This window comes from Nyctibius grandis, chromosome 13 (genome assembly GCF_013368605.1).
Source record: "Nyctibius grandis isolate bNycGra1 chromosome 13, bNycGra1.pri, whole genome shotgun sequence".
In the NCBI taxonomy this organism is placed as follows: Eukaryota; Metazoa; Chordata; class Aves; order Nyctibiiformes; family Nyctibiidae; genus Nyctibius; species Nyctibius grandis.
Window position 1 is genome coordinate 10116567 of NC_090670.1, and position 275109 is coordinate 10391675.

The window sequence follows — 275109 nt, forward strand, 5'->3', positions numbered from 1 at the left end:
GTGAGATTTTCACACCAGTCTCTAGCTGCAGAGCGTTAATCTCAGATTTGTGAGTGAGCTTATATTGCCTTAAAGTAGGTGCCTGGTGCCTGTTTGTGATGTGTTGGAGAACAAGTGAGTTGTCTTGGCATGAACTTTGTCTGGTGCCAAAGGCTTGCTGAAAGCAGATTGTCTGTCAGTTTGCTCCTGAATAGATGTCTGGAAATTCCAGGGTTCTGCAGATGCGCTTTTGCATTGTCAGTCACCTGCCCGCACAAAGTGAGCACTGGAGTAGTTCTGCCATTTATTTACAAAGCGCCGTTTCCTCTAGAATAGAACAGAATAAAATATTTCAATTGGAAGGGACCTACAACAATCATCTAGTCCAACTGCCTGACCAGTTCAGGGCTCACCAAAAGTTAAAGCAAATTAAGGGCATTGTCCAAATGCCTCTCAAACACTGACAGGCTTGGGGCACTGACCACCTCTCTAGGAAGCCTGTTCCAGTGTTTGACCACCCTCTCAGTACAGAAATGCTTCCTAAGGTCCAGTCTAAACCTCCCGTGGCGCAGCTTTGAACCATTCCCACACATCCTATCACAGGATACCAGGGAGAAGGGACCAGCACCTCCCTCTCCACTTCATGTCCTCAGGAAGCTGTAGGGAGCAATGAGGTCACCCTCATCTACTCCAGCTGATGCCCTTGCACATCCTGCCTTTCCTCCCGCTGCCACACAAACGTCCCGCTGGAGCCCGAGAGAGACCGAGAGCTTTTCCTGCAAGTCCTCCGTGCCTTTAGGCGGTCTGGGCTGCAGGGCTGTGCTGTGGGTGTGCTCGAAGCAGCAGAACCACCGCTCCGTGTCCCGGCGCAGCGGCGGGCGCAGCGCGGTGCTGAAGGGACAGCTCCCGCCCGCCGCGGGGGCGCGCCGGCCCTGCCCCCGCCCGGGGCTCCGCGCCCGCAGCCACCAGCGCGCTGGCGGGGCCGGGGGGCACCGAGCTGCCTGCACCCCTCACACGGCCTTCAGGGGACAGCCCAAAGCACCGCCCCGCGGTGGTCGGGCCTTCCGGGCCGGACCAGGCACGTTCAGGCTGGGACAGAGCGATGCCACAGCCTGCTGTCTCGGTGTGTGCGGTGACCGCACCGCAGGGGCTTCTGGAGTGTCCTCCGGGCCTCTTTGATCTTCCAGCCTGGGTCAGGCTCTCTTCCTTTGCTGCCAGTTGTTCTGGCTGGGGAGCAAGTGCATGCATATCCGTGCCAAGGCCAGAGCACTGTGTTTGCTGTTTAGGCAATGGCTCTCATTAACCTCTGCCCCTGCAGGAAGCATTTTAAATGGAAACTGTGCAAGCAACAAGGTGAGGGAGAGAAAAGCTACTGACATTTCTTCTTGCTGGGGTCAGGGAAACCGTAACATGAGATAATCCAGATTATTTCTATCCAGAACATGGCACTAAACGGCCTATTTCCAGCAGCTATCCCTGAGCCACATGGAAACCCGGCAGCCCACCAAGAGACTGCTGCCACTGCCCTCTTCACAGCCTCTTGCTCACACAGCAGCTGCTGGCTGTGCCACGTGGCCCTGCCTCAGCTTTCCACCAGACTCCTGGGAAGCAGTGAGTGGGAAGGTCAGTCGAAATCTAGACAAGCTCAAGGTGAGCATGTAGCCCACTCCAAGAGATCCCAGGCTTTCAAGCATGGTTGTCCTTGGGTCTTCTATAGAGGCCACCCTCTGCTTGAATCAGCAGTATTGGGTGCTGACCCCAACACCATCCCTGCTGCAGTGCTCACTGGCTGTCCTTCAGCAGCGTCACCAGTCTCAGCTCAGTGACACTGAGAAACCTCCTGCGTTTTTGGAGTTTTTGATGCTAAACAGGAGTTGGAAATGAGCCAGGCTGTCTCACCTGCTGGGTAGTGTGCTTTCTGGAGCCCGGCATCGAACAGTGTGCTGGCATTCAACAACAAAAGTGTCTGGAAAGGCTGAAGTGTGGGCAAGGGAAAGGTCTGCTTTGCCCCTGGTGTCCTTCCCAAGGCAGGCTTGGCTCCTTCGTGAAAGACTCATTAAAGGCCATGGAGCAAATGGGGACAGGCCATATTGCAGCAGGAGGCCATTGGCACCACAGCAGAAGTAACACTTGAAGTTGTCTGTTTCTAGGGATTTTGGGTAATATTCTTCTGTTCTGAATGGGAGCTCTTGAGGATCTTGGCACATGTCTGGGAATTGTCAAAGAGCTTGTGTCCCACATATGTTCTTGCAGCATTGAGAAACTTAACTGACACTTCTCACACGGTCTCTCATCCTCTCCCCAGGGCAAAGGATGTGCAGTGGAGTGTCTTGTAAGCTTCTGACGTTCAGCTTGCTTTAAATATTGGTGGTGCTGTGGGTAGAAGTTAGGAAAGGCAAGTCACAGGGATGTATCTTGCACTTGAAGTAAACGAGGGTGAGGTTTGTGACTATTTTTCCTTCTGTCCCATCAGAGTGACTGTGGTGCCTAGATATCAGCGGTGCTGCAGATGTGCCTCCAGGAGGAGAGTGATTTTGGGGGGCACCGAACTCTAGGGGAGACCTCTGCAGAGTGGAGAACAGATGTGATGGGCTCCACGGTGCTAGGAAGCCTCCTAAGTATTCTGCTGTCAGAGCATCCTAAAAGCTGAAGGCTTTGTGGCCAAGGTGGCTGTAGTTTGCCCAGATGGTGACAAATGCTGAACAAATCAAAGCAGGGACAGAGCTGCCAGCCAGGGTCATGAGAAGTGTAGGAGACTGGGCTGGAGGGGATGCAGAGAGGTCGCTTGGTCCATCCATCTGCCATGTAGCACCCTTTGCAGATATGCATGGAGCACTTTAACTTTTCCTGGTGTACACTTAACTCTCCTTTCTTAATATGAAAGTGTCTCCTACCTAGCACGAAGTTCAATGTCAGACTGTTCTGACGCAGTGGCCTTCACATGTTATAAAACTGTGTCCTCTGACTTGTCTTGTCTAGACTAGCCCCACTCTTCCAGGCTTTTGTCCAAGGCTTTTTGGTGGTCTTGCTGGTCTCCTGTGGCCTCTCTTGGTCCAAATCTTTTGGGGAATGAACTGGTTCTCTGGAGAAGAACAGTATAATTACTTGATGTGCTTTATGAGCTGAAAGGAGAGCAATTACTTCATGTGTCTTTATAAGCTGGTCTTTCACACAGCCTACTGTATCTGCCTTTTTTTGTGGCAATGACATGCTGGGTCATGTTCAGTTCATACTCCCCTGTAGCCCTTATGACCCTTCTGGAAGGAACGCTGCTGTCTTTTCTTCCAGTCTGTTTGTACAGTTTTTACCTCCCAATGACTTACAGCCCTGCCCATCATCTGTCAGCCCTATCCCCAGTCTGTCTGCGGCAATGTCAAATTCCCGTCCTGGCCTCCAAAGCGCTGGGTGTCATGTGCAGATTTTAAAACATACTCTCTTCTGTCATTTAGGTCATTCGTGGAAAAACAGAGCAGTAGCAGCAGCTGGGCAGACCTTTCTGAAACCCTACTTGTCCCCTTTCAGTGTAACTGTGAGCCACTGGTAACCATCTATTACTGTGCACCAGCTCTGTGATGGACCTGAAGTCCTGGGAATTGCTCCCACAGTGCTGTCAGGCTGGGAAACATCTGCCTGTGGCATGGATGGGTAACCTGGGGTGGGCCAAAAAGACTCACTGGGCACGATCCATAGCATGTAACCACCAACTTTGCTCTGTCGTATTATCCTCAAGCGTTGATCCAGGCCACGAGCATCAGAGGGTGCAAGCCAAGACCTGCTGGCAGAGGGATGCTCTTCAGGAGCCACCGCGAGACACGACATAAGCATGTCAGCCCAGTTGTACTGCAGCTTCCACGCTCCACAGGGTTTCCTGTGGGGTTTCTGCAGCATTACAGGCCAGGTGGGATGGGACCGGGGGTTGGTGAGAGCCAGGGTCGCTGCCCAGCAGAGGAGAGTGCATAGCAGGGTGGGGAGCGCATCTGGCAGGTGCTGCTGCCTGAGAGCTGAACACCAGCCTGACATCCTAGAGCACACACTGGTGGAAAGGTTTGGAGTTTGCTCACCCAGGGGAAGAGGAGGCAGAGGTTTCTCATGCTGCTTGCCAGGTGCATGTCTGTGCTGGGGGGCATGGGCTGACCCCCAGCTACCTCTCACCGTGATACAATGGGGTCAGATGGTGAGCAGAGCTGTACAAGGCAGAGTGGCCGGAGGGTGCAGTGGGACATCCCATCCACTTGCTGTCGGGAGGAGATCATCTATCCGTGCCAGCCGGGCGGTTTGAGGTCCCAGTCTGTCCTGGCTCTGGACCACATGGGACATAGAGCCACAGCACCAACGTGATGAACTTGGGGTTGGGTCAGCCTGAGTGCTCAGGGGCAGGAGGCTGGACCCCAGTGAAGGGTCTGATAGGCGGGCAGGCTGCCTGCTCGCATCTCCTCGGCCGCCTGCCAGGGAAGGTGTGGATCCGGCTCGTCTGGCTGGTGTTGAGACGCCTGACTGTGCATCTGTGAGGGACGCTTCCAGAGGATCCCGCCCGCCCAGGTTTCCATGGAGAGCATCTCCTTGTTGAGGAGGGAGCTGTCTGGCAGACAGTTCGTCCATGGAAATACCGATGGAGCGTTTGTTTTCCAAAGCGCATGAATAACATCCCTAACAGCCTCGCTTCCTCTGCTCACCCCACCAGTGGTCTGGCAGAGTGACCTGGGATGCCTGCAGTGCCTTTATCCTCCCGGCTCCTTGCTGTGCACTCATCTGAGCATCCCCACTTTGGCCATATCTGCCCAGGCTGGCCCGCTTTCCCTTCCAGTTGGCAGGCACGGCTCCTCCTGGCGCAGGGCTGCGGGGAGGCAGCAGCCATCTTTGCTGGGGGACGCATTTAGCTTCACTGCTGGAGGGAAGAATGGGAGCACCGTAGGTGGCAAAACTGGGGAAGTTTTGCTCCCACCTCCCGCGGGATGCGAGGGGAAATCACTTCCCTGAACGAAATGTCCTTTGTCGGATCTCCCAGTTATTTTGCGTGCTTTGAAAGACCAAGGGGAAGCTTAAGAGCTGTTGAGGCAGCAGGCAGCAACACAAGGCGCATGCAACAGCCTCCGGTGAAGAGGGCTGAGCTCAGATTTTCATGGCAGTCTGTCAATATTAAATTAAGGCTAAATTCCCATCCTAAATGTTATGTTAACATGAAGTTACAGCAGAAAGCACAGAGCACAGAACAGCAATATGAAGGTATAAGATGTGTTATGGGGGTATTGTAATCATCCCAAATGAGGCATTTGAAACCCAGGGAATTCCAGATTTAGGGTTTGTATTGTTTTTTGGGTTTGTAATTGAAAAACAACCCAAACATAGGAAGGCTTAGGAGCATGTCGCTGAGGTTGTTTGGGTGCCTTTATTCTGTGCTGCAGGGACATGGGCAGATGGAGGGAAAAAGTCTTTAAAAAATGATAGAACCAAATGTGGAGTTACAAATGTTAAAATACTGTGATCTGGATCGGAGCGTTAAGGCATCGTGGCTCTCCAGGGTAGCGTTAGGGCTGCTGGGTCTTCACTGTGCGTCTCCATATCTGGACATATTTGGCTATCGCTAACGTAACTCACCTCTGTGCCTGATGCTTTGTAAAACTCATAATTGGAGACAGTTGCAAGTCCTGTAGCATCATTTTATTTAAGTTAAGGATATGTACTTGGAGCTTTAATTCTATCTTAGCTTATGTTTTTTGTCTTCAGATTTCCATGGCTTTTAAAAGCTATTAAAAGAACCATGGACGAGGATTAAACAAAAACCCAAAGGAATATCGTCATAACACTATTCTGAGGAGCTGTAGCAAGAAGCTGATTTTTTGCTGTGTTTTGTAAAGCGACATTCCTCATTGTGCCAGGACAGAGTGGGTGTGCTGGGTGTGTGGCCGCTCCAAGGGCACAAAGTGGGTGGTGAATTCGGCCCTAATTTTGTAGTGACTGGTGTATACAGCCCAGCCGGGCAGCTGCAGGCTGCAGAGTGGTGCTGCCTGGTGCCATGAAATCACTTGGCTGGTGGAGTTGGTGGAGCAGCAACGCCTATGGCAGCATGCGGTCGCAGCCCCGAGGAAGCTCGCGAGTCAGGAAATCAGCTGGTAAGCCACTGCTGGCAGGGCTGTGGTGTTCCTGTAGAGGGAAAATGATGACGGGTCAGTTGAAATGGCTCTGCAGGGAGTTGTGGGCACCATCATAAAGACTGGAAGCTGCCTGTAGCTTCCAGTCATACAAATTAGATACGACAGTCATTAATAATTTGCCTTTATCCTAACCCGTGGTACCCGAAGGAAGCTAAGCAGAAGATTTGCCCTGGGCGGTTTGCCTTCCAGCGGCGTCAGGCAGAGCAGTGGGTCCGAAGCACCTTTGAGATCCCACTTGGGAATGCAGCTTTGGGGGGTCCCAGGCCATCATTTCACCCTTGGGGTGTTGCTGCTAGGCAAAGGTCAGTTCTCTGCTGAAGGAGGAGCACTGCTGCAAGGAATATTAGATGAATGATGGTTTTCTTCTGGAGCTGGAGGCAGAGCGGGGCAGCAGAAGCGATGCAGAGGCATCTCCAGCAGTGGTGGGGAAGAGCAGAGCTTGGGATTTCTGGGTGCCTCAGCTGTATTTCTGTTCCTCCATACACCTTTTGTTTCCTAGGCTTTGGCAGCTGTTTGGGGAATAACGCAGCAGTGTTGTGCTCCTGCTGGGTGTGTTTCTGTCACTGTCTGGTGGGGCAGGAGGTGGAGGGGAATGATGCACAGAGGTGATGGGGGTCAGGGGTGGAGCAGGATCAGCCCCGGTTGTGATAGCTCGGCCTCAGGTTGTGCCTGTGCCGTCGATAGGGCAGGAGGTGCGACTGCTTCTCCCCATCACTTGTACCACCCTCCTTGTCTGGCATTACCTGCGGTCCCTCCGTGGGCTCTGGAAAGGTGCCTGCATGCCCAGCCCTGCGAGGCCTCGCTGCTCAGGCGGGCTGGCTGCAGGAACATGATTTTCTGGGCTGAGTGTTTCTTATTATGCCTGTCATACCCTGATTTCTGAGCTTGCTGTGTTCCCTGGGCATATCAGGAGGGCAGGCACAGGACGGGCCCATTTCCTTAATGACCAGCAGTGAATTGCCTGCACATGTGCAGTGCAGATTTGAGACGCCCTCCGTGGTTGGATTTTTTTTTTTCCTGCGGATTTTCCTCGTTGGATGAAGTGTTCTCCACTCGTGGAGTCCCTGCCCAGCTGAGCCTCCACCAGAGCCGCGTCCTCCCATCTGCATACAAACCTTATTTTGTGCTCCAATAAATCCAAGGCAACTCTGCTCCCCTCTGAGCTTAGGAGAGATTTACCAGGTGGGCATGTAAGGATGCTCTGGGGCAAAATGGAGGTGCCCTGCCACCACTGCCATCTCTCCCAGGGTAAGGATATGTGGCTGAGACAGGACGAGCATCCTCTGACCCACCACAGAGCAGGGCCTTTTAGCGAAGACCGAGCTGCAAAGCCGCCTGCTGAGGTGCGGAGCCGGCCTCCAGCTGACGCTGCTCTCGCCTGGCCGGGGTGACGGCGAGCACCGGCCGAGCACAGCCCCCGCGGGTCCCCTCGCCCGGGTCCCCCGGGAGCAGCGGTGCTGGCGGGGGGGGGGACACACTTACATAAGCCCTGAATGCGGCAGGCCGTGCAGGGAGGGGAAGGGCAGAGCACTGAAAAATCCACACAGCCTCCAGCAAGGGCTCCCTGGTGCAGGAGCTCTGCTTGCTGACACACATCCGCAGGTCCCCCTCTGCAGCTGCTGCCAGCCCTGCCTGCCTGCAGCTCCCTCCCTTCCCTGGGCTGGGGACGTGGGAGCAGAGCTTTGCCTCCCCGGAGCTTGCTGGGGTGGCCGGGAGGCAGCTGGGGCAGGGACGGGGTGGCAGGGAGGCTGCGGTGGTGCTGGCACGGCGGAACGCTGCCCAGAAGCACGCTGGCTGGTCCTGTCCTGCCCGCTGAGCACCCAGCTTGCCTTGCTGCTTTGGCCAGCAGCACGAGGAGGGAGAAAGCTGGCTGGAGAGCGTGTGGGCGGATGAGATGGATGTATGGGTAGGACACGTGGGTCTAATTTGCTGGTGTGTGAGGTGGGGTGGTGGCACCCGAACAGGGGAGCGATGCTGGGATGGAGCCGAGGCGAAGAGCACAGACTGCGCAGTGTGGGAGCGCAGGCAGCTCTGGGTCAGCCGGGAGGGGAGGGGTGCCAGCAGGCTCTTGTGCAGGGGCTGTGCTGGGCAGTGGTGGTGCCCGGCAGGTTCCTTGTGGGGAGGGATGATTCCAGGGAAGTGGCACTGTCCTGCTTATCTTGGCACCCATATTTTGCTGCTGACACCCTCCTGCAGCATGGGCACTGTGCCGATGTGCAGGGCAGCTGCAGGGCTCACCTGGACAGGGCAGAGGCAGGGCTGGCCGCTGAGTGCTGGGGACAGGCTCTGCAGGCGTGGACAGTCACCGTCCATGTCTGTTTGTGCTCTACTTATGCTGCCCATGCTTGCCTACTCCCAGAGCCACCTGCCTGGGCAGCGGCAGAGCCAATGAACACCCATGGGTGGGAGGGTCTGGCCAGGGATCCTGGCTCCTTCTGCACTGTGGCTCTTTGACTCTTCCCAGAGCAAGTCTGCTGTTAATTCCCTCCATCTCTCCACAGTATCAGCAGTCCCGTCCGGGCCAGGCCGTTGGCAGGCAGGCAGCAGTGGGCAGCTGGCAGGCTGTGAGGAGCGGTGGCACATCTCCCTGCATCCGTGCTCCCAACTCACCCAGCAGAAGTTGTGGCTGGGCTGTGCACTCCTGACTCCCGGCTCCGTCTGTTCCCAGTGGGTAAATTGGAGTCTTGGCATGATGGGGATGCCCTGAGCCCTCACCCCAGGAGCTTCAGGCCTGGATGTTTGTGCTGCTCCTCCCGGACGATGTGGCTGATACTCTGGAGAAGCCCTCTCTTGCCCCCTGTTCTTCAAGTGCCTGAGCTGGTGGCCGGCTGGGACCTGCGTCTCGCCCTCTGGGTCCTGAGCTTCGCCTCGGCGGTTGTGCAGATGGAGGGCCAGGTCTACTCGCCGACTGTCAACACACACTATGGGAAGTTACGAGGGGTGCGTGTGCCACTGCCCAGCGAGATCCTGGGGCCTGTGGACCAGTACCTGGGGGTGCCTTATGCCGCGCCCCCAATTGGGGAGAAGAGGTTCATGCCCCCCGAGCCACCGCCATCCTGGTCAGGCATCAGGAACGCTACCCACTTCTCGCCGGTCTGCCCCCAGAACATCCACAACGCCGTTCCTGAGATCATGCTGCCCATCTGGTTTACCTCCAATTTGGATATCGTGGCCACGTACATCCAGGACCCCAACGAGGACTGTCTGTACCTCAACATCTACATCCCCACGGAGGATGGTGAGTCCCTGCCGGGGTGCCTGCAGGAGGGCGGGGGGGGCCGCTCCGCCCCTCCCCAGCAGTGGTTGGTCTCACCTGGGTGTTGTGTTTGAAGCATGTGGCTGTGGACCCTGCAGCATGCTGTCTGTTTGTGGAAAGCTTTCTCTGGCCACGCAGCTTGCCCTCTTGCCCTCAGCTGCCATCTCTGTCTCGCGTGCTGCTCCTCCACGCTTCCCGGTCCCCCCCTCCACCTCCATGGCATCGTCACGGGTTCCTCTCTTGTGTTGCTAAATCTGAATCCGACTCTCTGACTGCAGATCCACAGAGCGACAAGCTGGTTTGTACTCCCCAGGCGCCGAGTGCCAGGTTCTGTCTTGAGTTGGTTTGGGTTTGTCTTTCCTCCCCCCTTCCCACCCTCCCCAGGTCCATGCGCTAGTTGTGGGCATGGGCTGCGGCTGGGAGGAACACTCTCTGCCTCTCCCTAAGGAGATGCTCCAGCAAGGAAGGGACTGCGGAGCCCTTTTCTGGGCCCTGTTATGGACGGGAGGTTGGGGGCACCGGCAGGCACATCGCTTGGCTGCTCCCCTGTCCGCTGGCGGGACGGTGGCAGAGTGATGAGCCTGGGGTGCTGGGGACCCGTGGGGCATGGTCCCGTTGGGGTGAGGCTGAGCGGTGCCAGGTGCCTCCTTGTCTAACCTTTTCCTTTGTAGGGGATCTCACCTGAACTGTAAGTAGAGGGCAGAGGAGGCAGCGCCTGCCCACATGCCCGCCCCCGCCTCACCGCAACGGGAGCCCCTGGGGATTTTCAGCAGGCTGGAGGGGACCTGCAGCAGGTCTGCTGCGCGTGGCGGAGCAGCCTGGTGGGCCGGTGGCTTCTTCCAGGCCGGCTGGCTCCACTCCTCTGTCCCTGGGGCCCTTGGCCACAGGATGCATCGTGCCTTCCTTCCTGCCCAGCACAGCTGGCCCAGAGTTTTCCTCCCACAGCGACGCTCCCTCCCCACCTCCTGCGGTCCCGGGGGCGGCGGGAGGGTGGCAGCGTGGTTGTGATTGCATGCCCACTCCAGCCAGTGGAGCCTCCTGTTATTTTGTAGTCTTTTATTCATTTTACAGTAAAACGGATTTCCAAGGAATGCACCCGAAAGCCCAACAAGAAAATATGTAGGAAAGGAGGTATGTAGCAAGCCGACCGGCAGAGAGGCACAGAGAGGAAAGAGAGAGAGAGCGAGAGGGTGCCTGGCCAGCCCACGGCATGCTCCTCCGGCACCTCTCTGTACTGCCACCCAGACCGCGGGCCCTCCGAGCAGCCCACCCTGCCGCCCCCCACTTCCCTCTCGGAGGAGCCCTGCGGATGCTTTGGCCACCTCTACTCCCTGGCTGGGGGAGCCAGGACTGGTGCTGGCTGGGAGCGCAGGTCTGGGGTCAGGTCAGAGGAGGATGCTCATGTTGCTCCAGGCCTTTCAGAACAGCTTCTCCTGGGCTGAGCCCGTGCTCCTGCCTTCATCCTGCTGGCACTGGCAGCCTCCCAGCCCCTGAGTATAAGGAGGAGCCTCTGATGGTGGGTAGCACTTAAATGCACCCATCCCTTAGGGGTGCATCCCCCCTTGGGGACGTACGAGCCTGCTCAGGGAGGCACCTATGTGATGGGAGACTGCAGCCTGTCCTGGGCTGAGCTCTTCCCCCATTGCATCCCAGGTCATTTAGCACCCAAAGCTCCTCAGTTAAAAGCATAAAACCTCTCCTGGCTGTGTAAACACTGCCATGTTCTGCCCCAGCCCGTGGGCCCGCCAAGGCTGCTCCCCACTGCTGATACCCCCACGCCTCTGCCAGTCCTGCCAGTGAGGGTCTGCTCTCCACCCCCTGGCACAGCATCGTCCCTGAGCCCCAGCTGCCCCATGGGTGGCGGAGCACCTCCAGTTCAGACACATCTCTGCTTTGCCTTGCCTCCATCCCCAGGACTGCATGGGGCTCATCCTGCTGCATGTTGGGGCAAGGGGCGCAGCTCAGCCCCCCTTGCCCCAAAGTGATGCTGTGTTCCTGGCCAGCCCCAGCACCACGGGCTGGGGAGTGGCGATGTGCAAATGGGAGCTGGCTCAGTCCCTTGTCTGACACGATGCGTCACCCGTCCTGCTGCACGGGCCCCTTGCAGGCAGGGAGAGCCTGGGCTGCTCTGTGCATCCCAAAGTTGGATGTGCGGGCCGTCGGGCAGCCAAGCTCTTCTGAAAGGCTCAGTGCAGGGAGGGGGTGTCTGGCAGGCAGGGGCTGCCATCCTGGGCATCCCGCAGCAGCGAGGTCCCTGCATCCTGGCCTCCGCCTCCCTGCGCCCCTGGGGTTGGTGGGGCTGGCACAGCTGGGCTTGGAGGTTTGGGGAGCGCTTTCCTTCCAGCCATTTCCCCCAGTTCTGTTGTTGGGTTTCTTTGCTTTGCTTTTCCTGTTGCTGTCCTGGCTATTCACACGCCATCTCTCTGAGTGCCAAGGCTGCCCCTGAAAGGGCTGGCGCATTAGGGAGTCTCCGCACGCTGCCTCCGGAGCCGGCTGTGCCAGTGATCGCCAGCCACTTCAAAGTGCTTCCTCTCCCAGCCCTCCCACCGGCTGCCGGGGCTGGCAGACCCCTGCTGCCTCCAGCCCTATGGCTGGGGCCAGGGAAGCAGGGTCTGGGTTATGGCTGGAGAAGGGGGACAATGTAAGGCATGGCAAAACACCTTGGGTGTGCTTGTCTCCTGGTTTTCCCTCCCTGCTGGCTGTGCTCATGGGCAGGGTTTCCTTGCAGCCCATCTGTGGTTGCCTCTGGTCACCTCCCAGGGAGCTGGTGGGGGACATGCCCTCTGCCCTCGCCAAGCTCTGCTGCCTCACAGACCTGCAGATCCCCAGTGCTGGCCATTTGGGCATCCAGGCGTGACGTGCTGGGAATTAAAGCACACAGATACTGGCGCTGTCCTTCAGCTCCAGCCATGGCTCTGGTGCCTGTTGGCTTGAATTAATTGAGTCACTTGTGATGAGACATGGAGGCTCCCCCGCCCCTCGTCATGCATCCTGGGTTAGTGATGCTTGGAGTGAGGATAATGTACCTGCAGTGCTGATTTCCTCGGCTGCGTGTCATTTGAACATTGACTTGTTCTGGAATATTCTTGATTATTATTTCGAAGGCCACATATGAGCAGTGAATAAGCCCTCCTCTCGCAGAGCAGGCAACTGTGCAGTACTTTGGTGGTCCAAAACACCTCAGCTCCCACCTTACTTGAGTTTTCATTATTTTTGCCACCCCCAAGCTCAGTGTATTTCAAAGCAGCCAAAGGACTGAGAATTTATCAGAATTTATCCCTGGGACAGAAAAACATCCCTGTTTCCCTGCCCAGTTGCCCATAATAATTTCCTCTATGGAAATTTGCCCTTTGCTTTGTGCTGCCAACACTTCCAGCCTGTGCTTGGCTGTGGGGGGTGCTGGGATGCTTTCCCCATCCCTTCACCACCAGCCTGAGCAGGCCTTGCTGCAGGACATGAGGAAGTGGATGTCATTTTTGGAGGGGAAAAGTGTGGCTGCCCTGCACATAACAGCTCTCCCCAGTTTTTACTAGCGACTGCCCTAATCTCTCTGACCGGGGCTCTGGAGGGTCCACAATGCTGCAGAGACAAATGTGCCAGTCCAGTGTCTTGCTCTGCTGTGCGAGGACGGCTGGAGCTCCCAGCAGCTCCCAGGCTCGGGATGCGCTTCGGCTGCTCTGCGGGAAAAGCCTTGTGGCTTCTCTGCTGCTCTCCAAGAAGCAAACTTGTCTGAGTACTGGCTGAGGCTTCCCTATGGCTGCGTGACTTCTGCAGTGCTGCCTTGGTGGAAGGCTTCTCACCAGCCTCCTGCGAAGCCTGCTGCTTTGCAGAGCTGGCTGGGAGCAGACTGCTGCTCTGGTGCAGGAGTGGTTTGCAAAGTGAGGGCAGGTGTTTGTGCTGGCGGGGGCAGCAGAACGTGAGAAGATGCAGTGCTTTCATGGAGTCTGATCAGGGATGGAGATAACTCCTCTGCATCACCCAGGGACAGGGAGGGACAGGGCAGCACCAAGGTGTGCTGCAGTCCTGGAGCAAGGGCTGATGGCTGAAGGGGCCACCCGACACAGGTCCCAGGGGAGCTGCCCCTGCCTGTGGGGTTGGGCAGCAGCAGGTTCAATGGCTGTCATCAGTCCTGGTCCTGTTCCTTGTCGCTCTCAGAGAAGCACCTGAGCCAGTGTGGCCACCGGCATGTGTGCCTCTGGGTGCAGGTGGCCATCAGACATGGTGGCAGCACAGCTATGGTCTGCTCCCTGTGGCGTCGTGGCTGCTGCGTGGGAGTAGGTGCCCCGAGGAGCTCGCACTGAGGAGGGGGTGCTGGGGCTGCCCACCGCTGGCCTGAGCAGACATTTGGATCTGGAAAGGTGTCAGCTCAGGCTCCTGTTCTTCTCTTATCCACACCATGCTGAGTGCAAAGGCTCCAAGGACCAAGGCTCCTCGCCCTCGTTTATCTCTGTTTGCGCTGGTGTCAGTGCTGTTGGCATGGTTTACTTAAGATAGCATAAATCTGGCGTGGATGCCCCTGTTTCAGGGAAAGTGATTTTATTTTTTTACTGAACTTGAGCTTAAATCTTCCTAGAGCCTTCAGATAAGAGCATATGGATCCTTCCTATCGGCCTGAACAATGTCACTTTGCAGTCAGCTTAAAGTGGAGCGGCACAACAGGCATTCACACTGGGTTAGTGGAGGGAGTTTTTGACGGGTAAGGAGAGTAGGAGCCACGAGTCCTTTTGGTTTTTCCAGCTGTGAATCCACAAGCTTAAACCCATCCCCATGAGAGTAGGTGCTGTGGGGCTCTGCGTGGTGGCCCTTGCCAGCCTGGAGGAAGATCTCCTGGGATGGGTGTCCTTGAACATGGCACTAACCGGCGGAGGGAGGTAATGGAGCAAACCGCAAGGGATGCGTGAGGGAAGTGAAGCTGTAATTGCTCGCACAAGCTGTGGGGCGTCGATGGGTCATCGTGGAGGTGAACGACAGCGAGAGGCAAAAAGCCCGCTTGGTTGCAGCAGCCTGTGTTTGCCGTAACCCCAGCCACCCTGGCACCTTCCTGCTGGTCAGGAAGGCTCATGCTTTGCGTCTGTCACGCACACGTGCCACCACTGTTCTCCTTCCCCGTGGCCTGCACCACTGCGCTCCTGCTTTGCTTAGCTTCCCAGTGTTGCTTTCTACTGTCCCTTCTGCAATGCGTGAAGCTCCAGTTGCTCGAGGCTTGTCCCAGCCATCCCTCAGCTCTGGGGCTGCAGTCTCCAGCCAGCTCCCTCGCTGCTCAGCCAGGACAGTTGCTCAGATCACAGGGATGTTGTCCACTGCCCTCTCTTACAGCCTGGCAGCTCCTCATAGCTGGTTCCTCCATCCCTGTCTGCATGGAGACCTTTGTCCCCTGAAGGAGACCAGGCTGGAGGGCTGCAGCCTGGCCAGTCCTGGGGCTTCAACAGCCCCAGGGCCCTCGGCAGTGGAAAAGGATCTCCAGCTGCCTGTGATCGGCTTCCCAGCTCTGAAGCATGGTACAGATGAAGGCTCGCTGCCTGTGGTCTTCATTAGAGAAAAATCCCTATCCCTGAGCAGTCCCAAGGAGGCTGGCACATAGCACCAGTTAGCAAATATTGCATGAGTGCTTCGTCATTTAAGTGCTTTCTGGGCTTGCAGTTCTTCCTAACGAAGATGCAGTAGGTCAAGCTTGCAGCCTCCTGCAGACAGGCTGAGCAGCCGCACGCACCCGGCTGAGCGTGCAGCCGGTGGGTGAGCTGGGGAGGGGGCACGTGGGAAGGACGCAGCAGGAAGGGGGGATGCCGGGGCGAGAGGTGGCAGGAATGGGCGTGGCATTGGGTGAAAACAGGAGAATGATGTGAAGAGTTCAGGAGATGGCTGGGTGGCGAAGCAGGAGGCGAGGAGGCAGGGCTGTGGCATGGAGAGGGTAGGTCAGGAGGTGAACTCCAAGTCAAAGAAAATCAGGACGGCTCTGGAGACAGCCGATCCATCCCTGCCCTGGGCAGGAGCAGCTCTACCTCACCTCTTTCTGGCAGTGTGTCTCGCCTGGTCTTAAACACCTCCCCAGGCCGCCTCTTCCAGTGCTTTCCTGCCCTTTCTGCCAGGAAGGTTTTCTTCTCGTCCAGCTTCAACCTGCCTCGTGTAGCTCCAGGGCTGCCTGTGCTCTGCACAGCGGAGAGGGAGTTGCTCTTCCACCTCACTGCCTCGCAGTGGCCTTTCATGTGTCGGGATGCTGCTGTAGTTCCCATCACTCCTCTGTTCCTGGGATTTGTGTGACCCAGCCTCCTGCAAACTTTTCTTGCCTGCTGGATTTTTTTCTAGACTTCTAGTTGTTGCTCGTCTGGACTTTCTCTAGCAGGTCATGGCTGCTTAAGGTGTTGTGCAAGCCTCTTGCCCCGATGGAGCTGCCCCACGGCCGTTTCAGACCTCTCACTCCCCCATCACAAATTCCTTTTAAATTCAGAACCTGTCCCACTCCGTGCTGCCATCTCTGTTATCTGCCACCCATGTCACCTGCGGGATCCTACTCCCAGAGCGACATTGAGGACGACTCCCCGATTTTATCTTCCCGGCCAGTTTCCTGCTCACCTCGTTGCAGTCTCATCCAGCCCTTGCTGGAGGCTGTGCAAAACCCTTGCTGCAGTGGTGATGGGGCTGGATGGTGACAGCAGCAGGGCCCTGGGATCAGCCAGGTGCTGGGCAGGACCTTAGAGCCCTGTGTGTCTGGGAGAGGTCACTGGGCAGCGCAGGCACAGCGTTACCCTGCTGTTACCCCTGAGGTCACCATTGCCTGGAGAACTTTTTTGGTGCAGGCATTGCAGGCATTAGGGATCAGAGGACTGCGGGCGCCGGTCTGCAGCTCTGAGGGGATAAGGAGAGCACAGCCTCTTCCTGAAATTCGGAGCTGCAGGGTGCAGGGATGGCACCACACGGCTTTGTGCCCACAAGGGCATGCAGCCCTGTGCAGCAGTGGGGTATCAGTACAGGTCTGCACTGTGTCTGCTTCCCACCAGCCCACAGGCCACCTCTCCTGGCTCACGCACCTCAGGAAGTGTCGTGCTCAGTGCACACCATCCGCAACAGCATCCCACAGCACCAGGCTGGGGCTGCTGGCCTGGCCTGTGCCCTGGCACCGTGGATTTGCTGAGGGCTGTGCAATGACTCGAAGGCATTCAGATTGTTACAGAAACTGATATTTTTTGAGTCCTGCCTTGGTCAGGGCAAGCTGGTTGGTGCCTTTGCAATCCTTGGTGAACTATGCAACTGGTCTTTTAAGAAGGGAGTTGGTACAGGATGGCGCTGAGCAGCACAGGGAAGCGCTCATCATGATGGCTCCCTGCAGTGTGCCGTGGTGGTCTCGTGCTGCGGCACCGGTGGTTTGCAGCACAGCCATGCCAGGCACGACAAGGGGCCGTGCACTGCGTGCAGGACCCCAGCTGGTGGTTAGTGGCCACCCAGGGCAACCCTTCACGTGGGCTCTGCTGGTGGCAGGGGATGGTTGTCCCTGCTGGCAGGAGAGCTGGCAGCAGGGCTCCTGCTTGTAGCCGGGCGGTAGGAGAGGGAGCCTTGCCCCAGCGCAGGGAGCCGAGGGTGTGGGAGCAGGCGAGGGCCAGGCTGGGATGCAGGAGGATTGGCGAGTGCTTTGAGAGGCTGATCCGCTGCCGGTGCTGATGCTGCCCCAGGCCCGCTCTCCTCCACTCCGCCGCCCCCCGAGGAGGATCTGGGAAGGGGTCCAGGCGAAGCGGCATCCTGGCGCAGCTCCCGGGGCAGTCCTGCCCGTGCCCGGTACTGCCCTGGCGCTGGGAGAGGTGCAGTGTGAGTAGCCAGCAGTGCTGTGGGGTGCAGGCCTGGCCCCATCATCTCTGCTATCATGCTATTTTTGAATTCTCTTTTGTTTTTTGTTTTTGTTTTTGTTTTTTTGTTTTGGTTTGGTTTTGTTTCCTTTTGTTTTCCTTTTTGTTCTGTCTCCTCGTGTTTGGTCCCTAGGAGCCAACGCTAAGAAACAGGGCGAGGACTTAGCGGATAATGACGGGGATGAAGATGAAGGTATTTGTGTGCTCAAGGCTGCCACTGCATGACACGCAAAGCAACTCTGTCTGCCCGCCACCCGCTGCCATCCCCAGGGAGCCCTGTGTGTGTCCGTCTGCCGCGCCGGGCGGCTGCGCGGGGCGGGGGGCAGGCTGGCCGGCTGTGCAGGGCGCCCAGGCCCTTCCCCTCCTTGGGATGGGGGGTGAAGCTCGTGGGGTTTTTTTGCTTTAGGAGAAGTTTGCTCCCGCTCCACTTGAGCGAAGGCAGGGAGGAAGCATGGCAGCTTGGGAGGAGAGGAGCCCTTGGGCACCTGGGCCCATTTCACCCCGAGCCCGGTCACATCCCACCTTTAGCCTCACCCCTCCGGAGTCAGTGACATGCAGCCGGGAGCCAGCGATCCTCCCCATCCGTCATTGCCCTGCTGCGGGCAGCACTTCAGGGGGGCCGTGCTGGCAGCTTGGCACCCTTGACACCTGCAAGGTACCTGGCTGTGCCCTGGAGACCTGAGGTCCGCTTGGACATGGTTTCTGTTAACTGCTCTCCTTCTCCACGCAACGCGAGCAAGGTCTTGCTTGCAACCAGAGCATCACCACTGGCCGAGGCAGAGCGAGTGGGCTTTCAAGCAGATGCGATTCTAGATGTACAGCAGGGCTAAGCAAGCTGCAGAATAAGCTATTTTTAGTAAAGCAGGGTTGTTCATCTGCAGGGTATGGAGCCGGTGTGTTTGGCTGCAGGGATGTGAAGAGGAGGCAGGAGGAAGGGTTGGCCAGGGCACAGCCCTAATGTGCCGAGGACAGTAAAACCTCATGGTGTGCAGGAGGACCAGGGCAGCTTGAGCACAGCCTGGCAGATGGAGTTTAGGATGTGGGAAACAGATTAAAAGCTTTTTCCTTGGCAGTACCAAACCTCCATTATTTTCTCCCACTAACCTGTGCCCCAGGATCTTGTACCAGGGCGTGTACTGGCATTCAGCCTAAGTGCCTTGACTGTGCTAAATCCCCGCACGCTCAGATGTGCTGCAGCGGTTAGGAGTCGTTTATTCCCTGGTACGTCTATGCACGTTGCTGCCATTCTGCTGTGAGGATGTCCTTTTGTGTGTCAGTGGGAGTGTGTGGCAGGGAGGAGAGGACACAGGCACAGCCACCGATGTTCCTGCCCTTCGCATTTCAAGCAGGTGGCCCTGGGAAGGGTTGTCCTGCTGTAGCTCTGCCGCACAGGCGATGTCTGTCCTGGAGGAGCTGTGAGCCCTTTTGGCTCCCCAGATCTGTGCATTTGCCTGGCTGCATCCTGGTGACAGAAAAAGAGCTGGCACAAGGTTTGCCATGTCCTCATTCTCCTGCAGGGAAGAGGTTTTCTGTATGGAAGGGAGGTCACCCTTAGCCATGCCATGGACCACAGCTGGAGGTGGGGTTGGCCAGAAGTACCCGTCAGCCTGCCCTGCGGCCCCCTGTGATGGGCAACCCGCAGGGAGGAGTGGATGTGAGCAGGGGTTAGGTGGGCACAAGGGAGCGTGTCCACACCGGCCGGGAATCCCCGCTGAGTTGATGTGTCTGTGCCCCGGGAGTCCCAGCCTCGTGGGGACCATGGCAGGGCTGGCTGCTGGGACGCTGCGGTGCACCGGTGAGGGAGGCAGGCAGGCAGCAGCGGCTCGCCAGGGCAGCCAAGGCCAAGCAGCAATGCCAGCCCACCCAAGCAAGGCACTGGGTGCGGGTGAGCATGAGGGAGGGCAAAGTCCATCGGCGCTGGCTCGCCAGACCAGGACAGGGCTGGGCACCGCAGGCATGTGGGGCCTGGCACCAGCTCCACGACAGGCGCAACCACCTCCTCCATGTAATGTGGGTGAGATGTACCAGGAGCTGAGCACGGGTGTTCTTCCCTTGTGCCCGGACTCGGCTCCATGAGGGATCCCAGGCCAGTGGGGCAGAAGGGGCAAGATGTCCTCCAGACAGGTTCAGTCAAGAGAGGGAGCGTGGCTGCTCCCTGTCCCCTAGGCTCCCGCAGTCCCTCCTCCCCAGCCCTCAGGGTCCCATTCCCCATCCTCACTCCATGCCTCATGCCCTGTCCTCGTCCGAACGCCGTGCTCACCTCCCTGACACGCACACGTGCACACACTGTCTGCCTCATCACCATGTCTGTGTCTGGGCACTGGGGTGCCATGGGTTCGCATCCAGCCGGCAGATTTCTGCCTTCCCAGAGGGATGGGAAGCGGGGGGTGGGAGAGTCAGACATTGTAGCACCTACCAGTGTCACCCAGCCTTCCAGGTCCTGCACACCCCTATTCCTGCCCCCCCGCAATGCCAGCTTCCAGGACTCCCGGAGCTGAGGGCTTGGGTCTAGCCAAAGATGGGATGTGGGGCTGCATCCCAGGGCTGGACTCTGCAACTCCCACCCACAATGGAGGTGCTGCTTGTCTGGCTCCTGCACGCAGCCAGAGCCCAGCTCTGGGGAAGAGCAGCCGGCTCCAACCAGCATCTCTCCCACATGTGCTGAGACCCCCGAGAGGACAGCAGTGTGGGGACGGCACGGCGGCTGCTGTCACCTGGAGAGGGGCTGGCGGGGTTGGTTCAGTGGTGGTTGGCTTTGGAGGTCCACGCTGTGGTCCCCAGTAGAGCTCTATGTTTAGCTCCTAAGCCCCCTCCCTGGTCCTGGTAACTGGCATTGCCCTCGTCCTTGGTCTGCCTGTCGGGCAGGGTGCTGCGGCCGTTGCCGGAGTCCTGTGTTTGACTGCCTCTCCTTCCAGACATCCGGGACAGCGGGGCCAAGCCCGTGATGGTGTACATCCATGGCGGCTCGTACATGGAGGGCACGGGGAACATGATAGACGGCAGCGTCCTGGCCAGCTACGGGAACGTGATTGTCATCACCCTGAACTACCGCGTTGGAGTGCTTGGTACGGGCTGGCCGGTGCGGGCTGTGCAGCCGGCACAGCGGGGCAGCGGGGTGAGCCCCCGGGGCTGACCAGGCCTGCGCCAGCCGGGAAGCGGTGGGGGGCGCGGGGCCGGGCAGGGTGGGGCGTGTGGGGCTGGGCAGGGTGGGGGATGTGGGGCTGGGCAGGGTGGGGTGCCACGTGGCAGTGCCCTCCGCGGGCGGGCACAGCGTGGTCCGGCTCCTGGCACTGGCCCCCCCGGGCTCATTTACACAACTTGGCTCCACTGAAAGCAAATATTGGTCTGTGGTTAAATAAATAATAAATGTGTTTACCCAGCATGTCCTTCTGAGAGGGCTCGGAGCAATGAGCTGCCAGCGGGTACTGCCTGGCTGCCCCTGGGGACCCGGCAACTCTCCCTCCCCAGGCACCGGCTGCCTCCAAGCCAGCTGAGCTGCCAGGACCCCTGCAACCACCCACTGTGGCATGGCTGTCTGCAGAGGGGGTCAACAAAGGGTGTCAGATGCCATACAGAGGAGGGTGGCAGTCTCATTTTCACAAGCACTGGTGACCTAGAGAGGCAAAATGGGGACACAAGGTCAAAAGGCAGTGTGGTCCCCTGCCTGCTGCAGCAGAAGCCCCTGGGGCTGGGACACAGGAGATTTGCCTGAAGCATCACTGCTGCCTCCCTTAGCAGCAGGGAGAACAAGGAGTGCTGAGGTCTGGGGAGAGCTCCTTCCCAGCCAAGATGCTGGCAGGGCTGGCTCTCTTCCTAGACATCTAGCCTGGCACAGTGCTCTCCCCAGGCAGCTGGGCTCCCAGCCGCTACCTAGGGCCGCAGCACATCCCTCTGATGGCCTCCAGACCCCATAGTCTTTTGGGGAAGATGGCAGTTACCTGATAGAAAATAGGCTTTTCAGTAGAAACAAGCCTATTCAAGACCTTTCAATATTAAAAGTCAGGCCTTTAAGATGGATAGGTGCAAATTTAAGAGATATAAGCCACAATATGAAATAAGACTTAAATGGTGCCATTGTCATCTCCATTGAAGTGCTGCAGCGTGCCTGGCCAGAGCACCTCCAATGCCGGAGCAGTGCCAGTGCCGCTCCCTGCCTGCTGGGGTTACCCACCTGGATTTTACCTCAGAACCATGGTTTTGGCTTCCTGCTTTGAGTCAAAGCAAACAAAACACTGATAGCTTATCTTGGGTGTTCCCTTTGCTGTTGAAAGTATTTCTCAGCATCTTTCTCACCAAGAGCCTTTGTATTTTAAGCTGCAGTCGGTTCCTCTCTGCCCAGCCCACCTCCTTACATTTATAGAGCCTCCTCCGGGCCACACTAGTCCATGGAAAGCATTGGCTGTGCACACATTCAGCCTGCCTGCAGCCACCAGTGCTTTCTTGGCTTTCCTTGAAGCATCTGTGAGCCATCTTGACTTGTTATTAACACGTATGGTGGTCCGGGTAGGAGAGGGCTTCATGCCCATCACCCTGTCACTGCTTGCAGGGAGCACCCTTGGCTCCCTGGGACTTGCAGCTGCACTTGCAGCCTTTTGCCCCTCTGTGTGCTGCACAGAGGGTGGCTGGAGCTCAGTGGTGTCCCTGCTCCAGCTTAGAGCTCACAGGACGCTCTTGGTAGTGGGGTCTCATGTTGTGGTGGGACAGGGTCCCTTAGAAGCAACCCTAGGCCTGGGGAAGGGGAGGGGGAGGTCAGGACACCCCCTGCTTCCTCATCCCTAACCAGGCTCCCCTTGACCTGCAGGGTTCCTGAGCACGGGGGACCAGGCTGCCAAGGGCAATTATGGGCTGCTGGACCAGATACAGGCGCTGCGCTGGGTGAGCGAGAACATCGCCTTCTTTGGGGGAGATCCCTTGCGGATCACTGTCTTCGGCTCCGGCATCGGTGCCTCCTGTGTCAGCCTGCTCACCCTCTCCCACCACTCGGAAGGTAGGTGCCAGCTCTGCCCGAGGATGCTGTGGCTGGGAGCAAGCGCCCTGCTGATGCTAACCCAGGGAAGGGCGCCCACCTGGGTACCACCGGCCACCCCAGCAAAGTCAGGGCTGCTTTTTAATTAGTCATTGGCGAGAGCCTGACCCAGGGTCGGGAAGAAAAACCTTCTCATTGTGGGCAGGGAGAGGCCAGCGGCAGAGCACACGGGAGCCAGGGATGGAGCTGGTGCTGCCAGCGCATGGGGCTGCAGCCTGGGGCCAGCACATGGGTGTGGGGAGAGGTGGGGACCCCGCCCGTGGTGCCCTGCCCAGGCGCCTGGGCTTGCCCACATGCAGGTGTGGAGGGGGTGTAGGGCATCATGCAGGGCACTGGGAGCACAGATCTCAGCGCTAGGAAAGGCATTCGTACTGGAATAGAGGGGAAGCCAGACCTGAGCCTGGGGAGGGATGGAGGGCCCCATCGTGCGAGACTGGGAGAGCTGGCAGTGCTGTGACTAGCAAAACACAGCTGGAAGTGATATGATTGATATCTGTAAATATAGCAGAGTGTTTACTCTAGATAAAGGAATTATTTATGATAAAAGATTGTGTTGGCATAAGAGCAAACGCCTGTAAACCACCTGCAAAGACATTTACATTGAGCATTAGGGGAAAAAAAAATTAACTATGGGAGTAGAGGTGTTCTCGATAAAATTCCTGAAGAAAATCACAGGAGAAAATCCTGAACTGGACGTGGCTTTATATGAAGGTGCAGCCCCTTTCCAGTGCTGTGTCCCCAAGCATGGTGCAGGGGAGGAGATGTGTATGGGCAGTGGACACAAGCGTGAGTCTGCACCTCAGAGACACACACAAAACTGCACTTAAAGCCATTGCGAAGAGCTGCAGCCCTGCTCAACAGCCTGGGAACTGCACAGGAATGAAGGAGACCTTCAGAACCTCAGCAGGGCTGATGGCATGGTGGAGGGTGTATGGGAGGAGGTTGGTGCTGGCCAGGCTGCCAGCAAAGTTGAGCAGCCTTCCTCCGCCCTGGGAGCTGTGGATGGACTGATTGCCCTGATACTGAAAGCAGGAATGATCTCAGCACAGCCAGCACCAATCCACCCTGTGCAGAGTGCTCCTGCTCTTGGGACGGCTGCTCCCACCGCTGGGCTCTCCTTGGTGCCCCGAGGACCAGAGCTCTGGGGGATGCTCTGCTCCACAGACCCAACAACAGAGGCATGTCTGGACCCGGTGGGCAGCTGCTTCCCAAAGCTGGCAGCTTGGTTGCTCCCACATTAAGTCCATGGTGGTCCCTGGTCTTCCATGACTGCCCCGCAGCCTGCTGGCTCTGCTATGACCGTCACCAGTGCCCTGCCATGTTTGAGTAAAGCAGGGAGAAACAAAAAGGCAGGTAAAGCTGACATGATCCAGCCCTGGCAGCATGTTATGGAGCTGCTGTTGCCCACTCAGAACATGTCTGTTCTGGGTAAGCCCTTTTCCATGCCAGCCCACGGCTCTCAGGACACTTGTGCTCAGTCCACGGTCCTGAGTGAGTGCCCAGTGTCTGAAGTCAGCCCCTCTGTCATCCTGCTCCCCTCATGCCAGCTCCTGAGCAGGATGCTCCTGGGGCTGTTGCCTCATCCTCTTCAGGTGACTTGGACAAATATTAGGCTACAATAAGCACAAGAACACGGAAAATGTGAGTTATACCTACAGAGCCGCTGCCAATGTTGCAATGCCAGAGCAGGGCAGGACCAGGGCTGCCCTCGCTGCTTTTGGGGCTCCTGGGGTAGGATTCCCAGCTACCCAGAGGCGTGAGGGGCAGCCAGCAGCTCTCTAGCCCACAGGAGGAGATGCTTTTGATGGCTAAAGCCAGAGGATGCTTCGCTTGTGTTAGATGGTAAATTGAGCAGTGTGTAGGGAAGGAGCACAGGTAGATCTTTGCATACTCGTTTCTGAGCAGTGGGCAGTGGATGCTCTTCAGCTGTGGGGCCCTGTGCGGGGCCGTGCCGTCCCTGTGTGGATACCTGGGGCTCTGCGTGCCCTCCTGCCCTTGCACAGGCACCCTGGGCACCATGGGGTGGCGAGTCTTTTACAGGCTGAAAGCTCCTGCAGAAAGAAAAAGGGGTTTCTCTGCCCATAGTGAGTGTGAAAGGCCAGGGAGGGGATGCTGGTTGTAATGCATTCGCGGTGCTTCTTAGGGTGCTCCTCTCCATCATGGGAGTGCCTGGGAGGCAGGCGGGGATGACAGGGAGGTGCTCTCCATCCAGGAGTCTCGTCTCTGGGATTAGGTGCTTCTGTCAGGGCAGCCCCAAGGCTGCAGGCTGGTCTTCATGGCCAGATGGTGACATCTCTTTGGAAGCAGGACTGTGTGCTTGGCTGCCCAGGTGGCCCCGACCACTTTACAGGCCTGGGATGGAGGGAGCAGCATGGAGAGAGGCTGGGGGTGGATTGGAGGGGCTGGTCCCTGACTTGCCAGCTACGAAAAATACTGTCGTGCTGGTATAGCACTTCTCAGGTGACACTAGGCCTTCTGCTGCTAAATCCTGCACCTGCTGCCATGTCCTTTGCTGCCCCATCCAGCCCCAGCGCCTGTGGTGTGGTGCCCCCTGCATCGCAGCGCTGCTGGGTCCTCGGCATCCTCACTGCTGTGGCAGGGGAGCTGCTGCCGGCTGTAAATGCCATGAGGTGGGAGGGGAGTGGTGCTGCAGCCAGTGTCGCTTCAAAGCAAATGGCCATAAGGTGACCTCAAAAAAACCCCTGCGCCGGCTCACCCACCTGCCCAGGGACAGGGCAGCCGGCTCTGGAGCACGGCAGGGGAGCTGTGCTAAGATGCAGCCTGCAGACCAGGCGGGTTTGTTTTTATCGTATCAAAATAAAACTCATAGGGATCAAGAGCTATTAATGAAGCTGCTAATTTGTGCCTGCTCTGCCAGGCACGGTGAGAGGCAGACACTGGAGGCTGGTGCAGCGCATGCTGTGTCTGGCTGCTGGGGAGACCCGCGGCTCCCCTGCCAGCCTCAGCCCTCGTAGGCGGGTGGGTTCCTCGCCAAGGACCAAAGTGCTGCCTCTCTCCCCAGCCAGCTATGCCGGGGCAGGAGCAGTCTCTGCTGGGCAAACCTCTTGTGCTCCCTTTGCCCCATCTCCTGCTCCATGGGAGCTGCTGCCCTTCACTGCCAGCTCCAGGGATGCTCAGACCTCAGCTGGACAAGGCACCCAACATCCTGCTTTGAGCAGGGCTTGGCCCAGACAACCCCAGAGGTGCTTCCAGTCTCAGCTATTATGCAAAGTGAAGGGGAAATCAGGAGCTGGTGGCAGCCTGCAGCATTGGGCACCCTCTGGCAGAGCCCTGGTCCCGCTGCTTGGCTCCGCTATGTCGTGGCAGCCAGCTCTGCAGGACGCGGGGTGTGTCAGGATCCTCACCTCAGAGGGGAACAGGCACGGAAGGCAGAGCTGCCTCTTCCTGCGTGGGCACCAGCAGGCTGGAGGGCTCCAGGGTGAGCTGCAGGGTGGTGATGCTTCCCTGGGGTGCTTGTCAGGCTTCAGTTGGGTGCTGGCATGGAGTGGGAGGATGTGGCAGGACTGGGCTCTCGCAGACTCCTGGATCCTCCTGGGTCAGGACATGGCCATGCAGAGACACAGCAAAGGGGCTCCATCAGGGACATGACCAGCTAATGGTGACACCAGCTGCCCGTGCTTCCCCAGGCAGGGGTGGGCAGGGGCAGAGCCCAGCCCAGTGGGTCTGTCTGGGAAATGATGCTGCTGGCAGGGGAGCAATACCTGCTGCTGGGATGGCATCTCCTGGGAGCCAGGGAACCCACATCCTGGCTCTTTGGCATGTGGATGATGGCACAGAGCAAGCAAACCCACGGCCAGTCTCCAGCCCGTAGGCTGGGTACGGCTTCCTAGGGCTCCAGGAGGTGACAAACAGCGCTTGTGACTTCTCTTTGTCCCAGCGCATGGGACTGTACGTCAGGTACTTGGCAGGGCAAGGACTGTGCATGCAGACAAGAGCTACGGACATGGTGGCCAGGAGCCAGGAGCCTCCGAGCACTTCTGCTGCGGGCAGGTGCATGCTGCCCTGCAGAGCGGCATGGCCCTGGCTGCACAGGGGGTCTCACGCAGGCGTTCCACATTGCGGAGGGCTGGGGGCAGCCCCGTGGCCACCACGCTGCTGCGCCAGCAGCATTCGGAGACCGCCCGAGACAGTCCCTCATGGTGAACGAGTGCCAGGGTCCGGTGAAGGCACAGGCAGCACTTGGGGTGCAGGAGAGGGCTGGCCAGAGAGCAGAGACCCCAGGGTGCACCCCAAGCCCGCCTGCCTTTCACCGCCCCGGAGGCTCCATTTCCTCACCGCCCTTTGTATGCTGAGCACAAGCGCCATTGACATGGGGCTGGAGCCCAGCCATGCATTCCTCCGCCTGGGCCAGGGCCTTTGTGGCCCCGTTTTCCAGGGCGAAAGTCCACTCCCTCTGCGTTCCCCGTGGCAGAAAGGCCCTCTTTGTGCATCTGGCAGCGTGCTCCTGCGGGGCCGGATTGGCACCGAGCAGTCCCAGCTGGGCAGGAAGCAGCAGGGAGGGGGGCGAGGGGGACCCTGACAAAGCGGTGGGGTGGGACATGCAGGGTTAAGTGTCCCCAAGCAGGCGTTAACCCTCCCGCTGCTGCCAGCCTGCAGCCTGGCTGCTCAGAGAAGCTGGTGCCACCCTGGGCTGGAGGATGGCTCTGAGCCAGGGCAGCATGTGCCCTTCGGGGGCTCAGGCAACATGTTCTTGGGTTGCTGGGACAGCGTGGGCTGCTCGGCAAGGCCAGGTTGAGATGCAACCATGGCCCCTCTCCTCCCCATGCCAGGACAGAGGGATGCTGGGCTATCCCCTGCAGTGGGATCCTCAGGGAGCACAGCAGTCCTTGGTTGCTGTCAGGAGCACCCGCTGCATGCCCAGCTGTCACCCTGCCACCCTTGTGGTGGCCTTGAGCTGAGCCCTCCATGTGAGCCTGGCTCAATGGGTCAAGGCCAGACACAGGCTGGAGTGCTGGGTCCTTGCAGGAGTCCAAGGGCATTGATGCCTTCTCCATGCTGCATCGTGCACTGTAGTGCTGGGGCGTCGGAACGGTGCTCACCCCCTGTGAGCTTCCTCCGCTCCTTGCCTGTCTTGCAGGTCTCTTCCAGAGAGCTATTATCCAGAGCGGCTCCGCACTCTCCAGCTGGGCAGTGAACTACCAGCCTGTGAAGTACACCAGCATGCTGGCCGACAAGGTGGGCTGCAACGTGCTGGACACGGTGGACATGGTGGACTGCCTGCGGCAGAAGAGTGCCAAGGAGCTGGTGGAGCAAGACATCCAGCCGGCTCGCTACCATGTGGCCTTTGGGCCAGTCATTGATGGGGATGTGATCCCGGATGACCCAGAGATCCTGATGGAGCAGGGCGAGTTCCTCAACTACGATATCATGCTGGGGGTCAACCAGGGCGAGGGGCTGAAGTTTGTGGAGGGCGTGGTGGACCCCGAGGATGGCGTCTCGGGCAGTGACTTTGACTACTCAGTCTCCAACTTTGTAGACAACCTGTACGGCTACCCCGAGGGCAAGGACACTTTGCGGGAGACCATCAAGTTCATGTACACGGACTGGGCCGACAGGGACAACCCTGAGACACGTCGCAAGACTCTGGTGGCCCTCTTCACTGACCACCAGTGGGTAGAGCCGTCAGTTGTGACGGCTGACCTGCACGCCCGCTACGGCTCCCCCACCTACTTCTACGCCTTCTACCACCACTGCCAGAGCCTGATGAAGCCTGCGTGGTCTGACGCAGCCCATGGGGACGAGGTGCCTTACGTGTTCGGGATCCCCATGATTGGCCCCACAGACCTCTTTCCCTGCAACTTCTCCAAGAATGATGTCATGCTCAGCGCCGTAGTGATGACCTACTGGACCAACTTTGCCAAGACAGGGTGAGTGGAGATGGGTGCTGTGCCTGGGGAGTCTGCACTCACTGCAGCTGCACCCCTTGGGACCATGCTGGAGGGGGGGGTGTCATGCCTGGTGTGGGCCACTGAGCCCCCTGTGCCCACAGATCCATTTGCCGCACCTTCACTGGGGCTAGGGCATCAACCACACCGTGGGATCTGAGAGTGCGGCCAGCCCCTGGGACAGGACCCAGCCAAACGCAGGGGTGGGGAGGTTGGTTGGCCATGGTTATAGTGGGTGAGACTTGACCCAAGGTTGGGGTGCTGCCATGCAAGACCTTTTGCCAGCTCACCCTGTGTCACCACTGGCAAAGTGCCCCCCAGCCTCCATCTCTGCATCCGTCTTTCCCTCCGCACCTCTCCAGCTTTTCCCGGTGCTAGCTCTGTTTTGCTTGTGTTTTGCAGGGATCCCAACAAGCCTGTCCCCCAGGACACTAAGTTCATCCACACCAAGGCCAACCGATTTGAAGAGGTGGCCTGGTCCAAGTACAACCCCCGTGACCAGCTGTACCTGCACATCGGGCTGAAGCCACGGGTGCGCGACCACTACCGGGCCACCAAGGTGGCTTTCTGGAAGCACCTGGTCCCCCACCTGTACAACCTACATGATATGTTCCACTACACCTCCACCACCACCAAAGTGCCGCCGCCTGACACCACACAGAACTCCCACATCACGCGCCGGCCCAACGGCAAGATCTGGACCACGAAGCGCCCTGCCATCTCGCCCGCCTACAACAGTGAAAATGGGAAGGAGAAGTGGAGCCCGGAGCAGGAGGCGGGCACCCTGCTCGAGAGCCCCCGCGACTACTCCACCGAGCTGAGCGTCACCATCGCCGTGGGCGCCTCCCTCCTCTTCCTCAATGTGCTGGCCTTCGCTGCCCTCTACTACCGCAAGGACAAGCGCCGGCAGGACACGCACCGGCAGCCCAGCCCCCAGCGCGGCGCTGCCAACGACATCGCCCACGCGCCCGACGAGGAGATGCCCTCCTTGCAGGTGAGCCAGGGGCACCACGAGTGCGAGGCTGTGCCGCCCCATGACACCCTGCGCCTGGCCGCTCTGCCCGACTACACCCTCACCTTGCGCCGCTCTCCGGACGACATCCCGCTCATGACCCCCAACACCATCACCATGATCCCCAACTCGCTGGTGGGGCTGCAGACCCTGCACCCCTACAACACTTTCACTGCCGGTTTCAACAGCGCGGGGCTCCCGCACTCACACTCCACCACCAGGGTATAGCTGCCCGCCGCCGGCACACACGCACGCACGCACACGCACGCAGCAGACACTGGCAGAGGGACCGGCAGGGCCAACGGAGCCCATGGACAGAGGGCCAGCACCCACGGACGGTGCAGCACTGAGCCTGGAGACCTGTGGGGTCCTGGCACGGCCGGATGCCCCGCTCTCCCCCCGGCGCTTTCTTTCGTTCCTATCTAACTTTTGAGAAGTGCTTTGACTCTCCCAGCTCCTGTGGGGTGCAGGGGGGGACACGGTGTAGCCCCTGCACCCATGCATCGGCACGGGCAGGCATGGGGGACCCCACTGGCAGTGGCCTCGGGGCTCCCCGCACCGGGGCTGTGCTCCCCGTGGGGCAATCACATCCCCAGTGCTCTGCCTGCTGAGCACCCCGGGACTGATGAGGAGCAGAGCCAGGCATCCCTCTCGGCTGGTGCCCAGGCATCCCCAGGTGGCTTGGCACCCCGAGTTCCCTGGAAAAGGCTCCTTCACTGTGTCGAGAAGTGGCCCCGGGCCATGGTGCTATAGGCAGAGGGAGCGGCCAGGGTCCGGGGACCCAGCCTCATGCTGGGTGCAGGGCGCTGGGGCTAGTGCCAGGGCTGGGAGACCCCAGGGACCCTGGGAGCGGGGTCCCGGGCTGGAGACTTGGCACCTCTGCCCCTCTTTGCGCTGCAGAGAATCTCTTTTGTGTCAGTCGTTTCTCTTTGCAGAGACGTTTTTTAAGCAGATCTTTAGTTCTTTACACACTAACGGAGTCGCCGCGTTTTGTCCTTTGTAAAGATTTTAAAACCAAGTGTTCTTGATATAAAATAAAAAGCCAGTTAGCAGCCAGCGTGTGCGCGCGGTGCCGGCCCCTGCGGCCCCCGCCTGCTGCGGGCAGGTGCCAGGCAGGGCACTGCCTCCTGCGCCGCGGGCCGCGCTCTTTTGTATTTTTGATATTCTCCCTCCTCTGTCGCCCGTGCCCACGTATCTCAGCCAAATAGCCGACCCGACGGCCCGCCCGGGAGCACTCCCCACCCAGGCCCACCCCGCTGCCACCACCGGCCAGTGCCACCCGCCGCCCCGCATGGGCATCACCCGCTGTGAGCACCATCTGCCCACCCCCATCAACCCAGGGCCGCCCCCTGGCACCATGTCCCAGTGCTCCCCACCCTGCCCTGCTCCTCTGGGAGCATCCCAGCTCCCTTCACCGCTGCCCCAGGGCCACGCGGTGCCCTCCCTGCCTGCATGGCTGCCCAAAAGCAGAGCCAGCAGCAGGAGCAGGGTGAGCCATGCTCCCACAGCGACTCCGCCTCCCACCTCGCTCCCACCGGGGCCTTTCCTTCGCAGGGTGAGCCCAGCTCTGGCATCTGAGGTGTGCCGCTGGGACAGACGCCTGGGCAGGGGCTGCTGCGGGAGGCGATGCAGCCTGCATGGGGCTGGGAGTACCCACCCCGGGGCTGGGGCACCTGCTGGGCTGCTGGCGGCCACGGAACTGCACACGGCTGTGGGTAGCGGAGCTCGAGGAAAGGGTCTTTGGTGCAGCCGGGCGTGGAGAAGGCGCTGCCCAGGAGCCCACACAGGGCACCCCAGTCTCAGCCCCCCACAGTGGGCGCTGGCACCCGGGGCCGGGGGAGGCAGGAGGAAGGGACGGGTCCTTGAGGGGACACCATAACTTGTCCCTGTGCAAGACGGTCCGGCCGGCAGACGCTGCCCACACTGGTGGCCGTGATGCGCCGGTGCCGGCTGGCCCTACTGCCTGGGGCCAGCGCACCCCTGGCCCTGCACCCTGCCCCAGCCCCACCCCGGGCAGGGCTGAGGGTGAGGATGCTTGTTGGAGAATGTATTTATACCCTGTCACCCGCGCAGAGTAACAAATTCCAAATAAAACAGAAGTGATATTTTTAATAGTGGTGTGTCTCGCCTCTTCTTGGAGCGTGCAGGGGCTAGGGGCTCCCAGGCTGGGTGGGGTGCCCCATGCTGACTCAGAGCCACCCTGGCCATGGCCGTGCCTGCTGGCAGAGGGGTCCGGACGGTCCCCATGTCCTTGGCACTCACCCTGTGGAGGCAGCAGGAGGACCTCCGTATCACCCCACCAGGCTGGGGTGCTGGACCCCCAGCGCCACACGCTTGCAAGCCAGCACCGTGTGATGCAGGATTGCCAACACCAGGTGCCACACTGGGGGGGGTCCCCGCATGCCCCCAGCCCTGCTGCCTCTCCCCAACAGCTCTGGGACCCCATGTGGGACCTCATGTGCCCCATAGCCCCCTTCCACCGAGCTCCCTCCAGCTTTTCCCAGCCCAGCTCCCCTCCCCCTGCTTGCCAACCAGAAAAGCTGCTGGTTTCATTTCTTTTTAACGTAATTTCAGCTGGGGTTGCCATGGAAACCAGGCACAGGGCCTGAATCGCCTCCAGGCAGCGTGCAGGCAGTGCAGCCAGAGCCCAGGCCCCGAGCCAGGGGGGCCGGGGCGCAGGTGGGGGGCAGGCAGGGGCTGTGCAGGAGACTGCGTGGGGGTCTCTGCCCTGCTCTCCCGGGGGGCCCTTGCAGCTGCAGTGCCACCGCACATGTCACCCTGCTCAGGACTGTGCTGCAGCCCCAGTGCTGGATCCCCCATGGCCCCCAGTGCTGCCCAGTGTGGGGGTCCCGCAGCCCCTGCCAGCCCGTGCCCGGTGTCCTGGAGCTGCAGCACATGGTAGGCAGCATAGGCATGGGTTGAGGTGGCAGGCCCTTCGCCACAGGGCAGATGGAGAGGGTGGGGAAGGTGCCGGAGACAGGCAGCGTGCCGTGCCATGCTGTGTCGCACCGTGCCATGCTGTGCTGCCAAGGGCAGGGATGCTGCGGAGCACCTGGGACAGGTAGCAGCAGAGCAGAGCCGTGATGGGGCTCCGATGAGCCAATGGGACTCCAGGCCCCAGGCACAGGGCTGCCTTCCCCTGGGCTTTTCCATGCCAGTGGGCAGAGCTGCTCCCTGCGGGCTCAGCTCTCTGGGTGGGGGGATGGCTGCCCACCCTGAACCATGACCCGCAGCCCCATCCCGAGCCACCCCAACTGCTGGCCCCTCTGGTCCAACCCAGCCGACAGCCCCAGGACCGTGGTCCCAGGGCCCTCCCTCGCAGCTGCTGGGTGCCCCTGTTTAGTGACCGGCTGTGAGAGGAATCAAGATAAAAAACCCACATCAGGCCACAAGGCCGGGTTTCCATGGAAATGACGGTGCTCTGCAGCACAGCTCCAACAGCAGCCGCCTTGTCGTGGTGCGAGCAGAGGGGCCAGCCCTGCCCGGCAGCCAGTGGGCCATCCTTGTGATGCCAGCATCACTGCCAGCTGCAGTGCCTAGTGCCCTCTTGAAGGGGAGGTGCCTTTCTGCCCCAGGATAGGGACTTGCCCTGCCCTTCTGTCCCCCCTCCTCATCCTTGCACAGCCCCAGCTGTCTGCTGTCCCACGTGCCAGCACAGCCACCCCAGCTAGGACCCCAAGGGTGACAGACACGTTGCTCTTCCACTACTGCCTCTGCAGAACTCCCGAGCCTGCCATCTGTCCTGGGTGTCCTTGACCATCAGCAGCGTTTCTTTGGAGACCTGGCAAAGCCCAGGGGACACTGTGTCCCAGAGGGTACGTGCAGTTAACAACTGTGTGACAATTGTGGGACATCCTCAGCTTCGGGGGACATGTTTAGAGCTGCTGGCAAAGAGAAGCATAAGGGAACTGAACCACAAAAGTGTGTCCCTGGCATGCAAAAGGGAATGAGTGACCTGTGCCTGGCCCTTGCCAGCTCTGGGAGCCACAGCAAGCAGGAGGGCAGGGACACCGCTCCACACAGCAGCATCACCAGGTCAGTGTCCTGGTTCCCGCACCCTGATGCACCCAGCACACAGGACAGCAGACCCGCAGGCAGGCAGGACAAGCCATTATGGGGTGCACTGCAAGCCCCCCTGCCCTGTGCTGCAGTGGCACAAAGGATTTCTGTGCTCACCCGCTGCCAATGCCCTTCCCGGCAGAGTTGACTCAAACCAGAAGGTTCTGTCTCTCTGAGGGCGGCAGCCTGGATCCAGGGACACTTGTGCTGCCGTCAGCCTGAGTCTGGAAGGCTGGCAGGCCCTGCACTGCAGCAGCCATCCTGGCTGGCAGCAAGGCTGAGCCATGCATAGGGTCACCCCTGCCTGGGCAGGACGGCAGGGGAAAGGGGTCTCTGAGAGCCTGCTCTGCAGCACCCTTTTCCTCCTGGCAGCAGAGGTGTTTCAGTGATGGCTGGACCTTGATTTCCTCCATTGTACCAATGCAGACTGCTGGGCTGGGAGATCTCTGACCCCAGCAAGGTGCCAGCAGCTGCGTCAACCCTGTCCCGCCATCCGGATATTGGCTCAGCCCTGCCTATCTCATCAGCTTGTCTGTGTTCGACATGCCCACGTCCTCGAGCTCTTTGCTGCAACTTCAGATACCAAATTAACCTCACAATTAACGTCATTCATTAACAAAGAGCCCATTTCTGGTCCACGTGGTTGCAGATGGGGCAGTTTCTGAGCACTGGAGGCAGCACCGGCCATGGTTGTTTCGTACAGCCTGTTCTTGACCGCTGGCTTTTGCACAACATGTTTTGCCTACCGCAAACAGGCGGCGGTGCCCGGAGGCCGGGCAGGGAGGTCAGCGGCAGCTCCCGCCCATCACCGGGGCTCCTGGTCCTGCCGCCTGCAGGGCGGGCACCGGGCTGCACAGCAGCCCCCGCGTTCCTCCTTCCTCTTTCCTGTTTTTTTTTTCCTTTTTTATATATTTTTTAGGTGGATTCCCACGCGTTGAGCTCCCCCGGGTGCTGCCGCGGGCGGCTGCGGCCCCACCGCCCCCCGGCCCGGCCCGGCCCGGCCCGGCCCCGCAGCGCCACCTGCTGCCGCGGGCGGTCGCAGCCGGCACGGCGGGCAGCGGCCACCGCCCCGCCCCGCTGCCCCCGGCCCGCCTCCTGCAGCCCCCCAGGGACCCCCAGCCTGGCTCCCAGTGCCCACCCCCCAGTCTGGCTCCTGCACAGCCGCCCCTGTGCTTCCCCCCACTTAGCCCAGACCACAAATCCCCCAGTGCCCACCAGTCTGCCCCCGCCGGCACCTCCCAGCCCGCCCCCCCCAGCCCGGCCCCACGAGCCTCTTGCCCATCTGCCCTCCCTAGTCTGCCCCCCCGACACTCCCCTGTGTCCCCCCTCCGCCTCCCCCCCCCCCCCCCTCCCCGCACCCGGCTCCGGGCAGGGCCCCCCCGGTCCCAGGCACGTCCCGCGGCGCGTCCCGGGCCCCGGGTGCGCGGCCAGGGCGGTGCCGGCGGCTGCGGCTGCTCCCGCTCCCCGCCGGGCGCTGCTGACTCAACCGGCGGCTTATCGTGCGCCGAGATTGCGGCCCCGGCCGGCCCCACCCGCCCCGCACCCCCGGCGCTGTCCGGCCCCTCACTGCCCACCGCCCCCACCACGCTGCGGGGGGACCTCCCCCGTCGCCCCCCGCCACCCCACAGTGCCACCCTGCCATCCTCGCGCGGGGAACAGTGGCCCCGCTGCCATCCTCACACTGCGGATGGTGTGCGGGGTCCTGCAGCCCACCCCGCGGCCCCAAAATGCGGGGCAGGGTGGCCATGTCCCAGCACGTTGCGGGGCCACGCAGGGTGCTGGGCAGCGGGACCTTGGAGTGGGCCGTTAGCCGGGTTAATCGTTGACAGGCTGTTTGCCTTTCCAGGCTGCGCTTTTACACATTATATCTGGGTGTTGGTGGCTCCCCAGGGACCAGCCAGCAGCCTGCAGCAGTGGATCGAGGTGCGCTGGGTGCTAGTGGTGCCCAGAGCCATCCCCCGGGATGGGGAGAGGGGCCCCGCCATGGTGCATGTGCCTGGCTTGCAGGGGACGTGGTGGGGAGGATGCTCACAGCAGGGGAGCGCGGCCAGGGGGACCGCATTGCTCCCACGGGGACCATCCTGGGGGACTGGCCTTGCCTCTGTGCTGCGGTGGTCCCTGGGCTGTCCCCGAGGGATGCTCAGCCATGGCAGTGGGTGCCTTGGCGGTGTGAGTGTGGGCTAGACACACCTGCGGTGTTTACTTGGCAGGGAGCAAGTCCTGGAAGGAGCGAGGCTGTTTGGGAGGGGGTGGGTGACGCGCTGGAGGGCAGTATAAAGTCCAGGGTGCTGCGCTGGAGGCTGAGGCCACTGCGCTCCCCGAGAGCTTTGCCTGTCCCGGTGCTGAGGTGAGACCCTGGTGGGCACAGCGCTGCTGTGGGGGTGGCAACATGTCCCCCAGCTGGGGGACACTGGGGGGGCCCAGGGTGGGGGCCGCAGAAGGGCTCGGCCATGGGCCAGGAAGGGCAGACACAGGAGTGCTGGCTGCTGTGGGGGGGCAGCAGGGCGAGGAGCAGAGCATGGCCTGGGCACCAGCTGCCCTCCCTGCAGCTTCATCAGAGGGTCTTTGCCCACCACCGTTTGAGCAGCTCTAGGCACTCGCACCCTGGGCTAAGGGGTGGAGGTGGTGTTTGGGATGGCATTCTTGCCCCGCTACCTCCTTTGCCCTGGCCATGACAGCAGCCCTACAGGCCTCCAGCTGGTAGGTTTTACTGGATGTGCTGCTCCCCACATGAGGCTGGGGACAAAACCCAAGGGACATGGCAGCATCCCCACAGGGATGGGGCACAGCATGACGGTGTGGCTGGGACACCAGCCCTGAGGGACACAGGCATGGGGTGTCTGCAAGCACAGGTGCTGTTGCCCCCGCCAGCATGTCTGAGCAGTGGGGCAGCGTCAGTGGCCCCCCAGTCCTGGGAGAGGAGCACAGCTCCCGCGGCGCGTGGCTCAGCACTGAGCGCAGCCCCTGCTAGCGCACAGCCAGCGTCACCCCCGGCGGACTCTTTCCCATGTCCCCAACAGGACGGGGCACGTGCAGGGCAGCTCCAGCACCCTCGCAGCCATCGCTGCTGGCACTGACCCCCTGGCAGCAGAGCCTCGAGGGCATGGTGGGACTCACAGGGGCTGTACCCAGCGCACCCAGCTCCACATGTCCCCACAGGCTGCTCAGTGCCACGCTGGGGAGCAGCCAGACCCCAGCTCCGGTCAGGGCGCCCCGTGCCACCCATGTGGGATGGGCACGCAGCTGAGCTCTGCCATGCATCCTGGGGAAAGCACCCCCAGGCACCCCGAGTGCCCGTCCAGCCCGATGACACCTGCATCACGGGTCCCGCTGGGCAGAGCGATGAGCACCCCACGGCTGGCAGTCGGGGGGAGGCCACAGTCATGGTCAGCCTGGAGTGAGGTGGGAGCGGGTGCGGGGCCAGGCAGCGGGAATGCACACACAGGCACTTTGTTTGGCCGGGGTGGGCGGAAGTCAGGGCGTTGGATCTGAATGCTAAAGTGTGTTGTTCAGGGCCCGATAAAGGCCCCATTGTATGTAAATAGTTTATAAAGCAGCATATGACTCCCAGTGCAGGGCAGTGGCGGATAGAGACGAGGGCAGGCGGAGCAGAGCTCTCCTGCAGGAGACATGAGATCTTAGAGGGGCCGTTGGGGGGCAGCTCACGAGGACCCTTCCTCACCGGCAGGTACGCGCCGCCGGGACCCTCCACACCGGGGGCGGCTGGAGGGCAGGTTCCAGCTCCCTCAGCCTCGAGCTCAGGGTGGGAAGCAGCTCCCGGGGCTGCTCAGTGCCGGCGGGTGGCCCTGGCGGGGGTCTGTGGTTAGGGTGCGGGGTCACCCCATGCTTCCCAGGCAGGGATGGCTCTAGGAGGGTGGCAATGCATGGCTGCACAGGGTTACCCCCAGCTCGGGGGTCCCCAGCCCCACTCCTGCAGGGAACGGGGGGAATGAGGGCAGGGAGGTTCTTGTGCAGAGGAGCCCACGGAGCTCCTTGGGTCCATTCCTAGCCAGAGATCTCAGTGCTGGGTGCAGATCTGGGGTCCCTGTGGGGGTGTGGGAGCTTCACCCCCATCCTCTGTGGCAGCCGTGGGTCAGGATCCCCATGCCAGTGTGGGGTGGCAGGGCAGGAGCAGCTGGCACTGCGCGGCCAACTGGTCTCCTGCCTGCTCCGGCCAAAACGCTGCCCTGACGCGTGTCAGCAGTGGGAGCCACACTGCCGTCCGTCCATCCTGCTGTCCACCTACCAGGGCTGTGGCAGCCAGTTGCTCCCAGGTTCCTCCTGGGGCTGCTGCCACCAGGGCTGGGACACGGTGGCTCTCAGCCAGGGGCCCTTCCCACTCCTAACACCCTCTCTTGCTGCTTGCTCCTGCAGACGTGAGGAACAATGAACTGGGCTGGCCTCTACACGGTGCTGAGCGGTGTGAACCGCCACTCCACCTCCATCGGGCGCATCTGGCTCTCCGTCATCTTCATCTTCCGGATAATGGTGCTGGTGGTGGCAGCTGAGAGTGTCTGGGGGGATGAGAAATCTGCCTTCACCTGCAACACCCAGCAGCCTGGCTGCAACAGTGTCTGCTATGACCACTTCTTCCCTATCTCCCACATCCGTCTGTGGGCCCTGCAGCTCATCCTTGTCACCACGCCAGCCCTCCTCGTGGCCATGCATGTGGCCTACCAGCAGCACCAGGAGAAGAAGCTGCTGGTGCTGACGGGCCATGCGGACGCCAAGCACATGGAGGAGGTGAAGAAGCACAAGATGCGCATATCGGGTTCACTGTGGTGGACATACGTCTGCAGTGTGGTCTTCAGGCTGCTCTTCGAGGCTGTGTTCATGTACATCTTCTACATGCTTTACCCGGGCTACCAGATGGTGCGGCTGGTCAAGTGTGAGGCTTACCCCTGCCCCAACACCGTCGACTGCTTCATCTCCCGGCCCACCGAAAAGACCATCTTCACCGTCTTCATGCTGGTCACCTCCAGCATCTGCATCGTCCTCAACATGGCAGAGCTGGTCTACCTGGTGGTGCAGGCCTGTGCCCGTCGAGGCCGGCACAACTCCAACCCCCCGTCAGGGAAGGGCTCCTTCTACGGGCACAAGCTCTCCTCCGAGTACAAGCAGAACGAGATCAACCAGCTGCTGACGGAGCAGGATGGTTCCCTCAAGGACATGCTGCGCCGTAACCCTAGCCTGCAGGAGAAGGGTGACCGCTGCTCTGCCTGCTAGGGCCAGTGCCGCAGGGACCCCAGCCCTTGCCCCTCCCCACAGCTGCCCCATGGCCCTGTGCTCTCCCTGTCCCATGGACAGCATCTCTCAGGCACAGGTCCAGCCTTCCCAGACAGCCAGGAGGACACCTTGGGCCATTAAATCCCCGTTCTCAGGCGCTGCCTCTCTCCTTTCTGCTCCAGTCGGGACGTGCCAGGGGCTGGGGTGCCAGCGTGGGGTGCTCACCCTTGCACCCTAGCCCAGGTGGGTGCCATGGGGGACTGTGGGGGCTGCAGTGCTCAGGGTGGGCTGAGGCCGTGGCCGCGGCCACGGTGCCCTGGCAGCTGGCGTGCAGGAGCAGTGACCCCTGGGTGGCATTGAGCAGTGTCCAAGGGCTTGCGCTACCCCAGCACCAGCCCCTGCAGCCCCGAATATATTTAGAAATGTGCCCAGACCAAAAATAAAGGGAAAAAGTTTCCCCAGTGGCTGTTTCATTTGCCAGTCACAATGAGAGCCAATGGGGCACGCAGCTGCCTCATGCCCCAATAACCCTGTGCCTGCCGTCGGGGTGGACGGACAGACGGAGCTGGGCAGACCTGTCCGCACCCCACTGAGGAGCCAGGGACCAGCCGGGAAGGGGCCTCCCAGCATCCCGCACCACCCCGCTGAGGGGAGCCGACGGCGCGGGAGCACCGGGCTCTGTCCCACGCACCCGCCAACGGTGAGGGGTCCCCGTGCCGGATTGCCACCGCACTGTCCCCCACGGTGCTCCAAGTGTGGCGGGGCTGCTTTCTGCCAGAGGTCTTTGCTCCCACTGCCCTCCTCGTGACAGGTTAGGGGGTCCCATGGGACGCAGGGTGGGGACACTCCAGGGACAGCCCCGGGTTGGGTCCCTGCATGCCCGCCTGGGCGGGGGACAGGTGGTGGTTCAGCGGGTTGTGGGGTAACCGTGTCTGGAGGGCAGCTGTCTTGCAGGGCACCGCAGCACGTGCCATGGGGGACTGGAGCCTGCTGGGGCGGCTGCTGGAGAGCGCCCAGGAGCACTCCACAGTGGTGGGGAAGGTCTGGCTCACCGTCCTCTTCGTCTTCCGCATCCTGGTGCTGGGGGCGGCTGCTGAGCAGGTCTGGGGCGATGAGCTGTCTGGCTTCTCCTGCGACACGCAGCAGCCCGGCTGCCAGAACGCCTGCTACGACAGCACCTTTCCCATCTCCCACCTCCGCTTCTGGGTCCTGCAGATCATCTTTGTCTCTACCCCAAGCCTCGTGTACCTGGGCCACATCCTGCACCTGGTGCATCTGGAGGAGAAGGCGCAGCAGCAAGCGGCGGCGCGGGCCAGCAGCAGGGCTAGGCGGCAGCGCCCTGGGCAGCACCGGCTCCCTGTGGGGGACACACGGGGACAGGTCTACATGCAGGGGGCCATCCTGAGGACATATGTCTGCAACGTTGTCTTCAAGGCTCTCTTGGAAGTGGGCTTCATTGTGGGCCAGTACGCCTTGTACGGGTTCCAGCTGAAGCCCCTCTACACCTGCAGCCGCTGGCCCTGCCCCAACACTGTCAACTGCTACATCTCCCGGCCCACGGAGAAGACCATCTTCATCCTCTTCATGCTTGGGGTGGCCTGTGTGTCCCTGCTGCTCAACCTGGTGGAGATCTACCACCTGGGTCTCACCAAGTGCCGGCAGGGGCCAGACCCCAAGTCCCACATCTTGCCCAGTCCTGGTGGCCCTGCGGGGCCCCACAGCACCCTCATCACCCTGCCCAGCAGTGGCAGCCCCATGGCTGCTGGCTCACCCCCCTGTGGCCTGGCACCCCTGGGGAAGGCAGGTACACGGCTCGGTGCGGCCAGTGGGTCTCACGGGAAGGCACGAGCAGCAGACCTGGCAGTGTGAACGTGGCCTGCTGGGATGCTCAGGGATGGGTGACGCACAGGTAGCCACTGTTGTGGTTCTGTCTCCGGGCCCTGCCAGACTCATGGAATGGACCCCACGGCCAGCGTGAGAGATGGGCAGGGGCCCGAGAACATGACTCGGCTGCTTCCTGTGCTCCTGGGAGCAGCGGGGCAGGGGCCTGTCAGCCCTGGGGGAGCAAATAAACACCCACTGCACCTCACTCGACTCCTGCTCTGCCCCTGGGCACCGCGGCACTGCTCTCCAACCGGTCCGTCCCACAGACGCAGTGTGGCCAGGGCAGGGCCACCGTGGGGTGGGGTTGGGTTGGGCTGCAGCCCCATGAGCAAGGGACGGGCAGGGTGAAGCAGGGCAGGGATGGGCAGGGCATGCCAGGCTAGCACCAGCGGGCGCAGGGTTATGGGCCATCCCAGCATGCCAGAGCTGGCAGCGCACCAGGGGCCAGACAAGGCAGGAAGCGTGGGCAGCAGGCAAGCAGGGATGGACGAGAGCAAGGTGCACGGCCACAGTGGGACACTGGTCCTGCTCTCCTGCAGTGCCCACCCTGCCCAGGGGGAAAAGCAGAGGCTGCCAAAAGTTTTCCGCATCTTTATTTGAAATGAATGGTTTCCAGAGACACAGGGTTACTCCTACTGCCCTGGCATCACTACAACAAGACTGGTGAGTGGCTCACTCTCCACAGGGACACATAAAACAGAGGGCCCAGGCCAGGGCCCAGAACAATATATACAGGCTCAATGGGAGACCCATGTACAGCTCAAGAAAACCGACCAGAACACAAGGAGGGGCAGGGGGCAGCAAGGAGGGGCACAGCTGGAGCCAGGCTCACCCCAGGCAGGGCACTGGCACCCCCCTGCTTTGGGAGGGAGGGGGAGGCCAGGCAGAGCTCCTTGCTTCTGCCAGCAGCTGCCTGAGCCCGCAGCTGGAGCAGAGGGACCCACCAATGGCACCTTGCACCAGAGAGGGTTACGCCGGGACAGGGGACAGTGGGGAGAGAGGGGCACCGCTGGCACCGACCTGCCTCCATCAATTTTCCACCGACTCAGAAAACATTGACAAAATTGAGGGAGGTGTCCCTGTGGCAAGGCCGAGTCTCTGCCCTCATGTTCCAGTGCTGGCTCCCTCCGCTCCCCACAGCCAGCCCAAACCTCTCCCACCCCTGGGAACAAGCCCTTCCCCTGACCCAACAGCTCTGAGGCTGCTGGTGGTCCTTCCCCACTGGCTTGAAAACACCATCCTGCCACAGCAGCAGAGCTACCATTCCTGCCGTGCCATGTGCCATGTGAGGGGATACTCAAGGAAGGGGGAATTAAATGCCTCAGGCCACTGGTCCCAAACAGTGCTCTGCCGTATTGTGCAGTTCCTGGCCCGGGGCAAGGGGAGAGAGGGGTAGTCTCAGGGCTGGGGGTATCGGGGGACAGGGCTGGGCAAGGGGAGCTGCCCCAGGGGCTCTGTCACCCCTGTGCCGTGGGGACTGGCCCCGGGCAAGATGGTCACCCAGCAGCCAGGACAGGAGGCAGGGCTGAGTGTGGAGGCCAAGTACGTAGGAGAGGCCTGTAACGAGCAGGATGGGATGTCCAAGTCCATTAACGATGAAGGGACAGCACTGCCACAGCAACGTCCCCTCCCCGTGCTGCACCGCCCCTGCCATGCAGCGGGAGGCAGAGAGACAAGGTGTCCAGGGCTGGAGTGCAGCCAGCCCAGCAGCACCTCCCTCTAAGAGTCCATGTCGTCCTCCAGGCTGCTGAGCCGACTGTGCTCCTCATAGATCTCCCTCACGGCCAGGATGCGGTTCAGCATGCTCTCCAGCATGCTCCGGTCCATGGGGATGACCGAGTACCAGAGTGGGGACTCGGCGATGCACGACCGTTCGGGCTGCAGGTAGAAGACATCATTGCGGTTCCGCAGACTCTCAGGACTGTAAAGAGAGGAGAAGGTGAGCCCTCGGATATCAGCTCCAGGGGCTCAGAAAGCCTGGCCTGCCCTCATGGTTATCACAGGGGGCTCAAGGCTTGTCACAGCCTCTCATCCTTCAGCAAGACGAGGACACAAACTGAGTCTGCAGCTCCTCACTCAGGACCAAAGCCCCTAACCAGCCAAGCACCAGGACTCATACTGCACACTCCTGCCTGTCTGGAGAGAGGCAAGTAGTGGAAGGGGCCAGAGAGAAGCACTCTCTCAACAATGGTCTATAGAAGCAGTGCAGACCCTGGGCAAGGCTTCACGCTCCCATACAAATGTTTGGAGAGCAGCAGCCACTCCACAGGGTCCCACCAAAACTGAGAGGTGGCCCCAAAATGGCACATGCCCCTTCTCCAGAGAAAGCCTCACCATTTGGAGAGATAAAACTCATAGAACTTGACTGGGCATCGGAGTGGGTTCATCCTGTTCTCCCGCTGCTCCAGCATCGGCACCTCCTCCTCGCGCTTCCGCTTTCCAGAGCCGCCATCTGCAGAGAGGGAAAGAGCAGGATCATGGCTGGAACCCAATGGGCGAGGCAGAGGGAGGGACAGAGAGATGCTCCGTCAGACCCTACCTCGGCCTTTCTTCTGCTTGGCAGGAGCATAGTAGCGGATGCTCACCACCTTTGTCATGCCACGGGCCGTGGTGCACTTGCGGGACTGGCGCACCACATTGGTGAAGGAAAGCTGCATGTGTTCCTCTGCTGTCTGCAGCCCAAAGAACTTAGTGTTGAAGAACATGAGGGTGTTGAGGAGCACAAACGGTGAGTAAACACCCAGCTGCTTGCACTCCCAGAGGTGTTCCTCCTCGACACGTGAGAAAACTGCGTCTGCAACGCACAGAGGAAGAACCAGGTCACATCAACAGTGGCCTGGTGGCAATCCCTTCACCCTGCCCAGGCAAGCTCACTGCTAAAGACTGACACTTCACAACATCCCCTTTTCCATGAGGTTACTTCTCCAGAGCCATGAGCAGAGCTAGATGCTGGCTCTGCCCAGCCACAAGCCACCCCAGAGCACAGCCAAACCACAGGCCAGAACCCAAATCAATCCTAACTGCTCGTTCCTACAGATGGCCACAAAATGAACTCCAGGTCAGTGCTCCACCACACTCAGCATAAGATAAGGAAAAGCACCAGGCAGGACAGACATAGACAGCTCCTGCCTAGACACACAGGTCCGGAGCCAAATGCCTCTGCCTGGGACAGCCAATAGGCAGAGATGAGGCTGGATTTGTGAACTAACCACTGACAAAACACAGCAGGGAAGGCAGCCCAGGTCACAGCATCACAGAAAGCCTCTGCAGAGCTCTAAGTTAGTCTGCTCGAAAGGCAGCAGCAGAGCAACCCTGGCCAACACTTAACACAGTGTGCAGGGCTTGCCCGTGTGCTGGGAACACAAAGGCATGGGCCAGCATGCCTCCTGGCTTGGTATCCTCTTTGCCAAAGGGTGGAGACATCACTGTGAAGTGTTGGTAAAGATTCAAACTGTCCCAGGACACAAAGCAGCTGTGCTCTCCTCCCAGCTACCCTGACTCCGGGCAATAGAAGCTGCTGAGGTGTAAACCAGGCTGGCTCCGCTGTCGGTAAGGGTCAGTATGACCCCAAGACACAGCAGCATCGTGCTGCCTATGCGAAGGAAGAGGGCTGAGGCTAGGGGAGCACGATCAGACCAGAGGATCCAAGCCTAGAAGCACAAACTGGGTACATGTGGTGACTGAAGGTACTCTGGAGACACATACTATTTGGTAAGACTGTGGGTTGCCAGCCGCTCAGGGACTTGTTCAGCTCCTGCACGAAGGTCAGGTAGTAAAGGTCTGTAAATATATTCACCATACGATTGTTCTCGAGCAGGTACTAGAAAGGACAGAACACACAGTCAAGAGAGACACAGCAGCACCTGGAATGCAAACCCTCCCCAGAGAGCCCAGGGAACACAGGCAGAGCACCTCTCCCTGTACAACCAGAGCTGCAGGGCCGACTCCTAAAACCAGCCACTTCTGCAAGCTGTGAGGAAAACCCTAGGGCATGACAAAGCAGACTTGGTGCTGAAGAAGGGACTGAGTTTGGGGAGATCTCCTAGCCTTCTTCAAGGATGTGCAAGGCTGTGGAATAGCTGCCACCCTACCCGCTGGGCTTGGGAACGATGACCAAACCAGGTGGGCTGCTGTCCTGGTGTGAGGCACTGAAGGAGAGTCCCCAGAAGGCAGAATAAAGGGTATGAGCTCCGCTCACCAGATCTGACCCCTAGGTCTGGCTGTGGAAGACTTGAGGGCAGCAAGCCCTTCCTCACCTGCTGGATGCCAAGGCAGAGGTAATAGATGCTGTCTGGTTCGTAGCGCTCCCCATTGGGTCGTGTTATCTCCTTGACAAACTGTGCCAGGCCGTAGTTGAGCTCAGCTGCTGTGCAGGCCAAGATGTCTTCCTTGATCCTCATAGGCTTGGCTGTGGATACAAGCACAGCAGCCTCAGACAGTAACCTTCAAGCCCAGGAGCACCTCAACACCCTGGGACCCAGCTTCTGGGAGCTTTCTGCCACTCCACCCCATTCAGGCAGTGCACTTACGGCCAAAGCGTAGCTCCTCTCCCTTGCTGGTCTCTCCCCCTGCATACTTGGCTTGCACCCAGGACTTCCAGGCATTCACACCGTATGAGTAGTTCAGCACTGTGCAGCTGGGCTGGCTGCTCATTGAGTCCCGGGAACAGCTTTCAGAGAGCACCAGACGCTTCTGCCCCTGCAGAGATGCGTACTGTGAGACTGGGCAACAACCTGGGACAGATGCAAGAGTCCTGGCCACCCCCCAGGCCTGCTGACCACCAGCTCCCTCCCAGTGTGCCTTTGCCTATGCCAGCAGGCATCCTTCTGCTGACAGCCAAGCCAACAAGGCCCATTAGTTATGAGGACCACAGGCAGGAAAGAGGCCAGCTCTCACACGACCTGTGGCATTCAAAGCTCCTCTGAAGTGACAGGCAAGTATTTTTATTCAACGTGCAGCCCACAGGCCAGGCATGCCCTGAAGGGAGAGGTCACAACCTCCCAGAAAACCAAAGGCCTCTGGCACACTTCACCTTGTACGCCCAGAATGGCAGCTCCCACTCCAAACCAAAGAGCTTTAAGCAGACAGTACCCATGGAGAGCCCACCCTTTCGGACAGCACGAGGCAGATCTTGCTCTGTGGACACATCATCTGGTCCCACCAGCCCACAGTCAAAGAGGAAGTCCACACTGGGGTTGATGTCTAGAGGGTCTGAAAGGAAACACAGGCAGAAGGGCTCAGCTGATACTTTTCACCCTGTCCCCTGTGCTGGCCTGGTTCTTACAGCAAGATGAAGAGGGAACACGCAGCCCAATGCTTCACACCCTCCACCACTGCCTGGCGTGAACTTTTAGCCACAGCCCAACAAAGGAAATAGAGCTCTGGCAGATGATGCTAAGCTTTCCCAGACTAACCAGAGCCCCACATTCTCCCCTCTGACAGTTTTTTGTTTGTTTTTTAAACCTGAGGAACACTCCTCATGCCCAGCACTGTGGACAGCCTGGCACAGGCACCCCAATTCTCTGCCTTTGCAGCTAGCATCCTGCCTCAGCACTGCTGTGCTCCTGAAAGTCCGTGCCTCTTCTTCCACCTTCTGCCTGCTAACCGACACTCAGCAATTCTGCCATCTCCCAGGATGTCATGCCCTGTCCAGGTCTCTCTCTTGCCTTGCTGGATCCTCTGGAATCAACATCCATAACCACACCAACGCTGTTGCCCTGTTCTTTGTGCTGTTAGAATCAGCTTCTCACTTGCCCTTCTTTGCAGACCTCTGTTCACCACAGGACAGTTAGTTTAGACAAACACACACTCCTTCAAGAGCGGTGGTCTCCTCACCCCTGCTGCAAGCAGTCATCTGCAAGACCCTCAGTTCCTGGCCTCAAGCCTGGTCACTCAAGAGGGCATGGGGAGGTAAGTTCACATAGCTCTTAATGCTGCTGGCAATGAATGGCTGAGGGCAGCGGGAGGACCCTGCTGCAGGATGAGCAGCCCTGCATGCCTGCTTCACCCAGCTCTTACTCTTAGGGAAGTCAGCCTCCAGGTCCTGGCCCGGCTCATCGAGGACATTTGCCATCTTGACAGCCATAGCCAACACATCGTCCCGTGCCGGTCCAAACAGATCACAGTCCTCCAGGAGACCCTCTGCACTCTGGTTACTCACCAGGTCTGCAATGCAAAAGCAGATCATAAACCCAACTTTCTTGAAAGTCTTTTGTCTGTTTCACCCATGACAGCTGGAAAATTAAGTCAGGCTCCCTGCAGCACAGTCCTGTGCTCAGAGCAGCCCCACGACATCTGCACTGCCCAGCTTTCCTGGACAGCAAAACATGGACGTTTGTCCTCTCCCCAGCCACAGCCCTAGTCACAGGGGCTTGAGGAATGCAGCCCTCAAGTAAAAAGACCTGCAAGGTCAGGACTGCTAGTCTTCTGGCTGGGAAGCTGCTTTAGGTAAGAGCCTGAACAGCCACCTGAATAAACTAACAGTGCTGCACATGTGCCACAAGACTGGCACCCCCGAAAGGGACAGCAGCAGACACTGCTCCCTGCTGCAGCTCTTCCCTCCTGCTACCTCCTCAGCAGAAGTTGAGGACTTGCTCTTCCCTGCTCCTTTTTCAAAGGCTTTGGGGGAGCTGCAATCCAGGCAGATGCTCTAGCTCCAACAGCTGGCAAACCCCACATGAACCCAGCTGCTAGGCCAGATCAAGCCATAGCAGAACCTACCACACAAGTCCGAGGAGGCCTTGTCCAGTTCCTCAGCCTCTGCAATCATCTCAGCCATGGCCAGGATGTCAGCCTCCAGGGGATTGGAGGGGATCTTCACCTTCAGCTCCTCAATGGTCTCCACAATCTTATCTGTGCTCTCCAGCGTGGTGGGCAGGAACATTGGCACAGGCACCTGTCAATAGCAGCACACAGAGCAGAAAACTGAAACTCAGCCGACTGACATAAAAGCACAGCCAGGAGAAGAGGACAAACAGAGAAGCAGGGAGGCTGCAGCAAGGCAGGGTTGAGACAGTAAGAGAATTCGAGCAGGTGGAGTGTTTCGCTTACCGGGACAGGCATGGAGAAAGGCACAGGTACTTTCTGGCAGTACATATGCATAGGCACAGGCACGAAGATCGGGACGGGGATTGGCAACACAATCACCTGGGGCTTCCAGTCAGCCTCTGACAAGAGCAAAAGTACGTCAGTGAGCTTGCTCCCAGCAGCTCCTCCACCCAGCCCTGCTGCGCACTGCCATGCTCCCAGCCATCCAGCACCACAGCCCTTCCAGCCACCAGCTTCTGTGACTCACGGGCAGAGCTGGAGCAGCAGCAAGCCAAACAGCCCTGCAACAAGAGAGGCTTGGCTTAGCCAGAGGTGCAAGCCCTGCTCTTACACAGCCCTGCTGAGGTGTCTAGTTGCCTTGCATATGCTGGAGACCACACACACATGCCCAGCAGGAGCTACACAGTGGAACCTGCTCAGCAGACAGCCCCTCAGACAAGTTGACGATCTTCAGAGGAACAGGAGTTGTCCCACAGAGGTGGGATCACGCTGCAGTGCTCTTTGCATCTCTCCTTTTGCTGCTGATGGAAATGGGCTCCCTACCTCCAGCCCTGCTGTATGTGCCCTGCACCGCCCAGAGACTCCTCAGCACAGTGCCAAACACCCAGCTGCTCTGTACAGCGTTTCAAGCTGGATTCACGTTTAGTCTGGAGTAGTGACATGCCACTTGCCTTTCCAAAACGCTCCTGTAATCCTGCAGTTATGTCTTGTTTTCCTACCTGTCTGACATGCTTTGGACTTCATTTCTATCTTGCAGGAAACACCCCGGTTCTGCATCAGTGGTTTACACATGGCAGCTTTGTTTTTCCGAGGGGTGGTTGGAACCGGAGGGGGTGGGGGAGGTGGCGCGGCTGGAGACATCTGGGCTGAGGAGGTCTTTGCTGATAGCTGAGGAAATGCAGAAAGCAGGAGGTTGGCATCCATCTAAGGCAGCACCACCTCTTCCCAACCACAGGTACAGCTGCAGAGACTCCCAAAGCACGTCCTGGAGCCTGGCAGTCCCCAACACACACACACGCAGATGCTCCCACGGTCAGACCCAGCCAAAGGACTGCCAAGCTGCTCCTGGCAGGCAGCAAGCCTGTGTGGCATCTCTGCAGCAGCCATCGGGGAGTCTGGCACTGGTGGCTCCTTCCCCGTGGGGCAGTGGGGAAACCCAGTTGGACAGCAACTATACCCAGGCAAAGGGGAGCACTGTGCAAAGAGGAGCCAGTGTGACAGTGGCAGGCTGTTCTGGTGCCCATCATCGATTCCTGGGGAATGGTTATTCTTCCCCCTTGCAGGAGATACGCTGATGCTGCCCTCCCCAGCAGCTCTTATCAGTTCCCACTACCCAGACATCTTAAAATGCATTGGTTGTAAAAGAATGAAATCTCCCTGAGCAATAGCAGATCTGTCCTCTCTTGGGGGACAGACCCTTTGTGCTATCTTGCAAACTCCTACCTCCAACAGGCCTTACCATGTTAGACTCTGCCTTCTGTGCGGAAGGGGCAGGTGTTTTTGGCTCTGAAGTCTGACCTGTAAGAGAAAGCAACAACTCTAAGTTCAAGAGCTCCTGGGCCAACAGGTCCCACTGCTGGGACTGGAGGTGGCAGCAGCCAGAGGGCAGGGACAGGCTCCCCAGAAACTGCTCCTGGCCACTCCAGGAACAGTTAATGTTTCCACAACCTCTAGCCCTAGCTGCTCAGAAGACACTAGAACTACAATATCAAGCCATTCCCATGTCATTTTGTGCTCCCTTGCAGTCCACCCCATCCCCATCACAGCAGGTCAGGAGAAATCCCAGCCCCTTGTAGAGAGAGGAATCCAGGGCTCTATTCCCAGCTCTGCCTATCGGCTTGCTGTACCGAGCCATGGCCCCTCCCTGTGCCTCCATCTCCCTGCTACAAACATCTTGGCAAAGTGCTTCGAGATCCCTAGGAAGAAGGTGACAGAGCTAGTAGTAGCGTTACGAGATATCCCAGAAAGCAGAGAGACAGCTTTGCCCCAGCCCTAGGGATGCAGTCGATTCCCCTAAGGAAAGAGGGGATCACCTGCATGTAAGAGGTGTGTGTGGCAGACACTAGTCTCAGGTGGTGACAATATCACCCTGGTTTGGATAATAATCTCAGTTCATTTGCTCTGCAGAGAACCTGCACCCATCTCAAAGGCTGATGAGCTAAAAGAGCACCTTCATCCAAGTCTCCCGTGAGCCCTGGTTACCCATGTGGCTGGGAAAAAGAACTGCCTTCTACAGCACTGACTAACCGTGGGCCATGCGTGAAGGAGACACCTGCAAAGAAAACAGCAGGTCTCAGCACCCAAAGGGAGTGGCGGGTCCATTTGCATCTCCTACACACGGACAGGCTCTCCAGGAAAGACCCAGACTCCCAAAGGACCAACACATGGGCATTCACACTGTGCAGATTTCCTCTGTCCCGAGGAAACACAGGACAGCTCTTGAGCAACTGGAGGCCCAGCGGGGTCCACTTGCTGACCACCACAGGGCAACGGGTAAGTTCCAGTTGGAGGAAGCTCCCTAGCCTGCAGCTGAGCATTCAGCCATAGGATCTGCAACAGCCTCAATGGATCCAAGAACTTCCCCTGATCAGCCTGAAGTGGATGGGCAGCAGGTCTAGGTGGGAGATATCAATGGCTGGAATGAAAAAAGACAAGCTATGGAGTGTGAGCAGAGTTTCTGCTGCAGCAGAATCAAAAGCAAAGTTGATTGCCCCACAGGCCAATGATTTAGGACTAAGGGAAACAAGAAGATCCTCCTGCCACAAAGCTCCACGTGCTACATGTCCAGGCTTCCAGGAAAGCTGCAGCTTGCTCTTTACTCTCATCCCAACACCAGCAAGGAGTTGTCAAGGCATTGCCTGCACAAACTGTGACTTCTGGCCCTCTATCCTCTCCAGCTGAATGGCCCCATACAGAGCCAGTTTCCCTTGAAGTCTTTGGGCACAGTTCTGTGGCAGAAGCTCCTCAATCCCTCATTACACAGACTGTTCCCAGTAAAGGAATAGCCACTTTTATGGTCAGCAAGCACTCTCAGGATCACCAGGTTGGCAGCAGCCACTGGGTCACAGGAATGAATGGTTTTAGGCAACCACTGGCTGCAAGAGAAGCAGCAAGTAGTCAGCAGCTCTGCCCAAGATGGGCCTGAAATCCAGGTAGTCCCTTGTGAGCTGGCAACACAGCTGCCATGTCCACAGGCGACCGTGGTTAGACCAGCCAGAAGCTGTTCCTCACCATGCACTGACAAGCTGCTCCTCCCAAAATCCTCTGCACAGCACGCTGGCGGCTGGAAAGCTCCCTGTGTAAGCACACGGCAGGCCCTGGCTCCAGCACCCTTCCTTTGCAAGCTGAGCAGTATGCCACAGTCCCAGGACAAGGATGTCCATTGCTATCCCACAACTGGCAGGGGATGAGTGTGCCAGAACACACAGAGAGCCCAGTGCCACCAGCAGCATTCACCAAGCGTGACAGGTCCTGGGGCAGCCTGGAGCTTGTGCTCAGCCAAGCGCACACCACTGCTGACGGACTTTTCCTTGGCTGCCCTCAAGAGTCCTGTGCCTCACAGGGCACACGAAGCAGCTGTGGCACGGTGAAGGATGATGCCTCATGTGCCAAACAGCAAGGTTCTTGGGGGCCTCCAGAGATGTGGTGGAGGGGGGTGCTCAGACTCTCGTGGTTGTTGGTGGTAGACAAGGTAATTCTCAGAGTCTTGTGGTCTATGGCTCCAAGGAGACAATGGCCAAATGGTGTGAAACGTGCTTCCCTCTGCAGGCAGAGCTTGCTCACTGTGCCTGTGTCCCAAAAGCAGTGTTACTGGTCCCTCACAAGTGAGATGCCTTGAAAGCAGAGGACAAATGGAACAGCATGGCTAGGGCTGTGAAATCACTTGGTGAGCTACAGCAACCAGCAAGTTCAACACCTCTTCCTCCCCTGGGTGGCAGGACAGTCTGTGCCCCATCACGCAGACTCACCCTGGGCACTCCCGTGCCAGCAGAACCCAACAGTTCCTTATCCAGGTCACTCCAGTGTGCTGCCACTTGAGCCGTCGTCTCACATGGCCTTTTACGGAGCGTGGCTCTTGGAAGGCAGGTTGGGACTCCCCTGGCTGGGGGAACCTGCTGCTTCTGGCAGAGCAGCTCTGCTTTGCTAAGCAGCACTGACATCCAAGGGCTTCCCCCGTCTTGCAATCAGCCCACTGCTGTCAGGAGAGGAACCAGGAAGAGTCTGGAGATGGAGGACGAGGTCTCTCCTGGGAAGGTCCTTGTCTTGGTTTCACGTCCTTGGCACATCCTAGTCAGGCTTTTACACCTCACAAAAACCCAGGGAGGGCAGCAAAGCCCTGAGCCTGAGATGCAGGTATCTGTCGAAGCTTGATGCACCGAAGCGAGTCTCACCATAAGCTGCAGGCATTTAACTAGATCACATAGATTACCTAGAAGATCATGGCCTATTAAAGACCAAGCAGAATGAGACTACGTGAGTGTCCGAGGGCCAAGCGATGTCTTGTCACTGTCACTATGAGCACCTTCCATCCTGAGGGACCCCAAAGCACTTTGCAATCTTCCACAAGCAACTGGCTCAAGTTAATGATAGGAAATGGGGCAACAGGCAGTGAAAATCTCCTCTCCAGCTGGAACTCCACGGATGCAGAATGGGGTTATCCAGGACACAGGGTTGGCAACTCCCCAAAGCTGCAGCGATCTTTGGGTAAGTGGTAGGACTCCAATCTAACATCACAAGACAGAGTGCCTCCAGCAGCTCAGCGCTCCCTCAAGATCATTCTAGCTTCAGCCCACCTACAGCACCACCAGCACCACTTCCTGCAGCACCCTGTGTTTTCCTTGAATGTTTCCCATCCAAGCACTGACCTGGCCCAATCCTGATTAGCTTATGAGATCTGAGAAGGTCACAGCTCGGAGGTGGTGTGGGGCTGCAGGTGGATTATCATGCCAAACCACGCTGTCCCCTAACCCTGTAAATCGAGCTCTCCGCTGGCAACATGAGGATGTTAAATCCCTGAGTATCCTCGCTAAGAGTGTGAGCTACAGGCAGCACGCTGGCACCGGCTCCTCCCGTCTGGGCCCTGTGTGTCATAGAACCATAGACGTTAGAGATGGAGAAGCCCCATTAGGTCCCACTCCGTCCTTTCCCCCCCAAGGGCCAGTGCAGGATTGTTCCCTAGCGTCTCATCCAGTCCCGGGCAGGAAGCTTCCACCCCTCGCTGTTCAGTCTTCCCTGTGTCTCTCGGACTGAGCTATGCAGGTCCCCTCCCTCCCTCCTACTCACTGTTCAGCAGGCTCTCGGGCCCCTTCTGCGTGTCCAGGTTGGGCTGGTTCTGTTGATTGTAAAATCGCAGCAGACACTGCTGGTTGCAGAAGTGTTTGATTTGCCCCCGCCAGTGGATGGTTTCCAGCAGCTTCCCCTGACGCTTGCAGGCATGGCACCGAGCTGCCTAAAGCCCGCATCAGCAGGAGAGAAACAACGAGTAACTAACCACACCCCCTCCGAGTGCAACACTACTCTCCAGTGAAAGGTGCACATAGCAAGGGGCTGTGAGCTTCCCCACAGCAGTGCCCTGCCAGTGCCAGCCGGGGACTCCAGCGGTGCGAACTTCTCACAGCAGCACTAGCCGCGGATCCAGCACTGTGAGCTTCCTCAGTGCAGTGCTCTGGCAGGATCAGCTGGGGACTCCAGCTACGTGAGCTTCCCCGTAGCAGTGTCCCGTCATTGCCAGGCAGGACTCCAGCAGTGCCAGGTTCTCCGCAGCAGTGCCAGCCAGACTCCAGCAGTGCGAACTTCCTCAGTGCAATGCCCACTTATCTGGGTGCCGTGCCCACCACAGCACTTAGCACAAGCTGCCAGTGCCAATACTGACCTTGAAGTACCAGAGCAAGTATTTGCTTTTGCAGTCTTCACTACAGAAGTCCCAGGTGCTGCCCTCCAGCTGCTCGGTGACCGCCCGCTGGCAGGTCTGAGAACAGTAGGTGCAGGTGATGCAGCACAGGCCCAGGTTCTTGGTGAAATCCTGTTTGTAAAGAAGCACACACCCTGCGGAGAAACAATAGGAGTGAAACCTTCCCAGGATGAACTGGGGGCCTCCCTGACCCAAACATGACCAGAATCCAGGTCTGCGGAGACAACAGAGCACACGCAACACACTGTAGGGAACAATCCAGCACTGGCCCCTGGGGCTAGGATAAGATGGGACCTCATGGGGACTTGCCATCTCTCACCTCCATGCTTCTAGGAAGAGTCTGACTCCAACCTCCTGTGTGCAGGAACCCAGCAGGCAGGGCAAGGCCAGGTCAGGCCAGCCCAGACGCAAGAGCGTAGAAGTGCATGATGACAGGAGGAGCGGAGCTGCCACCTGCTGTCTCCCCAGCCCCCAGAGAGAGAAAAGCTGTGAGAAAGCCCTCCCCAAGGACACAATGAACGGTAAAGATCTTGCCCTAGGGCCTGGCTGGACAGCAAGCCATCCCCACGACAGTCCTCCCTTCACTGCATGGCAAGGCTCTCGCCCCAGGGCCTGGCTAAGACAGTCTCCCCTCTGTTCCTCTCCATGCTCTCTTCTCTTCCCCCAGCACAGGCTGGCATGGGGGCTCTGCCTCTCCCGTGCCTTCCCCAAGTACCTTCGCTGCAGAAGTTCTTCTCCACTCCAGAGAAGCGGATCTTCTCATGCAGCAGCTTCTCCTGCTTGCAGTGCTCACACTGAGACACCACCCCGCGCAGCCGCTTGAAGTCCTCGCAGCAGTCCTTGCAGCAGAACTGATACACCTTGTCCTGCCAAAGAGACCGCCACCGGGTCAGCCAGGCTGGCAGGAGGTCCCCACGCTTCTTGGGGAAGCAAGAGCAAGACTACAGGGCTGAGCCAAGTCCCCAGCTCTCCTGGCACGGGGTTTGGCAGAAGCGGTCTCCTCCTGCCCTTCTGACATCCTGCTGAACATCAGGAGCACAGCACTCAGTGCACAGTCTCCAGGCACGTCTCTGCAGCTAAGGCATTCAGAGCACTGGTACAGAAGGACCTCTGCTTTGAGCAGGGAGAGGAAGAAGCCCTGCAGTCCTCACCAGGGTTGGCCTCCACCTTAACATCCACCCTGTGGAAAGTCCTCACCTGCCAGTCTAGGATCTCCGGCTTCCCGCTGAAAAGATTGTGGCAGTAATGGCAGTTGAGGTGGATCCCACCTTCCGGGCTGGTGCGCTGCAGGAGACAGAGACAGCTCATGGAGGGAGAGGCACACAGCAGGCAGCGAGCACCCGCTTCACGCTGCCACCACCTCCTGCCTCCTCCACCCGTCACAGCAGTCTGTCTGCCCCTGCTTAGACCTGCGCTTGCTGCCACTGCCAGTGACTCACAGTCAGTCCATCAGATCATGTCTCAAGCTCCTGGGGAGCAGATTCTCGAGCAATTTCACTTTGCTTCCAGTGTACTGGCTCCAGCTCTTCTCAGGAAGGCAAGCTTTCAAGCTGCCACCCCTCTGGATTTGAAAACACTAGGAGATGGGGGCTCTGCTACCTCTTCTGAGAATTTCTCTAAAAATCTTGAAGCACAGGTGCCTGGTTTCTATTTTCAAGGTAATGCAACTTCAGAATTCAAGCAGCTGTTCTCACCCCACCTTCCTCTGCTAGATTAAACAGACATTTAGCACTTGGTGCCTTGTCCACAAGGATAAATTTATTAATAAGTCATCTTCCTGGTTTTCCTTCTGATAACCTCAGACAAGGTGCTCTGCAATTGCCTCAATACATGCATTTTTCAAGCCCAAATGTAACTTTTCTTTTTTCAGCATACTTCAAATTTTTCTTCAACATTGAAATAAAAGTGGACATCGGATGAACATTCTTCCTACCTGTGCAACATTCTAGGTAGCTCTTTTGCTCCCTAGCCCAAACTTTAACTCCCTGTTCCTCTGCTTGTACTTACAATAATTTACTTAATCCTTCCCTCTGTGGCTGTAAACTGAGATGCTCATACTGAATAGCTTATCTGCTGTAATCCCAGGGCCTTTTCAAAATCCTTACTTTCCCAGGACTTACATCCCCACACTACTTGAGTAAGGCTGATACAGGATCTTGCACTGACCTGTGTTTAAGCACACGTCAGGAGGAACCAGTCTTGGCAAGCAATCCAATTGCTTTGCTTTCTATGACTGCCCTGACCTCAGCATGAGTTAACATTTCACCAGTTTTTGTTTCATCTGCAAAATTTTATCACGCTTACTTTGACTTTATTGCCAGATGACTCATGAAGATGTTGAACTCCTTGGGCTTAATACTGATCCCCAAGAAGCCTTCTTGAAACACTCTCCAGTGGTTTTTCTTTGACAAGTGTGTTCTGAGATCTGCCAGCAAGACAGTTACTAATCCAGGTTATGCATGGGTTTAGTCTTATGTTACAATGCTAATTTTATATGGCAATAATTCAAATTAGGTGAATTAGGTGAAGTCCCTGGTGACTGGAAAAAAGGAAACATTGCACTCATTTTTTAAAAGGGTAGAAAGAAGGACCCTGGGAACTACTGACCTGTCAGCCTCGCCTCTGTGCCTGGGAAGATCATGGAACAGATCCCTCCTAGAAGCTATGCTAAGGCATATGGAGGACAGGGAGGTGATTCGAGACAGCCAGCATGGCTTCACCAAGGGCAAGTCTTGCCTGACCAACCCAGTGGCCTTCTATGATGGAGTAACTACATCAGTGAACAAGGGAACAGCTATAGATGTCATCTATCTGGACTTCTGTAAGGCCTTTGACATGGTCTCCCACAACATGCCTCTCTCTAAATTGGAGAGACATGGATTTGATGGATGGACTGTTTGGTGGATGAGGAATTGGTTGGATTGTCACATCCAGAGGGTAGTGGTCAACGGCTCAATGTCCAGATGGAGATCAGTGACAAGTGGTGTCCCTCAGGGGTCCATATTGGGACCTGTACTGTTTAATACCTTCGTCAATGACATAGTGGGATCGAGTGCACGTTCAGCATGTTTGCAGACAACACCAAGCTCAGTGGTGCAGTTGACATGCCTGAGGGACAGGATGTCATCCAGAGGGACCTGGACAAGCTTGAGAAGTGGGCCCATGTGAACCTCACGAGGTTCAACAAGGCCAAGTGCAAGGTCGTGCACATGGTTCAGGGCAACTGCCAGTATCAACACAGGCTGGGCAGAGAATGGATTGAGATCAGCCTGGCAGAGGACTTGGGGGTAATGGTGGATGAAAAGCTAGACATGAGACAACAATGTGCACTTGCAGCCCAGAAAGCCAACTGTATCCTCGGCTGCATCAAAAGCAGCGTGGCCAGCAGGTCGAGGGAGGTGATTCTGCCCCTCTGCTCTGCTCTGGTGAGACCCCACCTGGAGTACTGCATCCAGCTCTAGAGCCCTCAACATAAGAAAGACATGGACCTGTTGGAGTGGGTCCAGAGGAGGGCCACAAAAAATGATCGGAGGGCTGGAGCACCTCTGCTATGAAGACAGGCTGAGAGAGTTGGGGTTGCTCAGCCCAGAGAAGAGAAGTCACCAGGGAGACCTTACTGCAGCCTTTCAATACTTAAAGGAGGCTTATAAGAAAGATGGTGACAAGCTTTTCAGTAGGACCTTTTGCGATAGGACAAGGGGTAATGGTTTTAAGCAAGAAGGGGGTAGATTTAGACTAGATGTAGGAAGAATTTTTTTACAATGAGGGTGGTGAAACACTGGAACTGGTTGCCCAGAGAGGTGGTAGATGGCCCATCCCTGGAAACATTCAATGTCAGATTGGATGGGGATCTGAGCAACCTGATCTAGTTGAAGATGTCCCTGCTCATTGCAGGGAGGCTGGACTAGATGACCTTTAAAGGTCCCTTCCAACCCAAATAATTCTATGATTCAAGTCTTATGAAGTCTACAACTGTAAAAACTCTTCAGCTACCCTACCAACACCATTTGTGACCTCAGCGAAGGATTACATCACGGATTTATTAAAAAAAACCCAACAATCCAACAGAAAATCCCAACACAAAAAACGCAACAAAAAAACAAATCCCAGAACCAAACGCTGCAACTGCCCGTAACTAACTCTCTGCCTCTAGATTCTCTAAGCTTTCTCAGTTGCCCAAGGCATGTCCTGGCCTAAGTCTCCCAGGTCTTCCTGGTTGTTGCTTTGTTCTTAGACAACTGTACAAAACTAATACTCTTCCAGTTGCCTTTGAATACCACAAACATTTCACATATGCTAAAACTTAACATCAGAAGATTAAAAACCACCAGTCAAGCCTTTGAGGATTATTAAACATGAGGTATGCAGGCCTGCTGGTTCTAAATTTTTAGACAGCACATCCTAGAAGACTTACATTCCTTGGTGATGCCTGGCTCAGAGGGCAGCTCTGCCCCTTTCCACCCCACTAGCAGGTGCGCACTGTGCTTTGCTAGCTTACTTGTGCTTTTGCTTGTGCCCTTGTAAGTCCGCTACATCCCAAACCACTCATGCAGCACAGCTATGCACCGCACTCCCGCTGGGCATAACCTGATAGACAGGAGTGAATCACAGCCCATCTTATCCCAACGGAGGAAGGGGGAGATAGGGCCAAACTGAGTTATTGGCAACTACAGGCACTGCAACTCTTGTGCTCCAGCAGAGACTTTCTTACGGACCCTCCCTGAGGAGCTTGAGGAAGGTGGAGCCTCTGCTAAGTGTGAAAGGAGGAATGAGCTCTATGGCCCAGCACAGTATGAAGGATATTTCAGTACCTGGAATTTGGTCCAGCAGCTGGGGCTGCAGAACTGGTAGACAACCCGGTCTGTCTTGTTGTAATAGCAGGGTTCTGATAAACTCTTTCTGCAGAAGCTGCAGGGTCTAGGGGGACCTGATGAAACAGACAGGAACTGGTGAGGGCAGCAGCACAGGATGTGGGACTAGATTCTGAGGATGGCATGCAAGCTACTCACTCATCCTCAGTCTGTCAAGCTATTATCAAAAAGCAAGGGACAAGAACATCAGCAAACTAAGAGCACCAGACTCTGCTAGGACAGAAATGTTAAACATGGATGGAGAGCAGAGTAGTTCAAGGAAGTGACCCTGGCTCTACAGGAATTTGGACAAAACAGGCTGCCATACTTGCACCAGAGACCATACCCATTCCTGGACACCCTGGTACTCTGTGTAATGGAAAGGGCAATGCCAGCACAGTACGGCACTACAACAGCCTCCTGCATTCTCAAGAACAGCAATGTACACTACCCCTCAGTATTAAGATGTCTACCTCCTGCAAGGGTTCCTCCCTCTCCAAATCTTCCACTTGTCTCACTGGTCTCCTCCCCAGACAAGGAACATGCCTTCTTTCCAGTCTCATCCACAAGCAATAAATAGTACCAAGGAAGGAGTCAGAGTGGAGAGGTGACTGACTCCCTGTGCATAGGTGCTCTTACCAACCAAGCCTGCCTGCTTCACTTTGTGGGAGGTAGTGCAGCAAATGGAGCAGAACAGGCCCATCTTGCCACTGCGATCCACATTGGGCAGCATGTCGAAGTTCTTGCACAGCGTCTTGCACCACATGCACGGGTAGACCCGAGTGTTCTTCTGCAAATACAGAGCAGAACAGAGCTGCCAGGGAGACCACCACAGCTAGTGAGGTCTGACCCCAATATCCCACCCCACTACTGTATCCACCACAGGGAAGCTCTCCTGCAGGGAACATCTGATGCCACAGCCAGGCTCATAGTCTGCAGGTTCAGGTGGTGGTAGCAAAAAAGGCTGCCTTCGGCACCTCACCTTCTCATTTCAAGGGTACCCTAGCAGGAATACAGAGCTTGGCAATCCCATCAAGACAGTTAAGTGAAGCCTGCTCAGGCATCAGAGGAACATGTCCAGCCCAGCTTTGGCGAGACATCCAAAAGAAGCCAGCCCGTGCTAACTGTATATACCAGTATCGCTGCACAGTCCAGCTTATTGAGTGCCTGACCTGTGCTCGGGTCCAAGATGGGCCCTGCGCAGAATAAATAAATTGTCTGCTTCAAAGTTTTTCCACAGCAATCTCTTAAATGTTTTGTCAGCAATAAAAGGCCAAGGGGATTCAAGTCACCTGCTATTGCATAAAGTTCCCTGTGCCACACCGACCAAAGGAGCCGTGTGCCCACGGAGACCCCCCACCCCAGGCAGCTGACTCCACACACCTTCTTGTAACTGTTGAGACAGGCAGAGTTGCAGAAGCGTTTTTGCTGCCCTTCGTGGAAGAGATACTCCAGGGGCAAGCCCTTGTTGTAGATGTAAAGTCCACAGTTGTCACAGCAGTTGGTTTTCAGCCCCTTGGTGGCCCGGAACTTGGTGAAGCAGGCATCACTGCAGATGCGGTGAACCACACTCCCATTGCTGACCTCATGCTGGATCTGCAGAGACATCATTGCTGTTGCTCCCCCAGACCACCATGTGCCTCCTTCTGACATGTGTGCACCATTACTACCACAGCCCTTGGGATAACAGGCTGTTACACTAAAACTCAGGCAAGTGCCATACGGGAAGCTGGTGTGGACTCAGGCTGGCCTCCCTCGCCAAAGGTCAGTGGAGCAACTGAGAGACTGGAGTGGCAGGAAGCAATGAGCTTCTGGGCGGGGAGAAGCAGAAGCCTTATTTCTTCTGCTGGAATAAGAGCTGGTTCACAATAACAAGGACGGACCTAGGAGTGAGCCCAAGCCAGCTCAGGGACTGAGGCCTCACACCACAAGAGAACCTGGCAAATGCCTTGCAACGGTCCCAGGCAGGGCCAAGCACTGCAGGTCACAAGCACCTCTTCCAGGACATGAGAAGGACAAGGGATTTGTTTACCTCGCCAGGTTTGTGGCAGACACTGCAGCGGCTGGTGTCCGAGACATCTGCGGACTGAGGTGCTGGTCTGTGCTGCTGGGCCTCGTAAAGGGAGAGGCAGACAGAGGTGCAGAACTCGTGGAAAGAGCCGCCTGAACCAATCTGGGCAACCACAGAGTCCTTGGTGTTCCAGATCTCCCTGGGGATCAGGAGGGGATGTGTTAGCACAGGGACACACCAGTCCTGCCACGAAGGGACAGGATGGCACACTGCAATGCACGGGACTTTCTGGTGTTCCAAAAGGGTGGCAAGAACTGTCTCACAGCAGCTTCTGTCCTGGCCCAGAGGGGTGGTGCCTGAAGACGGAACATGCAGGAGGTTGTTTTGAGAGGAGGGTGGGTTATGGAGCATTGAGCCCGGGACAGGCAGGGAAAGGAAATAATGTGAAGGGGTTGTAGGGAGCATGGGATGTGCGGTGTGTGAAGGAAGACATGAGGCAGCAGCTGGCAGCAGGCTGGAGTGATGTGGGTGAATGGGAAGCATTAGAGTCACAGGGATGGGGACTGGCAAGTAGGGCTGTGGGACAGGTCAATGGGGTTACAAGTGTGGGTGCACTAAGGAAAGGGGAACGAACACACACTTTTTACAGAAGGTGCATATCTTCTTGCCAGGTGGTTTCTTTGAGAAGGTAGTGAGACAGGAGCTGGAGCAGAAGAGCTGAGGGAGCCCTTTACGCTGGTAGGCAGTCTGGCCCTTCTGCAGTGGGGTCCGGCAGTTGGCACAAGTCATTTTGGTAACAGTAGAGCGGGCAGCTCGCTGAGCCATCTGAGTACGTAAAGACATGCGAGTTGAGCGCCGGGTACGAAAAGGAACAAAATCCTCATCATTGGGATCATCCACCATTGCATCAGAGTCTTCGTCAGAGACTGGAACTGCAAAGCAGCAGAGAAAGATGCACAGAAATCCCTCATTAGGAACTGAGACAGACACTTCTGACATGAGACACACGCTGGGGCTTTCTGGGGTCACCTTTCTGGAGTCCCTCTATGTGCTTTGTACCTGTCTGGGTTGAATGATAAAGGGACTCTTAAAGATATTCTGTTGGAACTGGAGATGAGTCAGGAGGTCTTTAAGCAAACTGGGCTTAAGTACAATTCCTCTCTAGGAGGAATGATTTGCCAAGGTTGAGCAGAAGCCCAAAGTGTGAACATTTACAGCAGAAAATCCTCCAAGAACCGGTAGACCTTAAAGGGAACAAGCTGGATCACCAGCCTCCAGCACAGGCTGCACAGGCAGGCAATGAAGGAGCAACACACAAATACTAGGGAATAGCAGGGCGACACTCAACATCTCAAAGAACAGAGACTTCAAGTACTTCTGCAGGAAAATCCCCCAAATGCAACCTTCCTTCAGACAGCCTGCTGCCATAGAGACAAAGGAAGAAAGTTCCTAGCTGAGGAGATGGAAGATGGATTTCCTGGTAACAACCCCAGAGTCTTATTCTATTACTTGGTGCTTGGTATCCATACACCACTGTGAATATACTACAACCCCCTCTTCAATCTAAGTGCCCTGAGAAAGCAAGTCAAGCACCCCAGGATGAAGACTCATGGGGTGAAGGGACCTGTCCTGTGTAAGAGGAAAGTCTGCACAGAAGGTCCAGAGTTCCTACCATGCTCACACAATGACCCACCTGCCCACAACGGGCCTGGGCCCCACTCTCTGGCTGAAAACAGGCATTGGCCAGCCAGAATTACTCACTGCTCTCAGAGGAGTTCACAGTTTCAGGCCTGGCAGTTTCTGATCTTCTGGCTCGTTCACTTCTTTTCTGCTCCTAAAAGACATCCAGAAAATACTTAAGCTAACCATCTGCTAGGACAACCACGGATAAATATCCCAGATCATGGTGGAGTTCCAGCTTCTGGGATTTGCTTTCCCAATAACTAGCCTGAAAAGGGATAAAACTCCATGGATACGTGACCAGACTTGGCAAGATGGGGGGAAGAGGGGGAAGTAGGCTTATGAGAATGACATTCCAGCTGGGGGTAGCAGGGACACACTGAAGCCACATTACAGCACAGTGGCAATGCACAGGAATCATTCTGTCACAGGAGACATGCAAATCCCTTCCCAGAGGGGTGACGAGACAGCCAGTGTCCCTCACAGGGTTTCACAACAGCCAGCCACCCTTTATGTTCCTGTAGCATACATACTTGACTGCATTCTCCTCACCTTCTCAGTTGTCAGCTCGCTTCCCTTCCCAGACAGGCCTTCTCCTGGAAGAGAAGCACAGAAGCTTGCATCTAACATTTCACTTTTCTCCAACAGAAGAGGACAGGTGTTCTTCAAATGCAGCCACCCTTTGGGTCAGTCTGCACAGGAAGCCTCAGACAGTCCTGGCTAACAACACAGTTCTGGTGGTGACCAGACACAGGAAAGTTCCTAAACCCACCACCTGTAGTTAGAGGTACAAACATGCAGCTTGGGAGGAGCACTGTAAGGGGGAGACCTCCCTGCACAGGGGAGGCATGCTGGGCAGTTGCCTCCAACTGCTTCTGACCAAGACTGACCATTTCCTGAGGATGGCCGGCCTGGGCAGAGGAACTTTGCCTACTGGAAACACCTTCTCCTGGTGACCCTCAGTTCCAGCAAAGACTCCAGTGATGAAGAGTGTGAGCTAAGCTGATGTACAGCTGCAGCTTTATCACGGAAGCTCCTGACCCAAACATTGAAAATCAAAATTAAAGCTACGAAAGCCAGAGCAAGAGCCTGTGTGCACCAAGGGAGCAGCTTCCAGAGCATTATTCCCTGTAAGCAAGACACTTTCCCCAAATCTAGCCCACAGTAGCATTGACAATTTCCATAGCAGGGAGGATGGGAAAAGTTAAGAGTACAAAACAGACTTCAGCTTCAGCAATGGGCAGCAGGATGACCTCCTGAGCACAGGAAGCCAAGTTCTGCAGAGATAACAACGTACCTGCTGGTGGCGAGGCTTCCTGTGCTTTCAGTACACTACTTTCTTTAAGTGAGTTGTTCCCACTATCATCCCCTTCCTCTGCCTGATTTTCCTCTGTGGGCTCAGGGGGCAAAGCTGCAGTACTGTTGTCCGAGCTCAGTTCCACCCCTGCTTCCCCTGCTAGCCCTTCCCTCTGCATGGGTGAGCTTTTCCTTGGTGCCTTCAACCTTGTCTTCTTTGTCTGTTTAAGATTGAGTTGTGGGGGGGGCATTGGCAAACTTGTGGATTGTGCTGTGATTTCTTCCGTGGTTGGGGCACTGCTAAGGTCCCCAGAGTCAAGAACAGGCTGTTGGGGTGATTCAGGGGTGTTGTCATCAGACAGTGCAGGAATAGCAGCAGCACCATCTTCCTTTAGGTCCCCAGAATCATTTTTGGGTGCATCTTCCCCTTCTTTCCATGTTTCTGGAACAAGGGCTTCTCTAGAGAGGGCAGAGGAGTCTGCTGGTCCATCCTCCACATCCTGGGAAGGATGTGCCTTATACAGCCCATCCAGACCCTCCGATTTATCTAGTTCCATCAAATCAGCAGTTTTTTCCAAGTCATCTAAGACATTAGGTTTCTCCAGCATATCCAAGACACCAGGTTTATTTAGAACGACATCATTTGATTTGTTTAGTTCAGACAGGCTGTCTGCTTTCACTAGAAGGTCCAAGTCCCCATCAGCAGTCATCTGCTTGGATTGATCCCAGTCAGGGGGCTGAAGAACTGAAACTTCCTGGGTAGAAGCCGTTTGGGAGCCCAGGAGATCTTCCCCGAACTCCATGTCAGCAGGGAGATCACCAATAAGTGGTTTGTCAGGCAAGGACAGGGGGTCCAAAGATCCCGAAAATTCACTGGAATCCATTTAGAAGATGGCAACTGGAAATGAGAGAGACTTGCAAGTTAATGAAAAGTAGTCTAACACAGCGCATAAATTGTCCACTCTTCTGAACATCGTCAGAGTAAAACAAGGACCAATAACACTGCTAGCCAGAACCAGGATACCAGCAGGTCACTCACATCTGCTCGTGAAATTACAAAACTCTGAAGCCAAACAGCAGCAGCAGGACGCAGCAGTTCAGTATGGCAGACCTTTGGGAAATCTACAGCCTTCACACACCCCACCACAGCACAGCAAACAGACTTGCTTATGCTAAATGACACAGTGGGGTATCAGAAATGACTTGAGTACCAATTCAGGAGGCTTCACACTGCTGTTCTGTGGGGTGTAATACCACCTTCCCTGCCTTCCTCTCTGTCTCACCAGACCCAAATAACCTGGTCTGTCCTTTCTCCTGATCTGTTCAGGAGCTAACACACCTTTTATTTTTAAAATATCTTTTCTCTTAAACATAGAGGCAGAAAGAACTCCTTTAGAGCTCTGTAGCCTGTGCCTTGAACAAGATACAGGATGACAAGATGCACTAATTTTGTCAAAGGACAGATATAAACCATGTTATAGTATAACTACAACTACAGCATAGCCCCAAAACTACATGGGCTAATATTCAGACATAGAACAACTGCAAAAGCTTAAGTCAGAACTAGGAGGAATACTGGAGAGTGGAAAGAAGAAAGGTGGTAAAGCCTGTGATGTTAAACGCAGTCATAACAGGAAGAAGTAGCAAAGTAGACATAAGCCTGCAATGTGGAGTCAGGAATAAAGACCAGTATGACTTTGCAGGGCACAGACAGTGCACTTGCACAGGAAGGTATGATGCTGACTGCTAACATCAGAGGGACAAAGTTACAGCCCAGCTCCTCATGGTCAACATTATCATAAGACAGAAAGGGCAAGACTTTGAGATGAGGCAAGTAAGCATTTATATCAATATTGGTTAAAAATGAATTATACCCCCACAAAGAGATAATGGTTGACAAACCTGAACAGGGAAGGGAGAAGGAGTGGAAGCTACAAGTGGCAAGGCAGAGTAAGTAAGACTTGAAGTAGCATCACGTCCCCAAAACAGGCTGTAAGTAGACACTACAAGGAAGGCATTAGAATCAAAAGATGTGGCACCATCCTATCCCCCCATTAGAGTCATTCTAATTCTAAATTCAGCACTGTTTTAAGCCCTGAAGCAGAAGATTCAGTATTCCTGTCTACTGGGGCTTGCTATGGGCATAACTCATCTACATCAATGAAGGAGGATGCCTGAAATAACTTCACTGATGATGCCTGATTAATTCTTTCTTTGTATCCTTCCCTCTGAAAGGATAACCAAGTCTCACTCACAAATGGTTTACTCAGAACTGAACAGAACATATTTGGACAGAGAATGTACCCAACTTCTGAAACTCATTTAAGCAGGAGTTTAGGGAATCATACTCTACAGCTGGAGTTCAAAGTCATTGCCTCCTTATTTTATCTAAAAACACGGTGACGTTTTCTGTTTCACAGTGGCAGGTAAGCACTGTTCCCACAATCACAAACAGAAACTACAGAAGATGTAATCTTCAGAGATGCTCAGCAAGTTTCACCACTAAAGACTTTGGTGATTCCATTCACTTTCTTTAGTTACAGAGGAGACAAAGCTGCTAGAATGAGCCAATTCCAGAGCAATACAGGATCTAACACGTGTTTTAGGGTGGCTGACAGAAAGAACAAAGTGAAATAGAAATAAAGACATCTGAAAGAAAGGTCCTAAGGATGTGAATCAGATGAGAACCCTCCCAAGACGACATTTTTTTCTGCTGCTCAGAATACAAACAATGCCTCCTTCTCAAAGATGTCCCGCACCCATATTTCCAGACAAGACAGCAGACCTTACAACAATAAGCATCAGAAAGATCAAGCCACCCAGACGAATAAGGAAAGTTTATTTATAGGTATACTTAACAGGACTAACATACTCCTCAAACTCACCTTCAGACATTTTGCACAAGTCTGCAATGAACCAAAGAGGTAATACTCCTACAGTATTTCCCACTTTCAGCTGGCCTAGTCTTTGCTTGGTAGAAAGACCCTGGGAACAATTTTGGAGCGTAAGAAATCTACTTGGGCATTCCCTCCTAGAGGATAATGCAATCAACGATTAATCTGTGAACTTGCCATGCTACTCATGTGCTCTACAAATAGACAAAAACCATCTAGTTTCAATAGTGTATACCTTGACATCGCTTTCAAGCTTTGGCCACAAGAGCATTATGATGCAAGACAAGGCCCTGACAAACTTAATGGAGACATTGACCAACAAAACAATCTCAAAGAGAACAAGTATTCTGCAGATTAAGTCAACTCCAAACTATTGCTATGTGGTTGGGACAGATATGCAGACCTTTCTGCAGACCCAAGAGTCCGCAGTAAGACCACTCACTTGCACGTTCTGGTTGGAAGCACAGCGCTTGTCCTGTGTGTTCAAGGTCCTCCCCACTTTCACCAGCTCTGTCTGAATCCCCCCGGCAGAACAGCTCACACGTTCTGACAAACAACCCAAAACTTCTTCTTAGGATGTGCAAAGCTAAGGACTGCCGCAGTCAGTCAAACGAAAGGACCCTGTTTTCAAACATACTCTTCCTGTCTCCTATTCACACCAATAATGGATACCTGGGGAGAGAGTACAAGAAACATAAGTAACAGAACATTCCTCTTCAGCACATCCTCCAATCAAGTGGCAATGAGCTGCTGAAGAACTGCTTGGCTTGAGTTGCACTGAGACTGTCACTGTTAAGAGCCTGTACTGAGCAAATTCTCTATGAATCTGCCTAATCCCCCTTTGAACCAATTTAAACTTTGGGCCTCCAAAAATTCCAGTGGCAATACGTTCTGCTGCAGCAGAGCTCTGTGACAAGGCGATACAGAGCTGATGACTGCTGATTTTTGATATAAGAATCTGGAAAAGCTGATGGAGTTAAGAGTTGAGGCTGGACCCAAGGAGGTGATGCTGACAAACAGTTTGAGTGGGAAAGCAAGGAATGTCCCTGCCCATCACTGCAATTCTGTTTCCCTGACAATGAAGTCTTTCAGTGGCTTTCAACTGCCAGCTGATGAGGATGAAGAGGGCAGCCCTCAGAACAGGAGAGAATGATGCTTTCCAGCTCCATGGGTTGCTCTGAAGTCAAACTCAACCTGAGGAAATCAGAGCTGCCCAGCTGCAGCGGGGTAAGAAACGCTACTTCTTCTGTTTGCCCCAGGTGTTCAGATTCATCTGGGTTTTCTGCTGAACTTCACAGTGAGTTAAGCGGCCAACTGAATGTGCACTTTACCTCTGGTAAAGTCTCTTCTCACTTTCTCCAATAGAAGAAAAATAGCTTATTGCTTCTGGCAGATGCTGAAATGATCGACCACAAGCCACCATCTTTTTTATTCCAGGACTATCTAACGCACAGCTCAGTCACTGGGCTCTGGTCACTGGTCTGCTTGAAATCTTCCTCTTTTCCAGCCACACACCTGGCAGCAAGGGGAGTACGCTGGCATATGATTCAGTCAAACAAAGAGGAGGCAGCGTGCTGAAATCCTCCACGTTACAGCGGGTACACTGCTTTATCGGACACTTGGAAACTCCTTAGGAATCGGCCTCTCCGGAGTATTCAGTAACATATTCCTGGGAAGATCAAGTTCAAGGAGCAAAGTCCCCTGCACAACAGTCTGAAGCAGAGTGCTTCTCAGGTGCCACGCAAGAGTTTCCGAAGAAGTGATGGGACGGCTGCAGGTCCTCCTCGAGTGTGCAGGACTGGCATAGAATGCAACATTGACCACCAAATCCAACACGTGTGACTACCAGACCCGACCTGCCTTTTCTGCCAATGAGGGAGCACATAGATTTCCTCTCAGACCTGGAAGCCCAGAGTGAGACATCTCTGCCAGGACACTCAAGTACACCAAGTGACTACCTGGGACTTTATCTAGCTTATTAAATACACCAGTGGTGCTGTAACTGCTCAGGTCTTCCACATCTCAGTGCCCTCAGGAAACTATTAGCAGGGGAATGTGTGGCCTACCTACAAAATGAGGAGCTACCATCAAACATTTAATTAAAATCAGACAGTAAGAAAAAAATACTGTTGTTACTCCCTCACGATGAAGTGAATACCTCAGAAGTCTCTACTGCCCACAAAACAGCACGGCCATGCAGTTACTGCTTTCCTCTAGCAAAGGAACAGCAACTGCTTGGGTACCTGTCCTAGACTTTTATTCATGGATATGGATTCAGATTTTCAAGACTTTTGAAGGCTGAAGGATGTATCTTTTTCACTATTAGCGATCATTTGAAATATGAATAGCATTAACTAATAACCACAAAAATTAAGACACTGAAAGCAACACTCCAGCTAATTGCTACCTACGAGTTCTGTAAGACCTAAGCAGAGCTCTGGAGGAAGTACCTATTCTTTGTGCCAAATTTTAGAATAAACAGTAGCATCCAGCCTCGTATTTCTCTACAAAAACAACAGTGGTCGACACACAGTTCTATCAATAAAACATGAAGAAAATAATATCACATCCGACCAGCATGGTTTCAGTCAACAGGTCTTCATTAACAATATTATGCCTTGAGTGACAAACACGGCAAAAGCTAATCTCATTGCTGTGACTTATCTGAGTTTATCTGGGCAGCTGATAGCTTTCAAGATTCAAGCACTGGAAACATTTATTACAGATTGTAACTCATTTTAAAGCAAATGAATTTATGAAGAATCACCAGTCAATTAAGCACACTGCTAAGGACCAGGTTTCAGTCCACTCAAAATTCTCCAGAAAGGAGGAGAAAGGATTTAGTTATTCATTAGTGTTTTTGGAGAGGTAGCTCCCTGAGCTCCCACCTGGCAGCCCAAACTCAGTCTTCAAAGAGCACAAAGCCCATTGGTGACAGGCAGTACAGTGCTGCCTGCACACAATACCACATTTGACCATTACTATCTCATTCTTGGCTAGTGTCTACACTTGATGACAGGTACTGGAAGAGCTGAGATGTTTCAAACAACAACAAAAAAAATATCTGACGCAGTAATGCAAGAATCCCACTGCTTTAAGAATCAGCCATGGTTCAGACAACATCTTCCAGTGATAAATCTGTTTTGTTCATTGAAAAGAAATGGGGAGACATGACCCATCTCAAAAAAAACACAAGAAGATCTACAGCAGAGGGGTCTTCAGAGATACAGACAAACGCACGTGAGGACTCAAAAAGCCGAAAGTCAAAGCTGGACAAACTCAGAAACAGCTATTTCCAGATTAACACTATAGATGAATACTTAAAAAAACTGACCCAGGGATATGTAAACCCTCTGTGACTTGGAGATTTTACAACAGCATTCAGTGTCTCTCTCCAAGTCAGCTCTAGCTGCTGCAGATGTCACTGGTCAAGTTCTTCAGCTTGTGCTTTGCAGGCGGCTCAGTGAACAGTTGTCTCATCTCCAAATGTATTATTGGTTCTCTCAATTAGAGTGAAAACAGCCGTAGCTAATCCACATCCCCCTCAGGCCAGTCTTCATGTGTGACTGGAACTGTCTACACAACAGGAACTGGTAGATGGGGAAAAGAACGGCCTTCCCAGAACATCACCAGCAATGGTTTTCTAAAAGTCCCAAAGCCAGGAGGCACCAAGACCACCACTAGATTTTTCTACAGCAGGAGCACCAGCTTAAGGTGCAAGCCTCAAACTTAGTATAGCAGTCACCCAGAATCAAGAAAGCCTGAACCCTCCAACACAGAGCAGACTGTGCTGCAAAATGGTACCATGAGTTTCTTGTCAATTCCTCAAATGCAGGAACGACCAAACTAGGCTCGCATTCATAAACTTCATATCAGCTTCAAGAAAGTGAGTGAGGAAGGACAAATTTCAGAAATCTTCTTGAAGAATTGTCTGGAATTAGGTTTACCAGGAGACTCCCTGCAACACTTCAAAGGTACCTGACAACACTCCTCAAATCTCAGCATTATTTGCTGCTAACCCAACACCTCTGTACTAGTAGTAAACTCTAAGACAACCAACAGCAGCATGCTCATCCTGGCAGCAGCTTGAAACTGCTTGGATACTCTCACATCTTTTCATAAGACCAGGATCCTCCCAAGCACTAAGTGTCAAGGCTTTGCAACAGAGAAAGGAGCAACAGGTCTAGAGCAACAACTCTAACACAACTTGCTTTGTTTACACGTGTTAAGACAGAGATCTTAGTAGCAACGCCTGGTGTTTGCAGAGCAATTCAGTTTCAAGAACCAACTCCACTTGGAGATCAAGTCAGAGAGAAAACTCTCCTGCCGCTTCTACAGCTTTGTGTCTATAGCATGAATGAGCAACATTTCTTCCAAGGCTCACCACTTGCCACGTGACAACATCTGCCAAAATAGTGTTACAGACGGGGGAAGGGGGTGGGTGGGTAAAAAAGCTTCGGGAATACTATCTGAAGCACAACAAAAAAGCATGGAGGTGCCCAGCATGCTCGAGCAGCATCTGTTGAAACCGCTCTAATGATATTAAGACACTGATTAAAAGACAAAAATAGACAGTAGACGTGGAAGTTGTCAGAAAAATATGTCCCCCAGGTCTGTACCTGTTGCCCAAATGCTGCAGCAGGGTGTCAGACCACCTAACACAAAGTCCTAGCCACCTCCCACAAGCAGCCACAGCCAGCTGGAGAGGAAAGCTGAAGGCACAGCAGGTGACTCTCCAAAGGAGAGTGCCTCAGCCTGGAATAGGCCAATGTCTCACCCAGCTTAATGACCAACTCCTTTCTCTTTACGCGGCCGAGGGAAGTGGCCAGAAGACACCACCAAAGCCCATGTCCAGAAGGACTGGCAAAGATGATCTCAAGCACTGCCCTTTCCTGACCTGTGCTTGCAGCAGAGGAAGTTAACACTTAAAACACTCTACCGAGATTAAAACACCATTCCAGTGAAATCCTGCTGGCATGGCCTTTGCTAAGCTAACAAATTAACTGCCACAGCTGTAGCCTAATCCATACTTCTCTTGGACTGCTTTCATCATAACCCTTCTACAAGCACACCTGTGTCCATCAGGGTCACGCATCCCAGCATCACTGATCATAAAACATCCATAAAAGAAATAACACAAGGGGCTTCGCTCCCAAAGGAAGGCTGTGGGCTCAGCCTCAGCCCCTTGCTCTGGCTGTCGGAGCTGTGGAGGAATCTGGTGTGACTTACTGTCATCCTCCAAAGCATCCTCCAAAGCAAGGGCACTTGCAGTGAGAGGGCTGTAAGCAGGTGCAGAGAGAAACAGAGACTGCAAATAAGCCCGCTGGGTCTGTAAGCTGCAGGTTGGCCATTACAGGCAGCAGCTCTGTAGGCTGTGGCTATTCCTTTAGTAAAGCTGGGCTAGCAATAACGACAGAGCTACGCTCTTATCACCAGCTTTGACCCCAGCATAGACAGGGTTAGGTGAGAAAATGCAGAATAAAAGTTTTCTTGAGGAATGCAGCATCAGTGAGAGGTAAAGAAGTTACAGCCTAGAACAAGAGCCACAGCTGAAGCCCAGCAGGAGGAGAAGGGAAGAACACAAGCGAAGCAGTTCTCATTCTCATCAGAAAGAGACTCCAGGAACCATTCCCCAGCACTTAGCTGAGCATCCTAACCCCCACCATCACCTGACACAGACCATGTCCAGCGCTGCCTCTGCCCACACAAGCATATCTGACTGCCAGCCTCCAGCCTCGCCAGTGCAGACTCTCCTGCCTGGGGCCAGTCTTGCCTCCACCTCTGCAAACCACACAGCAGGTACCGACACTCCCCAGGGCACCGCTGGCCATGGCCATGCTGCTCACACGCAGCCCGGCCTGGTGAGGCTTCAGCAGATTGGGGCTTTGCCTCCTCCAGCAGCACAAGGCAGCCTCAGCCCCATGGGGCTGCACCTTTTTCTTGCAGGGCCTGATCCTCGAGAGCAGCGCATGGTGTCCAGGGATACACACACACACTCCAGGCCTTGGGGACACTCCCAAGCCCTGTCCCGGTCCAGACCCGACCCACCCATACAGGGGGAAGGCGGACAGAAGGGTAGGCCAGTTCACAGACCAGGGGCTGCGTTTCTTTGCGAGCTCCTCAGACTTCATTACTACGTGTGGTGACAACAGCACAAAGGCTGCGTCGCTCAAAGGCTCTGCCCGAAACCCAGGGAGAGGCGAGTGGAGGAGGGTGCTGGGGCAGAGCACGGGGCGCACAGCGAGCTTCGGGGCAGCCGGGACCAGGGACCCTTTGCTGCCACTCTGCAGTGCAGCTCCCCACAGCAGGGACAGGCCCTGCCGGGGTGGGTGCGCCGAGGGCTGGGGCAGGTCTTAAGAACCGCTGGGCCCAACCTGCGCCCAGGCACCCATACGGCAAGGGGCACAGCCAGCCCCCAGCACCAGGGTGGGGGCCACCCCGGGGCCTGCCCACCCCCAGCCCCGTACCAACCGGCACCGAGGCTGCGCGGGGATGGGCGTCAGCCTGGGGCCTCCCCCGCCATACCGGGGGGGACCCCGAGGCCTGCTCCCCCCAGCAGGGGTGAGGGTCGCACCGGGGTCTCCCCCGTGCCAGCTGGGTGCGCTCCCCCCCTCCCACCAGAACGGGGCCGGTGTCGCATCAGGGTGGGGTCCCCGGGACCCGCCCCCCCCGCCGCAGGGCGCCCCCAAGCGGTCGCCACGGAGCGGGGGGCGAGCGGCGCCGACCCCGCCCCCTCCCGGAGCGGTAGGCCCCGCCCCCTCCCGCCAGGCGCGCGCCCCGCCCCCCATCTTGGGGGGGGCCCCACCCACTCCGCCCCCCGGGACCCGCGCCCCACGCGCCTACCCCGCCCCCACCCGCGGGGCCAAGCACCGGCACCCCAAGGGCGGGCGCCCCGAGGCCGCCCCACGCCGCACCGCCGCCCCGCCTGCGCCTCCCGTGCAGCCGTAGGGAGGCGCCCGCGGCCGGCGCCGCTCGTACCTGGCTCCCCAGCGCTGCGCCGCCCGCTCTACCCAGAGCCCGGATTTGGGTCGCGGCCCCTTTAAATGGAGGCGCCGCTCGGAGCCCTCAGCGCGCTGCAGCCCGCGGGGGGGCGGCGGCGGCGTTCCATTGGCTGTGCAGAGCGAGGGACGCTTTCCCATTGGCCACGGCGGGGCTTGGGCTCGCGAGATTCGCTTGCAGACGGCGGCCTCAGAAACACGGAGCGGCGCCGCGAGCCCGGGATCGGCGCAACAGCCCGGACTCCGCCGGGCGGCCGGAAAATCCGGAACGGATCTACGTGGCGGAGCGGGACCGCGCGAACAGACAGCGCGGAGCCGCGCGCAGGCAGCGGCCGCACCCCAGCGGGGCACGGCGCGGTGCGGGGGGCGTGTGCGGCGGGGGGTGCGGGCCGGAACGGGGCGCCCCAGTCCCCGCCAGTCCCCGCGCGGCCACCCACAAAATACGGAGCGGATACCGCGGAGCGGGCTTGCCACCCCATTCCCCCCCCCCCTTAACCCTCTCGCTGCCGCCTGGCGCGGCCAGGGCCCCGCTGCCGCCCCGGGGGCCCAGCCTGGCCGCGCCGACACAGCCTCTACCTGCGCGCGGGGGCAGCCGCCCGGCCGGGTCCAGGCCCCGCCACCGCCTCCCTGGCGCTGGAGCGTCTCCCCGGGGCGGTGAGTGACAGCGCGGCCGGGCGGGGCTTTCGTGGGGGCCCGGGACGCGGCCCCGCCCCCAAGGAGGGGCTGCCCCGGCCGGCGCCCGCCGCCCGCGCCCCGCCCCCGGCACCCCTGGGCGCCCCCCCCGCTTCTGCAACATCCCCCCCGGGTTCCCCTCCCCCACCCAGGCCCCGCCCCCCTCCGTACCCCGCAGGGTCCTCTCCCCCGCCGCGGCACCCCCTCCGACAGGCACCCTGTCCCCATCCACCCGTGGGCCCAGCCGTGCTCCCCGCGGAGCCCCCCCCAGCCAGGCTTGCTCCCCCCGGGGGCTCCGCTCCCCGCGGGCCCCCTCCATCCCCGAGGGTCACCGTTCCCCGCCTTGGCCGCCCCACTCCCCTGGGGTCTCCTCCCTCCTTTCCGCCCCCGGGCACCAGCCCCCTCCCAGCCTGCTTTTCTGTCTCCCCGCGGGGAGGACGCGGGGTACAGGGGCTGAGCGTGCGCTGGGACCCGGGGGCACCGTGGGGTGCGCAGCGCTGGGGCCGGGAGGAGACGCCGGGGCGACCTCCCGCGCTCCGGGCAGCGGGGAGGGCGAGGCAGGTTTACGGCCATCAGGAGGCGATGGCGGAGTTACGGAGAACCGGTCGCACCGCTCCCCGCTCGGGGAGGGCTGCTCTCGCGCCCGGGGAGCGGGCTGGCCACGGGCGCACGGCACCTTTCCCGGTTACGTGCGACGGGACACGGAGGGAAACGGGAGGTTTTATTGAAAGGCGGCGAAATCGAGCCCGCCGGAGGCAGCTAACGGCCCCGCTCCCGCGGCGCCCCACACTCCGAGCACTCCGGCCCCGCTCCCGGCACTCCGCAGCTGCCGGGGGCAGGGCGCGGCAGGACCCTCCCCGCTCCCGCAGGCCGGTTCCTCCTGCCGAGCCGGCTGCCCTCCCGCAGCGGGGCAGCACGGCCCCGACGGAGCGGGCTGGCGGGAACGGGGTCCGGAGAAGGAGGGGGAGGCGAGGGGCCGCCCGCGGCTGGAGGAGGAAGGGAGCGGGCACGGGGCTGGCGCTGCTCCCGCGGCGCCTTGCGGAGACCCGAGCGGCTCCCGCAGCTCCGCCGGGGCTCCAGTACTTACTGGCCGTGAGGGACGGGCAGAGCTGGGGCGGAGCGGCCGCCCCTCACGCTGCTCTCGCCATTGGCCTGGGCACACGGGGGGGCGGGCAGGGATGAGCGCGCGGCACCGCGCCGCTCCCGCCGCTGTCTCTTTAAAACGAGCGGCCCCCGCCGCGCCTGCGCGGCCCCCCTCCTCACTGCGCCTGCGCGGCGCGCTCCGGCGGCTCGCTGGGGTCCTTTGTCCCTCGCTCGCCTCTCACCCAAGTGTGATGCCCGTGTCGATGATTGGCAGCGCGCGCGGTGAGCTGCTGCCGCCGCGCAGCCAATCGGCTCCGCGTGGAGGGCTGCCGCGGCGGCTAGTCCCGCCCCATCCCGGCCAGGCTGTGAGTGGCGGCGAGCGCGGCCAGTGGTGGCGCGGCGCTGGAGGCTGGGAGGCCAATGGGAGGGTGGGTGGTGGGCGCCAAGGTAGGCTGCGCGAGTTCCGGCTGCGCGCGCGCTCCTGTCCCGGCTGCTGCGCGCTGAGGAGGCCGCGATCCGCCTCGGCGCCGGTGTCCGCCTCCAGGTGAGGCCGCGACAGCGCCCGGACCGTGGTTCGGCTCCGCTCCGCCGCGGGGCGGGCGCTTCCGGGCGGCCGCCGCCGCTAGGGCCCTATCGGGGCCCGCCGCGGCCTGAGCGGCCCGCCCCGCCCCAGCGCTGCACGCGGCCGCTTTGGCGGGCGGGGCCGGGGGCGGCGGGAGGCGCCCGGCGTCGAGCTCCGAGCGACGGCCGACCGGGCGTGTTTGCCTTTAGGTGGGGAAGATGCAGGGCAACAAGGGCTTCAACATGGAGAAGCAGAACCACACTCCGCGGAAGCAGCACCAGCACCAGCAGCACCCGCCGCCGTCCATCCCCGCCAACGGGCAGCAGGCCAACAGCCAGAGTGAGTCCCGGGCCCGCCGCGGGCTGCCGCCCGGCCCCGCTTCGGGTAGGCGTTGAGCGACCGCCCTCGCTGCAGAGGGTAACTTCGGGTCCCGGTCCCGGCCCATACGGGTGCAACAGGTCTTGGCGGAAACAAACAGAACCCGCTCGTTCAATTCAAAGCGATAAAAACTCGGGTCCTTGAGCAAACCGCGACTTGCGTTTGCTGTTCGCCTGCCATAGTCAGGTTTTTCCATTGCTGGAGACAGTGGTTTGAATTGCGACTGGGTTGTTTTGGGGTTTTTTTTTGCTCAGTCTAGTCAAACATGAATGCGGCTCTTGTAGGTTTGACTGGGATTTGTTTGTAAGTTTCTTGTGTTCCCGAACTGGGCAGTGATGTAGATTCCATCTTTGTCTCAAATTCTCACGAAAAACTCACTTAAAGAGTTTGGAAGTCTGAACCTTCAACAATGTTTTCGGTAAACCTTGCAAATACAAGATGGCCTCTTTTCCATTGGCTCTGTTTCCTTTTTTTTCCCCAACCATAACAGATGGCTTCTCAACACAGGTTTCCTAAGTACAGCAAAATAAATTTGCTATCTGTAAAGATACAGTTGTAATAAAAATGTTACAGCGACCTGCTGTTAACAGTCACCTGTTAAGACTAAATTTTTACATGGGAGGGACCAGGAGATACCCAGCTTTACTTAATAATATTTCAGCATTCAAGTACCAGCTGGCATTGGTGATGGCTGTTACTCGAATCTAATGTGTTTTCGTGTTTGTTCTTAATATGTGTGGACTGTAGCTTTGTTACTTGGGATACAGAGGGTGTGCTTTTGAGCTGAGACAAATATGCATTAATGGCTTCTGGGGCCTTAACTGATCTAACTTGATAGTTTGGAAGTATGGTGGCAAGGCATTGCCATTAGCATTTTTGGGGGAGGAAGTGCTTTAGTTGTATTAGAATTTTTTTTAAGTTTGGACACTTTGTTCAAAACAAAAGCATATAGAAGTCACGTGCACTTTGCGTTATTCCTCTGTGTATTTTTTCTGTCAAAGTTAGAAGTTTAACTGTGTACACACACATGCAGAGATACTGGGCTAGTAAAATATTCCTGTGTATTTTTATTAGGTGGCCGTGTTAAACAGGCTCCTTATCAGTTCATAGAAAATAATAGACAAGGGTGGCAGACCAGTCCCTTTCCAGTCAGGTTGGAAACAATGCAACACAGCAACTGTATTGTGGTATTCTCACGGGGATCACCCTGAGTGACTGTATCTCAGATTCCTTTGAGTGGATCTACTTAAGGCAGAATAGTGATAGTGGTATAACTGTGCCATAAGTCCCTCCTAGTGTATTCACTGGACTTGCCATTGATTCCCGAATACTTCTGATAAAGGTATGAAGAAGTTCGCAAGACAAAACACCACTTATGCACTCTTGCTGTGTGAAGTAGATAACTTAATCTTACTACTCTTCTATAGATAGACCATCAGTCGTATTTTTTTTAAGTGTTAGCCATTGGAGGTGTCCTCATTCTTATGAAAGAGTTGTTCTTAGAATCATAGAATCATTTTGGTTGGAAAGGACCTTTAAGATCATCAAGTCCAACCCTTAACCTACTACTGCCAAGTCCACCTCTAAACCATGTCTCTAAGCACCATATATACACATCTTTTTAAATATCTCCAGGGATAGTGACTCAAACCACTTCCCTGGGCAGCCTGTTCCAGTGCTTGCTAACCCTTTCGGTGAAAAATTTTTCCTGATATCCAATCTAAACCTCCCCTGGCACAACTTGAGGCCATTTCCTCTTGTCCTATCATTGGCTACTTGGGAGAAGAGACAGACACCTCGCTATAACCTCCTTTCAGGTAGTTGTAGAGAGTGATAAGGTCTCCCCTCAGCCTCCTTTTCTCCAGACTAAACACCCCCAGTTCCCTCAGCCGCTCCACATAAGAATTCTACTCCAGACCCTTCACCAGCTTCATTGCCTTTCTTTGGACTCGCATGTCTTGCATGCATTGTCTTTGCATGAATACCCTCTCCTGGTTAGTGCCATGCTTTGTAGCCTCAATCAAGCCACTCATGTTAATAGTTTATTTCATACATGTGGCCACAAGATGTCCCCTCTGCAAAGCAAAGGAATTGCTTTCTATGGCTTGCTGTCCTGTGTGGGGAAGTTCTGTATATACATTTAAGAAAATGGGATACAGGAAGGTAACGTGATGACAAAGGCACCCCTGTGTCTGGGGTATAGCAGAGCTTCCAGAATCATGCTGGACTCTTGCTGAATTGAGGGTTAAAGATTGTATATGCATGTGGGGATTTGAGAATGCTCCTACAATGTCCTGTTTATTAGTGTTATATATAGCGTTACTTGCTGAATATAGATTTTTGTAATGAACTTTGTAATTTTTCTGAGATCTCACCTATATGGCTGGTTTTTGGGGTGGTCTGTTTTTCACTGTTTTCACCATTCCAGCCTTCTCTTCAGTTTGGAACTCAAGACTCTAGAACCCAAATCCCATCTCACAGAATGACAGCTACCAGTCTGGCCGAAATTTCCTCTTTTTGCATATTTTTCTAGACATCTGGGGTTGGTTTTTTTGAGTAAAAATCTGGTTGCTGGCCAAACTGTTTTTTTCTATAATTATTCAGGTTGTAATTGCAAAATCCTGTATTATGACTACAGCTGATTTGGTTGCAGGCCAGTCATCTTGACCAGATCTCCAAAAGTTGAGTGAAATCTCTCATGTTATTTCAAGCTGCAGTGTTCTTCTTTTCTCCAGTTCTAGACTTGTCTTTCACTGGTGTTAATGAGCACTGAGGTCCAAGCATGTGTTTTCTTTAAAAAGAATAGGGGCCCATTCTGAAATAAAATTCCCTTGTTGCTGTAGAGATGGCTGGAGAGGTTTGAGACCGAAGTGAATGGGTGGTGTTACCTGTATTGTCCTATGTCTCTGTGTTCACTGTGATGAAACCTAATAGAATTTATCCCCCCAACTGTAGAGCAGCTGTGTACCTTATTCCCCTCAGATGAAGGCCTGACTATTGACCTGAAGAATTTCCGGAAACCTGGTGAAAAGACCTTCACCCAAAGAAGCCGCCTGTTTGTGGGGAATCTGCCCCCAGATATTACAGAGGAAGAGATGAGAAAGTTGTTTGAGAAGTATGGCAAGGCAGGTGAAGTCTTCATACACAAGGACAAAGGCTTTGGCTTTATCAGGCTGGTGAGTGACTTGCTACCTGTGGGGTGTTTCTGTGGCAATGACTCACACTGGAGGAGTACTGCTAATTGGAAGTAGTAGATGTTCAGATATCTTGCTAATTAAGCCTGCTGTTGATTTTAGTAACCTGGAATGTGGGATCAGCTTCTACAAGTGGTTTGTCTAGAACTTGTTGTGAGAAGGAATGTGAATTCAGGCAGCTTGTAGCAGGATTTATATCTCATAATATCTGATAGTTATTCTGAAGTCAGCTGGTAGAAAACAGAAAGAAAACATAAACATGATGCTATTATAGACGAGGTGGACTTCCATTTTCTGGAAGGGTGTGAATATGGAATGTCTGTGAGCATAGGTTGTCACGCTAGAGCGATGAATGCTCTTGAGGCAGGGGATCTCTAGAGGATCACGTTGAAGTGTGGCTAGGAGGGAGGTAGCTAGCAACACAGAGTAATGGTTCTCAGACTTTATTGGCTAACGTACTGCCTTTCTGAAAGCCCCAAGGTGAGTGGATGGAGCATGGGGTTCCCACACCAAGGTTGGGGTGCTTTGCTGTAGTGTAGCTGCTTGGTAGTGATTTAAATGAGTGGAAAGGTGTGAAACTGGCGTAGGATGTCTTTCATGGATTGTCATACAATCAGCATTTCCTTTTACAGTTATCAGACTTGGCTAATAGTTGAATCTTGATTTTTATTTTTTTAATGTATTTATTTAAAAAAAAAAAAGGCATGCTTTGTAGCCTTAATATAATTATGTTTGATAGATAATGATCATTTAATTGTTTGCTTAGTTCATACTGGCTGTTGGATTAAGCTTATGTCTGATACCTTTTTCCCCCCAAACTCTGTACATGCCTATTCAGCTAGAGTCATTGATAATAGAGAACAGCTACGGTTTGTTAGGACACTTTTTACAATGCTATGGCAGGATTATTTGTTCCTCTCTGTGAAGTACTTGTTCAGGGGAAATAGGCTTGTGACTCTTGTGACTGGCTGATTCTGTACTGCATTGAGAGTTTTAATGATAACTTTTTTTATCTTCAGGAAACTCGCACTCTGGCAGAGATTGCAAAGGTGGAACTAGACAACATGCCTCTACGTGGGAAGCAGCTAAGAGTGCGTTTTGCATGCCACAGCGCATCGCTGACAGTCAGGAACCTGCCTCAGTTTGTGTCCAATGAGCTCCTGGAGGAAGCCTTCTCAGTGTTTGGCCAGGTGGAAAGGGCTGTGGTTATTGTGGATGACAGAGGACGATCCTCTGGGAAAGGCATTGTGGAGTTCTCAGGGAAGCCTGCTGCTAGGAAAGCCCTGGATAGATGTAGTGATGGGTCTTTCCTGCTAACTACGTAAGTGTGGAGGGTGAGGAGTGCTATACTGGAATGTGTGCAGGTTGATGGGTGGCATTGGCTTGTGAGCAATGATTGTTAACACCAGAGTGGGACAGATGAGATATGGGACAGGAGGTGGTAGGTGGAGAACTTTACTTAGCTTTGTTACAGCAAGAGTGAGTCTGTGCTGAAACTCAGGTCTGAAAACTTTCTCCTGGGAAGCTGCTAGTGGGGTTAGTGTGTAAAACTTCCTGATAAGCTCTTTCTTGATAAAGCCTTCTTGGGGCAATTAAAGCAGCCTTTAAGAAGCAGGAGCTATTTCAGAGACCATCCATATAATTTGCTGGAAGCAGAGCTCAATGTGTTAATTGTGCACTCTGGGTCACTTGAGAGGTGGGTCTTGGGTTGGGACTCTACTCAGCAGCATGCACTGCTGGGGTGGGATGCTGATCCACCACTGTGAGCATGGGACCTGTCAGAGAAGCTGGTCAGATAGATTGGATGGTTTGGAGTTGTCACCATAATAAACTGTTTTTCTTTGTGCTTGAATATCATAAGGCAACAAAGCACGTTCTTGCATAATTATGTGAACTTGCTCAAGTAAATTACTGATTCTAGATGCGTTCCACAGAGCATGGCTTGGTGCTCTAACTATTAAGAGGGAGCTGTTTTTGATCTCTTGGGAATTAAAATTACTGTATATTTTGTATGTATGTGCCTAGAATTCGTGAATAGAATACTTCCTGAAATTGGGTCTGTATTGCTAATTTCTGAAGTAATTTTATAAGCTTTGTGCTTCTCACTTCTCTCCTTTTTCTTGGAGGCCTGCATATGGCACAGCTGTACACAAGCATGTTTAGTTTCAAAAAGCAGGTTTGGTTTTGTTTTGTTTTGTTTTTTTTTTAATATCTATTTTTCTCCCTGAGACTCTTTGGGGATAACCAGCATAGTGTGTAGCGCTCTGCAGGAGGATTGCTGTTAGGGAGCTTTTGCTGATTCAGAAGTCTATATCCTGAAAGAACCATGAAAACAAATTTTTAAAAGTGATCATGCAAAACTAATCACTACCAGTGCATAACTGAGAGCACCTGAGGGTAACATTCAATCTTTTTGTAGATATCAGTGTATTAGATTCTGATATCTAGGACAACAAACCAGTATGTTGCTTATTTCTAGTTATGGTTTGGTTTTGATTAAATTTGTTCTGGTTTAACCTAGTTCATGACTGTAACAGCTAGATAAACTGGTTGGAATTGGTTCACATTGGAAAATAAGACTATTAATAATGGAATATGTCACATTGAAGTGAAAAGCTACATTGTGGATCTCAGCTGTGGAGAGAGATTTTAGCCTCTCATATCCTGCTTTCTTGCTGGACTCTGGGCAGTGCTTGCTGCTTGGCATAGCATGGTCATTTCTCTTCCATTTCCCCAGCTCTGGCAAATGGGGTTGAGGAGCTAACGAGAACCTACGGTGCTGCTTTGTGCTGAGGATGAGCAGTGTCAATGCTGTGATGGGGAGCTAATTCAGAGACTGGGGACACTTCTGTTAAATACTTTCTTCTGCACACAGAAACAAGGAGGACAGAAGCACATGTGTGCAGTGTCTGTGTTGTGAAGCGCACCAGTGGACTTCTTGGCAGCGAAATTCAGACAGGGCCCAACAGGCACTTACAGAGCACTGCTGCATGGCAGTAATGGCATGTGGTGGTCTCACCAGGAGAACATGACTGAATGGTAAAGCTAGCAACCTCCAGTAAGGAGCTGTGTGGTTACTCTTTGCTTTAGGCAGCTATAAAAAGGCACACAAGGACTTGTGCAGCCCGTGGTTGGCCGTGTAGCAAGGAAGGAAAGGGAGAAAAAACAGACTCTAGGGACTACAAGACTTCATGCTGAGCAGATCCTACTGGAGGATGTCAGGTTCCAGTTAAGAAGTTAATTTAACCAGTAACTGCAAGTATTCTTCTTTCAGTACAGTCTTGGTTTGGATTCAATAAGGATTTTGATTAACAGTTCAGCTCCTGTTTTGGAAAGAAAGAAAAAAGAGTTCAAAGTGATTTCTGATTTCACTTTGGTTGAGATCCCCAACTGCTCTGAATTTCTTTGAGCAGTGCTAAATGCAGTATTTTATAAGTTCAGACACAGTACACATGCTTTCCTGCACTACAAACTCATTCTTGAATTTTCTTGAAAGTACCTCATCTTTTCTTTACAGATTCCCTCGGCCCGTCACTGTGGAGCCCATGGATCAGTATGATGATGAAGAGGGACTGCCAGAGAAACTAGTCATCAAAAACCAGCAATATCACAAGTATGTGCCTGCCATGCGACAGGAGATGGGACTACCTGTGGACTAGGACATTGACTAGTGCCTCAGTCTTAGGAGGGTGGCTCATCAGTGCTAGTAAAGGTCCTCCTTTTTTCTGTAAACATGGCCTGACTCCGGAAAAAGAATTGCATACACTGTTCTCTTGCTATGGTTAGGTGAAAGAAAGCAGTGGTTTTGGATCCATGCTGCTGGATAAGACTGGCAGCCTCCACAGATTTTTCATAAGTCTGTTTCAGTTGTTGGAATAAAAAAAATGGAGATCAAATTGCTCAGGTGAGAAGCTGAAGCAAAGACTTAAATTGTACTAAGTATTACAGCAAGTCTGTAGAGGAAACACATTTGAACCCACAGTGAAAATTTAAGGAATTATGTGAATAGCATTAGGAGATTGTAGAGCTATCCAGGTATAAGGCCATGGTCTTTGAAGGCTTCCCAGTGTAAGTAGGTATCATGTGATCCGAGCAGTGGGAATTAGTAAACCAAGTGAGCTCATGAATTTTTCAGACAAGGAGCTGGGAGGCTGCATTAGGAATAGTTGTGTGCTCCAGGTGCAGGGACTGCAGAGAGTAGTGAAATAAACACATGTTTGGGCAGTGTTTGTTTCTGGAGTGGATCTGTCCATAAGATATGCAGCAGGAGCAAAGACGGTTTCTTTAGAGAGTATTTCTAAATGTCTTTACCCAGAGTTTTTTGGTGTCTTAGGAAAGCAGTGTCATTGCTTGTTATCAAGGATGGGACACAGTTTCCATGTATAATTAATCCTGCAGGAGGATTCTGCCTAAGTTTCTCCTTTCAATAAGGTGATTCCTGAGGAGCAGACAGACTGGTATCTCAGGCATAGCTATTTGTGAGAAAGTAGAAGACAAAGTGGTTCCTATTTGTTGCACTAAGAAATGGTTTTCTAACTGTTAAAAGGACCTGCCATTGCATTTAACACACAAGTGTATTTTTCTTGGTTCCTCCTTGCTCTGTTGAAGCATTCACTAGATCTTCCTTGTTTGACAGGGAGCGTGAGCAGCCTCCTCGATTTGCACAGCCTGGCAGCTTTGAGTACGAATATGCCATGCGTTGGAAGGCTCTAATAGAGATGGAGAAGCAGCAGCAGGAACAAGTAGACCGCAACATTAAGGAAGCTCGAGAGAAGCTGGAAATGGAAATGGAAGCAGCTCGCCATGAGCACCAAGTTATGCTCATGCGGCAAGGTACCAAAGATAAATATCAGTATCAGAACATGGCCCTGTAACATCCAGGGGTGGGTAGCTCAGCAGACTGTAGAGCCCACTGAAGGAGAGTTGTGGTGTAGCTGCTTGACTTGTAACCAAGCATGGTAGTGGCAAATGAATGGAGAGATGCTACTGTATTGCTGGAGGCTCTGTTACTTTATAGAATCATAGAATCATTTTGGTTCGAAAAGACCCTTAAGATCATCAAGTCCAACTGTTAACCTAGCAAACTATTCTCTTGTGTGTTATGGTTCTAGTTCAGGAATTGGTAAGAGGTGGCATGGGAGATGAGTTTGATTGGGTTTTTCACTGTCATCTTCTACAGATTTAATGAGACGTCAGGAAGAGCTGAGGAGAATGGAGGAATTGCATAATCAAGAAGTACAAAAACGTAAACAGTTGGAACTCAGGTAAGGGGGCAGGTTATGAAATGCTGTGAATTCATAATAATATGAAATGAAATGCTTCTTCAGTGCACCTAATTGTTCAGTGTGACAATTTAATTACTACCTAAAGCGCAGCTGTTTTGGGCCTTTTTATTCATAGGGAGAGCATTCAGTTGGTTTAAGATGGAAGAGTTAGGAGTTTCTTTCACTGATTAGTATTTTGTTTTTTACAGTTCTATGTCTCAGTTTAGCTCCTTGACCGAGGCAGATAGAAAAATCAGAACCTGTGCAGTGATTCGGTGACTTCAGTGCTGCAGGTTGGGAAAGCACATTCTAGCATCTATCTTTGTTTGAGGGGTAACTTAGTCTCAGAGATTTCTCTCTCCATTCCAGCTCTTCCTTGTTTCAGGGTTATTTTGAGAAGCTCTAGGAAGATCTCCAGACTACTTCTGTAATAGAAGGCACTTGAGAGCTGTCTGGCTTGCATGCATTATATTGCATGTAGTCAGCATGTATTTGGGAGCTGCTGTGTACATAGAATCATAGAATTATTTAAGTTGGTAAAGACCTTTGAGATCATTGAGTCCAACCATAGCCTAACACTGCCAAGTCCACCACTAATCCATATCCCTAAGCACCACATCTACATGTCTAATACCTCCAGGGATAGTGACTTAACCACTTCCCTGGGCACCCTGTTCCAGTGCTTGACAACCCTTTCAGTTAAGAATTTTTTTGTAGTATACAATCTAAACCTCCCCTGGCACAACTCGAGGCTGTTTCCTCTCATCCTGTCACTTGCAACTTGGGAAAAGAGACTACCTCACTACAACCCCCTTTCAGGTAGTTGTAGGGAGCGATAAGGTCTCCTCTCAGCCTCCTTTTCTCCAGACTAAACAACCCCAGTTCCCTCAGCTGCTTCTCATGAAGCACACATATGGGTGTCCTCATGTTACGTTTTATAATGAACTCCTTAAAATTGAGAGTGTTGGAAATGTCTTGGTGTGCATACATGTTTCTGCTTTCATCATGAGGTACCTAATATTTTACAGCCTCAGCAAAATAATGTTCTTAAAGTTGTAGGTTTCCAAACAAGACCCATTAGGCAGCACTGCAACACTGTGATGCAAATGGTTGGTGTATGTTGTACTGAGCATCCTTGGACCTTTTTGCAGGCAAGAGGAAGAACGCAGGCGCCGTGAGGAGGAAATGAGAAGACAGCAAGAAGAGATGATGAGACGCCAGCAGGAAGGCTTTAAAGGGAATTTTGCTGATGCGGTATGAGTGCTTCTACCTTCCCATTGCGTCTGGACGCTGACATCAGATTTTTGCTCTTCTGCAGCTTGGGGCTTTCTGTGAATACTTAACTTGTAGAGTCCCTCAGCCAACATCTTTAGTGCATTCTGCCCTCAATTATTGACTCCCTCCAATCTTAATACAGTTTAGTCTGGAAAATATAAATACCCCAGTTACTGTCCCACTGCTGTTCATGTAGGACCGTCACTAGCTGTCTTGCTGTTCAGAAGAATATATGCTAGCTAATTTTATTCTAACAGTAACAAAGTTGTACTGTCATGAAGTACTGCTGCAGAACCCTGTTACGGTCATGCGCCTGGCTATATCCCTAGCCTGCAGTCTGTATTAGTCATGCTTGGATGAAATGATCCCAACTTGAGGCACTGCTGCAGGCATGATAATTGCTTGTACTTAAAAGTCAGCTGGCCAAGTATTTTTTTTGTAATGTAAAATGTGTGGTAACCTGCCTTTTAATAGCAGTATCTCTAGTTCTATAAAGATCTGTCTTGCAATTTATTTCCAGTCCCAGCAACTTTCTATGGTGGAGGCCGCTGTAGTGGTGTCGAGGTGGTGTAATGGCATTGATGCAAATGGGTGGCAAGTGTTTATGTATCCCAGCGCAACATTGGCCTCTAAGCAAAACAGCTAAATATATGTCAAACCAAAAGGGCTAAAACTGTGTGACTGACCTAAATGTGTGAATATTACCCTGTGTAGCACAACTCCTGATTTCTCTAAACAATAGTGCCTTCACATGATAAACAGTGGTGCTGAGACTACAGAGGAAGTGAAATCTGTTCTTCAGTTCCAACTGTGGAAAAAGTAGTACCCTCACTAACTGAGGAGGTGCTCGTAGCTTTGCAGTGTGGGAGATCTGTGGTGTGTCCCCTACGCTCAGTTAATAAAACAGAAATTGAACTCGCTAATTGGTATTTTAAGGCAAGTGACCCAGTGCTGCATCTTTATGTAAACTTGCATTCCTTTCAGCAGGAAAAGCTTCTTAGCTATGCTGAGGAAGTAGCAAAACTAATTCTATCTAATGTGATACTGCTGCTCAGCAGATCTTTCCATCCAGATATCAGATATCTCATTATGCTGCTGTTTGGTAAAACCTGCACATGCAGCTTTGCTGCTGGATGTTTTATCATGATTGTGAAAAAAAGTCTTTCAGAATGAGATATTTTAAATAAGACCTGTTTGTTCAGCAGTTAATCATGTGAAGGTAGCTCAGATCTTTTGAAATTTACCCTGGGAATGACTTTCCTACACGGTTTTCAATAATAAGACTGCAAAACTCATTGAATTTATATAATTACTTTTTTTAAAAGCCTGAATTTTTATCATTTGAAATGAGTGTCTCTTTTTCCAGAGGGAGCCACCAGACATGCGAATGGGACAGATGGGTATGGGAGGTAAGAGTATTCCGTGGCCATCTTTGTTCCTATGCATGTTCCTTTCCTCCTTTACAAAATCGGTACATTTTTTGAGTAGTCTTACTGGCTTCTTATTTAGAAACTCAGTTGTAGTAATCTGCTCTCAGTTCAGTGACAGGAAGCGTTCATGTGACAGGAAACATAACAAAATTTGCATATGAGGCAGTACTGTACGTTTGTGAAAGACTCAGTTCAGTAAGCAAAAAGACTTGGTTGAAGTTGCTATCAGACCCATAGTGTGCTCCAGAAGTATACAGTGATCCAGAAACTGGTACAACATGTAGTGCTAGACCTTCAGCCCAGGAAATAATCCTGATTACTCTATTTCCATATTTTGTCTACATGATTTAAGAGTTTCAGGCCACATGTACAAGAGCAAGTTGAAGAGGCGATGGGGACTTAGTGGTTAATGAAGGTGCTGAGTGTTAGAGCCTGCTGTAGTTTTGGATAATACTGGAATGCAAGATCAGTTTGTCTTGACTTAATAGCGCAAAGCGAGTTAATAGACTAGGACTCTCTCCCTGAATATAATGCTGCAGGGAGCTTACACGGTGTTTTGTGGCTCTGGAGTGATGAGGAGACCCCGGTCACTGTGTCTGCCCGGACTATTCTTTCGTTCTCTTTTCCAGGTACCATTGGCATCAACAATAGAGGAGCTATGGGTGGTACCAATGTTCCAGCTGCTGCACCTCCCGCGACTGGTCCTGGAACTATGATACCTGATGGAGCCATGGGAATGGTAATGTATCTCCATCTGCTTTTTGTGCACACTTTTTAAATGCAGATTATGTTGTTTCCATTGTTAAGCACTATGCTGCTAAAGTTGAAGCTTGTTTGTCTACCTAGACCTGTTGCTTAACTCCTGCTGAAATCTTTAGAAGTTAATCTTGCATTGATACTAGTTGGTAATTTTCAGGAGATTGAGACAAGTCTAATAATTATTTACTGTACTTCCAAGATAGCTAGTGCTAAAACGTTGGTTAGAAAAATCTTAGCAATAATATTTGATTATTTTTAAATGGCATAATGGGAAGCACTTTGTTGAATGAGAGCGTTTTGAGAGTAGATTCTTGCAGGCATAAAGCCAAGCTTTCAGGAATGTTCTGTCCATCACCAGTTTTAAAAACAATTATCTCCTATGCTAATAAGCTAAAATGAGTATGGTAATAGTGAGTATGCTAAAATGAGTTTGGCTAATTTGCTTAGGAGGTAAAGAGCAGAGCATCAGTGGAGGTTATCCTTATCTATTTGCCTCTTAATTTTTATATTTAATTTGGTTTTAAACTTTACTGCAGCACTTTACAATAGACCATGGATTCTGTGGCATCTGTCATTCCTCTCTTTCATAACGAGGATCCATCCTCTCACAGTGTGAGCACTTCCAGTCAGCAGCAGAAACAGCAGCATAGTCGAGTTTGTCCTGAAAGTTCATCTTCTTTTAGCAGTTTATATGAATTGGTCTAATAAGCCATTTTCCTGCAAACCTTCCTACTTAGACTTGATCTATCGTGACTGCTACATCACAGAAATATTTTTGTTGTAAAGAACAGTTTTATTTGTCTATAAGCTTCTGTACCTAAGTGGTAGGGACAGTGGAGCGGCTGAGGTTAAGGGAATGCATACTACACAAGGAAATTAAGGAGGAAGATGAAGAGAGAAATTGAGAGGGGAGGTGAGTTCAGATCAATACGATGAAATAATACCATTTAGACCAAAAAGCAATAAGCTGTTTCTCTAACTGCCAGAAATATGTATAGTCTTTTTGGAAACTATTTATCCTGGCCATGTGCTTAGTTTTAGTTACTGAGCCTATGTATTCCAGCTTTTTATTCATGTAGGGAGTAGTTACTTTGCATGTTTGCTCCAGCTGCTTGGAGTGATTGCATTGTGCTTTCCTGTGATGTGTCCTACAGGAGAAGTTCATGATTACTCAGAATTTTTCATCTGTAGGGAAGGGAAGAAGGTAGGAGTGCTCTGTTACTGCTAGTGCCTCCCCTGCACTGCCAGCAAAGTGACCATTGAGAGTCCCTGGGACTTCCCCATTGACAATTTGACTGAAGTTTGGGTCTGTGTTCTGTAGAACAAGGCAATACCATGGAGTCGTGTACAGTACTAGTACCAATTATGATGTGCGTATATGTGTCACATTTCATTGCATATATATGTATCACTGCTGTAAACCTGTGGACAAAGAATAAATGGAACCCAGGAGCCTGGTGTAAAGCAGCTCTGCTCTACGTAGTCACTTAGCCCCAGCCTGGGGGGAAGGAAGAGGCAGTGGTTGCCTCTAGTACGTTCCCCAAAGGAAGTAACCATGTCCACCATGAGGACATTCAAGCAGTGGAACAGGTTGCCCAGAAAGGTTGTGCAGCCTTCATCCTTGGGTGTTTACCAGACCTGACTGGATAAAGCTGTGACTAACCTAGTCTGACCTCATAGCCAACTCCACTTTGAGCAGGAGGTTGGACTTAAGAGACCTCCTGAGGTCCCTTCCAATCTGAATTATCCTTTGATCATCTCTTCCCTGCTGGAAGGAAGAGGCTGTGCAATAGCACTAACCCATCTGGGAGAGGGGAGAGCCAAAGGAATGGAAATAACAGGATACAATCAGGGAACAAGACTAGTATTGCAGACTTATTTTGGAATTGGAGTATTGTGTACGTCTGGATTGTGATAGTACTGTGGTATCACTGTACTGCTCCTCGTTTGCATTCAGTTTGGGTGAAGGAATATGGTGGAAATGTGAAGTTCTCCTTTCCCAGACTGCATTACTCACATGCTCCACAGCAGGGCACTAGTCTGTGAGATGGTGCGAACTGTGTTCCAGTATCCTTGACTACAGGTTACGTGGGGAAAGAGGCTTTGTCCTGCAGTGGTCCTGTCAGTCCAGTTTTGGGGCTTTGGGGATATTTTTGGTGGGGTGAAGGTTTGTAGCAAGGTCAGCTGGAATTGTGGAATCCTGGTAGAATTTGAATCAACTCACATGGCTTTTAACTGCCCTTTGTTCTTTGTTTTTCTTCCTGCCTCTTCTGCATTTGTCCTCATTACAAGACTCCACCACCGCCTGCAGATCGCTTTGGCCAGGGCGGTGCGATGGAAGGCCTTGGAGCCATGGGAGGGAACCCACCTGCCTTCAACAGAGGAAATCCAGGGGGTGACTTTGGCCCTAACAAGCGTCGCAGATACTAACAGGATTAAGCTACCCTCTGCACACGCCCCAAAGAGGAAAGGAATCTTGGCAGGCCATACAGGGTTCAGCTCGGGGGGTGGGGGAGGGATATATTAAAAATAGTTAATTAGGGCCTGTTTTGGTAAAGCCACTCTAGGACGCAGGGAGTGCAGTCTGAGTGGTAAAGGTTTTAGAAAATTTCATGTGGTGCATTCCTATAATTTCAATGTGAAAAAAGGATTCTGGGAGGCTGCCATGGTTGTTCAGTAACGGTAAAATCTGGCAAGGACCCTAATGCCTTGACCATTCCAGGTTTCCTATTTGCAGCTGGAGTCCTGAGACAAAACTAGATAAAATTGCGGTATGTCTTGGCATCTTTTTAGTGTAGTGTACCTTGCTTAAGAGCACAGGGAAGTCTCTGGAGAACTGGGGCAGCAGCATCTGGGTACTTTGCAGCTCCCATGATTCTGTAAATTTATATAGCTCCAAATGATCTGTCATGTAGTGAATTGGGGGAGGTTTTATGTTCGTTTCTTTTTTTTTTCTTTCCCTTCTAACTTGTAGTTATTCTTTTTACCTGGACCATCTGTTTCTTTAAAGTAGTTGACCGTCATGTGCAGCCTGAATGGCTGGGAGGCTCTTGTTTGGATGGATTTTTTGATAACGTGTTGTATCGCTGTTTATTTTTACTGGTAGTAAAGTACAATCTATTGGACAAAGATACTGTATCTCATGCTGAAGATTTAACTGAAACAAATGTTTGTATAACCTTAACCTTGCCTGTCTTTTGTGTAGAAGTACTACAAGATTTTTCATTTAGTGTAAACTGTTTGAACACAAGCTGTAATTGTCCCACTAACAAGTTTGAGTTTGTCTGCGGAATGTTACAGGAATGCATTATTAAAGTGGATTTTAAGCCTTTTTTATCTGGTGTGTTGTCTCTTCTCTTTTTTGAATAAATACATGAATATATATGGATTGAAGTAAATCAAGCTTCAGATTATGGCGCAAAAGTTGCTCTTGCATAGCTCTATAAAGAGGGTGTTCAACCCCTGAGAACTTTCTAACAGTTCTCCTTGTCACAGAATGAGTTTTATTTGTGTGTTGGAATGAGACCTTCAACTTCAGCATTTCAGAGTACAGTAAGGGAGCTCCTGATGCACCTAGGATGTGTCTGTTGTGGTTGGAGAGAAGAGGGACACAAGGCTTGTTCATATGTCACTGGCAGTGTGGAGTTCAATTTGTGTCCTGTCTGCATAGAACAAAGTTGTCTGTCTGTCTCTGTCCTGTGTTGCAGTTGCCTCTGGCTGGGATGCAGACCTTCCTGCAGCACTCGGAACCCCTGTGCTGGTGCAGGAATCCGAGGACCCATAACTGTCAGTGGCAACAGTAACACTTTATCTTGTGTAATACATGAGGGAATCTGTAGGGACAGGAGCCTTCTGTGAGTTGTGTTCTGCCATGAAAGCTCTTGACACTGGGGAGGGGCAAGCAGAGAGGGAAGTTTAAGAAGACATTTACGTGGGAAAGGGAGGGAGAAAGAGTTACAGCCTAAGAGCATAAGGAGCTGCCTTACAGACTTGTGAGATAATAGGGAAGATTAAAACATTTTCAGGAGCCTAATGGTACCAAGGCAATAACCTTAAAAATTAAAGGTTTGGTCCTGTAGGTACTCTGTAAGTAGGGAAAGATTAAATAATCACTCTGGAGGTTTCATTGGTTTACCCCTGTTATTTGATGGCTTATAATTAGCCTGGAATGGGAGGGTTGATAAGCTGTATTGAAGAGAGACTGCAGCTGATGCGCTTGTATCTTTTGCTTGTTTTGTTCTCCACATTTGAAAGCATCAGCATGAGTAGGTGGCTTGCTGAGGAGATACGGTATGTAATGATTATCAGGGGAATTGTGACTTACCTGTAGGTACAATATGAAGAGTTTGGTGAAGTTTTTCCCCTGGCACATTTTCTAGGATAGCTAAATATTGCAAAATCTCAAATAAATTGGTGAGAATGCTGATTTGCTTTTCCGTTGCCCTGCGGTGAGGATGCATCTGTTCTTGTGGCTTGTGTCTGGAACATGTCTGGCAGACATTCACTAATGCCATGGGTGTTTGGTAAGTACATCATTTAATTCCAAAGTGTGAAATTAGGTGAAGAAACTGTGAAGTTGCACCCAGGTGTCTGTATTGTCGCTCATTCTCCTGCCCATTGCTCAGCTGCCTTGCTTGTTAGTTAGAGACGTTGCTGCCTTAGGGAGATGGCAGAGCTCAAATGCTTAGCACTACTCTGCTGCTGCCTCAGTCCTATTCAAGTGTAAGATAAGGATGGGTCTGGTTACTGCCTTTCCCTGGGAGAAAAGGGACATAGTAACAGGGTGTGTAAAAATCATGGGGAAGGAGGGATTTAGCACTGCTCAAAGTCCATCTAACAAGACCCGTACAAGGTGAAAATTGAAGATCCAGTGACAGCAAAGGAAGAAAACTAAAACTACAGTGTGGTTGGAATGCTATAGATAACATTCTCATTTGCTTTAAAGGAGACTGAAAACCTGTGACTGAGGTTCTAGTAAGGAAATTGTAAAGCAAACTATTACTCAGTTTTTCAGTGGCATGCAGCAGGAGGAAATGGCACCAGGGACTGCTTGTAGTGCAGAAGCGTTTAAGGCTGGGCACAGGAGCAAGCAAGGCTGCCTCACTCCAGAGCACTTCCAGATGCTGGAGTCTGCTGAAGCACTTTTGGTTTTGCTGTCAGTGCTTGCACTGCTTGAATAAGGTGGCGAGTGCAGCTCCAGGGGCTGGACTCTGCACAAGCACTGTTGTGATGTGCTGAGGTTCAGCGAGTGTGCAGAAGGGAATGCTCTCCTATGCGTGCTTTTCCGGACAGCTGGCTATTACATAGTTGCAGACTGATGAAGTATTTTGACTATCATGAAGAGACACCCTTGCCTTTTGCTGTCATATCTGATCAGCTTGTTTAAAATGCACTTAGGCAGTATCAGTTCCTATCAGACCAAGGACTGGTGAGCAGTCTCATTACTTTGCTCTTAGCTTTTAACCCCCATGATTTGTGGGCTTGTGCTTTATGCAGGTTCCCCTTAAACAATAATGACTGCATTTGCAAGAATCAAAGATAAATCTGAAAAATCCAAATGGTACCTGGATAATTTTGTCACATAAAAGCAGTAGACAAACATCTTTTTTTTTTTTTTTTCCTGGCACAGTGCATCTCACTAGAAGCTGTCATTTATCATAAAAAGCTGCAAGTGGTGGAATATGCTGAACTACTTCTCCAGTGAGCTACCTTTGGGAGCTGAAAGAAGGAAGATGTGATTTCCTGTGGCCTTGCTGAAAGGAGCCATCATTCCCTCTTTTGTCTTGGTCATGGCTTGGGTACCTGCTTGTCTGCCTGGTGAGTGCCAGAGGTAGCCAAAAGGAGAGGAAGAAAGCAGGGAGCTCAGCCATGCACAACACATTCCCTCACTACAGCCTGGCCACTCTGCTCTATCTGAGCTTGTAGTGATGATGCTTTACGGCAACAGGACCCTCCAAAGGAAAACCTGCAAAACCCCACACTGCCTGCCAGTTCAGGCTATTTCGGGCAGCAGGTTTTTATTATGGATGCCAGCTAATGACCAGAAAACTGAGTCTTAAGAGTAGACTGGACTCTCTCCTTTTTGGACTATTTTCTGTTGAGGACCAAAGTGCACTTTTTGATGAGAAATATTGCACACGTTGTCAGAGCGAGCACCAGAGTAAACGAGCTCCTTTAGCAGCTCTGCTCTGAGGAGACAAAATTATCTCTGGGAGCAAGAGACTGCCTGAACTACAGGGAGAAAATCCACATCAGCTGGGCAGCTGATTCCAGTTTGAAGGTGTAACTGTTCAGTGAGACCAGAATGTTGGGGCAATAGCCCTGTAGTAACCCAAGCTGCAGAAGGGTGGTGTTCCTGAATGGAGAGATTATGATTGCCCACATCTCCATTTCTGATGGTTTTCCGGTCTTTTTCAAACCTGTTCTCTGAGCTGTTGAGTATAATGAGTGCAGACCTCTTGGACAACAGCTGGTACGTAACTCCTGAGCAGTCCTGTCAGAAGACCGGCCCGTCAGAACTTCTGCTGTAGAATTGCTCAGCACGTATTCTTATGGGGAAGATTTTATTTCCCAAATAACTAGAACATGAATCCTCCCTACTAGCTTTGTGTAGCATACATAGCAGTAATATGTATGTCAGGGATTTTCCTTCTCCTAACCAGCCTTTTGTGTGGAGGAACTGCTCCATGTGCACTCCCTTCCCACTACGCCAGGCTCCACAGAGCATCCTGGATGACCAAAGGGTCAGAGGTGAGCTGGGTTTCTCTCCCCGGAGGCATCCAGCATGTTCTCCCCAGGACTCGGGGGGGGTTGTTTTACACTGACCCTGATCGTTCAAAGGCAAACACATTAAGTTGGGTTTGAGAATCATTTGGTCCTTTTTTTCTACCTCCTTTTTGTTCTGTTATGTATCAAATTAAGTGCACAGAAAACAAACAGGCTTTATTTTTATTCTCAGCTGGCCCATTCCTTGCAAGCTGTTTCAAAGGTGTTGGTCATGACTGTCTTTGCTCGGCCGGCTCACCCGGTGACTTCTGCTTTACTCGGAGCTGTGCCCCAGAGGAGGGCCAGGCTCAGCAACGCAGCCCTGTGGCCCAAATGCAACTGCCAGAAGACACAGCTTCAGACTAGACACTGCGTGATGGATGTGCAGTCCAGCACGCTCTTTGCCATCACCTGAACCCCATCTCCTCTGTTTCCTCATTTTTAAAGTACCAGCTCTAGCAGGGCCTTGAGTCTGCTGGTGGCTGAGTGAGTGATTCCCCTGGAGCTCATTTCTGTTTCATGGTGGATGTCTTGTGTCTGTCTCCCAGGCTGCACCCCCTCACCTTGTCCTCCCTGGGTAGCCTCCCCTTGGGCCAGGAGCTGTGGACCCCCCCAGTTTACTGTATGTCACTGTGCTATGTTCCCAGTAGGTTCTGTCTTTTGAGACACCTCGTTCCCTGCAGACATTTGCAGTGGTGCAGCAGAGGAGCAAGGGCAGAGCAGTGTTGCTGCATGCTCTTGTCTGCCTGCGGCTGCTCCTCGGGTCCTGAGGGGGCTCTGCTCGGCTGTGACCCCCCCCAGCCCCCAGCTACCTGCTGGTCCCTCTGAGACGAGCCTCAGTGTGTGGGTCAGCCACGGCATACTCTTGGTGTTACCTCTGAGCCATGCATGGTAACCCGAGCTCCAGATTCTCACTGGCATGGGGATGGCAGCAGCTGCAGCCTTGCTGACAGCTTGTGGAAAGGACAAGGAGATCTGAAACCCTATAGCTCTGCTCAGCCCCTGGGATGACAAATTCCTCTGTCACAGGGCTCTGCCGGCTTCCCAGGTCCCAAGTGATCCCTCCTGCCTGAGCAGAGGCTGTGGATGCCAGCATCATTTTTTTACCCACCTTTGTGACCGTTGGGTCATTTGTTGTGTCTTGAGGCACTGCAGTCCTTCAAGGGAGGTACCAGCTTGAAGCTATGTGGCTCATGCTGGTGTGATGGTCCCCCAGTGCCCTCATGTTTCCCTCCTAGTTTTTGGGTTAGATGTGGGTTTATACACAGGCTGCCCAGGTATAAGGAGGCCTGATGGTGATACGTGTCCTCCCCTCCAGCGGGACTGTCTTCCTTGCTAATGAGATGACAAGGAAAAGCCTGACATTACTGCTGGTTGTGGCATCTCAAGGTGAGGATAGTGGAATTGAGCTGGAGGTGGAGCAGCAGGGCAGTGTGAAATGAGTCTGGAGTCATCTCCTTGGTGAGATCCAGAATTTCGGCAAGGGTTCATCCTAACTGTGGACTTTGGAGATCCCCTTGGGGTGGTAGTAGATCCTGCAGGCTGTTGTAGGGGGATTAGCTAGGTTAAACAAACATCGTGGGACAGGGATGGGGTTACATGAGCCATGGCAGACCCTGTGGGTTTCCCTCCCAAGCGGAATCCCTGGATAGCTGCTGCCTGCAGGACCTGCCCTTTGCACTGTCTGATAGTGCCAAGGGCTTATGTCAAACTCAGTTCCTGAGCAGAAACGCTCTCCAGGTGCTGTGTGCTCCGGCAGGTCAGGGCAGCACCCAGGAAACAGCTGTCTCTGCAAACAGGAACAACAAAAAGAAAATAATTCTTGTTTTCATCCCTGGGTTGCACAAGACCCTTCATTGAAGGATGCCTTGGCCACATGCACTGCTTTGGTCCACTGGTGCCTCTGTCTAGCAGATCATCATGCCTTTTGGGGCTGGGGGAGATCAGCACAGGCTTTGCCATGGTTCTCTAGGAAGTCTCTTCCCTTCTTTTGCAGGAAACTTTCAGCTGCTTCTATAAATGCTAAAGAAACTGAGAGCAGCTGTTCAAGAGGAGTTGCAGGTTGCCTCGAGCAGAGCGTGAGCACTGGGGTGGCACCCATGCCTCCTGCCTGTGGGATGGCAGGCTCTGGGAAGTCCTCTGCCCACCCTGGGTGCAGAGCCACCCCACAGCACCCATTCCCTCTGCTGGACACAGGGGCAGGACAGAAATGCCTCTCGAGATAACGTAGGCGCCGGATCCCGTCAGCTGCAGAGCTGCTATGTCCATCTTTAGCCTGCTCTCCAGTTACCAGCCACCTCCTCCAGCTGCCTCCAAAGATAGGCAAAGCCACCTCCCAGTGCCTAGGCTGGAAACTGCGGGGAAGCAGAGGGGGGATTACGGGCAGGGATGAGATTGATGGGATTTTTGTGGAAGGAGTGAAGGACGCCACGAGTACGCCTGAGCTATGGCGCTGCTGTGCTACAACAAGGGCTGCGGGCAGAGGTTTGATCCTGAGCACAACGCCAAGGGTAAGTGGGCTTGTCTGCCTTGCACTGGGGTGAGTAGGAATGCGTGCTGCTTTCCCAGTCTGCAGCCTCGGCTGCCGTGCCACGGCCTGAGCTGTCAAGCAGGGCTGAGCTGAGCCCAGTGCAGGCAGACTGCATGACAGGAGCTGGCTCCGGAGCTGCCCGCTACCATGGGTGGCTTGTGGGCAAGATTGCTCCTCCTGAAAGGTTCTGCCTGATTTTCCCTTTTCAGATTCCTGCCTGTATCACCCGGGTGTCCCCATCTTCCACGATGCCCTGAAGGTGAGTGGGGCAGGAGCCGGGGCTGCAGCTGCAGGGAGGGACCTTGTGCCTGGCAGGATTGCCCACGCCTGACCAGTTTGTTGTCTCCCGGTGCCTAGGGCTGGTCTTGTTGCAAGAAACGCACAACAGACTTCTCCGAGTTCCTCTCCATAAAGGTGAGCAACCCGCCAGCCCAAATGCACCCGCTGCTCTCTGTCCTCTCCTTCCTGCTCCTTGCTCCTGCCCTGTCCTGTCCTGTCCCATCCCCATCCCATGCCCAGACTGTCCCCTTTCCCTGCTGGCCAGGGATTTCCTATCTGCTTCCAAGGACCCTGCAAGAAAGGGTGCTGCTCCCAAAGTGCAGGGCAGGTGGTCCCGGAGAAGGGTGCCAGAAGGGGCTGGAATCCCCCACCAGGATCCTGCAGGATGAACACAAATGCCCCAAACACCAGCACAGCTGGGAATGCCTGAGCAGTCCTGGGGGAGGGAAGGAGGCAGCAGAGGCCTGGGGACGGGGGGAGGACTCCTGCTGCCCTTCAGCTGCCAGGCCAGGGTGCAGCAGAGCTAAGACCTGTCTGCCATGGCCCCGGTGAGGCTGCCACACCATCTTGGCCCTGGGAATCCCTGAGGATGCAGCCCCTGCCCTGGTGCAGGGTCAGAGCCCATCCCTGCAGGATGCAGAGCCACCAGAGCACAGAAACTCGCAGGGTTTGGGAGCAGCCACCAGGATAGGGAGGGCAAAGTGAGCATCAGGCCTGCCTCTGCTGCTCAGGGATGCACAAAGGGGTTTCACAGCAAGGAGAAGCCCCCTGAGCCTTTCAGCCAAGAGAAGACCTCAGATGAGCCGAAGGCCAAACCAGTGGAGGAGCTCATCATCCAAGGACCAAAATCAGCTGAGAAGATGCAGCGGGAAAGACCAAGGTGAGACGGACTCAGCTAACAGTGTCACCCTGCTGTGCCGCTTCTTCTGCATGTGTCCTGGCCTGCTGCTTCCTCAGGAGAGGCAATGACACTTAAATTGCAAAAAAAAAACCAACTTGGCCTTTGCTGCTGCTGTTTTCCAGCTCTGATGAGCCAAGACAACTGCTGCCAATTAAAGTATCAAGGTCTCTGGAGCAGGCACTGGAGAAACTGAACCTGTCCTCCAAGGACGAGGCACCTGAGGGCAGCTGCGCAGGTAGTGACAAGCTGATGAACAGCAGTGGGGTTGCACGTGGCAAGTTCAGCGTGGGGTTTCACATGGCAGGTTCAGCGCAGGATGGCGGGCGCTGTGTGCTCAGCCACCTGCAAACCCACAGAGCTCCGTCTCGGAGGCGCGTTGCAACGGGCTGTGCTCAGGGGCTGTGTGTACTAAGCTGGGGAGCAGGCAGTGGGGCTGCGGGGAGGGTTTGGGGACAGGTGCAGGACGTGCGTGCCCAGGGGTGAAGCTCTGTTGCTCTCGCAGGGGAGGTGGCTGCCCAGGTGAGAGCTGGCACGACCTGCAAGAACGCAGCCTGCAAGGCGGTGAGTACCTGGCAGGGTCCCATCTTTGCACGGTCTGCGCTGCGTGGCTGGGAGCATCACAGATCCAGTGCAGGGCTCATCTCCCCGCTGCCACCGGGTGCCGGGCAGGGTGCCGGGCAGGCGGGAGGTGGGAGCGCCCAGTGGCTCCCTGTGCTCCTGCTCATCCTGTCCCTGGAGCAGCTGCCTCTGTTGCCTCCCAGCCACGTTCCCGCAAGAGGCTTCCAGATTCCTGGACTGGTGGTACATTTCCGTTTCACTGCTGCTAATTGCTTGCAATGAAATACAGCACATATTCAGGATATGGGCATATAGGTAAAATGCTTGTGGAATAATTCCCACCTGCGTTTAATTAATGCAGCACAACCCACTTTCTGTCTTGCCCCAAGGCCACCTTGTGTAGGACTGTCTGCCTGGCTTGAGGCGTATGCCAGAGGGACCAAGCTGCGGGAGGGCCGGCACGCTTGGAAAGCAGCAGCGGGGGGAGCGAGCAGGGAGGAAAAGGCAGGAGGTGGATGACGACATGAGACTCTCATGCTCTGGGAAGGAGGGGAAGGGACAGGATGGACAAATGGCCCCTTGCACCTCGGAGCGAGTTTCTGTGGTGTCCAAACTTGCCCACTGTCCTGGTGCTGCCCAGCCCCAGGCTGGGACCAGGCTGTGTTTGGGAGAGGGCATATGGAATGGCTGCTGCCAGGGTCGCGGGGATGACGTTGGGGTCTCGGTGACGCCGGGGTGGCTGCCCTGCCGGCAGGGAGCAGGTACCAGTGCCGGGCTGCAGGCTAGGCGTAGCTCCAGAGTAAGTCCTCACAGATATGGGACCTGACAAAAGGGTGATGTTGGGCATCATGCTGTGCCCTATGCAGGGACGGGCACCAGTGGGTGGATGCCTGGCTGTGCCATGCCATGCTGTGCCAGAGGCACAGCCGAAACTTTCCTCTGCTTCTTGCTCCACAGATCTACCAGGGCCCAGAGAGCAATACAGAGGTTTGTACTTTCCATCCTGGTGTTCCTGTCTTCCATGAGGGGTAAGAAACAACCCTTTACCAGAGCAAACTGACCCTGCTGAGGGCTGAAAGTGCCACATTGCCAGTTTGTGTGGCCTCAGCGGCACGGTTGGTGCAGCCGTGGGTGACCCTCCCCCGGGTGACAGGTGGGCAGGGGGAGCTGCTGTTTCTGAGCCCCTCTCCCCCACCACCCCAAAGCTTGCTGTTGTCCCCTCTCCTGCTCCCACGGGCGCTCCCCACTCAGATCACCCTGCTCTCCCCAGGATGAAGTACTGGAGCTGTTGTGGAGTCAAAACAACGGACTTCAGCGCCTTCCTGGAGCAACCGGGTTGCAGCAGCGGGCGGCACTGCTGGACAGGGAAGGGGGTAAGGGGGTTCTCATCGGGGGCAACATGTGAGCACAGTGCTGTTACTGGCACCCGAGGAGTGCTCCTTCCCTTGCTCTGCGTTCACACGGGTTTCTGCATTTAATTCTCTTAATTTTCATAATTGCCGACAGATGACTGTGCAGGGTTTGAATGCTTAATCTTCACCCATCTGCTGTTTAAAATGCTGCTCCTGCATTCACAAAACATGTTGGCTCTCACACCCAACCGGCAGGAGGGACTTCATCTACATAGTGACATGGTGTTGTGGCAGGGCAATGGGGAGAAGATCCCAGTTCCCACTAGTGTGTGTCTGTAAGTTTCCCCAGGAAAGCTCTTGGCTGGAAGCAGGCTTGAGCTGGGAAAGTTGCACCCAATGGACCCAGGATATCCCTGAAAGTGCCTCGTGTTCCTCTGAGTGAGCACTGCTCTGAGCAACGCCCTCTGAGCCTAGTCTGTTCTTTGCCCTGGAGCAGAAAACATATAGTGGATGTAAAGGAGGCTGCAGTGAATGAACTGTGATGTTGTGATGCAGATGCTTTGTGCTAATTGTCACCTGAGTCTGGGGCTGGGATTCCTCCTGGGGTGTTTCTTTGGCTGGCAATGCTGAGGGCTGTAGGGGGTCTGTCTCCTGGTGATGCTCAGAAATGCCTGGTGGGGCCAAAGCTGTCTGTGTCACTGGATCAGGTGGGGGTTCTATGAAAGGTGAAACGTGGCCAGCTGGGGGTCATCTGTCTTCCAAATTCAGCATGGTGGCATGATCCATGTCCAGCAACAGCCCCTGCACTGCCCTCCAGACTGACTCTCCTGACTGTGCACAGCACTATGAGCTTGGGCACAGCAGAGTGACTCGGAAACAACAAGAGGATGTCTCTGGTCTTAATACGTCCTTCTGGAGCAACCCCAAACACAGCACAGACGGCCCATGTTACATGGGAATACCCACCTTCACATGAATCACCTCCCCTCAAAAACCCACATGAAAGGCAGGGTTTGATCTTGCTTAGCTGATGCTGACCTCAGCCAGAGCTCTGCGAATTAAATGTGCGAAAGAGCATCCTCCAGCACAGACATCCCTTCTGTTTGGGGTGTGCTTGGGCTAGATTCTGTGCAGTGATGAGTTCCTCTCCCCGGCAGGACAAGAAGGCGGTGTCGTGCCGTCAGGACTGGCACCAAACCAACAGCCTGGTAGTGGTGACGGTCTATGCCAAGAACCCCCTGCCAGCCCTCAGCAGTGTGAAAGCCAACCGCACCACGGTGAGTGGGGCCGGCAGAGCTGCGATGGGGATGCGTGCTTTCATGGCACTTCATTTTGATGAGCCAGCAGCCAGGAGCCAGCCAGGTGCCTGGCGCTCTTTGATGGCTTGTTTGGTCTGTTGCTGCAGCCAGGGTTGGCACTGCCAACCTGCCATGTCCAAGCTGAGAGCCCAGCGGCTTCACTGCTGCAGCAGCATCTGCCCGGCCACTCTGGCTCAGTGGCTTTCAGCCTCAGTGGGTGGCTTTGCTGGCCTTGAATCCCTTGACTGGTAGCAGAAGTGAACGCAGCACGCTCTGAAGGGGGTGAAATGCTCCCAGGTGCTGAGGGGATCGCCAGACTGTTACACTGGAGCCAGGACATGGGATGCGTTACAGTGCTGGAAGGCCGCTGCCCTGTCTGGGGGAAGAGCTCTGGCAGTGCTGTGCTACCCACTCAGATAATTTTCTGTTGATCTTTCAGCTTGAGGTTCACGTTATCTTTGAAGGGAATAAGATTTTCCAGGCAGAACTGGATCTCTGGGGGGTAAGATTCTGTTTACTTTGATTTCCCTATTCCAGTAGTCTGCGTGGAACTGGGCTGCAATGCTGCGAGGCAGCCTGTGCTCTGGGAGAAGTGTTTGCAGCCCCAAACACAGGTTCCCAGTAAGGAAAATTACACTGCGTAGTCAGGATTCTCAGACTTTTGAAAAAGCAGCAAAATGATTGTTGCTGCAATTTCTGCACGGTCCTTCCTGTGCATGGAGCATGAGGCAGACTTTGACTGTATTATCACAGAATCACAGAATCACAGAATGTTAGGGATTGGAAGGGACCTCGAAAGATCATCTAGTCCAATCCCCCTGCCGGGGCAGGATTGCCTAGACCATATCACACAGGAACGCGTCCAGGCGGGTTTTGAATGTCTCCAGAGAAGGAGACTCCACAACCTCTCTGGGCAGACTGTTCCAGTGTTCAGTCACCCTTACAGTAAAGAAGTTTTTCCTCAAATTTAAGTGGAACCTCCTGTGCTCCAGCTTGCACCCGTTGCCCCTTGTCCTGTCAAGGGATGTCACTGAGAAGAGCCTGGCTCCATCCTCTTGACACTTGCCCTTTACATATTTATAAACATTAATGAGGTCACCCCTCAGTCTCCTCTTCTCTAAGCTAAAGAGACCCAGCTCCCTCAGCCTCTCCTCATAAGGGAGATGTTCCACTCCCTTAATCATCTTCGTGGCTCTGCGCTGGACTCTCTCTAGCAGTTCCCTGTCCTTCTTGAACTGAGGGGCCCAGAACTGGACACAATACTCCAGATGCGGAGTTATTGCGGAATTATTGCAAAGAAATGCTGTGGCCCCTGGGATGCCGTCTCTTCTCTGGCTGGCACATCTGTGGAACAAACAGACATTTCATAGTCCCGCCCTTGGTGTGATTCATTGCCAGCTCTCGGAGCTTTGCGGAGAACACAGGTCCACCACAGCTGTCACAGCAGAGAGGACCCGATTATCTCTAGAGCTCCAGTTTTCTATAGCAGCAAAGGCTGATGGGGAAATTAGTTTTTTCTCTATTGATCCCATGGTGGTAGCACTCCCTTGGAGCCACGCCAGGACTGTGCCTGGGCTCAGTGCCCATCTGACTGCTCTGCACTACCTGAGGCACGCTGGCTACTCTCTTTTAAATGCTGCCACAGCACTGGCTTGCTATTGTTGTGATCGTCTGGGAGCCAGGTCGCCCAGGTACCAGAATTTATAGCCATCTCTGCTAGGAAATGCCTTAAGGGTTGTGAGGAGAGCTGTTTCAGAGGCTGCCAGTGGCTGCACCAATTGATCCTGGACTAAGAGCGGAGCTGGATATCGCTGCCAGCTCTGTAGGTGTTCTGGGTTTGGTCCCAGACTGCCCCAAAGAGTCTTTGGCCCAGCAGGTCCCTGTCTCCCCCTGCAATCCTGCTGTGCCTGTGGGCAGGCAGTGGTGTGAGAGGAGAGACTCGCGCTCTGATTTCTTAGCTGCTTGCTGGCTGGGGAGGAGCAGTGAGACTCAGGAATTTGCATGTGCATTTCTTGCCTTTATTTCTGGTGCATGGTGCATGCTGCCTGCGCCAGCGGGCAGCAGAGCATGCTGCCGGGTGTGGGTATGCCTGTGTCTCAGCACAGCTCACTGCCATGGGGAGAGGGCTGTACCGCAGCCGAGCACATGGCTGTGGCTAGCTGAGCTCTCCTGAGCTCTGTACCAGCACTGCGGTGCTGCTTAGATGTGACACTGTGAGGCTCAGCTGGAGCCCAGATTTCACCCTGCTCTGTCTCCTGGCACACAAGGAGAGGAGATCTCTCTTCTCCTCTGGCAGGGCTCTGCCAGTAAGGGGGCGGATGAGCGTGTGCTGCCTGCCTTCCCCTGCCCAGCTCACTGCACTTTTCCCTCTCTCTAGGTCATTGAAATAGAAAAGAGCTTTGTAAGCATGGTCCCCACCAAGGTGGAGATCACACTTTGCAAAGCCAGCCCTGGCTCCTGGGCCAGGCTGGAGCTCCCCCAGAGCAGGTCACACGCCGGTGGCGAGCAGGAGGAGGCTGCCAACATGGAAGAGCCTGGGGCAGTGCAGGGGGAGGATTCGGATGACAGCTTGAGCTGGTCGGAGGAGGAAGATGAGGAGCTGGATATGGGAACACCAAGCAACTGACAGTCAAGTGCTTCAGCAGTTGAGCAGTGACGGCTCCTGAGGTGCCAGGGACCTTGGCACCAGCTCCAGAGGAGCAGACCCAGCCCAGAGCCACATGCGGGCTGCAGCACGCCCTCTCCCCTGGTCAGAAGGGGCAAGTAATAAAAACCCAGAGCAAAGGTTATACTCTGAAATTCCTGACAGGCACTTAAGAGACGTCAGTGGGCTGAACCCTGCCATCTGTCTCTCCCTCTCCTGTGCCCAGCCGGGGCAGGACAACGGGAGGAGCCCCCTTGTCTGCACCTCAGGCAGCCTGTGCCTGTGCCAGGTCTCCTTGTGGCCGGGGTGTTCTGCCTGACCCTGGCATTTCTGAGGTGTGCAGAGCCCTGGGGCAGCAGGGTGAGCAGAGCTTCACCCCCCCACACCACCTCACTCCCTCCGCAGCAGGGGAGCCGGGCCCGGGAGGTGTCAGGAGTGAGATGGCAACCGTGGCCATGAGGGAAATGGCATCGCTGCCTGCAGCTCCAGCAGGGACCTGATGTCCTCCTCTGCGAAGACCTTCATAGACGTGAAAGAGCCCGGGTGTGAGAGGCCAATACGGACCAAGCGACAGGAGACCAGGAGGCCGGAGGCGGAGGATCCCCGACGGGGTTCCGCTGTGTAACACCTCCCAGCGCTGGGAAGGGAGGCGGAGGGCGACGCGCAGCATTTGCCGCTGTACTAAACTATTCAGGTACCAAAGCCCGGCAGCAGGAGCCGACAGGGCCTGCAGCCCCCGCCCGCGGCCTGGCCCCGGCCTCGCCAGGAAGGGCCGCGCGCCGCCGCCCTCCCGCCGCGGCGCCCCCTGCCGGACCCTCCGGAGGCGGCGGCGGGGCAGAGGGCGCCTGCGCGGGGCGGGCGCGAGGCGCGTGCGCGCGGCAGGGGCGGGCGCCGGGGTGCGGCCGGGTCGAGGGTCCGCCGGCGGCGCGGGAGGTGAGCGCGGGGCGGGAGCGCGGTGCTGGGGCGCGGGGGCGGGCGGCGCCGCAGGCTCCCCGCGCTCCCGGCGTGCGGCGGCGCGGCCCGCGGCGGGCCCTGAGGGGCTGTTAGGTGAACTGAGGTGCGGCGGCCGCGGGCCTGGCGGCGGGGGAGCGGCCTCCGCGGGCCCCTGGCCCCAGGCACCCGCGTGTCTGCGGGTGTTTCTCCTCAGCGTTGCCGCCGGGCGGAAGCGCGGGCGGAGGTCGGGGCGGGCGGCGCGCTGGGGAGGAAGATCCTCCGCGTCCGGCCGCCGCCACCCTCGCTGTCAGCGGGGCGGCGGCCCGGGGCCGGCGCCGGCCTCTCCCGGTCTGGGGGCTGCGGCGGTCGCGGTTTCCTTCCCGGGGGAGGCTGTTGGAGCGCTGCCCGCGGCTCCTCGGCACCTGCCCCACGGGGGAAGCCGCCGGCTGCGGAGGAGGGAATGGCGAGCTTGGGAGTAGCGGGTGATCAGCCCCCAGCCGCGGGGCGTGTTGTTTTCTTATTTTCTAGAAGTTGCGGGAGGGGGGATGCAGGTCCCGGGTTCTGCGCTCGGCGGGGTTTGTGGAGGTGAACGTGCTCATCGGGGGCTCGGAGATGCTGGAGGCGTCGGGGAAGGGGGATGTTCTGGAACAAGCTTCTCTCTGGTCCCGTTTCTGCCTCAGGGATGTGTGGGGAGCGGGAATGGCCCCGGAGGCAGGTCCTGCTCTTCCCTCTTCCGCAGTGTCCGAAGGTTGGGCTGGGCTGTTCTAAAGTCAGGCTGATGCTAATCCGCATTGGGGGTACTGTGACAAATTTAAGGCGATCTCTGCTCCCAGCGGATATAATAAAAGGTTGACATTTGATGAGTTAGCCTTTTCTAAAGGTTTCTTGTTTCAGTGCTGAGAATGGATTTTCCTTTACAGGGATACATAAGAGTAGTCATATTTGATCTACTACAAACTGCCAGATTGTAGTCTCAGAGCAGAGCAAGGTAGTGACCTAAAATATTCTGAGTGCTGGGGGATTGCAGGAGTCACAGGTATTGTCTCATTTAGCAGCCACTACAGAGCTCTCTTTTGGAAGCTTAATGGTTCTCTTCTTGAGTCCTGTAAACTTTCAGTATTTGTAACATCCTGTACTGAGGAATTCCTAGCTTAACCTCAAACCCTGAGAAGCAATGCTACCTTTTATTTGTTCTGAACCTCCCTCTTTCTGATTTAATTTTATGTCCCTTTGTTCTTTTTTTTTTTAAAGAACCAATGAATAGTCAGTATCTGTTTGCTCTTTATAAACACTTGTGCTTCCCATTGTATTTACGCTGAGTTATAAAAAAACTTTAAGTGCTTTTGTTCTTTATGTTTACCCTATGCTTGCAACATGTGTCCTGTGCTGGAGTGTGGTGCTCCCTCTGCCAGCATCATTAGCTGTATGCTCTTTGTCCCAAGCTTATTTTTTATTATAAAAAGTTTACATTCTTTTCTGTGTCAAATGTAAAATACATAGCATGAAGGCTCTGTTTGGCCAGTTCGCCAGTGTTCAGCTGCACACAAGTTTTTCTATAGGGAACTTAAGCTTATGAGACATATTTGGCATTTTAACTTACTATTTCCGTTAAAAAAGATGCTTTTAAATGTTCTTCTTAGAAGGAGCTTTACAGAGATCTTGGAAAAACAATGAAATACACATTTTGCAATTAGGAGGAAACTGAATATGAGGTTTGATCTGCTTACGTGATGAGGCTTTGATTCTTTGGAGTCTGAAGTGTTTTCATACAATTTGGTATCATGTAAAGATCCATACCTGTAAAAGGAGTATTTTTTTTATTATTATTTTCCTATGCCTGTATGTGTAAATCTGGTAGACTGCTGAGAGACTCCTTGCCACTGGTAACTTCTGCTCACCTTGTAGAACTGTGATATGTGATGCCAGCGAGACTGGCAAATATTGCAATATTGTAGCGCACAAGCCATGATACAATACACACTGAGTGCATGCTTTGGCTGGTGTTCTAATCGTATCAAAGCTATTTAAAGACACTTTTAAAAACTGTTATTGATTGACCAAGTGCATTTTTTTGTTTGTTGGTGGAGGAGAAATCAAAGAGAACGAAAAGTGTGTGTGGGCTTTTTTCTTGAGGAAAAAGCTTAGATTTTCCCAGTATACACATTGCCCTTCAAATACAACAGTGGCTTTGTTACAACTTTTCTTGAAAATAAAGAGCGTTTGGAATGCTAATGAATGCCAGGTGACAAAAGATGATAGGAAGATAGAATAACAGGAGTTTTTTCCACCTCAGACAGGGATCAGGGGTGCTTTAACTGGATGTATCATTCATCATGCAATGTGCTTAATGTGCCTCTTCACATAACCTCATGTCTGAGGTACTGCCTTTTTTTCTCTTAGCCAACAGTAATGAATAAGGTCTTGCCAGAATCTGTAAGTGGTAGGAAGGACATATGTTATTCACTTTTGTGAACTGGCTGTGATACCCAGGACCTCTTCAAGTTGCTTGTATCACCCAGGAGGTATGTAGTGGATCTGGACACAGACCCCTGCAGTCCCGGCTCCTGGTCTTACACCTTTACTGTGCTCACCCTTGAAGCACGTCAGGGTCAGTTGTGTTCAAATAAATTGTGAAGGGTCCGCGTCTTGAAGAATCCATGCTTCTGCACGTGGTTGCAGGAGGAAAATCAAGTTTAATACTCTGCAGCTTTTGATTATGGCAGGATACACGTCACATTCATATGCTGGGCTACTTGAAAGTCCTAGTTTTTAGTTCCTCTATGACTGTGCAGCTGCAACTAGGTGTAGTGTTATTTCACAGCTGTGCAGCTGTTTCATGAGCTTGTTTCTTTGGAAATATTTATTATCCAATAAACATAATCTTGGATTCATAGAGTTTAAGATCATTGATATTTGGTCACTAATATCGTTGCTCTCCTATAAAATTTGGAGTATATAGTAGTGCTTGTAGTAAGAGTATTGATGCACTGAGGTTTATGTGATTGAGGTACCCACATGCAGACCACTTCGTTTTCACTGTGGTTCCCTAAGAAATACTGCTTACATGGTAAACCTTATGTGTGTTTCATCCCTGCAAAAAAAAATCTTTAAATCAATAAAGGAATTTCAGCCTAATTTGACAGGACTAGAGGTTTTAAAAACATTATATGAAAGGTTTTGGGTGGTTTCTTTTATTTCTTTGAAACAACTTTTTGTGCCAAAAGGGGTAAGGCCTTTCTAGCATTCACAGTGAGGGGACAAGCAGTGAGAATTGCACTTTTGTTAGGTATCAGTAATATGTGCATGGGAGCTGAACGTCCAGGCAGAGCTCTGCAGAAAGTGAGCTTCCTCGATTCTGCTGTTCACATGGAGCTCTGGGTCGTGGACTGCATGGTTCCTGCTGTGCTGCTGAAATCTGGCTTAGCTTGTTGATTTTTTTTCCTCCCTCTGCTGTCACTCAGGCTGTTGCTGTGTGTTTTGTTTCTCTTGCAGGTAAATGGCAGGACAGAAAGCGGTGTGAAAACTCTGAAAAGCACTGAGAAGTCCAAGTAGGTCATTCATTGCTGAAGGGTATTAGGGATGAGATCTGCTATTTAACTTTTTTACTATTTCTTGGCATGCATTCTAAAGTCTGGCACTTGTCCATTCATTTGGCGCCTAAAACAATGGTGAGTAAGCTGACCTGTTGTGGAATAGTAACACAGTCTTAAATTGCTGAGAGCCCCTTCTCTTCCCTGTCGGGTCTGGTGGCTAAGCTGCACACATGAAAAATCTTTTAACTCCATTGCATGGGTGAGGATGGTAGGATATACTTTGAACTGCCTTATCCACCCAATTCATTGTTGAAAGTTTCTGCCCAACTTCATGTATCAGGCGGACAGAGTGAATCATCGCTGATCTAGTTTTTGTTACTGAAAGATGAGCAATTAAGTTGTTTAGATTTCTTAACTTCTGCTTCTGCTTGCTCCTGATAAAGCAGTATCAAACTTCTGAGCCTGCAAAACAGGGAGGGATTGATCAAAGGTGGTGGCTGAACAGAATGATACAGATCAGTACAGGTGATTTCAGCTGAACTAGTGCATTTTCTGCTCATTTTTGGCCAAAATGAGGCCCTATCCAAACTGGAAAGAGAGATACAGAAGACCTGACAAACTCTGTGAGAATGAGGTTATCAAAGAGCAGTATCAAAGCTAAAATCCACCTAACAAAGAGGCATCTGGTGTCAACGTAGCAAGGGCAGAGACATATCCTGCTAAGTAGTTCCTCTGCCAAGAATTTTTCAAAGTGCAGGAAGTGTAAAAAGCACAAATCTAGAATGCCCCAGAAGAATTCATGTTCATGTTTCCTCTCTGTTTTCTGTCACTGTTTTCTCCCTTCTCTCAGCAGACAGGGAGCTTTCCTTCAGAAGTATGAAAAGGAAGATCTAGACGTTTTTTCTCTCCCACAAAAAAAATTTGATGCAACATGAAGTTATTCTGTAATTTCACTTACGATAGCTTTGTGCAGAGGGGGAGTGGAATCCCAGTAGTGAATTTCCCCAGCAAATGTCCGTCTGGGTTACAGGAGAGCAAGCTGTCCGTGTTAGTGATACCAGAAAATATGTAGTTAGGTCAGAACGGGAGCTGCTCTCCAGACGATGTCTCGACACGTCGACTGAAATCTTGCACATTCCAGAGGAAGTACCAGGTGTGCAGGCAGCAAAGGCAGACTTTGCAGCATCTTCTGAGAAGGAAACTAACCCAGACAGGAATGCCAGTTTTCTAATTCAAAGGTACTGATGGACAAGATAGAAATAACTCCCATCTATGTATTTTTGCATGACACTTCTTTGTGAGGTGGTTGGGTTTGGGTTTGGTTTTGTTCTTTGAAAATTATTCCCGTTCTGCTGTAACTGCTAGAACTCTTCATGTTCTGATGATCTTCCACCTTAACTGTAACAAAAGTCCTTTCTCTGGCAGGACTAAGCAACCCAAATTACCTCTCACTACTTTGGACTTTCCATAACTCCTTTCTCTTGCCGAGTAACCTTTGAACTTGGCTTTGAAGCTTGTGCCCAGCTTTCTGTTTCTAAATTCTAAGCCTTGTTTTTGATGTGTTGACGTGTTAATCTGTATTTTTCTCTTTTTCAGTTCTTATTACCTGTTGTATGTGGAGTTTTTCTCTCTAAAGTTTTCCCCCAAAATTCTTTTGAAGCTCACCAAAAAAACCCCAAACAAACCCTGAACCAATTTTCCTGCTCTGGGTAGTGTTTGTTGGTAATTTTGTTTTCGGAGTGTGGGGTTTTTTTTCAGCATACATTTATATTCAAATAGCATGCAGTGCCAAGTTCAAGGGTGCTTGAGAAATAAAAAGAATTTTCCATGCAAATTTGAACCCCAGCTTCTTGCTATCTTATGAGAGTTTTATTGCTAGGCAAATTGTTTACAAGAAAAAATAAATAAAGACTTCATACATTTTGAACAAAGTGATAAGTGGATTTAATAGAAGAGGTCTGATGGAGGTAATATTGTTTCCTTGGTTGTGGCTTAAATTAAAAAAACTTTGTCTTCCATATGTAAATCTTTAACCAAACTACACCTGCTCACAACATACAGGTTTATGGAGTGTAGAAGCATCTTTCTACTCTTTTATTTTATTTTATTTTTATTAATTTATCTAAATTTTATGTTTCAGTACTAAATCATGTGTATCCTGGTGTGTGTTTGTTTTTCTGTATTGCATATGCCACACGATGCGTTTCAGCTAAGCCAACCTACTTTAAAGGAGCCCAGCAGAGGAGCATACTTAAAAGCCTACAAGCTCTTTAATTGCATTTGTGTAGTTCAAAGTTAGCCTGATGCTTTGCCATGTTTGCATGGAGTTATTTCCTAATGCAAATGTTGCTCTTCTAAAATCCAAGCCTTAGGTAATTCAAGATACTAATGCTGTGGAAGAGCATTCGTGTTCCAGGCTTTTTTGTTACTTTACTACTGTTCTTTGAGTTGAAAGCTCTAATGACCTCTTAAATAAAGCCCCAACAAAATAATCTTTGGGTAACACACTTTCATTAGAAATTTTAAATCATGTTGAATCAAGCTATTTTAGCTGCTGATGGTATGGGATAGAGGTGGCTTTGTAGTTTACCAATGTGTGAAACTGCCTGTATTGTCTTACATATTGATGTGATGACCCTCCAGATATCAGTGTGTTCAGGCAGGGGTGCAGTTCTGGGATACCCTGTCTTTCTGTGAAAAGCTCTGGACAGAAATGCATAGAGGTGTAATTAAAGAGAGGTCTGTTTCCACGGCTTTGCAATCTGTTTATTTTAGAAACTAGGAACTGGGCCTACAAAAGGCTTTGTGTATCTCGTTCTCCACAAGACTTCTGTTGCTGTAGTTGAGTTTTTATTGCATGTATCCAGCTGACTTAGTTCTGCCATCTCTGTGATGTCACTTGTTATTGACTGATCAAAATAGTGGTCTGTGACATAGGTAGTTCATTTGGAAAAACACACTTGCTCTGGAATTGCTGGTCACCACTAAGGTTTCTGGCACAGCATCTTCTAGTACTTAAGTGGTTTGAAGTAAATGCAGGAATGAGCTTTAAAACCTGCTCTCTGTGCTGCAGTCCAGTGATACTTTGGCAGCAATAGCAGTGTATGGTGTTCCTCCCCCACAATTCATTGCCACCATATGCTACACTGGCTTGGTTGTACCAACACAGTTGATTGTGGTACTACTTGGTAAACTGGATGAAACAACTCCTCACCCTTTTTCAGTGTGTGGTCACAGCTGAGGAGGCGGCGTGCTACCTGCGTGGGAAGGGGAAACAGGGTTTGGAAACATCTGAAGGCAGCCTTGCTGCTGGAGAGAGCGTGGCAGTGTCTCAAAGCAGGTAGTGATCTGCACTACAGGGAGAGCAGCAGTAGAGACTAGGATGGTGAGTTACGGTTGCATCTTCAGGTAGAATGGTGTTAAGGTATTAAAATACATCCACTGTTCTGTCACTGTTTGCTTGTAGCACTTAGACCCTTGGTGTTCAGAAATATTATGTTGTGTTATATGCAGCCAGTAACAGTGTTCAACCTCAATAATATAATGCTAAAAATGTTAAATTTGTAATGTTTTAAGTACATTTATATTAAAAGGAGTTTCAACTTTGGGGTTTGCAAAATGCAAGAAATGTTTCTAAGCCTCTAATTTGACAGAACTTACTTTTTTTTTCCCTCCCCAGCCCTGTTAAATGAAAGTCTTGGTGGAACTGTTCTGGAATAATATATGTAGGCCTGCTGTCAGCTTTTGCTGGTCAGTGCTGTTCTTCATTTTACTGATTACCTTTACAATATGCACTTGCATACACGTCTCTTTTTACATTTGACTGGAGCCTTGAAACAGGACGACTGATTTTTTGACGTGTGATGAAACTCACATGTATGCTTTTCTGCCAAAGCTCAAAAGTACTTGCCAGATTTCATTTCAGGTGATTAATGTTGTTTTAGAAATGTAATTCCTGCCATTTTCAAAAAGGATAAACTGCTTCTGCATCTTCCTCCTGCTTGTTTTCCTCCAAATTCTTCCCCTCCAATGTCCTGCTGGGTCTTTCTGGAGCAAGGTTTCTGCACTGCTTCCCACCACTGACTGGTCTTCAGTAGTGTGTGTGTACATACATTGATAGTTCCTTAAGCACTGTATGTTGTACTGACCACAGTCGATATCACCTGAGTTACCTTAAGCTTTGGCATAAAGCTGCACCAGGCAGTCAATTTTCGTTTAGTACAGAAGGATCATGTGTGCTCCCAGTGGGAAGCCAGCAGTATGCGGATACAGAGAAGGACTTTGTCAAAAAGGAGAAAGCTGAGACTTAAATGGTAATGAGTTATTGATTTGTTTGGATGGTCTTGAAGAGGAAGTTGGAAGGAGGGGGTTTCATGACTTCTATAAGTGAAGTACTTCACTATTGCTCTTTTTCGTACGTTCCCTTTGCTATTTTGATGGTGTTAGAGCTGTGATTTTTCTGGAATATGCAATCTGGTTCCTCCCACTATTTGTTTCTTCTGTTTGAAGCAGCATATTTGCTGCTGGTTGCAAGTTGAGGATTACTGATAGTACCTCAGAGGCATTTGGGTGAGAAGGCAGATGCAAGTTCCTTCTTGTTCAGGCTAGCAGTGGAAGCTCCAGCATACAACAAATGACTGCTTGTAGTTGTTCCATGCTATTTTCAAAGTTCCTGCTGTTCATGTGATAAAAGTTTAGAACGAATTGAGTTTTAGGCTATGTCCATTTGATTATCAAACCTGCTCTTCACATATCAGGAAAGGGATAGGGAAGCCTTTAAGTGTCAAATATCTCCTGTAACAACTCACCAGTCTGCTTATGAAGGCTGTTTGATTGCTGATCTTTTACAGCATGTATTTTTCTAATTCTCAGTATAAGCTTTCTGTATTGTAGCTCAAGCCTATTAATTTCTGCTTGTTCTGTCACTGATTAGTGAGAATAAACTGTTCTTGGCTTCTTTAGAAAAATTCTTCATGTATTCTAATCTGGGTACTATGGCTAGTTATATTTCAAAGAATGGCTTTTCTTGTACCTGCTACTTCCTGAACCTTTTATCTGGTGTCCTCTAAATAATGCAGTTTCTTAAGGTCTGATTGATTCTGAGTTGAGTGAATTATTATAGTAAACAGTAGCAGTGCAATTCAGCAGTGGGTATCTTGGTTTATAATATAATTTTTGGACCTTTCTTTGCGGTAAACTGTTTAGGCAATAGGCCATGTAGACAAGAAGTGTGAATCTTGGTGGGTGTGCATGTACAGAGGTGTGTGTGTGAACCTACAAATGACAGAGTATCTTGTTACTGGGTCTGAGGTCACGATCCCTTTCCACTTGCAGGAACCTCTAAGGACTTGTCCCTTTGCTTGTGGGAAACTGTCTGGCAGTAAGGCAAGACTCCGGAAATTTGGCTAATTTGTACTTACATGGTTGGAATGCAGCCCGTTGTCACTGAGCTTTCAACTCACTGCATCTCCATTTCACTATTGTCTTTCTAGCCTGTGAGCTCTTCATAATGGCTTCTGAGACACTGAGTGTGTCTAGCTATGATAAGAAATTGCTAGCGATGTTAAAAACACTTGCTAAAGCTTATTTTTAAAATGACTGTCATTGAGTGTGCTTCTCCTAACTTTTTTTTTCTTGCTTTGTGCAGGACTTTGTTTCTGGGTAAAGAATGCAGACTATAAAGTGCGTAGTTGTTGGAGATGGCGCTGTGGGAAAAACTTGTCTTCTCATCAGCTATACCACCAATGCCTTCCCAGAAGAGTACATCCCTACTGTGTTTGACAACTACAGTGCCCAAATGACTGTTGATGGCCGGACAGTTAGCCTGAATCTCTGGGACACTGCAGGCCAGGAGGAATATGACCGCCTGCGCACGCTGTCGTATCCTCAAACCAATGTATTTGTTATCTGTTTCTCCATCGGTAGTCCCTCTTCCTATGCAAATGTGAGGCACAAATGGCATCCTGAAGTTTCTCACCACTGTCCAAATGTTCCCATTCTTTTAGTGGGCACGAAGAGAGACTTGAGAAATGACCTGGAAACAGTTAAAAAGTTGAAAGAGCAAAGCTTGGCTCCCACTACCCCGCAGCAAGGAGCTTCATTGGCTAAACAGATTGGAGCCGTCAAATATTTGGAGTGCTCGGCGTTGAATCAGGAGGGTGTTCGGGAGGTGTTTGCTGAAGCTGTGCGTGCAGTTCTGTATCCTGTGACAAAGAAGAACACAAGAAAATGTGTCTTATTGTAGTTACCTTGGGTGATGGATGTTCAAAGTTAAATATTGACTAATATCGTGGAGGGCTTTTTAATGAGTTAAATTGAAGATTTGCATCTTGCACTAACAGCTCTAAGCAGAAATGGTTTATGCAATGAATATTCTTGCAGTCTTATTGCTTCAGGGAAACTGAAACAGAACAGGTTTTTTTTTTTTCCAACGGAGAGGTCAAATATCTACTTTATTTCTAAAGTTCCAGTCTTCAGCTTCTCCAGGGATCACTTGGCTTCTGTCCTTATTTAGTGGATGAAAGTAAAAGGAGAGACTTTGAAGCCAGACTTCTTCACTAGATAGCCATCAGTTGCTAGATTTGCTGAAAAGCACAAATTCTGATAACTTTGCTTTAAGTGTAGCTGCTGCTTTTCCCATCCCTTTTTTACTGATTGAATTTGCTTCACAAACAGAAGTCTGGCTGTCCGGTTGTTTTAATTTGTCAATTTAAATTGAAAAAAGCTTGAAAACAATTTGTTTACATGCAAAAATGCCTGAAATATTACTGAGATTCACCTTATTTATATGAAGAGTTAGCATTAGGCATTTTTAGTACAATGAGCAAGACCCAGGGAACACCTGCAATGATTTTATTAATAGAGGCAGGAGCTGATTTCTCCTGATTCAAGGAACTTAGGATAATGATGAATCACTCAAATGAGTGATTTTCATACTGTTGAATGGGAGAGGTGGAAGAGTAGTTCAGATGCAAGTCTTCCATAATCTTCTAAACTGAGTTTTTATTTCCCTCTCCAAAGAGACTTTGCACCCTGAGAAAAAAGTTAACAGTTACCTTCTCGGACTGACTGAGGTAGTTGGGATGACACTTCTCAAAATGAGATTTTCAGTGTGATCCCTTTGATGAATCCCAGAGACTTGATAGCAGCCCATTTGCTCTTGAGGAATTAATTGCTTCACTTCTTAATGTTCTTGGGGCTACCATCTGAGATTTTCACAGCAAATTCCTTTGTTGTTTTGCTGGGAGAACACTGACAGAAAATTTGGAGGTTCTATTTACAGGAACCAGGAACCCTTGTTTCTTTCTGGCAACTCACTGATGGTTTCAGTAAAATTTGTAATGGTTAGCCAGTCACTGGATAGGTTTATCTGGACAGTTTTCTTCTCTCTACTAGGTGATCAGTTATTATAAACTCTTTTAACTGAAGTTCTATTTACGTACTTTTTAACTTTCTTTAGCAGCTTTAGTGAGTTGCAGGTGGCTTTTATTTTCAGGATGTGCACTGTTCTTTATGTGTGACTCTGGGACCAGCTGAGGCGTAAGCGCATGAAACGTTCCTTAGACTTAACCTTACATCTTGGTGGTATGAAAGCAGCATGCTTCAAAGATACTTTGTGTGAAACCAATGGTGCTGGACTGGGCTTTGTTATCTGAAGTTGACAGTGCTGTCTTTGTCCAGATGCAGCCTCAAATGGTAATTCAGAACTTGCTTTCTTGTGATTCCCACATGTGCAAAACTGCACTGGTGTCTGCCCTGGACAGAAAAAAAGAAATCATTTCAGCAAAATAACAGAAAATACATCAACAGGGTTATTAGGGATCATGTGTTAATTTGACCTTGCTTTATCTCATATAGACAAAAATACCTGGTGGATAGAAACATTTGTATTTGTGCCCTAATTCCCCTCTTTGAAGAGGATGTGCCTTTCTTCAGCTGGTGTAACTGATGCTGACACTAACTGCAATTTTTGTATATCTGGGGTATGCTTGTACTGGTACCGCTTCAGCAAACTGCCACCCATAGATTATAAACTGCAGTTCATCCAAAGACTGGTATATGCAGCTAGTGAATCAACACTGAGTTCCAAACACTGCCTGATCACAGGCTGCACCAAATCACCCGTCATGCATGATGTTTGCAGAAGCCTAGAGTCTGCCTATTTTTCTTCACCAAGTGCCATTGCCTGGAGCGTCTTTGCGTCTTTTGCACTTGCAGAGGAAGTGCTGTTCCAGAGGTGGCTCCTACCGCAGTGCCCTGCAGGTCGTGAGGGCATAGGAGTATTTCAGTGAGGTAACCTCTACTCACCAAGTTCTGCCTTTACTTTAGTAGTAGGCCTTTAGTGTGGGCTTGACTTGCAGGCAGCAATTAACTCTGTGCCTTGTAATTCAAGATTATTTTCTGTAGGTAAATTTCAGTAACCGAGTAGAGTTTATAATGTTTAAAATGTATTTATTTAAGCCAGTGCACATGGTTTTTTTTAATGTTGGTCAGGCCTAAATCAACTGTCTAGTTACCCTGGTGCAAGCCCATAACCTTTGCTTCATTCAGAGATGTACTCTAAAAAGTTTGTGGTATGTTTGAACTCCTCTTAAATAGAATTTTAATTTCAACAACAGGCACCTCTTTTTTTTTTTTTTTTGCTACATGTATTTGCAATTTTGTACTGAAGCTACTACTGTTTTTAAAAGTTTTTACTTTTTTACATACTGAATTCTTTTAGTTCTGCATCTTTTGTGGTTATTCCTAACTGGATTACAGTAATTTTGTGGAGAGGAAATCCTGTGAGCAAGTATTATTGCACACCGCCTTCCCCCCCCATTTCCATAGGCCCTCAGAGCAGCCATCCTGGTGTTAACTGGAAGAGAGAATGGTGAGATAAAATTCAACTACTTAATCAATTTATTTGAATTGATTACATTATTGATTACATTATGCTGGAACACTTTATCCCTGTCTAGATTACTTAATAAATGGATTGCACAACAGTACTGAGGAGAATAACATGATAGTGACGAAAATGAGCAGAAAGTGAACTTTGAACACCGTCAAAGTCTTTTTACTGACTTCGGAGTACCTCATTGATAATCATTTAGATGCCTTGTATTTCTGTCACTTTCTGCCAGGAGCAAAAGTCCTGCTGGCTGACAGCTGGTTTCCTCCAGCCTCCGCTTTTCATGAGAATGAGCTTCAGGAGCGCATGTGTCCAACGAGCTTTTCCATTCAGTGGACATTCTCAGGTTGTGACCTTAACTCCTTTTCCCCCGCCCCCCCCTACAATTCTTGGTGCATTTTATTGTAACTAGTTCAGTGCTTCAGTCTACAATCCATTCCTTTCCTCCCACATGTATTTTGTTTTGGTTTGTTTTTTTTTGTTTTCCTGTGGGCAGGTAACAAATACAGACTTCACACAATCCCACAGCTGGATTTTGTCTGTTTTCAGGAGATCAGAAAACCCGGGTTAAGCTGTGCGGGGTTCCTGAACTGCTCAAGGTTCCTCATTTTGTTACTGAATAGAAATGCAGTGTGTATGTCTTAATACACAGAAGAGACTCTCTATGAAGAGACAGATTTTAATCTTCCAGTTTGTGAATGGCTTCGGAAATACTTAAGTGGGTTTTTTTTTTTTAAATATAGCTGAAGCCATCCACAGGGAGCTGAGCAGTTCAGGAATCCCGTGTCCAAAGGATGTTATGAGGCGTGCTTAGATGTGTAAGTGCTTTCTCCAGTTTACAGCTGTAGCTATTTCTATGAAATTTAAACTAGCAGAGCCTCACCGTGCTTTGTCTCCGAGTGCTAAACCTCACTCTAGGAACCTCGGTGCTGCTTGGGCTGACCCCGAGAAGCCGGTGGGCTGGGGGGAGCGCCCGTCAGCAGTGGGAGCCCAAGACTCTTAAGTGTGGTACTGATACATACACTGGCAACTTGATTTTATACTATAAAAGAATTTGTATTACAGCTAACACTTTTAAAGGATTTTTTTTTTAAATTATGCGGAATTAAGTTGTAATAAACCTTTCCTCATCTCTCTGGCTCGCGTATTAACTCGCCCTACTGTTTGTAACGCACCTGTTGTAAGCGTAGTTCTTTCCTGTGGAAAGCCAGACCCCGCCTCTTAAACGCAATAAACGATTTTCGGTGAACGCCGGAGCCTCCGCGCTTCCTTGGGGCGTTGCGGGGCGGGGCCGCGCGGGGGCGCTCCTGGCCGGCCCGGGGTGGCGGCGGCGGCTCCTTCCGGTCACGGCCGGGCCGCGGTTCCGGTTCCGGTCCGGCGCCGCCGCGATGTCAGACTCGGAGAGCGAGGAGGAGGCGGATGGCGGCCGCGCCGAGCCCTTCTCGCTGGCCGGGTTCCTCTTCGGCAACATCAATGAGGCGGGGCAGCTGGAGGGGGACAGCGTCCTCGACAAGGTAGAGCGGTGCCGTTCCGGGGAGACGCCGCTTCGGCCCGGCCAGCGGCGCGGGCTGAGGGACGGGAGAGGAACCGGGGTCCCGGTGGCGCGGCTCCGGGGCGGGCCAGGGAGGAGGTGTCGGTGGGCCAGGCTCCGGAACGGGACCGGGCAGGCGGTTAGGGGGCTCGGGCTGGCCCGGCTGGTGGAGCCTCCCGGCTGGGACGTGGCTCTGGTCTCTCCAGGAATCCAAGAAGCACCTGGCCGGTCTGGGTGTGCTGGGACTGGGCAACCTGATCACTGAGATCACAGCCAGCGAGGAGGACAGCCCGGAGGCCGATGGAGCCCACCTGGACGAGGAAGGTTTGGCACTGGGGCACCTGCGGTTAAATGACAGAGGGGCTGCAGGGTCAGAACTCTTACTGTAGAGGAGGAAACACATCTAGGTCATCTGGGGCTGCAAGGAATAGCATGATGTTGTCTGGTCAGAGGTCCTCTGGCAAAGGCCTTGCCTTCTCCTTCTCGCCAGAGTGAATCCCACCTTATTTCCTGGTCACTTACGCACTTGTTCGCTTTCAGTTTTTATTACTTTTGTTTTCACTTGTCTCTTCTCCCTCACAAATAAGTTTATTCTGTGTTTTCCCCTGTGTCAAACAAGCCTATTTAGTGCACAGTATTATTATGTCTCTATTTCTGAGCTTGTTGAACAGTTTCACTGAGTAAGTGAAAGGTATTCCTTGTGCTAAAGTTTGTTACTTACCAATCTTTATGGGAAATTAAGAGTTCTTGGAGCTTTTGGTTGGAATAAGGGGAAGAATACTCTGATGGGAGGTATTAATCAGATGTTTTTGTTCCTCTAAGAAAAGGAAGCGTAGGAAAGGATTCATAGCGAAGTCTGAAGTTAGTAACATATATTAGATAAAGTTTTGCATGACTAGATTTCTTTTCTTCCTAGGCTGGGTTAAGAGCACGGAAGATGCTGTTGATTATTCAGATATCAATGAAGTGGCGGAAGATGAGAGCCGTAGGTATAAGCAGGCAATGGGCAGCCTGCAGCCAGTTCGAAGACCAGGTAAATGGGATTAGCAGTACAGCGCTAGCTGTATTTTGGGGCCTTGACAGTCTCTTACACGGGTGGCATTGTGCCTTTTCACTCCTTGCTTCAAGAATGCAATATAAGCTTTTGTGAAACTCTGTTTGTTATCTTCTTTTTTTTTAAGGAATTAGTTCCTCATTAAACTGTACTCAGAAGAGAAACCAGGATCCTCCTTTTGCTCTGGGATCCCCTGCAGAGAATATGCATTACTTGCTCATATTTCTTTAACCTGTGTTCTTAGGAAGAGCATTATGCAGGAGGCCAGGTGCTTCTCGGAGATACTCATAGATATAAGGTCCTCATCCCTTAGAGAGTCACTTCAATCTTAATATCTGTCTCCTGTTTTACCCTTGAATTCTTTTCCTGAAATGACTTTCTGCAGAAGGTGCTTTGGTTCTTTTGTTGGTCCCAGGGATCTCTGCCTGGCCTAGAACAGATTTCCAAAAACATACAGCTTTTCCCTTTCAGTAGCTGCTAGTGCAAATGCTAAATCTTTGCATATTCCTTAAAGCTGCCTTACACTTAACCTTTCTGTTGATATGTTGTGGTTAATGGGATGTAAAGGTGATCTGGGCTTTTTAACCACATTTTTCTTACTTCTTTAGCAGCTTTATTGCTCTGCAAAGCGTGCATAAGGGGAGGTGATAGGAGAATGAATGTATATATATTTTAAGTGCTTCAGTCATCTTTCTGTCAGTTTGCCTTTTTCCCTCCTTCCCACTCTTTCTTAAATTTCAATCTTGCAAATAAGTTTGTGCACAAAGCTGAACTTGTAAGAGTTTTGCATCTAGTAACAAAATGAGAATGGTCTCCTTATACTAATGAGAAGACAGGGTCTTCTCGTCACGTTGGGACAGGTATGAGATAGTATAAATGGGAAGGGTGCTGGTTCCCTTTTATTGTCTGCTTAATATGCAGTCTTGTCTCCTGACTGGTTAGATGAAGATGAGGATGATTACGATGCTGACTGTGAAGATATTGATTCCAAGTTGATGCCGCCTCCACCACCACCTCCAGTACCTGGAAAGAAAGAAGATGAAAAGGATGCAGCTGCCACTGGTGAGTGAGGACTTTCTTCTCTCTGGCAATATGAATATCTGAGGGAAGCAAACACTGCTGTGTAGCAGTTCGTTCTGCGTCAAGCACCACACGTCGTCAAAATTTGGGTCTGCAGACTGCATCTAAAGGTGGGTCTCTGTCCTGATATGGAATGTTATAGGATTGTCTGAAATGTAGGATGAAATATTATATTTCCAGTGATTGTTAAAATACTGATATTGACAATGAAACTGCTTTTTTATCTCATCCTCTCAGTTGTGGCTGGGAAAATCACCTGGAACGCTTAGGATAAAATGAAAGGTTAAACCAGAATGGTACTGATAACACCTGCAGAGGCTTAAATTTTGCATAACTTGGTATAAACAGTAGATGTGGCATTTGGGGTTTTACTAGGGGACAGGGAGGAAACCTGTTTGTTTATAAGGTGCTTGTTCTATTGTAGTATCTGAAGATGGAGACGGTATCATTTTGCCCTCCATCATTGCTCCTTCCTCTGCTGCCTCCGACAAGGTGGATTTCAGCAGCAGCTCTGATTCTGAGTCAGAGATGGGACCTCAAGAAGCCAGGCAGGCAGAATCCAAGGAAGGCAAACTCACACTTCCTCTTGCAGGAATCATGCAGCGAGATGCTACCAAACAGTTGCCAAGTGTTACAGAGCTCTTTCCGGAATTTCGACCAGGCAAGGTATTGTAAGAGATACGTGGAAGTGACAGAAACTGTATCATGTAAGCCCTCTAAATGTGAATCTCATAGTACTAAGGGTATGTAGTAAGTAATCGCATAGATGTTCTTGCTCAGCTCAATACTTTCTTTAGTTTCTGTGTGCTGCTGTTTCCAGATTGCTTAACATGTAATGCTTTTCCTGCCATTTGCAGGAGCCTCTTAAAAAGCATCATATAGATCAGGGTGTGAAATAATGTTTTGCTGTTCTGTAAGACCATAGCACGGCCTGTTGATTTGTGACAATTGTTTTTCTGAGGTAGTAGAGAATACTTTTGCCAGATGATTAAAAAACATAATGCTAGTCTGTCTGCTTTCTGACTTTTCTGGCAAATATTTGCTCTTCCTTTCATGCTGTCGTGAACTTGGTGTGCTCTTCCTGAAACAATTTGTGATCTGTATCCTTTACTTAATCCTCCCTCAAAACTGCTCTGAGTACGGATCAGAAATTAGCTCAATAACAAGTTGGTTGAAAGAATGATCATTTTTTGCACAAAGCAAATTCCTGACAATACTTTCCTAAATGCTCCCAAATAGCAAATGTAGTCCATGTATTTCAATAATTATTTTGAAAGTTTTAAAGATGACAAGAGGAGAGGAAATGTGGGACACGAAGGAGAAAAAAGATGAACTTATAGGTGCCAAACAGATGGTTGTGAGCCAGGATAACTTGGTTTTATATGTGCCTCCATCTCAGGCTTTGTGTAAGGAGCTGAGCAATTTGCATAATTAAACAGCATGTTTTAATGATTTAGCTAATCTCTGTCTGTTAGAAATCTAGGTGAGACTCTAGCACAGAAGTTAGCATTCTGGATGTTCTCTTGGCTTTTGCAAATTTGGTGTTTCCTGTGTTACTGTATTTTGTATCAACTGGTGTGTTCATTTCTTTGGTGCTCAACATGTAATGTCAGGGACTGGTTCAGTGTTGAATGTGCAGGAATCAGTGCAAGCTGTTAAGCTGAGCACCTTTCGTGACTAATCCATGAGTACTAGAGCTGGCAAAGCCTGAAATCCTGTAGATTTGGCTGTGAGGATTGGTTGATTTCTGAGAATGTGCATGTTAATGTAGCACTGGTTTTCGTGATGAAACCACTTAAAATAGCATGTGGAGAAGGAGACTTTGTGTTTCATTAAACTGTTGTAGCTTAACTATGTCTGAGACCTTTGCCCTTGGTGAAAGGTCATTGAAACTGGCCAAAGGGTTCAGAAGTAATCTGGGGAAGTTTTGGGAAGAAGGATAACGTGGATGTGGGCAAAGATGGACAGAGTGGTTATATAAACATTATTTCCTTTGGGGATCAGCATAACAGATTAACAGGGAACATTAATAGGATGCATTTTTACAAATCTTTGGTTATAATTCCTGTTTCCTAAATCTGTCAGTTAATTTGGGAATAATGCTTTCCCTCTTTACAAGAGTGCTCTGAAGAAACAATTATCAGTGCTTAAAAAACAGAAACGTAATTGTAGAAGAAACAGAAGAGAAAGTTTGTTATTGTCATTAGGGCAAGTTTTGGAGGTATGCGGAATGCATATAGGGGAACTGCATTATGATGGAAATAAAAATGAGTGTATTGTTTCTAGACCGTGGTATTTGCTTTTATCTGGTTGCTTAAGAAATCTCTGCTTTATATAACTGTCTTCTAGCTTTGTCTCTTTTGCTAATAATTTTATCAACTCTTCTTCAATCTCCATGTGTCTTTCTGAAGGTTGTGGATTGTTCAAAATGAAAATAATTGTTTCCAGGTGGTGTCTGACCACATGCCCAATACGTAAAGGCAATCTTCTTCCCTCTGTTGAGTTTCTTGTGTCTGAAATTAAGACTAAATCCTTTTGAAAAGGAAGGATCCATCAAACAGATGGATCAAGAAGTTTATTTCAAGTATAACCAAGAGATTGTTGATTGCAGGCCAAGCTTCTGAATTTCAGAGTGCTGTCTTCCATTACTGCTTTTCAGGTGAGGGAAAGACAGACAAGCATTCCACAGTGTGTTTTTTTTTTTCTGACCCTTTTTGTTTTTTTCTATTCTAGGTGCTGCGTTTCCTGCGTCTCTTTGGCCCTGGAAAGAATGTTCCATCAGTTTGGCGTAGTGCCCGAAGGAAACGCAAGAAGAAACATCGGGAGTTGGCACAAGAAGTGCAGATACAGGAGGGTGAAGTTGTAGTTGAGAGTGGAATGGAAGGAAAATCTCCTTGGGAATATGAGTTTGCTGCTCCTCCCCCTCCTGAGCAGTGCCTTTCAGATGATGAGGTGGGATATCTGAGACTTAGAGAGGGTCGCCAGCTAGCACTGGGGGTAGTAGTGGATTGGACAGCGACTTCTAGAGTAAAGAGCTTTTCCTCCAAAATAAAACTGGAGGACAAGGTTGGCTTGTATTCCAGCTGTGCAGAAGCTCTTCTCCAGATACTAGTCAGTGACTTCAGGTGATTGCTTCTTACTGAGAAGGCTGCATCCGTGGTACAGGATCAATAGGAGAGCTTATCCTCTTTGTATCAAGAAGAAATCTCTGTGTTCTTGGAAGTCTAATTGCAGAACATTCTTAAGGCAGCTAGTAAGTATGGAAAAGCACTTCTTAGAAATACCTTTCTTCTCTGAGAATAAGCTGGGAAACTTGGAAGGAAGAAAACTCTTACTGACCCTTAGACCGTCAGTGTAACAGTTCTCTCCTTTCCTGTGCTCCAGATTACCATGATGGCACCTGTGGAATCGAAATTTTCCCAGTCAACTGGTGATACCGACAAAGTGACGGATACAAAGCCTAAAGTGGCAGAATGGCGCTATGGCCCAGCACAGCTCTGGTATGATATGCTGGGGATCCCTGAAGATGGCAGTGGATTTGATTATGGTTTCAAGCTGAAAGAGAAGAAGGAGCAGGAGGTTAAAGGACACGCAGATGAGGGGGTGAGAGGGGAACTGTGGGGGAAGGTGCGGAGACGTGTGGCACTAGGGATTGCTGCACAATGAGAGCTTGGTGATGGGCCGGTGGATGGTTGTGCACCGTGCAAAATGAGGCTTTTAATTTTCCTCCTTTAGTTTGAAAGTATAAAGTCAATGCAGGTCTTCAAGCAGCTGTTCTTTCTTTGCAGGATGCAGGGTTGGTGGATGAGAAGGATGATCTGCTAGCTGATGAGCACTTCCTTATGGTGACACAGCTCCAATGGGAGGACGATGTTATCTGGAATGGAGAAGATGTCAAGCACAAAGGGACTAAGACACAGCGGGCAAGCTTGGCAGGCTGGCTGCCATCCAGCATGACGAGAAATGCCACTGCATACAATGCCCAACAAGGTAATCAATGGTCTGATAGGGATTGTACTTGCTGTAGTTGAGCTGACTCATTGTATGCTTTTGTCTCAAATACAGAGCATAATTCTTCCTGCCAGGGAACGTTTTTTGGCAAAATCACAACTTCGCTCAGAATTCTGAGACAATTTCTTTCTTTCCAAAAACAAAGTAGATCCCTTCTGTTAAAGAAAATATCAACTCTGACTTTCTTCTCTCCATGTGGAATACCACATGATAGATCCATCTACATGAGTATCAAGCAGTGCTGCACTTAAGATGTCTGCTGTTCATAGGCCAATGGAATTTTCTTTATATGTTTTCTTATAATTGGAAGAACCGTGTAAAAGTCTTCTGAAGTTTCTCCTGAACTAATAATGGTATTCTGCTTCTTCTAGATAGGAAGCAACAATTCTTACAAGGCTCACACTTTTCTCTTAGATGCATTTTAAATATAAATTGCTTGGTAGAATGAATGTTTATCATCTGTTTGTTATATCTTATCCTGCTTCTACAAGGGAAGAATAATGGAAATGTCAGATCTTTATTGGGTACTAGTGTCAATCCTTTACTGTTCAGCTATGAGTACAAGACACTCTGAGGAGTTGGGTAGGTGAATTGGAGATAGCATTTTATAACAATTTTCATTTCAGCACAGTTGTGCTTGAGCTATCCAGGCCTGAGCTTGCTGTGTTTTGAGTCCCATCAAAAGCTACAGTAACATGTTAAACATGGTTCTTCTGTTCACATGTGTTAGGTCTTAGCCTTCCAGAAGTATTAATTTAAGTGACATAAGTGTCACGTGAGCGTAGCTGAGTTGGTCTGCCCTGGGAGAAGCTGCCTCCACAGAGTGATTCCTTGAGGTCTGCTTGGCCATCCTTTTTTCTGTGACAGTTTGACATAAGACAGGAAGCTGCTGGAGGCCAGACCACCCGTTCTGTCAGTGGCAACTGCCTGCTCAAGGCCTCTCACTTTTATAGGGACCACATAGAAATGTATCTTATGCTTTGTCTTGCAGCATATGCAAAGCAAGCCAAACATAACTTTGAAGAGGCTGCAGACTCCAGCAGTAAGCTGTGGGTGCATGTGTTTTTGTAAGTCTTACCCGTACTAATGACACATGACACTTTGTGATATGAGCAGCAGGCCCGTCCTGGTTCAGGCTGAAAATCTCTCCATGCAGCCCCCAAGTTCTGATTTAAGGCAATGCAATGCTCCCTAACCCTCCCCCTCAAAGTAACCTTACTCGTGTTTTTATTTTCTCTAGGTTTGAACCGCAGTGGCTCTTTGCTCAATCCACCAGTTCCACTAGCACAGAAACCAAATGTAGCAGGAGTCCTAGGTATGGCAAAGGGCAAAGAAAAGCAAGCCCCTGAACAGCAAGGTAATGAAGATGTCAATCTTTGGCCTATGAATAGGTTCATGTGACACATATTTCTGTATAGACTTGTGTCCTAGGTAATAGCAGGGTCCTTTTTTTGGCAACAAGGTATAGATAAAAGGGATACTTGTTTGCTCTAAAACCTGTTAGAGGCCCTATTTAATTCTTGGAGGTTATCTGTGTTTCAGTGGAGCAAAATCTCTAAGCATTGACAAAGCTGAGACTTGGGGTTCTGCTTCCTCTTTGCTTCCAAGATGAGTTTTTTTTTTGCCTTTTAGAGGTCCTGTCTCAGAAAGCCCTGAAAGATGGGGCAGGTTGAAGGAGTAAGATGTGGGGATGAGCTCTGAAATGGTTTTCTGCCAAGGTAGTGTATAAAACTCTTAAGGATTCTACCTTATGATTGTTGCAGTTTCCCTGGATGAAGACAAACCCTGGTACTCTATTTTCCCAATTGATAATGAAGAGTTAGTATATGGCCGTTGGGAAGACAATATCATCTGGGATGATCAGGCCATGGAAACCTACTTGGATCCCCCTGTTTTAACACTTGATCCAAATGATGAAAACATAATTCTAGGTATGTTTATGGCATCCAGAAATTTGACTCAAATGGGAAAAGACAAGTGGAAATGCAAGCAAGGATTTATAGTCACACTGTAATAGAAATAAATGGACTAAGGTAATACTTACGGCCTTTCTTTGTTCTGGCTTTTGAAGATAATTTGCAAGTAATCAAAGGCCTAAGCAGAAGGTGGCAACACTAATAACTCTAATGGTGTGGTATATACTTTCAGCTCCCAAGTTAAAAGCAGTAACAGGAGAGTAGAAATTAATGCCCTGAAACTTAAATTTAATATAATTAATCTGACTCTTAACTGTGTTTTAGAAGTGACTGTCTTAATTTTACTTGCATGCGTGTTGGTTTGAAGAGGGAAGTAGAGAAGTAAACCACAAACTAGCCCTTGCCATTCTCAGCATGGCTTGTATTCAAAGCCTGAAGAAGCAGATTCTTTAAGCCTCTTTCAGGCTATGGTAATGCCACATAGGAGCTATGGCTTTGCATAATACCTGTGAGCATTTTTGTTGCTGCTATAAACTTACTCAGTATTCTTGGAGTTTGATTTGAATGTACTCCCTGCTTATATTGCTACAAGCTGGAGAGATGTTTGTCTTATTTGGACCACTAAAATCACCACTTTCTCTTAGAGCTGTGTGTTGGTAATCTTCAAGCAGCCTTACGTAGTTTAAGGATAGGCATATCTTGCTGCACTTTATATGGCCTGGATTACATTTCCTTTCTCAGGAAAGTGGGTCAGTTCTAAGAATTTCTATGTCTATTGATTGGACTGTTTTGTTATTAGGCAGCAACCTTGAAAATCACTCTTAATTTGAGCTTGGTTAAAGTAAAGACAAACAGACTATCAGTATTTTCTTTCCAAGTCTGAAATACAACATAAAATTGCAAATGTATGTATAAATAGTGACAAAGGTGAACCCATTCTTATTTTATATAGAGTGACATGAGATCTGTGGAGGAAGTTGATACAGCGTTTACCAAGCCAATGTCATTAGGCCCTGCTTCTCATGTGAAAATCTTACTTGGTGAATCCATGCTTCACAAATTGCTAACTTTTAAAATTCATGCTACTTTCCTGGAATTTTTCAGGAATCCCTTTTGGGTTCAGGTCCATATCATCTTTGGATTCAGTCTCACTTTCATGTTGTATATAGGTGGGGAAGAAAAAGATTATTAATACATGTAGCTGGAGATCAGTATTGGCACTTCTGTTACCTTGACTTTCAACTCTGCAGAATAGCTTTGGCAGAACAGATGCTATTTCTTGTACTTTCATTGATTAGATTATTAGTAAATTTTGTGTTGAGCAGTGGTTACCCCGAGCAATCCTCACAATCACCATCCTCCCACTCAAATCTACTCGCTGCTGAAGAACGTAAGGTAGAGATGGAGCTTTTCTGTGTTTGTTGAGCTTGTTTCATATTAACCTGTACGGAGGAAAAGGGGGAGGAGTGTAGGAGGAGGACAGTCACCCCAGAAACTGAACAAAAAGGCTAAAATGTCTGACCAAGCTGCAGCTCAGTGGCAGGTTGCGATGCTGAACAGGGAACCCTAGGACAAGTGCCCTACAGTGTGATTGCTTGTGTTTTTAGAAATTCCTGATGAAAAGGAAGAAATGACTTTGAACTCTCCATCCAAGGAGAACAAGAAAGAATCTTCTCTAAAGAAGAGTCGAATCCTGTTGGGAAAAACAGGTGTCATCAAGGAAGAACCACAGCAGGTCTGCATAAGCTTTAGCACCTTGCAGGTTGGGAATGATGTGGAAGGAGTGATTTTTTTTTTTTTTTTTTTTTTTTTTGACACCTCTCTCTCTGTGTTTAAAATTGAATTAGAACATGTCTCAGCCAGAGGTGAAGGATCCCTGGAACCTCTCTAATGATGAGTTTTACTACCCCAAACAGCAGGGACTTCGAGGAACCTTTGGAGGCAACATCATTCAGGTAGTCACAGTAGTGTTGGCTATAGAGTGAGGGTGCGTGTGTTCTGGTAGGAGGTTTCTAGCTGACAGTCTGATTTAGGGTTTGTAGAAAACCAGCATTTAGATTACAGCAGGTCAGTTACGTGTTCATGAGAGAGATTTTTAGTGTTGTTTAATTAAAACGATAGAAAGGAGTTTGAACGAACTTTTCTTGATTGCCCCATCAAACTGAGGGCAGTATCTTGCTGTATCATACTTGCCATGCTTTTGTTTAGTGTCTATTTCTGTAGTACTCTTTCTGAAGCTGTAGTGGGAGGGGGGGAAATTGGTGCAGATAGTCAAGAGGTAAGTCTGTACTTCTGCTACTAGTGTGTGTTTTAATCTGGATATTATAAAAATAATTTAGATAATTATGAATTTGAACTACTGCTCACTAGCCCTAGGTGAAGAGGAGATTTTTCTTTCCTCTTTCATTGTGGTATTCAGTGACCTCTTCTGAAACCTCATCTGATTCCAGCCTCTTCTGTAATGGGAAAAATGTATGTAATTCCAAGTGCCCTTCTCTCCCACTGATAGGGATAATGCCTTTGCATGCTCCTAGTTAATAAAGAAATCCTCTTATTAGGTACCATTTGAAATAGTAAAATTAAAGTCATCTCTGTACAGAAAGGAAAGATCTATATATGGACCTAAGCACTTTCTGTCAAACGGCAACACGTATGATAACAAGTGAATTCCAATGCACTAGTATTACTGCTAGCAGACCAAAAAATATTACTAGGTCCTGTTATATAAGGGCTAGCAGAATAGGATGATGAGCTTGGTTTTGAGATGATAGCTGTCATTCTTAACACACATTTTCTTCCTGTGTTAGCACTCCATCCCAGCAGTGGAACTTCGCCAGCCATTCTTTCCCACCCATATGGGTCCTATGAAGCTTCGTCAATTTCATCGGCCTCCCCTGAAGAAATACTCTTTTGGTGCCCTGTCCCAGCCAGGGCCCCATGCTGTGCAACCTCTGCTGAAGCACATAAAAAAGAAAGCCAAGGTACAGTTATTTTTCTCTGTATGTAATGTCTGCTGTGGCTCCATTTGCACAGCAGATCTGTTTGATGTGCTGTTTTCCTAACACTGTCTTCACTGGCACAGATGAGAGAGCAGGAGCGTCAGGCTTCTGGTGGGGGTGAAATGTTCTTCATGCGCACACCACAGGACCTAACTGGCAAGGATGGAGATCTCATCCTTGCTGAATACAGTGAGGAAAATGCCCCTTTAATGATGCAGGTTGGCATGGCAACAAAGATTAAAAATTACTACAAAAGGGTGAGTATACAGGTTTTGCTATTGGACAGTGATTTTCTTCTGCCTCTCGCTGAATGCTCACTGCACCTTCATTGCACATTGCAGAAACCTGGCAAAGATCCGGGAGCCCCAGACTGTAAATATGGAGAGACTGTTTATTGTCACACTTCTCCGTTCCTGGGCTCTCTGCATCCAGGCCAGTTACTGCAGGTAAGAAGAGCAAGCATAAGACGACAGAAAAGTTGAATGTGGAGTAATAGGCAGAATGTTTCATGCCCCGTTTATTGAATCACAAATAATGCTCAACTTCCAAAAAAACGGATTCAGTTTCATTTCCAGTTTAAGTCTCTTTGTTTAGTGATAATTCAGTTCTTGGCTTTTTTTAAAAGAATATCTTTCTGTTATATGCTTTTTAAAATTGTTGTAGGAATGATAGGAATTGCAGGAAGTGAATCTTTACTGCTTTGCTTTGTAATGGCATTAGAAATACTGTTAGAGAGGACTGCGTGGAAGGCCAGAGCTGCTTGAATGTTGGGGAGCTCAGTAACTAGGTGTTGGAGGGGATAGAAAACATGGATTTATCATGGTCCAGGATGTGTGAGCAAAACCTTTTGTGTACTTGCTGAGAATTGCACTGCTAGTTGTCTGCTGGATGCCAGTTACTAGTCAGGTGTGTAGACTTCTGCTTTTATGAGCCTTTCTTTGTTATTGAAATACATACAGTTGAGATGGGGAGAGGAGCTAAGAATGTTATAAGGACCACCTGAGTACAAAACCCATGATAAATGTAAAAATAAATCGATTTCAGTTAATGCTAGCTGCTCTTGCTGCAGCAATAATTCTGTCCATGCTGTACCACAGGAAAAAAGTAAGGTGAAGGTTGATATTAGAGATTCATCACAGGACTTCTGGAAAGCTTGAAGTGAGGACAGGGCCATCTCAGGGAAAGCTTTGCAATGTGGATAAGGGTAGTGTGGGAGAGTAGCAGTGGGTAAGGCTTGTGGAAGCCTTACGGGTGGAGAAAACCCTTCACAGAAGAGGATGGTCTTTCCAGTTCCACTCAAGTCTAGTGCCTCCTTGGTGCCAGTTTAAACTTTCTTACCTTTAAATGCTGAACTCTGCTGCTTTCTGCTTTTCTGGTTAGGTTCTTACAACCTTCTTTCCTGAGCAAAGTCTTCAGTCCTTGCTTCTGTTGCCTTCTCCCGTTCCCCAACTGTGTGTGTGTCCTGGGCTGGTTGCCGTGGTTCTAGTGTTCTTCCACATATGTGTTCTTTCTGTCCCTTTTTAAAGTACTTCTTAAAGGTCAGTCCAAAGAGCCCTGCAAACTCTTTCTGCATTTGTTCTAGGTTTTCTTATGCTTTTGTGCTTCATCCTTGGTTATTCTCTGCATAAGCAAGGAATGTTCTGACTGCACATCTATATATATTGTGATATAAATGATTGTGTACCACTGGAATGACTGGGTTTTTTTAAGTTTTTTTTTGTAGATTGAGTTACAGAAAATTTGATCAAAATCTGACTTTTAAACTTTGATTTGTTTCTCTTATTAGGCATTTGAAAACAACCTTTTCCGGGCCCCTATCTATTTACATAAAATGCCTGAAACGGATTTCCTGATTATCCGGACACGACAAGGCTATTATGTTCGAGAATTAGTGGATATTTTTGTGGTTGGTCAGGAGTGCCCACTTTATGAAGTCCCTGGTCCCAACTCTAAACGAGCTAACACCCATATCAGAGATTTTCTGCAGGTATGTGATAAGAGACAGTTTGGGGATCTGAAGGGTATTTGTAGAAAGCCTATGGCATAGGCACAGGCCTCATGTGGACAGCCTTGACTTGAGAAGCTCGTTGCCCTGCTATGGCTCCCTTTTTTTTTTTTTGTTGTTGTTGTTGTGAGGTAAGAGCACTACAAGAGTTGGATGTTAACCATACAGACCATTTTGGTTGTCATTTAACCAATGATTTATGGCATGCTGCTTCTGTTTACTTGCATCCTATCTGACAAGTATATGATAGAGGCTTATTATTAGCCAAAATAAAAGGTTTAGTAAGTGTAAGTGGATTATGGAAAGGATTACATAAAAGGATTATGTAAGTGTAGGAAACTGAAGAAATTAGAATGAACTTTGAAGTGGTTATGCTTTATAAAATGACAGTTACATGAGTTTTACTAAGAGGCAGTTAAGGGATCTTATCGCAGTCCTATCACGTAGCACAAAATCAGAGTTGCTTCATAGGTCGTTGATTTCCTAGATCCTGAGGCAGTTAAGGTTTGGGACTGTCAGTAACCATTCCATTAAATATCCCCAAATTTAGATTTCTGAAAAATTTCTAGTAATATACTGTCAGCTTAATTCAAAATTATAACTCAAGGTATTTGCAGAGCAGGAACATCCCTGCCGTTCCCAGAGTTCAAGTTTCTGTACCAAAGCATGAACATTTCTAATGTGATAATACAAAATTTCAAGACAAATATTTTTTCCGCATCTCATTCTCAAAAATAGCTGAACCTGAAGCAGACATGTGGCTTGGAAAACTTTACTAAGTAAATTTGTAAGAAATAATGGGTTTTAAGTAGGGAGTCCCAAGTAGTCATTAGAAATGGCATTGTTTATGCTGTCTGTGCAGGTTTGTTGTATTCTTTCTTCAGACATCACAAACGAGAATTTTTTCTAGGTTTTTATTTATCGCCTCTTCTGGAAAAGCAGAGACCGTCCTCGGAGAATTCGCATGGAAGATATCAAGAAGGCCTTTCCCTCGCACTCAGAGAGCAGCATCCGAAAGCGGCTAAAGCTTTGTGCTGATTTCAAACGCACAGGTATTTAAAGATTTTATGTGGAGGTCAGCCATTCTTTGCTGCTCTTGGAGTTCCAAACAGAGCAGGTGGAGGCAACATCTCCTGCTAAACCAGTTTTGAAAACATCTATTTGAAGAACTGAAATGTAACCTCATAGGTTTTTTTGCTCTAATTTTTATAAATGTGCACTTTCTTTTGGCACAAGCGTGCTTGATGGTGAGAAATTACTAGTGTCTGGACTTTTTTTTTTAATAACCCTTTGGGCAATGATTTACTCGTAAAGTAACGATGTACAACACCAACACGTACATATTCCCTTCCTGCTGTGTATGGCTGTGTTGTGTTTTGCAAGCAAATACATGCCAGTAGAAGCTTGTCCCATCTTCATGAGTCTAATAGTGCTCTGAGAGCCTGAGTTCTGATTTTTATATATGCAGAATGATAAATGGGTGATAATATAAAGCTTTTTAGGCTAGCCACGGGGAAAAGTAGTTTGAGGTGAGGAAGTGAAAGGTGGATTAAATGCTTTTGGAATGTAGTTTGTACATTGAATGAGCATGATGAATGTATGAGAGTTTGCTGATACAACAGGCACTGAGGTAGGGGGCATTGATTTAGACAAATGCAGAATGAAAAAACTTACCACTTTTAGTGGTCTAAGTGTCACAGATTTTTCACACTTACTCCTTCTGCCAGCATTGCTGCAGGGTACCTAATCTTGAAATACAGTTAAGATTATGGTAGCATTCAACATTTGTGGGAAACTACTCAGTGTTTGATCTGTGCATTTTTCAGGGATGGACTCAAATTGGTGGGTTTTAAAGCCAGATTTCAGATTGCCAACAGAGGAAGAGATCAGAGCAATGGTATCCCCAGAACAGTGCTGTGCTTATTACAGCATGATTGCAGCTGAGCAGCGACTGAAGGTAAATGCTCTTTGTAGGCTATAAGGCAAGTTACTGACGTGTAGTTCTGTGAAGGGTGAGGCTAGGTAACACCGTCTGCCTAAAGCTGATTTTGCTACAAAGTAGGTAAATTAGGCCACTGACTACTGGGAAACTTCCTAAGTTTTCTGCTGTGTAAAAAGGGAGTTAAGTTCTTAGAGAGACATTATATTCTTACCACCTATTATTTAGATACTGATCTAGCTATGCTCAAAGGTAGCAAAGGGAAGGTATGAGGAAGGACTTGTGTTTCCATCTGGAGCTCTACAGCAGAAAGTAACCGGTATGTGGCTGTGAGAGAGACTGGTTATTTTTTTGAAGTCGAGTGCAGTATTAAGTTATGGAGTTTGTCAAAATACTGGGCAGTTTGACATGTGATACTGTGGGTCACAATGAATCTTGCAAACAACTGCCTGTGGAAGTGTGCTTGTTCAGTATGACATGTCTCCACAGGAGGTTCATAATATGCTTCTAGTTCTCTCTCCAGTAACCTTTTTCAAACTGTAGGTTCTCATTTTTTCCTAATATTTCTCTGCAGGATGCAGGTTACGGGGAGAAATCTTTCTTTGCACCAGAAGAGGAGAATGAAGAGGATTTCCAAATGAAGATTGATGATGAGGTACTGTCGGAGTGATGCATGAGCATGCATGCCAATCTATAAAACTGCATGGCAGGAGAGAAACAAGGCCCTTAAATATAAAGGACATATTTAAAGTAGAATTCAGTAGATCAAATGTTCTTGTGACTTTCCTGAGAACTCTGCTACCAAACTTATACCTGTGTTTGGGGACCCTTCTTGCTAAGTCCTTTCAGGACTAGGCTTTTTGCCTTAAGTGCCTTTTGTGAGTTATCTAGCACTTCGGTTCTTCATAGAGGTTTTGTCAGGGCACCTGAAGGATATAGAAGTGGAATTCACCCTCGTTATGTCAGTTGAAAAGTTCTCAGTATCACTGGAAGAATCCAAAACAAAAAGCTTGGAATTCTCCTTGATGGTAGCAGGATTGTGAGGGCATTTTTCTCTTCTTGCTGGCAGGTACGCACAGCTCCATGGAACACCACACGAGCCTTCATTGCTGCTATGAAGGGCAAGTGCCTCCTAGAAGTGACTGGTGTAGCAGATCCTACCGGTTGTGGTGAAGGATTTTCTTATGTGAAGATTCCAAACAAACCAACTCAGCAGAAGGTATAGTTCCCAAGGTTGGGTTGGATGAGGAGCAAAAACTGGAAAGTCATGTGGGAGAAATAGAGTAAATATGGGGCATCAGGAAGAGAAAATATCAGAAGATGAGCCTAGTAAAGACTATTATGTGATGACATTAATAGACTGCATCTTCCTCTGACCAGGATGATAAAGAACCTCAGCCAGTGAAAAAGACAGTGACTGGGACAGATGCTGATCTACGCCGACTTTCTCTCAAAAATGCCAAACAGCTTCTGCGTAAATTTGGAGTGCCTGAAGAGGAGGTGAGCATGAACCTGGAGCAGGTTTCAGAGTTCACTTTGCTAACAGATTCAGCAGCTGATGGTGGAAAGGATGTATACTTTTCTACTTTGACCTTGTGTGGAAAGGAGTTGAAATCCACAGTCAGCTACCTCAGTTGTGTGTCTCTAAAGCCGTTTCTAGTCTGTCTTCCTCTTTGCAGATAAAGAAGCTGTCTCGGTGGGAAGTGATTGATGTGGTGCGTACGATGTCTACAGAGCAGGCTCGTTCAGGGGAAGGTCCTATGAGCAAATTTGCACGTGGGTCTCGGTTTTCTGTAGCAGAACATCAGGAGAGATACAAAGAAGAGTGTCAGCGCATCTTTGATTTACAAAATAAGTAAGTTCTTATCTGATGTTTACAGTCTTGAACCCCACCCTGTCCCCACCTTAAAAGTCCAGAACTATGTATGCCTGGGGCTCACTGATATGTGGCGGTATAGATGTTGATTCAGCTGGTTGGGCCCACAAAATACAACACTGAGAAAGAGGGCTTTGGATGTTAATAGAAACTTACGGGTTAGCCTTAGTGTCTCGCTGTCATAGACCTTTTGGAACGGTAGAATGAGCTGTATAGTCTGCCAGTATAATGGCATGAGATGTTCCACTGTTCCACAGATCAGTAGTTCACCACCCTATTTCCTTCCTTTCTTTCCGCTCCCCCCCCCCACCTTTTTTTTTGTTTTATTAACAGCAGTTTGCCGTCTCTCTCTTGGGTAGCAGCTACCAATTTTAGGTCCTATTCTTTAGAACTGCCTGAAGAATTCATGCGTTATCCCTTGTTCTGGCACAAGACCTGAGAGTGGGGAGGGAATATAGTACTGTTGATGATGAGGAGATCAACTTGTTGGAGAAGATTGGCTTGGAGCAATTGATCTTTTGGACATGGGAACCACAGGAGGACTGAGAAGGGAATATATTATGGCTATTCTTGTAGTAGTGATTTGCAACATTAATTTTCAAACCTTTGCATCATTTTTACCTTTGTATTTCTGGAAAGGTAACAGGCTGATTTTTGTTCTGGGGAAACTAACTGACTTTCTACGTGCCTCCTGTTTCAGGGTTCTGGAATCAACTGAGATCCTGTCAACAGACACAGATAGCAGCTCAGCTGAAGACAGTGACTTTGAAGAGATGGGAAAGAATATTGAGAATATGTTACAGAACAAGAAAACTAGTTCTCAGCTCTCTCGGGAAAGAGAAGAGCAAGAGCGAAAGGAATTGCAAAGGATGCTTCTGGGAGAAGACAGTGGCAATGACAAAGAAAGGGGCAAAAAGGACAGGAGAGACAAAAAGGGGCTGTGTAAGTAACTGAAACCATCAGAATGTGCCTGGGAAGGGATGCAGAACTTTGTGTCAGGCTGTAAAGTGTGCTGATCTGGCCTCTCAGAGGAGAGTGTGGATTCCTTACCGGGAGAATGAATAGACTTACTTCTCTAGGGCTTCTTCCTTCTCCTGACCAGTTACTGTCTGAAAATGCATTTAAAGTGTTTTCTTTGCCCCATAGCTTTGCTTATTTTGAACGATAAACTTACTCTGGTATTTCTTTAGGTATTCACTACTGCTTGCTGCTTATGTTTCCCTTTTTTTTTTTTTGAGGGGTGTGTGTGTTTTTGAGTACTTTTCTCAAGATGTGTTCACACATACAGCTTATGCAGTGTTCCTGCAACCAGCTTATGGTCCTCTAATTTGATCTTGTGTGTAAGCACAGCTCTGTACGTGAAACAGATATGCACAATATGTAGGCTGATAGTGGTGTCTGTTATACTATGTGCTGTAGCAGTGTGTTTGGGAGGTAACTGGGCAGCTGCCAGATTTGGATCTCCTGGAGATGTGTTTCTCTTAAGTGCATTCCAACAAAAAACTTGACACGGCCCTAACTGGCAGGTGAAAGTGTGCGACTTGTGTATGAACTTCTGTCTGTGTGACGGTGCTCATGACCACTGTTACTTGTTGCATGCGTATGAGCAAATTTGAGCTCTGCTGCATCTGGGTCAACATTCTTGTTGCTGTTGGAAACACAGGTTGGGAATAAATCGCTAATTAAATAATTACTGGAATAATTTAGTAAGGGATATGTGGAAGATTTGCTGATTATTGTTGCCTTATGAAAAGATACCCAGTGTTATTTTGAACGAATCTCTCAACCAAAATTATGGGTGGTGCTGGAAAGATTCTGTGGTCACATGAGACTAGACTAGCTCTCTGGTTGTAACACTAGTTGGAGAACTGGATAATTGTTGACCTTCCGTTTCTGCCAGATCTCCATACCTATGATCAAAACCACTGTAACTATAAGTAATCCACAGGGCCATGTTGCAGTTGCCTTACACATTGCACTTAGGCACCTGTGGGTCCTTGTGACTGTAGCTGTTCCTTCTGGCTTTATAATCCATGTAGATAATTCAGTAGCTTCCCTCTGTTTCAGATTGATATATGTCATGATAAGAGAACATGAACAAGCAAGGGAAAGACTTCTATTGCTTAGGTTTTCCTGAATTTGTTTCTTGGAAGTTTTAAAGCCAAAACTGTCTGCTGTATTTAAACAATGCTGTTTCTATAGTGTGAAGGAAATTGGAAGTAAATAAAACACTCTCTTGTAGCATCAGCTTCAGGAGCCTCAGCAAACTCTCACAAAGATGATGACACTGCCTCTGTAACCAGCCTTAATTCCTCTGCCACTGGCCGCCGCCTCAAAATCTATCGCACGTTTAGAGATGAGGATGGGAAAGAATATGTGAGGTGTGAGACAGTTCGGAAGCCTGCTGTTATTGATGCCTACTGCCGAATACGGACTACCAAGGATGAAGAGTTCATGTAAGACCTATATGATTTTTTTCTTTTTTTTTTTCTTTTTAACTTTGCATGTAGACTATTTCATTCTATTGGCAGTATGAAGAAATGTAGAGTTGAGTGTAGAAGCTCGGCACTGTAATTGTGTAGAGAGAGAGATATTTAATGGCTGTCCCTTTGAAGGGTATTGTGAATTTTTTGCAGTGATTGATCTGACAGAAGAATATCTGGTAAATCAACTCAGATGAAAAACTCGTGTGTAACTTTTGGGTGTTCCCCCCTAGACGAAAGTTTGCTCTATTTGATGAACAGCACCGTGAAGAAATGCGGAAAGAGCGGCGCAGGATCCAGGAACAATTACGGCGGTTAAAACGGAACCAAGAAAAAGAGAAACTCAAGGGCCCTCCAGAAAAGAAGCCCAAGAAAATGAAAGAGCGTCCAGACTTGAAAGTAAGCATGCTAACAGGTCTTGGGTGTTGGAGAATTGTGTTCTAGTGATGTATTAAAGGTCTGACTAGCAGATTTTAATTATACTTTGCCACTAACTAGGAGCCTATGCATGAATTCTGATCTGTCATCTTTATTGTATTTTTGCAGCTAAAATGTGGAGCATGTGGTGCAATTGGCCATATGAGGACGAATAAGTTCTGCCCTCTTTACTACCAAACAAATGCCCCACCTTCTAATCCTGTTGCAATGACAGAGGAGCAGGAGGAAGAGCTGGAAAAAACAGTCATTCACAATGATAATGAAGAACTCATCAAAGTAGAAGGAACAAAAATTGTCCTGGGAAAACAACTGATTGAGAGGTAAGGGAAGAAGCAGAGATACCGATGGGCAGTAAGAAAAAACAATTTAGTGCAGAATACTCATATATGTATTAATCACAGGAATAAAGTGACAGGGCTTTACACAGACTATTACTAAAGTATTTCGATTATGTATTTGGTATTATGGCAGATGGGACCAGAGCCAGTACTGGGGGACAAATGGTCTTCATTCACAAGAGGGCTGGAGAAAGCATTACGCTTTTTTGTTTTTACCTAGTGCGGATGAGGTTCGCAGGAAATCACTGGTCCTGAAGTTTCCTAAACAGCAGCTTCCTCCAAAGAAGAAGCGGCGAGTAGGGACAACCGTTCACTGTGATTATCTGAATGTGAGTGAAGGTGTTACTGAGCTGATTGCAGCATCTCTATTTCTGTTTGTACCAACTGGCCAGTTTCTTTACTACTCCTGTGCATCCTCCACTTGCAACACAGATACCTGCCCAGTAAATTAATAAACTGAATTGCCTAGGATTTCTGTGGGTAAATATTTTGCATCTTGAAACTGCCTTAATTTTTCTGCCTCTGATTGCTTTAGCGTCCTCATAAATCTATCCACCGACGGCGAACAGATCCCATGGTGACGCTGTCATCCATCTTGGAGGGCATCATCAATGACATAAGGGATCTTCCTAATGTAAGTTTAAGCTACTAGACCAAAAACCTGTGTCTTAAGCAGTATGGTTAAAGTAGGTTGTGTTGTAGACACCAGAATTAGGCTAGGCTTTTCTCAGATGAGTGGTGTGCCTCCACTTTCCCCCCTGCTGTGCACACAGTTGGTGTGCATTATTTCATAAGTTAACTCAGCTTTTTGAGGTGAAAATGCCCATATCGGAAAATAATGTTGAGTAGTTCTGTATGGATACATATTCAAAGCCTGGGATGTGATTTTTTTTTTTCCAACAAAACCAGAAAAAGATACATAACACTTGATGTAGCAATGTGGAATACTTTTATATGTGTGGCACTGGAGAAAATTGTGTACTTCACTGTTTCTGAGCAGATTTTACCAGAAAATTGCAAAATCAAAATATTAAATGGAAAATTTGAGTTGAAATGAGAATTGAAGGTTCAGTTTCTTGACTTCTGTGCTGTGTAACCAAAAATACCATCTGAGAATTCTTTGTGAGTTTTTTCTTCTTATAATGGTATTAAAGAACATTTTGTAGAAGAAAGTGATAGCCACCGTGTGGCTGAGCTTATTATATTTTCCCTGGTGCAGTTAAGGAACTGATTGTGTAAAGGTTTTACATGTTAGTGGCTATTCAACTGTAGAGGTTAAACTGAGATTAGCTGTGCTAGTACTGTGATAAAAAGCATTCATTTTTTTCTTTTCATCCTCAGACATACCCCTTTCATACACCTGTAAATCCAAAAGTTGTCAAAGATTATTATAAGATTATTACTAGGCCCATGGATTTACAGACCCTGCGTGAAAATGTTCGTAAGCGGCAGTACCCATCCCGAGAAGAGTTCAGAGAACATCTGGAACTAATTGTGAAGAACAGTGCGACATACAATGGTAAGCTATTAACAATGCAAGGAAACTGTGCTTCTGTTAATATGTTGTACATGTATGAGGTGTCAGTCTTTTACTTTTAGAAATAATGAAAGCAACAGAAAAGCAGAATAAATTCACTGTCAGATGGCAACAATAAACACATGTTTTTTCAGATATACCTGAAAACTATATTAATGTTAATGAGCTAATTCATAAATATGAAAGAAGTGGACCCTAGCATTTAACAATAACTAGATGGTGACTGTGATGTAGTAACTGAAGTTCAATTATGGACCTATCAATGACTTGGAGACACTAGTGCATATATTAAGTGAAACTGCGCTGAAGCAAAGTCCTGCATATCCACTTCATGTAGGGTGAAGCTAAGCAAAACATTGTTTTTAGTAGACTATATTATGAGTGTACTTCCTTTTTGCTTTTAGACAGGGATTGGTGGGGAGATACTTGTGAACTTACTTTTTCAATATTATGCTTTAGTGAATGAATCTTTCAATACAAATAGGAATAGTTCACACCTTTTGAAGCCATTGCCTTGGAGCATGCAGCTGTGAGTAGAGTTTACTGTAATGATTTTGCATATTTTGGTTCTTATTGCAACTAAATTTTTCCCCATTTGGGAAGGTCAGAAAGCTAGTTTAAAAAAACAAAAAGCGTAGATTCTGTAGTAGAGCATGCATCTGCTGGGGAAGAGTGCTGATTCATTGAGCAACTATAGGTCAGCTGTATTCTGACTGCTAATAGAAAGGTCTTTGTGCAAAAAGTATTCATTTGACAGATAAAAAACCTCCCAGCTGCATTAAGTCTCTCTGGGCTCTGCAGCATTCGGGGTAACACTGACAGCACTGGTTTTGTGCCTTTACTGCTTCCTTTATTATTTTGACAGCTAAGTCTCCATTTTATCCTAATAAATGAGATTTTTTTGTCATAGTTATGTTGCAAATACTTGTTCCCATGTCTGAGGAATCATGAAATCATTTAAAGCTGTGGTTTTCTCAATATTACTTAATGTCCATCTTGCCTGCCTTAGCAGTTCTGCTTCACTGACTAGATTTAGTGAAGGAAACAGAAATTTCATGACATACTCTGAAAGTCTGGCAAAAGTGGAGGGCTTAGAGCCCAGTCTTCCACAGGCACAGCTGGTTTCCCATAGGGTTTCCAAACCTTAACGGAACGTATACCAGAAGTGTGAATATTTGCTACAAATAACCGTTTCTCATATAAAATCCACACTATAGTAATTGTGTGTATTGAGAATATACTTGAGGATATACTCCCAGCTGTGCTAGAAATATAATCAGTGGTGCTTTAGGAGCAGGTATTAACTCATATTGTGACATAATTGGTCTTTTTAATCAGGCTGGAGTATCTCACTCTACTTGCTGTGTGTTTGCAGGGCCAAAACACTCACTGACGCAGATATCTCAGTCCATGCTGGACCTGTGTGATGAAAAGCTAAAAGAGGCAAGTCTTGTGAATGAGTTGTGATCAGAGTGGAGAGGGGAGGGATGGCTAGGGGTGGTTGAGGAGTTTGCGGATAGAGGACGTGAGTAGGCAAAACACAGGACTTTAAGGAGAGCAGAAGAATAAAGAAACTCCTCCCCCCACCCCAGAGTGTATTTCAGTTTTTACAATTTTAAACAGTTCATGCTGGAGTCTTTCTCAAAAAACAGATGCTTGCTTGTTACTCTAGTTACTTTATCTTGTATGTAGGCTTATATCTAGGCTATTATCCCCCCTTATTGACAAGTGTCTTCATAAAAAGGTGAATGGGAGTCTCTTTGGGACAGAATATGCTGATACTGACAGTTATTAATCTAGAGTCAGCCACTGATATTCCTTACTTTTATTGCAGAAAGAAGATAAACTGGCTCGATTAGAAAAAGCAATTAATCCCCTCCTGGATGATGATGATCAAGTGGCCTTTTCCTTCATTTTGGATAACATTGTCACTCAAAAGATGATGGCAGTTCCAGATGTATGTAGCTTGAGTAGAGTGTGTGCATGTGATGTGCAAAATGTGCCGATTATAGACCTGTGGCTGTATATTTATATTGTGGTTGTTAGTGCACTGACAAAAAAAGAAGTGTGCTCTGTCAGGGAGCTGGCCTGTGATTTACTGACTGGCACAGACACACCTGTACTCACCCCCTTCACTGGAGCAAAGGTCAAGAAGTGAAGGCTGGGTTCCAGTTTTTTTCCTGCTGCTCTCACTCCTGGATAGTGTCTGGGTCAGCCTCCCATTAGTATGAAGTCACTGATTTTCATTAAGCATGGTCATTATAAAACATACTCTTCTCCTGATGCTTATACCACTTGCTTTGGTAGATCTTGAAGCACTCTGCAAGGGTATGGTTTTCGGGTGCAAATGAAACATAAGCTGATTTCTAATTGATCAGGTTTACCCAGTGTTGTACTAGTTCGTTAGTATTAAAAAAAAACAACCCTTAAGCTTACAAAATAAAACTGCACAGATGAGGACTTCAGTGTCACTCATCTATAATGTGTACCGTGTCTGAATGGAGTAAGGAACGAGAGTCTCTAGTGGTTAGACTCAATGAGAGAAGGCTTAATGCCTGTCCTCTTTAAAACTTTGTTGCTTCCATTCTCTGTTGTCACCAAGTTCTCATTTCTGATGTTTAGAAACAGATTTTAGAGTTTTTCTGTGCCGTCACACCATGATGAACTGTTAAATTGGTATATGTAGCCCCCGTTGTGAGATCAGACCTAGGTTTATATTCTTTGTTTATTGTACAAGCAATGAGTGTTCTTGCTGGACACTGCAGTTATGTTGTGGAAGAAACATTGATATTAAATAGAAAAGTCCTTTGTATGATTATTTTGTATTACATGTTCCTACTGTCAAACATGTATCAACTGGCCTAGTTAAAAATCCAACTGGTAGATCTTTTTTCTGTGTCCCTCCTGAAGCTAGATGATTGGATTCAAGATGCCTTGTGATAAATACTTCCCATACGTTTTGAGTATTAATCAGTTCAGGAGACTTGCTTTATGAAATGTGTAGCTCAAACTGTAAAAAATTCTACACAGAAGCTTTCTAATCTTGTCTGTTTTCTTTCCTTTAGTCTTGGCCATTTCATCATCCAGTTAACAAAAAGTTTGTTCCTGATTATTACAAGGTGATTGCTAATCCAATGGATCTGGAGACTATCCGCAAGGTGAGTAGCTTGAACTGAGCAGCCGCTTGAGAGACGTTTAGATTTGGTTACTTACTGGGTGACAATCTCTTCCAGAATATCTCCAAACACAAATACCAGAACAGAGAGACTTTCCTGGATGATGTTAACCTCATCCTTGCCAACAGCATTAAGTACAATGGTAGGTGGTGAAAATAAGGCTTCAGCTGCCTTCTGTACTTAAATGAATACATCTGGGTACCTGTTCTGTAGCGCTGTCAAAGCCTGAAGCTGTGAATCCTGAGCTTGATTGTTGCTTTCCTTTCCTGCTAAGAAAAGAGATGCTTAAAGAGTGACATTTTCACTGTCACGTGGTGCTTCATTTACCATCTTTTGCAGAAGGGGCTGTTACATTTGGGGAGGATTTTCTGCTTGTTCAGTACACGTCTCTGCTTCAGTGATTTGTTTCTGGGCATCTCCTTGAGATCGACTGGGTGCAACCTTCCTATGTCCTTGATCATATTTTAAATACTGGAACAAACTGGTTGCTCTTTGTTAGCTGAATGTGAATTCTGCTTTATATTTCTCCTTAGATCAGAAGGTGTTGGGATTTAGGGACCTGTGTCACGTGTAACCAAAACCAGTCTTTCTGTCTCAGCAGCTGGAACTGAGCAAATGTCAGAATACATAGAAATTTGTTTCTTACTACAGGGCCAGACAGTCAGTACACAAAAACAGCCCAGGAGATTGTAAACATCTGTTATCAAACCTTAGCTGAGGTATGTGGACAACTCTACTGTAATATTTTTGTATGTTTGAATTTTCTGTTCTGCAACCTTAGCACGCTTCTTTGTTCTTAGTATGATGAGCACCTGACTCAACTTGAGAGAGACATCTCTACTGCTAAGGAAGCAGCACTAGAGGAGGCAGATCTGGAAAGTCTTGATCCTATGACCCCTGGTCCCTACACTCCACAGGCAAGTGATCAAGCAAAGTTTTCTCTTCCTTTCTTTTAGTTTCAGTCTCCTGGATGTTTGATCTAGAGGTGCCTCTTTGTTTACTGTTCTCTCTCTGTCTGCAGTTTGTCTTTTAGTAGAGTATCTTGTTGGATGGTGGGCTAACAGCTATTTTTTAAGGATAAATATGAGAAGCGGTTATGATGCTTCAGAAGGTGAGATACCTAAGACAAAGAAGGTAATTTCCCAAGCAACTTGCAAGAGTGGTCTCAACATGAGCTGTGTATAGTCAGGTACAACTGAGTGTTGGCTGGAAATTCAAAGACTCTGCAAGTGTAGCAGTTAGAAACCCTCAGAAGGCAAGCAGGGAAAAGGTAAGGAGAACATGAGGAAGAACCATCAATACTATAGTGCTGAGAAGAAGCCAGAGAGCTGTTTGGTGGGGGTATTGTTGAAGAGGCTTATTGCTATGAGCCTAGCATAATTGCCTAATATGGTCAGTGAACTGAAGTACAACTCCTCTGCATTCTTTGGTGGGATTCTTTACATTTCTTTATCTTGGTTCTAATGGAAATAACATTTTTTACTCTTCATTATTATGTTATAGCAAACAATTGTGTGTGTCAGTTATTTTGTATGTCTTATAGACCAAGTTGGAAGCATAATTTATACTGGAGATTGTATGACAGACTGCTTTTTCAGTGTTTAGAGTTTGGCAAAGTTTTGTAAGCTATTTTTTTTTTTTTTTTTTTAATGCTGCTTCTTGCCTTGGGCTGTTTGGTTGTTTTTAAAAACATGAGTAAAAAACTTTCACCAGGAATGACATGTTCATTCCTGAAAAATAAAATTGCCTTTGGAATTTCTCTGATAAATTAGGTAACAGTTCGGGGAATGTCAGCCTAGTGTCTGAGATGTGCCATTTGTTTATTTGGAAAAACTGTTGAAGTTCATAAACCTTGGGAAAGATCTCTCTGGTCACAATTCAAATGTTGTGTACCCAGTGTAGGAAGACAGAGCAAAGCTTTCTTTGCAGTTGTTCATCCCAGTTGTAGACCAATAATTTTTCTATTCTGTGCAAGTCTGGTGAGGTTACATCTGGGAAGTTGCATTTAATTTTAGTAAAGTCAGAGCAGAAAAGAGAGGCTTGAAGTTCAAGAACAATTTAAGATCTTGTAAAGATTATTTTTAAGAGAAAAATGAGTCTAAAATTTGTTTAGGCAATAAGTATACAAAGATTATACAGCTGGAGCCAGGATAGCAGGCTACGAACAATTCTGGGGCAAGATTTAACACCCTTCATCCATCTCTCCCCACAAAAAAAAAACAACAAAAAAAACAAACAAACAAACCCCAAAATGTAGCATTTTAGAAAGCTAGAAAGAACTTGCTGGGAATGATGATTGAGTTCAATGGGGTGGGAATACTGAAACTGAGTATCATGGAAAAAGTCCTTCCTAGCAATGGGAAGTGTCAGGCTGTAAGGGAGTCTTTGGAGATTAGTTGTTGAAACATTTCAAGGAAGATTAGATGGAATCAAGGATGATCCTAATACCTCAGAGAATGAGGGACAAAAATGTCGTTCTTCTCTCTATCTGATGGTTTCTTTTCCAAGAGCAGTATTAGCTGTTGTGATTTTTTTCCAAGCTGGTGATCAGGAGAGAGGAAAAGAGGCCTGAGCAGTGAACTGCCTATTAGTTGTCTGCGCCTTCTCTGTGCTTGCTAAAAGAGAGAGCTTCCTGAGCCTCTCCCTTGAACTTGTCATCTGAAGGCCACCCTTTCCCTCTGCTTCTTGGCTGGAGGTACACTTCCGCTTCCTACACTCCCAAACTTGTCACAGATGGCAGGTCTGGTGATGGTTGCTTGGCTTTAGTTCCCTTTATTTTGAATGCAGTTGTGATGACTAATACTTACCTCCCCATATGTGTCTTCAGGAGTTGGACTCCAGGATATAAAAAGCAAATACAGCAAGTACAGAGCTGTCTGTGGTTTACGTGTCTGTTTGAATTCTTAGGAAGCCTGTTTTGCCCAATTTAAAGGCTATTGCTGCTGCTCTTAACACTTTCAGGATTGTCATGATATATAAACTGTGTATTATAAGGGCATTTTATCAAAATCATAATCTGTAGTTCCTAGTTAACTCTTCAGAGGTCAAATGGCATGCAAACTACAGATTGGCCTTTAGAACATCTTATCCAAACCCCCCTTTTTTCTTGTTTTTGTCAGCTTTAGGGACTCTTGAGACACTGATTTACGTAGAACTGATTGAAAGTTGAAGCTTTGCTATTTTGTATGTGATAGCAGCATTTGTGGTTGCAATACCATTTCCACGGTAGGAATGGAAACTAAAAGGGCCATGCTGAGTCAAACCAAAGGCTGATATAATCAAGTATTCTGTCTCTGGCAGGGACCAGAAGTAAGTGGATGCAAACATACAGTGATCCTTCTTACAGTGAAGCCTCTGCTTCTAGCAGTTGACTGTTCAGGCACCTTAAACTGGTGTTGCATCTGGACCATTGTATTTATGAGCTGCAGAGAGGCCTATTTTCTATAAATCTATCTAATCCTTTTGGAGTCCATTTACGATTTTGGCCTCTGTAGGATTGCACTGTATAGAAGTACTGACTTCTGTTTTAGAATCTGCTGTTTGGCAAACTTCAAACCTGAGGTTGTGAGCCACTGCATTTTACCATGTTTGTTCTTTGAGAATAAATAGCTTATTTTGATTAATCAGTGTTTAATAGTATAAACACCATGCAAAAAAATGCATTTTGCATTTAGTCCTGAAATCCCAGTCTTGCCTCTCAAGATACTGTTCTAGTCTCAGTTCAGTGCCTGAGAATGTTATGTCTCCTGTTTCCACATATACTTTAGCCACCTGATTTGTATGATACCAACACTTCCCTCAGTATGTCACATGATGCTTCAGTCTATCAAGATGAGAGCAATTTGTCTGCTATGGACACTCCCATCACTACCCCAGAGAAGCGAGGAACTCAGGTTAGAATCCTCCATTTTTTCATGTGGTTGGAGAGTTGGGTTGTATAAGCAAATTACTGAAAGGAGGCAATTACTTTGTAGGAAACAGGTGACAAAGATCAGCAGCTTTCCAATGCAGAGAAGGGAATCCATTTCCAAAGTTATGCAATTTCCTTCATTTTGACTGCTCAGAGGGAAAAGGAAAAATTTAAAGAGCACTGGAAATTGAGACACTGCAAAACAAAGAATAGAGAATCAAAAGCTGCAAAGAATCTGCCTTAGGCCAGGTGTTTGTTTGCTTCACTACTTCTGAGAGTAGAAACCTGGTGACTCATGCTACAAAGGGCTGATATGCAATCCTTTGTTCATTCTGAATAGGGAAATGGGTGAAGTATATTCTACAGATTTGGAAGATGCTAATTAGATTATTATGGTTGCATCCAGTGACAATGAGAAGCTGTACAAACACTTAGGAAGAGATGGTTGCCACTGTAGATACCTTGTAGTTGTAAAAGAAAAAAAAAAAGCAGAGAGGTTAAAGGTATTAAATCATTATAAAAGAGCTTGTTACAGTAACCACAGAATATTTTTTTCTTAGTCTTTATTCTGTATTAAACAAAAAAAAATTCTTGGAGGAGAGGGAATAGAAGAAGGAGATACAGTAATATGACCATGAACATCAATTCCCAGGAGGAAGAAGGTGAGTAGGGCCATGAGACTGAAGGTCTTCAAGCTTTCTATGGACTTTCAATTTATAGTCTTTAGGACAGAATCTGGATGTCCTCTCTACCTTGGACTCATGGTGACTGAGGGAAGAACATGAGAGAGGAGGGGCAGAAGATTTGTTGGAAACTGCTGTCTGCTTTTAAAATATTTTGTGAAAATAAGCACTTCATAAGATCTAGTGGTATCTTCCAGAAATAGCTAGGTAAACAAAGAACTCTTCATGTGTAAGGCTGGAGATTCCTTTTTCAAGGATGAGCACATCAGGATAAAAGTGTGTTGAGGCTGTGTGCTCTCTGATCTTGGAATAAAGAGAGAAAGGATCCTTGCCCTAAGAGTGATATATGTAGATTTTTCCTTTTGTCTTCCCCCTCCTCCTGTACTCCTGCACCCATCATTGTGGTCCAGATGTCAGTCATACCCTTTGGTTTATGTCCAGTAGTGCCTTCCTCAATGGTATTGCTATTTGTGTTCCCCATTCAGATGCGCCAGGGGCGAGGTAGGCTGGGCGAGGAAGACTCTGACGTAGATATTGAAGGGTTTGATGAGGATGATGATGGGAAACCTAAGACTCCAGCCCCAGTGAGTATATTTACAGAAATCCCAGCCACAGTCTATGTGTTGACTTGCATACTTGTTTTAGAAGTCTCTGTAGTATAAGGGTTGACTGCTGTGTCTGCCACCCTGAAAGACAGCAGTATTCGTAGCAATAGCTGGACTCTTAAATGTCGTTTTACCATGTTAGCATTATGAAATGAGTGAATACTTCAGAATGAACAGTGTGATAAATAATGGGCATATGCTGGAAATGGCAGCAGTAGTTTATATGTTGTTTGTTCCTCACTATCCCTGTTCTGTATGACCTAGGAAGTTGAAGATGCAGATGGTGACCTTGCTGATGAAGAAGAAGGATCAGTCCAGCAGCCCCAGGCCAGTGTCCTCTATGAAGATTTGCTCATGTCGGATGGAGAGGATGATGATGATGGGAGTGATGAGGAGGGAGACAATCCTTTCTCATGTAGGTGTTTTTTTTTTTTATAAAAGGTTGACTAGGAACTGGTTGTTCACAAACCCAGCTAATCTTCTCGTGCTTCCACCACAAAAACATGCAGTAGAGAGCATAGAGCATAATTGGGATATGTAGGCCAGCCAGGTGGTCTAGTAGTCAAAAAGGAAGAGACACCAAAGGGCAAGATGAGAAAACTGGATGAACATAAATGGAACTGAAAACAAAGTGGAGTAGGAGTGCTGTAAGTACGGATAGAGAAGAAAGCAGAGTTAAGACAAGATCTGGTCGATTGTATTTCATAAATTAAAACTGCAAATGGTTCTGAAAAGACTGGGACTATGATTTGGTGTGCAGAGCCAGGAATGGGCAGTTTAGTAAAAGCACAATATTTATTTTTATATGAAACAGTATGGTCCGTGTTACCAAGAACTGGAAGAAGTGCCTGGAGGTTCTTCAGATTGTTTCCCTGTTTACTAAAAACCTTGCCATTCAGAAAAGGTTGTAGTGGTATTTAGCGATGGCTTCTGAAAATTATTAGGGGGGAAGAGGGGGAATTATTCAGAGCAGACAAGCAAATAAGGCCTTTTTGAATAATGGTGGTAATGAGATTGCTTTTGAATAACATCAGAATTGGTACTTGGTAAGCAGTATCACCTCCCAGATACCCTGTCTGCTACCTTGTGGAGACACTACTTTGTATACATTCCTTACTGTCAATATTGTAGCCTTTAAACAAAGACAATGGGTATGTAACTGACAGAACAAAACTGTTGATTTGTGACCAAATGTGGGTTTATTACGCAGCTATCCAACTGAGTGAGAGTGGCAGTGACTCAGATGTGGAGCCCAATGCAGTGAGACCTAAACAACCTCATGTTCTTCAAGAGAACACACGAATGGGCATGGACAATGAAGAAAGCATGATGTCTTATGAAGGAGATGGTGGGGAGACATCTCATGTTATGGAGGACAGTAATATCAGGTAATTAGAGCTGAGTATCTTGTTAAAATAATTGTTCAAAACAAAATCTCTTCCCTTAAAGATTTCTGAAGTGTTTATCATAAAAAGCTGAAGAATATCTCACTTTTTTTCTTCTATTTTGTCACTGGTTTTAGTATTGCAACCAAAATTGCCATAATTGCAGTTTACTTCTTATCAACACAAATTTGGTTTTGCTGTTAGATTTTGCACTAATAAAAATGTTAGTTAAATTTTAAAAAAATGTTATTTCTTTTAAGTGAAATGATTTCCTATACATAGTGGTTTTTGAAGGCAGGACAAATAAAGGTTTTTATAGGTTGTCTCGGAAACAACAAGGTACCTTTGAAGTTAAAAGATGATTTAGCTGATTAACTTCATGGTTTTTCTTGTTTTCTCTAAGAATAAGCATGTCCTTACTTGAAAAGAAACTGCTTAGTTGAAGTCCAAAAGAATAAGAATATGCATATTCTGTATTTTGGAAGGAGTTCCATTATTAGAAAATGACAGGTACAGCAATATCAGCTTTATTGTTTTGCATTCACTTGAGAGAATAATGACCTACTCTTCCTTCTGTGGCCATTCTGTAGAGTATTAGCATTAGATCCTCTGTTCTTTTTTCTATTTGTGGAATTCAGTCCCTTAATGCTATTATTGGTATTTGCCTAATAAATTATTGTACAGGTAGCTATGCTGGGTCAGGCGAATGGTCGGTCCAGCCCAGTACTTTGACAATAGTTGGCAGAAAATGCTAGAGAAGATGATGAGAATGTGCTGTCTGCCTGTCTGTCTGCAGTAAAGGTGACAGATGGCAGGTGTTGGAGCGATCTGTTTTTCCAGCCCTGCGTATATGAGAGTGGGATGAGGATGCTGGTAGACAATTGTTTCATCAGGAGAACTGTTTTTTTTATTTTAAAAAGCTGGCCATTGACACAATTGGAGTGCACAGTGGTTCTGAGTCTTCCACAAGGACTTCAATCCAGGGACCTTTTATAGGAGTTAAATAGAGAATTATTGTTACCAGCAGCTGATTTGAAATTATGGTATAGTAAGAGTATCTTCTTTCTTGTAGTTATGGCAGCTATGAAGAACCAGACCCAAAATCCAACACAAGGGATACTAGTTTCAGCAGTATTGGAGGGTACGAGATCTCAGAAGATGAGGAAGAGGAAGAACAGCAGCGCTGTGGGCCAAGCGTATTGAGTCAAGTCCACCTGTCTGAGGATGAGGAAGACAGTGAGGACTTCCATTCCATTGCAGGAGACAGTGACCTGGACTCAGATGACTAAACTCATGATGGTCATCCTGGGATACTCGTAGCTCCTGAATTTGTCTTGTCCCAGTTTGCTGTAAGGAACAGTGTGGTGTGGACTGTGTTAAAAAGAAGTAGATTTTTTTAATCTGACATTTTAATCAGTTATAAAACATATTATGTGACTGAGTAAAGGGTGAAAAATAAGCTTTTGACAAGCATGCCCTGCTGAAGCTTTGGGTGGTTGTAGCCTGTACTAGTTCCAGAACGCAGACGAAGATTTGTATGGTTTGTTCTTCAGTCTTCATAGATGTAAAATAATTTCTCCTAAATACTTGCCTGTTAGATACCTGCATGTCTGTCAGGAAAAAAAAAATGCTTGCTCAGAATAAAATTCCTGCTGTTGATAAACAACTATAAAACAATTTTCATTTCATATTAGGAAGGTTTTTCTCTGGGACCACACTCTGAACACAGACTGGTTTTGATAATTGTCTAACTTCTTTGAATACTTAAGTAAACAGCTGCCCAATTTTATTTTTAAGTTGCGATTAGTCCCAGAAATCAGAATTTGGTGATTTGAACCTTATTCACAGAAGGTTCCTCGTCTTCAGTCACGGGTTTGTATGAAATCCTGCTGTTCCGCCGGCTGAGTCCCTGGAAATAAAACTCGAGAGGGTTTAAGGCCGCGCTGCTCTTAGTGCTGCCTCTCCGCGCCCCGCTATGGCCGCCCCGTGAGCGCCGGGCCCGGGGTCCCCGCTCCCCCCCGGCCGCGCCTTCCCGGCAGGCCCCGCGCCCTCGGAGGTACCGCGGCCGCCGAGTGCGGTTGAAACCGCTCGGCGGAGGGCGGTCGCGCACGCGCAGCTCCGCTCCGTTTGTCGCAACGGCAGCGCGCGGAAGGATACCTGGACTGACAAAACCGACCGTGCGCTCGATGGCGCGTCCGCTCGCCTGAGGGGGCGGTGTGACGGGAGGAGACAGAGAAATGTTGCGGTCGCGTCCTTCCACCGCACGGGGGCGCCATGCGAGAGCGCTTGCTGGCTCCGCCCGCACTGCTCGCTGGCTGCAGCTAGTTCCGGCAGCGGCCATTCGGTCCATTTGCTGCCTCCGCCATTTCAGGAGCCGCCGCCTCATCGCGCTGGGAGCGTGGGCAGCTCGGTCGCGAGCGGGCCGCTTCATCCGAGTGGGCTTCTCCGCACTCGTGGCGCTTCTGCTGCCTCCACCAGAGCCTCACCCACCCTCTTTCCCGATGGCGACCTCCGTGGGGAACGTGGCCGACAGCACAGGTACCGTGGCCTGCTGCGCGGGGACGGGCGCGCCGGGGGCCAGCAGCGCCGCAGCTGCAGCCCTGCCCAGGCCGGGCCCTCCCCTCGCCGGGGGCCGCACGGCGGGCGGCGCCCCCGCGGGGCCGCGTCTGGCTGGCCCGGAGCGCGCCGCTCCCTGCTCGCCGGGCCCGCTCCCGGCGGAACTTTCCAGAAGCGGCGGCCTGGGCGAGGCGGTGGTTCCCGGCGCGGCCCCCGCCGCCTTTGTGCTTGCCTCCCCTCGCCTCGGGGCGCTGACGGGCTGCCGGCGGGCCCGGGCCCGTCCCTCGGCCGGCTCCTGTCGGCGCTGCCCGGCCGCAGCCTGCGAGCCGCTCCTGGAGGAGCGCGGCGCGATGAGTTCTCGGGGCGGTGCTCCTTTATTGCTATATTTATCCGACTGTCAGGTGACTGCGTTTTTGTAGAGGACGAAGGAGGGTAAAAACCTGACCCAAAATGTACGTTGACTGGTCCAGGATCTCTCGCTCCACTTAAGGAGCAGGTCTTGTGTGGCATGGCCGGGAAGTACAGTGCTTTTCTGGACAGTAAGATAGCGTGCTCTAGCTAAGAAAGATCCTGTCCTACATTTAATTTATAGATCCAGAACTTGAGGGAAGAGGAGAAATATCACTTTTTCCTTGTAGAGCAAGAAAAAAAGTGTTTTGCTTACTGAAAGGATGAAAGGACAGCCCAGCTTTATCCCTGAGATTTTTGAGGGTTGCTGTAACCAGGGGGAGGGAAGAGCATGACAAGCTAAAACCATGTCTGAGAAAAGTAGGAAAAAAGAACAGGATCTATGGAGAAAGAGATAGGATAGCAATGCAGAGATAGGGTAAAGGGAAATGGTAGTGATACAGAAGTGGAGATGGAGAGGCTGAGTGCTGCAGTACGGTATTTCCTTGCTCCTCAGCTAGAACTGTGTGTCTGGTCACTGAGGCTGCAGCATCCTCTTGCAGCTTTGATCTGCAGAGGTGAAAAGAACATGTGCAGACTTGGGGAGAGTCCTGTGCTCCTCATCACCGCCACCACCACCTCCCAGATGGAGGTGGGAACTGCTTCTGTCTGGGCTTAGATCTTATCTAAACGTAAGGTTGAACATGAGTGTGTGGTAAGCGTTTAGGATATTATTTCTGGGGAAGAAAAATGACAGTAGGTACATTTGTGATAGTACTGTGGGGGTTTTTATTTTGCTTGTATTCTGTAGAAGTGTCAGGAAGGGTCATTGTCATAGCATGTCCTAGGCTTTTCTAAGGTCATAGTGAAAGCATGTAGCACAAGTTAGCCTACGTACGTAAATTCATGCATGCAAGACTTCTGGCTGTGACTCTTCGCTGCAATTATTTTCTTTGGAAATGGATTCCGTGAGCAACCATTGATGGCCATGTTATGGATCCTTTGGGTTGTAGAACTTTCCTTCCAGCTAACTTTCTGTTAAAACTTTAGCTCACTTTGAACTTTGTAGTATAGCTGTCCACTTCCTACTTTTCAATGAGCTTCTCAAAGATCATTGCTAAAATACTTCCTTGGAGGTAGATGACTGGCTAGTTTGTGCTAGTTTTGTTTTGTGAAGAGGCTTGATAAATGAAAGTTTTAATGTTTCACTTACTTTGTTGCCTTTTTTAGCAATTCTTATTCCCAGGTGTTAAACACAGTATTTCTGCACCACTTTCTCTCTTGCCCTGGGAGTTGCAACTTCAGTGTCACTTTTTGCTTAAGTAGGCAAAATGTAGCATTTAGATAATGATTGGAAGCTTCTTTCCAAGTGGTCATAAGAATTAAACTTTAAACCTTGGGGTTTTTTTTTCTTTAGCTTTGAAATTTAGTAACACCATTGAAATTCATTTGAAGAAGAAATTATTCAGTTAGGTTCATGGGACATGCTCTTCCTCTATCCAGCTTCCCTGTGTTTGTGCCATGAGAAGAACCTGAAAATACACCAGAGGGTCTAAACCTGTGTGGCTGTTAATGGCAGGAGGGAGTGAGGAACAGTGTGTTGGTATTCCAGTGTCATTATTACTGTCAGCGCCTTGTACTTTCATAAATGGTGCTGTCATTCTCGTGTAGACTAACAGTTGTTATCTGTTTATTGCCAGTAGGTTTAACCAGATACTGAAGTCCACTTCTCCCTTCATCAGGGTTTGGAGAACTATTAGGCTAGGCTTCTAGAAAACAGGAGTCTAATCTGGATAAAGGTATTTGGTTAGTAATTTGTAAATTATCTGAAAGTGAGTATCTTTGCTAGTTCCAACTTACCGTGAAACAGTTAAAGTTTTTAGCACTGACAGAGATAATACGCTATCTGGAAGAACAGCTTTAGTTACATCAGGTAGTTTTTGCAATCTTATCTTCAAAACCTGCTAGTACTAAAAACGCAGTTTTGAAAATAAATAATTTACATCAATTCCTATTTCACGAAATAAACACTAGATAGTAACTCTGTACCTAATCTTTGTGATTATTTTGCTATTTTTAAAGTTCTCACAAAAGAACTAAAGAGTCTCAGAGGATTTTTTTGTAGTACTTAACTGCAAAAATACATGTACTCGGATATTGAGGTACTTCCTTGTATTAGGAAGGATTTATCTGTTTCCTTTAAATTCAGAACTTTAAAACTCTGTAGGTCCAGGTGGGAAGTGTTTAATGAATGGAATTAAGTGACTGCAGAGTACTGGAAATGTTGGACTTCAGGAGGAAAAAAAAGAGATACTTGCAGTAATCAAACCTTTTAATAGTAAGAGTCATTTGTATAAAGGCAGAATTTGAAGGCCAACACTTCTTTCTAGGATGAACGGTTGTGGTTTTTTCCAAGCTGCTCTTTATATTTTAATTCAGAACCATGTTTTTTAAGAACTTTTATTTACTTTTCACACTTAAGGTTGTTTTATCTAAAACAGATGGTGTTTTGTTTAAGTATTTTGTTCTCCACAACTGTATCTTACATGCTAAAACCATTTTTGTCACTTCCATTCCAGCTAAGCCTCCTCACACAGTAACTCCTTTCCTCTACCCTGTATGTTTAATGGTTCCTTCTGTAGGCCAGTTGTATAATCATTGGAGTATGTGTCTCTCATCAGATATTGTTCCAAGGCCAATTTTTTTTCTATTAAGGATTTTTTACTCAGTATATAGAATGTAGGAATATTGAGGATTCAAGGAATGTTCCACATTGCCTTTGCTACTGGCATAGCAAAACTTTCTTGTGTTCGAGTCCTTTGAAGTCTGTCTGCTGTCCTTCATTTCCCTATTAAGTTTTTAGAACTTGTTTTTAATGCTATAAAGCATAAGATTTACAGTCTGGGGGAGAGTGAGGAGAGTCATTGTTCTGTTAGCAGGACTTCTACTGTTATGAACCAAAGTACAATATCATGTCAGGAATCTCTTTAAATATATTTCAGGTTAATGGAGAATGATTGACTTGCAAATATTCGGTCATTACAGTCTGCATGTTTCCTGTTACTAGCTGACGGAGTCATGGACTCGTACAGATAACGTTAGAAATATCATAGTAATAGGTTGGGGCATGAAGATCTGAGAGTTCAGACTGCTGCGTGCTGTCGTGTTTTATGTAACTTCAAGCATTTTCATCCTTCAGTTGTGTACACTTTCTTTTCACATTGTTTTGTTTTGTGTTTTTTTTTTTGTTTTGTTCCCATTGTCTAACTTTTTGTTTTCCCCCCTTAAATGTTTTGGTGATTCTCCAGAACCAACGAAACGTATGCTTTCCTTCCAAGGGTTAGCGGAGTTGGCTCATCGTGAGTATCAGGCAGGAGACTTTGAAGCAGCAGAGAGACACTGCATGCAGCTTTGGAGACAAGAGCCTGATAATACTGGTGTGCTTTTATTACTATCGTCCATTCACTTCCAGTGTCGCAGATTGGACAGGTAGGAGACTTGAGGTGTTCTGTCAAGCTGTCTTTATAGTTTGTGTCTCTGAGCATAACTGGCAGACGTTCTATTCTAACACTGATTTCTTTTTCTTTAATCACTGAATGCAAATACTAACTTCAGGGCAGCAGTAAGGACTGGTCAAAAGTAATATTCTTCCTTTTTGAATTTTGTTGGGGTAAGAGACATACAAATTGGAATCACCAGCTTTAGAACAAACAACAAATCTTGCCATTATTCTCTTGTTCTTTTAATATGGTACACATTAATACTGGAGTGTCAGCCACACTTGTGTGTACTGGAGGTATTTACATGTGTAAACAAGGCTTTTGTTTATTCCACCTGCAGTGTTGGGGTTTGTGGTTTTGTTTTTTTTTTTTTTTTAAGTTACAAGACTGATGGTTTGCTGTGAAATGGCATGATTAGTTAAGGATTTTTGTCATCTGAAAGTTGTCTCTATATTCTTTCTGCTTGCCTATTCCTGATCTTGCTTTCTGTGCCTCAAGCATTTTGAACTTGTTCTAGCTGTACATCTGCGAGTGCTGGTGAAGGAAGTGAGAACTTTTGACTGAGATTTATTTTATATAGGCTTCTGAATGAAGTTGTAATAACAGTCCAGATATGTGAAAATAAAATGGGGGAGGATACAAAAGTTCTACATCTACGTCTGTCAGCTATGTCCTGCTTCTTGAAAAGGGTATCTAGTGGAACATTGCTTAAAGCATACAAGTGTTGGAAGAGGCTTCACAGAATTTCTGTAGTGTTTTCTCCAAGTGCATTGAGTTCAGGTTTGATGAGGTGACTTGAACCCTACTGATTGTAAATGAGAGTTGTATTTCTCCAGTAGAATCTAAAATAGGAACAGGGGAGATGATAGTTTAAGCTAGGAGAAGCTAAACATACAAGACACTCTATAAACCCAGATTTTTTGGTTGTATGTTTGGCTCACTTAGGCATGAATATTCACTAAGTAATTAGGTAAACAGGCAAACACTGAAAGTTAAGGGTGGGGTTTGTTTTTTTTTTTTTTTGCTAACTTGTATAATTTTCTTCAGGTCTGCTCACTTCAGCACTTTGGCTATTAAACAGAATCCACTGTTGGCCGAAGCCTACTCAAACCTAGGCAACGTGTACAAGGAACGTGGACAGCTACAAGAAGCCATTGAACATTACAGACATGCACTACGCCTCAAACCAGATTTCATTGATGGATATATCAATTTGGCTGCTGCACTGGTAGCTGCAGGTGATATGGAAGGAGCAGTACAAGCATATGTGTCTGCCCTTCAGTACAACCCTGTAAGTAACACTTAATTTTATAGACAAACTCCATGCTTTACTGCTGTCCCAGGACACACAAATAGCAGGTTTCAAAGAACGAACAGGTGATGACCCTTCCCTCTAACCTGTACATCATAAACTTAATGATCTACTGAATACTTTTCTTAAGGATCTGTGAAAGACTTCTGCCACAAAAAGTTTTGTATTGCAGTACAGTAAGGGCTGCTGGTTTTATACTTATCTGTGTTGTTGAGATAACAGAAAAGCAAGGAGTTGGGTTTTGGTTGTTTGTTTTTTTTTCTGAAGTCCGAAGTTTCAGCAAATACCCTCATATTTAGCTTTGTGTGCCATAAGGCAATATTATTACAGTGAGAGAATCACTGCTCAGACTTAAATGTAAGATCTGGAAAAATCATCAGATGTTACTTTATCATGAAGTCAGAAATTTTGTGGTGATGAGAGTTGCCTTGGTTAGATTTCCACTGTGGACTGGTTTACAGAAGCATCATTGTTATGTTTTATAGGGTGAAACTGAGTATCTGTCTGTAAGTGACTCCTATAGAATAGATCTGGTGTTTGGAATTTTGGTTGTAACTGTTTTGAATTGACATTTTTAGTAAACAGTGTATCAGCCTGCTATCTTCTGTTTATTTCACATTGTACTCAAATAATTTTATAGTACTACTCAGCATGATGAAGGTGTCTGCTTGCTATTTGGTCATATGTTTTGTCAAAAAATACTTAAAATGCAGCATTGGTCTGATGTGCATATATCCTTTTTCTTTGGGAAAGCAAATGCAAACCCAGTCCAACAAGAGCTCAAAATCTTGTTCTGCTGTTTTCTTCAGCCTAGGGGTACTTGTCTAATTTGTTATATTAAGTGGTGTGACTAGTGGAGTTTATGCACTGGTTAGAAATACTGTAAGATGGTGTTTCCTTACAGGAGTTGAGTTTTGTTTAGGTTAGAATCTTCTTTTGTTAGCGTTGACAAAAATGTCCCCATTCTCTGTGGTCTTTACTGCTAGATAATGCAGTTGCAGGCTGTGCTGTGTTTACAAATGAAAGAACAAGAACACGTGGCAAGGCTGTTGAAAATGGATGGATTAGTGGAAAACCAGGGAGAGAAACTGTTTTGGGCATACAGAAAGCAAAATCGCTATATATAATCTATTCAAAAGCCATAATGGCAATGGTGTAACTTAAGAATACAGGTTTGCAGTTACGTTTTTTAAAAGAAAAAGGGAGGGGGCTTCAAATACTTATGTACAGCAAAAGAACTTAAGCTGCTTGGGGGGGAGGGCATTTGTTTTTTGTTTTCTTCTGTATTTCTGTATAACAAGGAATTGTATGAAATCTTACTTTCTCACTTCTTTCTACATCTTTACGGTTGTATTTTTACAGTACTAAAATCAGTAAGATTGTGTTGGCTGTAATGTTAGGTCAGGAAAAATAATCTACATTTGTGATGTATTTATTAAGAATTTAAAATAAGCTGTAGAGGACTGGGGCATTCCTTTGCAAGTTCTCTGTGAAGACCTTTGGGGCATCTGAAGTCCTGAAGCTGATAGCATGACTTTGATTTTTCAGGACTTGTACTGTGTTCGTAGTGACCTGGGGAACCTGCTCAAAGCCCTGGGTCGCTTGGAAGAAGCCAAGGTAGGTGTTGGGTAGATTACATGTAAACGTCAGTCTTTTGAAAACTTGAACTTTGCACCAAGTCTTCAAATCTGCGTTGATCTACAGACAGTCTGAGAAACTGCTGAAAACTGAAGCCATTGAAACACCCCAGAGTAGTTGCAGGGCAAGATACGGCCTGCCCATGTTTAAAAGTTGGTTTAAGTCAAGAAATGGAACATTACCAAGCCTTTCTGCTGAACTAGACTATCTGATACCATTCTGAAGTATTGGGCAGGGGCTCCATCACGCTCTTGTCTGGAAATAAGTTACAGTCCTTCAAATCTGAGGCTTGCCTGCTGGTGCCAAGCAGAGAGCCTGTGGTTAGCTCGAGATCCCTGTACGATGCAGGTGCTATTGAAAATGCTGCTCTTCTAAAGTCCTTTGTGGCTTGTAAGTGGAGAAGAAACTTATCCAAATGTTACCTTGTGATATTGGCTTTTAAAGATTTTTATTATTTTAACTTTTCCCTTCCCTTGATAGTGGAAGAAAGGCTAGTAAATAACCAATAGCTGCAGTATGCGAACCCCACGAATATCTTTTCTTCATGTCTTCCCTCTCCCCTCCCCCAAAATAAAGAAATCGGAAGGACAAAGCTGGTTTGTTTGGGAAATGAACTGATCGAAAGAAAACTTGCTGTAGTGGAAAGGTGGCTTCTAGCAGTCTTGTGTTTCCTAAACTGAGAATTCGAACACCAAGATGAGTTTAAAATTCTTGGCATGTTAAAACTTGGATTGCACAAAGAAATTGTCTTGTTACAAGCCACCTTACGCGTCCGCGCTGCAGGGGTGAGGAGTGTGGAGAAATCGGAAACACTCTGGACTCCACGTCTGTCACTCCAAGCCCCACGCGCATGCTAAAAAGTGGAGTGTATGAACAGCGTAGCTGTCTGTTTGGCTGTAGCACCATTTGGGGAGGGTTATGGTCTTTATGGGGTAATGGGCGTGCAGGTTCAAAGTTCATTATTGTTTTGATTTCTCTTAACAACTTGGATGTGCGTACTATCCTAGGGCAGCCTAATTGATTTGGTCAGATCCAGGTTGAAAATACTTTCTAGCAGCATTTGGAGTTTGAACAGTCTTTGAGACACTTGGTTCTCAGCCCACCAAGCGGACAGCTAACATGAATTGCACTTCACTGCAGCTTTAGTGTGACTGGTATAGGCCAAGACACTGCGCCTGCCTTAGGTTGCTGACTTCTTTGTTTCAGAGCTCTGGAGACACCTAGTTTGAAAGTGTTATCCCGTTTTGTGAGAACTTAATAAATGAGGAAAAACATCTTGAGTAAATTGCAATGTGTTTCTTTGGTTATCAGTCCATTTGAAAGATCAAGCCAGCAGATTCCTTACAGTTTGAACTAAAATTTAATTTCTTTGTAGATATTTCAGAGCCTTTCTTCCAAAAAAAAAAAAGTCCCTACTGTATGCAATTGCCCCGATTAACCCTCTCCCTTCTGCATGTCTCCCTTGTTACAGACAGATTGTCCTCATTCCCATGTGTTAAGACATATCCAAAAAAATGCAATTGCTTTGTTGAACTCTTACTAATGATCTTGTTTTATTTTCTCTCTTGTTTTTGGTTTTTCACTACTGATATTGTATTTAGAAGGTTTCAGGTGGGTGAAACCTCCTATTCCATGCGTAAGGTGCCTCGCTGAAGGGAGCTCGAGGCCTGGATCTAGGGCAGACACACACCTCCTCCTCCTCTTCCAGCAAGGAACGCACCGAAAAGTCACATGATGAGAAATATGGTAACGGGTTTGTAACTGCCACAGCAAAACCATTTGCCTCCATGCCTGAATCTTCTGTCTTGTGGCTTCAGAAACAGCTTAAAATATTTAATTACAAGCAAGTAATGTAAGAATATTTTGTACTAGTAGCCACAAATTCTTTCAAATAAATAAAGTAAAAGTAAATTAAATTTTTTTTTAAAGAAATAATTGGAGATAGTTAATAGTAAAAGCTTCTAACTCTTCTGGTTGTTCATTTTTTTTCCTTTTTTCTTCTTTGTTTGGATTGCAGCATTCTGCTCTTCTGATGATGCGCTGTGATCCTGCAGTAGCGCAAAGGCTGCGCAGCGGTAACGCGCATTGCGTGCGATTAAGCCCTCGTGAACGGTTGACTAGATGATTAATCTCTGATTGGGTGACTGCCCAGGCTCCAGGCTGTAGCCTTTTGGATAAAATTGGGTTGTAACGCATTTAGGGTCCAGACATCAAATTTAATATGCGAGTTTCTGTATGGGCCTGTCTGGTAGATTAATGATTCTGGTTGGCCGTTCACTGGACCTAGGGGCAATCAATATAGCAAAGCAGTTCGCAGCGATAGCGTGGCGCCGTGCTGTTTAGGATGCGCAGCGATTTCTCGCGCTTGCATTACAGGGACCTAAACCTTCATGCAATCCTGTCATTTGAGGTTTTGAAGCTGCAGATGATTGAGTGTGTTTGAAGAAACTGGGAAACATCATTGGGTGTGTCATCTTACTTGACAAGGACAATTAAAACTGAAGAATGGCTTCATATTTTTTCAGTAGTTTTTCTGATTTTTTTTAAAGTAATTTCTATCTGTTTTAGAATATTTCACAATTTAATATTTTGTTTCACAGTGAAGTTGTTTTTACACAGTAATTTTTTGTTTTTTATGCACTTAAGGGTGGCAGATACTTCTGCTGAACTACTTGAATTATTTCTAAGACTCTGTGGTGAGCAGGTGTCTAAAGGTGTGTTAATTTGTTACCAGCATAACTGAAAAATGGTGGGCTTGCACCTGGGTTTTGGTTTGCGCTGGCGCAGGATCAACAACAGTTTGCAGCGCATTAGTTTTGGCGCAAGCTAGCCTATACTGCAGGGTCACTTTTGGCTGGTTAGAGAAGGTATACTAACAATTATTTTTTCTCATTTTTTTCTTTTTACAAATATTCCCCTTCCCTTGTATCTCTCTTCTTTAACTGTTCCAAGGCCTGTTACTTAAAAGCAATTGAGACTCAACCAAACTTTGCAGTGGCTTGGAGTAATCTTGGCTGTGTTTTCAATGCCCAAGGAGAAATTTGGCTTGCAATTCATCACTTTGAAAAGGTAACTATCTAAGCCAGTCAGCCTCACTGCTATATTTTAACGTACATGCAGTTGTCTGCTTGCAGATGATAGAAATATTTTGATCAGCAGGGAACTTCTTATGATCCTGTTAGTTAACATCCTACATTAATTGTTTTTTTTTTTAATTCCTGATGTTTCAGACTGCCTGTATCCACTAGAAAACCAGGACAAAAATCTAATTTGATAGGAATAATGTTTTGTGTGTTTCGTGTGTGAGAGGGAGAAACAACTTTCTGCTTAAAATAATTTTTCGTTGTGGTTTTGTTTCAGGTATTACTGTCCTGTGAGTAACAAGAGAACAATTTTAATTGACACACTAATTCCTCTTCTCCAGGATTATTTTTTGACACTGTTGTTTCAAACTTCTCTAGATTGGTGTCATTAACTAGTTGTCTGATGCTTTCTAGTTAGTTTCTAGTTAGCATCTTAATTCAGTTTGTACTCATCTCATAAGTTTCTAAAGTGATGTAAAAACGAATTCAAGATGTGGTGGACAGTTTCTTCCTGATACTTATGACTTCAGATCTATAAAAATAATTTTAAATGCTTGGGATTTTTTTTTTGATTTCTGTCTAGTTAGTGATAGATTATAAAGTATTTTAATTTGGAAATAATAGTTCCCATGAGAGAGACTGTAAGAGTGTGGCCTGTCAGATACTCAGATGTAGCTTATTACTGCATCTTCTGTAACTTCATTGGTTCTTAAGTTTTTTGCATTTTGTTAGTTTTGAAGGGAGTGAAAATGTTTTCTTTTAATTAAATGGCTACTGAGTTTTCCCTACACGCATGATGTATTTTTTCTTACTCTTGTGAAACTGTCTGTTTTTCTGGGCTGCTAAAATTTTAAAGTGCTGTCTTATTTTGCAGTAGATAAAGGATATGGATCAGTTTTTTTAGGGTTTTCTCCCCTAAAAACAAATTAAAGGCAGCATAGAATGGGTAGGCAGGAGTGTTAAGTATGATCAGCCTAACATGAAATCAATGTTTAACGCTTTATTCTGCAGTAGTTTCAGCTGACTAGGTAAGCAGATGAATAAATTTGAAGGTCACGTATGCTGTCGTTTTTACAGATAAATATCTTTGATGCTCCGTGATTGATTTATGTAACTTAAGTTTTCTGTCCTTACTAGGTGATTGATAGAATCTTTGATGCTTACAGATTGGGTTTGTCAAATTAGAAAAAAAAACCCAAAACCCACCACCCCCAAAAAAACCCAAACCAACTAGATTTCATAGAGAATGTTTTTGTGTTAATGCTTAAACACGTCTTCAAAAATATTTTCAGGCTGTAACACTTGACCCAAATTTTTTGGATGCTTACATCAATCTGGGAAATGTCCTGAAGGAGGCAAGGATATTTGACAGGTAAGCAGATAATTAGTGTCGGCTGTTGTTCTGTCAGTGGCCTGTCAGATGTATCAAGATACAAATTAGGTTCCTGATGTAAAATCTCTTTGGACAGTATAGCAAAGACTTGTGCTGTAAGCTAAACAAGTAAATGCATACAGAGCAGGTTACTGGAATAAAAAAAAAAAAAACACCAAAAAAACCCCCCAAAAAACCCCTAAAACCACAAAAACACACCCCACAAAACCTAACAACTGTGGAGTGTATTCCTTTCTGTTACGTTCCTGTACTTAATAAATGTTAAGAGTGAGAGTTTGAAAGTACTGATGAAAATAGATTTGAAATTAAGGCTGGGGATGGGTGAAGATAAGATGTCTGAGATGTCTGAGAAAGACGTAAATGCTCGAGTTCTCTGCTTTCATTACGTGATTCAGGACATGATCTACAAGTGTCTCTCTTCTAAAATTTTCCTTCTGTGTAAGAAGCTGAAATGCTGAAATTCAGCTAAGCATCCGATGGAACATTCTGTATTTGTTATGTGTTGGTATATGTTATTGCATGGAGTTGCAGTACTGTTGCTGTCTTCTTGAGCTAACTTGTTTTGAGACCTCTAATCTGGTATATGAATCTTACTTTTGTTTCTGAAAGAAGATCGAGGCTGTAGTGTTTATATGCAGTGTATTGCATCTGTTAATTGGATTATAATTTCTGGTAGCTGTGGCTCCAAATTTAATAAAAGCTTGCATGGAACAGGTTAATTATTTTTAAGTAGTTGCATTGTACACAGTCTAAAACATTCAGTGATTTCTGTTTTAACCGTGAATTAATGGGCCAAACAGGGGCATGTTTCCTCATCATTTTAGGCTTTACCTCACCTTTTTGAGAATTTACTATGTACACTGTTGTGATTTTTCTAGAAATCGGATTTGAATACATCATTTACATAGTGCTATAGGGGCGTGTAATTAAAGATGTCTCTCTTGAACAACGTGAAATTTGAAGTATAAGTAAAGCATGATACATGTGTTAGGTTAGCAGAGAGAATAAAGACATGCAATAATATGATACTGTCTATATTGTTACAATTGAATAAAACTGGGAAAGAAATTGAACAAAGGTCTCAGGCTTATCCTAGTAATGAATAGTGTTTAAAAAAAGTAGACAAAAGCTTTACTTTTTTCCCAGAACACTTACGTTGATCACTGTACAGCATCAGGTGAGAGGAAAACATTGCTGTTTTACGAAGTATTTCTTCTAGTATGCTAGCCATTGCAGAACTGAGCATAGCTGTAAAGTAACATGAATAATAATTCATCCCCTTGATTGGGCTGTTAATTCAGGCAGTACTCTTCTGTGTTTTCAGTAGCATCTTACAGGACAGATTTGTGTCTGTTAATAATACATATCCCTTGAAGGGATATGTATTGGTTTTTTTTATGTAGGTCATTTTTACGACCAGGGTAAATATAATTGCTGCTCTTTGGATGATTGTTTACCTTCTTTTTCTTGTTACAGAGCTGTGGCAGCTTATCTACGAGCCTTGAGTTTGAGTCCAAATCACGCAGTTGTGCACGGCAACCTTGCCTGTGTGTATTACGAGCAAGGACTAATAGACCTAGCAATAGACACCTACAGGAGGGCTATTGAACTACAACCCCACTTCCCTGACGCCTATTGTAACTTGGCCAATGCCTTGAAGGAGAAAGGCAGTGTAAGGAGTACTTTTTTTCCTTTTTAAAAATTTTTAAAAGTACAGTGAATGTTTATTTTAGACAGCGGGTGCCACCAGCTTTATTAAGATGGCATGGTACCCTCATTCAGTTACTCATAAGGAAGAATAATTCAGGAAATCTCCACCTTGAACCTCTTAAAAGTGATTGTGTAGTAACTTCTCATAAACAGTGCTGTTGAAACCAATATTACCATATTAACAGTATCCCTTTTTTTGAAGGTGGTAGAAGCAGAAGAATGCTACAATACAGCTCTTCGACTTTGTCCCACTCATGCAGATTCTCTCAACAATCTAGCAAACATCAAACGGGAACAGGGGAATATTGAAGAAGCTGTCCGCCTTTATCGGAAGGCCCTTGAGGTACAGTTGAATGTGGTGAGGGAAACATGGGGAATTAAAGTTGGGAATGTGTAATATGACATAGTTTTTTTTCCCCTCTTTGATCATAAGTGGAGGAATGTCTGCTCAGAGACCTGAGTCGTATAAAAAGAAGAGTAAGAAATACACAAGTAGTTTTTTATATGGTCTGTTTGCGGCATTTGAGAGACAGATTCTACTTCTCTTTCTTTCAGGTGTTTCCAGAGTTTGCTGCTGCGCATTCAAATTTAGCGAGTGTTCTGCAACAGCAAGGAAAGTTACAGGAAGCTCTGATGCATTACAAAGAGGCTATTAGGTAAATAGATACTCTCTGTAATAGTCCCAGCCTTTCATAATGGGAAGTTGTTGTAGATTTGTACAGAAAGTGACTTACAGTAGCGTATTTTAATTTAGATAGCTGCTTTGCAAACTAAAAAGTCTGGGTATGGTTCCTCATTGGAAGAGGAGCTTTTATTGTTCATGACATATATTATCTTTACTTCTCAGAATCAGCCCCACATTTGCAGATGCTTATTCTAATATGGGAAATACTTTGAAGGAGATGCAGGATGTTCAAGGAGCTCTACAGTGTTACACCCGTGCCATTCAGATAAACCCAGCTTTTGCTGATGCCCACAGCAACCTGGCCTCTATTCATAAGGTAGCACGTGCGAATGATTCACTCTTAAGAGTATGGAGGGGGCACTATGAGTACTTACCCTGAGTGTATTTTTATCTGCTGACTCATTTCTGTGTCTTTACAGGATTCAGGGAATATACCAGAAGCCATTGCCTCTTACCGCACTGCTCTGAAACTGAAACCTGATTTCCCAGATGCCTACTGCAACTTGGCCCACTGCTTGCAGGTGAGGAAGATGAGGCTTTGATTGTAATTCTTAAGATTCCTCTGCAGCAAAGGCTAAGCTTGATCACCTCAACCAATCACTAATTTAAATGTAGAGAGTAAACTTAAGTCTTAAATCAGAAGATAAGATTATACAGTCGTCAACAGTAATTACTGAAGTTCTTGCTTCTGTTTTTGGATGAAGCATTAGTCTCAACTTGTGAAATATCTGATATAGATCAAAGGAAGGTGTTGTCTTAATATTCTTTTAATTTTTTTCTTTTTCTAGATTGTCTGTGACTGGACAGACTACGATGAAAGAATGAAGAAGCTGGTTAGCATTGTGGCTGATCAGCTGGAGAAAAACAGACTGCCTTCTGTCCACCCACATCATAGCATGCTGTATCCCCTTTCTCACAGTTTTAGGAAGGCTATTGCTGAGAGACATGGAAATCTGTGTTTGGACAAGGTAGGAAGTTTTATACAGGCCAGTTGTGATTGACGTACTTTGTAGTTTTGCGTGTTCCTACTGAAAATGTAATACTCACATAGTTAATATTAGCCTTTGTAAGGTTTCTGAATCACTGACCTGTAGAAAAAGAGGACATAATGTTACTCATCTAGTTTTGCAAAGTACATGTTAGTGGCATTTTGGAAAAGCAGAGTGAGTTAATTATTATTTCCTGACAGTAAAACAGATCTAGGCAGCTGTGTGATAGTATTTCTCAAAATCTGGTCCTTTCCAGCTTCTTGTTGCACTTGGAACCTGGCCTTGCCTCTAGTGAATCCTTGCTGGAACATGCCAGGGTTTGGTTTGATTGGCTCTGAGATTTCCAAATGCACTTGCTTTAGTGGTGATGGCAACAGTGTTGCAGGGTCGATGCAACACGGTAGGAGTATTTGCTGTGATTCTGTTTTGGAGTACTTTGTGTATAGTAGAATAGGTTCTTCCAAAAATGTATCTTGCTGTAATTACTTAACTGTGTGCCATTTCCATAAGACTGCACAGCACCTCAAGCTGCCAAGAGTACAGTTGCAGTCGATGGCAAATTCTTGAACTAAAATTCGATGCAACATCTTTTTATCTTCAGCGAGAGAGTCATAGCTGTTGGCACTCGTGAATGTTGAGATGGACTACTTGAGCAGGTTGCTAATTACAATTGAAAATACTCTGTCAGCCAGTGGAAGGGTCTGGTTAGCTAATATAAGGATCTCAATCTTCAGAAGATAACGCTTGGCTTTCAAACTGGCTTGTCTCAGTAGCCTGATAATCCTGTCAGTGGTAGTGACTGCAAGCTGATGTCTGGGGAAGAAGGTGAGCATAAGAACAGAGAGCATGCTGTGGTGCTTCACAGGAATACTGTTCTGGTCACAAGTGGCTTGTAGTTTGAGAACTTCCTCGTCCTAGTGGTGTGCTATCAGTATATTTAATAATCAGGGGTGGAATGCTTAAAAAATAAACTGGTAGAAAAGCAGAAAAGTCAACTTGCAGTAGTGGTGTCTGTCTTTATTTGGCTGAATGTAGATGGTGACATCTTGTAACACCGTTTGTGGACGTCACACTTTGCTCCAATGGAATACATATAATGCAGGTTTGAAACAACAGATGCCCACATACCACGTACTTGAATGTGGGATAAGACTAATTCTACAAACTCGAGGGGGTTTTTTTTGTCCCTATGTTTAGCATTTGGTTTTGGTTCCTGAGTTTATAAACAGTTGTTTATGTTTTCTTGGCAGATTAATGTTCTTCACAAGCCACCATATGAGCATCCCAAGGATCTGAAAGCCAGTGAAGGTCGACTTCGTATTGGCTATGTGAGCTCTGATTTTGGAAACCATCCAACCTCACACCTAATGCAGTCAATCCCAGGCATGCATAACCCAGACAAATTTGAGGTAAAAACATAAATGGCATGCTTAAAGCTTTAAATACGGCTGTAAGTGGCACTTTCTTTTCTTGGTGCAGGCAGGTAAATTAGGGAAGGGCAAATTTTTGTTCATAGGTTTGTTTTTTTGTTAGTGGGCTTTTTTTAATGCGTTGAAGAGTTCTCCAGCCTTAGTCATCCTCTTTACCAATATGAAGTGTTATTTAGAAGGCAGGCAAATTAGATACCTGTCCTTTGAGTTACTGTAGGTAGGATTTGTGGCCCATGGAAATTTTTTTTAAGCTTCAGGTGCTTGTTCTTTGAGTAGATGTGTTTCAACATCAAGCTACTACTGCCTGATTACTTCTGATTTACAGATATGCATCTGTGTTTTGTTCACTCTCTGCTGCTCTTTTTTTTACATGTATTTTTATCTGAGACACCTGAATCACAAACATGAACTTCAGATTGGTCTGTCTACCGCTTTTTCAAAAGGAAATTATGCACTACACTTACCCCAGAAGGAGCATATACAATTTAGGAATGCTAAAGACAGTCACGTCTATATTTATTTGGGTGTCATGTTAAGGGATTGAGGCTGTAAATGGAACTAAGTTACATTGTTTGCCTCATGAATATTTAAATTGCCTCAGTTTTGAGCTCCTGTTTTCCACGACATGAGAATTTACGTACCTTTGTAAAGGGTTGTCAGTCTTTCCTTCTTTTTGTGGAGTGCTTTTGATTAATCTTTTTGTTTGCTTTGTTTTGGGGATTTCCCCCGCTACCTTCTTGATTTTTCCTTGTCTTGAAGTCCTTGTAGTCTGAAATCCTTGTGGCAAAGCTGCATGCTTGCATTGTTATCAGAAGTGTGACTATGAAGCAGGTTTTTTCATGAAACGATTAAATTGGTGGCCTGAGTACATGGAATGTAAGGAGAATATGCTATTTAACCTTGAATCAGCTCAAGACAAAGGGAAGTCTTTCTTGTTCTGGGTTTATAATATCTACAGAGCTTAATTTAAATACTAAATAGTAGTTCTCTATTGTTTTACTGAACCATGCATTTGTCCTGCAAGATAATAAATTCTCTGCATATTTATTCTATTTGTTCTATATCTATATGTGCTAAGTTAGCTAAAGATGCCTGTTTACATAACCTGTCAACCTTGAGTTTCTCAAAATACATTTGCAGTTTATTAATTGGAGAGAACTAGTCATTGTTTAAAGAATTTGTTAAAAAGCTTCCCCAAGGCTTAGCTTGTCTGTTCAGCCTCAGTCATAATTATGACTCTCACTAATTACAAATTCAAAGGTGTCTTCTAAAAGGTGTTCTTAGAAAATTTAGTGCTTATGCAAATCCATTTGTTAAAATTACTTTACCTTGCACTGATGTATATATGTGCAATATATATATACACTGTATATATGTCTAGGCCAGATGCAGTGCCATATGGTAGCACCAGAACTAGGTAAAACTGGAGCCTGGTGCAAATGTGTCAAATGCCCAATGCCCTCTTTTTTTAGTTTTGACTTCTTTCTTAGCTGGTAAATACCACACAATGTAATTTGTATGAAACTAGATGTAATTTTGCTAATATAGTTTAAAATTGCAATACCGTATGTTTTATAGCAAAGTTATTTTGTTGGTAAGTTGCTGCAGATGCCTCATGCCTTTGGTGCCTCATATTCTAGGTATTCTGTTATGCCCTGAGTCCTGATGATGGTACAAACTTCCGTGTAAAAGTGATGGCTGAAGCAAATCATTTCATTGACTTATCTCAGGTGAGCTTTTTTGGTACATTGACCTTCTAGTAAGCCTAAATGAAGAAAGAGATCAGCCTGTAGCTTGAGAGGTTTAGTTGCAATCATTTCTTCAATTAGGCTGATGTTAGTTTTGAGAAATTTGGAGTTTGTAGATACATTGGTGTTATGCCTTACCTGGGATGCAGTGGTTATTATGTGACCTCTGTGAGATTATTAAAAAGTAATATTAGCACATTGAATAACTATTCCATTAGGTCTTAAGATAATAGTCATATCTAAATGTCATAGATAAGTCAAGATGCCACAGCTGCAAATATATTTAAGCTTGCTTTACTCCAGTGAAGCAGGTCAGAGGCTTAATGATTAATGGGGGGATTTTGACCCCTCTATCAAAAGGCTGTTTTGGTAACATATACAGGTGGTTCTGTTTTTTTTTTAAGTTCCGTGTGAAAACTGAGGGGGATTTCAGTATATGCAGAAGTCAAGGAGTTGTTATACTATCTTAAGATAACTGGCAAAACCCCAAAGCAACATGGGATAATCAGTGTACATTAATAATGGAACTGGATTGGCACCTGGGCAGTGCCAGATTTGGTGATAGATAAAACTTGCATGTAGTTTTTAAACTCATCATGTTGTTCAGAACCTGCTCTCATACGTAAAAACGCTAAATTGATGTCAGTGGAATTTCACTTTGAGATGGATTTTGCAAAGTTGATCTTTTAAAATGTTCTTTTAGAACAATGAACTTCAGTTATGCTTGTGGAAAGCCAGCCCCGGTGTGCTTTGCAGATGTGGATGTTAAAAGGCCTGGGTCATAGTAAGACAGGGCAGCAATTTCATGTTTGTTGTTGCACTTAACAGCTATCTAGGAAAAATTCTTTCCTTTGCCCAGAGTGATACACTGAGTTTTCTTATTTAAAATTCCTGAGGCATCAAACTCGTATTTTTAGGTTACAGTGCAAGTCTTAGATATTTGTACAGGAGGGTCAAACAGGTAGAAACACTTTGTTGTGACCTGTTGCATTAGCAGTGTTTCTTACTGGAAGTTGAACTAAGATGAGAACTCAAATTGTTATCCACTCAGAGATATAACTGCATATGTGCATGCGTTTACCCTGCTATAAAATGTGAAGTAGCCTTCCCTTTTTATGGAAATGAAGTACTTTTATGGTGCATATTAATTGTAGAGTGAGTCAGCATTAGCAGCAGCTGCAGAGTAGTTAATTGGCTTACTCTTGATCTTCAGTTTGAAGTAATTTCTCTGAATCATAGAATCATGGAATACCAGGTTGGAAAGGGACCTCAAGGATCATCTGGTCCAAGCTTTCTTGGCAAAAGCACGGTCTAGATAAGATGGCCCAACACCCTGTCCAGCTGAAACTTAAGTGTCTGACGTTGGGGAATCCACCACTTCCCTGGGGAGATTATTCCAATGGCTGATGGTTCTCATTGTGAAAAATTTTCCTCTTGTCTTCAATCAGACTCTCCCCAGGAGTAACTTGTATCCATTACCCCATGACTTTTCTATGTGACTCCTTGTAAAAAGGGAATCTCCATCTTCCTTGTAGCCACCTTTTAAGTACTGGAATATGGTGATGAGGTCTCCCCTAAGCCGCCTTTTCTCAAGGCTGAACAAACTCAATTCTCTCAGCCTTTCCTCATATGGCAGGCTTCCCAGTCCTTTGATCATCTTTGTGACCCTTCTCTGGACCCTCTCCAGGCTGTCCATGTCTGGGGACCAGAACTGAACATAGTATTCCAGGTGTGGCTTGACAAGCGCTGAGTAGAGCTATAAAACCAGAAGTAACAAGATTTAAGTTTAAATTATGCAGTTGACAATTATCCATTGGTACACTGATGACTAACCACATCTATTGCTGAAAGACTGAAAACAAAAATAACTTCTTTATGTGTGTGTGTGTGTTCTTCAGATACCATGCAATGGAAAAGCAGCAGACCGCATCCATCAGGATGGGATACACATTCTCATTAATATGAATGGTTACACCAAAGGAGCCCGAAATGAATTATTTGCCCTGAGACCAGCACCTATTCAGGTAACTAAGTTAGAGGGCTCTGTATCTCCAAAAAAACACTTGTGAGTAGGAAGAGTTTCTCTTTCTTCTGGAAGGGTGAAAGAAACATTGAAGGCTCATGTTGATCAGTAAGCGAGGGAGATTTTTTAGGGCATAACGTACATGAGGCAAACAGGATCATTCTGTTGAAGCAGAGCAGTTTAGGGTTTTTGTGTGCTTTATGGGCAGTTGACTATGTCCTGAAAGAGAACTCCTTAATTCTATGAGGTTCCTGTACACCACTGGCTTTCTTGCATTAGTGAGAACAAAGAAAGGGTATTTGAAACAGGTGTGGAAATGAGTTGTTGTGTTTTAATCTCTTTAGGCTTAGTGAAATTCTAGTTAGAGTAAGTTGGAATCAATGTCAGAGTTACTTTTTTTGACTAAGGATTTTCTAGAATGCCTATTGGAAGAGAATGGGAGAAACCTGGATCAGAGTCACTCTAGGCTACAGAGGCTGTCTCAGCTAAGAGAAGCTGTAATCACTATGGTTAGTATTCTGGCTATAGCTGCACATAGTTGGATACTTTGGCCTTTTGCTTGAGGGATCAATTTTAGAACATTCTTGAACTGTTCACTGTCTTGGTAGTGAAAGTTTGGGGTTAGTGGTTGCTCTTCAGTTGATAAAGCACAGGAAGGAACTTGGATCTGTAGGTGGAAAATTTAACTTAAAACACATTGATTTTTGACTTCCTTTGTTTTTGCAATGCACCTGGGACTGGAGCCTTGTTTTCTTGTGTTTTAGGCCATGTGGCTAGGGTATCCTGGAACCAGTGGGGCATTGTTCATGGATTATATCATCACAGATAAAGAAACTTCCCCAGTTGAAGTGGCTGAGCAATATTCAGAGAAATTAGCTTACATGCCAAACACTTTCTTTATTGGAGACCATGCCAACATGTTTCCCCATCTGAAGGTATGTAGGACGATAGGGCAAGAAAAGTAGGTGTTTTTCATAGCTGTCTTTATAAAATGGCACTCAGTATAGTACTTGGTAAGGGATCTTGTAAATTTTTAAACTTTTTTTTTTTTAAACAGAAAAAAGCAGTCATTGATTTCAAGTCCAATGGTCATATTTATGATAACAGGATTGTTTTGAATGGCATTGACTTGAAGGCTTTCCTTGACAGCCTCCCAGATGTCAAGATTGTTAAGGTGAGGCCTGTTCCTTTGTGTGTTCAGTCTTAGGGACTGAAGCTAGTACTTTCTCTGATGCTTATCTGATCTGTCTTAGATGAAGTGTCCTGACAGTTGTGACAATGCAGATGGCAATGCTGCCCTCAGTATGCCAGTCATTCCTATGAACACAATTGCAGAAGCTGTGATTGAGATGATTAATCGTGGGCAAATTCAGATAACTATCAATGGATTCAACATCAGTAATGGATTAGCAACTACTCAGGTGAGGCACTTCAAGACACTGTTCTTTTGGGTTTTATGTTATATCTGTATGTTTTAACCTAACAAAGAAGAAGATTCTCCAAGCAAGCGTCTGTCCTCTGTCATGTTGCTTTGTTTAGTTCTCATGCTGAAGGGAACTCGCAAATGTGTTATAAGCCACAGATGTACTGGAAGATGATCTTTTCCTCCAAAGATAGAGGGGTTATATCAAAAGGTATCTAAAGTCCAAAGAAATTTAATCTTGTTGCATAAAGACAACACTTGGTTGTTCAGAATTGAAGGCAAGATTTGCTCATTGCCTGCAGCCTACACGGCGTTTGTGAGTTGTTACCTAGTTTCAGTTGTGGTTTTCCTTTAGAAAAAAATTGCTGGGTGATACAGGCAAAGTTATTCCACTGTATCTCAACAATGTTTATTTATCTCCTTACATCTTTCTGAACTATGCACTATACCACCTTCTCTCAGTCATTAACAGTTCTTGGGATTTTAGTGATAGTGACAGTTACTGGTTTTGTTTTAATACTTCTTCCTTTGCAGAACAGTTCTTAAAAATACTATATTTTGACATTGGCATAACTCCTGACTTTTGAATTCTATTCAGTTTACAATCCTTCAGGAGACTCTTTTTATGTCATTTTATGAGACCTTGTGTTATCCCTGCTCTATCCATAATCTCATGCCTTGGTTTCTTTTTCAGTTCTTTTGTTGACAGCTGAGACTTTCCTGTAAGTTGGTAATAGGTTATGTCTTAGTTTGGTCAGTAAGCTTATTAGCATTTTTTTTTTTAAATTGTTGTCTCCAGAGAATAACAGAGAAGTTTTGTCTTAGCACTCCACCACCAAGAAGAAGCAGCCTAAGCTCTGTTGGTGCACTTCTAAAACAGGATTTTGGTCTTTTGAACATGCTAATATAACCCTTCTTTGTGCTTGTTCTAATTTGGTGTCAGCTACTTTTGGGCATAGGTCGGCGAGAATCGTGCATTGTGTTTTTGAGGTCTCCTCAGTGACCTGGATAAGTAGCACTTTTACCAACTTTTGTTGAACTAAATTATCTCGTGCATCTTCTAACAGGAGTCAGTGACAGTGAGTCATTGTCATTGATGTCAAGTTTGTTGACAGTATGCGTATTTTGGCTGGCTACACTGGCACTGAGCTAAATTTTAAATAATGTATGTAAAATATATATATATATCTATAAAGAAAAAGGCTCTAAGTACCTGTTTTGCCCAATCTGTACTGATGTTTTTTTCCTGTCTTTGATCCCACTATTGCCTGTCATTATTAAAAAAAAAAAAAATCATACTTCCATTTTACTAATCCTCAAGACCCTTGCGTGGTAGTCTGATTATTCCAACTTCATCCTCTGTTTTTTATTAGCATATGCCTATTCTTTGTGAAGGCTGTAAGATCCATTCTTTTTTGAAAGTCCATTAATAACTCTTGTCTAATTTTCAGCATTTCCCATTATTTTCTTGTCAGCTAGTTCCTCACAGTCTAACAGTTACATATTACTCTGTATCTTCAGTCTTGTCTATCTGTTCTGTGCCTAGTCTTTTATCTTTTAAAAAAAAAACCACAACAAAAAAACAAAACACAGCAAACCAAAAAAACCCTTTGCTTTCTAAATACTTTTAATTTGTCCTTGAAGTCTTAATTTCATTTTTGGTGTCAAGGAAATGAAGTGACCTTAACGGGGGGAGGAGTCCATGTGTAATGCCTCTTTTTATGATTCTTCTTTCCAATTATTCCAGTTACTTGGAATTTCAGGGAGATGTAGCAAGGGCATGAGAATGCCCAGTGTTTTGTGCCTTGGTGGTTGCAACATTGTGGCATCCACAAGTGTGTAGCATACCAGTTAAATTCTTGTTAAGGGTAAGTAGACAATTTTGTTTTTGTATAATAAAACCAAAGATATGCTTACAGTAACTTACGATGCTAACAAAGGTTGCAGTGTGTCTCAGGACAATTCCACAGGGAATAGGCTGGTTTCCTGCAATTTCAGTGTTCCAATATCTATTTTTTTTCTTCAGATTAACAACAAAGCAGCAACTGGTGAAGAAGTTCCACGAACTATAATTGTTACTACTCGTTCTCAGTATGGCTTACCAGAGGATGCTGTTGTATACTGTAACTTTAATCAGCTGTATAAGATTGATCCTTCCACTTTACAGATGTGGGCTAATGTGAGTATCTGTATGTAATATGAAATCTAAGGTCAGACTTCTGGAACATAGCTCTTTAACTTCATGCAAGTCAAAACTGTAACTGTTCTGTGGAAAATGTTGACCCTGAGCCATTTGAATCCTTACAGTGCTCGTGTTGCAGGACTTCGTATTAATAGAATGTAGAATTTTTTAGACTGATTTCAAACGTCATCTGTGCTTCTAGCCAGTGAAAAACTATGTCTTGGACAGCTTGAGTATGCTGGTACAGTCTGCACAATTAGGTCATAACTAGCCTTGGCAGTTGGTAGATTGGTAGATCTGAGAACTGAGTGTCTGTATCAAGGTCCAGTTTATAGTGTATTGCTGAGAGTTACTTGAGGGGTAATTTTTTTATATTCCATAGCATGGGCCTATAAATAAATGAGATAATGAATTTCAAGACTTGCTCTCTAAGTACTGCTCTATGAACTATTGCTCAGAGTTGCTGTCTCTTTCAGTGGGATTAGAAATGCAGTCCTAGTCATTCCAGTCGAAATGGTGATCTATTGTTTTCCTGCTCTGTACCTCAGAAGATTAAAGCCTTTTGCTTCACTTTGGTGTGTGGTAATTTATTGTTCGGAAAAGGAAGTGCTTCTGACCAAACTTTCTGTGTTTGCTTCTTGATTTTTGTTACAGATCCTAAAAAGAGTTCCGAACAGCGTGCTGTGGCTGCTGCGTTTCCCAGCTGTAGGAGAACCCAATATTCAGCAATACGCACAAAACTTGGGTCTTTCTCAAAACCGAATCATCTTTTCTCCTGTTGCCCCCAAAGAAGAACATGTGAGGAGAGGGCAATTGGCTGATGTTTGTCTAGACACTCCACTTTGCAATGGGCACACAACTGGGATGGATGTACTCTGGGCTGGGACTCCAATGGTCACTATGCCAGGTAATGCAGCAGGGAACCTACATAGAACAGATGGGTTTGAATATTATGAATTCTTAAATAACAAACATCACACCCAACAAACTTTGTTGCCTCTTGTAGAAGCAGAAGGAAAGTAGCTCGTACTCTGCAATATATTACTTGATAAGCTTACTCCTGTTATTAATTGTTCTGTTTTTTTTTTTTTCTTTTTACAGGCGAGACTCTTGCATCACGAGTTGCTGCCTCCCAGCTCACTTGCCTGGGTTGTCTTGAGCTCATTGCAAAAAGCAGACAGGAATATGAGGACATTGCTGTGAAACTGGGAACTGATCTGGAATAGTAAGCAAACTTGTACTATGTAATGTGGCAACGTCAAGAATGTAAAGTGCTGTATTTGGGCGCAGTGCTGAGACTTAACAGTAGTTTTAATCTTGTGGATATTTTAAATATTAAAATAATTAGGCAATCGTTGTCTAGAGGTTTCTTGTCTTGCAGTTAATTCAGCTTCTGCTTTTATAGTAAACTTAGCAGTGCTCCCAATTGAGTAACAATGCTACCTGTTCTGAAGAAATGGCTTGTGTGCAGGCTCTTACCTGGTAAAAAGTGCAGTATAGCTCACCTTTTGTTCTTTTCAAATTGGAGATTAGGCAATTTGTCACTTACTGCAAGTTTAAATCGCACTGTAAAAAGTTACCACAGTACAGATAATGCAACAAGTTAATGCGTTAATGTCACAGCTCTTCTGAGTTGAAAGAGTCATGCTGGTCTGTATCAGAAATGATGAGGGGATGAAACAGCAATATGAATTTGGTGGAAGTGGGGGAGCAGATATTTTTGAAACCGTTGTACTGGCAGTTCTTTGTTAACTGAAAATAGTAAATTTCAAAAGTAAACAGTATTATGAAGTTTTTGGAACCTCTCATGACTGCTTTAACTCTTTTTATAGCCTGAAAAAAATACGTGGCAAAGTCTGGAAGCAGAGAATATCCAGTCCTTTGTTCAACACAAAACAGTACACAACGGACCTGGAGCGGCTTTATCTTCAGATGTGGGATCACTACGCTGCTGGCAACAAACCGGACCACATGATTAAGCCAGTAGAGGCCAGTGAGTCTGCATGAAGAGAGAGTGTCTGTGTGCCCACCCAGAACTCTCCAGGAACTGAGCCTCTCAAACACTTCTGCAGAGATGATGAGCTAAAAACTGTGCATTTCTACTTAATCTGCCTGGTACTCTGTGGCTAAAATAATACATGATGGTGATTAAGCACAGCCAGACTTATTTCTTGCATGATAGAGAAAGACTCTGTAGAGCCTGGGATCCTTTTATTCCATGAGGAATTTGAATGGGATTGAGCCGTGTACATGTGAGCCTGTGTGTGTGAGTGACTTAGTGGTTGCTGGGGGAAGTTTGAACTGCCCAACCAATTATGATTTCATGGATTGATTTAATCTTCCTATGACTCTCCTTTTATGCGGATTGGGAATTGGAGCATTTTAACATTGGATTTTGGGTACTCTTGTTGGTATATGTGTGGTTCTCCCATGACAAGATTCCCAGCTAGCGAGTGTTGCTCCCTGCATTAATTTCTAAACTGTGTGGACTGAAAGGGCATATTTGCTGGTGTAGTCTTTTTTAATAGGTTTTATAAACCACTTGAGCCTATATCAGCCTTTTAATGTTTGACCTCTGTTTTGGAGCTCTCTGTAATGTGTTGGTTTAGATAAGGACTTCGGGGTTTTTTTTGTTTTAAGCTTCTCCAATAACTCAGCTAATTGGCTTCATGATGGCAGCTCCTGTTCTGTTGAAAAACCAAATTTGATTTGAAATTAATCCTCCCCACAAGTGTTTGAGGTAAACACAAACTGGTGCCAAATACAGATATTTCATGAATGATTGTTAATGATGTATAGAGGCGCAGTCCTAGGTACTGTAGCGCAAAGACTTTAAAAAATAAAGCTTTGGTTTGCCAGTTTGACTGATTTGACCAGCGTTTCATGTTTTCTGCTGCACTTTTGCTGCTGTCGGGAAAGTGTTCTGAACTGCTGACTTTCCATCTTCCTTGCTGTGATTTTGTTTAAAGAACGCTATTTATTTCAGCAGAAATAATCCCAGGTAAGCGTAGATCTTGTACACAGATGTTTCTGTTTCCACTAGGTTAGACTAAACCCACCCAAACATGAAAGCTCTCGTGTGTGTTCATGCTTAATTGAGTGTTTTGGGGACCTCACAGCAGCTTGTTTCTTCTGGCCTTCGTGGTGCTGTCATCTCAGGTCACACTCTGTAGTACCTTGAAGGTCATGGTCTATGTGTAAATTAATATTTTTGTTTTGAATAAGCAACAATAACATCCCCCATCTCCTGAATCTCTGTGGTGCGTGAAGGACTGCAGTTTGAAATGAGACTCAACCTTGCTAATGGTGCTAGGGGTGTTGCTGGTGAGTTTGTCTCCTGGTTGTGCTTAGCTTGAGGCTCCAGTTTGTGCTGGGTGCTGCTGCTTGGTGCCCCTCGGTCAGGGGTTCCTGCGGGTGCAGGGTGTGCCCTGCCTGATGAGCACCCCCCTGCTGCCTGCGCGCCCCGGGCACAAGGCCTTGGCTGTGGTTACTCTCGCCCCCTCTCCTGTTGGCTGGCTGGTGTCACGGGGGGCGGTTAACAGCCCTTCTTCGATCTCCGCCCGTGTCTGCCGATGGCGGAACCCGCCCTTCAGCTGGAGTCGGTGCCGGTTCCCCCGTCGCCACGGAGCGCCAGCCGCCGGGGGCGCTGCGCGGGCCCGCCCGCCCGGTCTCCATGTGCGCAGGCGCGGCCCGGCCCGGTGCCCCGGAAGCGCTGCGGCGGGGCGCGGGCGGTTTGAAGCGGGATGGAGCGGGCAACGGAGCGGCAGGGGCCGCCGGCCCCTTTCTCCCCCCACCCCGTCCCGTCCCGTCCCGGGGCCGCTCATGCTCCCTTTCCTTTGCGGCTCGAGGGGGCACAGGACGGGGCCCCGCCGCAGCAGAGGCGCCCTCGGAGCCCCCGGGGCGGTGAGGGCCGCGGGGAGCGCCCCGGCGCCGCCACCCCCCCTCACGGTCAGTGCCGGGGGTGGGCGGGGAGCGGGACCGCGTGTGACGGCGGCTCTTGCTGCGGTTTGGCCTCAGGGAGAGCGGCCGCGGGGAGCCAGAGCCGACGAGGCGGCAGGTGAGGTGGCTCTCGGTGGGGCACAGCCCCATCCCACGCGTCCTTCGTTATTTTTATTGATTATCTCTAAATATGATTTTAGATTACACCCTCAGTTGTTTTATGATAACTGGCAGGTATTAGCATGTTTCAGAATTATAGTCTTTAAGGTTTGGGTAACTTTAATGTTATTAAAAGAAGCTGTCTTCATATTTTTAAGAAATTGCATAGTGTGTTCTTCAAGTTGTTAATGTTTGGGTTTTGTCAGAAAATGAAGTAAATAATTCAGTAAGAGTATTATGGCTTCCTTCTACATCTGCATGAGAATTACAGTCCAAGTGGTAACGCATCCATTCTGCATCTTAAAATAGCTTTATGAAAGCTACTGCAGTCTCCTGTTCAGTGTTCACAGGTATTTCAGACCAGTAGAGATATGGATCTACTTTCTGTTGACCTTATGTTCTTGATACTATTCTGCATTTAATTTTTTGCAGCCATGCCCTGTACTTCTCTTCCAGCAGTGATGATGAATTTGAAATGTGTAAGTAATAACACGTTAGTTTATTTTCTGAAGGAGTATGAAAAGGATGCATTTTTATCTAGTTATAGTGAAGTAGGTTTTACACATGATTTTCTTTAATTGCTCCTGCTGCACAAAATTTTATAATCCCATTGAAGTCATGCATGCAGCTTCAGACTGTGAGAACAAACACTCCTTAACTGCTCTTTTGGCCCATTATGTTCTGAAGACGGGACAGTTGTTTCCCTTCTCCCCAGACTTCGTTTTAATGAAATTTATTCCCCTTCAACTTTCTTGAGTCTTTCATAATGATGGTGTGTGAAATTTTGATCACTTTTCTTATCTCTCAAGAGTTGCTACTTCAAGCATGTGCAGTACTGCTGCCTCAACTGTGTTTTCGTTTTTAGCAGTCACCACAATATTCCTGGAGTGATTAAAATGCATTTGTTTCTGTGAGATACTATTGAATTGCTGTTCTGCAGTGGGGTGTTACTGTTACCATTTTGTTTCAGCTTTTTTTTTGGAGTCACTTAGTGCAACAAGCATATAGTCATCTCTTTGCAGTAGGAAGACTACTACCTGCAGTCACTGAAATACTTGGAGAAAATATTGATAAACCCATTCAATTCCACCCCCAATGATCCACATATATGAGGAGGCTATACTGGATACTGTAAGATACATAACAGCACTTCTTATCTGGCTTTGTGCTGGGCAAGGATTGAATAATGAAGGAAATGCTAGACAGCTGCTGTCAGCTTTGAGGAATTGAGAGCTGGAATTACATGTAAATGATTCTTACATTTGTGGGGGTTTTTTTAAAGACTTTAGACTGAACTTTTACTAGTTGCAGACTTTTCTCTTAAAAAAAAATGCATAACAAAAGGAACAGAATCTTGTTCTTAATCTTATATTGTTTCAGTTTTAGCTAGAATGAAAACTCCCAAACCCGTTTCTACAAAGGCAAGTGCAAGGTGGGTGCTGTAATTAATGACTTGTCAGTGTTTATATATTAGTTTTCTGTATCACATCTACTATTCAGAATACAGGAAAACGATCAAAAGTCTTAGTGATTCATAGGCAGATACGTGTATAGGAGTGAGTGCAGACAGAAGAACTGTTACGTGTTCAACGTGTATGTTCAGGTCAAATGTAAAATGGGATGTTGGGAGGTGTACACGCTCTATTGCCGTTCCTGTTAATGGACGTAGTTGGTAACATTTGCTGTGAGCAGCCGATGATGTTATATTGGGTGGCTTTTTTTGGTTTGCCTTTTTAGTAAGGCAAACTTAGTCTTCCATTTTCTTGCTTATGCGTACCCTTTTTCACATTATTTGCTTGTTTTACAGTTTGAAGGACTTAATTGATGACTCGGATGACGACTTGTTGGACTTTAAAGTGAGAGAGACCACAACAAAGAATGGCAAGTAATTGACCAACAGCAAATATGAAGCAGGAAATTTAATGGGTGGAAAGACAGCATTCATTGCTGAGCTCGTAAATTTCTGAGAGCGCTTGTTAAACATAAGATCACTTTGTCTCTTCCTTGAGGGTAACAGAGGAGGGGCTTTTCTGTTTCCTCTGGTGGTCACAGAGGAAAGTGTGGTCATAGTGTTCTGACAGGTGTACATTTTGAAGCATTACTGCAGGTCGGCAGATACTGTTGACTATCTGCTAGTATTTGACAAAGGCAGGTCACCTAAATGAAGCTACCAAAACTTTAGGCTGTTTCTTTTAATTTGCAGCACAGAAGTATCTTCAGACCCCAAAGAAGTTGATGACTTCTGGAAGGAAAAACACTTGCTGCCAAGAATTGCAGTATCCAGAGACTTCAAGTGACACTGAAGATTCTGTCTTTGTAGAAAGTCCATGGCATGACTACCAAAAAGGGGGAGTGAAAGACTTGAAAGAGAGTCAGAAGTGCATAAAACTCCCATCTCCACAAAATCTGAAAGAGTCAATTTCCAGAGGCAGTCCAGACTTGCTTGTTAGAAGGAAAGAAAGAAGCTGTGAAAAGAGTACAGAAAATAAAGTGCCAACTGTGACACTACGACAAAGCACAGAGGTAGAATCAGATAGCTCAGATGACGAATTTGAATCGTTAATAGAACGGATAAGGAAAAAAAGTATACCCCGAAAACCAATCTTAAGCACAAGTAAAACTGCCTACCAGCCAAGCACAATAGGTAAGCAATTGTTCTTGGCTAACTTGCAAGCTACCTGTTGGCAGCAATGATACTGCCAATTGCCGAGTTCTTTTCATTTGTGTGGCATGTGCTTTAGAACTGCAACCCAGCATCTTGCAACTGAATTTGATGCAATCAGAAATTATTCCTTTGAGCGTTCTGAAAAGTGATTCTGCTAGTCTTGTGGTATTGAGATTTAAGTTTTTCACTATTGCTTGTTTTTATAATTCCTATCATTGTAGGCATTTTTAGTTTTTAAAATTGTTCTGAAAACAAATTAACTGGTAGTTTTGAATGATATTAACTAATTTTTTTTTTATTTATGATAGCAGTTAATGTGAAGCTGTCATTTTGGTAAGACTGAAATTTTGAGCAGTTTAGATGCTGTTAATTTAGTATTTGGATTTATAATTGGCTTTATTTTATTTAAAATGTAGTTTATAATGAGAATTTCCTGAATCAGTAGCTCCTTCTCTCCTTTGACTAACTGAAGTGAGCTCCAACTGAAAGATTGCAAAGGGGGAAAAGGGCTATTGCTGAGTAAAGGCAGGTGAGAACAAATCTCTTTCTAGAAGAGTAAGCAGGGTGCCTCCCTCACTAACAAGGACTAGTTCAGGGCAAGGAGACCTGTGGAAGAGGATGGCTGACAGCACAGAAATATGCCTCAGGAAAGAGCAAATTTTTTTTTTTTTTTTTTTTAATTGGAATTAAGTCAATGTGGTCTGGAAAATATATTCCAGGTGAAAGCTGGCAGCTGCATTGGCTTCTCTGTATATGGTTGAATAATGGGCAAGTGGCCCAAATAGGGGAACAGTTATAGAAAAGCCAGCAGAGAGAATGTCTACTGAAACTGCAAACCTTGAAGCAGTCCTTGATTTCTGGTGTTAGGGTCAGTCATTTTAGCAATCTGTCCAGATGTGGACTGGGGAAATAGGCAGCTGTCTGATCTGAACTTGCCTGTGAAACAAACAAGTGACTTATGGTACACAACAGAAGGTTGGAATGATTTTTTTGTTCAAATGGAATCTCTGCTTTACTGCTCCCAAGGTAGAGGTATCTTGAATTGGTGAAATGCCACAAAAATGCCTGAGTGAGGTCACAAATGCTTTTACTTCCATTTCCTCCTAACCGAATGTTTGGAAGTTTGGAGTCTGCCACTCCTTCATTGAATGGTGATTTTTGTAGTATATAACAGCAAATTACTTTTCCATCAGTTGTAAAAGTCTTTGCATTCAAATATGCACAGTAAGAGTGTGTATGCTGAGGTGGAATATTTTACTTTTTTTGCCATTGTCTGTTGCTGACGTCCTGATTCTTTGGCAGTGTGTAATCCCGTGACTCTTTCTGTTGAACTAGAAAACATCAAGCCACCCTGTGAAGATGCCCAGCCCTTGAAAGGGGAGGGAGTCAAGACACCAAGGCCAAACTCCGTTTCATGTGAAGAAACACCTTCCAGGATAACGGCTTCTTCAAGAATACCTAGGAGTGAATTGGTCAGTGGCTCACAATCAGCAAAGACAGGGAAAAGGTAAGTGTTTCTCCATCTTTCCTATGTTCTGGGACCATTATAGATGGACAAAGAGATGCTAAGCATTTTGCCTAGGATGACGTTCTCATTTTTCTGGTACCTAGAAACTTCTGCTACCAATTCAGCAGTTGTTAGTGGTTAAGCAGCTGGAAACCAAAGCTTTCAGTCTCAAGAGTGACAGGGAGAATATAAACTAATCTCCGCTTAGAGGAATTGATGACAAATAAATCCGACATGTCAAATCTTTGTAAATGTTAGCTCTCTTGCTATTCCTTGTCTTGGCACAGCATACTTCTAAAGTGTGCTGGCCCTACAGTTTCTCTCTGTCCAGCTGCCTCCCTCTGAAAATATATCAAAACTGATTCTATTAGTAATTCATGCTTTTTAACAAGCTTGTCTTGATATTTTTGACCTGTATCCTTATAACTTGCAGAATTCATGTTTCTTTTTCTATACATGGATGTAACTTAAGCTCTTCAGAAGAATGTCTTTTTCATTTCTAATAGCTGCCTTTATTCTGCCTTTTAGCCATGTGATGTTTTTGTTAGTCATTTTATAATTGTGTATACCAATACAAAACCTTTAAATGATGTCCTCAAAGCTGATGCTTTGTCAGAATGCTGCAGTATTGGAGTTAGTCATCCTAGTGGAATATCTACTTCCCCTGAATGATTTCCTGAGGATTCCTAGAACATCTTTGGCTATGTTTCTGAAAATATACCTTTATTGTGGGTGACCATGTTAGGGCTGTTCATACATTGATCAAGTTTTGGTATGATTGTGGCTCGCTGTGTCACAAAGATCTGAGCCACCCTCTTTTTCTACTTAAGAATCCTCACAATCTAATTTTGTGAATTAATGGAATAACTGCAGAACTGCTGCAACAGCTCTGCCCCTTCATGTCCCTGAAGGGGGAAGAAGACAGTATAAGCATGGCCTCGTGAGGGCAAGTTAGTGAAAAGAGTCAGGAGAGGTTTATGCCAGTGGCAGCATCCCAGATATCTTTCTTGGCTATAAAGTGGCAGTTATTTTTCAATGTGGTATCGCTGTACTTCAGTAAACTGCTTTATGGCTTTTCTTGCAGGCTCAGGGTGTGCTCAGTGCCTGGCTGTTTCTTGCAAGATCTCTCAAATCCGGCTTCCCCCTATGTGAAGTATTTCAAGAAAAATAAAGAGGAGCTGGCACAGAAGCTCTACTGTCTGTATAATAGTACCATCTTTGAGCAGAAGGTTGGCTTCAAAACAAAAACTACAGTTCTAAAATGCTGGTTAATATGTTGCTCCTCACTTTTTTGGTGTGATTGCTTTTTATCCTCTTCAGTTAGTAGAAGTTAAGCTTTATAGCAATGGCTTATGTTTGAATTAGTTCAAGCAATTTCTTTGGAAGGGTTTATCACCACTGTGATGCAGCAGTTTTCAGCTTGGCTCGCTTTCCCAGCTGTAATGGTGTACCATCCTTAAGTGAGCAGTCTGGATGGTGTCCAAGAGTCCGTGATGAGAGAAAGTGCTATGTGAGGGGCCTTGGATCAGTTTCATCTTTGAAGAGGTGACTGGTGTTTATCTTCATGTATTTTCTAGTACCTGCATGGTCATCAACTCAGCAGCCCGGGAATGTTTCTGTTGCTGCTTCTGTGGTAGTAGACCCCAGCGAAGGCAGCTATGGCTTTCTGCCGCTGAAAGGAGCTCAGGATTGCCTACCACCGTGGCTCATTCAACTTTTACTGAAGTGACGTGTACTAGTGAACTCTGCAGCGTTACCATAGCCTAATAGCTAGTTGTTGTAGCACAACTTTCTTGCCTGCAGCTGACAAAAGGCAAGTGGCAGGAGCATACATTGGGGAGCAGGGGCACGATGGATAAAAGCACTTTCCTTTGTTGTTAGGGCATGTTGCCTCATGCTTAGTCATGCTACATGCAGTCTTCATCCATTCCTATTGCGTGTTTGTGCCTGCCATTCTGGAACAGATGAAAAAGCTGCTTATCCTTTGAGTAACAGTTTTAGGTGAACCTAAAGCTATACGTTGTGTTTCAAATTGAAGGTTCAATTTCAGAGAACCACTGTCTTGACCTTTACATCTTCTGATGTACTGGAGACCATCCTCTGAGAAACGTCCTTGAAAGGACGGACGCTGCCCTCAGTAATTCTAATAGAATTTCCTGCAGGAAGGAAAATGTTTCTGTGCAGCTGAGAAAATATTGTTGAGCTGACCAAAGACAGGCTGAGGTCATGATTTCACATAAAGCTGAAATGAACAGGCTCACCATTGCTGAAAGCAAAATATCTTGCTCTCCAGTGCTTCAGTCCTGTACCTGTGCTGGCACTTACTACTCTTGGACCATTTACTTAAGCTTATTAACTAATTTAGATGACAAAAAACTGTTAGTAAAAGAACAGAGCTAACCAAGATAGATATGATGAGGGCTTATAAAATCAGAAGCAGCACAGAGGATAAGCAAGGGGTGATTATTCAGCCTCGCAGTGTGAAGGTACATCAGATTAAAATGGCAAGTTGCAGGTTCAGAACAACTAAAGCAGATGGTACTTGACCTGTGAATTATTAAGCTGTAGAACTTCTGATCATATTGTGGATGCTAACTGCATATGTATTCTTAAACATATACATGCTCCCCAAAACACCAGAAAACATCTTTAAGGGCTATTTAATGCAAAGGAACCACCTGTGGCTCAGTGAGGTGTTGTCTTGCAAATGACTAGCAGTTGGGAAAAGTACTTTTTTTTGAAGGGGAAATTCTGTCCTTGTATTTCCTCTTAAGCAGCATATGTTAGCCACTGTTGGAGGTAGAGTAGAGAGGAACTAAAGGACTTTTTGTCTCATCCTGCATTGTGAAACTCCCAGTGGTGGTGAGAAACTCCCAGTAGTGGTGACAGAAAAACTGATGATGGGAATAAGAAGCCATGGAGGGTAGGTTTGCATCTTAAGTGACAACAGTGTTAAGGGCACTAACAGAGACATCCTGTACTGGCTTTGCAGTAAATATAAGGGGAAGCTGGAGGGCAAGAACAAGATAAGAGAGGTAGGAGAGGGCAGATTACATGTACTGCTTTGTTTTTCAGTTACCAGAGAAAATGGAAATAATCTGGAATAAGAAAATGAAAAAAACAGCAGGATATTGTGTAACTGGGCAGACAGAAGGTCCTGAAGCAAAGCGTTATGCTCGCATAGAACTTTCTGAGAAAGTCTGTGACTCTGCAGGTAGGTAAAAGAAAAGATATGTTGATTCTTCTTTGAGAAAGCGAGTTCTAGATATAAAAACATGAATCTGAGGCCCAAGAGATCTGAAACTGGACCCTGCTTTGAAATTTCATATTACCTTGAATACACTTGTGGTCCTCCGACCACAGAGGTGTTCATCAGGGTTCAATTCTGGGGCCAGTTCTGTTCAATATTTTTATCAGCAATCTGGATGCAGGAGTTGAATGTACCATTAGCAAGTCTGATGATACCAAACTGGAAGGTGCTATTGATTCCCGAGGGACAAGATACCCTGCAGAGGGATCTAGATAGATTGGAGCTTTGGGCAATGATTAACGGGATGAAGTTTAACAAGTCCAAATGCCGCATTCTGTGCCTGGGATGGAGTAATTCTGGGCATGGTATAAATTGGGAGCAGAGTGGCTGGAGAGCAGCCCTGCAGAACGGGAGTGCTGGCTGGCAGCAGGCTCAATATGAGTCAGCAGCATGCCCTGGCAGCCAAGAGGGCAAACCGCATCCTGCGGTGCATCAAACACAGCATAACCAGCCAGCCAAAAGAGGTGATTATCCCGCTGTATTCAGCATTGGTGCAGCCTCAACTTGAGTACTGTGTGCAGTTCTGGGCCCCACAATTTAAGAAGGATGCGAAGGTGCTTGAATGTGTCTAGAGGAGGACAACAAAGCTGGTGAAAGGGCTGGAAGGAAGGTGCTGATCTCTTCTCCCTGATATCCAGTGATAGGATGTGTGGGAATGGTTCAAAGCTGTGCCAGAGGAGGTTTAGACTGGGCATCAGGAAGCATTTCTTTACCAAGAGGGTGGTCAAACATTAGAACAGGCTTCCTAGAGAGGTGGTCGATGCCCCATGCCTGTCAGTGTTTGAGGCGTTTGGACAATGCCCTTAATAACATGCTTCAACTTTTGGTCAGGCAGTTGGACTAGATGACCATTGTAGGTCCCTCCCAACTGAAATATTCTATTCTAATTGTGGAGAAAATCCAGTGCTCCGCTCTAGTTGTTTCTGGATGACAAATTATCAATGTTAAAAAAGCAATCAATAAATCTTGGTCTAAATAAAGCTGTTTCAGGTCTCGTTAAAAAAACAAACCAAAAAACCCAACCAACCAAACCAAAAAAACCAAACAGAGGTGTGCAGGGAAGTAACTAGGATGCAGAATTAGGGCTAATCACAAAACTGGAAATGCACTGAGTAAAACCTTGTTTTGGGGTATTTTGTCTTATCAAAACATTGGTAATTCCAACCTCCAAAATAACTCTTGCATCTTAATAAAGAATGAGTGTCAAAGGTCCAAAGCAGTGACCAAGGATGAAAGTCTATACTTCCCTGTACCTGACTGATCTTAATGTCTTTTGTTTGCCTTACCCCAAGATCGTCTTCGAGACACACTAGTCCATGAGGCTTGCCATGCAGCAACCTGGCTGATCAACGGTGTTCGCGATGGACATGGACGATTCTGGAGATTCTATGCCAATAAATCAGCTGTGATTCATCCAGAGCTGCCAGTAGTAACACGATGCCACAGCTATGAGATTAATTACAAATTTATCTATGAGTGCGTTCTGTGCAAAGCTACGTGAGTAATGTTTTGATCTTGCATATGACTATGTATTAACTTTGTCTCTAAACTGGCAGCCTCCTGTGTCTAGAAATCATGGGTGTTTCAAACTGTGAAGCAATTGGGATACTCTCTGAGTTGTCAGTTCACATTTCCTAAACCCACAGAACCTCACTACGTGATTCCACATGTTTGTTTCCAGGTAGTTTCAGTTCCAGTTCAGAGGTCAAGATAGGCAGAAGTGTCTTCTGTGACAGTAATGAGATATTAGAACAAAGTATCAGAAGAAGCTTTCTGGCTTTTGTGTCTTGATAACTTTGAATTAAGACTAAATGTTTTCACTAATCTTGTATCTTTGTTATGGTAGTGCTAAGTAAAATGTAGAGACCAATCATATAATTATTTCTATTAGTTTAAAACTATAAAAGCTATAGTCAGTTTTCTAGTTGATCTCTTACCTCATGGACTCTTTCAGCCTGTGTGTATACTAAAGGAAGAATAGATGTCTGCAGCCACATAGATGTGAGCAGCACTGTGATGTGAAGGATTGAAGCTAGGACACAGATCTACTGATAGATTGCAACATCGGTCGTCAGACTTCTGTCTTGCTTACGACATTTGTGAAATGAGAACTATATAAGTTGCTGAGATCAAGCAGAAGAAATAGTTGCTATAGTAACTTCATAGGTTTCTTAACTCTTGTGAGTATGAAAATGTCACCGAAATCATGCATAAAACTCCTTAACGCCGGGTTTTAGCATTAACGAGCAGGCATTACTGTATTCGGCCGAGGGATGTGGGGGATTGCTCCACCTAACACATCCACCGAGGCACAAAAGCACACTCATTATGTATATTATAGAAAAATGAATATTCCTACAATTCCTGAGAAAAGCCCGCCTATTCCAAGAAGCCTTATGCACATGCTAATACATTATGTAATGTCTTTGCGCATGCGTACTGAATTGGGGAAGGGGTCTTGGGTGGTCTCTGGTGGTCGTAATCCCCCCAGCATTATGCTGTCTGCTGTGTGACCCCGTTTCTGTGCAAGCGTGGTTGAGGTCTTTTTGTTGACACACGCATGTGGCTCCAAGGAAAAGATCCTGTTCTGGTTCCTACAGGATTTATCTCTTCTTCTGGTGTCAGAGCTATGAATCAAGACATTTAAAACACTACAAAGATGTTGTTTATAGTCTAGTTTATCTTTGGCCCTTCTTTGTGATTAGTGAGGAATTTAACAGGGACCTTGGATTCTCTAAGAATAAGCGCAAGCAAGAGTCAGTGATAGATACAACTTTAAGCGTTATCAGTCCCAGAAGCAGACACTGCAAAACATGCCGTTAGTTTCAGAAAATGCAGTTATTTTAGCTGAAAGGAAAATTACTGAAAGGAAAGTTGATTCTGTCTAAAGGTTACACAAAGTAGGCCTACTTTTACTAAACCATCTGGTATCAGAAGGTGTTGCCTTTTCTGGAAGATCGTAGCTGACCACAGGCTTCTGTGTGTAATGACCTCAGTCTCAGTGGGAGAACATAAAGTTTTGTGAATTCAGTTCTGTGTAGCCCAGGAAAGTGGGTGACAATGGAGTGGTTTTTTTTAAATTTAAAAATTATTATTATTTCTCCCTCCCAACTTAGGGGCTACATGCATGCTTAGAAAGCACACGTGGGATTTTTTTCCTCAGGATGATATGTGCTACTTCCAGAAGCACTGGAAGGAAACAGTATTTCATATATGAAAGAATCTTCCTGAAGTGTTTAATATGACTATGCAACGCATTAGTTACTTAGATGCAACACAGCCCTGAGAAGAATTGATGGTGATGGGTTTGAGGAGAAACTCCAAGGGGTAGTTGATACATGGGTCATGGAGGTGTGTTGAAATGTTGCAGCGCTTCATATGACTAGACTGAAAGCAAAAGAGGAAGGAACAAAGCTGAAAAGGCAGTGGAACAAGTTCTAGGGTAGAGAAGTTGTGTAAGACAGATCTGATTATTCCAATGTGTGAAGTATGTAGTCTTTGTTTCCTGTCCTAAAATGCTAGCTTAGAAATCTGACCTAAGTAGAAAAGAAAGGAGCCCTTTTGCACAAGTACTGTATACTGCAAGTGTGAAATCAAAGTACTTTTTTTTTCCATTTCAGGATTGGACGTCATTCCAAGTCTCTGGACACGGAGCGCTTCGTGTGTGCGTTCTGTGGGGGGCAGCTGGTCCTGAGTCAGCCCACTCGGAAGGATGGCACTCCTGCTAGGACACATCTAACGCCCTTTGCAAAGTATGTGAAAGAAAACTATGGACTTACTAAAAGAGAGCAGCATGGGCTGAATCATGCAGAAGTCATGCGGAAGCTCAGTGCTGATTTTGCTTTAAAAACGAGGCTCCAAGATTCCTTGTAATATCTCAGTACACTTCCTTTCTTGATGCCACTTAAATTTTGTATGTAGCAGTAAATGAGTCTAACATGAGTCTAAGAATGTGTTTTGGAGTATTCCAGATAATTTTAATATTTTAGCATTAAATACTTCTAATAAAGAAGACCTTAAGGCCTTTTCTAAAATGGGCAAGTGTGAGCAAGAACTAATGATGATAGAAAGTCCATGGCGATGCACAAGTCAGTGAAGGTATCCTTCTTAGACTTCAGATAAACACCACCTGTGCCTGGGAAGATGCAGTTCTAGGACCTTGGTGGGACTGACTCACTGTTTGCCTGGAATTTTCTGAACAATATTTACACATAGTGCTTCATAGCATGTCTTCAGTGGCTCCAGGGAGGGATGGATTAACTCTTTCATCTGGGTAGCTGATGTGCTATAGACTGTGTATGTGCTGAGGAACTGTGAGGTGTACATCTGTCTGGGATTGCCAGATGTAAGAAAAATCCAGACCCACAAGCCAAAGTCCTCTGATTCTGTCTGGATGACTTCTAGGCAGGAAAAGGGGCAGACCTGAGGAAGGCTTCAACATGGGTTCAGGCATTCTCCCAAGGAGAGTTTCTTGAGTGATCTGTGGCTGTTCTTGTTAAAATTAAGTGGTAGGTAGACGGTGCCTCAAACCTGTGAGAGAAAGTGTGAGTTTCTGCAAAGCCTTCTAGCTCTTAGTGAGATTTCTGATTAAATTTTGATTGCAGTTGTGCCTCTGTCACTGAGATTTCATAGAAGCTAAAATAGATGCAAAAGGTGAGGTTGAGGAAAGCAAACACTTTCCACCACAGAATGAGAAGTTCTAGTCAGGTGACTTAACTCTGTCATGTAGGACATGACTGAATGTGTGTTATAGTGTTTGTGTCTGATGTGAACAAATTGCTCAGGCAATTAGTAATTTTGAATAAGCAATAAATGTCAATTTTATACCAACTGTGGCAATGAACCAGGCTTCTTTGTTTCAATTTAACCGTGGCTGTGTAGGTATAGTACGTGAAAGCTTCTGATTTCTCCTAGCTAGTTTTGAGTTTCATGTACAGCAGGTCACGCTGCTTGCTGTCGAAAATACCTCTCCCTGCTCCCCATCTCCTGCCCTGCCTTTATCAATCCTGTTACACTCCCAATTGAAAAAGAAATATTAGCAGCATATTAAGAAGTTTGAGCCTCTTGGTACTGAAGCACAGCTCCTCTTGGCACCTTGATTATCTGTGCTGAGCTGGATGTTCAAAGGGAGGGTCCATGATGCAACTGATGATACATTGAGTGTGAGTGGGTTGCACTGAGAGGGTGGTGAGATGCTGGAACAGGTTGCCCAGAGAAGCTGTGGCTGCCCCCTCCCTGGCAGTGTTCAAAGCCAGTTTGGATGGGACTTTGAGCAAGCTAGTCTAGTGGAAGGTGTCCCTGCCCATGGCAGGGGGTTGGAACTAGGTGATCTTTAAGGTCCCTTCCAACCCATTCTCTGATGCTATGATAATGGCATCGAGCTCGAATGGGAAACCCTGACCGCCCAGGAATCTTGGAAGTGATCATGTGCTGGCCAGATACCTAAATATACAAATGTTTTGCACGTGCCTCAAAAAATAAAGCTGAGAGCCCGTTTCAAAAATGCCAACGTTTGCAGATTGCTCCTACAAGAAAGGTGCCAGCCCTGAAAGCTGTTGCTGGCTGTAACTGTCCCTTGGCAGCCTTTTCACAGCCCCTACAACAATGGGGCTCTGCGCTTGTTTAGCTACCCAAATGTCCAAACGTGTCTCAGGCACTCTAAAAGAACTTTGGACTTAGCTGTGGAGAAGCTGTCCCAACAATTGTCCCAGCAATTAAAGGACAGGTCTTCCTCACCCATAACGACCAGTGTCTCAGCTATCAATTAAGAGTCTGCCTTTTTCTGTTCAAGGGAGAGGGTGGGTACTGATGGCACACACCCTGTGCCAACCCTGTGTGACCAGGGGAAGGACATGAAAAAGTGGGATGGTGAGCCTACCTGGAGACTAGAAGCTTGGGTACAGGAACTGCAAGAAAAAAAACAACAGTCAAAAGGCATCCATCCACGTGTCTCAGGCACTGGCTGAAGGCAAGCCCTGGAATAGGCTGTGTGCTCTCCCCAAGAACTTGATGCTACCTCCCCACCTGCTTTTTCTTTAGAAGAATGGTTTGCTCTATTTGAGTCTTGCTGCTCCCTGTCCTTTGCATTGAAATTAATTTGAAATTCTTTTAGAAAACTTCTTACTGCATTATTGCTTTCTTCTTCAAACCAATTTCAACTGTAAAAACCTTCTGCAGCCTCTCGTGTTCAGGTTTTGGTGGCGGGGGAAGGACATTTTATTTAAGTGCACCCCTCTTCCTCAGGGATGTAAATGACAGGTGTATTTTTTACATTAGAGCTTCCTATGGGGCTTTTGTTGGACAATTTCCATTTGGCCAAGTTCTGGGAGAAGGCTTTTGCCACTTTTTCTTCCTGTGAAAGAAAGCTCTGCTCCCATCTGGGTTTCCTGATGGGATGTGGCTCCTTCTCCCTTGTTTTTCAGGGTGTTCAGCTATAGCTTATCCTGCTCTGCAGAACAGGGATCTGCCTGACCACTGCTGAAGAAATACAGATGAGACTGGCAGCCAAAGGGAGCTTAGGTAACCTCTCCAGTCAGAGAACATTTATTGAGCAGGACATGGGTGGTGGTGGGGTTAGGGTGGCAATCCAGACATCCTGGTTGAGATCTTGAGAGAAGCAAAACAAGTAACAGAATTGCAGGCCTGGACTGCAGGAGAGCTCGTTTTGGCTTCATGTGGGATATGCTTGGCCGAATGCCCTGGGAGCTTGCACTAGAGGGCCATGAGGCCCAGGGCTGCTAGGTGCTCTCCCAGGAGCTCTCATCAAGCCTGGGGGCAGTGAGGCACAACACCTTCCTCCCCCCTCACAAAGATCAAGGTAAGCAGCACTCAAACTAGAAAACAATAACAAAAACAACAGAACAAAGACACTGACTGTTCAAAAACTAATTACTATTCACAGCACTTTTAAGGAAAAAAAAGTAGTGAGCATTTTACTTCAAAGAAGTTCTGCTGTTTGGGATTTTGCTAATATCAATGCAGAAAGATTGAAAAGTGAAGTCTGACAAAAACAAGGTGGCCAAGGGGCTTCCAGGTGTGACAGCAATTTACAGTTGCTAATCAATGTTTGCTATTCACTGGAAAGGCAGTGCCTCTTTCTCAGCTAAGTTACTTCCATTCTCATTAGTCAAGCTAATGAGTTGTCAGGAATGTCACAACCTCCACGGCAGTAATGCAGGCAGCTTATTTTCATCTACTTGAGTGTGTAAGGATTTAGATTAGAACCAAGGAGCTGAAACAGAAGTTGTAACCATGCTGTCGGCTCCTTCACTCACATGAGATAGACTTCACGTAACAGAATGTAGATGACGATGTACATTATGGGGGATACTCTGAAATGCAACAGCAAGAACATTTAAAGGATTAGTTCAACAACAGGTATTTTGTTCCATTTCAATCTAATGAAATTTCTGCAATTAAGTTCAGCATGTAAAGATGACAGGCTTGCATATGTATCAGTTCTCAGCATCTTAACCTTTTTACCTCTGGAAAGGAACCACACTCCTCCCCGAGCCAGCAGAAACAGTCCATTTTGTAGAGAACCTCAGTGCTGGGCATGCAACAGCATTACATGAAGTAAGAGAATACAGGCTGTGTCCAAAAAATGCAGGCACTGGCACTTTGTAGCATCCATGTCATTTCTACTCCAGAGTATTGCTTTGGAAACTGCCTTTGGAATTCTTTATTTGGTTTGAAGTATGCTGAACACAGATCCTATGTCAAAGTTCTTCCAGATCTCCTCCCAAGCTTCCCTCCCACCTCTTACCTGCCTGGGTGGATAACCAGTAATCCAGAACATTACTAGATAGATGATCTCGGTCAACTGAAACTACTAAAAGAAGGCAGAAGTTGGAAGCATCACAGATGCCTGCAGGGACACACTTTTCCCCTCTAACCCTCCTGTTCTAGACTCCTGGAATACATGTAAAGCAGTAAGACTTCTGTCAAAATATAGGGGAGGGAGAAACAACGTCTTCCATAGGTGTGTGCCCTCCAGAACTGAAGTCTCTTCAGGTGCTGCCCAACCCCACTGTTGAGCTAGAATTGCACTGCATCATGCAGCACCTGGAGAGATACCACTGCTTTCCATCAACCTGGGGCAGATAAAGCCTTTATCTCACAGAAGTGCTCTTTGCTGCATGGGGCAAGAGAAGAGGCACAGCTAATATCTTCTCTGTAAGGCAATGTAGGGCCACCCTTCAGCTAGGAGTAGGTCTTGTAGAGTTTTTTTCATGTCTCTTTTCTGAAGGGTCCGCATATCCTCCTTCACTCTAAAGCAGCTAGTTCCTCCAGGAGCTCCTCTTTCTGCTGCTGCAGCTCCTGCACCCGCTGTTTGTTCTGCTCTAGTCTGTCCTCCAGCCACTGAAGGAGCGGCCCACTGATGGCAGACATCTGGCTGCAGAGGTTCTTTGTGAACACTGGAAAGAGCAAGAACATATCATGCCAGTGCAAACACACAAACGATTCCGTGTGCTACAACAACCCCAAAGCCAAGAGCGTTAGAGACAGCCAAGGAAACCCTCCAACATCCTGGCCAAGGCAACCAGACATCCCCACAGGAAAGTCAGAATCAGCAGCTTGCTAAACAGGGAAACAAGCTATTTCAATCTGACCTTTAGATACCCCGGGGAGGGATGACAGACTTACAACAGAAATCTGGAAATGTGCATATAAATCATCATTGATACTAATTAATTTCTAAATTCATAAGCAAAGAATGCCTCATTTGTTGAACAGGTGAGAACAGACAACGGGGTATTTATCTTGGAACAGAAGCGGGATTAAGATTCACCCTCTCTCACTGACAAAAGCAAAGATGTCATATGCACGTAACGCAGTGAAGTGACATAGTTTGAAGTGCCAAGAGATGCAAGCACCCATATAAGATCAGCCAGACACTACTTGAAGACTCATCAAATCCAAAGTCCCCTTGCTGTTCTAACAGCAAAAAACAAACACCAAACCAAAAAATCCAAACAAACCCAAAGTAATTTTAACCAATTGTACAAAGGTAGAAGGATACAACACCATTCATTAACCCCAGGATTAGGTTATTTTACAGCCCTTGATGTTTTCCTTTAAAGTGTTTAGTTAGTTACAATTTTGTTCCCCTACTTTATGTTACAAGATAACAGTCTTGGGGAATTCTCTGGGTTACACAGTGTTTGTGATTGGAAATGAACTGCATGGCAAAGAAAAAGGCAAAAGTTTGTGCTCTTATAGTTATTTATAAGTGCCTTTTATGGTAAAGGGAGGACTGTTACACAGCTGTGGTCTACTGTTCCCCGAAGTTAGAGCCAAACCAACCCCTGCTCAAGACTCTACTGTTTTGACTCTGGGAGCAGCATCCTGGATTCTCACATGCAAAAAAGGAATCCTTACCTGAGCCATTATGAATCTTGGTTACGGAGTCTAGATGGGTGAGGCTAAGAGAATGAACAGAATGCAGGTTAGGGACAAAATAGCATTGCATTGCCTATTAGGCAAACCCAGGCTCTAGAATCAGCTACCTACAAGTCACTGACACTGCAGGTACATCTAAACCTCTTCACTTGTTGAAGCCCTGTACATTCACAAGGATAACAAAGAGTTTACAGCACAGAAACATCAGTGTTGAGCACCAGAGGCAGAAAAAAAAAAAAAAAAGCTGATACTTAATCTCATTTTCCAGACTTCTTCTCAGCAATCTTACCCTGGTTAAGCGTTAAGTACTGTCACACACAGATACACCACTGAAGTGCCACCATTAGCTCACACACACTCTAGCTCTTTTTTTGTTGCAGCAAAGGTGCACTTAGGCTTCGCTCTTGTGTGCAAGGCTGAGAGAAGTTGAATTCCTTATGTGAAGGTATTCAATCAGTTCTCCTACAAAGCACAGGAGCTGCTAAGGCTTCTTATTTTCTATACCCCTGCTAAGGTTATGGTACTTTAAGTACAGCAACAGTAGAACATGTTAGCAAAGACACACTTGGGGAGGGGTGCAGCTCCAGTGTTGTTACCTGTGAATTCTCCTGTAGGCATCTTGTTCTTCTTGGCAAAGGATCTTGGGCAGCTCTACAGCTGATTCCAGACACACTTTCCCAATGGTTTCATGGGGGACAACATGAATAGGAATTTCAATTCTTTCATATCTAAAAGGGTATCAGATACAATTAACTTCAAAGCAGCAGAGAAAAAAAAAAAAGAAAAAAAAAGGACTTCTACAAACCTGCAACAGTCTGTCCAACACATGGCATTGCTGCAGGTTTACTTTTGGGAACACATGCCTGAGTTGATAGGCAAATGGAAGCCTTGTAGAGCCACACACTTGTCTTAAATTTTAATGATAAAATGCTAAAGCAACTAGATGTCCAGTACTGACAATATGATGCACAGCGTGTGTGCAGTTGGTGGAGACTCTACATCACGCAAGCTTGAAGCCTCAACCTCTCGAGTTGAAAGCAAAAGGCTGGGCCTTCTACAGAATGGATTATAGCACAAATTCATACCCACACTACAGCGTCCTACACCAAATCTTAAGCTACTAAATTATCTAGGCTAAATTAATCAATCAGTCCTAATCTTCAGATTCTCTTCAAGCAGCCTGCATTAGGAGAACTAAGGAGACCTCATTCAGGCATCTCTACAATATTTGCTCCTCATTATGAGCCTTGAAGCCACTTATTTGAGACAGCCCAGAAAGGAGAGACAAGACAAAATACAACCTGACGCTGCACATAATATTCTTCTGCTGTACTCACTCTGAGCTCTTCTGGGCCTGAATGGACTGGAAACAGGTGTAGAGAATCCTGCCTGTCTAAGAGAGACAGCAGAAAGTCAGATTCCAAGAGACAAAAAATCATCTAAAACCACACATTCCTTTAGGACACAGAATATGCTTTCAGATAGCATTTTAACAGGTTGCAAAGGTACACGCTTTTCAGTTTGGTATGCTGGAAGTGTTTACAAGCAGCTGTTAACAGACCCACTAACTATAAAAAAAAATCTTAAACAATATCTACCTGGAAAACCTAGACAAGACACACCACTGTCAGCTTATCTCACACTGTAGCAGCATCTCCTAAACAGGCCTGAGGCACAGAGGTGCAGTAAGTATATCTGCTAGACTGGACAGCTGAAGGGCACTCACACATTTCAGTGCTCACACATGCTGCAGCCATCTGATGCAGTCCCAGAACCCTAGTACCAGCCCAGGTCTGCTGGCTGGAGACCCAAGCTGTGGATCAGCACAGAGTAATTAATAACTCATTCTTTTTTCACGGGGATTACAATCCAAACATCACCATTCTAGCTGTGCTTTGACTGTGCTCCAAGCAGAGCTCAGCCCTTCTTGCAGGCTGCATCCAAGGATTTCAGCTTTGCCCTGGGGCTGACGTTTCTCATGAGTACTTTGAGGGTTTATTGCCATTTTTAAGTCACCTACCTTTGTGTTTTTGTCCTCAATGAAGCAGGAAAAGATAAGCCCTACAAAACCTTGGTCCATCATCTGATACATAGCTTGTGTGCGGACATCTGCAGACAAAGAAATAAGAGAATGAGAACTGCACTGGTCACCTGAAGGAGTGCAAAAAGATATGGCCACGTTTTGAAAGGTGACCTGGAATTTGGTAAGAAATGTCACAAGCTTTATTTTAAAGTACTTATTCCAGGTGACTAAGTTAAAAAAAAATCGATCCAGTTTAAAATGTAATTAAATAGCAAATCTTAAAAATACAAGATGAGTTAACAGAACAAGAAATTATCTTAGCATCAGCCTGGTGCCACAGATCATACAGCCATAATGTCCAACATCCGTGAGATACTCACTTCTTTCAAAAAAGTTTTTGTTTTTGCATTAACACTCACAGATGTCAAAAATCATCACAGCAGGCATATGATTCCCACAGCTTTTTCTGCTATTCCCCACACCATAGGTCTAGTTTTCCTGTCTGGAAGAACAGTAGTACTAGTAGTAGCTGATCTGTGACTACCGAGTCACGTGCAGTTGGGGCACCTGGAGCACACAGACAGAAATGGAGCTGCACTGGCAGAGGCTCCTGAAGCCCACCCAGACAACCTTGTCCTACCAGAGGGCATCTGAGAAACCAAACTTTGATAGCTGGGATGTGCAGCTCTGAAAATCCAGTAATTTAGTAATACGATCATCCAGCTGTGAGTTTTCATACAGAACCTAGACCAAGACTGCTCTTACCGACATGTGATGGCCAGACAGTAATGTGAGGATGAGAGTGATACCAGCCCACAACTCTCATGGGACGTCCCGTCATTTCAGCCAACCTGTGTGTGAGTCAAGGTGCTTTTGAAACCAACAGAGCAAATGGAAGAAGTTTTTTGTACAGGGAAAACCAGCAGAGTTTTAAAAGAGTTTCTTATCAGTCAACAGAATTCCAGATCCCTTTAGAGGGGTGACAAGACACGCAGCAGGAAGCTGACGGAAGTCTCTTCCCCAGCACCAGCAGGATGCTGCTGCTGCAGAAGCAAATTGGATTTTTTTTTGCACGTGGCAGGAAGCAACATGGCAGCAAGCTGTCCAAACCAGCATCCTGAGTATGTAAGGAAAAGGCTCTCCAGTGCACCACACTTGGAAACAGAGTCAGCCTTTCATCTTCTACTAAGTCTCCCTGCTGAACGCTACCCTCCCCCAAAACATACTTCAGTTTTACTTGTGACCAAATACAAAGAAATTATAAAAAAAAACAGTTATAACACAATTCCACTGCAAACGCTGGAACCAATGAAGACTCCAGAGAACAGCAACTGCCAGCACAGCCCTCCACACCAAACAGTTGTAGGAGGGAAGCAGCAGACAACTTCAAGCCAACTAGAACAAGTCTAAAACACAGCACATAAAAAGAGGTCTGAGGTAAACCACTTCACTGGCGAGTTTGCTGCTGTCTCTACTGAAGGATATCTCTGCTTCAGTAGAAGCAGCTGAAAGCTGCTCTGGCGAAATTTCCACACGGTCTTTTCTCTTATCAGATCGGCGCAGGATGATCACAGAATGGATATGAACAATTCGGCTGGTGTCAACCTAATGACACAGAAGGAAAAATCAATCATTCCTCTGCTAAAAAAAATCCCATCCTTAAGGAAAAAGCCAGCACCTGTACTTCAGGAGGGAAAAGGTACGCATCAGAGCACAGTCAGGGGTGCAGACGCGAAGCTTTCCTGACTCTAAGCTTCGGCTTTCACAGCAGCTGGAACTACGAGTCGGCGCTAGCCAGGACGGGAGAGGGGAAGCCGGAGGTGCAGCGGCACGGCTCTGCCGGGGAACCGCCCCCACACAGGCCTGTACAACACTCACTGCCGCGGTGACCGAGACCCGCTCGGAAGGCAAGAGCCCGCAGACCGCTATCGCACGGCCCGCACCGGCGCAGGCCATGAGCCCCGCCCGGACAGCACCTCCTCCCGCTGTGTACCCCGCGAGTCGCCCGTCTCTCCCCAGGGCCGCCCGGACCAGCCCCGCCCAGCCCTGGCACCTCGCCGATGCAGAGCCCCATGACCTCCTCCTTCTCAGTGCTCAGCGCGTGGTTGAGGCACACCAGGAAGGCGTCGGCCTCCAGGTGCACCGCCTGCACCGCCATCTTGCCGCCACCCGCCCGTCGGCCCCCACCACACCCGGAAGTAGGCGGGGACAAGCCCCACTTCCCGCCCACACCCGGCAGCAGGACCAATCCCAGCGGGGCCCGCTGGCCATTTTAGCCAATCGGTGCGGTCAAGGTGCAGCCTGGCTTCCGGAGAGGCGAGCGGTGCCGCGCGGCAGAAACGCCGTGTCGCCCACGCGAACGGCGGCCCCGGGGTTCCGCGCTGCAGCCGCTGCCCGCGGCGGGGCGGGGCGGACGGGGCGGTGCGGGCGGCGGAGCGGAGGGGGACGGGACGGGACGGCGCGGCCCGACCCGGCTCGGGGCGGGGCTCCGCTGCGCGCCGGCCATTGGGGCCTGCGAGCAGCCGGGGGGAGGCTGCGGGGTCAGAGGGGAGGGCGGGGGAAGGCTTTGCTCGGTGCACACGGCGCTGGCTGTCACCTGGCGCAGGGCTGCAGGTAGGTCACGGGCGGGCGGCCAGAGGGGCCCGGCCCGGCGCCTCCCGCTCCGCCTGGCGCCGTCTCATGCCGAGGGGCGGCCGCCGAGCCCCGCAGGCCCGGACCGGGTGGGAGGCGGTTGCTATGGAGACGTGCTGCGCCCTCTTCTCGCCGCGGCGGCCGGGCCTCCCCACCGCCTCCCCGCCACGGCCGGCCCGTCGTCCGCACCGGCCCCGCACCCCCTGCCCATCCTGCCCTCCCTGCTCCCCTTGTCCGCACCGCCCCCCACACTCCCTCCTTGGCCGGTGCTTCACCAGACCCGGCTCCCGCACTCCTTTCCTCGTCCCCCCCTTCCTTCTCCCGGGCTCCCCCCACACTATGTCCATCTCTTTTTGTCTTCCTGTTTCTTTAGATCCTACCAAAGCTAGACCTTCCCTCCCCAAACTGCTGGACAGCCCCGGCTGGTCGGTGAGCATCTGCTACCCCTCAGTAGGTCGGGCAGAGCAGAGAGTGGAGTCACGGAGGTGCTTGCTCGGGGCGAGTGCTCCAGGCAGAGTAGAGTCCAAACCCCTAAGAAGAAGCTTTAGAGTGAGTCAACATGCGCTTACATCAGCAGACAGCTCATCTGATCCCTGACTTGTTGCAAGACGCAGGCTGGATTTTTCAGGAAAGCTCAGCTCCCTTTTAGCTCCCCGAAGGCTGCACGCACAGAGGTGTGCAGGCAGCTGCGCACTCTCCACCAGAAGGCCATACTGGCCAGCCTCGGTCCAGAAGCTGTGTAGCTGTGTTAACACAATGCTGTGCCCGATTCACTGAGCTTCAGCATTGCTTTTTTTTCCTTGGTGCCTAAATGGCAGCTGAACTCTTCTAACAATCTGACCCAGTCCCCTTTTAAAACAGAAGGTAATAAAGGGTGGAGCTCTAGCTCTGGGGATGGTCCAGGCCACAGCTGGAGCAATTTCTTTTGCTGTTTTTATAAAATATTTTAATGTACTCAATTTAAAAGCAAATAAATCGTCTTCACCACAAGATGAAATCCTCCTCCTGGCCATTTTCACGTTTATTCATATATTGTATGGCTCAGAAATCCACCAAGGTCCTGGAACAGCATTAAACTTCTAAGGCCTGATGCTGAGATGGACAGAATACCTGCAAGTCTTGTTCCTGTCCGTTAGGATTGGGCTTTAAATTTCCCCAGATCAATACCTTAAACAGCTCAGACTTCTCCTCTGATGTTGATGGGAACATTGAAATCTGTATCAAAGGATGACGCTGCAATCCTGCAAATTTAAGCTGATTGTTTTTTTGTTGGATCTAGTGGTTTTTTTAATAGATTTTGAGGCAAGCAATATAAGAAACAGGTTTTACAACTTGTTTTAAACATAAGTAAGCTTACTTATCCTTTCACCCATGTCTTCCTTCAGGCTTTTTTACTGCTTTCTGGTAAAATCTGCAATAATAAGAATTGTATATGTTTTTCCCTTCTTAAAGTTTCAGGTGCAAATGTCTAAGCGCATGCTTTTTCAAATCTCCTGTTTCTTTTGTATGTTTCACTACTAAAGACAGACCTGTCTTACTTCAAACCCAATTGACGGTTTTGCCTGACCTCAGGATTTTACTTGTGGCACTAACTGGGCACCTTCATAACAGTCTTAGAAACTGTTGAAAAGAGAGGCCAGACTGAACTGAACTCAGAGCTATGGAGTTTGGAGGAAGTTTGGGACAAATTAGGGGGGGCAAAGGGTGAAAACATGTTAACTGCTGCCCATTCTGCACAGTGTCCTCTGCATGAGACCTTCTTCTGTCGATCCTGTACCTATCATTACTACCATGTTCATACACAATAAACACAAACATCCATGTTGTGCTTTAGTCCTCCTACCTGTAGTTCAGCAAGACTGAACCAGGTTAGTATTTGGATAGGAGACCTTCCAGGAGAGTTTACTTGCTGTAGGAAATACTGAGTAATATTTTTCCAATACTGAAGTCAGTCTTGAGTCTTCTGGTTCTGGGGATGATCCCAGCTTTGAATGGGGTATAAAAGCAAGTTCTTGAGCATTTTTGGTTATGATGGAGCTTTTGGCAGTTTACTTCAGAGTAGGGGAGTATCCTGGCCGAATTCCAACCTGGGTGATTACATTCTGCTGACTGAAAATGAGCAGTGGCGATTGCTGCATTACACTGTTGGACAAAGTGATTTCCACACATGGCCTTAAATTTGTAAAGTGACTTAGGGTAAAGCAGAATGAAAAGGATTTGCAGAAATGTCCCTTTAACCCTCACAGCTTATTCTTGAAGGCCTTGTGAGGCTTGCCAGTCTGCTGTCACATTCCTCTAAATGCCAGTGATCCAGCTGCTGGTGCATTGCTTGGAATGGCTGTACCACATCACAGGATGGTCTTCAGAACAGTGGTGCTTTTTGTAATGCACATACACATTCCCACACATCAAGCAAGGAAACAAACAGAATGGGAGAAAAAGAAATAATAAAAGAACATTCAAAGTTTTCTTTGTTAGAAAGCAAAATACTGTGACAGTGCTGTTCAGGCTGATCCGTGGTTGGTGTTTTGTTTTCAAAAAGGCTAAGTGATCCTTTGATTCAAAAAGGTGGAGAAGCACTGATGTAAGATACAGAAGGCAACATGGAAGTGTATTTCCTGTTATATATGTACCCCAATGTATAACAATTTTTTTCTCTCCCTGACTTTCCCTACTTTATTTTGTACCCAAATTTTCTTGCTCCTTTCTGAAATATGCCTTAGAGCTTTAAAAGTTTTCAGAAGACCACTGTGTTTCACTGGGATAGGAATATTGCATCTGCTTCATAGCAGGAGGATGTTATATGTATTACAGCTTAATTCTGTTCTACTTTAAACCTAGATAAAGAATGAAGACTGTCTGTACCATTTTGATTACCTCTTCTAGGGTTCAAAGAGAGAATCATTTCCCCTGACCTTCATTTGCTAATGGCTCAGCTTGATCTAACTGGTATACAGATAAACTTGCTGTTAAACAAAAATTCCAGTAGGAAGAACCACCTCAATGTCCAAAATTCCTTTGCCCCTGCTGGCATTGGTGGCTCTCTGTAACCATCTAAAAGCCGAACTACGCAAAGTCACGAGAGCTATTCGCGAGAAGCTCGTGTATGAATGGACAATGCTGCCATCCTCTTGAGAGATGAGACGAAGGACCCTTCACAATGACAGCTCTGCAAGTTCCAAATATGAGAGTCGTGCATACGGAGTTTCATGCTTTGTCTCCAGAGTGATCTTCGTTCTTGTTAATTTCACCTCTTGTCACAAGTTTTGCTTTTGGAATTTAGACCATCCTTAGCCACGGAACTCCTGTGTAAATCACGTTTTTCTTTTCTTTTTTTTCTTTATTTTACACAAAGACTGTTAGTAGGACTGTTAGTGGAATAAGCAAAGCCAATATTCACAGGGTTTAACTTTGTACCAATAGCACCTTTTGCCCCAGAATGCCTTACAAACACCATGCAGCATGCATGTCCCTGTCTACAACTTGTCATGAAATTTCTGTTCACTTAGGCACCACCTTAGTTTCCCAAGCTGACTTTTAGGGACATTTCAGCACATAGCATCTCATACAATAAGTCAGACGCCACCCAGAGGTGCCTTTCAGGTCCGAGAGCTTTCTCCGTGAATGTATTCAGAGCTAAAGAGACCATGCGTGTATCCTGCGGGTTGATGCCGTCCACCTAACGGGAGCATCCTGGAGTGACTGAGGGAATGGCAGAAGGAGGGCACGCTGGCGCTCCTCCTGTCCGGCTGTGGGTGCGACGCGTAGGTGTTTACTGCGATGAGCACCGCAAAACGTGGCTTGTGGCTGCGGAAGAGGCAAGTGTCCTTTGAGCTTCCCAGTGATTGTAGCTTTGCTATTGCAGGTGCCTCTACTGCGTTGTCAGTAACTGCCTGCTCTTTTTGTTACTTTCCCCCAGGAGGAAGGTATGCTGAGGGCTCGGATCCAAAGAGTTCAGGTTCCCCTGGGTGAGGCGCTGCGACCCAGCCAGCTCCCCCCATCCCGGCTGCCTCATATGTGGCAGCTGTCCCAGGGTGAGCAGTACAGGGATAGTAACTCTCGCGTTTGGGAGATAGAGCACCATCTCATGGTAAGGATGGTGGCAACAATAGACATAGTCATGCCTGTTTGTGAAGTCATTTGAGATCCTTGAGGGACGGCAAAGGACTGTTATTTTGTTGAAGTCCATTAGCTCAGCCACAGTAACTGTAGACGTATTGAACTTTTCCTTGTCGCTTACAGCTTGGTGGTGTTGAAGAACTGCTGCTTAAACTCGTGCCTGGTGATTAATCTGGTATGTGTAGACATTACCCCTGATTTGTTCTGTGCTCTGTTTATTCCCAGTCATTTTTTAATATGAATTTTTGTCTTTCAGGAGCAGTGGCTCTAGAAGATGTCATTGTATGTTTTGTACAATAAATTATTCTCTCTCTACTGAAATGCAGCCACCTCTGAGGTGGAAGCAGTTAAACAACACACAGCAACATCACACAAGAGTTTAGGACACGCAGTGAGGAGGAATATTGTGTCCAAGTGAAACATCAGGGGGAGTTCTAGGTAGGCAGAATGTAATTGCCCCGAGTGGAGTTTGGCCAGGATGCTGGAAATAATGCCCTAGTGATACTGAGAAGTGTTGTGGGTTGGTGAATTATCAGAAATTTGAAAGGCAGCACCTCCCTAGCTCTGGGCAGGGGCAGGAACTGAACTGTGGCTCAGAGGGAGCTGAAGTCCCACCACCGCTTTCAGTAACAGCGGTGCTTTCCTGTAGAGGTCTCCCATCCAACTACTAGTACCACCAGTTTTTGCTCGTCTTTTGGTCTCTCATGGAAGAGTAACCCAGTTACAGGTGTCACCGCTGCAGAAAGTCAAACTGAGTGTCTGAAATCCCGCTTTCTAGGGATTTGAGCAAGGTGGAGCTGTCCTCCAGTCTCTTTTGGGGGGATTTCCAAGAGACTTTCTCCTGGATCAAAAAGAAAAGCCCTTTTGTTGTCTTTATGGGACATACACGACTAAGTTGTTTTGTTTGTTGCTTTTTTAAATGCCTCCTCAAGCTGCAGTTATATGACTAACACCAAATCCTTGGTTGTGTAGAGCTCACAGAGAGGGCTTTTACACAAATACATGTTTTAGTATAAGGTCTGGAGGCACAGAACTGTAAAAAATTAGTCAGCCATATTAATTTGAATCTTTGCTGGAATCTTTGTGCATCCAAGTGGAAAATGACACATTTTGATCAGGGAAAAAGTAAAGGCCTTCAAGCGTAGCAACATAAAACTTCCCGTATTCATTGTCCACATTATCGTTGTTTAGCCAGGCACAGAGAATTCTTGTGTCAGCAATAGATGTTTTCTGAACTGTCTGTGACAGAGAGGGAAATTGGGAGCTCTTTAAAGCCTTGGCTTTACGATAATGTCTTGCCCCCCCGCGCCCTGAAAAGCACGTTGTTTCTACAGTAACATTTTCCTATCATTTTAGTTCTCTGAACATGTCCCAGAAGGATCCCTGCCAGAAACAAGCCTGTGAAATACAGAAATGCTTGCAAGGTACCAAGTGTCATTTTGTTTTTTGGTGTCTTGATTTTTAGTGGAACTTAATTCTTTTAACTTAACCCTGTTCTCCTTTCACCTTGAGAAGGAAGAAAGCAAGCACATTAACATCACCTGGTGGCAAAGCAAACAAAATTATTATGTCTGGTTTTAATAGAATTCCCTTGTGCTTGATTGTAAATAACGAGACACCATTAGTACAAAACAGAGCGTTTGTAACAGCGATGTGCTTATTTCAGAGTGTTCTCCGTGCTGGTAGTGAGATCCCATGTGTAGTCTTGGGACTCAGCTGTAGGCGGGGAGAGCTAGACATGATGATAATCTCTCTTACAGAGTGGGTAGTGAGGTAGTGGGTGGATTGTATGAGAAGACTGCAGAGCTTCTAGCTCCAGGGGTATTTTAAGAGCAAGTCAGACAGATGTCTGTCAGAAACGGGTTAGGTATACGTGATCTGTCCTGAAGGTATGAGATAGTCTCCCTCTGGAGACCTTTAACAGCTGTTTTGTATTAGCTTAGCTAAATATTTGTAGGGGCGAGGGAGATGATGTGATAAGGTGTTTTAGGAGCCTGAGTTGGGGAGAGCAGGCTTGTTACTTGCAGAGAACAATATTTTTTAAAAATTTTGATTGCTGCTTGGAAAAGGATTTGCCTTATGGAATGAGTAAGAGAAAGCATTCCTCTGTGCCAAGGCAGCTCAGCCATATGGGAAAGAGTTCTTCCTAACTCACCTGGTGGAGCCTTTAGCCAGCATGCTCTGAGCTTCACGTGAGAATAACTCATGGGACAACGAGGCAGGAGGCTAGTGACTCCACAGCTAAAATCAGCCAGGCCAGTTCCTTTAGATGTCTGTCTTTCCCAGGATTGTTTTTTGGAAGCTGTGCTCAGCTCAATGCAAGGGCTCAAACAACCCCTTCCACATGTCCCCAACATTTGTCTAGCTGCTACCTTTTACTGTCTTCATGGTTTGGAGCATTCTCCCATGAAGGGCTGACTTCCCTCCCCATAGCAACTGCACTTAAAAGCTAATGTTTGACCCTGTTTTGGTCCCATCTGTGACAATGTTCTTTTTATAACATTCATGGAGCTTATTCCAAGTGATTTACCTGTGTAGGTTTGTGTACAGATTTCACCTGAATGGTTGTTAGCAAAGAAGCTCTTTGATTCTGCTACATGCGCACTCCACTGTCCACTGCTTCTCTAGGTATCATTTTGAAGTGCTGTTGTTCATGTCTTATCCTGCTGTGGAGTTGTCTGAGTTGCACAGATGAAGCAGCTGAGCTGACAGACAGCAAAGCAATTTTTCCCTGTAAGAATTAACGCGGTAGAAGACGTATACAGATCCTTAACGGAGAAATACGCAGAGACAGTGTACACAGTGTGGAGGATGGAGGGCAGAAGCAGGACCTTTGGGAGATGCTGGCTTTTCAAAGGCTGGTTTTAGAGTGGGTTATTGTTCCAAAAGATCTCGCCTCCTTCCTCTGTGAGATTGAAGGCCCACTCTTTTGTGTTTTGCTACCCATTGTATGACCAACCGTTGTGCTTTTCAGGAATGCATCCCTGACAGATAGAAGGGTGTGCCTGTATGTAGCTGTACTTTTAGAAACAAACCTGCACAGCCAGAGGAACCGTTAGGAGAGCCTTAGAGCACTCATCATCGTCAGGTTATGGCGGAGAGAGATTAGCTCCCTCCTAGGCTGTCAGCCTGCACAAAGCAGTAACATCACCACAACCTTTTTCTCAGGGGTGACCTCTGTGCTTGTGTTACAGGTCACTCACCAACCTGGTTAGGGAGTTCATAGCCCAGCAATCAGAGTGGGCTGGCTTGCTCGTTAACCAGAAGGCATTCACTGCTGCTTCCTAGGCTTTCCAGTGTGTGCTGTTTGTCTTATATTGGGTTGCTGTTGCTTCTTTTGGTCTTTTAAAAAGCAGTGGCGGGGGGTGGGGGTGAGTGCAGCTGTGTAGTGGTTGCATAGCTCATCCAAGGCAGAGCGGGTAGCTCTGCACGCCCTGCGCTTCTGTGCAGACAGGCGGGTAGTTATTAAGTCAAGCCACAGACTCAGTCTGCTCACATACCTGCAGGGCTTCTCTCCGAGAGCCTGGTGGCCAGCCCTGCAAAGCATTGTGGGCTTTGCCACCTCAGCTGAACGTGGCAGCCAGCAAAGCGCTAGGGCAGAAAGGCTGCTGGACAAACCACCTGCATCCTGCAGTGCCTGAATCTGCTGGTGCAATGAAATCTCTCCGAGCCTGAAACAAAGGCAATATGGAGAAAGTACAGGGTGGGCGTAGCTGTGCTATGCACAAAGATGTGAGCCCAGTCATCCCACATCAGCCTAGGAGCTCATGTAGCCCCATGTCCCATCTCTGGCGGTGTACAAGAGGGGAAGCCTGGGAAGGAAAGTGAGAGGAGGTCAAGTAACAGTTATGTGGCTAAGCAACATCCTGAGCTAGAGATGGGACCTTTGTGTGGAAGATGGTCGTGTCACTGGCTCTGTGCAGTTGGATTTAGCTGCTGGCGTCTGGCTAAGCGTTCCTGCGAGCAAGCTGCCTGCTTTGGTTACACTGCAAAGCTACAGCCTGCCCACAACAGGCCACCAGTAGGAGGTTGGCCGTCATGCTCCCCACCCCTTCCTTTTACAAACCCGCAGTGCTGAAGGGTGCATATGTCCCTGTTTATAGCAAGTCCTCTTTGGATGCTCTTATATTTACACTCAGCTGTAAACCTTATAGTGACATGGCAGCTGGGTTGAAGATCATGGATGACAAGATCCAGCTTAAAAGCACACAGGCTAAAGAAAGTGAGGACTGAAGGGCAGCAATAAGGGAAACTTCATTCTTACTGTAGTGAGATGTGACAGCTACAAAACTGGGGGGCTGAAGATGCTCCCATCCATAACAGCAAGGCTGCCTTTGCATGGCTTTAGCTAGCTAAAACTAAAGGGAGATTTTTTTGTAGAGCAGAGAAAGCGATGAAATGCTTGTAAGCAGCTCTTGCTTTTCAGAGAAAAACGCTGCCCAGCAGCTGAAGGACTGGGCTAGATGTGTCCCCTCTGGGGACAAAAAGCTGTTCCCCTCTGCAGACTTAGTGTCTCCTTTTTATTTTCCAGCGAACAACTACATGGAGTCTATGTGTGAAACCGTGCTTCAGGAAATGCGGAAGTGCTGCAGCCGGTACCCCAAGGGCAGATCCATCTGTTGTTCAGGGTTTGAGAAAGAAGAAAGGGAGAGAGAAAAAATTAAGGCGACTTCAGAAGGAATTCCCCCAGCACCTCAGTAACACAATGCAGCTCCAGCAGGTGCTGGAGCACGGACTCACCTGCAGAGCTTGTGTGTGTTTTTTCAAGCCTTCTTTAGACTTTCAGGAAAGCCAGATTGCTCCTAGAACACACCATCCGGCACACCAAAAAGTATAATGCAGTACCAACAGATGACCTGGTTAACAGACTTTATTTTCTGTACCAAAACATCATCTACATTGTCTTTGCATCGCACCTGTGTCTGTGAAAAGTCAACTTGATGTTTTTAGAATGCTTACCTTACTCTAATCCATCCTTGCTCTTAAAATGGAGAACTGGAACCAAGTTATTCTGGCTTCCGGAGTGGGAGGTACAGGAAATGAGCTCAGAAGAGTGAGTGAGTTTAAGCATGACACATGAAAAAAGCCCATATTGAGATAGCAAAGATACTACTGCCATCATGCAGTAGTTCCAGACAACATTTGCCTGTCCAGTGGTTCAAGCTCAAGAATGGGAATCAGGTCTGGGGATTGTTCCTAGGTCTTGGATAGATCATGAGTGACAACAAGTCACTTTGCCTAAGTGCCTCACTTTCCCACTGGACAGATTTTTTGGTCACTTTATATTTTAATTGCCTACACGCTGCTATTTGCATGACAAAGATGTTACAGGAACATTATTTCAGGGATTGTTACAGGAATAGGATTTTTTTTAAAAAAGCAATATTCATTTGAAAGATCTGACTGTTGATATAAAATTTATAAATTTATGTATAATTGAACACTTTTAAGCAATATGTTATGAACCCAGCGTAGTTCAACCCGCTGGTACCCAGGGGCCTGTCACAAAGCCCTGGGCTAGATCCAAGAACTGATTTAGGCGCTGCTTACAGAACAAGCAGTTGTAGGCACTTGCTTTCAACACAGCATTCCAGACTCACTCACAAGCCGGCCGTGTCTGGACCCCGGGAGAGATGGCTTTTCAGAAGCTCTCACCTGTGCAGCAGAATTTCCTGTGACCTGTAGGAAGAGCTCAGTAGACAGGTTCCTGCATCACCTTTCAGAGCTGCCTAAGTCTCTCCGTCCCCTGTAGCAGGAGTCCAGGCACCTCAGTGGGTGCCAAGTCCATTACAGGGCCTAGGCACCTAAATATCAGACTTCAAACCCACTAGGCCCTAACTCTGTCATTAGATCTAGCCGTAAAGGACTTTTGTGCTGTGATCAAGTACCACTTACTTATGAAATATACAGCTTCTATAAACAGACCACTGTAGTCTAGGCACAATAGCCGAGTGTATTGAAGCCTAGAAGAGCAAACCATCTGTATTCACTGCTCTGAAATACCATGATACAAAATAAATGACTGGAACAAATTGTAGTCTCAGTTTGGTTGTTTATTGAGAATACAATGCAGCTGCAAGCCGGGCAGCTTGGCTGTCATTCACAGCCCAGAGCTACATGTGATATCATCGTATTTAAATAGAAGCTGCTTGATATTTTTATAACTGGGGCTTTAAGATCAGAATAATTCAGGGCTAGCCTTCCCCTCTGCCCCTTCCCTGCAAAAAAAAAACCCAAACCCCTTAAGATAAAATAGGGGTTTTAGTATTCCTGAAAAGTAGGGGAAAGTAATGACAATGTTGTAAAGCAGCTCACTCAACAAGTAGCTCATTTTTCCCTTTTGCCCTGTCTGAGCAGGACCAGCGGAAAGTCACTAATAGATGAAAAAAAAATAAATATTTAGGCTTCTGTTGTGCCTGTTAAAAAGAAAAGCCTCATCTCCATGCCCATTTCTATTCCCGTGGAACAAACTTGCTCAGCAGGGAGGCTCTGAAGCCAGGCTGGCAGCAGAATCATCTCCTGCCCCAGACGCATCCCACCTTTTGGGAACATGGGTGATTGGTGCCAGGATAATCAAGGAGAGGGATTTATTAAGGCAGCCCACGGTTACCTGCAGAGAAGAGGGAAGGCTGGTGGCCTCATGCTACCAGACCAGCTGTAGCTGCTCCCGTGAGTCAAATGCAACACACACGGTAAGACAAAACCACACTGGTTCCCAAGAAGTCAACAAACCTCACACATAGAAACTATTAGAGCAAAACTGTTTAATAAAATATCACTTCAACAAGCATTTACATACAATATAGAAAAACTCTTTAAAAGCCTAGTGTGTTTTAAACCTTCTCATACTGGAACAGATGCCAGAAGTTGTTGAAATAAGACCAAAAGGAGTAGAGGTGGGGAGGTGTGGAACACCTCATCTTGGCACCTGCAAGAATGAAAATGCATCCCCACAGAAGTTGATTCAGCATCAAAGCTTCCAGCGTAGGCCCACAGCATCAAACAGTGCCAGCCACAAGCCCAACACTGGCACAGCAGAAAGATTTGCCAGATCCTGATGTCCTTGTCCATTCCCTGCTTGCATTCACATCAAACTCAACATGAATTTGTCACTTGTTTCCCCTTCCAGCAGCAACTGAGACATTTTAGTTCCCTCACTGGGCCATTTCTCTCCACAGCAGCAAGTCAGGATCCCCTGAAGCAGAACCCAGTACACCCTTCCCTGGGGCTGGACATAAAATAGTGATTTATTTGAGCCTGAAAAACATCCCTAAGGTCTGTTAATGATTTACTTTGAGCTTTGTCGTTGGAGAAAGCTTTGTGGAGGTTAGTGCCTCTCAGAAGAAGTTGTGTTATGCAGCACACCAGGCAGAGGGGCAGCAACGCTGTTTTCCTACAGGAACAGGAGATACCCTGCAATAAAAATGTATCCATTCGTGCACTTTCAGCCCTGCAGGGTTCCTACAAAAAAAAAAACCCAAACCACCACCATTGTCGGTCACTCCACTCCCAAACACCAATTTACTGAAGACCTATTTGCTGCATCATATCACTCCTGCAGTCCTGGGTGGCTTTTAGGAAGACCATCATTAAAAAGACGTGAGCCCAGCTGCTCCTTCATTCTCCTCGGCCATGTATGGCAGGACAGGAGCAAAGATACCAACTTCTGTTTCCTGATTACCTGCAGCCTCTTTTCAGATCCTGAAGGTGAGAAAACCTCAGATAAATCAATGTGTTTCTACACTGACACTTCAATCAACAGAGCTGAAACATAATTAGCAACTGCAAGTGCTCATCCCAAAACCTCTGGTGGAAGGAACCCACCGTTCCAGCTCTTTCAGCAGCTCTCGGGGGAAGATCCCCATGTGTAGCCATACTGAGAGCAGCAGCGGATGATCAGAAAGGCATCACACAGCCCTGGAGATGGGGTGCAGCCAGGTGCCATGTCCCGATCAGCCATGCGCTCATCATTCCCTAGCACGTTTCCCATTGAAGGATGGGCTTTCACAAAAAAAAAAAAAAATTCTTGGCAAGAACTCCTACATGTACCTGCTGGAGGCCATCACCCCACCATCATGCAAGTCCTCGCACTCTGGAGGGCGGTAATGCCAGCCCAGCACAGCCAATGCAGAATACCTCTAAGGGATTTTTGTTTGATTCTTTTTTTTTAGTTTTCCCCTGTAGGTTAGAGTTCTGCTCTGCACACAGCTGCACTGGGACAGACCATCCAAAACCAGCTGAGCCCTGCATCTGGGCTGCCTCATCACCTGCAGGAGAAAGGTTACAGCTGATGGAATTAAGCAAGAGGCTTTTTTTGTGGAAATGGTAAATGCAAAGAAGGAAGGAACATAACCAAGGCAGAAAGTATGGAAATGAGCCACAAGAGCACAACCTGGTTTTCCCAAGTTTTGTCATTTCAGTTGCTTGCAGAGACCAGGGAGATGGAGTTTGTGCTCTGCAAAGGCAGGTAAAGGACTGTGCTCCCGATTTCGTATCCCCCTCCAGCAGCACTCCAGTAGAGCTGGCAACAGAGACGCTGGTCCAGTACAATGTACCCTAAACAGGGATACATTTCCTGTCTACAATCCTGTCCCACATGGTTACAACTCTTAAGAGCATCAACAACTCCAAAGTGGCCAGAGAAGGTCATGGTAGACCTAGAAACACCAGTGTGAGGCCCAACGTGATTTACAGTAAGTGGCACAGCCGAAAGGCACACCGCCTGCGCCAGCCAGCCTGACACGGGCAGGTGAAGCCCGCTGCCCACCACAAGAGAGCGCCTCAGCACATTCCAAAGGCTGAGCAGTCGCTAGCAAGCAAGAAAGGCGCTCTGCAGTGCAGGAAGCTTGGTGACTTTCAGAACACATGATGAAGAAAGGGCCTGCAAAGTCACCCACGGTGCTCAGTTTCCATCAGCAGCGCCAGTGCTGCAACTCCAGTAAGGGGTAGAAATAACAGCAGAGGACAACCCAAACGGCCATTCCGTGCAGTGCAATGTCAGGGGGAGGGCAGGAGAACCCCCAGCACCACATATAGCATGAACTTGCTCCTTATCCACCTGCCCTGGACACAGCCCAGGCTGTCCCGACACTTCTGCATCCATCCCAGGACAGCCAAGCACATTTTGGATTGCACGCACCATCTCTGTGCAGAGGGAAGCACAGGCTTTCCAGGTACCCGGGCAGAAAAAGTGCAAGTTAAACAGCAGTGAACAGCTGACAGCTGTTGTACACATACACTGGCAGACAAATGTACATGTAACAGCCCTGAGCACCTGGGAAGAAGCACATTTAAGAGATTTCTCAGCCACTACATGTTTATGAGGCTGCAAATCATCAGAAAATTTGGGACTGGGTATACTTGGTGGGAAAGGAATCACAATGATACACTGGGAGTTATAAGCTTTCAGACCTTTTCATAAGATTCCAGCACCCTAACAGAGGAAAAAGTTGGAATTCAGAAGCAGTGTTGTAAGAAATAAGGGCTGGAACCTGTGAGCAGAAGGGACTGAGCCTGTCAGCAACGTCCTTTCACTCCTAAGTGAGAGAGAACAGCAGTAGAGGAGGGCAGGGGAGGCTGGGTATGAAGGGAGAGTCGAGCGCAGTTTCTAGGACACCATTCCGAGCAGGAATCCTCCAGCAAACCCTCCAGTCAGGATAACATTCTTCTTCAGAAATACGATCACCTAAGCAGGGGAGAGAAGAGTGAACTATTCAACAACAGCAGGTCACCCACGCAGCCTCCCCATAAGAAGACATGCCTCAGGCTGTTCTCCAAGGTGATGCTCAGAGAGAGGTCACTGCTCTGGTCTGGGAAAGTATCCCATCTAATGACCTCCCTTCCCTAATCTCCCCACTGCATGTACAGCTCCTGAACTGATCCAGTGCCACTGCAGCCAGGATCCTTCGAGACCTGCAGTCTGAGCCTACATGCTCCAGGGCTCTCCCACAACCAGCACAGTCAGTCTGACAGAAGGGGCTGCTGTGTGTGTCAGAGCAGGGTACAGCAGAGTCCAGGGTAACTAGGCCACTCTGCTGCCAGATCTGCTTAGCTCTTCTTGTCAGACTGAAGAGACACTTCTCCCCACAACCCCAGCACATTTCCTCCCAGCCCCAAGGAATTTGCAGCAACACACGGTGAGCTGGTGTCATGCCTAGAAGCCACCCTGGCTGTCTCAAATACGCATAGATAGTTTTGCCATCTCTCCAGTTTTGCTGTCATGCAAGCATTCCCTCCTTGTATTTGCACAATGGAAGACCCATAAGAGCCCAGGAGTCAATCCCGTTTTCTGCTGTCCCTCCAGCTAAGCACCTGCACATGCCCTAAGAGAGTTGTGTTACCTCATCCACTCTGCTTTTCACTTCTGGAGACATTTTGTTACCACTGCTGTGAAATTTCAACTGCTGCTTGGCTTTGTTCACATCTCGTTCTACTAGCTTCCAGTCCACTTTGATGTATCCTGTGTGGTTTGCAACCTAGAGTTTTGGAGGTGGAAAGAAAGCTCCTGGAGTAAAGTCCTGTGTGGCCATGGCTAAACAGACCCCCTTGCCCACCCACCTTCCCTGACCACAGCCACTTCCCCCACAGTGGGCTGAGAGGATGACCACACTAGCTTAAAAATTGGACAAAGGACCACCCCTGTAGCTGTATTAACTGTCCTGCAACATCTGTCTCCCACAGTAATCCCCTAACAGCAGGGCACACATTGCAGCTTAGCCTGTGTGTCTTAGCCTCTAGTCTCTAATGTAAAGCTGGCATCACCTCCCCCTCACAATTGCCACGTATATCTTTGGGACTTGCTGCAGCTCTCCTGCTGCTGTGGGTGGACACAGCTATTAATAGGCTGCTCCTCTCTAAATATTTTATCTGGTCGGGATGATTCAGCAGTGAAACTCTCCCTGCTCAGAGCAAGCTTTTGGCTTTCAGCAGAACAAGCAGAGCCAGAAGAGCGGGTAGAACGAGTCACACAGGAGACAGCGCCTGAGAAGCCAACGAATAAGACTGCTGAGCGAGGCCTGAGAGCTGTTCTGCCTCCTGCAGGATGTATGAGCTGGATGTCCACATCTGAGCAGCTCCCCTCAGTGACAGCTTTCTTGGAAATCAGGAGAAAGGGTTGAGAACAGAGAGAGATCTCCGTTTCTCTCCGCTTCCCCAGTGCTCTACAGAGAGCCTCATCTGTGCTGGCCTGACTCCTCGGGTAGCTAGGTTGACAGGAAGCATAACTAGACGCACACAAATCCCTCTTGACATCCAGGGCTGTTCCTCCAGGGACGCCATCTCCATGGGCATAGGACTAAGTACAGCAGCCAGGTCTGACCAGACAGTCCTGCAGCAGCAGCAGCATGGTTTGCTGCAGCCAAAGGTTGCCTTCTGTTTCACTCAGGTGACCCTGCAGTAACAGCCCCCACGTGCCTTTGGCCTGGCCTTTGTTAGCAGACAGCACCTTTTGGCAGTCCTGAAGTTTACGCACACTGATCCTGCTTTGCTGCCACATCTACGTATCCTGGGGAACACACGCCCTTGACATCCACGGTCATACAGAGCTCCTGGCAGAGCGGGGAACTGGCCCCACACGTCCCAACAGGTAATGATCACTAGATAACCCTTCGTCCCCACCAGAATGGTTCTTGGAAAGCCCGGCTTACTGTTCATACACACCTGAAGTAGGAAAAAGCCACCTCCCACTGCTGTCGCTGCCAGCTTTCCAACTTTCTGGAAGATGAATCCAGTACACCTACAAATCAACCAGGATCCAGTCAGAAGAATGAGATACCAAAGACACACTTCTCAGCATGCTTCCCACAGGCAAGGCTGCCTTTGTCAGTAATTACCCAAGACTCAGAGACAGTCTGGTGAATGGCAGAAGAAACCCACATGCAACCAGGGAGAAAGGATTTGTGCCCAGCCAAAAGTGATGCTTTACAGCTTTTTACTTCTCACTATTGCATTCCAGCCTTTCGCAGTTTTGATTCTCATCTCTTCAACATCAACCTTCTCCCAAAAGAGTAATCAGAAACATGTGATTTCACCAAAATCAACAAGTGATTTTAACTTTTTTTTTTTTTTACTGCTACCATGTCTGAAGGGATATTAGGCAGCACATCTGCTGCTGCTTCATGATAGAGCACGGGGAGCAGATCACAAGCCATGCTGCTTTGTTGCCCAGACAACTGCTTACTTTTCATTTCTCAGAAGAGAAAAATTCTGAAACAAGCAGTGGCCTAAAGCTATACTGGTCTCCAAACTCGGTTACACACTCTCAACATTAAAGACATCACTGCAGCCACCAGAACTCAAGCAAGCACCACCCCATTGCTCAGTCATGCAGCAAAGGGCTAGTGTATTGTATCACCCAAACCAGACTTTACTTTGAGCAGTTTATCAATGTTGCAAAACACCACAGCAACCTGCTCTTACCAATTTCTGAGTACGTACTTAGTGAAGATACAAGAGAGAGGTGGCCAGCTCGTATTTTTATCAGAAAATGAGGATCTGTCACACACTTTTAAATGGTTACCCCTGTGCCACACGAAGAAGACAGGCACGGCAAGAAGCAAAGCAGTGTGATTACACCGAGTTTTCAACTCAAACAATGCTGCTGCTGCGGGAATGAAGTTGCACATAAAGCCACAAGCCACCAGCCCCAGCACTTGCTACAGGCGACACGAAATCCCAGGAACCATGCCCACAGGCGCAATAAGCCACCTCCACAGGAGGTTTTTGTGCAGGTGCCTGAAGCACATCCACCTCCAGGGAAGAAGGTATCCTTATTTCAAGAGGCTCATATTTGCCTGTCCTAAAGTCAACACCACCACTTTATGCCAGAAGTTAAAGAAAATTTTATCACCTCAAAAATTAAAGCCTGATGCCATTTTCTTCCCTAGGAGATAGTCTCAGTTCTTCAGCTCCACATTAAGAGACAGCTTTTAAGACCTCCCACAGTGGAGCATGCCAGGGCACAGTGGGCTGAGCAAGCTGGACATCTGTCTTCTCTGAGAGACTGCCAGATGACCACCCTGCACCTGTCAGCATGTTTCCAAAAGCCTCGCTAGTGCCTGCAGGCATCCTGCCTGCCACCAGCAGCAACGGCAACCCCGGCACATCTTACCATCCCGTGACCCCTCCGATCACCAGCTGCGTGGCCACATTGTATTTCTCGGCACTTGACCCCGAGCTGGGGGCAAAGACCTTGCGCCACCAGGGCCGGTTCTTGGTGTACTCCGCCAGGTCCAGCACGTTGAACGAGTCTTCCTTCACACCTGCAGGAACCTGGAAAGGCTCAGTGCCGGGACCGCTGTCCCACAGCCCCCTGCCAGCTGCCCAGAGCCTCCCCAGGGACAGGGGACCCCCACTCAGTCACACAGCCCACGGCGCCTTGCACTAGCCCCAGGCCTTTGCGAACCCCCAGGCCACAGGCCCTCCCCCGAGGGCCTCAGACCCCCCCAGGGCCCCTCGGACGCCATCCTCGGGACCCCTCACCCCCCTCGCTGCTCCCGCAGCTCATGCCACTGAGGAAGGGGCGCGGGCTGAGAAGCCCTGTCCTGGGAGCCGCCCCCAGACCGTCCTGCGGCGGTTCGGGCCGCCAGGCCCCGGTACCGGCCGCCGCACGTTGCCAATGGAAACGGCGCCGCGCAGGGCACGGGCCCCGCTCTGCGCCGGCGGGGCCGAGCTGGGTGAGCCGGGGACCCCGCCGCCACGGGGAGAGGAGTGGGAGGGCCCGCCGCCGCCGCCATCCTGCCCTGCCCTGCCCCGGCCCGGCCCGGCGCGGCCCACCTCCGCCCGGCACCGCCATGGCGCCGCTGGTCTCCGCTCGTCGCCGCCGCCGGGGCGCCGGCGGCACGTGACGGCGCTGCGCAGGCGCAGGCGTGCGCCCACCGCCCGGCGCGTCACCGAGAGGAGGAAGGAGCGGGGGGCGCGCGCGTAGCGGCGGCGCGCGTGGGGCGAGCGCGGGCGCGCGCCCGCTGGTGTCGCTCGGTGTGCGCCTCTGCCGCGGCAACGGCGTCACCTGCTCGGGTGTGTCCCCGCGGTGCCGTCAGCCGCGGTGTCCCCGGTGCCGCGGGGACTCCCAGGAGGGTCGGCGCGGCACGAGGGGGCCCGTGGCATCCGGGGGAGGGACAACGGGAGCTCCGGGGGCTCCGTGAAAGCTCCCTGGAGCCCGCGGCGGTTTGCTCCCTCTGCCGCGGGAGGCTCTTGCCCGGCTGCGAGCTGTCACTCCGCGGAAACGGCACCTTTCGCCACTTGCTTAAAATAAACACAACCTTCCCGGGCAGCGCGGGGCCCTGGTGCGTGGGCCAGGGCTGCTTCTCCCGTTTGGGTCACACAGGGCAGCGGGGCAGGTGCGCGGTGGAGCTGGGGACTGGGGTGTGCTGGAAGCAGCGTGGAGGGTCTGTCTGCTGCGCTGACACCCACCTCTGCCCCGCCGTGCCCCTGCCTGCCCCCGAGCCGCCTTGGGCAGCCCAGGCGCGCTGCCTGGCAGGAACACATTCTATTGTCACCTGAAACAACGATTCCTCCGATTTCTGAGCCAGTACTCGTTTGAACTCCTGCAGAACAAAAGCCACCTACTTCCCACCTGGGGATGCGGCTGCCCAGGATATAGAAAGCTGGAAAACCTGAGCTACAACAGGAAAAAGAAAAAAAAGAAATCCTTGTGGAAAGATTGTAAAGCGAAGGAGGCGCAGGCTCCTGTGGGGTTAGCGAAATCCAGTGCATGAGTGGGAGCAGGAGCACAGGCAGCGCAGGCCAGGTGGGGAAACAGACAATGTTCTGGGAACCAATGGCAGCACTCTGCCGTGGTGACCGGGGACATCCCGCTTGCAAACAGCTCAGCACCTCCTTCCCCCTCACAAGCAGGCAGGGACGTGTCGGGAGCCGCAGCAGCATCGCACGTATTTCCTGCGCTGCCCTGATAAGGGGGAATTGGCTGGAGCAGTGTGTGCGTGCCCAAACCAAAGTGGTGGGACAGCACTTCCCTGGGGACCGAGGCGTGATGTCTTGCACACAGTCATCCTGTGGGGGCTGGTGGCTGGTGCCTGCAGGAGGTTTGGGCCTTGGGACTCGGCCGTCTGAGGTGCCGAGGGCCAGGCAAGGCACAGCTGGAGGGATGGGCACCATGAGGTGCAGGAGAAGAGAAGCCACATGTCCAGCCCAGTGCCCAGCTCTTGAGGCCCAGGGATGCTATAGACAGGATGCTCCAAAGGGCTTTTGCTCTCATAAGCACTCAGAGAAGGAGACTGCACTCCACAAGGGTTTATTTACACTCTGGCAACTGGAAAGCTGCATTTGCTCTCCTGGGCAGCCGAAGCCCCATGGCATTGCTCAGGACCAGGGCTCCCCTCTGCCCTCGCCATGTTCCCAGAGAGCCCCAGTTGTCCTGTCCCCAGCAGATCAGAGGGCAGCTCCTGCGGGTGCAGTGTGGTCACCCTTTGGTGACCCAGTAATCAGATGTAGCTGTTAGCGAGACTGTCAGACAGATCCTACACCGACTACTGAGCAGCCAAGGGCACCATGTCTCTGCTGGGTCTCCGCCTTGGCTCTAGGCTGGGCTGGCAGTGAGCAGAGCAGCTTCCCCTGGAAAAAGAAGATGTGGTAGCTGGGGAGGGAATGGCTGATGCAGTCATAGCTGGGGGCAAGTGGGCGCCTGGCGGCAGTGTTTTGTCTTGGAAATCCCATCCGAATGCCAGTGTCAGGTAGCACTGGGCTCTGCTACATGTCTGGTACCTGGTGGACTCCATCCCCGTGCAGCATGTGTCCCTGGTTTTGTCTCCCTGCCCTGGGCAAAGGGCTGCCCCTGTGCCCTGGAGCCAGGCAGGGTTCCTCTTGTGCCTTTTCCCCGGTGCCAGCTGTGGGGTCCCCTGCACACATGGTCCCAGGGGCACCCGCTGGCCTGAGCATCTGCAGCATGGCTCCATCTTTCCCGGTGCACGTGCACCATCGCCCAGGGCAGGCACTCAGATTCCTCACACAGCGGGGAAGAAGCTGGGCTGATGGGGGGGCTGGAGGGGCTGCAGGGCTGGAGGCAGGCAGGGTGGATCCCTGTGCAGTGGGGTCAGGCTCCGCTTGGCACAGAGCGTAGCACAGGGGCTGGCAGGTGCAGCGGCAGAGCCAGCAGTAGCACCTCAGCACCTCGCAGCAGTTGGGGCTTCCTGCAAGGCACCTTTCTGGCAAGCAGCCCTGTTCAGCTCGGGATACACAAGCATGAAAAGCTGTTCCCCGTCTCAAAGGCTTTTGCTCCCTCCTAGCACCACCACTGCCTACCAGCCTGCACGGTTGTGCTGAGCTGCAGCTTGCCAGCCCACGCGGGCCTCCAGCAGCCATGCACAGTCGGAGCAAGCAGGACCAGGCAATAATGCAGTCAGCAAAACTGTGTCCCTCCCGCCAAGCCCCCACTTGCAGAGCCCCCAAAAATGCTCTGTAAATGGACCCATGATGCCCCTCTGGGCACCTCAGCAAGGCACTGTACCTGGCCGCCTCCGCCAGATGCCAGGGTCCCCCGTCGATAGGAAACATGTCCCCAGCGCGCAGGGACCTGGAGGGCTCCCAAGCTGCTACTCCAGTGGCTCAGCGTGATGTGGCCCCGATGCTGCCGGCCTCGTGGCCCCAGCCACGCAGCGCTCTGCCGAGGCTGCCACCGTGTCACTGCTTTTAGTATGGAGAGAAGCAATGTCTGAATTCCCCTTCCCCCGGCTGGGACATCCGTGCTGGTGTCATGCAGCCGTGCAGAGACAGCCCGGGCTCGGCGGCTGGCTGGGGGCACACCGCAGCTTGCAGAAAGGAAATTTGCAGCTCAGCCCCGTCAAAACAAGAGCGCGGGGATTTTCAGCGGTGTTTCTCTCTCTGCCACCGTCTCTCTCTCTTTTCTCATTTTCTGGAAATGAAACAAGCTCGGGCTCCAGCCCTTCATGCCACTCGGTGTCTATGGGTGGAGGCAACAGCCCTTCTCCTTCACCCTCCCAGCTGCCATGGGGACGTTTCAGCACAGGATGGCTCTCCCCCAGCCTCCCCCACTTCCATGCTGCAAAGAAAGGGCCTTTCTGCTCCCTCCTGCCAGCCGCTGGGATTTCTGTCAGCAGGGTTTAGGGACCAGGAGGGCAGGCTGAGCAGCCTGGCGCCAGGCACAGCGCTGTGCTGAGAGAGGCAGTGAGCCCCCAGCCACCCCTCGAGCCGTCCCTCTTACCGAGAAATACTGATTTTGGACAGGGAATGGATGCAGCCAGCCTGGAGCACAGCAAATGATCCTGAGTGGCTGCTCACGCTCTCTTTCTGACTTGCTGCTGCCTTGCAGGTGACTGTGGGCAAGACCTGCTGCTCCCTGCAGTAGTTTCCCCAACTGTAGAAGGTAAATAACAGTTCCTGGATGTGCCATAATCTCCTCATTCAACTCTTGCCTGTTTTCTGCCCCTTTGGCCAGGATCCTGGTCCATCTTCCCTGGCAATCGCTCCATCTTGTGAGTCTGTACCCTCTCCTGTCGCTGCCTGGTCAGCAGACACCCCTGCCAGCCCCGAGGCCCGGGCTGGGCATATGAGGATGCAGGGACACCCATGGGTGCTAGCTGTGGCAGCATCCTCAGGCTCAGGGCTCTGCCCCAGCAACAGGCACAGCCCAGGACTGGGAGGCAGCTGGGTGGGGGGCTTCAGGCTGCATCTAGTTCTCCTTCATCCAGGCTCCCTGCATCCAGTTCTCCTTTCTTCTTGGCAGCGATCGAGAGAGGAGTTTTCTGGGACAGTGTTTCTCTTAAGCAGCCATTCCCATGGAGAGCCGCTGTCCTGGTTTCACAGGGATTTGGTTTCAGTTTGTGGCCAGCCATGGTGATCAAGGCCCTTAGAAGCTAAATCCAGGGCAGCTGACCCTGGCTGGCCCACAGGTGTGTTCTATAACATTAACATCAAGTTCACTATAAAAGGGAGGGCTTGCCTTTTTTTCTCTTTTTTGTGTGCTCTCCTTTCTTCTTCCTTATTTCCAGTGATGGTGATTCCTGGAGCAACTTGCTGGTGCTCTGTAGATAAGTATAGTTTTGTCTCTTTTGTGTTGTCATTTATATTGATTTCTTTATTTCATTAAATCTGTTTAACTTCAACCAACAATTCTCCCTCCTTTTCCCAATTCCCTTCCTCATTTGGGAAAGGGATATTGGGTGATAGAAAAACTGTTTATTGTTTAGCCCTGGGTGTAGGCTAAACATGGACAGTGCTAAATTCCTGTTGTTAAATTTAGCCTCTTTTCTGGCTCACCAGGATCTCTCTGGGTGTGAGGATGCCAGGGTTGAACAGCACTGAGCACTGGGGGGACAGGTAAGGCAGGGCACTGCCTTCCCTGTGGCCCCAAGCACAGTGTCTGTGGAGGAGAGCCGCTTCTTGGGGGGTGCAGGGGAAGCTTTGCTGAATGTGTGCAGCCCTGGGGACTTGGGGCTTATTCCAGGAGTTTTTGGAGCAGCCAGGGTGTCTCTGGAGATGAGCTAAGCGCAGCGCATAACAGACACCAAAAACCGGACACCTCTTGGGAATGTGACCCCATCTCCAGGCTCACCCAGCAGCCGCAACCCTTAAAGCAAGCCCAGGGGAGAGCAGTTGCTCTGAGCTTCATTTAATCAGCCAGGATAATCAGGTGACTTATAAAGGATGTGTGTACCTGGAGGCTGCTCTGGTTTTCCCTGGGCTGCTCTGATACTTGAGGAGCAAAGATCCTTTAGCAATAGCCACGTGAAGCCAGTGAGACCCCCCCAAATGCTTCTCCTCCCCAGGTCCTGCAGCGCAGCCCCCAGGTACCCTGTGTCAGGAGCCTGGCTGTTGCGCTCCCACTGCCTGAATCATTCAGAGACACCTCCGTGAGAAACGAGAGAGAAAGGAGAAATGCTCCGCTGACCCACGTACTGTGGGGAAAGCCAAGGGAGGAGAGCAGGCTTATTTTTAGGACTTCCACCACATCAGCATTTCTGCTTTGGGACTAGGGAACTTCAGGGCTGGGTTTGCCAGGTACTCAAGGGTGTTGGTGCCATCAGCCTCACTGTGCTGCTGCTCCCTCGGGGTCCCACTGTCTGTGGATCTGCTGATCTGTGAGCTGTATGGGGCTGCAGCCCCTCTTTGCTCCATCATTGCTGGGGTGCAGTGGCCAAGTGAGGTCTGCCAGGCATTTCTCCTCCAGCCCAGAGCTTTGGTTCCAAAGGAGGGAGTTGTTTTCCCCCAAGGATGGATGTGGGCTTTGTTCCTGCTGTGATTTATCTGCACTAGGGCTAAGGTTTGTCCCTCCATCTGGGCTGGTTTTGCAGCAGCCTGGATGAAGACAAAAGCACCAGGAGAGATGCCTTTTTTGGCTGGTGGGTTGGTTGTTTGTTTTAATATTTTTTATTCCTAACTGAGACAGTGGGTTCTGAAAAAAGCAACTCCCCTAAAGCACCTCTGCCCTTGCAGAGCATGGTGGGGCTGGTTGCATGGGATAAACACATCCCCTGTGACTAAACCTCAGCGCTGGCTCCAGAGAGGAAGCTGGAAACCCCTGCAGCATCCTTCCCTCCAGCTGTGCAGGGAGGCACTGGAAAGGTGACAGGGATTTCCTCTGGTATTTGGTGAAATGAGTCAGTGTGGCATGCATCCAGGTGGCCATCCAGTGGGCTGGACAGGAGCCAGCCAGCAGCGTGTGCCCGGTGGCACAGGGAGGAAGCATGGCAAGCCCATGCGGCGGGGACTTGCCTAGAGCACATCTGTGGAAGAGCAGGGATGTGTCCTGCCGAGCCTTGGAGTGCTGTTCCTTTCTCTAGCAGCCACACACCAAACCGAGCCCTCCCCAAGGCAGGCAGGGTCCCGGGGGGATGCAGGCAGCAGCGGGAGGTGCTCCAGCTTGGAAGTGCTGGTACAAGTGGCCATGCCTGGTCATTCCACTGGATTGCTGGTGCCATGCAGCACACCCAGTGTCTCGGTGCCCTCTGCTGATGTGAGTGCTGGGAAGGGTGAGTGTCTTGTGGGTGGCTGCTGCTTCTGAGATACTCTGCATTCCCAAGAAGCTGCCATGAGTCATTCGCTTGCTCTCTAACATACATACACACATGAAAAGTCCCAGGAGAGATTAAACATGGTTCACTTTGTTCTGAGTCATTTTTATCTGCCCCAGCCCTGTATTGAGCTGAGAACTGCACAATTCAGGGAAACAACTGGCGCTTTCTGCATGCATGTGGGTCCTTGGCTCTGGCCAAGCAGATTTCTCCGGGACTCTTGGTGGCAGGACCCTGTCCCTCTCCGCAACTCTCTCAAAGGTGCAGCTGTCTGGTACTGCCTGGCCCAGCCCAGCCCACCAGGCATGGGCGATGCTGATGCTTTGCAGTGGCACCTGCATGGCTTTGCAGAGCCCTTGGAAGCACCAGGGCTGCTAATGCCACCCCATTTGCTGGGGCCACACGTGCTCTTTCTGGGGCACGTGGGCTCCAGCTTAGCAGGCTGTGCTGCGGGGGAGCCAGGCTCCCTGCGGATGCCCAGCTGTCCTTGGCGTGCTTCGCTCTGCACTGGCTCTCGTGTGCCTGCACAAAGCTACCTACTGCATGCAGCGAGCACCAGGATCTGGCCCCCCTCCCCATGTTATTTCCCAGTATCCTCCAGTTTCACACCTGGATTCCCCTTCCCACAGCCTTGAGTATCTTGATAATATAATTTTCTTTCTGCTCGCTTGGTTTAGACCCCATCTCTCCAGTTTACTCTTACGTCACTGGGTCAGGAACCTGGAGCTGCCTCCTGGTAGCTGAAAATGGTTAAACCCAGCAATTCAGCACTTTAGCTAGTGTCACAGCCATTAATTTCTGACTCTGTCCAGGCTCCTGCCACTGCAGCCCCCAAGGGAAGCTTTGCCTGACTCTCCTATGTGATCCCTGGATGTTGTCATCCCAGAGTGCCTGGACCATCACTGCCAGGATTAGAGACAAGAGCCCCTGTGCCACCCCATGCAGATCTCCAACACCCAGAGCTGGAACACCCCTCCTGACAGCTAACTGCAACCCTCCTGCATGCCCATCCTGCGCTGCCACTCCCCAACTGCCCTTTTCATGGTCATGTTGTCTGCTTTGCGACGTTTTCCCCATCAGCTTGTTTCTGGAAGAAACACCTTTTCCAGCCTTTCCGGGTGAGCACAGTCTCACAGCACCGGGAGATTCCCAGACAGGATGACTGGAATAAAGTCACGTCCATACTTCAGGGAACACCAGTTCTAGAAGCACAGCCCGGATCTCACGTGTCTCTTCCGGACCTCTGGACAACCCTTTCCCCTCCAGCATGGAACAATATCCTTCTACTTCACTGTGGCAGGGCAGGTGGTGCAAAGCACCCAGTGCATCCCCGAATGTGACACACTACTTGTTTTGCCCCAAAATACTTGCTGGAAAATATGGGGTGGGTTGTTGCTCATCTTCCTTGCAAAGAAAAGGAGCCCCAGGCTGGGCATAGAGCCAGCTGCCAGCACACAGGCTGGAGGAAATGTGTTTCTTGATGGCTTTTTGCCTCTCCGGGAGCAGGCTGGGTGGTGCAGCGGGAGTGCTTTCTGCCCCAGCTGCTGCTGCATCAGCCAGCCCCTGGGTGAACACAGGAAGGAGTGGGCAGCCTCTCAGCAGGTTGGGGTTTTACACGGGCTAAGGGGCAGTCCCCCTGGGTGTCCCTTGCTGCTGCTGTGGGAGCCCAGGCCAGATACAGCTGCCCAGGATGGTTTTTCCCCTTGGGCCCAGGGCTGCCGTAAGGAGAATGGTGGGGAGAGAGGGGATGTCCCCTCTCTGAGGGAGGCAGACAGAGAGCTGTCACTGACCCCATGGACATGGGGTGCTTCTGCACAGTGAGCCCGTGAGGCTGGGATGCCTGAGGTCACTCCCAGGCTATGCTGGGCTATATGGGGCAGTGGAACATTGGGGAATGTGTTCCTGCATCTGTTGTGATTGCCCCTAACCAGGGGGCTCAGGTTCTATCTCCTGTCCCATCCTCTACCAGTCCCACCCACCCTGCACTAAGGATTTGTGTCTACACCCCAAAAACCCTCATCCCTCCACCAACCCCACCATCTCCCTCTGTTGCCCAGGCACCCAGACCTGTCACGTAGATGCTTCTACACACACTGGGACTGTCACCAAAGGTGTCACCGCTCCCGTTGCACTCCTGCTGCCCTACAGTGTGATTTATGGGACATTTCCCCACCTCACTCGCCCAGCAGACACTGGGACTATGCAGGGCGTTCCTCCTCATCTTCCTGCCTTCGTGAGCTGAGGGAGAACCACATGCTGGTGTGTGTGAGCACATGTGTGTGTATTGGGGGGGGTGAGGGGGATTTACTGGGCTTTTAAACAGAGATAGTGAAAATCTCTGAGTTTAAAACAGAAGAAATTTGCAAAAAACTTTTCAGTGCATCTTCTCTGAGCTCTTCTGCAGGACCCTGGAAGAAGAGCAGAACAGTGAGGAACAGCTAGCAGGTGGGGGACTCCCAGGGATCACCCCAACCCTCTCCCTCCCATGTGCCTCATTTTGTGGCTAAATCATCACTGTTTGGACAGGGATGCACCCCACATACGTACATACGTGCATCCCTGGCTATTTCCTCACCTCCAGCCCTGCCGCTGCAGATGCAAAGTGCCCTGCAGGCTCACAGTGCTGGGGGACACAGGGCAGCCTCTCCTGCTTCGTAGGAATAAGCCATCTGCATCCTGAAGGCAAATTTTCCCCTAAATTGCCATTTCCTCAATCTATGCAGGCTAGCAGGTACAGAAGGCAGCTGCCAGCTCCCTGGGGGGCTCCAGCCCCAGGTAGAAGCCCAGACTGACCTATGGGGGAAAGAAAGGGGAAAGAAAGGCTCCTGTAGCCTGGGCAGCACCAGGGCACTGGCCTGCAACCCGCTCTCCTCCTTCCCCTCTGCGGTAAGAGAGAAGGTGGGACCAGGCAGAGACCGCACCTAAATTCCCCTTCCTCTGCAACCCTCCCTTTCCTCACCTCACTCCAGGACACAGGCCAGGACACTGAGCCAGCTGGGTCCTGCAGTGGAGCTTACGGCCGCTCTTGCCCTCCCTTTCCTTTTGTTTTTTCCTCTCCTCCTGTCACTGCCACCCCAGAGGAAGAGAGGGGCAGTCCATCGCTCGCATGCTCCGCTTTGCACTAACCCACTCGAGCGATTCCTCTCCTGATGTCTTTGAGAAACTCAGTGCTCTGACTGAGCCTGTGAGTGCTGGCTTTAAATCATTGTCTCCTGAGGATTATAACAGCTGGATGCAAAGATAAAGGCTTTTCTCTCCTCTTTCCTTTCTCATTTCTTCCTTTTCAGTTTTCCTACTGAACCCAGAGCGGTTCCCAGCTGGTGGACATGATGCTGGTGGGAGCACTGCGCAGCCTCCTGCTCCTCTGCCTGGTTGAGGAGGGCATCAGCAAAGTCAGAAGATACTACATCGGTGCAGTGGAAACTGCCTGGGACTACATGCACAGCGACCTGTTCTCCGTGCTGCAAGTGCCTGCAGGGTAAAGCTCTTTCTATTGCAATTCCAGCACCCTGCTATGGGTGTTCTCCCACCTCGGCATGCACAGCACTGTGAGCTTGGGTCCAGGCAGGCAGGTGCATGGGGGCAATCGGGCAGGGTGGATTCACTGAGCTGCTGGTACAGCTGGGAATGGGTGTTCCTGTGCAATGGGGAGTCACTAAGTGCAACCCCTAATAATGCACAGGTGGAATAAATCTGCAGAGAGATGCAGACCTGCTCTGCATTATTTTATCTTAGTGCCATTTGCCTGTGACCCTTTAAAGTCTGTGCCCAGAGCCAAGAGCTGTTTCTCCAGCCTGTGCTTTCTCTTCTGCTCTGTATCCTGGGAGATTTGGGTAGATGTGAGGGGAGATGGGGTCCTGTGCCTCCCTGCCTGGGGACTGCAGAGGGAAGTTGGCTGTGCCTTCTTGACATAACTCAGAGCGGCAAAGGCTCTCCACAGGGTCTGCCCCTGGTAAAAGCCAGTTTTAGTTATTTATATCTTTGTGTACATTACATTGCTGGGGCTGACATTTTTCCTTTAGGGAATGAAAATAATTTTTAGGGTTTGTACACAGTGCCAAGAGGGAGGAAGGCATGGTGGTTTTGCCCAAATACTTTGGCGTAGGAAGGAAGTGTCAGTTGCACTGCTCAGGCATCAGGATGGTGGTGTCTGGAGACATAGCTGGCTTGGACACACGCGGCTGTGAATGGGCAGTTCTCAGCTCGGCATGGGGAGCAGAGCCGGATGGCTACATCCCCTGTGGATCAAGCCATACCCCTTCCCTCTGCCCCACTGCTACATCCGCTTCCCCAGGCTCTGTGCTGGGGTCACATCAGCCCACGGCCCCATCTGAGATCCACACTGGCTTGAACAGTGAGGAGCTGTGGTGAGGCACTGGAAACCAGGCTCTGGTGACGAGCCAGGTCAGCCTGACTAGCTGCTGTAGTCACTGTATCAGAGTTATGTTGTTTTTCCCCTCTTTGGTTATTTCAGGAGGAAAACTGCATCCGGCAGCTCCCATTTTACTAATGCACCCCCTGCCCTGCCTTTACTAACATTGCACTCAGATCCAATAGGCTACGGTGGAGGTGAGGTCACTCACGCCGTTAATTCAGCCCTGTGGCTTTCCATTTCAGCACAGCTTTAATGACATGCTTGCACACTGTTTCTGACCCAGGAATGACTCAGAGACCTGGCTCTGCCCTGAGGATGAGCAGGGCATCAACAGGCGGTCTGAGGTCACTTGTCCTTCTCTAAAATGAGGAAAGATAGCTTTGGCTTTCTCAGAGAGCCTTGGTGGCGTGCTCCACCTCGGAGAGGCAGAGCATGCCTGGGCAGTGCGGCTGCTGGGGGAGCTGTGGTGGGAACCGGGGCTTGCTGACGTGGCTGTTCCCAGCTGGATGACTGTGCCTTTTCCCTGGCCCTGCGGCCTCAGCACAGTTCCCCTCACATGGGGAGGGCACAGGAACCCAGCCAGGCTGGGGAGAAGAGGCATGCAGGAGCGAGCCAGGAGAGCATGGCAGGAGCAGAGCTGCTGCCGCAGCTGGGGTGCCTTTGAGATGTGCGTGGGGTGTCTTCTGTTCCACCCATTCTCCCTCGTGGTACCAGCATCTCATGGCAGCCCCCAAGGGTGCACCTCCAGGCAGGACCTCCAAAACCCCTGTATGTATCCAGTGGTTTCTCTGGCACGTTTGTAGAAATCTCGGCTAAATGAATGGGCTATGGCACACCAGGCCAGAGCTGCGTACGCCTTCCCCAGGATTTCAGTTTCTCTTCCTCCCAAACACAACCCTACCAGCAGGGTCAGAGCCGGGACCAGCATATCCTGCAACAGCCCCAGGGGTCTCAGCTCCAGCTCGGAGCTGGCGGCCATGTAGCAGCAGCCTGTGTTTGAGTGCTTCGGCAGCACAGGGTGTTTACCTTGGCTGTCTCCTGGCTCCGAGAGATGAACAGATAGTGCAGCTAACAATGCTGACCGAAGGTGCCAGAAACTTACGTCCCTGCCTCGGCTTCATCTGCCCTTTGGGTAGGAAGTCCACGGGGACCCCAAGTGCAGAGGACCAGCCAGAAGCACTTGGATCATGTCCCTGCATCAAACTCCACCTCCTTATCCTCTGCAAAAGCTGTCAGGCTCTGCTGTGCCAGCTGGGACCCAGCGCTGAGCCCTGGTGTCACCAAGTCTCCTCCCAGCCATGCCCCCGCATGCCACCAAAATCCCCCTGGCTCCAGAGTATTTCTGCCTTGTTTGCTGCAGAATTAGCAGGACCAGACCCTCATATCTCAGGGATGTATTTTCAGAGCTGGGCTTTCTGTGAGTTAGAGATTAAGGCACAGCTTCCCAACAGTGGACAGCCCAGTGCCAGCGACCCTGCAGCACTGCCACCTCCCAGCATGGCGTCACCCTGGAGAGCAAAGCTTGGTCCGGACCCTACTGCCATCGAGCCAGGAATGATAAGGGCTTGTGGGCGAAGTCAGCTGAATGCAGTGGCCCTGCTCACTGGGGCTGTGTCTGCCGGGGGCTTCCTACCAGCCCGGAAGCGGGGTTATAGCTATGGTGGAAAGGGCAGGAAGCTGGGCACGCGTGGGGTTTTCGAGGGCGCCCATCCTGCTCTGTCCCTGGGCAGGGTGAACCCTGCTCTCCCCACAGCATCCTCCAGCTGCAGGTGGCTTCCAGCTGGCAACGTAAGGGTGAGCGTGCATCACCCTTTCCTAAATTTAAGTCACTCTGGCTCCTTCCTCTTCCTCTCGAGGAAGAGTCGCAAAGGGAACCGCTGCTTGAATGAAGCCTTAGTCACAGGGGAGAACAAGCCTCCCTGCTTCTTCAGAGGGAAGAAAATACCACCTGGCTTTTGCTCCAAACAAAACAAGGCTGGAAGCAGTCTGTCTGGTTACCGGAAAAGGTCTCAGTCCCGGGGCTGATAAGCCAGCCTCTAAAATCCCTGGAGAAATTCATGGCTTTATTATCTTGATAAACATACTGGATTCCTTCTGGAAAATGAATTTGTTAAGCTGCTTACAGATAGAAAGTAGCTAACAGAGATAAGTGGGGTGTGAAATACGTTCAAGGCTCCTTTATCCTTCTGCTGCAAGGAGTAGTTTTTAGGGACGGGCTGTAAATCCCAGTTTGGTCAGAAAAGAAATGAATGTGGGGATGTTGCTTGGACCGCAGAGCAAACTGCCACAACCTGCCATGCAGCCCGACACAGTCTCCTTCCCAGGGGGAGCTGGGGAAGATGCTCAAGGTTATACGTGATGCGACGTCTGTCACGCCTGAAGGTGCTGGGGATGGGGTGGGGGATGGCTGCAGGGCAGAGGCCACCGTGGCACTGCTATCACAGCAATCCCAGTGGCCTGGGTCTCTGCTGGTGGGGAAGCATGAAGCTGGGCAAGGCACAAGGCAGGAGCCTGGCAGCAATGCCGGCGGCTGTGCCCGCTCCTGGCTGCAGCTGGGTATGGCACTGTGCCTCCTGCCCTTGTGCCTTCCATCGTGACTAACACCATGACATTAATCACTGCCACGTTGTCGTCCATGAGCTGAGCAAAATGTTTCCAAACATACCTGGGGGTTGTCAGGAAACTCAAAGGATACAACAGGGTGAGCAGTCCATGGGGCCAGCACAGCACAGGCAAGCGAATGGGGAGGGAAGGAAGAGGATGGCTGCTGCCCATCCGTGGATAGGACTGCGCAATCAGCCTTGGCTCTTCCTTCCTTCTGCAGCATGTCGGGGCACCCGGGCCCATGGCCCCCCACGGCTGGTGTCCCTCCCCGCTACAGGAAGGCCGTGTTTGTGGAGTACCTCGATGCCTCGTTCACACAGCCCAAGCCCAAGCCAGCATGGATGGGTAAGAAGCACCCGCAGCGCAGTGACCCCCAGTTCTCCTTGACAGCAGCCAAAATTATCGTGGGTTGGGTGCTGGCAGCTCCTCAGCCAAGAATGGGAAAGCACCTGGGGAGAGTCCCAGTACATCAGAGCTGCTGGGGATGCAGGGAGCCTTGCTGGTGCCAGAGAGGTGGATGCTGCCATGCTACGTGAGGGACAACTGCTACTCATGCAGGGGAAAGCCCAGACCCTTTGGGGCCCATGGCTGGGCGTGAACTGCCTGACCCCAGCTGCCTAACCCTGTTGTCTTCCCCTCTTCAGGTCTCCTGGGCCCCACCATCCGAGCAGAAGTCTATGACATGGTGGTCATCACATTTAAGAACCTGGCCTCCCGCCCGTACAACCTCCACGCCGTCGGGGTGTCCTACTGGAAGGCATCGGAGGGTGAGTCGGGCACCTCCTGCTCTGCCGCCTGCCTGCCGGGAGGGAGCGTGTCCCTCCCTGACCCTGCTATTCACGTCCCTCGGTCACAGAGGTGGCTTAGCCTGGGGGAACAACAAGACCATGCCCAGCCCAGCTATGAGCTGAGATGAGCGGACAGCCCAGAGCAAACCCATATCAGTTATAGAGGTAACACATAGGTTAAACCTGAGGTTGGATGCTTAGGGCCAGGAAGACTGTGCCCTCCAGCGTCAGGGCAGGTGATGGGCACACAACCCAAGCGAGTCTCCATCACAGCTCTGCTCACTGCCCTCAGACCAGCCATTGCCGGTGGGAGCTGGGTGGGCCCCGGGGGCTGGGTTGGTGAGAGGCTGTGCTCTGGGTTGGGGGAAGAAGCATTTCTGTAGCCACAGTGTGTTGGCGATGAACTTTCAGTGACATCTGGCTGTTCCTTTGGCTTTAGGTGCAGGGTACGAGGATGAGACCAGCCAGCCAGAGAAGGAGGGTGACAGGGTGGATCCGGGGAAGACACACACATACATCTGGGAAATCCAGCAAAACCAGGGCCCGACGGATGGCGACTCACCATGCTTGACCCACTCCTACTCCTCCAACATTGACAGTGTGAAAGACATCAACTCTGGTTTGATTGGAGCCCTGCTCGTGTGCCGACCTGGTAAGGACAGCACAGGATGGGGACAGGTCACGTGCAATCGTGAACCGAAAAGCAGAAAATCAAAGATGCTTACCAGAGGCTGAACATGGCAGTGGAGTCAGTAGGCTGTGGTCAACAACAGCACTTTTGAGGTTTGGCCCTTTCCTCAAAGAGTCCCTTCCCAGTGCAGGAGCCAAACACACTTTGGATTTCCCTGCTGGAGAGAAATTGGTTTCTTCTTTCCTTTGCAAGATTTCAGATCACAGATGAAATATTCTACCTTGTATCTGAACCTAATCTATCCATAAGGTGAATTGCTACGGAGGCATAAATGTTTGTCTTTCCTTCAGAGCTTCACCTAGCTGTGATCGTTCAGTGTCATCCAGGGTGCTTTGTCAAACAGGGTTTTGTTGGAAGAGCAAGAGGGAAGTTTGTATCAGCAAGGGTTAAGGATCAGGCAGGAGAGAGGCAAGACACCTGGGATGCTGCCTGGTCCACAGTACCTGTGCCTGCTCTCCTTCCTTCAGTAAACATGGAGGTGATGAAATCCTGACTGTTAATACTTGCTGGGTGCAAGGCACCAAGAAGTGTACCTGGGGTGGGATTGGTCACCTCTGGTTGAGCCATCTCCTGGAGGTAGTTGTCCAGACTCCTCTGTAGTCACTGGAGAGGAATGGGCACGAGTCACCTCCTCCCAGGGCACTGTCTGCAGGCTCCAGTGACTCACTGGGAGCAGTTTCTCAACTGATGGAGCAAAGTCTAGACAGTGCAGACAATGTGTTGATGAGGGGGCTAGATAAAATGGGCTCTTCCAGGTGACTAAGTGGATCCTGAGAGCTTGTGAGGCGAAGGCAGCACAATCTGACCTTTCCATGACTTCTGGGGGCAGCTGCCTCTCAACCATGGACTTTTGGGGAACGAAGGCTGAAAACAGGGCTGTGCCAGTCGTGAGACATGACAAAAGCAATCCACAGCCTGGCCTTGATTTGCTAGTTCTTGGAGGGCACAAAGGGAATTCCCTGGGGAGACAGGCATGGTGCCTGCTGACCTTTAAAGAGATCCCTCCTGTGGCATCTTGCAGGGACCCTGGCGAGCAACGGGAACCGGGATGCGCAGCAAGAATTTGTGATGCTCTTTGCAGTGTTTGATGAAGGTAACCACTCTGTTGACCGGTGTCGGACCCTGAATTCAGCCTGGTCTGGGGTGCATGTTTTGGCCATGGTGTGAGCGCAGCTGCTCAGCTCCCACACTGCCTCCCAAGGCTTTGAGCCTTGTACAGCCCCCCCCAACCAATGTGCTCCTGGTGCGGTACTGCCACTCCTTCTTCTATGACCCAGGTGCAGGGAGTTTGCAGCCCCCCCAGCTCTTCTATCTCATGCTCTGGCCTTGTTGCCATCACACAGGCTAAAGCTGCAGGGGAGTAATGCCCTGTCATGTGCAATGGTCACCACCACATTCATGCAGAGCTGTGGCCAGGTCTCCTGTGGATTTCCAACAGGCACCACACATCTGACCTCCCTGGATTTTGTCTTTCATACTGTTTCAGCCGGTGCGAAGGTTTCCTTTTTCTCTGGAAAAATCTCAAGTGAAAGTTGACTGCATCCTCCTCTGTCCACAGGGAAAAGCTGGTACTCTAAACCCGGCTCCCCAGCAGCTCCTCAGACCCTGCCTCACAACAGGACAGAGCTGCACACCATCAATGGCTACATCAATGGCTCACTGCCCGGTGAGTACCAGTGTGCTGGGGCAGGGATGGAGGGCATGGGAGGTGCTAGGAACAGGGGGGTAGCCAGATCTGTAAACTCAAGGTAGCTTGTGAAAGGATTTGAGAAGGGACATCAAAAGGAGTTTCCAGGTGATGGATCTGTTAGGCTGTGTTCACCCAGAGGGACTATCACATCCCAGCTCCTGCATCTGCCTTGCCCATTTACAGTGAGGCAGGACCTGTTTCTGGCTGTCTGTGTTGCCAAGTGCAGCTGACCTGCTCAGAGGTCTCCAGGAACAGTGCTGGTAGCCAAGAGTTTCATCTCTCGTAGCCCTGTGAACAAGGCTGGAGGTAGTGTTGAGGGGAAAATTCAGCTCTCACTAGCCTGGCTTTGACAACACACCTCTGTAGGGGAATAGAATCACAGAATCATTTAGGTTGGAAAAGACCCTTAAGATCTTTGAGTCCAACTGTAAACTTAACACTGCCAAGTCCACCACTAAACGATGTCCCCAAGCACCACATCTGCACATCTTTTAAATACCTGCAGGGATGGTGACTCCACCACTTCCCTGGGCAGCCTGTTCCAGTGTTGGAGAACTCTTTCAGTGAAGAAATTTTTCCTAACAGCCAATCTAAACTTCCTGGCGCAACTTGAGGCCATTTCCTCTTGTCCTATCACTTTCTACCTGGGAGAAGAGACCGACATCCCCCTCACTACAGCCTCCTTTCAGGGAGTTGTAGAGAGTGATAAAGTCTCCCCTCGGCCTCCTTTTCTCCAGAAAAGCAAAATAAAAGGCCATTTGTGGTCTCAGTGAAGACAAAAGTTGGCATTTTCTGATATTCTTCTGAGAGAAGATCCAGAGCTGCCTGAGAGTGAAGAATCTCCAAGGCAAACTGAGAAACACTGACAGGAGAGTCATTACCATCAGCAGCCTTGGTGAACCACACCCTGTAACCTCCCACCTGGGTCGGGCCATTCTCCAATAAAAGTCAAAAGCAAAACTCCTCTGAATTCCCTGTCCTGGTGGATCCATGGAGCTTGAGAGCTGAGTAGACCTCATGGTCAGCCGCTGTGCCTGCACAGTGGGTTTCCCCACAAGAAGGTATCCACCTCTGCCTAGCAGCCCCCTGTCTGGCTGCGGAACCTGGCCTGAGAGGTATCTGATGGAGGGGTGGCAAGGGAGAGCTGAGGGCCTCAGGATGGAGTCTCCACCCTGCCTCCTCCTGGCTCTTGGGATCTGTTCCAGTCATCTATTGCACTCAGTGCCAAAAACAAGTGCTTGACTCTGTATTTTACTTTGTTTGGCTTCAGCTTCCAGGAACTTGTTGTTAACTTCCCTGATAGATTACAGAGCCCTTCAGCACTAATTTCTCCCCAGGAAAATATTTTTTACAATGCAGTCAAGTCCTCTCCCATTTCCTAAGCACACTGAGCTCTTTGAGTCTCTCTGAGGAAGGAATTTTCTCCAGCCTTCAAATAATCCTGGTGACCTCTCTCTGCCCTTTTTGGGGTATTTTGACTACTGCTGAGGATGTGCTGGAGCCCTGCCCCAGATGCAATGTTTTAGTATCAGGTTGCCAGTATTGTGATCAGACAAATGATTCCCCTTTCCAGTTCTCGGTTCTCCCGGAGTCAAGGAGCACATCTACCTCTTTTGCCACGGCATCCCACTGTGACCTCTCATCAGCATGCCTCCCAAAGCCCTTGCCAAAGTTCCCCACTCTGTAAATCTAGTCTTATCTCGGACGGATGATGCGGCCTGCACCTCTGTTTTGCTCAGACAGCCCACGTTCACATGCAACTTCTCCAGCTTGAAGCCACCACCTTGCAGGGCAGGGGACTCTGCACAGCACGTGTCAGGCTCTGAGTCCATGACAGCAAGAATGGGGACAAGGGATGGACACAGTGCTGACTCCTGAGTGCTCTCCTTCTCTCCTGGCAGGTCTCACACTGTGCCTCAAGAAGCGGGTCCACTGGCATGTGATCGGGTTGGGCACTGGGCCAGAAGTCCACTCCATCTTCTTCGAAGCCCACACATTCCTGGTGAGAAGCCACCGTCTCAGCAGCCTAGAAATCTCCCCTGCTACGTATCTCACAGCCCAGACCATGCCAGGAACAGCTGGCTGGTTTCGGATGTTCTGCCAGATACCATCCCATCAGCAAGGTAACCTTATTCAGCAAGAGCTCGGGGGAGAGAAGTTCAGGGGATGGCCCAGGCTCGGGGTTCTATGCAGTGCTGCAGCTCCAAGGCCCCTCCTGCTCTGTAGTGTTACATCCAAGTGTAATCTGACCTGTGACCAGGATGGCATAGGTTGACCCATGTCATGGCCCATTTGATGGGGACACTAGTGGAGAGGACACCTCCCAAGCAGAGCCTGGGGGAGTGAGCACCTGAGCTGGCATGTCAATGTGACCCTTTCTGCCTGGCTTGTCTGAACCCAGCTGGCATGGAGGCCATTGTGAAGGTGGAGGAGTGTCTGGAGGAGCGCCTGATGAAGATGGGGAAGGTGTCAGATGAGCCAGAGGATATGGATTACCCTGAAGAAGATGAGGAAACTTATCATGTGATCCAAGTGCGTTCTTTTGCCAAAGAGAAGCCTGTGACCTGGACTCACTACATTGCGGCTGAGGAAATGGACTGGGACTATGCCCCCGTGAAGCCAGTGTCTCTGGACAGGTGAGAGTGGGCATGTGTGCCCATGAGGCTGCTCCTTGAGGCAGCCCTACCAGCTCTTCCCCTTTTCCTCAGAGATTTATTTTCCTTTTGCCCAACCTGGACAGTTATGTTCTTACTTATTAACACTAACAGTATGGATGCAGGACAAGGACGGCCTTGGGGAGGCCGTGGGAAGGCAGGACCTACCTTTGCTCCATTTTATCAAATGACCTGCAGAGGCATTTGGCTCTGGGGCATTTGTCTCTCTGTCACCAGGTCTCCAGGGTCAGCCCCTTCTGAACAGGCAGCAATGCCTGGTGACTCTTCTCACCCTCCAGCCAGGAGGCCCTGCACAGCCAGGACATGTGCCTGCAGCCCCAGAGTGTGGGTCTCCTTGCCCCGTCTGGAAGGACCTGCTCTAGATGGGAGAGGCAATTAGCCCCTGCTGATGCCCCACTTCTTGGAGAGAGAGGTGATGCAAGTGCGATATCTCAGCAGAAGTACCTTAGTCAGCACTGCACAGAGATGACGCTTGTCACCAGTCCCAAAGTCACTCTGCTGACGCAGGCTGTGTGGGCTGGGGCTGGCTTGGTAGTGGGGTCACCGGGTTCTGCCCTAGATGGTGACCCCAGCCAGCGGCTGCTACAGCAAGGCATGCAGGGCAGAAATCCCCACCTGCAGCCCCTTGCAGGGTAAGCCAGAGGAGGTGTCCTCTCCAGTTTAGAGCTGGCCATACTCCTGGGAAGGAGCTGGGATGATCAAGAAAAGGCAGCCACTCTGTTGCGTTATGCCTGCATACTGGGGGTGTTCCCTGACACAGAACAACCTGCTATGCTCTCAGCTCTCACAGCCACCACTTCCCTCCAAGACAGGGCAGTGTCAGCCCAAAACTGCTACTGTGCAACCTAGTTGAAGCTTTCTGCATTAAGGAAGCACTGAATCACTTGAAATGTTATTCCCCAGGATGTACATTGTGATTGCAAGGAAGGGTGTCCCCACTGTGCACTGGTAGTCCCCGGGCAGCTGTGTAAGTCCCTGGACAATGGAAGGTCTTGCTCGGGTTCTGAAAGCATCCTGCATGAGGCCATTTGCTCTTTCTCTGCCTTGACTGCAGAAACATCACGAGCCTGTTCCTGGAGGCTGGCCCTCAGCGGATTGGTTCAAAGTATAAGAAAGTGATGTTTGTGGAGTACGAGGATGCAACCTTCAAGAAGCGCAAGGTGTCGGATCAACTGGACAAGGGAATTCTGGGGCCTGTCATTAAGGGGGAGGTTGGAGATGAGTTTAAGGTAAGTGAGAGATTGCTTTCCACAAAGAGGGACTGGAAGGGAAAACTTCAAAGCTTGATGCTGTTCCTCCTAATAGCTCTTGGTTTGTGGCTAAGGTCTGACATAAGTCCTTGAGGTGCTCTGTCATGTTTGGTAATGTCCAAAGTTCACCAGAAAGGTAGATGTTACTGAAAGCTAAAGCTAAATACTCTCAGTGAGATCAGCAGAGATACACAGGATATGGCCCAGTCCCGTTGATTTGACTTCACTGCAGGCGTCTTAGGAATTGTGTGAATTAATCCATGACACATGGCATCCAGCACCTTCCTCTGAGGCAGGTGTCCTCTCATCCTCCACTCTTCTCCATCTATGTGCTCTTACCATACAGTATTGGAGACTGTCACCTGTGTCTCCCCAAGTGCCTCTACTGACCACTCGACTTGTTTGCTGCTAGGAGGAATGGGATGGTTTCCAGGAGCTTCACAGTTCTGCTCCCTGCCTGGGGTTCCCTGTGCAGTTGTGAGCATAGAGCTGAAAATAACGTCTGTGGCAAAGCCCCAACAGAGCTATTTAGAGAAATAAATGAAGGGCTTCATGCACTGAAGTGAGGAGGACTTTGAAGCTGTTGACTTCTGTACATACCTAGTGCCTTGGTCCTTTGAGGCCTCCTGGATCAACAGACCTCTTCTGTCTCATATGCAAAGTGAGACTAAAGACAGCAACTTTCCCTTTAATAAATCAGATATTTCCATGCTCTCCCTAAAATGGAGACCTCCCAGAAAGATGGACAGTGTAGAATGGTAGAGAAATAAGCAGTTGTTTCTTCTGTTCTGATTCCTACTTTGTGGTCCCAGACACATCTGTGTTCCTCCCCATTAGACACTGGCAGGTAGCCAATCCCAAAGTGCCACTGCCCAGTGTTTCCCTCCTTGCGAGGACACTGAAGGCAGCCTTGAGGGCTCGCAGTGTTCAGAAAGCATTAACTGTTCCTGCTGGCTGTCCTCCTTTCAGATCATGTTCAAGAACCTGGCAAGCCGACCGTACAACATCTACCCTCATGGCCTCACCAGTGTAAGGCCATACCACACCATGAAGCCCTCTCAAGGTAAGGCAGGCCATGAGAATTTGGGACATCACTTGGCCACTGCCATTCTTCTGGGCCAGGAGAGCTTCCTGCAGCCCACAGTAAGACCAGTTGTCTGACCCATCCATCCAAGCGCCTGAGCCCTGCAATCCCAGAGGTGATGATGATGATTCTTGGTTCATGTGCCCCTTGGTGCCATGTAACCCTGTCCTTAAGGAAGGCTTGGATGATGACTGCAAGAAGGGGCATTGTCAACCAGGGAGCTGGGACCATGCTGTTTGATCCATTCTGGAGGCCTCCACTTTCTGATGAGGCAGGAACCACCCTGGTGATCCTGCCTGCGTTTGCCAGTTTGCTGACAGTCCTCATTCCCTGGGCTCCCCCTTGTCTTGCTTTAATGTGGGGGTTCATTATGATTCAGACTCTCCCTCTCACAGGTTTGCAGTTTTTGCTCTGGGGTTGTTAAGTTATCAGGTCCCTTTCCCAGAATAGCTTTCATCCTCTGCCAGAATGCTCCCAGGATCACGACTTGTGCAAGGCCATCCCACATCCCACCAGGGCAAAATTGTGCCCCATCCCTCTCTCTCTTCCTCTCTGCCCTTTTGAGTACATCACAATGATGGGAGCAATTGCAGAGGCTGGAGAAAAGTTCCTCTGCTGCAGCAGAGGTGGCAGAACCAGGACAGCAGCTGCTAAGGAGTTCAGTGAACTAAGTCAGCTTTGTGACCTGTTACTGTCTAAATTAAGGTTTCCCTTCAGGACAGTCAAAAGGGCAAAGCAGCCCCTCAGCTGGCAGGACTAAAGGAGGCAAGCCACACAAGGGAGCTGGGAGCCCTGCCCCTGCCCCTCTGTCAACATCCCCCAGCCAGACATGGCTCACCAGCTTTGCCAGAGATTCAGCTCTGTGAAAGCGAGCTAGTTGTGGTCCTGGAGCCACAGGGATGAGTGGGGAGTATAAATAAAAAGAGCTATTCCTACCCGACTGACACATGAGCTTTGCAGACCATGCTCTTACAGCAGCTCAGCTGGGCACTTGCAGCAGAGAAAGGTCTTTTCCTAAGTCTACATCAGTGCAAGATCCTGTTGAACGCCCAGAGGATTTATTTGCATTTGAGTTTTCCTTCTGTTCCTTCCAGATCTCCTCTTTGCTTTTTCTCATGGTCTAGCTGTATTTGCTTAAAAATCTATCTTTCCTTGCTTTGTTTTTCACCAATTTCTGCCCTGCCCAGCTCTGTACCTTCATCTGCAAATGCCTCTAGGCAGCCTGGAGCCCAGACACAGCTGAGACTGGGCAAATTTTCCAGTTTGCAGGAGTTTCAAGGGCTTTCAAAATTAGGCATATGCCTCTCCATCCTCACCTGGTCCCAGGGGCTCCTTTTGTCCAGATCAACTTTCCATGCAAGCCCATGCTAGCAGCCAGTGTGCCATCCCAGGGTGGGCGTGGGTTTGGATAGTTTTCTATGCAACTTGTGTGGTCAGGAAACATCCTTTTTGAGCTCTTTTAAAAAGTGGGATCACGCCTTGCAGGAGCAGCCCAGACCTAACTGATCTGCCCTTGGGCTGTGTGTTGCCAGATAAGGACGTCAAAGACCTTCCTATCCCCCCTGGCCAGTCATTCACCTACAGCTGGAGAGTCACCACTGAGGATGGGCCAACGCAGGCGGATCCTCGCTGCCTCACCCGTTTCTACTACAGCTCCATCAACCCAGTCCGAGACATGGCCTCAGGCCTGATTGGGCCCCTCCTGATCTGCTTTAAGAAGTCCATGGACCAGAGGGGAAATCAGGTTGGTCCTTCCTTTGTCACCTCAACTGCCAGGCTGAAAGGCTGGAACAACTGCGGTGGGTGAAATATTTGGGTAAAACCAAATTTTTATATCCTGTTGTCTTCAACCCTACCATCACTCCCAATGCCCCTCTCTTCCCCATCCTCCCTTGCATGCTCCCTTCTCTCCAAACCTGGACCCTAACTCCTGTGAAATAGCAGTAAACTGTTCCTCATGCACTCAGGCTAAGACCTGGCAGCTACACTGTGCCCCAGGGGCACTCTGATCAGACCAGGAATAACTGCTTCCCTCTCCGCCTTACAGATAATGTCAGACAACACGAGGTTGGTGCTGTTTTCGGTCTTTGATGAGAATCACAGCTGGTACCTGGAGGAGAACATCAGGCGGTTCTGCACTGACGCAGCCCATGTGGATACCCAGGACCCCCAGTTTTATGCCTCGAACATGATGCACAGTGAGTGCTTGGCCAGGGCAGGACTGCAAAGCCCCAGCAGATACAGCCTTATCCCTGTTCCAAGGAACAAGCAGGGAACATGCAGCAGCTCCACTGCCATAGGGGAATCAGGTCCTGATGAAATGTTTCACCTCTGCTCTCTTCCAGCTATTAATGGCTTTGTGTTTGACAACCTCCAACCAAAACTCTGCCTGCATGATGTTGTGTACTGGTATGTCCTGAGTGTTGGAGCCCAAACAGATTTCCTCTCCATCTTCTTCTCTGGAAACACATTCAAGCACAACATGGTCTTTGAGGACGTGCTTACCCTTTTCCCGTTTTCTGGAGAAACGGTCTTCATGAGTTTGGAAAAGCCAGGTTAGTAACATCGGCTATTCTATAAACCATGGGCTTGGCATCACAGCAAACATAAGTGAGCACCTCCAGCCAGGTCTCTAGTACCCCATCACATTTTGGCAGCCCTGAGAGCAAAGGGATACTACAACCTGCTCGAAAACCAAAGTGAGAGGCAATAATTAAATCTTTCCAAAGCTTAAATCAAAGAAATTAAATTACTGTATTTTACTTCATTAATAGGGTGCATTAAGGTCACACATGCTGCCAAGCCAGTAAGCTGGCTGCAGTAACATGAGTCCCATGGACCTGGCATCTGCACTCTTGGCTCCAAGCTCGGAGGTCAAGGGGAGCGGCAGTGCTGTCACTGCTGTGGGTTCAGCTGCTGGGCACAGCATCCCATTTATCTCCACACCTTTGCAAGGACAGAAGTCACAGCCATGGAGAAGTCCTAGGAAGGATTTGCTTCAGAGCTTGGTTTTATTTCCCCTCACTCAGCATTTTTACCTTAGCATTTGGAAAAGCGGTGCTGTTAACGGTTTCCTCACTCACAGAGGAAACACAGAATTTTCCATGTCATTGCAAACATTGATATGATGGTCATGAGCGCTAAAACTGGGGGTCCTGGATATCCACACGGGCTGCGTCAGTGCAGAACCGCCTGATGTTCTCCTCCAGGTACCAGCTGCGGTTCTCATCAAAGACCGAAAACAGCACTGACCCTGATCCAAGCTGTCAGCGTTTCTAGATACCCCAGGAAGCTTTCTAAAACCCAGCCAAATTTTGCATCCGTTTGAACTCTGGTTTTTGCCTGCTGATGTAAAGCAGGCAAGCAGCTCAGCCAGCAGCAGATGACAGCTCTCTCCAGCGTCAGAGCCTGGTTATTACACACCTCCTCACCCACTCTTGGCACCTGGAGAAGAGACGCTCGCTGCAGGGAGCAAATGCGTTGGCTGGGGATGTGAGCAAGAGGCAGTCTTTTCATTTCGTTCTCCCTCGAGTGGGAGAGATGTGATGACTGTGTCTGGGAGAGAGGTGTATTTGACAGCACCAGCATGTCTTTGGGGGTGGATTATGGTGATTACTCTGCTGCTGGCAATAATCCTGGAGGTTCTGTGGGTTCTCAGTGCATTAAGTGTTCTCACCAAGCTATCGTTGGGGCCTCACGGATGTGTGTATCTCGTTAAGCTCTGGCAGGAAACACGAGCCCTGCTGATGGTGCTTGTCAGGACTGGCTCTGATGTTTCCAGCAACCCTGATGTCCTGTGAGTCCAGCTGTAAGATACTCTAGGGCTTATGAAAACATGAAATCACTACCATGAACCCAAGGCTGCCTAAAAATATAGGCTGCACTAGCAAGGGAGCAGCATGGGGATGGCAGCTCTTCTAATCCCCCACTGTGGTGGGCTGATGGTGTCCTCTTGTCCTCTATTGAGACAGGCGTCTGGATGCTGGGGTGCCTGAATCCTGATTTCAGAGATCGAGGGATGCGTGCCAAGTTCACAGTCTTGCAGTGCCAGTATGAGCAATACCCTGATGAGGAAGATTATGTGGATTTCGAGGAGGAGGAGGGCGCCTTTGACTTCCAACCCAGGGGATTCTCTAAAAGAAAGAGATGGCGCAGGCCATGCGTGAATGAGCAACTGAACAACGTCACCTCTTCCAGAAACGAGACAGAGAAGTCAAGATTGTGCTTGACAGAACCCAGCCATGGGGCCCTCCTGACCAATGGCAGGATTTCTGATCCCACTTCCAATGGTACATCAACACTTTTAGGAACAATCCCACATCCACCTAATATTTCCATGTCTCCTCTGCCAGAGACAAACTATGAGCCAGTGTCCTATGAATCCTTCCTGGAAGATGAAGAAGAATTGTCAAAAATCATCAGCCAGGATGAAGGGTTTGGGGCTCTCCCACCTGGAGAACACTTGGCAAGTGTCAGTGGAAGGGTCCATGGTATTGTGAGCTCAGAAGAAGGTCAGCAATGGCTGCACCAAGCCACGCCAACTCCAGAAGATGCTCTGTCAGGAAAGAAGGTGACAAAAATCTCAGAGGTGCAGGAACCAGTGAAAAGGATGATGGTCCAATCTGGTGGTACATTAGAGAACCTGGAAGCAGAGCCTCAAAAGACAACTACTCATGCAACAAACTTGTGGGACTCGATTGCTTATGCTGCTAGCAAAGCTTCTCTGCAAGAGAATAGGAGCTCATTTCACCAGAATGACCTGGAGCACAATCTGGGGCTTCAAGATACGTCTTCACAGGGTGCTGAGGACAAGTTGCTAAGAGGGGCTGATAAAATATCCTTAAATCTATATGAGCCAAAGGAGATAATCAATACAGAACCAACTATAAGTACAGATCATAACTCTTCCTCCACACTGGACAATCCTTCTGCATCTCCAGACGACACAGAAGACAACAGGGCTTCTCACTCTGTGGTTCACAGTCACACCAGAGAAAGCAATTATTCATCAAATGAGCTAGATGCTGGGCTGGAAAAAAGACCTCACAAAGTGGTTTCGCAAGGCTTCTATGAATCTTTTGAAGGGAGAAATGTTTCTTTCTCAGACCTGGGACCCAGCAAACCTGTACAAGAACAAATCCTCACAGATGAAAGTAACTCCTTGCCTGCAAAAAGTGGCACAGAACAAGAAACAAATGAACTTGCCAAAAGCACAAGCTTTCTAGAAACCACCTTTGCACACACCAATGACCTTGAGCCTTCCAGCTATATCACGACAGAAGAGAAGGATGAATTAATCTTGGAGGCAATGTTTCAGGATGCTACAGCTGCTAAGGAATTGCCAGAGATGGACATTCTTGCCTTTCCTGAATCGAACGTCGTGGCCAATGACACAAGGCAGTTTCCAAATGCTTTCCTAAACAGCCCTGAGCAGTTTCTGAGACACAGAGCTCCAGCCCCAAGCATGAGTGGCCCCAACTGGAGGCCTCGACAAGCCAGGTCACTGGAAAGCAGAGGCTTGATGCATGGTCTGGGTTTTCCCAACACCAACTGGCCTGGTAGCAGGGAGCCCCTCTCTGAGAGTAACAGAGCAGAGCAGGATCTGGCCAGCCAGACACCTGAGACAGTAGTGAATAAGAAAGCCCCAAAGGTGTGTGGACCTCATTCCCCTTTTTGCAGTGCTCACTTCAAAAATAGGTCCCTGGTATCGAACGACACTTTGCTGGAGGTGATGGTGGCCCAGGAAAGCCTGGAAGAAAAATCAAACATGGTTGAGGGGAGACTACACTCAGGCAGGGATGCTCCACAGGCTCTGCTTGGAGATAGTGCTGATGAGATGCATCCTGAGGGGAGGACAAGCACAGATGGGGGTGCACGGAGCAGCAGTGAGGGGGCCCAGCACAGCAGACACTCCTTCCCCACGCAGGGAGCACTGGGCAGTGAGGCACTGATGGCAGCAAGCAGCTCAGAAATGCCAGCTGCTGCTGTGGCTGCAGACCTGGCCTCAAACTGGGACCTGGTCTCCCTGGGGACAGCAGGACACGCTGGGGGCTTGCAGAGCCCAGCTTTGTCTGAGCTGCAGCCAGGCAGAGGTGCGGTCTGGGGGGCTCCTGGGAGTGAGCAGGCTCAGGGGAGAAGCCAGATGGAGGAGGCGACAAACTCTGTGGAGCAGCTGGGTCAGTTCAAGCCTCAGCCTCAGCAGCTCAAGGCCAATCCCACGGAGGACTATGTGCCTGAAAGCATGTCTGGGCAAAGCCCAGAACAAATCCCTATGAAACCAGGCTCCAAAGAGAACTATTCCCTGTCTCCAAGCAGCCCCACTCACAACCACAGCACTACCAAAAAAACAGCCAAATATGTGCAAGCCAGTCCGGATGGATGGCAGGTGCTCGGTGGGGAAGGTGTCCTCAGAGACACTGGGAAGAGAGAGGGCCAGGGCTTAGGAGACACCAAGGAGGATGGGGAAAGCAACAGCACAGCTGGGAAGAGGAACCATGCCCCAGAACACAGGGAGAGACTGTCTCTGAACAACAGGACCCATTCCAGCCCCTCGAGGCCAAAGGCTGACAAGCCGGACTACGATGAGTACGGTGACATGGAGCAGACTATGGAGGATTTCGACATCTACGGGGAAGAGGAACACGACCCGCGCTCCTTTCAGGGGGAGGTACGGCAATACTTCATTGCAGCAGTGGAGGTGATGTGGGAATATGGGAACCAGAGACCCCAGCACTTCCTAAAAGCCACGTAAGTGTGATTGTCCTTCATGTATTCCTCCTGCACTGCCTGGCATGGCTTGGTGCATGAGTTGGCATGTCCTGGTAGGCAGGATCACAGGTCTATGACTGTATGACCCAGCCAAGCAGCCCACGGGAAGGATGCTCCCAGCACCTCCCCTCCACCTGAGGAGTTTTGTAACTCCAGCAACCTTGAGCTTCCTTGCAAGTGGGTCTGGGATGCTCTTGGCTCTGCATCACCCCAGCCCTGCAGCAGCCCTGCCCTGGCTGCTCTCCCTGTGGGACAGATCACCTGACTTGCTTAACTGCCCTCACCCCAGCAGGGACCCCTGGAGCGGCAGGAGGAAGCCTTTCCGGCAGTACCGCAAGGTGGTTTTCCGAGAGTATGCGGACGATTCCTTCACACAGCCACTGCAGCGGGGGGAGCTGGACGAGCACTTGGGCATCCTTGGGCCGTACATCAGGGCAGAAGTTGAAGATGTCATCCTGGTGATTTGAAATTTCCCATTTCCTATAAAACCTGAAATCCCCCTGCTGCTGGCTGTGCTCAGCCAGAGGTGCTGAGGTGGGCCTGCAGGCTCTGCGATGCCCGTGGGTTCACCTTCAGGGCTTGGGGGCAGGAGCTGCCCGTTGGCACCCTGCATGGCACATGGACGGCACTAGGTTGGGAGGCAGAGCCACCATTCAGAGGGACCTCGGTGGCTGGAGGAATGGGCCAGCAGGAACCTCAGAGTGTTCAGATGCAAAGACCTAGACCTGAGACACACCCAACCCCTGTAACAGCACAGCACGAGCAGCTCCTGGTCTCCATGGGGAGCCTTTTGGGAGAAAGGATTACAGAAAGGGTAATGAGCTAAGCAGGGTTCAGTACAGCTTCTTTGGGTGTGCTATGTGAGGGCAGGTTTGGGCTTCCCTTACCACCAAAGGTCCTTCAGCACCCACCTAAGGGACAGGTGAAAGGCTCTTCACCAGGCTCAGGACTCATATGCCTGGAGAAGTTGCCCTGTTTTCACTGAAATCTTCACCAGGATGGATTCAGCACCTTTGGGCTCCAGAGACAGTAGTGTAGCTGACCTTGCTCCCCTTGAGCAGGGAGAGGGCCTCACCCTGCTGGCATGACCAGGATGTGCTTTCCACTGGGCATCACACAGCACAGCCACAGCTTGTGGTTCAGCAGGGGCTGGCCACTGTGTGGGGCCCAGCTGGAGGTCTGGGTACTGGGGACAGGGCTGTCTCCTTCCCGCCAGCTGGCTGGATCCAACCCCAGGGTCCAGGGCACTCTCAGTGCTGCACCTAGCCCCCTCCCACACTTCCTTTGCTTTGCCTTCCCTCCGGTGCAGGTTACGTTCAAGAATCTGGCCTCACGGCCCTTCTCCTTCCACTCCACACTGCAAGCCTATGAGGAGACACAGGGCGCAACGCAGGGTGGAGAGGTGGTGCAGCCCGGCACGCTCCGGAAGTACTCCTGGAAAGTCCTGCCCCAGATGGCACCCACCACGCAGGAGTTCGACTGCAAGGCCTGGGCTTACTTTTCCAACGTGGACCTGGTAGGTGGGAGCCTGCTCCATGGGGCATCCCAGGAAGGAGAGATGGGCAGCACACCTGGCTCCTGTGAGGTCAAGGCTTTTCCTATGGTGCTCTGCTGAAAGCAGCCTGTGGCTGTGTAGATTCTCAGGTGTCTAATACAGTGATGAATGCATGCTGGTGCTTTCTCTTCTCTTAATTGGGTTTTTTCCCTCTTTCCCCAGTTGTACCAGCTTATGAGAGTTGTAGGGAACTAGCATTCTGCAGTCCCCTACCCCTCTGCCCAATCTGGCTGAATTCGGCCCATGGGTTCCAGTGTTAGTGGAGTAGGGACTGTTAGACAGTTGGACAGACAGACACCACGTCTCTTGAAAGCACGTGCCAACACTTGCTGCACAGCCTTTCTTAGCTAGGGGCAGAGTGGGGATCCCCCAGTGAACCCAGCATGTCCTCACCACCCTGCACAAGCCATGCCCTGTGCTTGAGTGGGACCCAGGCGAGGGATGCAAGCAGGGCCACCACTTTCCTCGCTGCTGGGCCACTTGCAGGCATCAGCACTGCCTCCCCATCCAAGGCAAACCCTTCTTTCCTGGCTCCCTGGCAGGAGAAGGACCTGCACTCAGGCCTGATTGGGCCACTGATCATCTGCCGCCACGGGGTGCTGAGCTTCGTTTTCAGGAGGCAGCTGGCTGTGCAGGAATTCTCCCTGCTCTTCACCATCTTTGATGAGACCAAAAGCTGGTACTTCCTGGAGAACATGGAGAGGAACTGCCGCCCTCCTTGCTTCATCCAGCAGGACAACCCTGACTTTAAGAGAAACCATTCCTTCCACGGTGAGGACCCTTGCCTTTGCCCTTTCCATCACACAATCTATATTGGGATGGAAAAACCGTGGAGCCTTGAGCTGCTCCTGACTGCTGCTTTCCCCAGCCATCAACGGCTACGTGAGTGACACACTGCCCGGGCTGGTGATGGCTCAGCAGCAACGGGTCAGATGGCACCTCCTGAACATGGGCAGCACTGAGGATATCCACTCCATCCACTTTCATGGGCAGCTGTTCAGTGTCAGGACTAGCCAGGAGTATCGCATGGGAGTCTACAACCTTTATCCTGGTGAGATACAGCACAGGTACTGTGCACACCCCAGCTGCTGGGGCTTCATGTCCATGCCTGTTAGGAAGTGCCAAGCCTGCAAGTGCATAGCAAGGAGGGAGAATGGATCTGGAAGAGTCTGGCTCTGTGTTCACACAGCGCTTGGCACTGTGGCATCCCATTACAGCCAGTAACTCCCCTCTGCTCTCCATTCCTGGCCAGGTGTCTTCGGGACGGTGGAGATGTGGCCGTCACATGCTGGGATCTGGCGGGTAGAGTGCAAGGTGGGAGAGCACCAGCAAGCCGGGATGAGTGCTCTCTTCCTCGTGTACAACCTGAGTGAGTAATCCTTTTTGCGCCCTGGTCTGCTTACTGCCATGGCCACGGCCAGCATGTTTTTGAGCTCCCTGTCCCCCACGGCTCTCAGCATTTCCCCTGGGGTGGCCTAAGCGGGGTCTTCTGGGTTTTCACTCTAAAAGAAAGTCACGACTTCAGCCCTTGCCACCCTACACAGCCCAGCAGAGAGCACAGAGTCAGCGACACAGTTGGGGTGAAGGCTGGAAGACCAGCTTCATTTGTCTGCAAATATTTGCTCCCAGAGCTCTTGTTTTCCAAAACTGAGGGTCCCTGGGCCTCCTGTAAAATGCACTTACCCCAGCAACTGCATGCACACGCTGGTGCCTGCCCACGCTATCAGGAAGGTACAGTGCCCACCTGCGTAGCCACATGGCAAGAGGTAAACTGAGGCACGTAGTGATGGCAGGAGGCAGCGAGCGACAATGCCTGACTACAGGTTGCTCTCATAGAAACAGCCCCAAGAGCAACTGCAAAATTCACAGGAAACCTCTGACTCCATTCACCCCAGAACAACATGTTTCTATCTCACCATAAGTAAGCACTGAGAGAAGTGGTTTGTGAGGGTAGTATTTTATCACACAGTGACAGTCTCTCTCCTCCTCCTAAAGGAGTATTAAATGCCAGGTAGAAAATGTTTCCATAAGTTAAAAGTCTGCTTAAGATTTCAAATTCACATTTTCCCCAGAAGCATTTGCCATGCAGCAGAGATGCCAAGATGTGACAAGTCGCTAATAATAATGGTTATTATAAGAGACAAACAGCCCTGTGCTCAGCAGACCAGAATAGAGACACACAGAGACAGGGGTGTCAGGCAGACTTTCCTTTAGCAATGTGATATTTGTTTTTAAAAGATGCTGCCTAGCAACAAAAAGGTCCAGGAACAAGACATGGGTATAAGGAAGAGACACTTGTCAGCATTGCTGGGAGATCAGTACATGGGTACGAGAGGTCGAGGACTCAGTGACAGGAGTTTCGCAAGAGGCTTCTGTGGCTGATGCTGGGAACTCTGCTGCTGACATCGGGAACCGGGGGCAAGAACTTCCAGCACCCCTAAAATTCAGGGATGGATGTGGAGGCATCTGACACCCAGCACTTGGTGTGAGACAAACAAGGCTGGGGGCTCCTGGAGGCTTGAGACAACCTCCCTGAGCCTGGAGGCAGCTACTCAGCCTAGGCTTTTCCTTCAAACACCTTATTATCTAATCAGCTCTCCCTGGTTTTCACCCTCCTTCTCCCTGTTTGGCTGCAGACTGCCGAAACGCCCTCGGCCTGGCCTCGGGCCACATTGCAGACTCTCAGATCACAGCGTCGGGGCAGTATGGTGAGTAGGGGTTGTTGATGCAAGGAAGGCAGCTGATGTTGGGGCAGCTTTAGCCAACACAACTCACATGCTTGCCTGCTCAAGGCTCTGCTACGCTGGGTCCCTGGCAGAGTCCTTCCTCCATCCATGCACATGTCAGCATCCCACTCAGGACATGGAGGTGCCTTCCCACATGTCTGGCCCATCATGTCAGTGCTCTGCCACCCTGTACATGGCTACTAAACCCTAGGGTGATCCTCAGGCCCCATCCTGCAGATGGACTTCTTACCGCCTTGGGCTGGGCAGTGTCAGGGGCCAGCAGCATCCTCATATCTGTGTGCTCTCCTCGCAGGGCAGTGGGCTCCTTACCTGGCCAGGCTGGATAACACTGGCCCCATCAATGCTTGGAGCACCGACCGCAGAAATGCCTCGATCCAGGTAAGAGGAGCCCTGTGGCTGGAGGCACCATTGGGGGCATTGCAAGGACATGCTCATGGCTGAGGCACTCTGCACAAGGACCTGCATGGATGGCCAGTGTCTCCTCAGCTACAACTTGCTATTTCCCCTGCTTCCCCTCTGGGAGGGGAACTCTGAAATCCTAATGGCAGTTGGTCTGGCCATGGTTGCTGCTGCCCTGACCCCCAGATCCATCCTCAGTGCAGCAGAGGAATCACTTGATGGTCCAGCTGCAGCATCAAATTGTGCAAAAAAATCCCCCAAAGACCAAGTGAGCACACCTCTCCAAACAGCTCTCCCATGCCCTCTCTCAGCTGTTGGCTGACTTGTGCCCTTATGAACGACTACTTTAACTAGTTTCATAACCTGTGCTCAGTTACACCACAAGGAAGCGAGTTTCACAGGTTTATGGTGCATTGCCTGAACGTGGCTTGGGTTTTCCGTCGGAAATCAATCCCTGACTTTCATTCTCAGGTGGACCTTTTGCATCCCATGATTATTCACAGCATAAAAACCCAAGGGGCAAGACAGAAGTTCTCCAGCCTTTACATCTCCCAGTTTGTTGTCTTCTACAGCCTTGATGGGCAAAGGTGGAGGAAATACAAGGGGAATGCCACCAGCACCCAGATGGTAAGGTGAACGGGTCTTGAGGAGAATGTCTTCCCAGAACGGGGTCTCTTGGGGTGATGAGGGCTAGGGAGATTTGTACACAGGGCAGATATTTCCTGAGCCCCTGAGATAATTGATTAGGGCAGGAACAGTGAGCATTCACTGCCAGGATGACTGAATCGCAGATCACAGATCTGCAAGGGACTTGCTGTCTTTGTCCATCTGTCTCATTTAAAATGGACTGAGCTATTTCTTTCCACGATCCCAGGGGACTCTCAGATCCACCGCTTAACATTATGTTGCATGTTACTTAGAGCTAGGCATAAGATTTTGCCTGAATACCTTTTTTGAACCCAAAAGCAAATTTGGCTTTCTAAAAACATCATGCAGATGATTTGGGGGGATCTCTACTCATTAAAAAACCCACAACCTAAATATGCATAAGCTGATCATTCCATTGGGAGAAGAAAAGTATCCAGAAAAGCCTCCATTACGTACACCAGCTGTGGCCAAAACTTTTCCCAGCTTAAAAAGTCCCAGGACTGACTCTTTTTTTCTTCTTTTTCTCCCCTCTGGTGAAAATATAAAAACATGTTCATTTGCATGGACCCTAATTTTCTCCTTCTCTGTTTCTCAGTGGTTCACCCTGATTTGGTCCATTCACACTTCTTTGGTCTGAATCACATCTCAAATAATTTCCCTGAGCTGGTGTTCTCTTGTAAGGATGGTGATAAGATACAGAAGTGCCAGACAGAAATGTTCTTCTCCCCACTAACCCTTGTCCTGTCTAGCTCTCTTTCCACCGGTACAACAATCCTTTTTCTCCTTTTCCCTGCAGCTGTTCTTTGCAAATGTGGATGCAAGCGGAGTGAAAGAAAATCACTTCAACCCTCCGATCATAACCCGGTACATCCGCATTCACCCCACTCACTACACCATCCGGGCCACACTGCGCATGGAGCTCATCGGCTGCGATCTGAACAGTAAGTCCCACCTCTGGATACCAAGCATCAAAGCCAGGGCCTGATCCAGTGGGTTGTTGAGCACCAGCTCCACGTGTTTCAGGACTCCCCAGGCGGTTGTGGAGGGGAAAGGAGGAGGCTGGAGATGGCATTGAGATGTCGGGAGAACAAAGCTGAAATATCTCTTTATGGTCTTAGATATAGCAATATCAGACAGAGAGCACAGGGCCAGCTCTCACCACCGCTTTTTCCTGAACCACCAGAAACCTCCAGCAGCAGCTAAGTGGATAGCTGGGGAGCTGCTGCCTCAGTCTGGGGGAGCAGGGAACAAGCAGAGCCAGACACTATAGGCTTTTCCTCTGGCTTTGTCACTCCAAGGCGAGACCACTCTGGCCCACAGTGGGACCTGGGGCAGTGGTGCTCTGGGATCCTTTCTTTAGCTTCGCACACCAGCTGGGCAGACTCTCCAGCAGCTACAAGCAGCAGCGGCTGTGCTGTTGCCGCATGCTACAAGCCTGCCAGCCGGCTCAGAGCCAGCTGTGCACATGCACACCTGATCACACTGTGTGCAGGGTGTCTCCCTGCCAGGTATTCTTGTCTTTCTCCTGGACACAGGTTCTCCTTATGTCCTGCAGATTCACAAATTCTTCACATTCCTCCTAGATAAAATCCCCAAGGAGAAAAGTAGGTGGGATTACTGGCAGGTGTAGTTTGACACTCCCCAGCCAGAGCCATGATGCACACAGGGGCCCTGAGCAGTGCAGGGACCATGACAGTGCAGCAAGGTACAGGAGAACCTGTAACCAGGGAAAGTGCATGGAGGGTGGCTGGACTGGTGAGCAGCCAAATGGCATCTCCATCATGGGTCTGTTCCCCGCCTCTAACAAGCATCGCTCCTATCTTCCAGGTTGCTCCATGCCCCTAGGAATGGAGACCAGAGGGATCCCTGACCAGCGCATCTCTGCATCCTCCTACAGCACCAACATCTTCTCCAGCTGGTCACCCTCCAAGGCCCGCCTGCACCTGCAGGGGAGGACCAACGCATGGAGGCCAAAGGTAGCCCATGCAAGCACATCCTCAGGCAGGCAGCTGGGGCATGGGCAGGCAGGTGGGATCCCAGCAGGCAGGCTGGGTGTTTGCAACCTCTCCTAGCCAGGGCTGCATGGGGAGTGTGTACAGCCATGTGTGCTGTGCAAGCTGCCTGCACACAGGCAGGAGATTTGCCACACTGATTTAGCACCCAGCAGCTCCAACCGGACACCTGGTAGGGCAGGTGAAGCCCAGGACTACGTGCAGGGCTAGCTTGGCTTCAGCTGCAACACACATCTTTCTCATTGCTGCTGAAGGGTTAAAGGCAATCTGTCCTTCCCCAGAGTGACAGCCCCAGCGAGTGGTTGCAGGTGGACTTTGAAGTAACCAAGAAGGTGACTGCAATCATAACCCAAGGTGCCAAAGCTGTCTTCACCCACATGTTTGTGAAGGAGTTTGCTGTCTCCAGAAGCCAGAACGGTGTGAACTGGAGCCCAGTCCTGCAGGATGGCAAGGAGAAGGTAGGCAGAGCTGCTCCACGGCCAAAGGCAGCCCATGGCCACCCCTGGGGCAGCAAGCATGGCCCTTGGCAGCAAACATGCTCACAGGGGGTTTTGCAAGAGCAGTGAGCCAGGCTGTGCTTTTTCCTCCCTAAAGCATTCCCAAGTAGTGCTTGTCTGGGTTGATCATGGGCTCACTATACCAGCAGAGTAGAGCGCACGCCTGATTCCTCTCTCCTCTCCAGATTTTCAAGGCAAACCAAGACCACACCAGCACAGTGATGAATACCCTGGAGCCTCCCCTCTTTGCCCGCTATGTGAGGATACACCCCCGCCAGTGGCACAACCACATTGCCCTGCGGATAGAGTTCCTTGGCTGCGACACTCAGCAGGAGTACTGATGGCTGCGGGGCCAGGCATGGGCAGCACTGGCCCAAGGACCCGCATCCAACTGGACACTGAACTCTCACTGGGGCTGGAGCCAGCCCTCCAGGGCCCTGGCTGCCCCTGCTGCCGGGAAGGAGAAGGCCTGCAGAGCTGCTGAGGTGGCTGGCTCATTATCAGCCTCTTCCTGTCCCTCATCTACCAGATGCCATATAGTCAGCCATAATGCTGAAGAATTAAACAGTAATTTTCCAGTATCTCTCTGCACTTTCTCCTCTGCTCCAGCCTTGGAAGTCCCCGGGGGCTCAGTCAGCATTACCAGCAGCTAGTAATTAATTAGCCCCAGAGCTTCTCAGCTTCGTTTTGCACAAGTTCCCACTGCCTGGGCACAGTCCTGGAGGAGGAGGAAGCAGCAAAGATAAGGGCTGGGGGAGGAGGCCCTGCTCCAGGCCCCAGCGTCCATTTCACAATCAGTGGGGATCGGTGGCTCAAGGGCAGAAGTGCTTGCTCAACCTGACTCAGCACTGGGCTTTGGCCCTCCACTTCCCTTCGTCTCCTTCCCATAACACTCCTGCTGCTGCGGCTGGGTGTCACCATCCTGCTTTCCATGGCTGCCTGGAGCAAGCCCTCCTTGCTCACTCACTGGACAAGTTCTCTATGTGCTGTGGCTCCCAGGGTCTCTGGTGGGACGTTGACTGCTGGATGAGCTGCCGCCTTGCCCTGATCCCCAGCAAGGTGTGTCATGGGCTGGAGCCATCTTCCTGCCACCAGTGGCTCTCCCCCTCCCTGGCACCCACCCCACACAGTGGCAGATGTTTCCCCTCCCAGGAATGGCGATGAACAGGGTGACACTGGCTCCTGCCTCATGCCTCTCTCTCATAGGGTGCAGACCTTCTGGAAAAATGGCCACCTCACAAAGGCCCAGAGATCCTGGCGGGCTGTGGAGCAGGTGTGGGGTCATGCTCGCTGGGCAGCATGCTTTTCCACGGCGGTGGCAGTGTTGCCATCACTGCTGGCTCGTCAGAGCCTGCACCAGCCCATCCCCAGTGCTGAGTCCTCCCTCTGTGGCGGGGGAGCCAGGCAGCCCCACGAACACCGGTGGGACGCATGGTTATGAGGGGGCTTTGGAGAATGGCAGGGGTCAGCCAGGTACTGGCCAGCATCACAGTGGGATGGGCAGGGTAGGTGTGCCAGCCCAGGGACAGCCAGCGATTGGCTTGTGAATTCCCACGGTGCCCCATCAGAGTCAGACAGCCTCTGCTCACATCTGTAACAGATGTGGCCTGGGGCAGCTCTGAGCAGAGCTCTGCTGGCAGCACCAGGGGACAGTCGTGGTGGGGATCCCAGGGCCCTGCCATGAGGCAGGGTGGTTGTGCGAAGAATGGCTGCACTGAGCCACTCAGCTCCTGCCCGCCCTCGGTGCACTGGGCTGGCTGTGGTGCGCACAGACAGTCCCCTCCACAGCCTGTGTCCGGAGGAAGCAGGGACACATGCTGCAGATCGGTCCCGTGGCAAGGCCTGTCTGGGAACCCACACTCAGCAGAGAGCAGAAGCTGATGTCTCAAATGAAGAAGGGCTGAAAAAGCCTCATGGAACTGCCGGGCTCCACATTGCTGTACAAGGAGCCTTTGCTGTGGCCTTGGCAGTGATTACACTACAGCCCCAAGCAGGAGATGCAATCACCCATTGGCTTAATTGCATTCTGACAATAACCAGGCACAGATGTGAGGAGAGGCTGCCTGGCAAGCCCTGGCCTGAAGAGAGGAATTGGAGCCGTAAGCTTCTCAAGGGGAACATTCCTGCCTGAGGTAGGGTAGCCTTCAGCCTGGGAGGACAAAACCTGTCACCTTGGGCCCTTCTCAAGGCAACTTTCCTCAGCTCCAAGGCAGCTGCATCTCTCCTGAGCACAGTGGCCAGTGCTGCACAAGAACAGCTGGCTGCAGTCTCTGGACCACCAGCGCAGAGGAGCATCCTAGGCATGGTGAAGCAGACAGAACAGAGCAGAGACATCAGCTCAGCCCCAAATATCAGCTGGACTGTAGAGAGAGACCCGCACACACTCACTGAGGAACTGGCCCAGTCCCCTGTGTTGATGCCTTTGGACAAGGCCAGATAACCAAACCCTCTGCCCCCTGGACCCGACCAGCTGAAGCTTAAATACTCATCAGGGTGAGGGACTGATGGGGATTGGTCAAGAGCAGGAGGTTTTTGGCAACACAAAATTGGTGAGGACCACAAGCCCACCCAGGAGCTGGCTCAGATGTAAGTGTAGTCAGTCACACAGGACTGGCTGCTCTGTGTGGCCCTGGCTTCCTTGTCTCTCAGGGCTGGTACCCAGCTCTGCTTGGTGAAGCAGGGACATGGTCCCTGCTTCTACCAATGGATGCTCAGGCTCATCCTGCCTCCAGAAACAGGCTGCTGTGTTGTGGCACATTTGTCCGGTGACACACGGTTAGATCAGAGAAAGAGCTGTGTGCACCACAGCCCCCTCTGGATCATTTTCAAAGAGGAAACAGGGCTGAAATCTCTGCAGGTGACCGAGCAGCCTTCACCAACTAGCCCTGAGAAGCTCCAGGATGTTCTCCAGCCACCCAGGAATTAGTGAAGGGGCTGTGCTGAGCGAGAGCACTGGGAAAGGTCTGTGGGCAGGCAGGCAGATGCGTCAGGGCCTGCCAAGCTCTGGCATCCGTTACTGGAAGCGTCTCTTGACATTTATCTTGTAGGAAACTGAGACCAGACACTGTTTCCTCTCAGCACGAGGATGCATCACAGCCTTCCTCAAGCCACAGACGTTTCTGTGCAGGGGAAAGGCTGGACCAGCACAAAGTCCTCTGCCTCCTGGCCAGGGGTTGCCCTGCCTAGTCACCACCCTGCAAAGAGCCCTGCTGTGGTGTGGGCTGCCTGGCCGAATCCTCCCAGACACCAGGGATCTTACTCTCTTTCATGGCTCAGCTGCTAGGAGTGCCTGGGCTGGCTGATCCAGTGATCACGGAGCTATCTGGTGTCTCCAGGAAGACAAAGCACGTCCCTGCCACCCCTTTCTAGTACATCTGAAGCAGAGATTATTTTGCAATCCAAAGTGTGCGAGGTGCTTCAATGCTGAGCCCCAGCCAGATAAACCATGGGCCAGGGCTTCTTCTGAATCTGGTTTCTCCTGTGCTGGATGGAGAGCCCCCGGTATGCAGCACCTACCTGAGCCAGGCGTGGGGGATGTGTGCAAGTATTGCAGCTGGGCATATGGGCACCATTCTCAGAAAAAGTTACCAGCACATAACAGAAATGGGCAGCAGCATGCTGAAGAGAGCACCTGAGCAGGGACTGTGGCCAACAGGGGCTGAAGCAAACTCGGGAAAGCACAGCTTAATCCCCAGCTCAGCCATGGAGCTAGGGCCAAGTGGCTCACTGCCTCCTCCACCTCAGTTTCCCTGTGTGTAACCAAGAGAGAACGAACAGACTTAGACTTCCCTTTTCTGTCTGTCAGGTGTCTCTTGTCACATTCCTCCATCCTACTACGTATTCCACAACTAACTGCAGGGTTTCTCTCTGCTCTCTGTATCTCCCGCCTCCTACCCCACGTTGTTACCAGCCTGTTTCTAGCCTGTGAGCGCAAGAGGAGCCTGGAGACAAGGTGTCCTGCCTCCAGGATGTGCTCAGGGCAGCACGTTTCAAAGCCATGCCCCATGATGCCACTGTATGTCCATACTCCCCCATGCAACCCGCTCTCTCCAGGAGAGGTGAGGCTTGCTCTTGATGAGTATTCCATGTCCTGGGCTGCCTCAGCTGCTGGGTAAGGATGCTACAAAGTGCTCTGCAGCTCCTTCTCGGTCAGCCAGGCAGGGCTTGGGGAAATGATGGTCCAAGCAGCATCCTCCAGCCTAGTGGGCACGTCTGTTGGTGCTGAATGCAGTCAGGCACTCTGGGACTTTTCTAGGCCCCTGACCTAGTCCATTATTTTCTCATCCTAATCTGATTTTACAAGCTTTCCAGGGAACCCTGCAGACAAAGTCTGGGCTGCAGATCCCACCATGCCCAGCTGCAAAACATGGCCCTTACTGCTATCTTCTGCTCCTGGTGCTGACTGCCCTGATCTTCTACCATCACTGTGAGCCTGTTGTGTGATTTGGTATACTACTTACACAGAATTTGCTTAGTATAACTTGCTGAGCGTTAATAGCTAAATTTCACAGAATCACAGAATCACAGAATGTTAGGGATTGGAAGGGACCTCGAAAGATCATCTAGTCCAATCCCCCTGCCGGAGCAGGATTGCCTAGACCATATCACACAGGAACGCGTCCAGGCGGGTTTTGAATGTCTCCAGAGAAGGAGACTCCACAACCTCTCTGGGCAGCCTGTTCCAGTGTTCAGTTACCCTCACCGTAAAGAAGTTTTTCCTCATATTTATGTGGATCCTCCTGTGTTCCATCTTGCACCCGTTGTCCCTTGTCCTGTCAATGGATGTCACTGAGAAGAGCCTGGCTCCATCCTCATGACACTTGCCCTTTACATATTTAAAAACATTAATGAGGTCACCCCTCAGTCTCCTCTTCTCCAAGCTAAAGAGACCCAGCTCCCTCAGCCTCTCCTCATAAGGGAGATGTTCCACTCCCTTAATCATCTTTGTGGCTCTGCGCTGGACTCTCTAAATTTGCTGAAGCCTTAGGCTGCAAGCTGTGAACTTTCACCCAGATATGCCGAACTTTTACCTAGCTGAGTAAAAGAAGGCCCCAGAGCTGGTTCGAGCTGGAAGCAAGCAAGGAAGGCTGCTACCATTGTCAGCTGACACAGCAACCTTAGCGATAAGAGAAGAAACAGCCTGCCTAGAGACAATGAATGGACCCAATGAAGAATGGGAAGACCCCAGACCCTAATATTATTGCTGGTCAGAACTGTCTCATGAGGGGTGGGGAACTTAGATTGTAAGGGTATAATTGCCCAGGGATTTCTTTGTTCGAGGTCCCTCTTTGGAGGCACTCAGCTCAAGCTGCTCTGCATGTCGGATAAATAAACCACTTATTTACTCAGTGGATTGGCAACTCTTCTTTGAGCAGGAACTTAAGGCAGAGCCCGGTTGACAGTGGCATAAGTCCTGGAAGGTGGCGTAATTCCCTCAACAAAGGCCAAGACCACCTCCCAGCTGGGCAGTGTGAGGCTGAGGAAAGGGCAGGAAGTGGATCTGAAGCTACACGTGGGTGATGCAGAAGACTCCAGCCAAGTGATCCCACATAAGTGCACAACAGCTGCCACAGGAGAGAGACTGATGGGAAGAGCCTGCCCCAAGAGCACGGACTGCCCACCCTGGCCACCTCTGAATGGCAGATCCATGGGTTTCCACCTCTTAATCCCCATCCACTTGACATAACTGCTGTGGAGGAGAAAGGGGTGGGCAGCTAGCCCTACAGGGCAGTCCTGGGCTGGAGACCACTGCAGGAACTTCAGCCCAGGGGGCTGGAGTTTTCCAGGAAGTTTCTTGGGAAGGATGAAGTTTTTCAGTGCTGGAGGTGTGGGCACACTGCCCCTGGTGATCTGGGGGCTCTCTGTCTACCCTGTTGGCCTCAGCCTGCAGCAGTGGCACCCAGCAGCCCCAACTGGGGAATGCTCTTTGTGCTGCCCCAAATGACCCTCTTGTCTTCTGTGTACATGGGTGCACGACCAGGCTCGCTCCTCCATTTGCTGTGCACACAAGTGAAACCAGTTTGCACAGAGGGCACTGGCTTTGTCCTGGGGCTGAAGTTCCTTATGGTGGCCCCAGAGCAAGGGAAGTGGCGCATGTGTGTGTGGAGTGAAAGGGACTGGATGCACGTCAGCACAGGGAAGATGGCCTGACCCTGCCTCAAAGTACACTCAGATCCAAGGAAAAGAAGGGTTTCTAGTGTATCTCCGCTCTCCCCAGTAAAGAGTTTTGCTGCAAGACTCAAACAGTTTCTGGGATCAGAGGGATTCATTTTGGTAGCATCAGGTGTGTGAAATCTGAGTCAAGATTGAACATCCCTGGGTTTACCACCAGCAAACCCCCCAAGGTGAGCAGCCCTGACCACTGCCTGTCCCACTGTCTTGGTTTTGCAGGGATAAAATTTATAGAATCAATTTTCTGTTACATTTGGTTTCAGTTTGTGGCCAGCTGTGGGATGGTGATCAAGGCCATTAGCAGTAAGCCAGGGCAGCTGACCCAGGCTGGCCGACAGGTTATATTCAATAACATTAACATCATGATCACTATAAATGAGAAAGCTCTGCTCTTCTCTCCCTCTTTCTCCTCTCAACAGTTACTATCCCTGGAGGGACTTGCCACCACTCTATGAGCTAAGTATAATTTTGTGTCTTTTGTATTAGTATTGATATTGGTTTTATTATTTTATTAAATCTGTTTAAATTTCAACCCACGAGCCTCCCTCCTTTACCCAATTCCCTTTCTCACTTGGGGAGGGGAGATTGGGTGATGGAACAACTGGTTATTGTTTAACCCTGAGTGTGGGGTTAAATGGAGACACCTATAAAGACCTCCTGGGAGTGCAGCCCCTGGTTCGCATCCCTCTCCCATCACTTCCTCGCAGTCACTAGGATACATCTCTTCTGCAGATCTCTGCTGGTCCTGGCTGGCAGATTATCTGAGCGATGTGTGGTCTCACCTCTATGAGAACTTCCCACAGGCACTCCTGTATATGCTCCCCACTACCCTGCTGCTCCTCTGCTGCCTCACGTACATGTGTACATCACCCACCATCTCGTGGTCCCTTTCTCTGGGGTAGGTTTGCTCCTCTGGGTCGTGTTGTCTGGGTCATAGCTCCGAAATACCCACTGTCATGAGCAAGATGGGGCTGCTCCCAGGAGAGACACGCTGGGGACACGGTTTCACGGGAAAGGCCCCCCGCGGGCAGCGAGGCGAGGCCCCGAGCGGCAGCGGGCGGTGCGGACGTGCCGCCTGTGCGGAGACGCCGTGCCCCGCCCGTTCCCCGTCGGGGGCCGGCCCCCCTTCCTGCCCGGCACCGACCCAGCGAGGGAGCCCAGCGAGGCCGCAGCACCCGCGGGGCCGGCCCCGGCCCTCCCCCGGCCGCCTGGCTCCGCCCGCCGGCCGGCCTCCCCCGCCGCCGCTCGGGCGGAGCGTGCGGGCAGCCCGCGGCGCTGCTGGAGCCGGGGCCGGGCCCGTGCGGCGGAGCGGGGACCGGGCCGCTCTGCTGGAGCCAGCGGAACCGGCTACAGCTGCTGCTGGCGGCGGGATGACCCTCAAGTCGGGGCGCAGCGCCAGCGCCGGCAGCATGCGGACCGCGCTCTCTGACCTCTACCTGGAGCACCTCCTGCAGAACCGGGCCAAGCCCGAGGTGAGCGGCGGCCGGAGGGCAGCGCCGTCCTCCAGCCCCGATCCGCCCCCCTGGCACCCCCCGGGAGAGCGCCTCTGCGCCCCCGGCCCCGCTGAGGCCGGGCAGGGAGCCCGGCGGTGCCCCCCCTTCCCCGCGGGCGCCCAGCCCAGCACCCTGCGCCCAGCTCGGGCCCGGCACGGAGCCCCCGGCGCTCCCCCGCCATCCCGTCCCTCCTGCACACGCAGCGGAGGAACGGGGCCCCCGTGGCAGAGACCCCCCGGCGGGCAGGAGGTGGGCATCCAGGTGCGTGAGCTGTGTGTGGCACTGCTGGTCCCCAGCACCCCCCAGCTCCTCGCTAGGGGACACGGGGCGCCTTGGGGGAATGGTCAGCCAGCGCGGCCGGCACAGCATGGCCGGAGCGGGGTGGAGGGGAGGAAGGCTTCAGCATCCTGCCACGGAGGCGCTTGTGCTTGTTTTGCTGCAAAGTTGTAGCTGGTCTGAACTGGAACTGCCTGTCACATGAGCTGATTCAGCTGCTGAGCAACCTCCAGGTCCACAGCATGGGCTGGAGGGGTGGTGGTGGTGGATCTCACCTCCAGAGAAGGAGGATGGAGCCAGCCCTTACACCTACCCCAGGGCAGGGAGTGGGCCGGGGGGCATGTGCACCCCACCTCCAACAGAAGGAGAGCAGACTGCACCAGCTGTCTTGGTTGTGCCGGGAGGGCTCCTTCCCCAGCTGGTATCATTTGGGGTAGCTTAGGTGCAACTGGGAGAAGGTCAGCAGTTCCCAGTGCTAAGCAGCTGGTGCTTTTCTCCCAGCAGAGATTTTTGAGTTTGAACAGGAGTCCCTGATGGAGCCATGGCATAACGTGTTTCCTTGTGGCTGGGGGGAGCCTCTGAGAGCAGGGAGGAAATTTCCTTGAAGTGCTGTCCTTGGCCCATCCTGTTGGACACTACAGCATCCAAAAGAGGCTTGTCAGATCTGTCCCACAGCAGTGGTTCATGTGCTTTTTATGGCTCAACCCTGGCAGTGTGCTTTAAAGAAAAAGAAAAAAGCTTTTAAAGCAAAGTCCCTGGATCAGGCAGCTGCTGAGAGGAGCTCTCCCATCCCTCTGCCTGCAGGATCCAGGCAGAGGGCCTGCCTGGCCGCAGGCAGAGCAGGGATGGATCGCCAGTGGCAGCGGGGAATGGATAGTGGAGGAGCTGGCCTACAGCTCCCTGGCGTTACTGTATATTTATTCCAATAGGGATAAAGAGAGAGATGGCGAACCGGGATGTGCCTGGGGCCTTTTAAGAGGAGCTCCGTAGGGCTGGCACCCAACTGGGGTTATGTGTCCTGAGCTTGCCAGTCGGTTACGTGCTCGTCCCTGTGTCACGTGCATGCAGAGACAGTGCTGGCCCGTGGTGGCTGTGAGCCCCTCTGTGGGACAGCAGGGACATGGCCCAGCAGCAGCTCTCAGGAGGGGTGCTGGGTCCAGCTGGCTGCTCCTTGGCTGGAGTCAAACAGAGCGGCCGGGAGGTTTGTCTTCCCCATTTCCTCTGGCAGAGCTGTGCCTTGGGAAGAGCCGTTCTGCGTTCTTCCCGTGGCCGCAGGGCGCACAAACCCTTGGCGAGTGGAAGCCGTGTCATTACTGGGAAACAAGCTGAGGTGGAGGAAGCTGCTTGCCCTCTTCCCTTGATTCCCAACACATGCCTGCATATCTTTTCCTTATCTCCCAACTGGCAAATACAGATTTACCAAAGAGGTGTGGGCTTTATTCCCAGCTGTGCACCTGGTTGGCAGGGTGACCTTCGGTGTGTCCCCTTATCAGCCATGACTCAGTTCCCCAGCTGTAAAATGGGCAACAAATGTGACCTTTGTGAGTCCAGTGGAGAAAAGGGTATTTCTGGAGAGAGCTGAGCCTGAGGATGCAGAGGGGATGCTGCGCTTCCCTGTGAGCAGTGGTTCCTGGCATCCAAACGGTGCCAGCTCCAGAGCAGACCGAGGCCACAGTCCCCAGGGACCAAATCCTGAAATGACTGCAGGCAAAACTAGTGGTTGAAAGCTGAGCAAAACTTCTAGGCTTGACCAAAATGAAGCGGGGAGGGCTGGTTCCAACTCTTTCATCTCAAATGCATTTTGCCGTGTTCCAGTCTGTAACAGCTGCAGGGGAAAAGTCATGTTTCAGGGCTTGTTCTGAAGGGTGGGGATGGAGGGGCTGGGCAGCTCCTCAGGATTTCTTCTGTCAGTGTTGTGGTTTTACTGACTCTCCCTTGGAGGTGACCGGTTTCACAAACACATCTGGAAGGCTGCATCAGCCTTTCCTGGTGGGAAGATGGTGCCTCAGCAAAACTGTGCTGCTTTGAAAATCTGACCCTTCTCCATTGCAGCACTCCATGATCTAGGAGTGCGAGGGCACACAGAGCCAGCGGCATCTTCTGGCCTCCCAGACCGCTTGTATCCCTCCTGTTTCTCTCTTCCTCTTTCCACTGCGACCTGTTGGTTTTACTGGGCCTTTTCCCAGTGTCAGCAATGTAATCCTCTTTGGTTTAAATGCTTTTTTTTAAAAAAAACAATCCTGGATTATACTGCTGGAAGGAGTCTTGGGTGAGTGTCCTGCTGTGGTTGTGGTGCAGACCTGAGAAGGCAGTAGCCCCTGACAGAAGGCAGGGATGAATTACTTCTGAATGTCCACATGGCTATTGCTCCCCAGCCTGCTGGAGCAGCCCAAAAGCAACTCCCAAGCTCAATTTCTTTTTGCTGGTTTGTTCTTTTTACACATTGCTGTGTTTTTTTAAGCTGTACTGAGATCGTGATGCACACATCTGTGGGTGGTGGGGAGGCGAGGCTGGAGCCCTAGAGGACAGGAGGAGTGGTTGCTGGGCCAGGACATCTCTGCACCAAACAGTGCCTCAGCCTCCCTGCGCACACCCGTGGTGATTATCGAGTGAGGCGTGATGATTCCTGGAGGAATCTGGAATTTTGTTGCTTATTGTGGGCAGTGGAGCGTGTCTCCCTGCCAGCTGAGAGGGCAATCCCAGCTCCAGGGTTCCCTCCTGCATCCAAGCTGCTGTACTTTGGGGGCCTGCTTGGCAAACCCACCAGTGTCTGACCTTTCTCCATGTGCTCGCCAGGGAGCCCTGCTCTTCCAAGGCCACCTGATATTGAAGTGTCTTGGTTAGAGCAGCATGGAGAACCCAGGAACCAAACCACCGAGTGTGCCCTTTGCACTACGGTGCTGCTTTCCCTGAGTGCTGCTTCAGCCTCCTGCAAAGAAGCTGCCCAGTTAATGTTTGATTTGCCTGGTGGTGTGCAGCCTGGCTGAGCCAGCACAGCAGCAGGGGCAACCCTGGCAGATGGTGGTGGCCCTGCCAGGGGACAGGATGACAAGCCCTGGGGTCCTCGCCGAGGATTGCTCCACACTCTCTGAATTCCCTGTTGGTGTACGCTGCCCGGGAGATGGTGCCCTTCGCTCTGCCCCAGGATACGGGGCAGAAATCCAGGGTCTTGTGGAAAATGCAGGCAGGGAGCTGGGGTGCACCTCTTTGACCCGTGGAGCTGGTGACTTCTCTGTGCATTGCCACCTGGAGCAGGATTTGTGTGTGAGGATTTGTATCCTCGCCAGCCAGCTGCAAGGCACCCCCTTGGGGCTGTTTGTCTCAGCCCCCCAGCTTCCTTGCCCCATGTCTGCCCCAAGGCTGGCCCCAGCGGTGACCGAGCCTGGGGCTGTGCAGAACCGGCAGTGACTGGTGGCCACGGAGCTGGCTCTTAGCAGCACTCATAGATGTTTCCTATGGAGCAGCACATAAGTAGCAGGGTCTGACCCGCCGCCAGCGTGACTCAAAAGGCTCTTGAGGTCACAGGCTACGCCAGGCCAAGCCGTCTGAGAGCGTGGCAGCTGCCAGGAGAGTGCAGGGTGAGTGATCTGGCTGGCCGGCTCACATGCATAGAGCGTGATGAGAGCCACACATGTGTCCTGTCTCTGGCTTCTGGATGCCCAACAGCGGGGCTGGAATCTGCCACCCTGTGGGTCCTGGTCCTCCTTGTGAGCTGGGCATTTTCCTATCCCCATCCACCAGCTGCCCAGTGCGGTCAGCAAAAGCCCACGCCATCCCAGTGTGGCTTTGTTTGGGGCAGAGGGAGTTGCTGGAGGACCCTGCTGGGTTCAGAGCTGCCATCAAGTGACTGGTGGCCGTCCTCAGGCACAGCAGCGAGTCTCTAGTGACAAAGCTTGCTCTCGGGGAGTCACCAGGGTGACACTGGTGCTGCGTCAGCATCGAGGGCCGGGTGTTTTCTCCGTCTCTCAGCAAAAAAGCAAAGGTCAGGGCTGGGAAGCTCAGCTGGCGGGGATGGTGGGGTGGTGGGGATGGGAACTCCCAGCCCCTGGAGCAGACTGTGCTGTGTCCTGGGTCATCGGGCTCTGCTGAGCCTAGAGGTTTGAAGCCAGGGGTTGCATGGTGTAATGCTCTCCCAAGGCATGACCAAGATAAGTGTGATCTGTGCTGACTCAAACCATCTCACGGGCCCTTTGGCCTCGGGCAGGGCTGGAGAAGTTCCTCATCCTCCTCTTCCTCCTCCCACCCACTGGCTCGGGCAGAGCTGGGACAGCCTGCAGAGAGCTGAGGGCCGGCTCTAGGCACTCGTACTGCTGGATCTGTCCCTCTGCCCTGCAAATGGCACGGTAGCAGTGTGCCCTGCTGGGGCTGGCAAGCCAGGCTGGGAGGCTACAAGTCGCTCTTCCTTCCACCCCGTGAGTCCTTGGCTTGGGCGCTGCTCTGGGCTGGGATTCAGTCTCCTCCCCTATGTTTAAGCTGTCAGCAGCCAGAGCCCACGCGATCACCTTTTTCCTCTGAGGAGGAGGTTGGTTGGCTCTTTTATATGTAGTTGTCTTAAAAATAAATCACCCATCTTCCCTGTCTCTGCAGTGTGGACACACAGCTCCCTGCACCCTTCCCGCCCCAGCCCGGCCCCGCCAGTGACGTTTCATTGAGTCTGTGACAGTGCCTGTGCCTCGGTGCTGGTGTGTCCCTCTGCCAGCACCTCTCTGGCTGGCCCAGCTAGCTGTGGTTCTGTGGCCCCTGCCTTCGGCTCCCTCCCTGCTTTTGGCCATTGCACAGGGCTGGGCCACTGTCTCAGCCCAGCAGCACCCTGGCGCATCCCTACCAAAGCCAATCTCGTGGTTTAGTGCCACGGCTGCACCCCACCGGCAAATGCTCTTCACCCCAGTTGCACCTGCACGAACCTCCCCACGGCCTGGCCAGATCTCACCCCTTGGCAGCATGAGGTTGCAGCCTCTTCTCCGCTCTGAGCCGGGTGCCTGAGGTGGACGAAAGCGAGCCAGGACGGTGGGGTCAGGCTGCCACTTCCCCAGCTGCTGGCGTGGGGCCCCGGGGCCCGGCGAGTCAGTGTAAGGCAGGGAGAGGTGTTGGCTCTGCCTGGCTGGGCATGGCACGCTGCACCGCTGATGTGGGACTAAAGCTGGCGAAGACCTTGCTGGGTGTCCCCACAGGTTTGCTGGCTGTGGCTCCCAACACAGGCGCTGCTGGGAGGGAGGGTGCAAGCTGCGAACTGGGCAGCAAAGCCAGCAGCCTGGTGTGGAGCGGGGCAGCCGGGAGGGTTTGTTTTCCTCGTGGGCTGGCGTGGGGATTTGAGTGTGCTGACAAGGCGGGCAGGGGCTGCAGATCAAAGCTGGCCTGGGTTTTGCTGGGCCAGCACCGAATTGGGAAAGGCTCGAGGGAAGTCAGCTGTGCTTGGGGCCAAACCAGCACATCTGCGAGCTGTGTGGAGATGCTGCCCAACATGCCTGAGGGGTTTAACAGGACCGTGCCAGGCTTTCTCAGACTGGGAAGTGGCAGCTCACTTTGCAGTGTCCCTGCTGCATGGCAGGGCAGGTTTGGAGGTCTCTGCCCAGGACCCCATGCACCCTCCACCTGCCCCAGTATCAGCATCTGCTGGAGATGAAGAACAGAGGTTTCCCCATGGCTGAAAGCCCCTGCTTGGCTTCACAGTGCTGGCCAGAACCAGCTGGCCTGTAGGTGGGAGCTGGGGAGGGGAACAGGGAGTTTCTGGTTGGCTTGGGAGCATGTTGCTTTCAGTGCCTGGATGTGGACGTGGTTCTGCACCATGCTGGTTGCCCATTGACGTAGATGAGGAAAGGTTGAACTTGCAAACTGAGCAAGAGCCTGGCCCCAGTTCTCAGGGATGAGTCCCAAACTGCTCCATTCACTCGGTGAAGCTCTCCTGGGCTTTATGCTCTGCAACAAGGCAGTTGTGGGCCAAGTGCTACTGCGACACACAAGTAGTGTTTGGGACTCTTTGCTGCAGAAGATGATCAGCTGAGGACTCTTGGCTTCTGCTACCTGTAGCTTTTCCAAAGTTTTATTGCCTCCTGTGTTTCCCAGGCCTGAAAACTGCAGATCAAGCCCACATCCACATCTTCAAGGGTGAAGCTCTTTTACTCTTTTTCTTTTCCTGCCCTTACTGTTCTCTCCTCCAGCACATGGGACTCTCCTCCCCTGTGCCCCACCTGCACTCCAGGCACCCTAACATGGTGGAGTAGCTCAGCCCCACAGCTGGCATTCCCAGGCCCCATTCAGGTGGAGCCCCTAAATCCCAGTCTTTGTTTTGCCCTGACAGGCCATCACTCAGTCCCCGAATGCCATGACTGAGGACATTTATACCAACGGCTCAGCGACTCTGGGCAGCCCCTCCCACAGCAACGGCCGCGAGGTGCGGAAGATACGCCTCATCCAGTTTGAGAAGGTCACGGAGGAGCCCATGGTGAGAGCTGGCAAGATCCGAAAGCATGGTGGCACCCAGGGGGGTGGTGGGGCAGGTAGAGCTGTGCCAATGGGCTGGCCTCGGGGGAAGAAGGAGATCACTGGAGACCTCGGCCATGGGAAGAGGGTGCTGGATCCTGCCTTCTGCCTGGGGACCCGGAGTGAGCCCTGTCAAAGGGTGGTGATGCTTGTACCAAGAGGAGTTGCAGCAGGCTGGGCTGGCCAAGCAGGGGCCTTCCCCCCCAGCCACTGTGCAGCCCACTGTGGACATGGGCCTGGAGAGGACTCTGCTGAGAGTGTGGGAGCTCTCCCCTCCAGTGAGCAGTCATGGATTTTCCTGTCTTCCAGGGAATCACGCTGAAGCTCAACGACAAGCAGAGCTGCATGGTGGCCAGGATCTTCCACGGGGGCATGATTCACAGACAAGGTAACAAGGCCCTCGTAGAGGCAGCGTATAGGGTGCATATTTCCGTTTGTTTCCGTGCAGAGATAAGGCAGCCCCCCAGCACTGCTGGCTTTCCTCTGTGACATGGACATCTGTGTCCGTTCCTCCCCTAGGAATATCTCAGGAACTCAGGACTCGCTGGTCTCTCTGCAGGGGTTGTCATGTTAATACACTGGAGACTTTAGGGAGAAATGAAGGGTTGGGGGACGGGCTCTCCGAAAAAGGAACCGGAGATGACCTGTCTCTGTCTCGTGGTGGGGTCACTGTAACAAGAGATGGATCATACCCCAGAGACTGCGGGGGAAGCTCTTCCCATTCCTAAAGTGCACAGGTGGGACAGGCTTGCTGTGGATTGGCTCTGCAGACCAAAAAAAGGTGCCAAAAGAAATAAATAGGTGCTATTTTCTGGTTTTGGGTCTTGCCAAGGGTGCATGGAAATTAGATGTTCTGTGCTTGGAAGAGGAGGCCCCTTTTCCAGCCTTGGATCCAAGTGGGAAGTCTGAGCTTACCCCTGCCAAAATAACCCAGGAGCCATTCCAATAACGCTATGGGAGCCTGATTTATAGCAGTGTGTCTGAGGCTGTGATCTGGCTGGGTATACAGACTGAAAACACAAAATCAAGAATCCTTGTGTTAAGGGCCCTGCAAGGAGGCTGTCATTTGGCTTCCAGTGAGGTACATGGGGCTGGGTTTGAGTAACTGTGAAACGGGTGCTTTGACCAGTCTAAAGCACTGAAGGACACACTGGAAAGCAACTTGGTGACCTTCAGACTGGATGAAGTGTGTGCATTGGGTGGAGGGGGAAGAATTCATTCCCTTCATCCTTTAGTCCCATGTGCTTAGGTGACGTGTGGCTCCACAAGCATTGCCTGGGCAAACCCTGCGGTGTCATGGCCACAGCTTGCCCAGGGGGTCAGGAGGCTGGTGGAGCTGTGTAGTTTGGGTTTGGGGAGCAGCTCTTCTCTGGTCCTGCACTTTCATATTTCTCCCATTGCTGGCAGGCTCCCTTCACGTGGGTGATGAAATCATAGAAATCAATGGGCAGAGTGTGAGCAACCACTCAGTTGACCAGCTGCAGAAGATGCTGGTAGGTATTTGTGTTTGGCAGGGCTGTCTCCCAGGAAGGACCCCTTTGGCCTGCAGATGTGCATGCTGGCTGAACATTCACCCTCTCCTAGATACCAGAGCCAGCACACAGCTGCCTGTAGCAGTGGGATGCGTCAAGAGCCAGGGCCACTGTGCCAGGGTGCTGTAATACGGCCAAACGCTGGGTCCCTGTACACAGCCTTGGTGGTCTGCGCTTGCTGCTTGTTTCTGGCCTCCCAAGAGCAGCAGTGAAGGCTGTTGGCTGCGTCCCTGACATGTGCTGATGTGTGTGGGGCTTGGAAACCACTTCCGCTCGCCAAGGCTGGTGTGCGACTCCAGCCCAGGGGCTGGCTGATCTTGCAGACCTGAGCTGCTCCTGCAGATCACCTTGGTGCCACTTCCCTGCTGCTGTCATGGTGATCCTGCCAGGCCCTTGCTAGAGACAACTTTGGACAGGGTCTCAGCCCCGCCTTCAGTTCACACACTGAGGCCATCCTGATCCATGCCCAACATGTGGGACCTGGCTGGAGGGAGGTAGTGGTGGTGCTGAGGACACCCAGCAGCAGCCTAAGCAGGAGGCCTGGTCCTGCTGCAGTGCCATGGTCCTCTCCTGCATGGTGGAGGCACGTCCGTGCTCCAGATAGCAGCACCAAGGAGGAGCTTGTCTTTGTCTGCCTCCTGAGAAGGGTGGTTGGCCCAGGAGGCCCCTCCAAGCCTCCAAATGTGGTTGTCCCCATGAGACCGTGTAGGTCTTGTGAAGCACGTGGGGCAACAGTGCATCTGGCATGTGGCAGGCAAGGAAGTGCTGTGCCTTTAATGTCACCAGGAGGGCAGAAGGGAGAGGCCAGTGTAGAGAGGACAGATGGAGGGGACTTGACAGAACCAGCCACTCCTCACTGGGGCAGCCAGGCTGGAGATGATACAGATCTCCGTGTTTGTTCTGGTGATGCTTAGCAGTGCCCACAGCAGCCCCTTGTGGGGATGCTGCTGTCCCCCCATGGGGATGGGACAAGCATGGCAAAGCTATGCTGCCACAGCTCTTAGCCCAGCCACAGCAGACCTGCTTCTGGCCAAGCTGTGGTGTCCCCAAGCATCATAGCATGGCTGGGAGCACCCAAGAGCCTCGCCTTTGTGCGTCCCAGCACTCAGCAGCTCCCTGCACAGGTTGCTGCTGTTGGACTGCCTCCAGGCACCACCTCCTCCAACTCTTCTTTCTCCCCTTTCTTTGTTCACTAGAAAGAAACCAAGGGGATGGTCTCAATAAAAGTTATTCCCAACCAACAAAGCCGCCTCCCTGCTCTCCAGGTAAGTGCAGCCTCCAAACCCATGGGCTGTGCTGGGACATGGCTGTGGGGCTGGGTGGGACCAGAGCAAACCACAGGGGACCAGCGCTGTGGAGAGAGATGTGCTGAGCCAGGGGAAGGACAAGGGAATGGCTGCCTGGTGACCTTGCCTGAGCTGCTGGAGGATTAAGGGACCTGTCCTGTGCTTACATCACTGCAAAGGAGCAGATTTTGGCCCTCTGTGGATGTATTTACCCAATAGGAACGTAGGAGCGTGAGCCTGGGATGCCTGTGCCACAGTGGTACATGTGCACAGTGTTTGGTGATAGGAAGGCAGCAGTGTGTGTACACCAGGAAGCATGAGAGTTTCCTGCCACCCTCAGAGCCATGGCCGTTAGAGCCACATCCCCGTTACAGGGCCACAGCAGCACCTCCAGGTGCAGCACCGGGCTCTCACTGCTCCCCGCTGTCACTGATGCCTGGTGCATCGGCCACAAGGAGGGTGACAGGGCTGGGTGCTGCCAGCACGCTTGTGAGCAGTGAGTGAGAGGAAGGAAGCAGTGGGGGAGAGGAAGGCAGCTCCTTGTGCCTGCTGCCACTGCCAGGGTGGGGGTGACTCACTGTGACAGGGGGTGACACCTGCCTGGCTTTGCCTTTGAGGTCCTGCTGTGGCTGAAATATTAAGGATAGTGGGGAGGGCTGGCTCCTCTGCCAGTGTGTAGTGCTGGGATGGTATTCTGCCTCCGGGTGCAGGAGCCAACCTCAGCACAGCCCCCCTGTCATGGACAGGCAGGAGTGGGAGAGGAGCTCAGAGGCAGAGGGTGGGAGCTGGATGGTGCTGGGATGGGCCGGGGAGCCCATATCACCCTCCTTCCTTACCCAGAGAAGCTGAAGTCTCTGAACATGGTGGCAAGTGAAAACTCTCTCTGTTTCTCGCTCAGCCCATGCTGTCCCCATTCCAGCTCAACCAGCCTTGCATGTGTTTATTAAACACTGGCCCATGTCTGCCCTTCCCTGCTGTCCATCTGCCCTCCCTGGCCTGACCCAGCCAGCTCCAGTCGGCCAGGCCAGCTCAGTGCCAGGGGAAAAATTCCGTCTGAGAAAAAGAACACAGTTGCTGGCTCGCCCCAGGCTGGCCGTGGGCTCAGGGAAGGCACAGGGACAAACTCCTTCCCAGCAAGTTCTTCCCTCTTGCTGTGTCCAGGACCACGGTGCTCTCTGCTCCCCAGAACCACAGCTCACGGGCTGCCTGCGTCTCTGCTTGTTGCGGTCCACCACCAAGAGTGGACTTCTGATTTTGTTTCAGCTCCTGGATCCCAATGATCATGTTCATTTCAGGGCCTGGCAGGCAGGATGGTGCAGATCCTGGCGTCATGATGCCCCCCTGCCCTGGCTTGCCCTGCAGCCTGGCAGCCAGCCAATTTGAGGCCAACTGAGTGTCTCTTGGGGCAGGTCTGCTTGGGAGGATCCTAATGAGAGGGAGCACTGAGCACTCAGGGCTCTCAAGGTCACCTCCAGCCTGTTCCCAGGCACAAACTGCAGCCTTTTGACTTCAAAGACCAGGGCTTCTTGTGCTGGACCCTGCTCAGTACTTGGGCTTCCAGCCTCAGAGAGGGGGCTGGCAGCAGGCAGGCAAATAGGCTGCATTTGGAGCTGGCCCTTTGCCATGGGTGATGCCTGGAGCTGTATGATGCTAACTCCTAACTGGTGTAAGGAAGGGTCTTCCCAAAAGTGACCTGGCTATGTCTGGCTTGGGGAACCAGAGCTGGGGGAGGAGAGGGCTCCTGGGCAGTGCTTGCTGTGTGTACCTTGTGTGTTTGTGTTGGTGATGACCTTCCTGGTGCCAGAGAGTGCTTTCAAAGCAAGCATCAGTCCTGATCCTGAAAGGAGATTCCATTTTCGTTGTCTTCCGTTGTGAGAGATCTCATGTGCTTGATCCATATGCTCTGCTTTTCTGGCAGTGACAGGGAACAGTGTTCGTGTCCTGCTGGCCGTGTGCCTCCAGCAGCACTGCTGAAGGAGGACATTCTGTGGGAAATTG

General features: G+C 49.8%; 16 protein-coding genes across 34 annotated transcripts in view; 13 read left to right on the plus strand and 3 right to left on the minus strand.

The window, feature by feature from the left end:
• Nucleotides 1–8891: 8891 nt before the first annotated feature.
• NLGN3 (neuroligin 3) lies at nucleotides 8892–29600 on the plus strand. Of its 3 annotated transcripts, XM_068411876.1 has the most exons (7): nucleotides 8892–9369; nucleotides 10459–10518; nucleotides 17356–17415; nucleotides 20138–20287; nucleotides 22024–22209; nucleotides 27347–28136; nucleotides 28557–29600. In XM_068411876.1, the coding sequence occupies exons 1-7, from the start codon at nucleotides 8892–8894 to the stop codon at nucleotides 29392–29394; spliced, it is 2562 nt and encodes an 853-aa protein (XP_068267977.1). In that variant the 3' UTR covers nucleotides 29395–29600. The 3 variants fall into 3 exon arrangements, with proteins under 3 accessions (XP_068267977.1, XP_068267978.1, XP_068267979.1); XM_068411877.1 differs by lacking the exon at nucleotides 10459–10518; XM_068411878.1 differs by lacking the exons at nucleotides 10459–10518; nucleotides 17356–17415.
• Nucleotides 29601–37611: 8011 nt separating this feature from the next.
• GJB1 (gap junction protein beta 1) lies at nucleotides 37612–38492 on the plus strand. The gene has a single exon (XM_068411994.1). The coding sequence runs from the start codon at nucleotides 37612–37614 to the stop codon at nucleotides 38449–38451; it is 840 nt and encodes a 279-aa protein (XP_068268095.1). The 3' UTR covers nucleotides 38452–38492.
• Nucleotides 38493–39423: 931 nt separating this feature from the next.
• On the plus strand, nucleotides 39424–40320 carry LOC137669710 (gap junction alpha-3 protein-like). Its single transcript, XM_068411970.1, has one exon. The coding sequence runs from the start codon at nucleotides 39424–39426 to the stop codon at nucleotides 40318–40320; it is 897 nt and encodes a 298-aa protein (XP_068268071.1).
• A 605-nt stretch (nucleotides 40321–40925) lies between these two features.
• On the minus strand, nucleotides 40926–73685 carry ZMYM3 (zinc finger MYM-type containing 3). The gene is made up of 25 exons (XM_068412161.1): nucleotides 73599–73685; nucleotides 63132–64028; nucleotides 62387–62430; nucleotides 61916–61988; nucleotides 60795–61086; nucleotides 60176–60353; nucleotides 59527–59739; nucleotides 58783–58933; nucleotides 58105–58220; nucleotides 54491–54577; nucleotides 54009–54159; nucleotides 53255–53427; nucleotides 52666–52831; nucleotides 48842–48900; nucleotides 48102–48270; nucleotides 47386–47501; nucleotides 47056–47230; nucleotides 46354–46500; nucleotides 45422–45546; nucleotides 44865–45033; nucleotides 44592–44743; nucleotides 44041–44155; nucleotides 42875–43129; nucleotides 42670–42787; nucleotides 40926–42256 (listed from the first exon to the last, which is right to left on the minus strand). The coding sequence occupies exons 2-25, from the start codon at nucleotides 64012–64014 to the stop codon at nucleotides 42055–42057; spliced, it is 4329 nt and encodes a 1442-aa protein (XP_068268262.1). The 5' UTR covers nucleotides 64015–64028; nucleotides 73599–73685; the 3' UTR covers nucleotides 40926–42054.
• A 1379-nt stretch (nucleotides 73686–75064) lies between these two features.
• Nucleotides 75065–93514, plus strand: NONO (non-POU domain containing octamer binding). Of its 6 annotated transcripts, none has more exons than XM_068412158.1 (11): nucleotides 75065–75142; nucleotides 75549–75723; nucleotides 78673–78893; nucleotides 79931–80232; nucleotides 82429–82524; nucleotides 83548–83744; nucleotides 84091–84175; nucleotides 85327–85429; nucleotides 86817–86859; nucleotides 87510–87619; nucleotides 93269–93514. In XM_068412158.1, the coding sequence occupies exons 2-11, from the start codon at nucleotides 75558–75560 to the stop codon at nucleotides 93341–93343; spliced, it is 1398 nt and encodes a 465-aa protein (XP_068268259.1). In that variant the 5' UTR covers nucleotides 75065–75142; nucleotides 75549–75557; the 3' UTR covers nucleotides 93344–93514. The 6 variants fall into 6 exon arrangements, with proteins under 6 accessions (XP_068268259.1, XP_068268255.1, XP_068268257.1 ...); XM_068412154.1 differs by lacking the exon at nucleotides 93269–93514 and adding an exon at nucleotides 89932–90973 and having other exon boundaries at nucleotides 75070–75142; XM_068412156.1 differs by lacking the exon at nucleotides 93269–93514 and adding an exon at nucleotides 89932–90973 and having other exon boundaries at nucleotides 75070–75142; nucleotides 78700–78893.
• Nucleotides 93515–96682: 3168 nt separating this feature from the next.
• ITGB1BP2 (integrin subunit beta 1 binding protein 2) lies at nucleotides 96683–104111 on the plus strand. Its single transcript, XM_068411897.1, has 11 exons — nucleotides 96683–96914; nucleotides 97144–97193; nucleotides 97292–97348; nucleotides 97945–98093; nucleotides 98237–98349; nucleotides 98617–98675; nucleotides 99630–99700; nucleotides 99943–100045; nucleotides 101182–101301; nucleotides 101762–101824; nucleotides 103700–104111. Exons 1-11 carry the CDS (start codon nucleotides 96851–96853, stop codon nucleotides 103946–103948), a joined length of 1098 nt encoding a protein of 365 aa, XP_068267998.1. The 5' UTR covers nucleotides 96683–96850; the 3' UTR covers nucleotides 103949–104111.
• A 91-nt stretch (nucleotides 104112–104202) lies between these two features.
• LOC137669671 (rho-related GTP-binding protein RhoG-like) lies at nucleotides 104203–118464 on the plus strand. Of its 7 annotated transcripts, none has more exons than XM_068411898.1 (3): nucleotides 104203–104660; nucleotides 108392–109670; nucleotides 114080–118464. In XM_068411898.1, the coding sequence occupies exon 3, from the start codon at nucleotides 114101–114103 to the stop codon at nucleotides 114674–114676; it is 576 nt and encodes a 191-aa protein (XP_068267999.1). In that variant the 5' UTR covers nucleotides 104203–104660; nucleotides 108392–109670; nucleotides 114080–114100; the 3' UTR covers nucleotides 114677–118464. The 7 variants fall into 7 exon arrangements, with proteins under 7 accessions (XP_068267999.1, XP_068268002.1, XP_068268005.1 ...); XM_068411901.1 differs by having other exon boundaries at nucleotides 108392–108567; XM_068411899.1 differs by lacking the exon at nucleotides 104203–104660 and adding an exon at nucleotides 104859–104899.
• Nucleotides 118465–118695: 231 nt separating this feature from the next.
• Nucleotides 118696–151957, plus strand: TAF1 (TATA-box binding protein associated factor 1). Its single transcript, XM_068411788.1, has 40 exons — nucleotides 118696–118839; nucleotides 119063–119180; nucleotides 119773–119889; nucleotides 120853–120972; nucleotides 121415–121656; nucleotides 123724–123942; nucleotides 124375–124593; nucleotides 124779–124980; nucleotides 126242–126358; nucleotides 126765–126932; nucleotides 128525–128652; nucleotides 128765–128872; nucleotides 129725–129898; nucleotides 130000–130173; nucleotides 130258–130362; nucleotides 131703–131903; nucleotides 132832–132973; nucleotides 133748–133878; nucleotides 134435–134515; nucleotides 134930–135079; nucleotides 135241–135360; nucleotides 135540–135715; nucleotides 136437–136678; nucleotides 137979–138192; nucleotides 138453–138618; nucleotides 138766–138977; nucleotides 139216–139324; nucleotides 139531–139629; nucleotides 140337–140514; nucleotides 141908–141975; nucleotides 142367–142489; nucleotides 143598–143690; nucleotides 143766–143850; nucleotides 144360–144427; nucleotides 144509–144625; nucleotides 147476–147601; nucleotides 148787–148885; nucleotides 149171–149321; nucleotides 150117–150294; nucleotides 151364–151957. The coding sequence occupies exons 1-40, from the start codon at nucleotides 118714–118716 to the stop codon at nucleotides 151578–151580; spliced, it is 5883 nt and encodes a 1960-aa protein (XP_068267889.1). The 5' UTR covers nucleotides 118696–118713; the 3' UTR covers nucleotides 151581–151957.
• Nucleotides 151958–152625: 668 nt separating this feature from the next.
• On the plus strand, nucleotides 152626–179214 carry OGT (O-linked N-acetylglucosamine (GlcNAc) transferase). 2 transcript variants are annotated; one of them, XM_068411755.1, is made up of 22 exons: nucleotides 152626–152829; nucleotides 156543–156723; nucleotides 157782–158025; nucleotides 159595–159663; nucleotides 162637–162753; nucleotides 164060–164139; nucleotides 165637–165832; nucleotides 166073–166213; nucleotides 166426–166526; nucleotides 166718–166871; nucleotides 166975–167076; nucleotides 167344–167523; nucleotides 168795–168953; nucleotides 170615–170704; nucleotides 172621–172746; nucleotides 173510–173680; nucleotides 173803–173919; nucleotides 173999–174166; nucleotides 176195–176347; nucleotides 177005–177257; nucleotides 177452–177575; nucleotides 178183–179214. In XM_068411755.1, exons 1-22 carry the CDS (start codon nucleotides 152793–152795, stop codon nucleotides 178355–178357), a joined length of 3138 nt encoding a protein of 1045 aa, XP_068267856.1. In that variant the 5' UTR covers nucleotides 152626–152792; the 3' UTR covers nucleotides 178358–179214. The 2 variants fall into 2 exon arrangements, with proteins under 2 accessions (XP_068267856.1, XP_068267857.1); XM_068411756.1 differs by having other exon boundaries at nucleotides 156573–156723.
• A 708-nt stretch (nucleotides 179215–179922) lies between these two features.
• GCNA (germ cell nuclear acidic peptidase) lies at nucleotides 179923–192633 on the plus strand. The gene is made up of 11 exons (XM_068412141.1): nucleotides 179923–180081; nucleotides 180199–180407; nucleotides 180881–180927; nucleotides 181829–181880; nucleotides 182256–182329; nucleotides 182652–183092; nucleotides 184449–184620; nucleotides 185705–185849; nucleotides 187696–187834; nucleotides 189223–189427; nucleotides 191551–192633. The coding sequence occupies exons 1-11, from the start codon at nucleotides 179923–179925 to the stop codon at nucleotides 191801–191803; spliced, it is 1896 nt and encodes a 631-aa protein (XP_068268242.1). The 3' UTR covers nucleotides 191804–192633.
• Nucleotides 192634–194445: 1812 nt separating this feature from the next.
• On the minus strand, nucleotides 194446–201536 carry BRCC3 (BRCA1/BRCA2-containing complex subunit 3). The gene is made up of 8 exons (XM_068411841.1): nucleotides 201409–201536; nucleotides 200840–200960; nucleotides 200121–200207; nucleotides 199353–199441; nucleotides 198670–198725; nucleotides 197929–198060; nucleotides 197312–197355; nucleotides 194446–196347 (listed from the first exon to the last, which is right to left on the minus strand). Exons 1-8 carry the CDS (start codon nucleotides 201511–201513, stop codon nucleotides 196196–196198), a joined length of 786 nt encoding a protein of 261 aa, XP_068267942.1. The 5' UTR covers nucleotides 201514–201536; the 3' UTR covers nucleotides 194446–196195.
• A 403-nt stretch (nucleotides 201537–201939) lies between these two features.
• On the plus strand, nucleotides 201940–206449 carry MTCP1 (mature T cell proliferation 1). The gene is made up of 6 exons (XM_068411772.1): nucleotides 201940–201968; nucleotides 202360–202415; nucleotides 204873–205804; nucleotides 205906–206076; nucleotides 206229–206280; nucleotides 206362–206449. Exons 3-5 carry the CDS (start codon nucleotides 205697–205699, stop codon nucleotides 206274–206276), a joined length of 327 nt encoding a protein of 108 aa, XP_068267873.1. The 5' UTR covers nucleotides 201940–201968; nucleotides 202360–202415; nucleotides 204873–205696; the 3' UTR covers nucleotides 206277–206280; nucleotides 206362–206449.
• Nucleotides 206450–207461: 1012 nt separating this feature from the next.
• Nucleotides 207462–212137, plus strand: CMC4 (C-X9-C motif containing 4). The gene is made up of 2 exons (XM_068411773.1): nucleotides 207462–207529; nucleotides 210637–212137. The coding sequence occupies exons 1-2, from the start codon at nucleotides 207472–207474 to the stop codon at nucleotides 210804–210806; spliced, it is 228 nt and encodes a 75-aa protein (XP_068267874.1). The 5' UTR covers nucleotides 207462–207471; the 3' UTR covers nucleotides 210807–212137.
• A 717-nt stretch (nucleotides 212138–212854) lies between these two features.
• FUNDC2 (FUN14 domain containing 2) lies at nucleotides 212855–219954 on the minus strand. The gene is made up of 5 exons (XM_068411770.1): nucleotides 219879–219954; nucleotides 219214–219364; nucleotides 217764–217839; nucleotides 216446–216580; nucleotides 212855–215790 (listed from the first exon to the last, which is right to left on the minus strand). The coding sequence occupies exons 1-5, from the start codon at nucleotides 219895–219897 to the stop codon at nucleotides 215713–215715; spliced, it is 459 nt and encodes a 152-aa protein (XP_068267871.1). The 5' UTR covers nucleotides 219898–219954; the 3' UTR covers nucleotides 212855–215712.
• A 9111-nt stretch (nucleotides 219955–229065) lies between these two features.
• On the plus strand, nucleotides 229066–261221 carry F8 (coagulation factor VIII). 5 transcript variants are annotated; one of them, XM_068411695.1, is made up of 27 exons: nucleotides 229066–229274; nucleotides 229378–229568; nucleotides 233290–233414; nucleotides 233714–233836; nucleotides 234297–234509; nucleotides 235570–235641; nucleotides 236107–236214; nucleotides 238140–238361; nucleotides 238640–238874; nucleotides 239968–240142; nucleotides 241133–241226; nucleotides 242780–242991; nucleotides 243295–243445; nucleotides 243593–243802; nucleotides 245219–247994; nucleotides 248305–248473; nucleotides 249325–249531; nucleotides 250113–250341; nucleotides 250439–250621; nucleotides 250823–250939; nucleotides 252207–252278; nucleotides 252610–252695; nucleotides 253188–253343; nucleotides 254161–254305; nucleotides 255192–255340; nucleotides 255658–255834; nucleotides 256059–261221. In XM_068411695.1, the coding sequence occupies exons 2-27, from the start codon at nucleotides 229417–229419 to the stop codon at nucleotides 256212–256214; spliced, it is 6714 nt and encodes a 2237-aa protein (XP_068267796.1). In that variant the 5' UTR covers nucleotides 229066–229274; nucleotides 229378–229416; the 3' UTR covers nucleotides 256215–261221. The 5 variants fall into 5 exon arrangements, with proteins under 5 accessions (XP_068267796.1, XP_068267798.1, XP_068267797.1 ...); XM_068411697.1 differs by having other exon boundaries at nucleotides 248308–248473; XM_068411696.1 differs by having other exon boundaries at nucleotides 229066–229568.
• A 2070-nt stretch (nucleotides 261222–263291) lies between these two features.
• MPP1 (MAGUK p55 scaffold protein 1) overlaps nucleotides 263292–275109 on the plus strand; it is a 20408-nt gene continuing 8590 nt past the window's right edge. Inside the window, exons 1-5 of the mRNA XM_068412053.1 lie at nucleotides 263292–263516; nucleotides 270112–270255; nucleotides 270603–270681; nucleotides 271701–271786; nucleotides 273022–273090. Coding sequence (XP_068268154.1) covers nucleotides 263415–263516; nucleotides 270112–270255; nucleotides 270603–270681; nucleotides 271701–271786; nucleotides 273022–273090 — 480 coding nt within the window. The 5' untranslated portion in view covers nucleotides 263292–263414. The remainder of the gene's footprint in view (nucleotides 263517–270111; nucleotides 270256–270602; nucleotides 270682–271700; nucleotides 271787–273021; nucleotides 273091–275109) is intronic.

What these genes read in the sequence shown, in the direction of transcription:
- NLGN3 (XM_068411876.1), top strand. Translation starts at nt 8,892, where the DNA reads ATGTGGCTGATACTCTGGAGAAGCCCTCTCTTGCCCCCTGTTCTTCAA. An exon ending in TGACGGGGATGAAGATGAAG is followed by an intron (nt 17,416 to 20,137) that starts GTATTTGTGTGC and finishes CTCTCCTTCCAG; the next exon opens with ACATCCGGGACAGCGGGGCC. An exon ending in ACCAACTTTGCCAAGACAGG is followed by an intron (nt 28,137 to 28,556) that starts GTGAGTGGAGAT and finishes TGTGTTTTGCAG; the next exon opens with GGATCCCAACAAGCCTGTCC.
- GJB1 (XM_068411994.1), top strand. Translation starts at nt 37,612, where the DNA reads ATGAACTGGGCTGGCCTCTACACGGTGCTGAGCGGTGTGAACCGCCAC.
- LOC137669710 (XM_068411970.1), top strand. Translation starts at nt 39,424, where the DNA reads ATGGGGGACTGGAGCCTGCTGGGGCGGCTGCTGGAGAGCGCCCAGGAG.
- ZMYM3 (XM_068412161.1), bottom strand. Translation starts at nt 64,014, where the DNA reads ATGGATTCCAGTGAATTTTCGGGATCTTTGGACCCCCTGTCCTTGCCT. An exon ending in CGGAGATCCTAGACTGGCAG is followed by an intron (nt 54,160 to 54,490) that starts GTGAGGACTTTC and finishes TCTCTTTGGCAG; the next exon opens with GACAAGGTGTATCAGTTCTG. An exon ending in GTGGGCTCTCCATGGGTACT is followed by an intron (nt 45,034 to 45,421) that starts GTCTGCTTAAAG and finishes GCATCTCTGCAG; the next exon opens with GGGCAGAAGCGTCTGGTGCT.
- NONO (XM_068412154.1), top strand. Translation starts at nt 75,558, where the DNA reads ATGCAGGGCAACAAGGGCTTCAACATGGAGAAGCAGAACCACACTCCG. An exon ending in GGGTCTTTCCTGCTAACTAC is followed by an intron (nt 80,233 to 82,428) that starts GTAAGTGTGGAG and finishes TTTTCTTTACAG; the next exon opens with ATTCCCTCGGCCCGTCACTG. An exon ending in CTGATGGAGCCATGGGAATG is followed by an intron (nt 87,620 to 89,931) that starts GTAATGTATCTC and finishes CCTCATTACAAG; the next exon opens with ACTCCACCACCGCCTGCAGA.
- ITGB1BP2 (XM_068411897.1), top strand. Translation starts at nt 96,851, where the DNA reads ATGGCGCTGCTGTGCTACAACAAGGGCTGCGGGCAGAGGTTTGATCCT. An exon ending in ATGCAGCGGGAAAGACCAAG is followed by an intron (nt 98,094 to 98,236) that starts GTGAGACGGACT and finishes GCTGTTTTCCAG; the next exon opens with CTCTGATGAGCCAAGACAAC. An exon ending in ACTGCTGGACAGGGAAGGGG is followed by an intron (nt 100,046 to 101,181) that starts GTAAGGGGGTTC and finishes TCTCCCCGGCAG; the next exon opens with GACAAGAAGGCGGTGTCGTG.
- LOC137669671 (XM_068411898.1), top strand. Translation starts at nt 114,101, where the DNA reads ATGCAGACTATAAAGTGCGTAGTTGTTGGAGATGGCGCTGTGGGAAAA.
- TAF1 (XM_068411788.1), top strand. Translation starts at nt 118,714, where the DNA reads ATGTCAGACTCGGAGAGCGAGGAGGAGGCGGATGGCGGCCGCGCCGAG. An exon ending in AGTGCCTTTCAGATGATGAG is followed by an intron (nt 123,943 to 124,374) that starts GTGGGATATCTG and finishes CCTGTGCTCCAG; the next exon opens with ATTACCATGATGGCACCTGT. An exon ending in TGCATACAATGCCCAACAAG is followed by an intron (nt 124,981 to 126,241) that starts GTAATCAATGGT and finishes TATTTTCTCTAG; the next exon opens with GTTTGAACCGCAGTGGCTCT.
- OGT (XM_068411755.1), top strand. Translation starts at nt 152,793, where the DNA reads ATGGCGACCTCCGTGGGGAACGTGGCCGACAGCACAG. An exon ending in GTCGCTTGGAAGAAGCCAAG is followed by an intron (nt 159,664 to 162,636) that starts GTAGGTGTTGGG and finishes AACTGTTCCAAG; the next exon opens with GCCTGTTACTTAAAAGCAAT. An exon ending in GAAATCTGTGTTTGGACAAG is followed by an intron (nt 167,524 to 168,794) that starts GTAGGAAGTTTT and finishes TTTTCTTGGCAG; the next exon opens with ATTAATGTTCTTCACAAGCC.
- GCNA (XM_068412141.1), top strand. Translation starts at nt 179,923, where the DNA reads ATGGCGGAACCCGCCCTTCAGCTGGAGTCGGTGCCGGTTCCCCCGTCG. An exon ending in TCTACAAAGGCAAGTGCAAG is followed by an intron (nt 181,881 to 182,255) that starts GTGGGTGCTGTA and finishes CTTGTTTTACAG; the next exon opens with TTTGAAGGACTTAATTGATG. An exon ending in TGCGTTCTGTGCAAAGCTAC is followed by an intron (nt 189,428 to 191,550) that starts GTGAGTAATGTT and finishes TTTCCATTTCAG; the next exon opens with GATTGGACGTCATTCCAAGT.
- BRCC3 (XM_068411841.1), bottom strand. Translation starts at nt 201,513, where the DNA reads ATGGCGGTGCAGGCGGTGCACCTGGAGGCCGACGCCTTCCTGGTGTGC. An exon ending in TGCTTCTACTGAAGCAGAGA is followed by an intron (nt 200,208 to 200,839) that starts TATCCTTCAGTA and finishes GACTCACACACA; the next exon opens with GGTTGGCTGAAATGACGGGA. An exon ending in CAGGCCCAGAAGAGCTCAGA is followed by an intron (nt 198,061 to 198,669) that starts GTGAGTACAGCA and finishes ATACCCTTTTAG; the next exon opens with ATATGAAAGAATTGAAATTC.
- MTCP1 (XM_068411772.1), top strand. Translation starts at nt 205,697, where the DNA reads ATGGCAGAAGGAGGGCACGCTGGCGCTCCTCCTGTCCGGCTGTGGGTG. An exon ending in GGCTTGTGGCTGCGGAAGAG is followed by an intron (nt 205,805 to 205,905) that starts GCAAGTGTCCTT and finishes ACTTTCCCCCAG; the next exon opens with GAGGAAGGTATGCTGAGGGC. An exon ending in AGATAGAGCACCATCTCATG is followed by an intron (nt 206,077 to 206,228) that starts GTAAGGATGGTG and finishes TGTCGCTTACAG; the next exon opens with CTTGGTGGTGTTGAAGAACT.
- CMC4 (XM_068411773.1), top strand. Translation starts at nt 207,472, where the DNA reads ATGTCCCAGAAGGATCCCTGCCAGAAACAAGCCTGTGAAATACAGAAA. An exon ending in AATACAGAAATGCTTGCAAG is followed by an intron (nt 207,530 to 210,636) that starts GTACCAAGTGTC and finishes TTTATTTTCCAG; the next exon opens with CGAACAACTACATGGAGTCT.
- FUNDC2 (XM_068411770.1), bottom strand. An exon ending in ATCGGAGGGGTCACGGGATG is followed by an intron (nt 217,840 to 219,213) that starts GTAAGATGTGCC and finishes GTTGATTTGTAG; the next exon opens with GTGTACTGGATTCATCTTCC. An exon ending in GTGGCTTTTTCCTACTTCAG is followed by an intron (nt 216,581 to 217,763) that starts GTGTGTATGAAC and finishes CCAAAACTCTAG; the next exon opens with GTTGCAAACCACACAGGATA.
- F8 (XM_068411696.1), top strand. Translation starts at nt 229,417, where the DNA reads ATGATGCTGGTGGGAGCACTGCGCAGCCTCCTGCTCCTCTGCCTGGTT. An exon ending in CATGAGTTTGGAAAAGCCAG is followed by an intron (nt 243,803 to 245,218) that starts GTTAGTAACATC and finishes CTATTGAGACAG; the next exon opens with GCGTCTGGATGCTGGGGTGC. An exon ending in AAGTTGAAGATGTCATCCTG is followed by an intron (nt 248,474 to 249,324) that starts GTGATTTGAAAT and finishes CCTCCGGTGCAG; the next exon opens with GTTACGTTCAAGAATCTGGC.